Consider the following 223090-nt stretch of genomic DNA (forward strand, 5'->3'; position numbering starts at 1 on the left):
ATACGGAAGACAAAGGGCTAGGTTTTTCTTTTAGCATTGTCTCTTTTGTTATATAACAGCTCCACCTCCTCACATGTCTGACAGCGTGACTGCCAAGAGGAAGAAGAGAGAACACTGTTTGGAGTGTGGGTATAAGAGGAACATTCCTACACACAGTAGTGCTGATCCCTTTAGGTGTTATTGTCATTTAACCAAGCTCTCAGGAAGTTTTGGCATGTAATGGCATGTAAGTGGATTTATGTGCTGCTTTATAGGGACTATACTGAATAAATAAGTGCTTTTGCAACCACAGCTGCTGAGACTGTTGACTTTCATCTGAATATTCCTCAATACTATTGCAAATCCCTCAAGCTCTGTGAAGGTGCAATCCTACACTTTCACCCCAAGGTGGGCTGACTTCAGCCTCCATTGAGTCAATTGACATTTCATTTTTGGGTCTATGGTATTGAAAAAATAAGATCCTAAATTAGGAATAAATAATTATTACCTCAGAGCATTCTGTTGCCCTATTAGTTTATTCCTTTAAGTGGGAGACAACAGTCTTTCAAAGCTTTATACTTTGTAGAACCCCCATTGCATAGTGCTGTTACAGGGCTCAGTGATGTGCGGGATGAGACATACAGTCAGGGGAGTGCAGGTTCGTGTTCTGGCTTTCTGAAGTCACCAGTCTTTGCTGGGGAACGTCTCACTGGCCCTGATGCTCCTATCAGTTAGGGGGGCAAAACAGGCTAGGACTGTTTCTCCACATCACACTACAGCCACTCTGCTAGCCAGGTGCCTGGTGAGCTCAAGCACACACCTGCAGGGCTGGTCTTTGTCCTTCAGAGGCTGGGAACTGGAGCTTCTGAGTGTAAAGAGACAATTGCCCTGGTCATGCAGTGTGGGAACATAATTGGGCATTCTAAATTGTTGAGGCAAAGGGTGAATTCTAAAGGTAATGACAGCAACCTAAATACATACAATAGCAGTACCCTATATGTTTACATTGATAGATATTTTGTACTGAACAGTATGTTTTTATGATGTTTAGCATAAAAACGTATTGCATATATAAATACACAGTATTTTGTATTTGTTGTTTGTACATGCACAACAAAATCTATTATAAATATGTTACACTAAAAAATACACTTACTACATGAGTGTGTTTCTTAATCTACAAACAATGGGATCTGTTTTAAAATTTAAAATACCCCACCCTACAGTATGTCCAGTAATGAGTAAAAATAACAAAGACATTTTCTTACCAGTAGGTGGAGCTATTTCTCTTTTTTTTAAACTACTGAAAGTCATCTGCTGAATCCCTCTTTGTGAAACACAGCAGGTTATAAAGATAGTAGGGTACTTTGTAATGTTGCTGTGGGAAAGAAAAGAGATCCATAAGAACACAATGGTCACTTCAGTGGTCATATTGATCAACTAAAGCACGCTCTAGGATCCTTGTATTCCTAGAATCTTATCTACACAAGATATACCTCTACAAAACACAGCTTGTCTGAGAGTTCAGCTTTCTGTAAGAAGTGTTACAATGCAAGTGCCCTTACCATGTTTCATTTGAAATACATTTCCCTGAGGTTGGTTTCACAGACCTGATTAGCACTAATCTTGCACTGCCAGTACCTAATGTTACCATAGGCAGGGTAGCCTAAGACTAATGCTAATGTAATATGTGAAGCAAGCAATTAGTGTGTGACTTTTGCTTCCCAAAGCAAAAAAAAAAAAAATGTTTATAGTGGGATCAATCAAGACATACAATGAAATACACGTTTAAAACAAGAACAATGCAAGGATGTTACACAGATAGGATAGGACTTCAAAGAACACATGCGGTATACTCAGTATTTATGTGCTAAGCACAAGTTTGGTGCTGGGGTTGAAACCATATTTATAAAGACATTTTTCAAAGCATGCTTGAATTATTATTTCAATCACATCTGCTGCTGTTTTGAGTGCTAGGGTTTAGATCTGGGTTTGGGTAATATCTGCCTTGTCACGAAATTGCTTTGTGGAGTTGTCTAATGATGCTGGCAACTATTATTGCGACCTTTAAGTCCAGTAATTATATTTTTCAAAGAAAAATGTAACTCAGGGAGAAGAGTGGCAGCTGGGAAAGTGATTAGTGAATTGACACTTTGTAGCAGTAAAATTCTTGCTATCTTCAGCGAGAATGAATTTGCTCTCACACAATCACAGGAAGGACTCTGTGATAAGCCGGCCGAGTACTCTGGCTGCAATACTGTACAAATCAAATGAAGCAGATAAGTGGAAATACACATCAGACTGGGAGGAGTGGAATAAAAACTCCAGCCCTTTGTTGGATTGGGATAAAAGTAGATTATGAACAAAATATTTAAAAACAAAATAAAAATCTTAAAATGGCTGAGCTGATTAAATTATTGATTATTGTTTGATTATAGGCTCCACTGCCGATACTGTAATCAACGTTTTAGGAGCATGTTTTTTTTTTTTTTTTTTTTTTTTCAGGGATCTGGAAAGTTAAATGGATTTTGTTTTTAAATCACAGGATGTTAACCCTTTATTGAAAGGCTCTGTAGCTTGTCAGTGGTGTGGAATGAGTGCAGGAATTTGGCACCGCTGGTGGCTTTTAAAAATGACCAGTAACAATACAAACCACATCTGCTATAATGATAACGGATGATTTGGGGCATTTCATGCAATGTTCGCATTTAATAACTGTACACAGTTATCATATTTTTTGTTATTTGCCACATTTGAAAGACGCTATAAGGGTAGTGGGTAGGCATAGTGATACTTGGCTTACTTGGGAGGAATAATGACTGATGATAGATGATCAATCTCAAATGTAAGACAGTCTTTAGGCAGCATGCCCATTCAATTTTGATGAAAATTCATTTATATAGACCATACAGTACCATGCAGTATTACTGCACGTATTCAACTGAGCACCCTTAAACAAAGACGTCATATATCTCTGTTTCCATAGAAACTAATAGAGGTGCAGAATGTAGTCCATTTCTTGTGCTCTTTCAAAATAATACAAAAATACAGCTCTGCTATAGTCAAGTGGAACATTGAGGAATTCTGTACGCTGCTGTGGCTGTGTGTTAATGCTACCTTACTTTACCATAATGAGGATTTGTAAGAGAAAAGAATAGCAGTTTTTTTTTTTTTTTTTTTTTTTTTAGTGAATACAACATATTTTAATATTTTGATACATTTGAGCTCTAGATCCCGACAAAAAAGAGACTATCAACTGGAACTGAATATAAACAGATCAGGGTATTGCTGTTTTAATGTCCTCAGATGACAGAGATTCTTGTCCAGAAATATCTTGCATGGCTATACTTCAAACAGCAAAGGATAACTTTCTATATGTAACTTTCTATATGTAATTGTGTGTGCAAACAAACAGAATAAAGGTAATAATTAGCCTACCGTAGCTTTACAACATTAAAGGCAAGCATCTCACAAAACTACCTAATGTGTGATGGTTCCTGAAGTTAGTAATTTATTCTACCACTAGGTGGCTGTAGGCATTCTTGTAAATAACAGTCCATGATAGCTTTTTTCAAGCAATTTCTTTTTTTTGGTCACGTTTTGTCGAAAGTGGTTTACCTTTGAGGTGTAGTGGTTTTAGAATGGGATGGGTTAATTACTTTGGAAATGCAGCATGTGATTAGTTAGACTGTACAGTACCATATATAGCAATCCCTTGGTGCTGCAACCTGCTGGCATTCATTTTGCGAGCCCTATTTCAATAATGTAACATCACCAGACACAAATCCTACTAACCAATAAAACCTGATGCTCTACAGAAAAACAATCAGCCTGTTTGCTTTTAAAGTTCCTAACCACAACAAAGCAACTGGCTAAAAGTATGTTCTGTTAGGCATACAAAGAAGTTTTCCAGTTTCCTAGTTGTGTTACACTTTGTTTTATCTATTGTTGGTTAAAAATAGTATTTTTTCTGTTCTGCTGAAGTGGTTCCTTACAGTGTGGTGCTTTTCAAAGCAGTATTGATAAACAAGTAGGCATTGAGTCACGGGGCCTCACGATGCGATGCCTGTCAATGTTGGTTTAAAAACAGAGAAGCATTACTGAAATTTTTTGAAAACAGCTTCCTTCAAAGAGCAGTGCAGCCATAAAAATAAATTAATTAATAAATAAATAAACTAATGGACCTATATTACTCATTTAAATACATAATTGCTTTGATACCTGCAGTAAAGACTGTTAATGAGGGCACTGCTTCTGAGATTTCCTTTAACCTTTCTAGGCAGACTCCAAATGGTGAGCAGGGATCCATATGTAGTTTCACTCTTGTCTATCAAGTTGTGTTTGATTTTTGTTCCTAATGAATCTGGCGAAAATACATACAAATGGCCAAGGCAAAGGGTCCTGGAATCAGGTCGGTTCTCCTGGTAAAGATCATTATAGTTCCTTAACTAACAGACAGAACAATTTCTCATATGAATGAGCACGTTAACTCTATCAGGTTTGATCGTTATTTTTTCATTACGTATCATTCCTGATGATTGCTTATTATTTTCCAGATGTGAGTAACAGGCAAAAATAAATCTGACTTTTTACAAGCTATCAAAATATTGCACAGCACCAGCAAACCCACCAGCTGCACACTGGACCCCTCATTTCTGTCATTTCTCGTTTAACGCATGTAAAACCGGTTCAGGAAAATGCTGTTATCTTTCAAAGAGAAGAAATTGTCACCACAGTTGACCCTGATTCTTGCCGACCAGAAGAGTTTGCGGTTCCCAATCTCAGTCGTCTCTTGCTGTGTTGGTTCTTACAGTGCATTTTGATATGTGACTTTTGTCAGGGTTTCCCCATCCTGGTCCTGATGACTCACTCTGCTAGTTTTCATTCTGAGCTCTCAGTTACTTAATTAAACCCTTAATTGAACTGAATTTCCTTAAATAGACCCTCTTACTTGTTTTCAGCTCTTAAACAGTTGCAAATTTCAAGATAGCTGTAACATTGTATCAGTATCTTGAACTCTGTTGCAACTGTTTAAGAGCTGAAAACAATTAAAATAGTTGAATTAAGCAATTGATCAGTTCAATTAAGGGTCTAGTGATTGAAAGCTCAGTTGAAATAAAAATCATCAGAGACAGTGGGTCCCAGGACCAGGATTCGGAAACCTTGACTTATCTGACACCAACTTGTTTCAAAGCGTTAGTTTAATCTTGTAGGCTAGCGTATAAAAAATTATTTTTAAAACGAGATTTCAAACCACCTAACCAATTGTTTACTAGAGCACTACTGACTTAAATCTCACTTCACCCACCATGGAATCATTACAGCACTTTTATTGTCACATGCTATATAGCACAAGAGGCGCCCTGGGGTTCTGTTATCTCCTGAGGTCTTCTCTAAGTGTGCTTAATGTGTCCTCTAGTTATAGATATTATATGAAAGGGCTGCTTCCGCTCTGAGTCTGGCTACGCAGGAAGAAGTCATTGGGCTCCGCTACAGGCTGACTTTGCTATGCTGTCAGTGTATCCTTCATATCCTTCAAACTGTACTGGGTCAGTCCAGGAAACAGGATATGTATCCAAATGAAAGTTAATGATAGAGAGTTAACAAATCCTCAAAGAGACTATGCGGCCAGTATCCAACCTGAGTGCCTTGTCTGGTTTAATCTCATAAATGTGTTCTGAGGTATTCTAGCTTCAAATGAGTGTTTATTTTATGGCTAGAATCCTAAACTTTGACTTTGGCACACTTAAACTCTTCGTTTAGAGCAGAGATTTGTAGCTGCAGTATTCCTTTACCATACAGTCCCACTCTGCTGAGGCAGCGTGGAACTCCCAACCATTTCCTGACGTATGAACTAATTAAAGCTTCCAGCTTCTCAACTGTTGTCAAGGAAACCTCATACACAGTCAGTGACCACAGTAGTCTTGGCAGTAGACCAAACTGAAAGCACCTGAGTTTCAGTTTGCCTGGTAAAGCGCTGCTGTCTATGCTCTTCAACCCTACCACTGCTTGTTGTCTAACTTTCTAATCTAACTCTCACACGAACAGTGTCCTTTAGATCCCCGTCGTACCATCTCCCAAGACTTTCCACTGGCTTCTCGGACACTGTTGGTATTGCCTCACCATTAATGTAGAACCTTTTATCTACTAATTTACCTTTAATTATAGAGATGCTCCTTGATTTAGTGCCCGTTCAATGTTATTGGTTAATTTGCCCAATAACCCATTAGTGCAGGCTACTGTTGTAGTCACTGTTGTCATGCCATCCATGTATGCTCGAATTGGTGGTAATCGCATTCCCACTACCCCCTACCCGTGGAGAAAAGGTACATCCTGCCATTATTCCAACTTCTAGGCATTGTCATGTAGTGCTAAATTCTGAAGTTGAAAAGGTAAATTGCGAATCTCCAAAGTAGGCTTTCACTAAATTTGTTATTGTCATCAGTATGCTGAAAAAATCAAATGCTGCCTAAATAAGTTCATGTGGCACTGAACCATATGCATTAGCCAAATCCAAGAATGTCACATGGAGCTTCTTCCTCTCTTTTTGTGCTGATCGAATTTGTTGCCAGATTATGTTGATGTGTTCTAAGCATCCTGGGAAACCTGGAATGCCTGCTTTTTGTCCTGAAGTGTCAATGAAGCAGTTCTTTAATAGGTAGGTTGCCAATCTCTGAGCAATAATGCTGAAGAAAATCTTGCCTTCTACGTTTAATAGGGAAATAGGACCAAACTGACTGATGCATGTAGAATCCTTTTCTTTTGGTATAAACACTCCACCTGCTCGGCCCCATGCTCTTGGTACAATCTGTTTTTCCCATGCCACTTTCATCAATTTCCACAGGATTCGTAGAACTCCAGAAGCACTCTTGTACACTTTGTATGGAACTCCATTAGGCCCTGGAGATGATGATGCCCTTGCTTTTTTTACAGCTTGCTCTACTTCTTTCCACTTAGGCGAACAGTCCTCCATTTGGTATTCGGGTGTATTGATAGGTGGAATATCCGAAGGAATTGACATAGGCTCCTGCCTTTTTGAATCTGTATGTGTTTCCTCCAAATATCTCTCCAGCTCAAACTTAGATGATTTTAGTGTGCCATTTTTCTCGCTGGTGAATATCTTCCTTACAAATTTGAAAGGATCTTTATAAAAGTTAGTTCTCGCACGCGCTTTCTTTTTGTAGTGTTTCCGTAGGCGCTCAGCTCTGTGTAATGTTGCAAGCTTATCTTTTATGACCCTTTGTAACAGATTGAGTCCCTCCCTCTGACTTTGTTCTGCTTTTTTCCATTGCTTCCTCAACTGCCTCCTTTCTCTAACTAAGCGTTCAATCTCCTGCTGCCGTCTAGACTTTCCAGGAATAGTTTGTACTTTTTCCTTCCTTTTTTCAATTCCAAACCTCTCGCTTCCATATGCATAGATGATGTCCCCAAATTTATCCAGCTTCTTTTCAACTGTTCCATTTAACCTTTCCAAAGTAAAACAGAGATCTGTGTTTACTGTGTCCTATGCAGTTTTCTCACAAGCTCTTGGCTATTTAACTCCAGGCTTGTGCCCGTTGAGGTTCTTTTCTCTCTTACGCTGGTTCGTCTGACCGGGTTCACAAAGATCATTAGGCTCATCACTAGTTGATTCCATGCAAGTCCTCCTCATGTCTATGAGAGGGGTGCTGATATCCTGCGAACTGTGGTTTGCTTCCTGTCGCTGGATTTCATTCGACTGACTTGACTGACTTCATAAGAAGTACTGATCAATGTGAGCCCCTTGTCCCTTCTCCCTCAAGCATTTCATTCTCCAATGATGGATCTTCAAACCCCTGACCGTTGTCACCTTGTTCCAGCTGTAGTCACAAGAAGCCTTGGGCTGGTGTCTCCAGCATCCTGTTTACCTTTGAAAACATAGAGCTGGATACTGCCGACCACTTTCCTCCTGTCAGCTGTCTCTCCATGCTGTCACAAGGTCGTTCCCTTGTTTATTGGTCAATAAAAATCTTTCTGCATCTATAAAATGTTATAGAGTAGAATTACCAGACACGACGAACAATTTCAAATCACAGAAATTAAGTTTTATTAGTAACATACAGGTACAATTATACAGAGAAATTCACTACTACTAGAGTATATATGAACTAGCCCTAATATAGAATAACAGATGATAATACTTGGCTATTAGTTCTGGACAGTTTGGCAATGAATACCCTCTCCTGCTTTTTCCAGCTGTGAGTGAGTTTAATATTGGGACAATACATAAAGCCTCCAACCCCTACCCACGGCCCATGCATTCATTGACAAGCTCCCTCTCCTTATTAGCAACTCCTCACTTAACAAAAAACATATGCCACCTCCCCCGGCAGTTCTCAGGCATTACATGTATCGAAAAAGTTCAGTTCTCAGCAAGAAATAGTTAGTCAATTAAACGGTTATTACAAGTATATTAAAAGTACTAGATATTACACTGTCATACTGCAGTAATGCCCTAAACAAGTGCCCTAATATATATATATATATATATATATATATATATATATATATATATATATATATATATATATATATATAATTATTTAATGTTCCCAATAGATGATATCTATCCCACGGTTGATCATCGGTTATAGTACTGGGTGAAAAGAGATCTAGGGGTAGCCAACTAGGTAGCCAAAGCATGAACTTTTCTCAACTGTGTAACAAAGTTTTTTTCAGTGTGGCAGAGCAGAGGCTCAGCACACATGTCTGTGTGTTTGGTGGCTGTTGGCCATCTTGGTGAAGGAACAGCCTGGAGTCATTGTTTAAGTGATTGTGGGAATGGGGAAAGTATGGCCAGGTGGTGATTGTATGATTAATTGCCAATCAACCCCCTGGCCGCATGGTATAAAAGGACAAAAGAATGTTTGTTGGTGAGGGTGTGTAGGAGAGTGTGTAGAAAAGGAAGGAAGGAAGGAAGGAAGGAAGGAAGGAAGGAAGGAAGGAAGGAAGGAAGGAAGGAAGAGAAAAGAAAAGAAAAAGACAATTTTATTGTGTAGTGTTTGAGGTGTTTTTATTTAAAACTTATTTTATTCCTTTGCATCATTTGTGAATAAAAGTCTGGGTCTAATATTTAATGGGCTCAGACCAGCCTTGACCAGGGGCTACGCAGCACAATCATTTTGAATGCTGTTTCATAACCGTTAAAGTTTTTTTTTTTTTTTTTTTTTTACAAAGTTATATTTGAACTATAGTATATAGTTGATGCTGTTAGGTGTATTGATACTATCTTCAAAGAAAGATAACTGGCACATTCTCTGTTGTGGACAACAAGCATGGGCTGGAAAATTCCAGCCAATATTAATATCTGGTTAGTCTAGCTATCAAATGAGCTCCTGGCTAATGAAGATGATTTACTGTAGATCCTTTCAAAATTAAAGTCTAGATTAAAAAAGAAAAGTGAGTCATGATGAGATCTTTAAGTGAAGTGAGATATCCCATGGTTCACAAATTTTTTTTTTATGTGTGTGTGTGTGTGTGTGTGTGTGTGTGTGTGTGTGTGTGTGTATATATATATATATATATATATATATATATATATATAATATATAGCATTCACATAAAGACTGCTTGTAAGAGATCGTAGTGCCCTATTTCAAAGTACAAAGGCACACCTTCGGATTGAGGAAGCTATTTGTGGCAGGCTGGCGAGTGGATAGAGGCCCAGAGACAGACTGCAGTTCAAAAAAATAACTATTTTATTATAAATAAACAAAAATAAAGTGCACAACAAAAACACAAATAAAGCAAAAACAAAACTCACAAAAAAAAAGTTTCCAGGCTGGGCAATGCCTTCACTGGATTCAAGTTTTCTAGCAACCAAAAAAACCAACCTGCTTCCTCAGCTCCCTCTCCCCAAATGAGAAGCTGAGGCCTCCTTTTATATCAGGATTGATCGTTAATCAACCTAATCAACTAATAACCCCAGCCACCTGAACATAATAAACCCAGGCAGGTCAAGTTAACCCCATCCCTGCCAATTACAAAGGCACACCTTCGGATTGAGGAAGCTATTATAATAGTATTAAAACTAAGTTGCCCTAAAAATACCAATACTTATTTTGCTAGTTTTTACCGTTGCAAAAACATCTGAATGTTTACCAGTAGACTTGCTTTAAAATAGAGCCCCTAAGATGATATTAAATTGAGGCCAAAATATATGGATTTTAGGTTTGCTAATTTAATATGTTATGCAGTATTTACCTTTTTTTTTAATTGGATTAAAGATTTCATTCTGTACTGTAATTTAGATAATTTCCCATAAAGTAAACCCACATTTCCTGTGCATCTGTAGCAGTGTTACTTTCCTGAGGTGTTACTTTCATGTCAAACACATTCAGACCTCATTTCTCCACAGAGAGTTTGGTTACTCTCTGTGAAAGAGAAAGTTTAAAGGGCTGATACTATAAAACTGTCAGCTTTTCAGTACTTATATTTCCTAAAGGAGGGATATTTCCTAAGCTGAAAAATGGTGGGGATGTCAGCATTGTCATTCATGTCATAACTCCACAAAACAGTTATAACCAGCCATTAGTCTGATTAGGATCTGATTAAGATTTTATTATTCTGCCATTGCCAGCTGGGGAAATATCACCCCAGTGATTACAATTAAGATGAACAAATTGTATTGTATCACTTAATTCAGTACCCTTAACCTAATAATTATTACAATTACATGGGAAACAACAATACAACACTATCCAATTAATCACTCCTAATAAATATAAAACATGATTAGTGAATCTCATGATTTCTGTCTGCAAGATTTTGTGAGGACAGGTATTATTGAACTTATCATAGGTAGTCTGCATGGCTTGGCTGAGCAGAGGCTTCTGGTTTCGTTGTGTGTCTAGTTGAGCAGTATTTTATAATCACTGAAGACCAGGCCGGTCTCAATGTAGACTTGGGGAACATTAGATCTGACAACAGCTTTTGTTTTGTTTTATTCCTGAACAATAATTGAATAGTTTCTAGTTATCAATTCTTGATATGTAAGTGATGTGAGGGGTTTTAAAAATGCCCAGTCAGCACATGCATTGGTCCTAAAGTAGGGGCAGTCCTAAACTATAAGGCATGGCACAAAACAAAGCAATACATATACAATTATATACTGGTTTTGTAGTATGGGTTTGCATGTAGCATATGTGGGACTGTGTCCAAATGCTGGACATCACAGTTAAAAATACACAGCTGTTAAAATTACAAAGAGATATTTTTAACAGTCCTATGAGATTCTGAATTTTAATAGGTTTAAATAATAATTAATTGTGTCAATTTAGAATCGCTAGGAGTTTTTAACAAATCAATTGCTGTCACAGCTACTGTATTTGCAAGGAGCTATCTCTCTCCTTTATCAGCTGGTGTGATGTGTAACATAATTCAAAATCTTAAGTATGCTTATAAAGCCTGTCAAGCAGCGTTTTCTTTTTTTATCAGTATTACTGGTCTGTCTTATCTTGATTTGGTCTTTGTTGCTATGGCGTTGTGTTTTTACAATGACGTAGTCAAGTGGTGCATGGGGGTGTAATCCAGACTCCAGCAAGTCCATCTGTCAGGCCAGTGAAAGGCAACATTCAGCAAGGAGGAATACTCCCAGATAACACACCAGCACTAGAAACGTTCACTATTTATTCCACACATAATTGCAGTAGTATTGATAAATTTCTAATTTTGGACTCAGCAACTTTTCAATAGCCTACATATATTGTCAAAATAAATAAATACTACAATGCCTATACCGGTGTGGCATTATACATACTGTTAAGCACATGAATACATACATATACCGATGTGGATTGTTAACGGTACATTTCATTATTTAAGTACACTTCCTCTTCAACATTCATAGATTTACAGGCTTGTCTTAGTTCACGATGTAAACATAAAAGTGCAATTAAACAAAAAAAAGGAGAAAAAGCAAACATGTTAATGGTGTAAAAATGTTCAAGAACACATATTTGCGGTTTCTGTACTTTTTAAATAAGGTGAGGGCAGCAGGATCGAAGCTTGTCCAATTTGAAAGTGGGTGTGAACATTAGCAATATCATCTGAAGCTAGCCAGTCGAGTGAGTGACAAACCCGCTTTCGTACGATTCTCCTGCTCACTGAGCTTTATCGAAAGGACAACAGGACAGAGTTCTATTAGCGCTGCTTGGATACCTATAAAAACGCATTTAAAGGTAGGGTGTCAACAGTCCTAGTTGTTTGAAGGAAGTTTGAGATGCATATTGATAGTTTATGTTTAAAGCGTTTAACAAGGTGTTGCAGCTTTCTGTCGTATTGTAAAATATAAAGTTATTGTTTTAGGAGCTGTAAGTATATCGTTATGCAATCCATATAGTAACGTTTGCTGTATAATGTAGCTAATATAAAATTCAGTGTCGCAATAACCGTCGTTTATGTTGGAGATAAAGTAAACATAAGCAATGATACTATAACAGCTTATAAAGCCAATGCTTAATTGTTTGATGCCTCAATGTTGGTTAGTTAACTTTGTTGCCAGTTTATTCGCGGTTGTTCTTGAGTCTGAGATTTAAACGGAGGGGTTTAATCTCTTAGCAACTCCTGGGAATTGGTACGTTTTTCTAACTTGCAACCCCGTACTGTAGCCCACTGCACGGGTAGGAATGGTTAAGTCTGTTATTAGATAAATACTGTTTTTGGTGTGCATTACAACCTGTATTTCAACAAGTGCATGCTAAAGATGGCACCTTTATGTTCATGTATTAATAGCAAACATATTTTAATAGAATGTTTGTTTTGTTCTGTAATTTGTAATGTACTTATTCAGGTTATGAAAAACAAACCCTTTGTTTTTTCCAGTATTGGCAAAAACACGTTTTTTTTTTTTTTTTTTTGTTTTCATAACCTTAATAAGGTGAACATAAAGGTGCCATCTTTAGCATGCACTTGTTGAAATACAGGTTGTAATGCACACCAAAAACAGTATTTATCTAATAACAGACAAATTGCACTGCGTTCTCCATACTTCATCAAATAAATACAGGCTTACAAATAATGCCTATTTCATCAGATTCAATGTAAATGTTTATTCAAACTGTGTGGCTGGACCCTAGCACAAACACTTATTTAACTTTAGATCTTACTTCCAACTACTTCAGTGTTTTTTTTTTGTTTTTGTTTTTTTTTTAATATATCCAAATCCTTTGAAAATGAACCAAGATGCTTTTTGGTGGTGTTTCTTTTGTTGTTGCGATAATAGACTCTTACAATTATAATTGTAAATGTTGTGTTTGTAAATTTTAACTCAATGGTCCAGCTCCCCCAATTCAAGTCTCACCTGTGACTCTGTGTCCATCAATTGAGACAGGACATGGAGACCTTAGACCTTTCTTCTTGAACTATCTCTGTTGTTTAGTCAGACTATAGATATTTTCATTGAAACTGTTTTGATAGAATTTGCAGGTTTACTTACATTACCGGTGTAAAAAAAGACAACTTTGTAAGTAGTTCATAAAATGTTCTAATGTATGATCATCACTTGAACGTCAAACCCATTGTCCTCACCCATGTGCTAATGGACAGTCTAGGGGTGATTACTTCATCCTTTCCTTCCAATGTCAGTAGCCAACTGCACAAGATTATTATCTATAAAAGAGGATACTAATACAGGTGATGTTATTAAGTCAAAAGCCTAAAATGCCATTTAAAAAGTGTTTGAGCAAAAAGAAAAAAAAATGGTTATGCAGCTTTTGGGGGGCTAAGATTATTCCCCAAAAAGATATCCTGACAACCACAGCAGTACAAGTGTTACAGGTGTGTACCAAAGGGGCTGTTGGAAGGGGAAGGCGGATGTGGTAATAAGTACTCCTGTACTGTAGCTCCACATCGACTCTGATTAAGTACATTTCACCTGCATTCACCCATATAGATTCACCTCCTGTGCAGAAATGTATTTAGCTCTGTTTCATTTAACCAGTCTCTCTGCCATTTCTCTTTAACAAGATAACTCAATATTAACACAGTTACACACCAGGCAACAACTTGCAAGTATCTTTAAATATGCAATATAAATGTATTCAAAATCATAACTAAACAAGGAATGCCATAAAGCTATTTGCATTGGAACATTAATAACAGCTGCTGTAATAATTAGCCCTTTCTTTTCACTCAGACAGGATTTAGGGTATGCTGGGGAGGGGGTGAAATTTCACATTGGGTGTCCTAGTATCCTATAATACAAGTTTATCATTACCCCATGTTGACACTACTCACCTTACTTTCTTTTGTAATCTGTTCTCTATCCCTGATCTGCAGCAGCATATTAAATCTTTGTGAGAACTAGAGTTTTTTTTTTTTTTTTTTCCTGCACTGATGGTAGGCAGTACGTCAGATCACTATCAATATTTCATTCATCTAATTGTGGCTATTAATATTGCTGATACATGCGCTTCTGTAGAATATCTCTCATCCCTCTTGTAGAGGGAGACACTTGAATGATATCTATTTCCTGTATTTCGCTGTGTATTCTTTTAGGAAGTATCATCTTCCTCTGCTCATCAGCCTTCCTGGTTAATTGAAATGGCAGTCTTCATGTATTCATACTACTTTATCTTTGGAGTGTTGCTGACAGCAATATACAGTGAAGACTGGAGTTTTATACTTATAATATGTGCACTTAACTTCTCTGTAAAGAATCAATGATAACTTAATTAAATCCATAATAGATATATAGTTGTGACTCGTGATGCTTTTGAGACTTCTGAGTTCCTTAGCAACAGCCGTTAATTTCACTCAGTCACACTTTCTTTGCCTTTTAAGTCTAATTCGCTTGCGGAAACTGAAACTCAGCAGTTGGCCATATTTCTCTATATACTTCAAAATAATTAGTGATGTTGTTTGTCTTTATCAAAGCCGCCCACACTGGTATGGAGCTGGCGGGTGGGAAATGTTATTGTTCATGCAGTTCCATTAACTGAAATACTGATTTATTACTGTTGTTTGAGAAAACTGAAACTTGCCAGATTAAAAGACTTTAGGAATGTGTGACTCAAGACAAGTGTTTATAACAAATTGTGTAACATGTAAAGGCCATGTGTAGGAGTAAAGCGCTGTTTGAGTGAATATACAGTATCATCTGCGTGTCCTGTACACAGTCCTTAAAAACCATTCTTGTGAATAGGACCTGGCTCCTGTAAATCTTAACAGTACATAGAATATGGTATTATCCTATGTTTATGTATCTGTTTATCCTATGTATCAGTTTATGCTAAACTAAACTGAAAAGTAAACAGATCATTTATGTAATACCACCTTCATTAATTCAAGTGGTGGTTTCTAATAAGCAAACCATTAGTCAAGCAACAGCACATCTCCACACTGCTGTAGTGTAAATATTGAATGTTATTACAAGAATGGTCATATTGGCTAAACATATATAAATAAACAGATATGGTTACAGTGTTTATGCATTCTGTGCAATGTAAATGTAACCTATATAATATTTGAGAATGAGTTATGGATGTTGTTTACCCTGATCTTGTATTGAATAAAAAAGATGTGCCTGGTGTGAAGCATTAAGTGCCTTGCCGTACACAAAGCAAATGTCAAATAATACATATCTCTTAGTACTTCAGTTGTGCATTAGCTGTCAATTAATTATATCCTGATTAAGTTAAAAAAAAAATGTTATACAAGGAATGCAGCATGCTTGTGTATTCTGATTAAACTGCAGCAGTTGTTAAAACTAGGCGCTTTAATGAATTGTATATCTATTGCATAAGCAATTTAGGTAAAATCAATAGAATTAATCAAATCTGTCTCAAAAGAACCAAAAAATGACTTGCCATCAACTGTCTGGAAGGTTCCTGAAAGTATTTCTCAGTGCTTTTTTGATTGCTATTGTGTTTCAGACAGTAACACTGCTGCCCTTATCCTGATGAAGCTCATCGTTTCATTCAGTTTGAATGCTTTTCTACATTTGAAAAGACTTGATTTGGGTCATGCTTTAGATTCTTATTCCAAAGATATTACACTCCCGCTTGTGTATTGTAGGGGATACAGTACAGTTTTTCCCTTTTTTTACTTGAAACGTTATTAGTCACTTATGTTTGTATTTATTATTAGTTTGAAAAGCACAGAGCACTGGGGAACATTGTAACAAGTGCTTCTGACTTGATGTTGAAAAGCACAGAGCATTGGGGAACATAGTAACAAGTGTCATTGGAATGCCAATGCAATACTTAAGCATACAAAGGGAAGCTAAAGACAGGGCACACAACGGTTCTGGAACACTTAAACTGCAGTGTCAAAGATCCCCCAACACACACTATAAGGTTTGTGTGTGTGCAATGCAGAAGTGACTAGCTGTTGATTTGTTTTGCTGTAAGGCACTGTATGATCATAATTAGCTTAGTAGGCAAAAGTTGTCAAGTGATGCTGAAAGCAATAAAAAGCAGTGTCAGAGAGAACGTTAGTCATGTTGCTAGTTTTAATTTGTTATATCTTGCCAGACAGAGTTGGCCCCTGTGTTGAGTTGAGCAACCAGGTATGTAATGAGGTATCTGCTTTGGCTGCAACCCCATTTTTTAATGTGGTTCAGAATTTAGCTGGCGTTCTGTATCATAGAGTGGAATATGTATTCATAAGTATGGCCATTGGTGCAACAAATGCTGCACAGCAGAGCTACAAACATAAAAAAGAAGGGATTTACAGTAACTTTCTTCTTTTATATTATAGGTAACACACATGAAGACCGAGGAGGAAAAGGGACAGTGTGATATGCTTTAAGCCTCTGATGTCTTTCCATACTTTCAGATTATATAGACTTTCAACAGTGGCAGACATGGAAACCTCAACTTTAATTTTACCCAGTGACTATTACCTTAATAGCACTTTGAAAAGGCAGTTGGTTACTGAAGAAAACAGAGCAACAAATTCAACTTTCATTTTTCATTACCATGTAAGCCACGTTCTTCTGGGTTTGGTTCTTGGTACCGTGTCTTTGCTGACTGTGGTAATGAACATCTTAGTCCTGTATGCTGTTAAAAAGGAGAGAACTCTGCACACAGTTGGGAATTTGTATATAGTCAGCCTGTCAGTGGCAGATCTGATTGTCGGTGCATCTGTAATGCCCCTCAACATTGTATATTTGTTGGAGAACAAATGGATATTTGGACAAGTGGTTTGCCGGTTTTGGTTAGTTATGGACTATGTGGCCAGCACTGCTTCCATCTTTAGCCTTTTTATTTTGTGTGTGGATCGATATCGTTCAGTACGGCACCCACTCAAATATCTAAAATATCGAACCAGGGCTAGAGCTAGTGGGATGATTTCCGGTGCCTGGCTACTGTCAATGACCTGGGTTATCCCCATACTGGGCTGGCATTCATTTGGTGCTGTAGATTCAAAGCCTAAAACAGAAAATACATGTGAAACTGATTTCCAGTTTGTCACCTGGTTCAAAGTTCTCACTGCTGTCCTTAACTTCTACGTCCCCTCTTTAATGATGCTGTGGTTTTATGTACAGATCTACATGGCTGTGAGGAAACATTATCGGCAAAACGGAATCATAAATGAGTCAGTCCAGTCTTCATCTGTCAGGATTGGTTTTGCACAACATAGCAGACACAAGACTGAACAAAATGAAAATACTATCCATGAGTTATCCCATGGGGAGGCTTTATTAGATCAGTATAGCTTAGAGCAGCCTCACGAGGCAAAATATATCACAGAAACCCGGGATGAAATGAATCAGAACAAACATTGCTACCACCCAAACTTATTCACTGTTCCACATAATCTGGAGCTGCCATCAACTAAAATTTTTATGAGAGAAATGGAAGCCCAACGTCAGTCTGCTTCCAGAGTTTTAGAGAATGGCACAAAAGAGAGGGAGGCTACCTCAGATACAGAGACGTCTTTAAAATTGACATGCTTACCTTCTGGCATTCTGCACAGCCAACCAGATGATGCCAAAGTCAAGAAAATGTTTGTTTCAGAAAATGACTGCAACGTAATAGTGCCAAACTCCATTGCAGGCATGCCTGAGACAACTGACACCTCTGACGTGCGGACATTCACTACTGCCTTAGACAAAGACGCAGCGCTCTCTCATTCAAGTTCTGCTCCCTCACCTTGGCTTCACAATGACAACCCTAGAGTGGATTCAGTCAATAACCTAAAGCAGTTGTGGCAAAAGGTCTGTACTAACTCCAAGCAGTATGTTCAGAATCTTCGCTTAAAGAAAGAAATAAAAGCTGCCAAGCAGCTGGGTTTCATCATGGCAGCCTTCATGATGTGTTGGATCCCATATTTTGTGACATTCATGGTCATGGCTTTCTGTAAGACATGCGTTCATCACAACTTGCACATGTTCACAATCTGGCTGGGTTACATAAACTCTACATTAAACCCTTTAATCTATCCCCTGTGCAATGACAATTTTAAAAAGACTTTGAAAAATATCCTTCATATTAAGTCTTGAGAATGTTACAAAAACTTTATACCTGTTGTTTTCTCTTTGAACTTTTCACATTTTGACTATATATAAAGTCCTCTTATTACCATTGAAGTTTATTATATGTTATCCATTATTTTCTTATGAGTAATGCATACATACAGGCATTAATGCAAGTGAAATACAGAAGTGCAAACTTTAAATTGTGTAATAAAATGTGACTTCAGTTTATAATTTTTGGCTTTCAACATAGAGTACTGTATTTGTCAAACATGTTATAAAATACACTGTACAGGTGTTGTATGTCTTTCTTGTATTATTGTGTTATGAAGCACAGAAATGTTTATGCTATTTATTGTTCATTTTAAAATGGCTTGTATGTATTAAAGTGTGTTTACACAACACGGACCGTTATTTTTTAATCTGGGTTGACTTTATAGGCAGTATTTATAGGCAAGATGAACTAATATTAGGTTGGGATTTTCTTTCTAAATCTGTAACAAAGATAAATACATTGTACTCAGCTCTGCACAATAAGAAACATTACAAGGTGTTTGAATCTATTAAACCTAACCTAATATTGATTCACTTCGTAGATCTCATATTTTCCAATATGAAAGACACGCATATTATGCTGTAGGTGTATTGATTTCCATATAAATGTGGATAATGTTACTGAACACAGATAATTCTCCATGTTCCTGCATTCCTGTTTCAAGAGATAAAAGGATTTAACGCAGGGCCTAATTGCTACAAAGTAATTATAATTAAAAAATATACTTTTACTGATGTGATTCTCTTTCATGTAGAAACATTGTAAGAATTGCAGGATTATTTGAGATTGTAGTCCTTAATGTTATTAATCATTTAGCAAAAAGGGATTTGGTTTTAGAACATCAGAAACACGGTAAAGGTGCTTTTGAGTCTAACCCCTCCAATTAAGGACCTGTAACGATAATTGTATACTGCCAAAATAAAGGTCTTGTTTTCATAAAGGTTATATTTGACGGATATGCAGATGAGTCTGACTTGACAGGTTTATCACCCAGGGAGATGCTGGCTGTCTTGGGCTGTTACTGACATTTGGAGAGCCACAGTTTCCTCTGGAAAAACAAAAAACAAAAAACCAATGCTCCTGAGTACTGATCATCACCATGCTTTCCAATCGTTTGCATCTCTTGCCCCAGAACTGTGTGTATGCTGTGAATTACTATACATTTAGATGGAGTAACATATATAGCGCTGCATTCCCTATTCTGTGTGATTGATATGCAATCTGATGCTTTACAGCTTTTCATCTAGGACATGGCTGGGACTAGAGGGAATGGATGCATAACATCAGCTGCAAACGCCACCTCGTTCAGAGAACACCTCCTCAGTTCTCCTCAATTTCGCTTGATAATAAAATAATTATAAATTAATTAACACGTCCAGTTACAGGCATAAAATAACGTTTTAGTTTCAATGTTAAGGTCAGAAATGCTACACTTTAAAATATGCTTATATATATATATATATATATATATATATATATATATATATATATATATATATATATCTTTGCGACATCAGCAAGTGTTACACAATGGATATGATTAATTACGTGAACACCAACCACCGTATGGTTAAAATAGTCTACTTTAATATAAGCATGCGTTTGTTAATTGTCTTATTTTAGTTTGTCCTGTGTTGCTGAGTTGTGGTCTTAGATGCAACCCGTTTTCGTAAAAACGACTGCAGCTAGAGAATGGCAAACAGTACTCAGAATGCAGTTAAATTCAAATGAAAAGACACGGGTAATGTTAATCTGTCAACATTACTTAACCCTCATCCCTTTACCGGTTTCTTCCTATTTTACTCGGAACATCTGAGAAAACATATAAAGCAGATCCAACAGGGATGTGAATTTGCCACACTAGGATAGTCCTGAATTCTGCTCTCTTCACTTTCTCCAGCCCCCGCCCTTTTCAGAAATCCAAACTGTTGCGCCTCGGCTGCGTTTATACGTCATGATCATGTGCCATGGTCACGCGCATTGAATGAGGAAGTCATCCCCTGGTAGGTAAACACGTAGGGTTATTATGCTTTTCCTTGGGTTAAGAGTTGACAACAAAGTTTAATAAAACAGCTTTCTGTGACAGAGCGTTCTAACTGATATGTGTCAGTGAGCCGTTGTAAACGTAAAAAAAAAAAAAAAATACAGGCAAGCATTTACGTTATATTCTAACAGTTCCCCTGTTGAATTGCTTAAACGTGTTTAAATTGTATCTCATAAAGTACACGGTGCATGCCAATATCATTTGTAATTGTGTTGTGTAGCGCGCCTTCTTTACACAATACATGTTTAATGTATAATGCAGGCTAAGTGTACTGGTTTATCAACAGGCAAATTCTAATAGTCATCGAAAGTAAAGTTTTTAATTACGTTTTCAAGTATGTACAAATTAAACGGTATCTATCGTATTGCTGTCTGCAGCCTGTTTTCTGCCCTCATTAGTTCCTCAGTACTCTAGTTGTCATTACTTACGAGCAGGCAGGAATACACGTTTTTAATGGTGATAAAAAAAAAAAAAAAAAAAAAAAAACAGGATCTGAAAGTGATGTGCAATTTTCAAAGTAATTTATGTTGAAATAACATGTTTACTGTTTAAAATATTCTGAAATGCATCAGAAGTTTCAGATTAATGAGAATATCATGATGCTTTAAAAAAAAAAAAAAAAAATCAAAACTAGGCTTATGTAAAAAGACAATATTTAAAATATAAGAAAGAAAATAAGAAAGCTATTTCTAGTTGGCAACACAAAAGCTTTTTTTTTTTTTTTCTTATATTGCAGGAAGCAAACATTTCACAGTAGCATTAAGCTTTACAAAGTGCAAATAAGGTTCTGTTTTCTTAACCCTAGTGGTGTTATCACCGATCCCCCACAGTATTTTAGGTTTGCCTAGGCTTGTGCAGTATATGGACATAACCCTGTTTTAAATGTATCCTATCCACCTTTTAAGACTCTAATTTACAGTTAAGGTGTGATTTGGCATAGGGGTCCTAAATAGATCTGTTGATCTTCGTTCATGAGCTATGTCATTTAACAAGGTATTTGGATTAGATGGCTATTGGTACAATTGTAGTTTTTTTGCTGTGTTTAGATGCTGTTGATGTTCTTTTTTGTTAAAAGGCATTAGGAAATTTTATGCTCTGCGAGAAGGTGACACGTCATACATGCAGTGTGTACCTTTATTTAGATTTTTTTTTTTTTGTGATGTCTTGTAGTGTTTTTTCTTTGAATAAAATCTTTTGTTAATCAATTAGGCTAACATGTCTGATATAATTTGATCAGCTAAAAATCGTCTGTTAATCTTAAATAAAATTTATCATGTATTAAAGAGACTTGCAGATATAAACTGTGTGTGTATGTATGTATGTATATATATATATATATATATAATGGTAAAGGGTTACTAAAGATTTGCCTTTTTTTTGCTGTTATTTCCATATTTAGGTTTTCTATTTTCTGTGCTATGAAAAAATATTACTTTCAGCTTCTGATGATGAGGTCATGCATGTTACAAGAATTAGAGCCAGTTTAGCAAATATCATTCCCAGTTTTTAGGTCATGGTTATATAAAGAATTCAATACAGAATTCATCAAAAGCTTAGGTGGGTGACAAACTTGTTGAAGGATTGTTACTAGTAAAACAATTGATTCTATTCATCACATTTGAACAAAAAAACAGCCACCTGTGTAGTTTGGCTATGAGCATCAGTGTGATGACATTTTATTTGCATTTCACCCATACCCTAAGGACGAGATCAGTATAATTTCTGCTTATATGAATATTACTCGGTGATTTAAGAATCAGGATAATTTAATCTGTATCAGATATGCTGATTGCATTTGCTGTAATGCGTAAAGTAAATTGGCAGATAAAAAAAAATGAATAGCAATTTCTCTTGTCTATTGCAATTTGTCAGTGTCTCTGTGCAATACATTGTAGGTCACTGTCTTTCTCCATGCCTAATGGCAATTTGTATTCATGCATAAAATTAAACTCCCTATAACACTATTTATCTAAATGGAACACTTTTTATGAAAAGCCTACAGTATTATCCGTTTGGTAAGGTGTTCCTTTATAGTAGTATTTTTCATTCTAGTAGAAAGAGTCTTTGAAGATAAGAATGGCAGCTGTGTCCACAGAGAAAAGTGATGCCAGAGGAGATGACATCCTGAAGTTGCAGTTTGCCCCTTTTAGCAGTGCCTTGGATGCAGGCTTCTGGCATGAACTAACCCAGAAAAAACTCAATGACTATGGACTGGATGAGAGTCCAAAAAGTATTAAAGGACACTACTTCAATGGTAAGTATAGCAGATTAAATCAGTAAGAAACCACACGTCCAGTTACCAAATAGTGATGCACATCACATGCACAGGTACTTGCCCCTAGAACACTTACTTGATTTAATCAATACTGATAATAGTAAGCTAATAATATAAATGATCTAAAATGTGCAGTACACTCTTACTGTACCTGAAATATAACCTTACATTTTTAATCATGAAGGGGATCCTTCTGGACTGCCCACCCGACTATCTTTGGAATTCAATGCATTTGATGTGTAAGTAATTAATTTGCGCTTTTTATAAAAAAATTGTTATGAAGAAGTACTGTATCATCTAATATAAAAATGCAAAGCCTAGCAGTTATTTTGGCTAGAAGTAAATATCTTTAGAATTTCGGTTTTGTGTGCTGAGCAGTGATTGAATATAGAGTGTAACATGTTTTCAATCCAGTCGATTTAGTGCATAATGATGTATGAAACCTATCGGTGAGTGTATTGCTTTTACACATATTTTGTAATATTAAATTAGAAATGTGTATGTTCAATGAATAGGTAACATGCACAAAACATTTACTTCAGAGTAAAACAAACTGTTGATGTTGCAAAACGTGCAATGAACAATTCACTTTGTTACTTCTAGGCCCCTACAGATTTGTTATGTCTTGCTAGGTGCAATACCAAATGCTTATTTATTTATTCCAAGCCTAAGTATTGATTTGCCATTTTTCTCAAGCTGGTGCTGGCCAATGATGTTTTCACGATGGACTATTTCCTCAATCTGCATCTGATCACATCTGTATTATTGTGTTGGTGCCTCCGACCCTGTGTTCAGGAAGGGTGTCTAAAACCAGCAGAAATGTTAAAAGCAAGGGAAATCCTTTTTAAGATAAACAGATACACAACATTTCAGAAGTATCTTGTTGCCCCAAAGAAATCTGATATTAAAGTATTTTTCAGCATGGACTAAATAGGGGGCTTACACTAAACATTTGTTGGATTTTTCCCACACCTAAAACAAAGCTCTACAGCCTCTAAAATCACAAATGAATACTAATCAAAGGCTACACAGTTATATTGGATGTGCACCAGTGTATCAAATTGTTGTTGTTTATAAAGACATTATTAAATTCATCGATTTAATGTAAATGTTATTCTCTCATAGAGATGGCCCAACTCCAGCACGCTGCTGCCCAGCAATTGGTACTCTGTACAACACAAACACTTTGGAATCCTTTAAGACTTGTGATAAGAAAGCACTGTTGGAGAAAGCAGCACAAGAGGTAGGGCAGTAATTATATGTTAAAAGACAAAAGGCCCTGTGCAGAAAAGGCACATTTTCTGAACATAATAAACCAATTTCAACAGTATAAACCTTTCAAGAGAATTGCTCCAAACAGTAACTCCTGGCTGGATTTATTTTTGTGTTGCTAGTTTTAACTAGCGTGCCTTTGCTCTTTGCTACTAGTTGCTAAGTAGGTTCCAATTTAAGGAATTAGTACTTGTGTGTGTGTGTGTGTGTGTGTGTGTGTGAATTATTTGAATGTATTTTGATGGACAACCTTTCCTGAGTAAGTAAACACATGGTTTCTCTAAAAACATTTACATGATACGAAGTGCAGATTGTTAATGGGAACGGGTAACACTTAGGAACCATTAAGCATGGCAACCTGTCACGTTCTACGTGCTTTCTAGCAATAAGTAGTCTGTATAAGTATCTGCTGCTAAAACGTTTTGGTAAATGTAGAAATTATACATTTCTCATTTTCATAAATTATATATGCAGTACTCTTAATTATGTTTTTATAACTATACAAGAAAAAAAACATCCATTGCCTTCATGATTAACAGTGATACAACTGATCATCATGTACAGTAGGCTACATGTTGTTTGGGCACAAGTCACAACATTTGTCTACAAAACTTTCATTACTTTGCCTTTTCATTTGTTGTATTGTCTATTCATGCATTCTAATAAATGTGAGATTTTAAGTACAAAAGTAATTTGTTGTTGCTGAGGAACTAACTACCTTGAGACTGTTAATTGATCAGTTACATTGATTTTCCTGTGTGCGTAATTACACCACGTCAGTATAATGTCTGGTGATGCACTTTTCAGAATCTGATTTGGTGCCATCAATGCATGACCTGCCCAATATTTATTTATACTTAGGTCTTCTCTACAGTACGTGCAACAGTGTAAACTGCTGCAATGCCATTCCACATGTTTGCATTCCATTCCATTCAATTATCAATTTTTGCAATGAAAACATGATTTTTTATTTCCAACAGATTTGGGACGCGATACAGTCTGGTATTGTGCTTGAAACACCTTCCCTTTTAAACAAATTTCTACTTCTGACTTTTGCAGTAAGTAAATCATGTCTTAATTAGAGAGGACCTGTTCATTTACATTCTCATGATGTACTGTTGTTGGTTTCTTTAACAACTGTCTAGAAAAGTGTCATACATCCAGACCTTTATTTAACCCTTCAAATCAGATAAATAACTTTTTGTAACTTTAAAACTTTTTTTTTCAAGAGTTTGGAAAATGTATATTGCATTTTGATTAAAATAAAAAAAAAAAAAGAATCTCAGTTCTGTTTAAGAAAAATGAAGGTTAAAATATACAAATTAAATTACGGAAATACTGTTGTAAGAGATTTAGAAAATGTATGTAGAGAGCTTTCAATCTCTTGCCACTGTTTGAGATCAGCTACAACACAGAGAAACTTGGGTAAACTTTAAGACTCTCTGCTTGATGTTCTAAATATTTATAGAAATTCAAAGATCCCTGTCTCTAAACAGTGTGCTTTTCTACAAGATTTACACACAACCTTACAACTTTTATTTGTTTTTCTTGCTTTTTAAATTAATATCCATACTAAAATGCATGCCTGTATATTTAATTTCATTGTATTACCCCCGTGTTCATAGCATATACTTTACATATGTAATACATGTTGTGTTCCAGGATTTAAAGAAGTATCGTTTCTATTACTGGTTTTGTTTTCCGGCCTTGTGCTTTTCGGAAGGGATTCACATGGTTCAACAGCCCGTTATCCTTGAAGAAAAGTTCTCTTCAGGACAGGTCTGGAGCCTCTACTTGAACATATTTTACATTTGAATGTTTACCCAAAAAAAAAAAAAAAGTTTGTGTTGGCTCTTTATCCAGTTTTTTTTTTTTTCAATGCAGTTATGTATGTGGCCACATTTCTGCTTTTCAGAAATGTTGCTTTTGAGGCAATGTCAGTTTCCAAAGATTAATGCTTTAGATAAGTTTACAATACATAAATAGACTAATTGAACAATATGAGGGGGTTTTGGTTGTGAGAGACTTATGGGCTGCTTGTTAATTATTGTATTCACCCCCATGTTGGGATGAACTCCCCTGCAAAGGGGATACAGTGGAGGCGGCCATACGTACTTCACACTTCACGTATATCTAGAGAACCACATCTCCAATTGCCATTAAACTTACTATCAATTAAATACTAATTATTGAGTGCTAAAATATTATATAAAATACTTTTAAAAACAATACACTTCCACAAATGTTCATATAAAGTACAATTTATTTATTAAAACTATGATTTTTTTTTTCACTAATTAAAATGTAAATTACTGGTAATAGAAGATAAAATGTACATTTCAGTGACCTACTAGTTATACTGCCTCATGCACAGGTGCAAATTGTTATTAAAGTTACTGTATATCAAATTTGTCTCCCAAAGATTAAAAAATTACAAGAAGCCTACGAGGATCTTTGCCATACGAATGGAGCTGCTGCACTTCCATACTTCCTAATAAAGTTTATGGATGATTCAGTTTCACTGTCTCCTCTAGGAAAGTGGAATGACTTCTTCAAAGATCAAAAAAAGGTACAATAACAAACACAAAAGAAAACACTGTTCAACACAGATGGCTGTACATGGTGTACATTAATAAAGTTGTCAATATAAGATATTTCTGCTAAATAATATTTACTAAATTACTCACAAATTGATTTTCAATAAGCATATTTTTTTCTTTACTGATGTTTTCATAAAGTTCACACAAACTGTTTTACATGTGCATAACCAAGCTGCCTTGTAGTACATCTCTTGTATAAAGTGCCTTTTATTTTTTACTATAATACTGTAATCCAGGTATAGTGAACACTATTTATATTCCCTACAGTCACAATTTTTTAAATGTGATTTTAAAACAGTTTGTGTGAACTCTATGGTGTTCAAGAAGCTGCCCTCCCAAAACTTTGAAACAACATTTTTAGATACATAGATGGGAAGCTTGATATGGTCCAATTATATACACAGTGTGACTGAAAGGGATATAATCAACAGTCTTGCTCAGCTGTTGTCAATATCAGTGTCTCAATTCTTGTCCCAGGTAACAGTTGGTGTCTATGATCCTTGCACCTTGTCCCAGTATCCTGGATGGCCCTTGAGGAACCTCCTCATTCTTGTGGCCTGCAAATGGTAAATAGAACAAGAACATCTGTAATCTGTATACTTTTTGCATGAGCTGTTCAGACAGGCTGTTTGTTTAACCAGAACCAACACGATTGCGTCAGTGAATTCCATTTTAATCAAGATCTACTGTACCTTAACACGTGTATTTAGGTTGTCAATTATTACAAATACTGTACATAAAGGATTATGCAGTATGTTATACAAGTACAAGGAAAGGTCTTTTGTACATGTTAAGTACAAAATATTGATAGAGACTGCCCTGCTCATGTATGTTCATCTTTGATGTTGTTAACATTGACAGGGGTGATGATCTTGATTCAATTGAAGTACTCTGCTTCAGAGACAGGACCATGCAAGGAGTGAGAACTACTAAGCACAGCATCTTCTTTGAATTAAAGCTCCCCAAGCTAACTGCCGGCTCAGGTAATCTGCTGCATTTCTCCTTCTTTCTAGAACATAAATATATACTTTGTTTTAAACAAACAGGAATAAGATGAAATACATTATAATATGAATAGTTACCTTTGATGCATCTAGTTTTGATCAGTGATGTTGAGTGTTGTGAGAGATGCAATTTATGTTCAATTAGAGAGCAAAGAGTTTTATCATTAGATGTCTAATTAGCCTTTTGCTGAGATGTCTGTATGGAAGAGTAATTTATGTATTAGTCCCTCTTCATTGATTTTATCATATAAGTTATGAATACATGTTTACCAATAAAAATACATAGAAATCTAGTATAAAACATATATGCATGCATTCAAGAGCCCTGCTCTCAAAAAGGTCAACTTTTAGTTTCCACCTTAGCTTTGGATAAATGAACTTGTGATAAGCTGATATTTTACTCATCGGGGAATTCCATTGTTGTAGCCAGTGCTACAGATTGTGCATTTCAGGTGATAGCTGCTCCTTTAGCAAACAGCAAGTGCTTTAAGTAAAGCATGGCAGGCCACTTTCATAGGCAGTGACAAAACTGTTGGAGTATGAGCTTGCTGCACCAAGATGTGCCCCTTTTCCAGGGAAGAATTTTTAATTTAAGAAAAACTACAGATCCATGTTAGCATTTAAATACCGATAGATGATCTCCTTACACTTTTATGTATTTTTATATTTCTATTTCTATTCTTAGAGTGCCCAAAAAGTGTTGGTTGGGAGAAAAACCAAAAGGGAAGCATGGGACCAAGAATGGTGAATCTCAGTGAATGCATGGATCCTAAAAGGTATCGGTTGATCTGCCTGCATAATTGAAATGTTTCATCTTCATCTAATGGTATGATTGCTCATACAGCTATACATTTATGTTAATTTGTTGGTGGTGTAAAATAATGTAAAATATTTTTACTTTTGGAAAGACTGGCAGAGTCATCAGTTGATTTAAACCTGAAACTGATGCGGTGGAGATTGGTTCCTTCTCTTGACCTGGAGAAAGTTGTTTCAATCAAATGTCTTCTTCTTGGAGCGGGCACCCTGGGCTGCAATGTTGCAAGGACCTTGATGGTAAGATATGGATGGATTTACAGAATTTTTTGCGAGGAATACTGTCTGGCAGGGTAAATAAGGTCATGCCAGATGGCCAGGGTTTTATTATGTTACAGTTCTATGGTACACATCATTGTGGTTGTTGAGAGAAAACCCTGATTAATGTGAGAGTTAATATGAAAACATAAATAGAAGAGGATTGAAAGAGGAATCTCTAGGTCCAGAAGTTGCATTTTGGTAGTGAACAGTAAATAATGCACCTTGAAAGCTCTGTGGTGTTTCGCTGGTTTAGGATCAGAAAATGATTCAGTATGTTGAAGTTTGTCTGCTGATCTGGCATCCAAATTGTATCTACAAAAGGGTGGTGAAATGTTAAAATGTGTTTCCTTCTCCCTGTTCAGGGTTGGGGGGTAAGACACATCACTTTCGTGGACAACGCAAAGATCTCTTACTCAAATCCAGTGCGTCAGCCTCTGTATGAATTTGAAGATTGCCTAAGTGGTGGAAAATCTAAAGCTCTTGCAGCAGTGGAAAGATTAAATAAAATCTTCCCTGGAGTGGTAAGTGGAAAAACCCCTATGACATATTTATTCTTTTTGTGAATATCTAAAGAAAATTGGCACATGTTATATATAAACCAAGCTGATGTTTCACCTTACGGTTAGTCATGGAAATTGTTTATCTTGTATAAACCTTAAATAAAGGTTTGGTTCTTGTGCACTACATTCCTGTTTGCAGTTCAGTTAAACTATATCTGCATTTCTTTTGAGACAGACTGTAAGATTGTATATGTAAATTTAGATATATTGACCAAAATAAAATAGAGTAAAACACATGGGCCTATCATTGCTTTTATAGTTCCATTTGTTACTGTGAGGTCATTTTATTTATGATTTAAATTTACTTTTTTTTGTTAACCACAAATTTAAATGACAAAATATATTTTTTATTTTCTATTAAAAATACAGTCAAAATAAAAAAAAGAAAACTGAATATATCTAAATGAATTATGAGTCAAGCTTGTAGCTATGTAGACATCAAACAACATTGCCAGACTTGAGAAATAAAACCACAAATTGTAGCTACAGCCAAGAAGACCATTAAGTCTCTGAATGCCTTAGTGATTTATTTGGTAACTGAAACAGACAGATATAACTCCCAAGCCAAAGGCTGCTTAACACCAATTTCAACTTGTTTAGTTAATGAAATAATGTGTTTAACAGTTTTCAGATAACCCTCTGTGCCTCTGCTTCTCCCTCTGGTTGTGATTTGACCTCCATTTCTGTTACATTATGTATTTTACAGCCTCTTATACTTAGACGTGAGTGGCTTCAAAGACCCGGTTTTAAATAAAATGGGCAATTTACTAATATGTTATATCTTCATAGCAAAAGTTGAAACAGTCTTGTGAATAGGGCTCTATTTCAAATATTGCAAGTAACGTGAAGAATACATTCTTGCTGTCTGTTGGTATTTTACTTATTTCATACTGTAAAGAATTATGAACTAGGAGCTATGACTCTGAGACACAGGATTTAAAAATCTGTTACGCAAGCACACTTATTTTGTCTGTGAAAACCTCTTAGAATGAAAAAAAAAAAAAAATACACACTGGTAGCTTTTATGTTACGTCCTTTGGAATGAAATAACACTTAGCCTTGTTGATGCACCTGCAATTAGTCATGTAGAAAATACAAATAGTAAAAAGCATTGATGAAGATTGTGGGAGTAGGGATTAAAGGTGAAGTCCTCCTTTTTTGCTGAGTCATTTGTTTGGAGAAATACTAGTTTAAAAAGGCTGTGACACATTTGTAATATTTGTTTGGAAATACTGTACATTTTTGATTTGAGTAATCTTGAAAAATCTGTGTGGACTTGAATGTCATTAATTGCTATTCAACAGTGGTCTGTGTAGTGGGCTGTTCGGATTTGAACTCAGTGGAGGTGAAGGTAGATTTATTTTTACTACATATAGTCAGCGTATGAGCAGAGTGTTTAAGTGGCTAGCACTAGGGACTACTTTATTCTGACCTTCAGTGTCATTTGCAACTGTGGCACATTAGGTCCAGAATTCAGATATGCATATTTTTTTTATAATAGGAAAAATATCTAAACACCATTATTCCACATGCCGGTGTGAGCCACAGAGGTGCGTGGAGTTGAGATCAAGTACTTAAAAGTACTGCCTTTTTATTATTTATCTTGTGATCATAGTATTGTTGCACACCTATCTGGTGAGGAAAAATAAAGTCAGTTTTGAGGGAAGCACGGTAATTCAAATACAAAAGTTCTGCAAGTTCTACACACATGTATGCATTATTTTTGAAGAGAGCCGGGGGATAGGGTTTGATTTGATTGGTTTATGTAGTTAGTTAGCAGCAGCAGTTGCTGGTGTAATGTTACTGCATGTTTTCACAGACCCTGACTAACGCTAATGGTGGACTGTTTTATCTAAGGTATTAGGGAGTCTGAGTTTAGTGCGATGTAATGTCTGTAAAGCCAGACGTGCACATTAATCAGTATATCTTCTTGTACTGAAATATAAATACTAGTAAAGAGCAATGCCAGTGGAAATATATTGTCTCTTGTTATGGTTCTTGCATTGCAATAATGTCAGCAAAGAATGTCCTCTACAGGTCATAGGCAGTGACGTAGCTGCAGGTACCTCCAGAAGTCAGTCCTAGGAATGTTGTGCTTATTTTGTACTAATTAGAATGTGTCAAAATGTCCTTCTGTGTGTAAGTGTTTAATATAATGCATACCCCTTTTTTGCCAACTTCCCTAATTCACACTTTTACCTCCTGTCTTAATTTTAGGGGGTTTTCCATATAAGAGAGTCTGGATGCATCCCAATTGACTCTTTGAACAATACATGTGTCTGTGCCCAGACTGAAACAGTATGAACTATAACAGGATTAGAACGCATTTGCTTAGGCTTTTCCTGTTCCAAGTAATCAATTGGGAAGAAGGGTATTTGCATCTTCGCTTCAATATTTACCCAACCTGGTCTTTCATTCCCTGTCTTTCTCAAAGAAGCTATTAGAGTTATTTTAGGTTAACTTCCAAGAAATTGAATTTCCATTTACTAAAGAGTAAAGTGGGGCAAAATGTTGATAATGGTAAGACTTCTGACTTAGACCAATTTATCTTGTATCCAGATATCATAGAAAACAATTCCACTAAGCTAGGCAATGATGGAACTTACCTCTAGGGGTCAGAGACAAGCATCAAGGCAGCTTGCCTTGTGTCCCTACCCAGTGAGAAAGTGGGGAAGAGCAGTCCATTTGTTAAAACTGATGGGTTACTATAAAGCCCCTTTATCAAAGTTTGAAAGAAAGCGCCAAATCCAAAGGCGTTCAGAGTGTGATGGAGATACCCACATTCAGCCCTGTTGAACGCTTTTTCTGCGTCCAAGGACTTTATTGCTAGTTGGTCATCTTGGTTCCTGACCTCCCATATCAAATGTGCTAACCTTCGTAGATTGTCTGAGGCATTTCTCCCTGTGACAAATCCTACTTGGTGTGGTTTAACCAACATATGTATCGTTTTATTTAGTCTTACAGTGATAACCTTGGTAGAGAAATAACATTCAGTAGAGAAATTCTGCATTCCATAATGCCTCTTCTGAGTTTTGGTATAAGTGTTATTAGAAAATAGCTTGGATAAATTAAGTGCTGTGATTTGCTGAACAAGATCACATGACCATGCGGTAATAATTGTCTTACCGCACGGCTATGACATCATAGACCAACTTACTTACCTGATCTATTAATATTACTACGCCTTATTTAGTAACAGTGTTTCTGTAGGCAAAAATGTCAACATACAACTGAAACAGCATTTAAATCACTCAACAATCTGTTTTTTTTCATCTCTGTTACTAAGAATTATAGAAAAATTGGCAAATATACTGTGGTATTTATATAGTGAGGGAACATAACAAAGAAAACTAAGGCAAGCAGCAACAGTAACACTATTCAAAGCCATCTGAGAAATCACCACGCAAGTCTCACTCAGCATGTAATATACTGTATGAAGCAGCAGCATCTACTTATTAAACTAAATAGCACCTTATAAAACTGACTAGCGAGTATGCAATATTTAAACTCGGAACAACAGATTTCTCACCACTACCCTCCGATTTCAGAAATATATTTAGAACAAAATTAAAAGTTCTCCTGCTCTCTGCTGACCCAACCGTTGGGCTTTTAAACAAGGTCGGGTTTGGCGTAGAATTCTATTGTGCTCGCCGCAGATGGGAAGGACTGCAGCACTGCGTAAACTGACACAGGAGCCGTTTAGTCCACATATCGTCTAATGCTGGTTTACATCAATCTAGGGAAATTATGCCGGTTACAGGCATCGGTGTCACCCTCAGAAATTATTAGTCAGGTTCTCTTGAAGACTGCAAAGCCTGAATAGGATCATTTCTTATTTAAAAAAAAAAAAAAAAAGAAAAAAAAACACTCAGAAGCTTCTTCCTCCAGTGCCAGTGCAGTGTTTGGCTGTTACTTGAATCCTCCCTCGAGTGCTAGTACATTGCAGTGTTTGGCTGTACCATGAATCCTCCCTCAGATGTGGGAAATCAGTCTGCTTTCAATTCACAATTGTAATTTAATCTCGAATAATATTACTATAAATGGTAATTGTCAATGTAATGTTTATGGCAAATATATATATATATATATATATATATATATATATATATATATATATATATATATATATATATATATATATGTTACAATCAAACAGTCTTCAGGGACTTTTTTTCTCAGTGGAAGGATACATAAGAGATAGTTCTTATTTTTTTTCCTTAAAAAAGCTAGTTTGTGTAATTATTTAAAAAAAAAAAAAAAGAATGTAGCCATTTTATAAGCGAACAAGATAATTCTTCCCACACTTCCTGGCTGGTTGAAGACAAATTCTAAGCTATCTCTGTACAGCTATTAATATTTTTATTGTTTCTTGATTCCTAGCATGTCGTCAGTTTTCGTTCCCGGTCTGGAATTAAGATGTTAATAAGTCTCGGTCAAATATGTTAAGACTAGCAGGCGATTCAAATTCTTATTATCTTTCAATGATTACTGTCAAGCATTTTCTTAGTATATATGGGCAGGGGCTCATGTAAAAGCTTCCAGAGAACTAAATTGAAAGCTTTAATGCCATTTTTGAATGCATCACATTTTATGTTAACATATAATAACTCTCAATAAACATTGTTTAGCACTTTAATTAGCTGGTATTATAAATCAGTAGGGTTTAAAGAAGGGATTTAAAACCAGCAGATTTTCATAAACGTTTAACATGACTGATTAACAGTATGTGAAGGTGTGGAAGGGTGGTGGGTGATTCACTGACACAAGAGACAGAACAGTTGTACTTGGAACACCACCCAGGTGCCCAGTTTTATTTTCAGGACTTTTTCACTTTATACCTGCAGAGGGCACTGTTGTCCGTGGGCTGCCTATCAGCGATGATAGACATTTATACCTTGCTAACACAAACACCATAACTGACTACAACACTTCTAAAACATACGCAACCTGTATGTAGAACTTGGAGATTCACAGCTGACTGCCCATGACTTGAAAAATCTGCAAAATTAGGCATTCTCTTCAGCCGTGGTTGATTGCAGTTGATGAGACGAGGGAGGTGGAGGTGGGGATTTCCTTGTAGAAATCCAAACAAATAAAAAAAGGCTCAGGGTAGATTACTTTGTAATAAATTAGTCAAATCCACAAGTTGCTGACTGTCAGGCTCAGGTTTGTCATTTATTTGAGCTATTGCTCGCCATCATGATCCTTATTAGCAGCTATTTCCTCTCATCTGCAGGGCTAAAATATCTTAATGCATTGGCAAGTTTGCGTCAGTCGCCATATCTTGTTTTTTTATGCTTTGCCTTTGAAAGTGCCCTGCTGAGTGTACTTGTGAAGCCACTGAACCTTCTGTAGGGTTTACTGTGCAGAATGTGCACAGGCTATTAGGTTACGAGACAATCCCTTGTTTAGCACCTACTCTGATTTATGGCAAGGGTGACAGATTTCTGTTCTTATTAACTGTGGGGTGTAGGGCAAGGTGAAGTGCATTCCCCATTTCACCTGTATATCTATCGGGGACTGTGTTTATGGTCATGGCAATTACTGTTACCTACACAGGGAAAGGTTTCAACAGGAAGAATGACCTGCTTTTCTGCCTACTTTACACCTCAGATAATAGTTTTTTTGGACATTCTACATGTTGAGAAAATATAAATTGTGTTATCCTAGACCTAGCAGGGGGTCAAAATAAGAGGGATGAACAAGTAGAATGGTGACCATTTGTAGGGCTGAATTACATTACTGCTATTTCACTTGAAATGTGTATTCTAATTCCCTGGAGGAGGATTGTCAGGGGAGATTATTACCACAAATCAAAGACTCGAACTAATGCAGTTAGTCAACAGAATAACTGGATCAAAAACCATATCCCTTTAAAGCGTTCACAAACCTTGCCTGTGGCTTAAAATAAATAATTGTAATACTGTTAGGCTTTGCAATACGCCGGGCATGCTTATATTACTGGCCATTTCAAAATGCCCGACCTAGGCTGTAATAAAGTAAACACATTAAATAAATTATTAAATTTTGGACTTAGAGAATTTATACTTGTAGTTAAGTTATTGTTGTTTTTGTTTCGTTTTGTAGAATGCAGAGGGTTTTAACATGAGTATTCCCATGCCTGGTCACCCAGTGAATTTCTCAGAGGTAACGATGGACCAAGCTTGCAAGGATGTAGAACAACTCGAGAAACTCATCTCTTCTCATGACGTTGTTTTCCTGCTAATGGACACTCGAGAGAGTCGATGGCTTCCCACTGTCATCGCAGCCAGCCAGCAGAAGGTAAATTGCAGAGTATGATCAGTTATATCGAAGTCCCTGTTTGGTTCCAAGAAACACTATTCTAGTGGGTCACTTACAAATCATATGTAAGGGAACATGGGCTAAAAGATGATAGTGCATGTAATGTTCTAAGAATACTGGATACAATTTGCTAAGCCTTTGCACAATTTTAAAAAATAAATAAATGATACAAAACTTCAGCTGAAATACTAGGTTAATTCAATATAATATAAGATGATGCCTTAGAGGCTAATGATGTACTAGCAAGAGACAGGTACTCTTGTAGCTAACATTTTTTATGTTCTGTATTGGTATCTAAGCAACTGATACTATACTCTTCCTGAATGCAGGAATCCAATTTGCATGACCAAATTCATGTCTCAATTATATTGCTATTTAAGTACATGCTTTCAATACACAGATATTAGAAGAGAGTAAGAATCGGACATGTTTTTGTAATTCAGTCCCTGATGTTTTTTCTTTGTTTTCCTCTAGCTGATTATTAATGCAGCCCTCGGGTTTGATACCTTTGTTGTTATGAGGCATGGCCTTAAAAAGTCTAAAGAGCAAGAATGGAGTGGCTCGGCTGGTGCTGCTGGCTCCTGCAGTGCAGTATCTGCGCCAGGGACCTCGCTCTTTTCCAACATCCCTGGACACAAGCTGGGCTGCTATTTCTGCAATGATGTGGTGGCACCTGGGGATGTAAGTATTACATTTACAGGATGTTGATAATCGATACTAAAAAAAAAACTAAAAAAACTATGTCTAATTTTAGAAAGTCATACTGAAGTACAGTACGGCCTTTATCTTGCTTACAATAGAAAAAATAGAAAATCGAAGGGCATTGGATGAAAAGTCCACATACAGTAAAGTTTAGTACATGTCATTGTAAAATAGTGAAATAATTATTTGTAGAACGACACAGTGAAGCGAGGCATCTGCTTTCTCCATTCTTATCTTTTCTTTCATTTCTTTTTAGCCCCAAGTGAGAGCATTTTAATTTTTAGATGTGGATGTTTGAGTAAATAAATGCACCTTCTCTTACTAGTGGTTGTGAAGAACACTGTTATGAACGCTGGACTTGCATGAATGAGGCAGTTTATGATCTTTGGTGTAACAAATATATATATATATAATATATATATATATATATATATATATATATATATATATATATATATATATATAATATGTGTGTGTGTGTTTGAAACTTTTTTTTTTTCCTCTCCACCCAGTCAACCAGAGACCGCACTTTGGACCAACAGTGCACTGTGAGCCGACCAGGTTTAGCCATGATTGCTGGCGCTCTTGCGGTGGAGTTGATGGTGTCTATATTGCAGCATTCAGAGGGGTAATCCAACAATAAATGGCAGCTAGTGTTTTTTCACCTGTGCTAAGAGCTGTGTAATTCACGTAACCTTTCACTAAAAAGTACTACATTTGTCAAGCATACAGTAAAGACAACATTTTGGGTGTGTGGTACAGTAGTATCTTAGTATTTGGCTGTGGGGAATCAGGACATGGTCAGTACATAGTACACAGTCATGGTTTTGCAAACATAAATGTTAATGCTGTCTACAATACTAATATTTAGGGACTTTATAAAGCCAGTATAGTAAACACACAATCTGATTAGCCAGTTACTGTACTGCACTTGGTATTCAACCTGTTCAATAGCTTTGTATTTATATTGCATGTAGCACATGATTTACAAGAGTGTGGAGTTTTCTATTGCCTTCTGTATTTCTGTCATTGGCATACTGGAATTGTGATGCTGAGCTGTAGTCTTCAACTTATTTACCTTGCTATTTACTTTTGTTTTCCCTGCTGGTTCTGTTTTTCACACACTCAATTTTTATTCCCTCAAGTTTTAAAATCCTTGTCTGGTCCAAGACTCTGGGATCCTCCGTTGATTTTGTATTGGATGTTTTGTATCAATTGCCTGAAGCAAAATGTGTGCGTAAAGGGATGCCACTGAACCCTAAAACTAAATACAGTGCACACCATCTCTCTCCACATGCACAACAGCATGATGATAGTTTGAACAAAAACACAATAAAAAAAATAAATAACCGTATAACACTTGTATATGAAATAAATGATAAATATGGGAATTATTGTAAGCAGTTATGTTTAGGTGTTGCTTTAGTGTGCCAAACACCTGACGTGCGTACAGTTTTACTTAGGTCGATCTGTAAGTCACCAGGTCATAGGATAGAATACTGAGGCTCTGCACTGAATATTAATCATGTCTTTAAATCATAGACTGGGAGTGCTTGCAGCTAATTAGATGAACAAATGAGCATCTGTGAAGAGACTAATAGATATGGTAGATCATTGTTAGTATGATTATTAGTTTTTAAAATTCGATATCGTTATTTCTGTAGAAGAGGTGTATGTAATATCATCCCATGGCTTTAAAATCTTTCTTTTGGACTCTTCCTGTAGTGAAAATAATAATGATTCGTATGTTAAAAACAACAATAGTGAATGTTTCAACCGATCTATGATAAGCAAGTGTATCTTTTGAAGTGTAAATCTGTAGCTGGAACTACTGTGTTTTTTTTAAAATTCCTGATCAGTATTTTTTGTTACAGTTTATGCATTTCAGAACATTTAATCAGGAATGAATCTACTGATTGACAGATTTGAGATAGAGTGCTATGTCTTTCTCCCCAGCCTGTGCTGGTGGTGGTGGGGTGTTATTGCTTTGTTTTTTGTTATGAGTGTTTGCTCGGTGGTATACCACTTATGTGTGTCATTCAATGTCAGACTGTCAATGCTCATACTCTTTAGTAATAATGTCACTCTACAACATAGGCTAATGGAACATTGCACAGTTGCTTAAAAATAAAAACTCAATGTTCTTTATATAAGGTAGCAGGTTGGACCTTAGCGGATGCAGGAGAAAGGTAACCAGCTGCGGAGCTCTTAAAATAAAAGTAATAAAAAATAGATTTTGGCTGGCATTTATTCGGAATGAAAGAACTATGGATAAAAAAAATGCCACTTTGTACGCTGTAACGACATGCTGTCAGTAAAAGGATCATACAGACATTTTCGATACTTATAGTAGTGAACACTTCATTCGGATGTGTTTCTAGTTGACCAGTTGACAAACATTAGATGCCAGTTGAAAACATGATAATCAACCCTTATTTCTTATTTCAGAAAAATACTCGACTTTATATAATGAAGTGACTTTGCCCATGCATTTCCTGCTCAAGCATTTTGGACGCATTCTGATATTTTTTTATTTTAGGCAACTATCTAGTCTGATTATCTGAATACAAATAATATGTTTGTTTGTAAATATCTTGGTCTTCCTGAGCAGTTTGTTGAAAAAAGATAGTGTTACATAATAATTAGAAAACAATATGCACTCCCCTGGTCATTGCTTTTTATACCATCTGTATGATTTGCTACCTTGAGTGTAAAAGTCAGGAGGAATTACCGGTCTGCTAGCTTGATGTGTTATTCTTACAATAAGAAGCAGCTATCTAGAGTTGAAAGAGAGACTGGAATTCCTGTGTCATGTACAGGCAGATAAATCTGATGTGCATGTTATTTATCTGACAGAATTTGGTTCCAGCGTATTTAAATCCAATTTAAATTCAGTAAATCGTCACGGGTCTGCAAAATATTGTCAGCAGGTGTTTAGCCAGTGAACGTTATTACTCAAAGGGATTGCTGTTTATATAGTAAGTTCGTTTTAGGGACCACTGACTAGGCATTGCGATCTGTTCATTGTTGCTGACACAATAAGGAAGGCCAACCTTAAAAACTCAAAAGAATAGTACTGTGTATAATTTTATTTTTGTGTTACTTTTCAGCCAAGGCATTTTTTTTTTAAATGAAAAAAATAAAAGACTTGGTATTTTGTATTATTATTTTTTGTACCAAAAACCCTGTCTGTGTTTTTTTAGGACCAGTATGAAAGGCTGAAGGTTTTGCTTCAGGACTGTGGTTTCTCATGGAGTGGTTGCCTTTTAATCATATCTGTCATGGTTGATTACACTTTTAAAAAATATGCACCTATAGCTTTAAATGTAATATTATTTTAGTCATTTTGAGTGTACAATATACTTCAGTAGTATTTATACATTTTGAAACCTAATTAAATTGCAAATTGAAGTGAGCATGAGTCATATCACTTCAGCTGTAGCTGCTGTGTGCTGGTAATAAGACTTTAAGGTTTTTGTAGATAAAGGGCTGCAAGAGGACTTGGTTGCAAGTGCAGGTCATAAACACTTCCCTAGTTAAACCAGCTAGAAATGCTTACTGTGTGTAAAAGCTGAACTGGTAATGCAAGCCCAGTAAGCCTAAATGTTGTCTTTGGACAGTCATGCATTAAACCAGCTGAAAAATTGTATTTCTGTAACAGTATTTAAACCACATTGTGGTATTTTTGCCATTACTCCTGACTAGGCATTACGCACTATAAATACATGTGCATATAAGATGTAATGTAATAGATAGACTGAGTGCATCTCATAGGTTTCAAGTAATGCATTACAGTCGTTGCATAGATTAAAATGCTGAGGAAACTTTAAAGAGCTTTTGATCCTCTAGCCCATCTATGTATTCTCCCTTTGACAAATTCGCCCAGCATTGCTTTTTTTTCTAGACAAACAAGAATGAATTCAAGACGATAATGCGACACTACATGATTTTGGAAGGGCTTGAGAGGCAAAATGCAGAATTCTCTTTGAAGCGTTTGCCATCTCAGACAAGGGAAAATGCATACATATCACACCTTCAATAGCCAGTACTATCTCAAACCTATCAGTGGAATGAACTGAAACATTGCCTTCACCATTGTCTCTTTTTTTCAGAGCTGGTTTGAAAGGGTATCTCCACGAGTACTGAGTGGTTACATCTGATAAAGTGGTAACCTGTAGTTAAATGCATACACATTATATATTAAGAACACATGAAGAACAAGAGACAAGCTGACAGCGTACTGAAAAAAAGAACTGCTTCATTCTAAACGGCGCACACATTCTGAGCAGCCTAAAGCACAAAACTTCTTACCAGTTTAGAGAAAGCAAGTACTTAAACACAGTTGAGAGTTCAGATTCTACATTTAGCAACTTGGAAATAAACACTGAGACTGAAACAGGATGACAGTTTAAAAAATAAAATAAAATAAAAAAACTCTTAGTAAATGTTGTCTAAACCAAACCCAATGTTTCCTTTTTTACAGAGGTTATGCAGTAGCTAGCAGCAGTGATGACAGAATGAACGAACCTCCAACCTCTCTGGGGCTGGTTCCTCATCAGGTTAGTGTACTGGAAATACTGCAAGAGCCTTCAGCTCGGCTATGGCACTGCAACTTACAAAACTGAAAACAATTCAACAAATTCTGTATACACTTGCACACTACCTCCCTATTTATCAACATTACTTAGTTTTGCCAGGGAGATTGAATCTATTGATTTTAATTGATACCCAACAACCCAACAAAAGTAAAATGCATACTGTTAAGTCCAGCTGTACAAATTGGTGTCGGGGATACTGTACTGTAAATACTGTATTTAGCCCCAGATGTCAAGAAAAACAGACATGGCAGCTTCATGAATTGCAGAAAAGAAAAACTGTGTTGCACAGCCATAAGTGTCATACTTCATTTCTTCCAGAGAAACTGTGATTTGGATGGATATGAGGAGAATTTGTCACATTGTATTACCGTTTTTGGTTAAATTAAAATCCTAATGCATCACCGTCATCTATTTTCAGCAGAATTAAATCCTGGATAATACTGTGTGTTCAAAACTCTGAGAGTGTAACACTTCTTTTCCTGTAATAGCAATTTAAAAATAGTCTGAATTTGAAGGGTAAAGTGGTAATTTATTATAATGAATAGATTATTCTGAATCAAATTATTTAGCATCTACAATAACAACAAATTAACTGTAGAGGTGATGTATACAAAAAGGATCAGTTCTTTAAAGCTACATTTAAAAATGACATACATTTATGTTTACCGGGCTGCCTTTTATTGCTTTATGGGTGTGTGAGCACTTCTTCACTGATGTAAACAGGGTTTAAAAAAAGTGATGAAGCTGGAATTAGACTTTTAACATAAGGCGACACTGCCTCTTTGTGGCATCAACTTGTACTGTTTAACAAAGCTTTGAGAATGTCATGCCTCTGCTGTATCAAGGACTGCCAAACACCGTACATCATATTTCCTATGCCCTACTTGAATGTTAACCTGGATGGCTTTAGATTGATTAACCCTTACTCGTGTCAGCTCTAAGGAACAACATAATGCTACAGCCATATACATAAAAATGTAAAGTGGAGGTGGAACGTACTGCCAAACAACCTTAAAGGTCTTTTTTTTTTTTTTTAAGCACCCTTTAACTACAAAATGCTTGCTAATTAATTTTGGTATAACTTTAAGAAGAACACAAAAAAAAAAGCAATCATCTTCAACACCTGCCTGTAGATATTAAAGGGAGGATTATGCAGTAATTCAAAGCATTGGAGTGGATACCGTGTGTACATTTCAAAGCTGGCAGCTGGAGTGCAGCTGCTGGGTTTAAATTAACTCAGGTATGAGGTGTCGAGGGGTGCATTGCTGTCAGTTTGAGTTACAAGTCGCACCTTGTTCTTGAGTGGTCTAGTTAGTGCCAGGGCTGTGATCTGTGGGCATCTATATCATTGGCCACATTGTGTGTTGGTCCCTGTTTTTATTAAAGCTGTCATAGTCAGGCAGCATTAGCTTACTTAAACCTGCTCCACAGCTGAGAGATTACTTTCTTGAAATTCTGGCATCTGTAAGTGCATTGTTCAGAAGCCAGTATTGAAATATGACACAGGATGCTGCTATTTCAGTATCATGGGCGAAATATCACAAACACATCTCAAGTCTTGCAGGATGAAAACACTTGACTTTGATTTCTAAAGATGAGCCAAAAAGTTTGTAATGCATTCGTTTCTACTGATACTAGCTTTTAAAACCCTGTAGCTATACTTACAAAGATGTAATTTGTTTATTTTAATTGCTGTATTTAACAGAACTAACTGTTATATTGTTCTAAATAGCAACATATAGGAAATGCTGCCACCGTTTAGACGTAAACATAGCAAATATGTAAAACACCAGAAAGGATGAATCATTTTGTTTCATTTAACTTGAAACATTCAATTAACATATATAGTAGTACTAAATACATTGTGCTTGAAATGTAGATTTAGTACCAAGGTTCTTTTTAGTAGTACAGAACATGATGGACCATATCTTGAAGCAGATGCAAAGGCAAATAGTTTTTTTTTTTTTTTAAAGTTATACAATGATTTTAACAGTATGGTATGAGAAAAGAACAATTCAGATAGGAGCAGAGCAGTTTCTTATACTGTTAAAAGTGTTGAATTTCTTTTAGAAAAATTGTGCCTTTCCTCTAGCTTTATGGCGACACATGACAATAATAGTTAGCTTTATTCCAAAGACGTTGTCAGATTGTCCCCTCATAATATTTAAATTCCCTGCAAGAAGTTAATCACTGATTCTGATTCTGAAAAGGTATTCAATTCTGCTATAGGTATTCAATCTAGTGCTGTAGAAAATAAAAAAAAACAGAACTAGAGTGAATACAAATGTTGAAGAATGAACACCAGGTGATGCTAGAATCTAGCATTTGACTTAAAATAACAGTGCAATAATGGTTTGGTAGAAAGCAATTGGTTACAGAGTTGGAGTATTGTTATGTATTTCTTAATTTTTTTTCTTGTACAGATCAGAGGATTTTTGTCAAGATTTGACAACGTGCTCCCTGCCAGTTTGGCTTTTGACAAGTGCACAGCTTGCTCACCTATAGTAAGTTGATTTTGCTGCTGCTGTTTGACTGATTTTTAATACCAGAATCCTTTCGCAAATAAAACATAGATATCAAAAGTAAATGCTGTGCTTTCCTATGACAGTAAATGTGATGCCACACTGACCAACCAAATAGACATGCTGAGCCTGGGTGGCTTTAGGACTTGAATAATTAGTCTTTTAAATAGATTTCTATTACTATTACTTCATTTTCTGTGTGTCTTAAATTTTCTCTTAGAATTTGTGCCAAATTTGTGTTTGTTGATTCAAGGACAAAGGTTTTTTTGTTTTGTTTTGTTTTTGTTTTTTAAAATCACATTGTGAATGTACTAAAAATCTAACAAACTGGTCAACATTTCTGAAGATGTAATCCTTGTGGAGACTACATACTGCACCTGATCTACAGCTATGGCCAAATGTTTTGCATCACCTAGAATTTTAGGATTGAGACATAATTAAAACTAAATTAATAATAATAATAATAATAATAATAATAAATGAACATAATTTAGATATTTTATTTAAAGCTGTGTATACAAAAAGAATGAGATTGCAAAAGTCTACCGGAAGCCATAATAGCAGTACACTATTTCATGCTAGATTTTGAAACCTCACACATATATATATGGAAAACTACAAAGTGGTATGTAAGTCAACATATTAACGGTAACAATTTCAGCAGCTTTCATTCGACTTTATGAAGCAAAATGAGTTACTTCGATAGGGCGATGAAAAACTTTTGGCTGTACAGTACACAGATCATTGGGGTCAGATTTACTTTGGAAAGCACACATTTCTGTAAAAGGCCATATGGACTTGATCATGACACGCTTGATGTCACTGTCACATGTAAGTAATTATCCTCCATATTTAATATCTTTTCTTGACTGCCAGAGGCATAGTCCTGCTGAAAGGTTTATGTTTCAAGAATAATTTGTTTAGCCCAGTCAGTCAGTCACTGTCATCTGCACATGTCTTGAGGAGGTTTTCAAACTGCGGTTCAGTGAACTGTGACACTGACTGTAATTGTTCCACAAACGAGGATGTCTGAAAAACAAACACGCCTCAGAATATGGGTTTGATGCTCTTGAGCAGAACACACACTCTTCCTTGATCATCTCCTCACCACACTCACATCTTGCCACTAGAGTGGACACTCTTCTATAATTCAACTTTTTTTTTTTGGCTTAAAAATTGTTCGTACATCAAGGCCATTTCTAATCTTCTCATTTTGAATCTCCCTGCCTCTATGTGCTTACTACAATGTGTGTGTGCGTGCATGCTTTCTTGCTACAATTTCTGTTGGCATATATAAACCCTACTAATGTAACATAAATAAAGAAGTACTATACTGCATAAAGTAGTCCTGAAATATATATTGCTTCTCCTGCTTTTAATACACATTGACTTGTTTAATTGCAGCTTGTCTGCTCCTGTCAAGATTGCTTACGATGTGATCCTGTTATAAAGTTACTACCATACTTAGAGTGATGTTTATTGCTGATAGTTCCTTAAAGTTTAAGGGGATGTTTATTAATTTAGTTAGAATTGCATTTAATCTCAGGGAAGTGTCATTCTTCATTATTTGAACTCAGTGGATTGCTGCTTAAAAAGTACAGCTGTAATCATTTTACAAATATATTCTGTGTGTTAAGAACTGATATTTTATTCTGCTATATATCACCCTTGTCATGTTAATTTGACAATGCAGACTCGCTGGAGACAAATTTAATGAGCTAAGTATTTCCACTCCTTAAGTCTACTTTAATCTGCTGGTGTTTAATGGTATACCACGTGAAAAGTTTATTAAAATGAGATTGATAATATAATCCTAACAATATTGCCTATTTTAGAATAATTATCATTACCCCATAGCCTCTAAATCAAGCCTTATAGAAACATAATTTTTTATTTTATTTTGTGCATCTATATATGTTTTTTTTTTTTTTTTTTTTTTTTTTAATTATGATGCACATTTCAAGTGAATGACTTAATTGCTTTTGTAAAGGGCTAGCATAAATACAAAACTAAATGATAAAGTAGCTTCAAAGAAAGACATTTAGAGCTATGAAAATGTGATATTTTCTGGGAAAAGCCTATCTAGTTACACCAAGCTATTATAGTGAGGCAGTTTTGAAGAAAACGCAGGGCGTACCACGTTTAGCTGAAAGTGGTAAATGCAAAACAGATGTACGTCCTCTGTGTCACATGGTTGCTAAGACTTTATGAGCTACATCAAACAAAGCTTAGAATCATGGGATCTCCCGCTGGGGAAACAAAATCAAATCGTGTAAATGTTCCATTCTGTACTTTCCATGGTGCCAGATAATAGTTTTTTTGTTGTTGTTGTTGTGTTTTTTTTTTTTTTTTTTTTTTTTTTTTTTTCCACTAAAGTCAATATGTGGCTTGTTTGAAAAAGATAAATAAATACATACTATGAAAATATAAGCAAACAATTAAACTAGCTAGGTTTGGCACCCGCCTGTCTCTCCTTCCCACCACCACAACTTTCTAATTTTCTCAGGTCTAGGAACACATTGTCTGTAAAGCTGTCACTAAATTGATCATGAGTCTCTCCAGTAGTTTAGGAATGGGACTGCTGTTAACCATGGTTAGTGAATTGTTCCACAGTAGAAAGGTGCCAGATTGCATATTAGGGGTCAGCATATACTCATTGCCAGAGCTCTGTGTGTGGATATGCTCAGACTGTAGTGGTTTATGCCTTATCTACAGTGCATGTAAACAGAGATTCCCAGTGTCTTGTGCTAACAGTCAGGCACATTTTGCAAAATACCCTATTCATCCAAAAAAATAAACTTGTACAGTAAAAAGAAATAGAATGTTTATTGAACACGGTCCAATGCATCCACATGTACATAGTACTAGTATTTGTGATATGGACAGTTGTGAGTTTGTTGTTGTTGTTCTCACAGGTTCTTGATCATTATGAAAGAGAAGGGTTCCAGTTCCTGGCAAAGGTGTTTAACTCGTCGCATTCCTTTTTGGAGGACCTGACCGGGCTGACGCTGCTTCACCAGGAGACTCAAGCAGCAGAGGTAGGAAACCATAAAACTGACCAATCCACTGTTGCGTTAGTCAGGTTACATTTTTTGATATGCTGTTTGGATAAATCACGCATTGAACATTATCTACAAAGATCTAACCAAAGTGAAGCATAAAGACAATAGATATATTGGCCAAGAGATAAACACTATATGAAATATTGAGGCAAGTAGAACTTTAAAGAAAACTTTTAAAAGGTGACTCCTCGGATCCGTGCTTATTTTTGCAGGGTGACTCCAAACTGACATTTATGCAGCTACAGCATTAGCTGTAATTTTTCTTTTAAAAAAAAAAAAAAAAAAAAAAAAGAACCCTTTCCATCAGTATTGAACTTGTTAGTCCATTGTCCTTCAAAGTTGACATCTCCTCAACCAGGCTCTGGTAAATGCATCTCCTCAACATGGCTTCTAATTCTGTGCTGCTGTTAAGCAGCTGGCTGTGCATTGGAGGCAAGAACTGATAGCTGATAGTACTGTATTCACCAGGAAATTCCCACAATGACTTTAAAGGGGATGGGGAGGGGGAGGGGAGGTCCACTTCCTGTCTGGCATAGCTATATACTTACACCCCCAATGCAGTGCCATCAAGCTTACAGTCTTAACATTGTTTGAAACAGGAATTAGACAATGAAAGCCAACAAAAAAAAAAAAAAACTAAAAAAGCCTATTCATTTAAGGTTTGAAATGATAGGGGAGTTTTCTTTTTGAAACACTAACCCCAGACTCATCAGCAGGGCAGAGATTTGACCTCTGAACTTACTGAAGCCAGGGCAATACAAGAGCATACTCACCGAGCTGATAAGATGTCTCCAAAATGCAGGTCTTTCTAAATGAGTAATCTCTGTTTATATTAAACTAAACAGAAGACTCTGGTCGTGTTGAGTTAGCGATGCATATGATTGCGCTATGATTGATCAGCTGAAATACCAGGACATTATGAAAATACAATTGCAGTATTATGAACGTATGAAAAGACACATAATAGCAGGTCACAGTATGACAATATGATACAAATCCAACAACATCTACAATAAAATGCAAAAAAACTTTTCCAGCAAGCAGATAAAGCAGTTTTAATACTTTGCATGTGCAACGCACATCTGGTTTTTATTTGATTCCTGTGGAACATTTTGTGTATTCTGACAACAGCTGGAGCTTGGTATACAGTACAGTTTCATCAAGGGGCTCAAATGACAAATATAGCTTCAGAGGCCATTGAAAGCTGTGGGAAACTCCCACATCAGCACTTTGTTTTCAGTAGCAATGGCTCCAATTCCTAGAAACTTGCTGTGGGATTCAGTTCTCCTATAGGACATTATATGGATGCATGGAGCTATTGTTCTTTAAAAAAATGTAGCAAAAAAAAAAAAAAAAAGTACTGAAAATAAGTGTTTCATAACTTCATGTCAGGAACTGTACTGTGACCTAAATTATATAATCCCTTAATCTGGAACTGTAGTGCCATCTAGTGGTAAAATAGTATACATACTTTTTTTTTTTTAAAGACATGGCCTTAATATATGATATTTTATTTTAAAAGAGTGATAACCAACGCAATACACATTTTTTTATTTTACTACCATTGTAAGTGTTAGCATGTTAGTCATGTGTTGAAACTATTATATATCATTGTCTTCAATAAAGAAATAACCAAAATATGTGCTACAGAAGAAATGGGTGACCAGTGTACAGCCTTTAATTATAAGTGTATTATTTAAACGATCAAGAGCCAGGAGTTCCATGTTAAATACAGTGTTCCTCCCAGATAGCTACATGAACAACTCCTGCTATCTGGTAATTTCAGTAACATACCAAAACAAGATCTGAAACCAGGTGCCTTAAAATGCACTCGACTGAAATAGCAAGAAAAAACACAATAACCGCAATAAAAAAAAAAGTTTTAAAAACATTGCTGTTATCGATTTTTGTTTCTGTAAGTCTTTGTTGGTACTTCTTTTGCCTTGTTTAATCACTGTATCTTGGATTATGGGTTAAGCAAGGATTTCCTCTTGATGTCATTTAAAAAAATACCTAGAGTCTCCTGCAGCTTTGCCTTGGTACTGTTTCTTTGTACAAATTCAATTATACTTCGATTATAAAATGCAAACATTGTGTTTCAAATACAGGTATTTAAAACATATTTAAGGCCAATTATCCATCCCTGTATTTTGTTGATCATATGGATCAAATAAGGTTGACAGGGTGGTGCATAAGAGGAAGAAAGACCAAATCAGTTTAATTTTTATAGCAATACAACCACACTGGTGATGAGCAATCAGTAGGACTTGGTTTCCAAAATTCGCTGTCCTGATTATGCCTTTTAGCTCTAATTCTGTAGTCTGAGCATTCTCATAGGAAACCATATTTTATCCCACTCAAAAGGAAGTCTGTCACAGCCTACACAGCACTTCCTCATATGTGGGCTGTGTGGGCTGTTTGTCAGGATAAATACTGTCTATTGACTTGGTTGCATGACTCATTGAAATATGGGGGGACCTGGTCTTTTTAGTACTGGATTTCTCTTTCAAAATTTCTTTTACAAAAACATTCAAAAGTAACCACTTTGATTTCTGTCATTATGAAGGAGTACATTACATACGTGTTCTTCCTTTGAGAATAATTCTTTGCTATAAACAACATAGAACACAGCAAAGGGAACATAATGTGTTTCTTGTACAATCTGCAGGGTGTTCTGTATCACTAAGTAATGGGCATGAAAAACAGGTCCGTAAGCCTAGGTCTATTTGCAACTTTCTGATCTTCCCTTGAAAACAGGTGTTTGTAAATGAACTAGATGGATCAAATCCAGGACTGTAATGCACACATCTATTATCAGTTCCTCAGGACTTGCTGCAAGTCCTAAGAAAAGCTTCAGAAGGATAAACAACATTGCAAATGTCCATCTGAGCTTTAGTGGAGTTAGTGGGTTAGTGTTGTTTGTCTAAATATTCCCAGTTTTCCCTCAGCCATGCTCAAGCCCTATTTCTGTTCACTTTTAAGCACAAGGCTTATGTTTGAAACATAAACGCTAGTTAAAGAGTATGCAGGGAGGGTTCTGAAAAATACAGCGTTACACATCCCCACGTGTTGCTACAACCCATATTTTTTACACTTCTAACTTTTTAAAGCCTGTTTCGAAGTTCTTTTCAAAGTGACCACTCTAGTGCACTGATCGTGTAAAGATTATTTCCCACGTTGTCAAGCAGGTAACACAGCAATAACGATCCATGATGTGGCATGGAACACAGTAACCAGAGCACTGAAATCACTCTTCCTGCAGTGATTCAGAGGACAGATCTCAAACCTCAGTGCACTAGAGCGGCCATTTTGAACAGAACTTTGAAACAGACTTTAAAGCTAGAAGTTGAAAAAGTTCTCAGGATGTTAACAATGAAGAAAAATTTCCGGTACTTTAGTTAAACAGTTGTAGCAACAACATGGGGATGTATGACGTTATTTTTTTCGGAACTCCGCTACTTTCTTTTTAATATCAAGTGAGATAATCCATGAAGTACAATATAAATATCAAACTAAACTAAGCTTTCTGTTTTTTAATATGGATTTTGTGATTCATTAACTCCAGTGGAGGAAATTGCACAACATGAGCTGTTGATAAAGCTGCTTTTGTAATCCGCACTGGGGGAACGTATAACGCATGTTTGATATCTAATTTACAATCGCAGGCAAAATGGGCCCCTGTAGATTATTTTGTTGTGTAAAAAACACAAGTTGGTTGCTACTAGCAAAAATTATAACCAGATGTAGCTGTACAAGAAAAGCACACACTGTTTCTCCTCCTCAGAGATGCCATGTGCGACCTTTGTGTAATTCGACTTGGTGTACCCTGCTTGACAGAAAATGATACACCAAGAACTTTAATTGGCAAAGCTGGTGGGGCCTTCCCAAATGAACAATAAACTGAACCTTTTCACAATGTTTCCTGACCACTATAAAATCTCAAGAGTATCATTTGGGTCTGAATTGTACCACATTTGTACTATGTGTTTGCCAGTTGTATTGACATATAGAATGATGATGGTTATAATTCTGCCATTTAGTGCCTCTGGCAACTACACACAAAAAAAGCACTATTTAAAGTATTGGGAAGGTTTAACTCTGGGGGGGGGGGGGGGGGGGGGGGGGGGGGGGGGGTGGTGGGGGGGGGGTGGGGGGGGGGGGGGGGGGGGGGGAAAAAAATACCAAACATGTTTATCCATACCACCAGAATCTGTTCAATATCATATTCTCCATGTGTTTTCACAGTCACAGTCATATGTATGGCTGTATTCCTGGATGAGAAATTGGTGTAAGAATTGTCAGACATTGGCAAGCTTAAAAATGACTGCATATAGAGGGAGGGTGTTGTTTGAACACGCAGATTCAAAGCTTATGCAGTAAAGTGTAGCTTCTGTTTTTCCAATGTCGCGATTGGTCCTCCGACAGTCAGAAATTAGATTCTGTCCACACACCATTAGTGATTCTGCCCCCACATGCATTCATGTTGCTTGATACAAAGTTGTGATATAATAGTGTATAGTCCTTGTTCAATGTAGTCTTGGGTTTTAATGTGATATGAACCCTTTTTTTTATTCTGCCTTGCCTTGATCTCTCTGTTAAAGGTTTGTGAATTATTCAAATACAATTCTGTATTGGGGATAACCATACTATTGATTTTTTTTTTACTTTTACCAGCTTGGGAAAGAATCATTGTTGATTCATAAACAAAATGTGCCTGCTGTATGTACACTAGTCCAATATTTGAATAACAGAAAAAAAAGACTTAAAGGATATGTTTTAATCTGTATAATATGAAAATGGAGATTAAATGCTCACCCTTGAGAACCTACAACTATTAAGAATCAACCAATCACGCTTAATGAAGCAGTCCAGACAAACATCAACAAGAAATAATGATATGTTACTTAATGATAAAATGACATGCTTTGCTCCTTATGTATTTTTCAACCTATATCTCATTCAGTATGCAGTTTACAGAGAGAGTCATTTATTATTAATATGTTTTTGTATAATTGTTTTTTCAGTAAGCAGTTTTAAAGTAAGACAGACAGACTTTGAAGTTTGAAACTATAGCAGCTGTTGAAGAGATTGATATAGTGTTGCATTTATATAATCTTTTTTTTTTTAAAGAGCATGCCCAAAAGAGAAAAGCTTGCTCAGATATGCCCAATCTTCTGTACACCTCTTATGTTCGATTTTTCTCGTTGCAGCATTTTTTCATTTAAACAGATTTGTATATTTCCTTGTTTATGCATTTTCTCTGCCAAAACCTGAGCTATTAAAAAGGCACATGTAAATGTGATATTTTCAGTGTTTGAAACAATGCTATTGATGGTTCCAGTAAATGCATGCACTGTGCGGGAGACTGTTTGAGCGGCCGGCATGGGACAAGGGTACCAATGATCTGGTATGCTAATGAATTTGTTGGAGAATAAAACCCATCTGTCAACAAACAAGTAAAACTAAAATGTCAGAATTTAAATATAACTGTGAATAGCATCATTTCTGAATAGAAGTCAAACAGGAAATATTATAATATCACAAAAACACTTCTGTTAGAGAAGCCGTTTATTGTTGTGTTGTTTTCATCTAAGTTGATCATTTCTGTGAGTTGTCTCTTTATATTAAATAATCCATATGTTGTAATTAAAGAGAGTGATAAAGAAGTGTAGTTGAAATGTTGGTCTAAATCCGGGATACCCTTTTCAATATAGGAACCACCTTGGTGTTTGAATTATATATAATGTGGTGAAAGCTGTTTGCTGTGTTGCTTAGTAATACCTACTGTAGTAGCACAACGTGTGAATTTGTAGAAATGGGTTTTTGCAAGAACTGCGTAACCACATTTTGGGAGTTGTTTGTGGACCACCTGGAGTTTACTTGCGGACCACAGTTTGGGAACCACTGGTTTAAATGCATTCTTTGATAGATGTATGGCTGCATCGACCTCGCAAACAGAGCGCAGCAATGATAAATGATTGTGCACCCTTGTCGCTGTCTTTTTCAACAAAGGAATTCCCCTTGTACACAGTGAAAATTGTAGAATGAGTTGCAGACTGGGAATACTGGAGACAAGAGGATGAAAAACTGCTCATTCTAAAAAACCTAACAGAAGAAAACCTTTGTAAATATGTTATCATGAACAAAAATGTTATAGCATATCCGTAAAGGCTACATTATTAGTGTATTCTCCATTCAAGCATTGTAAAGTACCTGCTGTGCAATACATTTGCTGTGTGTCATTGTATATGCCTTACAAAATTAACTAATGAGATTTAACCAGTAAATAGAAGCATGGTCATATAACACTAAATATAAAGCTTTTATATGCAGAAAGCAAACAAACAGGCATAAAAGTTCTGGGGTGGTAACATTTATATGTAGTTATGTTTATTTTTTTTTTTAACTGTTGAGCAGTAAATAATGCATTTGAGACTGCTATTCCTATAAGCACACTCTGGTTACACTCTTTAGGTATCACTGAGCCTTCATGACCTTGTTATAGGAGCAAGCATGATCCCTAGGAGTGGCTTGACGCCATGAAACATTTAAGCAATCAGTCACTTGGTGTTAAATGCATGCATGATGTATCACGTTGCAGTACATTCACACTACAAAACACATCTAAATTGGTCTAGCTGTTTTTGGTTTGTAAACTAACAATGCAAGTTGGCTCTTTTATATGTCTGATATGTATATCACAGACCACTATTATCCCATAAGCCTTCCAAATGTGCGCTGTTATCATTTGTTTCTCCAACAGTTAAAAATGTACCAGTCTAAAGAATAAATATATACATATGTATGTATGTATGTATGTGTGTGTGTGTACTCTCATTATTTACACAAAAAAAATTATATTACATAAAGGAGGAAATCTAAAACAAAGCAATCTTGTTTTAAAGAAGAATTTACACAATCTTATACATAGATGCATTCTGTCTTGAGTAAATGTATTTTTTCTTGGTGAAGTTGTGCTTTTTTTCATATGAGACTACTATTAAAACAAGGACTTTTCTTAAAACAGGAGGCGGATCAAAGTATTTACTTAAAGAAAACCAGGCTGTGATGGTATTGACATCTGGTCAAAATATTAATACAAACACAGCCTGTTGTTTAAACTCACCCAGCTAAATTAAAAGCCTTTGTTGATCCAAAATATAGATTAGGCATCCCAAATCCATGCTTGGCTTTCAAGTACATTGCCTTAAGTCCTTGGCTGCTCTCCAGTTATCTTCATTAAAGCTTTTCTTTTATTACTGTTTTTTTCCAGAAATCCTGACCTTTTAAAGGTTTGTTAGGCACGATTGGTGTATGATTACAACCTTCACCACAAATCTGCTTGCAGTTGACTTCTGAAACAAATCAGAGAAACAGTTAGAAACTTTTTTTTTTATCTGCCAACTTCTTTAAAGGATTTTTTCAGAAACCAGATTAGAGCCTTGAGGCTGGAGACAAACACCTTTGAGTTGCAAGACAGTGCTTACTGATTAATTACATCACCTACCTGTGTATCTCATTTTCCATTCCATTAATGGACCACCCTTTCATTTACTGTATAGCTGCATTGGTTTAACTGTCAGATGTACTGCAGTATTAAATCACCAAGGTTTTTAAATCCATTCTAATAAGATTTGGAAAATACATTGAGACCTTTTAAATGCATTTAAAGAAACCGATTGAGATTGAAATATTAGTTTTAGTATCCCCGAGCTACAGAACTACTACTGGTGTTGTCACCAGGTTAAACAATGGTGAGAAAACGTGGATGTGTGAAACATATGGCTACCGTAACTCTGCTGTTTGCATTGTTTTATAGATTTAAACAGAGATCATCTGTAAATCACATTTCAGTCTTATTCTTTACTACTGATATTTCTGAATGTCATGCTTTGACCTCGGGTTGAAAGTTCTGAAGCGCTTTTCATTTACTTTCCCAGCTAGCTTTTTAAGAGCTATTTAAAATGGGTGGACAATGAAATAATACATTAAAGTGGCCATCTGTGGTGTTTGGTTGGACCCTCTTTCACTGCTAATATGAGAATAGTTCCTGACCAGGAAGTACATTTACAATGCGCAGCTGCTGCTCTGGCAGAAATCGCCTTTATATATCCATTGGTCTTGTGAAAGCACACTGAATGCTTTATTTTACCATTAAGCTGTTGAAATTCACTCTAAATATCCAATTTGAATTTATGAGTTATGATTCACAGTTTAAAAAAAAAGAAAGTTAGTATCATTATCTCATAACCATTTAATCTAGTGTAATAACTTTGGTCAGTTTTACAAAGCCCTGAAAATATTGACTATAAACCATGTGATCCCTCTGTATTGTGGTGCGTGGATGTACTTCCTAGTGGGGCATGTCAGATTGATTTTTAGACTCTATGTGCACTATTCTCTGTGGCAGAAACCACTGTTATATAATACTTTAAACTGCAGTACATTTTCACTGATGTTACTTATTAGTTTATCTTGGTTGATCTTAACTTTATTACCATCTGGTATGAGTTAGGTATGGCTAACATGGATGAGTGAAGGTTTGGCATTGTTGTACACTTACTAATAATGCCTAATTTCAAGAAGAAAAAAAAAAAGATTAACTTATTGTTCTAACATTTTTGTAAATCACAGGCATTTTTAGTGATCAGGTTAGAAACAGCTGATTATTTTATGGTATTGCTTAGTTGTCAGTTTTGTTGATTGTAATTTATCTAACTGTAACCAAAAATGTCAAATGTACCAAAATGTGGTTGAGGTATAGAGGGTATGTCACGCAGAACGTTAACTTCAGAAACGTTTAAAAAGTATTATAATGCCGGCCTCGGCTACAGGTTGGTTATTGTTGGGATTTATCATCTTGGATCTGTGTCAAGCACCACAGTGCTCTCAACCATGTGTTTTCAAGTTAATTTATTTTTGTAAGCCATTTGTATATGCTAGTTGCATGGGGGTCTGATTGTTATAAAGTTTTTGGTATAAACAAAATGAATGTACACAATGATAGTTGTAGCACCTTCAGTGTAAGAGACATCAGTTGTTTGCAATGATATAATTGTCTGAACTGTGCTGTGTTTTATCTTGCCCAAGGATTGGCATAACCACAACTGCAAAGCTTGGTCTTTTGTTGATAGAACATGATGTACTGTAGTATGTGTTGCTTAAAAGCAGTTCAGTTCAGCATAATTTGTCCAACTTAAAAAGGCAAAGTGTTGTCATGTATGTAGAAAAAGCCCTTAGTGAGAAATGACTAATGCTGAAAAGTAATTCCAAAAAGGAACTTGGGATGAAGCTGCTTTTAAAAAGTATTGACAGCAGGGGCTAACAATAAAAAGGCCTTTGCAAAGCTACTGTTGTGAAATCCAAATGTTGCACACACAGAGAAAACATCACTGTGGCCTCTGATGAAAGTGTGCTGTGGTTTGGAAGAGCACTGCCACAGCTTGTTGGCACAGGCAAGCTTACCGTCAGTCATTAAACCTGCATTTAATAGGGATGTGTTTTTTTTTTTTGTATAGTCCATAGCCTGTGGCCAAAGCAAACGAAACAATTTAGGAGCTTAAGAGAGTTTTGTAGAAGCTTGGGAACCCAGCTCTTGAGATCCGTTCCAAACAGTTTACCAATATTACATCCTGGGTTCTTCCTGCAATTCTCAGCCAGCTTTCCCTTCATTTATTTTAATTGGCTCACATGGTAGCGACTTATCAGGCATTAAGGTGTTGTTAATTTCAAGCTCTTTTGGGACAGGGTGTTGGTGCAGGAAAGCATGTAAATAAAAGTGACTCTGTAGTTACTGCGGCCAATATTATTTCTTTATTTACTGTCTGTTAGATTTAGGCACTTTTGCAGCCACCATGAAACTACCTTTAACTACAAGATAGTCAATATTTTAAGACATTTAAGCTCCAAAAAGTGTTGTTCATTTTGCTACTGCATTTTTTATCGGGTTTGTTCAGGTTCTGTGGTAGTATTTGAAAGGCTCAAAATTAATTTATAAAATTGTGTTCTAAATTGAAATATACATCACTCTACATACTGGCAAAAAAGTACTTTTTTCCAATTACAGTCGGAACTGAACCAGTCCAGGACACTGTAGTGAAAGTGGTGACCTCAATAGTTGTTTGTACACAACCAGAATCAATGTTTGAAGTACAAAAGTAAAATGACTCAGAGTGAGCCTTTTATAAGCCACATGTGTATGCCTTTAAGTGTTCTGATTCAACAAGGTTATTTTTTCTCTATGTATTCCATGGTTAACCAAATATGCAATAACATAGAGTTGATTCCAGATTATCCAGGTGCAAATGCTGAAACGGATGTGTTCTAGCACCCACTTTCATACACAAGCATACACACGCTAGCAGACATGACTAAACAAACCTGAAGGGGACTCTGAAGTTATCAAGCTGACCAAAAAGCTGCTAGCTGCAGCATGCATTGAAACTAATAATCTGTTAGTTCTCAAGACTGAACTAAGAAAAATGAGAAAAAGAAAAACTAAGTAGTAGGTACATTAATTAATACGGTTTTTCTTGAATAGTAATGCACTGATTCTTTTTATAGTTTTTAAAACAGAAGTGCAGAAGTTATTTCTTTTAGAGCTTTGTTTTTCTTGGACATCCTACATGCGTGGACCCCAATTTCACAACCGGTACTTACAGCTATGTTATTATAGATCAGTGTTAGAAATAGAGAATATTTAATGTAAAAAAGTGTGATTTGATGCTTGTAAAGGACTGTACAAAAACAGCATAACAAGAAAACACTGCTACTGAAATAGGATGTTTTACATTGCAAATATTCAATACTAGAAAATTCATTCCAGATCGTATTTCAGTGCGAGTCATCCTGTCCTCATACAAACAGAGCTGTTGCGGTCTGTAACCATAGTAACTCCAGTGGTCAAGTTTATGATTTGCAGCATCAAAGTTACCAGTGTTTGCCTTGTTAAACTCTGTGGATCTCACTCCATTGCAGCACCCCACAGGGCAAAGAAAGGGGATGGTGAAAACAAAGCAAAGCTTTCCCACGGCAAGAAGAAACATAGAAAGAAAAAGCTGAGAAAACAAAGAATCCTCTTCCCAATAATATATATATAGATATATATATATATATATCTATATATATATATATATATATATATATTTTTTATTCTTCACCGGTATATTTATAATATTTCATTCCATTTTATAAGTGTCATTTTAGTATATGTTACGTCCCAAAAATACACTCAGTCTATACGTTTTTTTATTTATTTTGTTTTTTTAATCGACGAAGACCAAAGGATCGAAACGTTGTCGTTTATTGGTCCAGTGCAGACAGCAGACGGTGAACTTGAGATTATTGTTTTAACAATGCACCTACAGCAGTCTTTTTGAGTGAGCATTGCAATCTATAATTGAATCATCTCTACTTGTTAATGTTAGGGTTATTCAGAGTGATGACATTGTACATTTGGATTTGTTCCAAAAAGTGCATGGCCAAATCTGAACACTGACCTTGCTTATCTACCAGGATATTCCCTATTAATAACCTTTAGCCCTAAATAAGTGACCCCTAAGTACATAATTTTTAAATCTGCAGTGGTTCTTTCTAACAATGTAGCCAGTAAAGAAGGATTCTGATCGCTACTAGTTGTTATACAGCTATAAAGGGGTAGGACAAAAAATAAGAAACAGATGTTCTTGCCCCTAAAACTACCAATTGGTGGGAGGCCATGATGGGCAATTTGTTCTGGAGGGATAAGTGACTATATGTAATTGATTACTGAAATGCTCAAATTCCTTCAGGGAAGTTAGGAGAAGAATTTACAGCAAAGTCTATTGTCCAAAATGTCCCCATAGAATAACTGTATGTAATTCATCAGCTACAACAGATCAATGTGCATTTCAATTAAGAATCCTCAGATTTATTTACATTCATTTTATAAATCTTGAAGTCAGGCAGAGCATTTTAATAATGCTGATCTCTAACAACAAGCTGGCTGCAAATTGGAATTTTGGCTGTAGTTCAGACATTCCTTGGCAAGACCTAACAGCAATATTGACCTGCTATGATGTTAGTGATTAGATTCCTACTCTGTGCACATGTACAAAACTGGATGATCTGCTTAAATCAGGTGAAATCAACCAGCTGTATAATTCCGGTCTAGAATCCTGAAAACATCTTGGAACCATGTGAAATGGGATGCTGCCAAAAGCTAAACCTGTGCCATGTCCTAAACTCTAAAACAAGCACTCCTGTGGTCAAAACAAATTGGCTGACAATCTTTTTTTCTAAGTTAAAGTTTAACTAAACAATTGCCATAATCACATAACATTAAATTTCATTATGTATAATATTTTACTGGAAGATAGTTAGCTTGCACATTTTGCTTTTGTTTATTCTCCAGCATTTCCCAGAACCCCTTATTTCTCTTTAGCGTCCTGAGGCAGCCAAAGGCCAAATACAACAAAGTAAATTGAGTGTTTAAGTTTTATATCTCTGCAGAGTTTTTTTTTTAAAACATAGTAAGTCTGAGCTGGCCTGTAAATAAATTAGGAGATGTACTAGGTTTTTGTTAATGGTTTCACCTGTAAAAATTATACAGATTTTAGGGCATGGCCGTGTCAATTTTTCTTTTTTCTTTTATTTATTTTTTTTGCTTGATCAAGTTTGATTGAGCACAACAATTACACTAGCAATGGCAAGGCAGCTTTAAGGCTTGATGTAAGGGTTGTTTGGAAAGTCAAATAAGCTGAAACACAAGTGTGTGTTGCATTCAGGGTTTACTTTTAAGTAACAACATGTTGTGGTCTCCATCAAAGGCAAAATGTTTGTTACATAGTAATTACTTGCTGATGGGTGTTCTCCCTACAAAGAGTTTCTGTATTCACAAAATCAACTATCAGCTAAACAGAGTTCAAGCCTGTTTTTCAGAACAATTAACGGTTGAAATCTTAAACTTGAGTTTTTACCTTTTTTTCTTCAAGCGGTTGAATTGTGGGAATAGTTCTGTTATAGTCCTTGCTATTGTGCCTTTGTATCTTTTTTAATTCTCTGATTCAGTTTGGTGGTCCTCAAAATTGCATGATTGGCAGATGTAGAGACTGAAGTCCTCTCTATTTACACACAAAGCAGATGTCCTGCATAGCATGTTTTACAAAGTGAGGGAGTAGTTCGGTTTCAGTGGCTGTCTAATTTTTTTAAACTGCCTACAGAATTTTGGGTTGATTTTGTTATGTAGATTACTGTCCACTAAAGTCTAAGCTTCATTTTTTTAAAGACTAATATTTAAGTGGTGTATTGGTGCTATATACACATTGTTTCCCACAGCGATAAGGAAAACGGTCCGTTGAGAGTCGCACATGAAAAGTAATCAGTAAAATGTTTGGAAAGCAGATTACAATTCAGAACTGGGATTTTGTCCATGTTAGAATCTTTTCTATTTTAGCAATGTATTTTTTTTTTTTCTTGTCGTTCAAAGTTTCATTTGCACAACCTTTTTTTTTGTTGTTTTTGCTTGGATGCACCTTTCCTGACCCTTACAGTAATTGCTCCAAATATAATGGCAGTCCGCCTTTTTCTCTTGGGTTATTTGACCCACCTCATCTCTCAGTGTTCAACCTTTGTACTTACTTATTTTCCTTAGATATGTCAGATCTTCGTGGAGGACAGTCTGTTTTTTTTCTTTTTCCACAATTTTTTCAGGAGCCACCTGTTGTCAAGGACAGCAGTTATTATTGCCAAGTTTGTTTGTTTTTCATTCTGTATGCTCAGTTACACTCCTTACCATATTTGACAACCATTATTCATTAAGAAGCAGTGGGTGTAAAACGTCACAGTGCATCCATTTACATTTGTAAGGCTCAGGGTGAAGTTTGAAACTGTGCTATAATGTCATCAGAAACACACACCTATAGTTCTGTACAAGGTGAAATTGGGCAGAAATTCAAAATCAAAGTGAAAACGTGTTTAGTGTCCTCACCTTAGTATCTGGTATTATGGGGGTGCAGCTGTAAACACTACGATTATTGAAAAGACAAAAAGTAGACACGCTGAACACAAGCTATAATTGATTAATCAGAACAGATTTAAAACAATTATCTTGCTTGGCCTTTTAGTTGTGTGTGTTTATTAAAAAAATCCCCACTGTTTGTTTCATGTTTTTATTATTATTATTATTATTATTATTATTATTATTATTATTATTTTTATTATTAATAATAATAAATAATTACCAGCTTTATTAAAATATCAAAAAAATCTAAAATAATTTGCAATAATGTATGAGTTGGTTGTTTCATTTAAAGGTTGTGCTTTCTTTGGCCACTGCTTAAAACTAATTGCTTGCAGCTTCCCCTTGTGTTTATACAGCCCAGATTGAGATCTTGTGGTATTGTTCGTAACAGAAAGAACCAAAGGGAGAGTAGGGCTCCGCTGCTCATGTCCTGACTTCGTCTGGGTGTACTTAACAATAGAGAACATGAACCAGCATCTTATCTGGAGTTAATGTATCTTGAGTTTTAAAAAATACCAAATATAGAGTTCCATTTTAAGATCCCTACTGGCACATTGATGTTACACAGCTCTGTGACTGTTTAGAAGCAATTTAATATGTCAGTAGTTAAACTATAGCTAATTAAATAATATATATTATATTATATATATATATATATATATATATATATATTAGTCATATATAACCAGTAGGAAATACAGGCATATATACCCAGGTAAAATTAGCAAATGGAAAAACCATTACTTTTTGAAGTAAGCCTTTGTATTAGTTTGATGTTTGTAATTTGATTTTTTAAAAAAGTGCTGTGGTTTTGTTTTGTATGTATTTAACAGGGCTAGCTATACCCACCCATGTAGTGTGGATAGTAAAAGCCACTTATTGAGTGGGCTAACTTCTTGGCTGCTTTTTCTTAATTAATGTAAATTTACAAAGTTGTTTTCCACTTGTAGATGCAACAAATTCTTATGGCTACAATGTACCAGAAGCACGCATTCCAGAGCTGGGTGTTTAATATTTTCGAGAGCAATTGCATACAGTGAGAAATTGATCAGAAACAGGGTGTTACGGGTATTTGTCTTATAACAGCAAGCATTAAAGCACCTACACAAGGTCAATACAGATTTACATCCAAAAATCAAGATAATATGTTGGACCACCACCAAGCCAACAAAAATAAAACACCTAAAAATGTGTTGTATAAAATCCAGAACCTAATTAACACCTGACCATTTCAATGCATTCAAGTTGAGGGAACATTTGTTTTTTATTGCATGCCGAAGCCAGGACTGGTCACTAAATGCTCTGTTTTGGTGGGGATCCGCATTATCTGAAGTTATGCATATAATTAAAGGCATTTGCAAATGTTGGAATGGGAATGCAGGGGAAGATTGGCATTTAGTACATAAGCAATATACAAGTGTAAAGCTATGTGGTGGAGCAGGTCTATAGATCACTTTCACAGTTGTTTTTGTTTTTTGAGAGGGTTGGGATTATTAAAGATCATAATTACTACAACCAAGACATCACGTCTGCATTAGGGGTGTTTTAAGTGCCCTTTTCTACCAATTCTGTTAGTTTTATACTTGCATGCTGTCTAGGCAGGAAGTTGATGTCACGGCTGTTTTTTCTAAACCCCACCCCTTCATTTCCGCTTAACATTTGCCATTGTAACTGTGGACACAATGTGTCTCCCAAAATCAAAATGGGAAAGGTTTTGAAAAAAAGATGTGGCTTAATATCTTACTGTCTGGAACGCCATTGCACTGCATGTATTGGGAACACTACACCAAAAACAGTAATAGTGTGAACAGTTTGAATCGACAGAACAAAGCAGGATGGTTTAAACCAAGCAGCACAATTAGCAATCCACATCATGGGTTTTCTAGCAGTAATTGTTCATCTAGCTAATAAGCTCCAAAGATGTAATATTCCATTCACCATTCCATTCATGACATTTTGGCACTTCTAAAATCTGATATGCTGGAGGATGTCCTGGGGATAGCCATAGGACAAGGGCTACGGTAAAAATATGACAGGTCACACTGCTTTTATTATTTCTCTAGGAGTAGGTGGGGGGGGGTGCAAGCTTGGAAAAAAAAAAAACATTTAAATGTTTACAGAAACTGTGGTCACCTAATACCAATGAATGTCGTGCATCAACTGGTATATTTTTATCTGGGAATTGTATGAAAACCCACCAATAGGCTTTGTTTCAGGAATGTTAATGTGTTCATAGCAGATATAATTATCATCCTGCTTTTTCAGAAAGCCTTTGTAAAATAAGGAATGTCAATGTAGTGTAGCAGGTATGGAAATAGAAGTGGTTTTGAAATTGATGCATGCCAATATTTCTGTCCTTGCCTAGTAGTCGTAGTACCATACATGTTCAAGATTGGTAGCAAAAGCTCCTCAGGTGATGGGAACAACCCACACTGCTCACGACATACCTAATAAGCATTTCATCTTTGTACTACGTGGCTAAAAAGGGGAGTTCATTACAAGACAAAATTAGAACTACAAATACTGAGAAATAACTAGCATAGAGTATGTTGAAAGCCAAAGCATTTACCCAACTGTCCAGTTTTATGACCTTTTTTTGGGGTCCTTATGTCTGTCTGTCCATCCAACTGTCTGTCTGTGTTTGTCTGTCTGTGTATCTTCTCCAGATTATACCCTCCTATTCTCCTGTACATGCTCCAGTTTACAGTTGGTTGTAATCTGATAAGCTGTGTGTTTTATACAAAACATCTTGCCTCTTTGGTGTTCTTACCTTCAAGAAAGAAGCATCCCTTTGAAAATCAAAACATGTTATATCAAGTAAGATCCAGTTAATAGTTTCCACGGCAGCAGCTGTAGCATTAGTAATTACAGTTACATCACTCAATACTTTTGCTATTTAGTTCAATAGCTGGTGTTTCTTATGTATATAATTAGATTTAAAAAAAAAATGTTTTTGATCTCATACTGTAATGTGAAATTATGAGGATCCTCTGTGTTTGCGCTGGTTACATGTTACAGTTCATCAATTACACCGTGCTCAATTTGCACAAAGTATGCTTTATGTAATTTTGTTTTAACATAAGCTTTACACGGTTTCTTAAACTTGTATAAGCTGGTCATGCATAAACAAATGAACAATATTTTTTTGTTCCACAGATGCAGAATATTCAGTAGAAATCAAAACTGGCAGTTATATACAGTGACTAGCAGTCTGAAGCATTGATGTGCTCAGACAGACAGATATGTTCAAATGCCTGCTCAAGTCCCTTCCCTTGCAGTTAGGCTTTGTCCTAATTGAGCCATCAATTTTAGTGGTGTGGTGTTCTGAATTCCTTGCAAATCAGACTAGCTTGACTCAAAATGCAGTACTGTACTATAGATGAAAGTTTAGGATGAGATCTTAAAAAGAACAGCATGGCAGTTTTTAGATGCCTGTAATTTAGCCTATAGATAGAAACTCTGTGAATCCACTGTGTCAGTGACTAACGAATACAGCAAATTGTGTAGGGACTTCATTTTCATTAATGGGCACCCTCCCTGCCCCGATAGCACGACAGTTGAACAGTACAATACTGAGAATACTCTTAGTGCTCTCTATTTATGTCTCAAGTGCATTTGAGAAGTAATAATTATACACCCAGAGACTTAATATACTACAGTAAAGACCCCAGGTATTCTTTGGAACTGTAAAATCAAAGTGTTAAAATACTTGTAAATCACCCTAAAGTTGGGCTGTAGAATTATCTTTGTTATTTTGTAAAGCACTAGATACAGTATGCTGCAGTTTGTTTCTAAAGCCTCTGTATATAGGAGGGTGATGCATTACTACAGCTCAGTAGCTTAGCACTCTAACTGTATATCATTATATTAAGTTACCTTGCTTTGTAAAGTACACAGAGGAACACATGCTGTCAGATCAGTCAAGAGAAATAAATATGGGGACCCTGAGTTAAATATGTTCAAATTGATTAGCTTCAATTAAAAAAAGAAAAGAAAAACTTCTGTGGTGTTTATTTATACAATGCTGGAACAATTTAGAAGACTTAAGAAGCAACGTGTAATTTAAAATAATGATACACATAATTATAGTTGAACTGTTTTGGAAAACAAGGCGGTGCAAATATGCCAGAACCACAAAAAGGGTTGTTTATAAAAACTACTTTTTTTGTTGTTATCAGAACAACCTTAAGTTTTTTTTTTTTTTTTTTTTTTTTAAATGCACAGTGGAGTACAATTTAAACACCATTCTTGTGTCAAGTATTACTGTAATATAATAAAATACGATGGCAGCAGGCAATTCAGTGTCTTTAGCTCAAGATAAGTTATCAAAAAGATATTGTAGCAATTATAACAGTTTTATTAATGTACTGCTGTCTATTTGAATGACCTAAGCAACAGTGGATCTCAAATTTGCATGTTAACGGATGACTATACTATACATTATCTGGGCTTTATCAATTAGTTTTTTACCATGGTTTTTCTACAGCATCCTTTATAGGGATGTTTGACCAAATGTACAGATTCGTGATTTAAACATATGATAACACTTCACTGTTTCAAAGTGGAAACTCCAGGAGCCAAATAAAGCTTATATAAACAAGTAAATGTTCTGATAAAGGTGTGGGCAGTGTCTAATATTCATTTTGACATATGTTTGATAAAATATAAACTGAGATTGAGTTTAAGGTATTTTATATTTTAATGTTACATTATTGAAATGTTTTTAATATGCCTTAAATACAGTGGCTAAATAAATCTCAAAATGAAATAAAAAGAATCAGAATTTAGGGACTCCCGGGTGACAGTGTTTTTGTCTGTATTCAGAAAGACAGATACCAGCAGCATTTCAGAAACATCTCAGATCTGAAACCTGGTTTGAGCTCGGCTAACAAGCGTGGAAAGGAGACATCCTGTCGAAACGTTCTGCAAACATGATTAATTGAGGAGCGTGACACGTTAGGAGAGGAACCAGACTTTGAAGTAGAAATGAGTGTGTCACACTCTTCATGAGTGGAAGATGGGAGCTCCACAATGCACACTTCATTCATTGGACAGGAACTAGACCCAGAGGCTTCAAAGGAGAAAAAAACAACCAATGCTAATGTCTGTGTTTGTGTGCGAGAGAGAGTGTGTGTCTCCAACAGGGTACATTTGTACTAAGTTTTAATTTGCATCTGAATGGTACAGAAAGCTGAATCAGGTAAGAAGCTTCTAGAGGACTCCCAGGTGCATAGGAATAAAGGGCTATGTTGTTGTGGCCCTGTCTATCATTAACCTGCAGCAGCCTGAGCCCACACTCCCCCAGGTGTGCAGCACAACAAAAGTGAGCAAAGGCTTTGGCCCAGATCCTTAACCCTTTGATCCCAGCTGCTTAGCAAAACATGACATTAATCCATATACAATGCATTTTTCATACGGTTTACTTTTGTCTCTGAACGCTTGAATCTGTTGGTTATAACAAAAGCTTATGAGATCACTTTTTAAAAAAAAAAAAAAAAACCTGAAAGATTTTGGTGATCTCAGGGCTTTCGGAGTTCTTGTCAAGTTTACCAAAACTACATATGTCATGTCTCAGTGGATCAAGGATATTTTGCAGAACATGTTTCAAAGCTTTCTTGAATGAATCTTTTTTTTTAATTATTATTTTTTTAGGCTGGAGCGTTTTCGTTTTTTTTTTTTAATATAAAAATGCAATTTATTTCAGTGACAAAATACAAAGTCACACAACCATCCCTGCCCAGTGGATATACATTTTATAGGTAGCAAGGCACTATCATATGCTTTTTTGACAACTTACCAAAAAAACCAAAAAACCTCTTAAGTTACTTGAAAAGGACACTAACAACAACGAAGAGTGTGCCTTGGTATTATACAGCTGTAAACAGGTCTGTTTCAGCCTCTGCTTTTCTAGCTTATCGATTTGATTACTTTGCAGGCACTTTTTTCGAATGAGAAAAAAAGAACAAATATACTGTGATAAAATTTAGATTGAAGAAAGCGTTATTGACAGAGATATGAAAAAGCCACTGGCAGTGTTGGGGCTCTTTGAGCAGAGGTGTTGCATAAACATAACACTTTAGAAATGGCAATAAAGCTCTTTCTTGTTGTAACTTGTAGTCTGTGTTGCTTATGCTGGCAGAACAGTTCATTATATGTCCTCATTGGACAGCCCAAGTGAACAATATGTAATTGTGTATGTTTTGTAGTTGTGGATTTACACATTTGGAACCAGTACCAATTCATTTGCAGATACAAACCTGACAACAGACGGTTCTGTGCATCATCATAGCAAAACACTGGGAACACCCACATGTTGGTCATGTGATCATTCTCGTGAGAGAGAGAGAGCTTTGAATTGCATCTAAAAATAAGAGGGAGGGCATTTAAGAATTAAATGAGACTTACCCGGGCTTTAATTTAATAAAAGTTATGTGTGTTAGTAAGACTATTAAATTGTAAGTTTTTTTTTTATTTTTTAACCAAATTGCTAAATTTAAACTTGCTTTAATGTTTTATTGCTAAAGTGTTTTTTTTTTTTTTTATGTAACCGTAATGATATACATAAGTTACCCATTTCAAAAATCACTAATTAAACATGAGCTCCGTTATTGCATTGTATTAGTATGCATTTAAACCACAATTTAACATATTATGAAACCCAGTTGGTTTCCAGTGATTATGCCAATCAACAGAATTCTTTTAAATTAATAAATGGATTTTTGTTCACATTGCAAAACTTTTTATATTTTGGGATTTTAAAAGGATCAATAATATAGTTTCAAATAATATGCGTATATGTTCTTATGTCAAAGCTGTAGACAAACCAGCATATGCTCCTGGTGTGCTGTCTTTGTATTTCCGAGTCTTATTTGTCTTTAATGTTTTCTCAATTGTAACCCCTGCCACATTTATTCAAATGTCATGGGAGTCAAATCTGAAACGAAATATCTGGATTGAAATATAGTCACCCTAAAACTCCTGACCCTAAGCAATAATTTCATTCCACTGTATTGCTTTTGTATTAATTGATGTTAATTTGGGGGATATTAAATCACACTGGGGGTAACCCCTAGCAAGACAGATAGGATCATACAGAGTATATAGAGCTATATAGATACTATAGGGTAAAAGGGGACACCATTTAGATCCGTCACTGTAAAGAGCTTTAAAATAGACCACCTGGTGTCTATGTGAAATTAATACCTGTTTTGGGAAATGGAAAGATATAAAAATACTAGTAATTGCTGTGGCTTTGTTTTTGTTAATATGAGCATAGATGTGTCAGAGTGACTGTAAACAAACTAGTCTCCTTTTTTTTTTTTTTCTTTGTTCCAGGAATAACCTGGAGATCAAATCAGTATAACAGAGTCTTTTCTGTGGCAGAATTATTTAGATTTGTATGTTACTGGTCTGGGCCAACCTGAAACTATAGGGTCCAATAAATAGCATCTGTTTCTAATAGAAAAGAACAACAGTTAGCAAAATAATGAATGGTCGCTGAAATACTGTACCATAGCAAGATGTTTTTTCTATGTTTTATATACTACTGTGTTCTTTCTATCTGGTGGAATTTGTATGTGGTGTTGGTGGAATAAGACTTCAGTTCTGTCAAATTTTAAATGAATACGTGGATTTTGCCTTTTCCCCACTGAGAATGGAAATTGCACAAAACATTTTATCAATTAATTTTTTTTCTCGTGATGAAGCATGGGAAAGATCAACTGTTTTCCTTTCACAAAAAATGGTGCAAATTGCATGTTAGTGTGAAGATCTTAATCAGACTGTAAAACTTGTGAGACACATTGTGTTGAGTTTGTCATTGGAATCAATTTTGTTCTTCAACATAAATATCAGCTTAGGGATTTGCTATTTTACTGCTGTAGTGTATATGCTCTCACTGTAGTATATGTGCTCTTGCTGTAGACATTGGTTTATTCCATAATAAAAAGTGACATTTTCAAAACCAATAGCTTCAAAGCATTCTCTATACTTGTACTGCCAATCGGCTATTGTACTTCCTTTTTTATTTTTATTTTTTTAGTCACAAAAGCTCTGATATTTTTATTTACAAATACATTACACTAAAGTAGTTTGAACGTATTTTGTTGAAACTGTTTTGTTTTAACCATGTGGGTTTATGATACAATTATACTACATACTCACAGTGTATCATGATGAGTCACAGACTGCTGCACAGATTCTGGGAATGTCATTTATGTGTCTGGTCTTCTGTTGCAGATCTGGGATATGAGCGACGATGAAAGCATCTGAGGTAGAGGATGACGTCAGTAAGGTGGAGCTGTACTGTGTTCTTCATCCCTGTTTAGCAACATACAAAACCAAGATATTGACCGGGCATAAGCAGCACCACTTGAACTGCCATCGAAATCTCATTGCAGCTCTGTAGTTTCCATTTTTCAATTGCTGTCTTATTTTGACTCTGATTTACTAAGCAATACAAAACTGGGAAACACCTCAAAAGCAGATGGGAGTTTGCCATTTATTTCTAGTCTTGAAACAGTTTGTGTTTACCTTTCGGAAAGTCACCAAAGCTTTCATTTAATGGGCATACCGTGTTTCTTTTATAAATGCGCACGTAAAAGCCGTTAAGGGTGGGTTCATCTCAGGTGACATGAATGTGATGCCAAGACATTTGTCTATTTTTGTTTTACTTCAAATGAATTACGTTAGCATCCTGGAGATAGACAGTCCTTCCACTTAATTAACACCTGGTATCTGATGTCAACCCGCTTTCAACAGTCAGGACGTTGTAAAAAACACAGCTGTTGGAATGTGTAAGTGTGGTACTGTGAGCGGAACCTATAGGTCTTTCACCCTTTAATTTACAATGGTGCATGAAGTTGTTTTTTTGGAACAGATTAAAAAGGTTAAACGTAAACAACTATTGAAGTGACTTTAAAAACATGGTAATAAAGCAATAAAAGAACATGTATAAATGTAGATATTTGTCTAAAAAGAGAGATGTTTTCTTCCTCGTACAGTCTACAATATTACATTTTTTTTATCAGTTTTGTAATACATCATTTTTTTCTGTTTTCTTTGTTGGATGGAAACTTTATTTTTTGCTTTGCTTCTCATTATTTACTTTCGATGAATTAAATGCAAAATGTTAAACTAAGTTTGTGGCAGTGAGCATGTAGAGTACAAGTATGCTTTCAAAAGTAGAATAAAACATTCTTAATAATTTCTATATTAGAACTGTACTGTTTTAATGTGTTCCATTGCTAGTATTATGCTTAATTGTGTACCTTTTTCCAGGCATCAACAGCTTGTCTGTCTTTTGGGTCAAAAATAAAAGTTGCAAAACATATACTAATAAAAAAATGCATAACCATTCCACTTTTTTATGAGGATGTTTTTAAACACACTGCCATTTAAATATGAATCTTTCTGTCAAATAATGCTTCATGCAGCAGGGACTGTAGGAGTTACCACATCCTCAGGAAGCTTTGACCCAGACAATGAAGGAAATGTGTTTCCTTAGCAGCAGGAGAGTAAGCTTACTCTAACCATGCAAATTCATGTAGTTTTCAAGATGAATAAGTCAGACATGACATTTGGTTGTTTTCTGCTTGTAGGTGCATGGCTGCTCCAAATAAGTAATGAATCTCAGTAATGGAGTGGTTAACTTGTTAATGGGGTTGTTTCTGAGCCAAACTCCAAATATGTGAAATTCCAGTTTGGAGGAAATAAAGTTTGACATTGTGAACAAAAATAAAAGTATCCCCACATGCTTATTTAATGGGGAATGCCATGCCTGATCAAACATGAAGAAAAATCAACAGGTGAAAAAGATTTGTATCATTGGTATGTCCAGATGTTGAAACAGTGTGGCAGTGAAATGGTTAACGTCTACTAGATACTACCTTAAATGGAACCTCAGTGACAGAATCAAATATAACTTGCACAGAAAACATTCCAAAGAGTTTTGTGAGTAGGGCCTAGTAACTCATGTACTGTCTGTACAGCAGAAACTTAGTCACATGACCACGTTGTGACATCTGTATTAGGCCAATGTCATGGTTATCAATTATTTTTTCTTGAAAAAACATACAAATTATCATCGCAGACAACTAAAAGTTCATGATTTATTTTCTGGCACAGCGTGTACCACCCTCAAGAATGATGATGCAATACAGTTGCAACAGTATAGTAAAAGCTTGCAGATGGCATTTATTATGGGAATTAGAGGGAGAAAATGTAGCTTATGTTTTTGGGGTTTTTTTTGGGTGTACTGCTAAGGAAGGAACTTTGGCAGCTTTGACCCTTTCCCAAGTTAAGCTGAAGCCAGGTAAGAAACTGTTGATTTGAAGACTGTGATCATCTCCAGCCTGGTACAATATCCAGTTTGCTCTTATCTTGTCATGTGAGCAAATCTGATTGGTTGACGGTGACGAAACTGGCATACTGGTTGTCTTGTTACTTGGTTCAATAATATGACAAACACAGAAATATACAAATAACACAAAATTGTGGTTTAAGAGCACTTTATTGTTCATTGAGGCTACTTTTAAGTACAAAAAAGGTGGCCTGCCAAAACCTTTTTATTCAGGAGAAACAAGGCCACAAAAGGAGGGATATAATACAGAATTACAGTTTCCGATATTTAGAAGTACACTGTAGATGCTCCTTCCATGTGAACACAATTCTAAACGGTTTGGGGTTTCAGTTTACATTTTTCCAAAAAGCACACATGCCTGGCTGTGCAGTTCAGTTATTTAAATAAAAGTATAATTAATCCCAGACAGACCAGGTAAGTGTGGTGATCTCAGTGTGACAGTTACCTATCTCAGACAGGTAAACCTGAAAATGTGTGGATATTTTTGTTCAATTATCTCATACACAAGAGGCAACTGTCCACAGAACAGCATCTTCAGTGTTTAATATTCTACTGTTACAATGCTCAGTAGCCTTTAGCAATAATAAACTAGGGGCTATTAATGCTAATGCAGTGTTCTCATAGAATAACTGTGTTCCTGCACTTTTTTTAAACCTTATTACAGACTAATCTAAAAAAAAAAAAAAAAAAAAAGATCAACTTTTTTTCTCCAAACAAAAAACAAACCTGCATGATTACAATAAAAAGGACAGGGAAAAATTAAATAGCTACATATCATTAACAAATTAATTGTTCCTCAAAAAATACCTACGGATTTTTTTCTGTACATTCTTTACGCGCAGCGTAATGATGGTCTTAAAGTTACTATATAAAAAAAGTGTATATTTTTATTATTTAGTGATTTTCCTACAGGGAGTAGGATACTGAGTGCCAAAGCAGAAAAGAATATGAAATACCAAATAAAATGGTAGTGAAATGTATATGTGATTCGCTTTCCCAGTATAGAACAATTTCCAATGGTAGAAACCTGTGGGTCAAGCTCATGTTGTGTCTTTTTTTTCTTCAAGATGTTTGTTTGAATTTACAGTATCAAAGTATTTTGCATTGTACCTTAGAATAAATGTAAAGACTATACTGTATATCAATTATTTTATAGCTGTCTCACAACTAGATACCTTTATTACTATTTTTTTTTTAACAAAATCTGATTTAGTGCTTTACAAGGTAACTGTTTAAAAGTCCAAAAATAAACCGAATTGGGATGACGGAATGCATGGGCGTATGTATGACTTCTAGAAAAGACACAAATGTAAGAAGATAAGTCGTTCAGTAAAAGCACAGCTGTGTTATTTATGACTGCCTCTATCATCCTAATTTCTAGTTAGTAGCTATCAGTACAGCACAAATAATATAAAGTAATGGAATACCTGTACAATGTTCTCTAACGGAGGAATGTATGCTGCCTTGGCACAGGTCGATAAGTTTAAAAAAAAATCAAAATAATAATTTCACGAGCTGTAAAAAATCTGTTACACAGCCCAGATGTTTGTAAGGTAGAAGTTTGAGCTTTTAAAACAGTTTGATTGCACAGACATGTTTTTAGGGAGTATGTCCTCTTGTAGTCAGACTGGGCTGCCGTTGTTAAGAATTACCTTTTTTTATTCAGTCATGCACAAAGCTATATCATCCTGTACCACGGATTAACATTGTATAGCTCTAACTGTTTATATAGAATGCCTGTCCGGAGGCTGTCCTCTGTTGCTGGTTTTTACCATAATGAATATAAAATAAAAAATATTGGAGTACAACTGTACCAGCAGTAAGTTTATCTAGAACCATTACTGACAAACTAATCTGAAAGAAAGCTAATAGTATTAAGATTCATAATGTCTATACATTAATAGATACCAGCTATTTAAAACATGCATCTTTTAGCACTACAAACCTCAGCTCTATTCTAGCAAACTGCATTGTTTAGCACACAAGTAGAAAAAAAAAAAAAAAATGCCCATGTTTTGAAAATAATGCAGTCCAGTTGTAAGCACCAAGCATATAAACTAGTCCAAAGACAGAGAGATAGAAAGGTCTGTAACCTGTATGAGACTTTCCCTTGCAAAAGCTAGTTTTGCTTTCGTGTAGAACGATGCAGCATCACCTAACCATTATTGTCAGCAGTTTGCCCTCAAAATACAAAGAAAACAAGTATATCTGATGTGAATTTGACAAACAACCCCTACCCATCTTCCAATAGTGCAAATCAGACCTGGCCACTCTTTTCAAGTAAAAACATACAACATTATATAACAGAAGAAAATCACAAAAGCAAACCACACAATTGCTACACGCAAGAAACTAGAAAAAAAGCACAAAAAAAGAAGAAAGCACTTGGGTCTACCAGTGAAAGCATGGCTTTTTTCTCATAGGGGCATCAGATTTGCATCAGAGATTTCTTTGGTAAGGCAGGAGATTAGGATGCTATGATGTTTGGTACAACTCCTAATTTAATAGTTCCTGCTAGTTTTGTTTTTTTTCATTATTGTGGGCACCCTTTTATTTCCGCAATGCCAAGCAATGTAAGCGAGCATGTTTTAAAAAAAGATCCTCCCCCCTCCCTTTTTTTTTTTTTTTTTTTTTTTCAAGCACAGTACGAAGCTCAGCCAAACCATGCATGTCACTCTTCTCTGCTGAAGGGTTTGTTGTCCACTCTTCATGAGACTACCGAAGGGGAGTGATTGTGGTTGACCATGTGGGAGGAAGGGGGGGACTGGCCCCTCCTAGAAGAAGACTCAGGGCTGCTTGACACACCATCCTTGGCAGCCTTGATCTGAAGCCATGTTTCACCCAGAGCTTTGGCGAAGTGGTCGTCTACAGACCCGGTAATAGAAACAGACTTTGTGACCGGTTCTGGCTCCTTGTAGTTCTTCCCAAGGCTCCGACGGAAGTGCTCCTCAATCACTGGGTCACATGCAGTGTTAGCTAAAGAGGAGAAAAAAAAGGCTTAGTACTAGAATGTCATTTTCATTGAGAAGCAGCAGCAATACGCATCTGTATTGCCTCATATTCTCAAGGTAAATTCTGATGCTACAGCTGAACATACAGAAAATGTACTGAGAAAAGTATCTATAGTTTTTAGTCTCCAATGGTAGAAAAGACTTTTCAGATTTTCAAAGCCATATGCTATTGACATTTCATTTTCATGTGCAATTAAATAATATTATACCCAGTAACTCATCAAAAATGATAGAAATGCATAATAAATAGTATAGGATATGCATAGTACATGTGTTCGAAGTCCCAGACATTACTATGGAGCACACTCAAATACTGCATCCTCATCTTTGCAAAACACTGATCACAGACCAATAGCATAATCCATCCTCCTATTCAGAGGAATGCATGAGGTCACGACTGGCACGACGCCAGCTAAGAGGAAAATCCAAAACAAAAACGGTTAACATTACATAGGTGGCAGCATCATGTTCTATATTACTGGTATACACGTTCCAGCTCTGTCCTGTCACACAGATGTAGCTTCATATTTGGCTGCTTTAAAAGATTTTTTTTTTTTCAACGTTAAAATGCAATGCTGATCCCAGTTCCTATAGATAGTAAGATCTTAAAACACAAACATAGAGATTAGAGCCTTTTTATATTACTGTATACTGTCAAGAGTACAAGGAAACACCCCAAACAGAATCCTCATTGGGGCGTCCAAAAAGAGGACTTTATTTCTTCCTTGTCTGGGTCTAGCCTTCAAAACTAAATTCACAGGAGAATTGAAAGTGGCTTTCTCAGGACTGGTGAGAACTCTTTTTTCATGAAAAGTATGTTTAACTATAGACTTATGCAATATTAAAAGTTTATTTTCTGTGTGTGTTTCTTTGAACACTGGGGTTAAAACATTGTGTGTGTATATATATATATATATATATATATATATATATATATATATATATATATATATATAAATAAAATAAACGTGAAGTGTTCTCATTGTTTAAAGTCATTTCATGACTTTAAACAAACCATCCATGACTACTTTCCTAAAATCACAGTTGCAGATAATTGAGGCATTCAAAACAGTTAAAAGAAGTTTCTGATTATGAGTGGAGTGCAATTTCACTTACTGTTGGAGGGTCTCCTGTAACTGGAAGCTGTGGCCGAGACACAGCCACTGTGGGTAATGGGACAGTGAGAAAGGTTGCAGTTTCGATTGCTTGCTGAGGCACATGTTATTACAGATGGACGATTCTAAAATGGAAAAGACGACACGTGGTTAATGTAACTATAGGAAAGTGAAGTAAAATAAATGTTTTTTTTTTTTTTTTTTTTTTAAATAACATCCTAGGAAATATATACACTACTGGGTTTTTACAGCATCCATTAAGAGGTTCATACAACTGTACTGAAAAACAATCAATAGTACCCAGGCCCTATCCAAGAGGTAAGTTACAACATACATCTTAAAAGCTAAGCTTAATGGATATTTTTTTTTTACCCAAGAAAGGTTTAAAACAGAGCTTTTGGATTTAGAAAGTCCAAACCCTATTTTTATCGATCCAGTTTAACTGGTTGTCTTCAAACTGTGCCAGCTTCAAACAGTAATACAAGCTTAAAAATGTCAAACAGCCTTTTCTAAAAGTGGTACAAAAAACAAACAAACAGTCATACATTATGAATACTGGACCGTGCAATGCATTTTATTTTCCTACCTGCTGCCGTTCAATGGGGCTCACAGTTGGCGAGATGCCGACTGTCCTGGCTGCGTCCATGCTGTTTTTGGTCAGTGCTAACGGTTGATCCATAGCCAGACTGGGGATGGTGGGTGCATACATGTGATTGGGATGGATGCTCATGGTGGGCGCTGCAACTCTCTCAACTGGGCTGCGGCTTTGATCTCCGTGATCCTTGCGGTAATCCCCGTTGGAAGGCTTTCCTCTGTAATAATAAATGGTCACAGCTCTACGAAATACTGTAAAACTGCAATGATCCTTACACTTTGAAGAGTTTTTAAAATTACAGATGTCCTTACCACTGTGTTTGTGTGCTGTACAACAGTACTGTAGCTCTCAGCCTGCAAATTAATTATCAGTGTACCCTCAGCGTTTGTATGTAACATTTCAATATATTTAGCAAGAAGTGTTTTATTATTATTGGATACTGTTGATTAAGTCCTTGCATACAATCACAACTTTCTCTTATACTCACACACAAAAACAAACAAAAAAAATACAGGAAAGCCAATATTACACACACACTTTAAAGGCACAGCTTTTACTTTGTATTATTTTTTTGTTGCTAATATTTAACATGTGGCTTCTGATAGCAATGTGAAATACGATGGCTGGCAGAGTTACTGAAAACACTAACCCTGATTTATTAGAAACAGAAATACTCCAAGTTGCTCACAAAGTCTTATGTCACAATAAACCAGAAAGATATTCTCGCCAAAGCAAAGCAAGGTCTAGGTTTTTATCCCTTTCTTATTCAGGTCCATGTTGTTCAGAATCCGATATTCTGGAATAACGACAGCAGTGGCTTCATAGACTCGTCATCTTTTACAGACATAAAACTACATCACATCTGATTACAAAGACAAGGCCTATATATTCTGATAGTTACCAAACTACATCTTATAAAGTCTGTTTGTTTGAAGTATTTTAAATGATCAAGTCATTTGTTATCTTTGCTGGCAATCTCAATTTGGTTGTGCAGTTATCATTACGGGTGTGCTCCGAGTCACACTGCCAAGCACTCAGGGGCATTCGTTTGCTGAAACACCTGTAAAAGGTGAAAGTCTTTTCTGTGTTTTTCTGACAATAAATGTGACAATGAGAATTTAGTTTGGGCATTAAACTTGAGATTCTGTGTGCTAAATTTCAGTGGCAATCCAGAAAGCAGGTTGCTGCAGGACACCACTACAGTAATAAACAAGACTAAATAATAATAATAATAATAATAATAATAATAATAATAATAATAATAATAATATAGACCAGGGATATTATAAAATATGCATGAGGTATGCAACAGTCATTCTACTGTAAAGGAAAAGTCTGTCTTCTTGAGAATCTTTTTTCATTAGGCTCCAGCCTCACTGCTTCTCAAACATCCTCTGTTTAGTTGGATGTTATACCAAAACCACACATCCTGCCTGTTTTAGATGAAAAGATGCATTTCCCTCCCCATTCCCTCACTGAAAGCAATGTCAGTTCGGGGTTTAAAGGTAGCAACTACAACACAGGTTTTAAATGGAAGATGTCTTCAGCAACCTGTTTACTAGCAATTTACAAGCATAGTGTTAAAGGAGCCAGTGTGTGTAGCGGTGTTGTAGAGCACTACTGTACGCCCTTCCTGAAAGATCAGACTTGAAATGTTGCCAACTGTAAAAGGGGCCCAGTCAGGGTGAATTCTGTAACGCTGCTTAAGACTGAAAACTGAATCTGAAAAATAGCCCAGAAAGTAAGCAGCAACTCCCCTCTGACTGCATGCAAGTAAACAGGCAGACCAGCCTTGCTGCTACAGTATAACAATGGTTGGTAGTTGTTGGTGAAAGATTTGGAATTATAGGCACTTTTTCTTTGATGTATGCGAAAAAAGTTTTATACCGAAACTAGGCACAAGCTCTTTTTTTTATATAAAAATCTGGTTCCCAATTCAGCTGCGAGTTAGGTGTCTCTTGTTCACCCGCTTTGTGAAACAAAATGCATTTTGGCTTCAGCCTTTGAAATAATTAGTCTCTAGGTAACCAGACAGGCGAGGAAAGCACCCACTGTGCACTGCAGCGCTGGCCGGAAATGTATGTCACCCCAAAACAAATGGCCTGCAAGAGAATGGGCCTGTAGTAATAGACAGCAATCAGAATACAGCTAAATATACAAAACAATATGCATGTCCTTCCTTCTACTTCATAATTCCTGTTATTTATTGATTCACTTGTAGGCTTTACTTTGTATATCTACCTTCAAATGCTCCAGATAATATCCAGAAGATTAAAGTTAACACTTGAATACTTGCTGTTAAGATACAATCCAAGTCTGTAGCCAGAAGCAATAATTTATAACATACTGTACAGAAGAAAAATAATTTGTCACTGCAGAAACATTGAGCAACGGAATGGATGAAAAACAGCCACATCAGCAGGGGCCCTACATTAAACAGCTGTGATCTTTATTTTATTACTTGTTTCAGTTACAATGAACAATTTATGAATGCTTAAAAAAGATAACGCTGGCAATGTTGTATATGGTACAGGACTTAACTTTTAGTTTTTATCAGACACTTCAAATGCAGCTCAGACTGAACTCCATAGTAACCAGATATTCACAATCAATAACTTGTATAATTTGTACAAACAGCAGACAGTCATAGGTCAGGTATGTATTTACGCATGGCAGTGCTTACATGACATCCACATTTACTTTAAATTAGAACAATAAATGAGTCACCCCGGGTTACAGTAACTTTAAAAAGGGCAGCAACACATGTTCTGTTGCTCCCCAGGCCTCTTACTGCAACTCCAAATATGCTTTTGAGCATTGAAAGGGATGAAGCACTGCTATAGCTGTATAACCAATAATAGCCACTACCTTTACAGAAAAGTAGTGCCTTACAGTTCAATGAACTACAGATGGAAATATGGGGCTGCCATCTGTTTTCAAGAAGAAGAAAAAAGTATAAGGGAATGAAATGGAAGTTTTTTTTTTTGTTACTAACCTCACTTTAATCATTGCCAAGAAGCATGAAGACAGCCCAGCGTCCTCCCACAAGAAAGCCTTGGGCCTCTGAAACTTGGCAGGCTGTCTAGTGAAGAGAGAGGGAAAAAAAAAAAGCTGGGCATGCTTCAGGCTCCTTCACAATAAGAGTCCCTCATCTGCCCCCTCAGTACTGTTAGCGTTCATTTAGAAGTGCTGGCTGCTAGTACATCTGAATTAAGAATTTAATTTAAACACAGACGTAGAAACTACTCTGTACTGGGTTTTTTTTTTTTTAAGCATTCAGTTGGCAGGATCATACCGTATGTACTTCACTTGTGTTGTTAACATACTTTTTAGGGCAAGACCTACCTTTACAAGGTGGCCAAAATATCATTTTAAAAAACAAAACACAAACAAATATCCTTAGACCAGCATCTGCCAGGCTCCCCCAGGCTTTCTCCCCTCTTCTGGGGAGAAAAAAAAAAAACACCCCTCTCCAGAACTAGGATAAAAGTACTTCTGCAGCAAACATGTTGACTCAGTCAGAATATGTGCCACATTTGTGTCTCTTTGGTAAAATGTAGTGTATTACAGTCCAATAGCACTGAGTGAAACATGTTAAGCTTGCTACCTACCCTTGCCAAATCTATACTTTTATCTCCAGTGGTGAAAGAGGGGGCAACTGGACAAAAAGAGTCTGTGGCTTCTAACCTGGGGTTTTGCGTTTTTAATTATTCTGAAAAACACTGCTTAATAAATCAAACAAATACAGTCCTGTATGCCTTTGCTTTGGACTTCACAGGGCTTTGCAATTCTGGACAATACACAAAGACTTCTGCTTTGCAAAAATGTTTGGGACAACAGAATACGTTGAAAATGTTTATTAGAATTATATACAGTAGGCTAGGCTTTTTCTGTAAAATTTACTGATGTTTCACACAGATCCTGCTGCTATAGGTCAGTCAGAACAACTATAAGAAACTCCTTGCAGTCCAGTGATACAAAATACTGTACTTTTATAACAAACAGAACTTAAATATGCAGTCTTTACTAAAATTCAATGTCAATAAATGTCAGTAGGAAAACAAATCTAAGGAAGAAGGGACAGAACGAAGGGACAGAAGTACAATAAAACTGCTTTCAAAATCTGCTCACTTCTACCAATAGCACAATAATACATGAAGATTACCATCTTGCCAGTCTTTATTTTAACAGACAAATTAATTCCAAGTTTCCTCTGTGAGCCTTCGCGGTCAGGTTAAGCTGAACAAGCTCTCCCTCACTCCAGATGTTATCACACTTACAACTCTGCACTTCAAAGAGCCAACCCTGCTCATTGCCTTTTCATTTAGGATGTTTACTCTACCAAGGAAAAACAACCCAGTACATTGAGAAGGTAAAAAATGGCACCAACTCATTTATCTGCTAGCGAGCGGAATGACAATCCTATCATTAAGTGTTTGCATTAAGTCCACAGATACTCTTTATGCGAACGAACTGTGTTAAAACCAAAATATCTAACTTATCAATGCAGAACACACACACAAGAAGCTAAGGTGAATCAAACATCTTCATACCCTCATTAACTACTGAGAGACAGTGCAGTCTACTGCATGGAGCTTAGAACAGTAAACTGTGAAGCTGTAATTCTGTGTATTGCAACAGATTTACTAGGGTCACTGTTCTCAGTTTGTGTGCTCCACATAGTGAGGTACATGTTAAAGCAACAGTGAATTAGATGATCTCATCAGCACTGGCTACCTTGGCATGATTTGCTAAACTACATGTGCTGGTTGGCAGCGAGAGAACCATGAGAAAGGGTTGTTCTGGCGGTTCCCAGATCCCAGGACGGACTCTTATGGCAGCAGAGGTGCCTGTTGGGGGGGGGGGGGGGGGGGGTTGGCTGATGTCAGCCCTTCTGAGCATAGCTAGCTGAAAGGATAAGGAGGCCTTTGTTTTGAGCGGAACTGTGAAATGAGAAAATGGCCCCTGTCTGACAAACAAGAAACCCACACAACACAGGTCAGTCCAAGCCTCTCTGCTTCATAATGTAGCATCCATAAGATTTTCATTTGCTTTGTTTAAAATAACAACAGTGATAAAAGTGAACAAACATAAACCTGCTTTTAATTGTATTTTTTTTTTTTTTTAAAACACAAGTTTGGAGTAGGCCCTAATTTCCGAGCTTACAAATTAAAGATCATGCAAGTCTTTCATAAATATAGTATTTATGTTGCACATAGATCAGTTAAACTACGAGTGTCTCTTCAAAAAGTATTCAAAGGTTGTTGCTTTGTGAAGATTTACAAACTAGCGCCCCCACCCCCATACATATATCCCAGTGAGCTGCATTGTTTAAACTTCAAATGTTTAGTCACAAATACATTTTACTGATATAATAGAATTCTATAAAGTTCCACACATTTCCAAGTGATTGACACATTTTAAAAGCTCTGTTTCACTGGGAATATGCTGTTTGAAAACAGGAGAGAGAGAGAGAGAGAGAGAGAGAGAGAGAGAGAGAGAGAGAGAGAGAGAGAGACACAGAGACTCAGTTTTCAATATATTGAGTAAAAAAGTATATCCTAAAGCAAAAGGGACTGGCAGTAAAGGAGTAATTTTCCTCCCATACTGTTCTGCATGCTCTTTCTTGCAGCTAACCATAACAGAAACCGGACAAGTCTCACACTCCAAATAGCTTATTAAGCATCAAGGTATCAGTTATGTGTACAAAGGCAATCCACAATACAGTATGTACAGTATGTATTGTACACAATACAATACATACATATAAACACAGTTTTATATTAATCTTGAGCTGTTTATTTTTCTACCAGATCCATTTGCAGCACTGTTGTCTGACTGAACAGACACACGTTTATCCCCTGCAGACAATATGTTATTTGTAAACTTATTTAATACACATCACAATCCTAGATGAATCATGATGCAGGATTCTCTATTCATTGACTAACTAATTGTACTTGCTGCCTCACACTATGGAGTCCATCTTTCCCTTTTCAGCTGCCCGGGTTCATTCACTGCAGTGCTAGCTTGAAAAACTCAGTCACAGAACCCAAGTCTGCTCTTCTGTAGCCCCATCCTAACCCCATGAGCAGGACACTGGACCATATCTTACTAACAGTAAAGTACCGTGTTACCGGTGAATAAAAGGTCAATGTGTCATATGGACAGCATTGCTGTTACTTAAACAGAAGCTCAAAATATTTATATGTTAAAAAAAAGGTACAGCAAACAGGGCCTCCAGTCAATAGTCATATTTCCTTATTAGAAAATAACAAACACATCTGAATAGGAAACATCAAGGTGTGTTCACAACAGCAACATATAAGGCGGCGTGCAGACTGTCTAGTCAATCCCAAGGTCAACATCACATCTACGCATAAGCAAGATGTGTGTGTCTTCATTGTTTGCTTTCCTTCCAGCACTTGGACCCTAATTTGTTACACAAATTCCAAGACTGTGAACTATAGGCGGGATGCAGTAACTAACACCTCAGCGAGTTATTTAACAATAAATAGCCGTGTCTGTAGTCTTATGACTGAACACAGCAGTCCGAAACAAGCAGGAATGCGTGGAATCCAAAGGGCCTCTTGAGCAGCTACCATGAAGGGACGGCCAAGCACCACAACAAGCCATGTGCGCCAATCACAGGCCAGGAATGCAAGGAATTCTCAGGCCTCAGCTCCATGCCAACCGTTGCACTATTCAGAGGCATGAGAACTGAGATGGAAAATGTTTTTTTTTTTTTTTTTTTTTTTTTTTTTTCTTTTTAGCATTTGATTCTTTTACAAACACCAGTAAAGCAATTTCAGTTACTGTCAAGTAATAGTTTGTACATTTATGTGTACTATATCAGTGAAACAGCTGGTAACCCAAAGTGGCCTACAGAGAATTCGCTGCAGTCACGGCTTATGGATGTGTTGTGATAAGTATGTAAGTTTAGACATGTTATACTTGGTGGACTGGTTTTGGCTGGTTGCTCATAATGGCCACAAACTCCACTCTTACTATACCCAGGGGTGACTGAACATCTTCTCGAACCCAAGATTTATCTGCCACGATATTAAATGAGAATAAAGGATTTGTGTAGCAGACTCTGGGTATTTTACAGTACCGACAACGCAGAAATACTAATACTACTACTACTAATAATAATAATCATAATAACTTACAGTTGTGCAGCAAACAATCTGCTCATTTTGGACACATGCTCATTGTCACAGTCCACGTCATCCTCTCCTTGGTCCCCGTTGTACTTTCTCTTGTTTGGGCTGATGGGAGGTGGGCCTGTCCGATGGTTGCTGATAGCAGAGGACATTGGGATGGACTGCATTCTGGGTTCACCTCTTAACGCTGCTTCACCTACAACACAAGTTACACTCATTATTTACAACATTTCAACTAAAAAGTAGAAATATTTACATTCACTTTTCTGGACTGTCCAACATATAGTTAAAATCTAGACGCTGTTTCGTACTTGACTCAAAAATAATTTTTATGGACAGGTTTTCATGCATACCCAAAATGAATTACCATATTCCTTCGAATTTAAGACGCCCCTGAAATTTAAGATGCAGTCCAAATTTCCCACCATCAGTTTGAGGAAAAATAATAACAGCAAATAAATATGCATTTACAAAAACACGACCTAAATTAGGCATATGAAGGCAGTTTGCTGCTGCTCATTACTCACGCCTGTTTTTCTCCCAATTTGTGAACTGTGGTATTGTTTGGTATGTCAAAAAATCGGGGGTCAAATCAACATTTTCCGATCTGTCCAAGCTGGTACTGTTTGTTAGAAATGCTGAAACTGTAAAAGCTTCTCTTATAATTCCTCAGGAAGCCAATGACGCTTGTTTGAAAATGGTTTCCTGTTATGTCATGGACGATTCGAGAATCAGGCAGTAACGTTTTGGTTTGTCTTTTCTTGGCAGGAAGTCACGCTGCTGCTTGTGTATTCGGGGAGTGATGTCTTTGTTCGTCTTTTCTCGGCAGTCAGTCATGTTGTTGTTTGGGTACTCAAGTAGTCACGTCTTTTGTTGGTGATTTTAATACATGCATCCCTATACTGTATTTGAATTCAAGACGCAGGCTATTTTTAAGAATCACAAAATTGGTCAAAAAGTGTGTCTTAATTCGAAGGAATACGGTACCAATGCTCACATACTGTGTTGTTCCAGCTTGATCTTCCGAAAGAATGCTCTCACACTGGGCTTTAAAATAACATGGCCCTGCAAGCTTAGCAAATTCAGAGTATTCATTTAGAGTGCAGTTTGCAAATTTAAAAAAAAAAAAAAAAAAAAAAAAAAAAGGTCGTCCCTCAACACGACTATTTGGGACGAGTCAAAACACAAAGATCATTTAGCCTGTAATAAGAGTCATGATTGTGCAATCATTTGGAAAACAGTTTCTGATAGGTTTACTGAGACACTTACGGTTCATTTTCAGCCGTGTAGGCGTTATATATATACCTAAACACCCTGAGCCTATTTAATGTTTGGTCACTTTGCATTCAGCATGTATTCAAGGTCAATGGCTATTTGCAAGTCCATGATAAAAAACACCAGCGTTTCACATTGCACACCTAAGTTTGGCAGGTCAGTAAAGAATGAGTGTATAACATGTTTACCTGAAAACTGTGGTGTCTGTAAGATGCATTTGGCAGTAACTTACAGTACAGTATAACATAAGGAAAGGTTACAGTAAAATTCCAGCTGGCAGCAACGATCCATTGGAACTTTCCACTGAGAAAGTAAGTTTGTTAACTACAGTAGAATACTTAAAGTATGAGGACCTTTACGAACATGTTACAGTGTATTCATTGTATTAATGCATCTATGGAACAGGGCAGTAATGCACTGCACAGTGCTTCATTCTTGTATAGACAAATATGTGTGTTTTTCTGATATTATAAAAACAGACACAGAAAAGTGTCTTTTCCCTTGCTTCTGATAATTCTTGCAAATAAATATAATTCAGTATACAAGATTGTCTCACTGCACTGGCAATACAAGTTATGGGCAGGAAGCAAACACAAATATATAAATACAAAATCTAGCACTGTAGTGGATTCACAAGCAGACCCCCACAAGGAACCATTTTCATTAATTGACCTGACCCAAAGACTGACCACAGAGGCATTTTCTGAAGCTAAAGTACAGTGTTCACATCCTCAATGAAAATGTGTTCCCAGTAATTCTACACCACAGTTCAAATTTAAGTGGAGTTATATTGTTTACAGTTGTGTATGGAGGCACCCCTCCACCCCTTCCCTAAAGGACCTCCTTAACTTTTCTTGTTTCTTCAATTTTTTCACAAGTAAAACCCATCAGCCCTACAGCAAATAGATGTAGTGTTTGCAGTGCTTTCCCTCCTTTTTGCTTTCAATCTGAAGGGAAATCACAGCTCAGCCTCCTAAACAAATGCTCCATTTTACTGAGTGGCTTCCCTTCTCCTCCACCACACTCCATGGCAACAGGAATGACATCATCACTTTGGCAAGGAATAGTTACTGATAATAGATAGGCATACACTTCTGTGAATACTTCACATCCCAACTCCAGGAGTACATTACAGAGCAGCTATTTGCCATATTCATAATCACTTTAAAACAGCAAGTACTATTGTTAATCTGTCTGCTACTGTGGGAGGCTGACGTAGTCAGACAAACTCTGGAAGTGCCTTTTGACCATCACAGCATGCTGTGTTTGTAAGACATCAAGATTTTTTTTTTACCCCTGCAACAATGTTGGTCCTTAGTAACCAGAGAATAACACAATAGAACAACTTCCTAAATTACTATGACTTTTGAGTGTTGATAAAAATATCACTTTTTTGTTTTCTATTCAAAAGGTTTCATATGAAGAATTGTGTACTGCTGTTCCAGCTTCCCAGTATTACCTATAGTACCACACACTGTATCAGAGGGTTGTTTTTGTTTTTGGGACGGTCATGTAAAATCTAAATATAATGTAAATACCAACCCAATGTTCCCAAAACTCCACAACAAAACTGTGAGAAACACATCTTCTACAATTATTCTCAGATCATAGTGTTTGCTTGCATTGTATGCTGGGATCTCAACAGTGAAAAGTGATGAGGCATTGGGAGACCTGCTGGTGCCGAAGTGTTGATAACCACACTGGGTGCTTTTGTTGTGCAAGGTTTGATGATACATATAGCAGTACAGTTAATGTCAAGCTAATAAAAAAAAAAAAAAAAAAAAAAAACTTTTTAAAGTTCTTTACTCCTTCACCATAAAGATAATCATCTGGTGTCAAGCAGACACATTAAAGGTTTGATCTAATCAAAGGCAGTCATTAAGTGAAAACGATCAAAGACAAAAGGCTTTCTTGCAACTTCAAAAGGTAAATTCAAGATGAGATCATGTTACAGAGGTAGAGAAACACTCCATCTGATCTTTAACTGCACTCAAAAAAAAGGTGGTCACAGCGGTGCTCATTAAACCATGTTAAAATCCTATCCGTTACACTCTTTTGACATAGTAAATCTACACTGTCGCTTTACAGGTTACTAATTTATTTATTTTGTATTTATTTATTCATAAAAGTTATGTGTAGGGTGCCCCTTACTGTAAACAAAGCTGCTTACAGGAAATGCAGTAAAAAAAAAAAAAAAAAAACCCCTACATGCAATGTAATAACTTCTTATAAAATAACAAAAACAAAGATTGCACAGTACCCAGGAGCTGCCGGATTGATGGCTGATTTAGAATTGTTAATGTTATTTATAACACATAAGCGGCTCTATTTAAATTCCTATACACTTGTAAGGAGGTTTACTATTCATACATTTATATTGCTGGAAATTAAATTAAAAGAATGGTGTTTCTAATTTGCATTCTTTGTTGCTGCACATTACAGCCCTCAGTCACCAATTTCCTGTCTCTCTCTGCACAGCACTCTCTGTCTCTGTCCTGACAAGGAGACTGAAGTTTAAAATGTACAGCCCCTTCATTGCCAAAAGCTGAACTTAGTTTTTAAACCATGTTCTGGTTCATACTGGTTAAACAACTTATAAAACAACCAGCTTTAATCCTTACTGCAACTAGTCATATTGAATGGTGAAGACAAACTGCAGCATTCTACACAGTACCCTTTAATATAACTCAGGATGGGTTACTGTACCTCTGAACTGAGCTGCACGGACCAAAAATAAAATATAAAATTAAATAAAATAAAATTGGCCAAATCCATCCCTTATACCCCTTTTTTTTCTTTTTTACTATAGCAGAGCTTTGTGTTTTATCTTTAGCTGAAAGCAGCCATTTGACTGTGTTCAGCAAGGAAAATTGTAATGTCAGCATTCTGCTGTAGCTGCTGGCTCCATGTGAGTTAATCTAAGCTAACCACAGAGTGACTGCAATAGCTTACAAGGATGCCATCACAGGCGGGTGGAGAGCACACAGCAGCAATGCACGCCAGATGTCCCATAAGGAGGTTTTTGATTAAACTGTCCGCGCAGAAAAGCCCCTCAGGGAACATTTACCATATCCCTAAAATGAATGGGTCAGATGCTAACGTATGTGAGCAAAAGGAATTGAGTAGCTTTCTACCTGTCACCCACATGAACCTGATGATTCCTGAATCCAAGAATGAACTGTGCCTTTAATCTGTGAGCAATTACTGCTGTCATCAGATATTACAATACACACAGAGATGGTGACAGAAATCAAAGTAGATAAATACATGAAAAATGTATTAATTAGCTTAAAACTGCGCAATCATATACGAACACTGTCTGCAGGTACCGAAGGTTTTAAAAAAAAAAAAAAATCCTCAAAATGAAAAAGCACTGCAAATTATATACACGCCATATAATTTTGTATTTAGCAAAACCGATTTATTTTCGTCTTGTATCCCTGAGCCATGTATGGTAGAGTGGGAGCAGAAGCCCCTCCAGATGGGAGCTCTGTGATTAAACAGCCCTAAAGTGTAGAATGAAAGTAGTAATTTGGCAGATGAGGAGGTGGCAGCATGGCCAAGTGTTCAGAAATGAGGACTGGATGCCAGAAGACCCTGTTTTTAAATTTCTTTCAGTCACAAATTAACCATGGAAGAGTGACCTGATAACCTTGGTTGCTGGATACACCAATTAAGCACGAACTAGTAGGATAACAGTTCAAATTAACGGAATACAGTATATTTGGGATATCCCCCCCCCCCCCCAGAATTAAACTGGATAACTTCACATGAAATTAATGTTACCAAATCTAATGAATGTGTTGTAGTACATAGTCAAAACTTTGGTATAACTTTGTAGTCAGAACCTATTGTGTTTTTTAACAAAAGCTTTAATGTTTTAAAAGAACTGTCCTACTTGGCTGGGAATAGTTTAAATCATCCTCCTGTTGCCTGGCACGAAGTCAGCCTGCATATGTTGAACTACATTAAGTAAAAAGACAAAATTACCATCTGTATGTAGCTTCCCAATAGGTTTCCATAGGAATTCAGTAAGCAACTGTTTCATGCAAAACATACTAGGATGCTATATATCTTTAGTTTTTATTTATTTTTTTAATCTAAATTGTTTTCAGTTATCCATTCTCTCCTATCTAGGTCCTTAATCCTTCTCAGTGAGACAGAGACTGAGATTTTAAACAAGTTTGTTAGAGACATAAGCTTGCAGAACCACTTAACCACAATATGTAGTAAATCTTTTAAAGAGTGGGGATGGAAATAGTATTCCACCCTCTCTACTAAGCTTGCAGGTCATAAAGTATTTGACACTACAGTCACAACAAACCTTTATGGTTTGAAAAACGTAATCCTTGTATTGGAACAATGTAATGATAGCTCTTCACGTCTACATTTTCTGCACTTTTTAATTCAGTGTTTTAGAAGATTTAAGAAATAGCTATTAAATTACAAGTCCATAAAAAGTCCATCAGATCTTCATCGTTTTTCAAACAGGCCAAATCAGGAAACAAGATGGCATTTAAAATTCTGCTGGTGAACACAGTAAAAGCATGACATGCTTTTAAAAACATAAACTAAATGTTAACAAAGAAGAAATTGTAAAAGGGTCATTGGCAGAAGTGACATCTTTACTAGGATTGTACTTCAGAGCCACATGAAAACCTTCGAAGATATGATCTCTAAATTCCAATACTGAAGTATGGTGCTGGTTATCTGAATTTAATTCTGCTGACTTCATGCAAACTTGCCATCACTGTAAATTTAGGCCTACAGATGCAGGTTTTAAAATGAGCCATCTCTTACGGCCATCATAGAAATACAATTGAGCTACCACTGTGGCACCAACCTACAGCAAAAACAGTGATGCATACTCAGGAATTATTTATGCATTTCTGGTTGTAGGGAAGCTTGCCACTGTAATAGTCATAGTGCACCCAATGCTAGAGAACTGGGGGAATCCCAGGTGCTAAAAGAGATATTTTGAAGATTATGGTTTGTATCTGGTTTACCTTGGGCATACTGTACGGGGGAAGGGCTACTGAAAAAGGTTTGTTAACTCCACACAAATGCTTTAAAGCTTGTCATCAACAACTGCTTTCTGTAACATGAACTCCAGTGATAATCAGCTAGCGAGTGAGAGAGTCAAGTTTTCCACTGGGAATCTAAGCTGCATATATTTTCACAATTACACACTGCCAACCGTAACAGATCTACAGCAACCACTATCACTGCTTCTATACCACCACGACTACAGATTCTGGGTTTGCATCCTGTACCCGTGTTGCATTTACACAAGACTTGTGTGTTTTCAGCTCTGATCTGTTTTTTCTTTTTCACACCAAAAACGAAACACAGATGCCTGTGCTTGGTATGCAATCCGTATCAAGTTGCTGTCATATGACAACTGATTGCTGTGAACAGGAGGCTGCTCCAGAATGGTTCAGCTGCACAAGCTTTCTCAGCCCATCAGAAGAAAAAAAAAAAAAAACAGGAGGAGCTCGTTTCCTTACCTCTAAAGATAACGGAGCCCATTAAAACTACACTTAATGGAGCGCCTGGAGTTTAGGCTTTGCCTGTAACAGACTGACATGTTACAAGTGTGGGTTACTGAATAATTCTATCTTTGATTTTGTCATGGCTGCATTAATGTTTAGTTTTACCACCCAGGGTTTTAAATATTAAGATTATTTTCAGGTATTATCATTATCCATTTTTTGTCGTGTTATCGTACTAGGCGGTATATAATACATAATAACTATACATATGCACCAAAAGAAAATGCTTATTCCTTTTGTTATGAGATCCTAAAAATATGTATCCATAGTTGCTTGTCAGATATTGGGGGGGGGGGGGGGGGGGGGGGGGGGGGGGGGGGGGGGGGGGGGGGGGGGGGGGGGGGGGGGGGGGGGGGGGGGGGGGGCTCATGTATAGAGGGCTGTACGCCTTTAAGAAGAAAGGCATGATGGGATATCAACTGAGCCCTTATCAGCTGACAGCAGATGACAAATAGGAGAGGGAGATCTGAGGAGGAGGAGGAAACAGAAAAAGTTTGTAGAGAAATCTGTACCTCTCTTTCCTAACAAAAAAAAAAACTAAAATACTTATATTATCCATACAAGGGAAGAACTGATGCAGTTTGCGGGAAGCTAGAGGAAGTAATCCACACATTCTGGCTGGCTAGTGGGATATTATAGAAACCCAGGATACTGGTAGGACTGAATGGGGTTATTATTATTATTATTATTATTATTATTATTATTATTATTATTTTCTTTTGGGAAGGACCCTCTTCACAGATAGAACACTTGTGTAATCCTCTCCACATAAGTGATTAGTGATCTATTATAACCTGAATGGTTCCATGATATAGTAAAACACAGATGTTTTGGTTGTTTAAATTTGTTTTTGGTTTGAGGGGGGCTATCAGTTATATGCAAGTTAAATAAATAAACTGTCCATTTGGGTTTTATTACCACTTTAGGGTCTTGGTCCTGTCATTTTCCACAGCTCTTTATTGCTGTACTGCGTGGGTCTGCATGTACTGCATGGGTTCTTTGTTTTTAAACAGTATGAAAGTGCACCCTGACTGCTGCCATACTTGGATGCTGCTGCGTAACTGGTTGCATGCACTTCCTGTCTCAGAGCAATCAGACTCCCACTGAAACCCAAGAACTACAAGTAGAAACTACTTGTTAGAAATTACTACTATTCGGAGACCGGATCTGAATAAGATTATTTCAGTTAAATATTATTAATAATATCTTTTATACAGTGCCTTTCATAGTGGACCACCATCACAAAGCACTTTACAGAGGCAGGCTGTGAACTGTGCATCTTATGCAGAGTCACTTACAATAAGACATTGATTTAACATCTCATCCGCAGGATGGAGCACAAGGAGGTTAAGTGACTTACTCAGGGTCACACACACAGTGAGTCAGTCGGTGGCGTGGAATTTGAACCGGTGACCTTGTGGTTACAAGGCCTGGACGTTAACTGCTGGACCATACTGCCTCCTTGTAATTATTTGTTTTCAGCCAGTCTTGTACTGCAGGAGCCCTGATGCTCCAAAAGTCAATGTTCCTTCTTGTTGATCTTGCCTTTGATGTGAGCAGTGCTGAAATAAACCTCCTTGACTGCACTACTTGTCAGGCACTACAAGCAGACTATTAGTCTAGCACATGTTTAAGCCATGCAAAAATGTGCCAGAATGCACCATTCTAATTCTGTTTTTCAAAATGTTCCCAGTGGGAGGGGGGACCCCCTCTCCATACCTCTATGAGATAGGTGTCCCCCTGCTACCTTGTAAGTGCCACATACTTTAAAACTGAACACCTCATACAAAGTGTAAGATTTGTTAATAAGAACATCTATTGCCCAGAAAAAAATAAATGAAAAACATGAATACTGTATAACACACCAAAGACAACCAAAAACTTAAATAAACCTACTTTTCTACCACTTGTGGTGTTTCAGAAAGCAGGCCAATACCTTGAATGATTATGCAGCTCAGCAGACACCTAACAGTGCTAATGTGCCCCCACTATAGACCCTGGACCCTAGATTTCTTTGCAATAAGATCTAATGAGGACTGTCATGTGGACTATTACTCTTGCTACTAAATGTGGGTCTATACCTGGCAGAGAAAAATCCCAGATAATACATGTCTTATTGCCTTACCCAACTCCCTTTAGTTTCTACATAATCTGACCAAACCTCCTACAAAACATTAACATACAGCCATGTCTCCAGCATTTTAAATGCATGATACCAGTATGAAAGAATAAAACAAGTCCCTTAAAATAAATCTGCAGATATAGTCTGGAAGGCTGCAAACAAATGTATGTGTCTGTTTTTGCAGCTACCCTACCCCTAGTTTTCATAACAGATCATGACTGCTGCTGAAGCTGGGAATGCTAGACATTAAGCAATTGCTGCACGCCAAAGTGAAACAAACTAGAATTAAGAAACTTTTTAAATGTTTTAATCACTCCAAAAAGGCTGATTTATTACCTTGCTGTCTTTCTCTTTGTTTTCCATTTACCACAACATCTTTCAAACACCAACCCCCCACTCCCCCTTCCCTATAAAACTGCCCAGGAAATGATAAGTCAAACAAAGATGTAGTCTGTACTCCAGCACCCCCCCCACCCCCCCCCCCCACCCCCACCCCCAACCCGACGGCTGTTCCTCAGTCACAATCTTCAGCGAGTCGCCGTGGAAAATACTTGAAACTTAATAACAATCCTCCGCTGTTGTACCATGGCAGAGTGCAGATCTTATTCAAGATGCAACAAATAAACTATTAAATGTCATTTTATTTATGCATTGTCCTAAAATAAACAGCCTATATAAGTAACATGATCCCGGACAGGCATTGTTTTGTTGTTATGATTAATAATATACAGTAAATAAATAACTTAAAAATGTTGTTTTAGAAACGGTTACAGCAATTTTAGTTTATTTACATGGGTCATTATTTAGATGTACAATGTTAACAAATTATTAACAGAAGTATAAAACTGTTTAGATAATAAATAATAATAATAATAATAATAATAATAATAATAATAATAATAATAATGCACTACAGTAGAATAAGTTGGAAATTTAAAATTTACCGTCATAGCGCAGAATGCCAATGTTGTTGTTCATTTTGTCCAGGTACTGAAAATTCAACAGGTCCATTGTCGTAAAATGCATTTATTGGGCTAGCAAAAAGACCAGCTTGTTTGCTTCCACCCAAAGCTCGAGACAGAGCGTACGGATATCAGTTCTCTTATAAGCTAAAGGCCCAGCCTTCAACTTTTTTTTTTTTTTTTTTTTACAAAACAAAAAGAAAGCAAAAAAACTTAAACCCTTCAAGGATTGAAGACTTGGTATTTCAGTGCGTTTTCCGCGGTGTTGGTGAACTGTTGAAATAAACTGTCTTTAGTAGGTCTTCTGAAAAGAAGAGACAAATATTTGTTTCGTGACAAGAGACGAGACAGTTCTCCTCACAGCCCGCTGCAAGTTAACTGCACTGACATGCAGGCTATGCTTGGTATGACTCGTATGTAAACCAGTTTTCCCTATGTAGGCTCGAGCCACTGAGCATGCTCGTTAAATCCCTGGAGCGCCTCAAATGTCAGGGATTTTTTTTTTTTTTTTTTTTTTTTTTTTTTCTGCATAAGATGTCGGAGGTTTAGCGGTGCGGGGGGGGGGGGGGGGGGGGGGGGGGGCGAAACTCTGCGACAGTCCTTTGGGCCACAGACGTTTTTTGTTTATGTCCCTTCCGAAAAAGTTCGTACCGCCGACCATAGAGGGGTTAGGGGAAAAAAAGTGCAACGTTTACATATAAAAAAAACAGTTTCACTTATATTATGTGCATTTCCATCGGCACTGTCCATGAGATCCAGGTCGCTGAAAACTATTTTAAAGTAAATTCAATAAAAACACACAAAACCCAATTTGCTTTAAAATATATTTCTTTCTTTATTTTGTTGGAAAAAGAATTAAAACCCAGATGTATATGTGCCATGACAAGAGGCTTGCATTTTGTCTGAATACTGTACATGCCTCATCACAAAGACTAGGCTATGTGTTTCCTGAACCATGCTATAGGAAATTTGCAATATCACAAACCACTTACTCAGAGCCGTTTGCAAAATACATGTAAAACACAGCCCTGGACTAGTTAATCCTTTTGAAAATACCAGAAATGACAGCATTGATTTATCTTGGTGAGAGCTGGAATTGAGGATTTCAATTTGCTATACTGAAGAAGAGCAAATTAATTTACAATAAATTACCTTTACTGTTAAAATCAAAAGACACGATATATTTGCTTACGTTCTTGAAGCATCTGCTAGGGCCTTTTTATATTCCACAAAATGTGTGTTTCAACTGAAAGGGTCACTCACTTCAGTTCCAAGCAAAACGCTGTGGCTTTTAAAACCTCAAATGTATTGCCATATTTCACTGACAAGCAACTCCAATAATTCTAGCTAATTAAATAACTAATACTTTTGGTTTGAAACCATGATTTATTAAAAGTAATTTTAAAAGAACAGCATACTGCCTTTTCCATGATGTGAGGTGGCAAAGTAATGTATGGGAATCAGGATCTGCTCTGGGGATTTTGTTTCATAAAGTCCGTAGTGTACTTTCCCATGCTTATTAGGACCTTAATATATTTTTATATTATATATTTTATTATATATATATATATATATATATATATATATATATATATATATATATATATATATATATATTAATTGGTATTATTTTGCAGAATTAAGCTGTAAAAAGCTCATGTTGCTGAAGGCAAAGTAAAGCGCACTGATAAGATAACTAGTGACAGTTTTCCCCCAGTGCATCTTTCCAAGAAGTCACCTTAAACATTTCAGAGAATATATTGTTTACTTTAGCAAGTTTCCTGGAGAAAGAAACAAAACAAAAACAAAAAAACACAGAATCAGGAGCTTTTCCTAGCTCTCCCATTTACAAAACATACCTGTTCTATGGAGTCATTCAAACATCCACACTAATGCATTACCCAACATTATTTCATGATATGCAAATATTTGAAAAGCTGTAAAATTCCACAGCTCGATTGTTGCAGCCTGGTATCTTTAGATCACATGATCTGGTTGTTGCTAGATCACTTGAGTTTGAACTACAACACATGCAGTGAACAATTCTTATGTTGTATTTAAAATCTCTGTGTCTTTCAAATTTAAAATCTAAACAAGAAAATATGATGAGAGTTTTTAAATGGCTTTTAAAACCATAGTTGCAGTACAACTCCTTTTTAAATTAGAAAATTGAAAATGTTATATATGAAGTAAAAGTGTACTAAACCCCATAGTGTGTCTAACACCAACTGTTTACCTTTGACTAAAAAGGGAGTTATACTAAGCAACTGGCACCACCTGATGGACTAATATTGGTATCGGGTCAAAACAATCACTCAAAACCTTCATGTATCCAGGTGAGTCAATTGAGAACACATTTACTTATTTCCAGTGAGAACCTGGAATTGAAACAGAATGCCAGATTGCCAGATATGTGAAATGTACAGACCCACTAATAGCAGGATCTTCAAGAATAACCTTTTTTGTCGCGGGGGGTGGAGTTTTCACTTTCCCATAGGTAAGCTGAACCTTATCTGTAAGGTGACAGGCCTGGATCTACATGACAATATTGCAGGAAACCAGGTAGCTTGTGGCTAAAGCTCACGGGCTGTGTGAAAGTCCTGTGATGAGTTTCTACAAACTACATGAAAGAAAGGTTGTGTTTCTCCAGATCCAGATCGCTTCATTTCTTCAAAATGTCTTTGTCACCCAGTCTCGGCTACACCACACCAGTGACCTTGCAGACTTTGAGAATCACAGCAGGATTCAATTCTCTATGTTACCAAAAACTTCCAACATGTTTTGTCTTTATTACCCACGACTGCAGCTTGAACAGCAGTAGCTTCTCTAAGAAGCCAAGATTGATTTTCAGGGAAAGAACAAAACAGATAAGGTGTAATTAAAATCCTTGGCTTTCTTAATCACTTAATTATACCACTTGATACAGACACTATCATTTTATACCGTGGGAAATGGCTGGTATCTCAAAAGATGCCCTTGTTCCAACGAGGAAAACAAAATAAAAACAGTTTTTTGCAGAAAGTAGGAGATATAACAAAGGATCATTTTTAAACGTATATTTTATGTAACAAAATATCACTGTAAACAGGCACATCAGTGCATGTGGTATTAATGCTGTGGTCTGCCTACCCACTGTCCATACAAGCACAACAGTATGATGTGCAGTCCTTGCTCTGGCAGTTATTGAGGGCTGCCATTGGTATGGGTGCTTACCAAGCAGCAGGATGTTAGAATGCTGATTTACTGCGTAGAACTTACAACCTTAAGCCAGCAGAATTCACAGCAGTACTATACTGCCCTCTAATGGAACATAGTCACTCCTTTTTTTTTTTTTTTTTTTTAAATACAATAAATTCGATTTTAGAACAGACAACTAAAGTGTGGTTTAGTTCACCAGAAATAGATATATAATTACAGAGTTGGTCCATGGCAGCTTATTGTAAGAGTTAGCAGTGTGGCAAACACTGTTTCACAGCTAGTCGTATTTGGAGGTGGGTTTGTGAAGTTTGGAGATCAAACTTGGTTTGCAATTTTTTGCTCATAATTAAAAACGATACTTTGACAACTGCTAAGATAAAGCAAATATTGATGTATGAATTAAATCTGAATCTTTTCTTCTTCGCCAGGTGTTAAGTCAATACTGGGCAATGACCCATATAAAACAAAACTGCTGATCTGGTGAAAGACTCTTTGAATAGGAAGCGACAAGCTGGAATGCTGTTTGTGAGAGAACGTAACAAAATACAAGGTAAATTAGCAAACTAATGCTACTGTGGAGGATAGGGACAAGACTTAAAGCAAGGTTCTTTTCAAATATTCTAAACAATAAACAAACTGTTAATAAATAGCCATGTTACATACACCTTTTATTATATAATAAAATAAAATGTCACAAATACTGATTTTAGGAGAATTAACTTTTCTGTAGGCGTTTTGACTTCATTCAATTTGCTTTCAAAACTACTGTAAACCACCCCATATTTGAAAACTAAGTAATATCTTTTTTAGCTATTAACTGCCCAGCCCTTGTAGTAGGGCATTTAAAAATATATACATGTATGTTCTTGTCTGTTGACAGCAGTTTTTTTTTTCCTTATTTCAGTGTGGGGGCAAAAAAGAAACCCCAGAGATCCATACAATTAAATAGTCCTCAATAGGCAAACAGATGTCTAAAAGAAGACACTCTGCTTGCAACCCATACGGGGCATTTAAAATATGCAAAAAATGTTGGGTTTTTTTGTACACAATACTCTACATTAGTTGGCTGTGTTGAGTCTGTGCTGGCCACCTGTTTTTCAGCTGGCAGTATAACTTTGTTAAGGTAATAATGAAGAATGAGCACTTAGGTGGTTGTTTTTTTTGTTTGTTTGTTTGTTTTTTTTATTTCAATTTTTGTATTAAAATTGGGAGCATTGGACCCAAAATAAACAACTTGACCCAACCAGGAACTCACACTCCCTGTATGACGCACACAACTCTCCCTCTTCTAAAACCTGGAGTTTTTAAACAAGTCAACATAGTTAAGGTCGTACATTATGAGTTTACGGCTACAAGGTGTGTCCCATCGTTAAAGGGGAATGCATTAAGTATTGCTTTACCTTTTGTTCCACAAGTGCTTTTCCAGAAATTTCCAGCCAGCATTTGCACAATCTGTTCTGCAAGTAACTGCATCATCTACTAGTGTATTATTTTTATATATGGTTCATGTAAATTGCTCTGAATCTGGCTGTGTAGCTAAAAAATACACTTTCCAAAGAGATCTATGTCATGGGATTTTCACCAGCAGCGCAATCCCTTTTAATCTCCAATAATTAATGCTACTTTGCTTCTGAATTATTTCAGAATCTCGTTTTATAATATTGCAATACAGCCCAAGAGGCCTCTTACATTGAGATAACTTTGATTATGTTAAGCACACAAGGAATGAGTTAATCTCATTACAGTACTCATCATTTAGATGTTTGTTTTTAAGACTTGGGCCTACTGTACTGTAGCTTTAGAAAAAAACAAAAAAGCATGCAAATTTCTAAAAAGCCACAATGGAAAAGTTGAAAAGTAGCCGAACTGCTTCGTGTTGTTTCTATGGCTTCAAGACCTTGTTCCCCAGAGTTTCACTCTTGGCTTCCGTCTCTCTTATTTGGGATTGTGGCAGGGCTGAGGACCTGCACACATTTTTATATATTCACCCACCCCTTTATCAATGAAACATTAAACCTTGATAACCTTTAAGGACCTTCATGGATCTTCTAACAAAACCAATTCACAGATGAAACAAAATAGTGTAGCAGAAGGACTATTTCAACTAATTCTGTGCTTTTTCAATTGACCTCTCTCAGCACCAAGATTACAGACCTCGTTATAACTTCACTCTCACTTGATTTGCAAAAGGGATTAGTGGGGGTCTATTAAGTCTGAGCCACCCCCCCAACCACTCCACTTCTGTTCTCAGGGTTCTCATTGGTTTTAAAGAGCCATTGTCTCAAATTTCACACACACTGCAGAATTGCCAAGACAGAACAGTGCCTCCATTCAGTGCGCTGCTTAATCCATTGTCTGCAATTGTGGGCAGTTTAAGGAGAAAACAACGACTATAGAACAGTGTATAACTGTACTGTCTCTGTCAACTGCATGCAACAGGCTCAGGCCCCATCCGTTAAATAGAACTGGTACCCTTAAAATATACAGCACAGTACTTCAGAATAAACATTAGGTTGAAACTGCAATGGCTTTAGAATATATACTCTACCAGGTCACCACTATTCTTATATTAGAATCTTTGTTCAGTAGTATGTTTCACTAGCTATCAGCAGTGGTGAAAACAGACAGAAGAATCATGGCATCATTAGTTTTAAGTGGATGAGTGACAGTTTGCTTTATGGTGATTTCCAGTAAGAGCAGAGAGCCCAGGCAATATAGCGAGACAGAATTATATACATATGATCTTATCAGTTACAAGCCAGGCATGTCATTTCCAACATTCAAGGTTAATAGATTTTTGGCAGTCCACACACAATACAATGGTTTGGGCTCAATGAAAAGTACAGCCTGACTACTGATACCGACAAAAATGATACGAAAGAACTAGCGTGAATGACAGAAAACATATAGAGTGTTAGGTTATTCTTAAATCCCCAGGGATTTTAATATTTGACACTGTTAAGTTTAATAAACACATTGTTTGAAATGGGGAGGGGGTCTTCTGAACAATAAGCTACTGAAAATAGCCTTTTGTTCATTTATTATTCTATGATATGGAGGGTATTTTAAATCTGAGAAGGGATATTTTAATAAATGTACTCCTTTTTATAATTTTCAAAACGTAAGACTCTGCTTCATACCCATCTTTTTCCTAAATCTATGGCTTTACCCACTGTTGCACCAAATGTACTGTACACGACATACTGTATACAGGTACCTTTAGTTAAAACCAGCACTCCACTGGTCAACTTGTACCCTAACTACACCATAGTACTTCCAACAGTATAAATTTATTATTTTTTTTATTAGTTTGTAATTATTTCAAGTGTTGTAATTTAAGACACAACTGTACACTCTATTCCAAAAAAGGGTTTAATTTACATTGCAAAACCACATTCTCCATTTTGAGCTTGCCTCCCTCAACTCTCGACAGGAACAGCTACCTATTAAATGGAACGAAGGCAGGTCGACAGTTTAATTGGTTAAATATTATGCATTCGGTTTTGAAAGCAAAGACAACATGAATCATTTGAGGAATGGCAGCTGAAGTGGGTTCTGGAAAAACGCACGTTTCGTTGTCAAATAGGGAATCTGATATTCAGCGGTAATCATTTTCATTCCCTTCCTGCATATGAATCTCCTTCCTCACCGCTTCATGGCCATAGACGTTCTTTGTTTGTTTTTTCAACTCATTTGAACGGTTCTGCTTCAGTCTGTGTGCATGAACTGACAGGCCAGCAGGAAGCAGATGATTCAGAGACGTCACTCACTTCAACAATAAGAAGAAATAAGTGTTTTGCATGGTACCTTGAGCAGAACTTTCAACACTCATGTGGACAGCTTTCTGTAAATTAAGTATGTTTTGTAATGGACACAAATGGAGTTCAGAAACAATAAGCAGAAGAGACTGACGATTTTACAATATTTCTGTACTTTACGGTTCCACAATGTAAGCCCAAATGAAATATTCACTCCTGCTGTGTAATCTATACAGTATTTCAATGTTTCTGTTTTCAATAGAAATAAAACAAAACATTTTAGCTTATTGATTCACTAATCGTCAATTATCCTGACAGACCCTACCACAGCTCACACTCGGCAACGCCATTTCAGGATCACATCTGAAAAACTAGAAAAAACAAATCTCCCCTCACTATTGCCTTAAATTAACCTTGAATACACACATTTTGTTATTTCGCAATTTAATAACTAGTGAATAGTTATCAAACAGGTAAAACACACATTGCAAAAAAAACCCCCAAAAAAACCTTCCCTACCTTTCTAGCACAACTGACTGATCAGCACTGAAGTCCAAATCACTAAAACCTTTCAGACACACAATTCACCAATGGCAGTTTGCAGTAAATGGCTTTGTGAATTCATCCCTCTATATAGTTAACAGTATCTGTGAAATAACAAAGACTAAGGGATTTCCCCTGCTTACTCAGAGCTAGTCACCCACTCTAATGGGCTGCCATTGTTTCACACATGACAGAAGTGTCTGTACTATAGATCTGCACACCTTCCTTTGCTATTTTAAGAAAACAACAGATTACACTCCGGCACAAATGGTTTCCCCCAAAACAAGTTTCGGAATAATAACATTCCTATTCACTTCCTGTCTGGGGGTTTAAGGAGAAGAATATGGAACACCTATAGGAAGTCTTTAAATTATTTCTAAATAGCACCAACTGTACTTTGTTTTTAAATATACAGTGCAGTCATCAAGCAAATAATTAACCTTTGTGCCACTTGATACTACTCTACTACAATTAACCTGACATACTGTAATTGAACACAATACAAACTTTAAAGACTTTGACCGTTCATCACTATACATTTTGGTTTTGTTTCTGTCTTTTAAAAAAAAAAAGTACTGAAAAAGAAAGCAGAAAACACCCCCTCTTCAATGTTTATTTAATTATTGAATCTTTGGAAACGATGTCCCCCTGACTGGCAACACAGCTTGAATCTACAGATGGCTTGGCCATCTACAATATTCAGTGAGTCACAATTTTAAGTCTGGGAAGTGTGAGATTTAAGCGTCTTCATGTTCCTCCAACTCGTCAATCTCTGCCAAATGTTTTTCAATTTTTTTTTTGACATAGAAGCTTATTAAACTAGGACTTGTATCAGTTCCAGAAAACTGAAATATGTGAAGAAAAAACTGTTAAATCACACCAAAAAAAGACTTTTACTAACTATGTGGCAATTCTATGTGTGAAGCAAATTCAATCAGCGCTCCTAGCCAAGATGTTAAATGGGAGTTCATTCACCTCTCTGTCTCCCTCCCTCCTATGATGACATTTTGAGCTTTCTCCGTGGGGGAAGAGGAAAACAGCATGTCACTGTAGGTCACCTTCAACAGTTTCCCACTCCTAATCAGGAGGGGAGTTGTCTGCAGGTTTCTCTGTGTTCACCACACAGTCTATCTCACTCTGCACTGGGATCTCCTCCAATCTATAAACAATATATAAGTCCCTGTCAACACGCAGCAGTTTCTTATGAAATGCTATCCAGGCCCTTTGATGTTCAGGCTGTGAACACCGTGTTTAACTATATAATAAGCGCACAACATCAGCAATGCATCGACAACATGAAACCTGTAAAGCAGGTGAGGTAGCAATAATCCAGTTATTGAAATGAATACAAAAAAAAAATCACGTGTGGTCAGTAATGGCTGTGGGGGTTTATTTTAATGATCTAAAACCGTGATTGAGCTTAATACCTCCACCATGACACAGTAGGTGATTTATCTGCAGTACTCGTTCCCTTTGTTCAGGTAACCCCGCAGTCTATAGTTCTTCCTTCACTGTCTCGCCAGGTGCAGCACAATGTAAAATCTTATTCAGTGTAAAAATCAGGGTTATCTGAAAACCCTAACCTCCTTATGCATGCCACACTTGGTCCTGTTCTGTGTAATGTGATAAATCTGTTTCCAAGGCGTTCTGTCAAGCAATTTTAAGAAGCGAAATATATTGCAAATTGATATCCAACTAAGTGATCAGAACACAAAAACTTTTTTTTTTTTTTTTTTGGCGGTAATCCACCAAAACCAAGGGATATAACGAAAAGGTGGTTTCACAGACCCTGTTTACCTTAGGTAAGGCAGTCCAAGACTACTGTCAATCTGGGTCTGTGAAACTAGCTGTACAACAAATAACCCTGAAACAGACTAGGTTATCAAGTCAAATCCTTCAAACTGCAAAAATAAGAGTCCTTCAGTTAACTGACAGGCACTTTGATTTCCTATCTTATCAGTCTAATTGGAGTATAATGAACTATATTCACATTCTATTGTAGCTCATAAACCTGCAGTTTATTCTGTGTGTTAAGGACTTGGGCCTGTGGTTGTGACTAAACTTGGTTTCAAACAATTCAAATCCCACAGTATTATATGACAGCATTATATTAATCCAAATGCTTCTTTCTGTTTCTCACTCATGATAGATTGCTTAAGATTTTAATAGAAGCCCAGCAAACACTCTATGAATGTCTCCAAGTACCTAACGACAACTGTGAATGTTTTTTTATAAACAATGATTTCTAAGTCCATGTAACAAAAGTTTTACAATTGGATAAAAAGCTGAATAACAGTAATAAACAAAAATAGAAATGGTGGAAAATCTAAATTGGCTTTTATTCAATAAAATAAACATTTAAAAAAAAAAAAAAATTGGTATACCATATAATCTGCATGGAGTTTTAGGAACATATTGTACTCCTCCACCGTCTCAGGGTGGAAGCTTATGAAAATTAATCAACTTGTTTGGTCTGGAAATATTTTCCAGAAGACTAAATCTTTTTGTTAAATTCAATGGTAGACTGACTTCAGATCCTCTTATTTATTCTTTGTGTTGCCTGAAGACTTCAACTTCACAGAAAATGCCCCAAGGGAAATTGTTAATAATTTATATATATATTATACAAAATAATGATGCCTTTGAAGGCCTAGTCATGCCAGTCTGATTAAAGGGTATGGGGTCTCTGCAAACCTGTAATTAGATATCTGATTGTAAATGAATTATCTTTAGGACAGTGCACAGCTGCAGCAGTCTAACAAGGACCGTACTGTCTGTAGTAGTTTTAAAACATTTCCTAGTTTCAGAGTTTTTACCATCATCAATTTCAAATCAAAACTGTGCATTTTTTTATGCCCATTGATTTTATTTATTTATTTATTTATTTTTATTTTACCAAAGATTTACAATGATCACCAAGGATTATCCCAGGCATGCAGGTATGCTGGAAACTGCTTCTCTACAAAGCAGAGACCGACAAGACCGTACTGTTAAATATTTCTCTAAAGCGAAGTTCCTTCATCGTTATCTATTCAAAGTCTCCTTTCTGAGTACAAACTGTTTTATTGTGATAAATTGTCTCCTCAAAGACACTGTACTGAACAATAATTCTTTACTTCAGTAACTTAAGAACCTCACAGTAATTATAAATGTGCGTCCTGTCAATCAACTCAATAAAAACAGGTGGAGCAGCAATTATTAAAAAAAAGGAGTGATGCAGCAATTATATATATATATATATATATATATATTTTTTTTTTTTTAAAGTGTCAACTGGGTGCTAAATTGTTTCAGCTCTGGCTGGGGCCTGTCAGTGCTGCCTAGAGAGAAAGCAGATCAGGAGCTTTTCACATGGATCCAATTACAAGCTAAGAGGGAGTGACCCGACTTGCCCATTTTCCAATGTTCATTTATAAAAATTTTGGTTTGCATTTCCTGAGCAATGAATGGACACTATCTACTACTACTTACCTGTACAAAAGCAGATAAACTGATTTGAATAATAGTTTGTACAGTATGTAATGTAATCTGAATGAATGTGTTCTGTTGTACGTGGTTTATATGTGTAGCTAACCTTGTGAACCAAATCTTCTCACTCAACTGCCAAGGTCTTTGGCCCACCAGTCAGCTCTCTCTAACCCTTTACCTCTTCACGTATGTCATGTTGTACCAAGATCACTGTATAGAATGTTTTCTTTGTATGTACTGTTCAAGATAAGGTATCTTTTATGTATGAAACATAAACAATCTTTCAGATATATTGCTTTGTAAACAATGTAATCAAAAAGCAAAGCTTTCACACTTCTCAAAAAAAAAAAAAAAACTAATAAAAACAAAATCAAAGCAGTGTTCCAACTTGTTTTCTTCACTGGAAAGACAAAGAGTCTGGTAACTGATAGGACGGGTTTATTCTACACGGGTTCTTGCGGTGAAAGAATAAAGCAAACCCTCTTGCTTGGTCTTTGGCCTTCGACGCAAAGCCGGATAACTATTTGTTTTCCAACTGCTTTGCATAATAACAAAGACTTTATTTTTTTTATTTTTCTAATTTTACAGTCGTTTTGATGCAAATTGATTTCATTTGCATCTTTAAAAAAACACTTTACAAAGCCAAGTCCACGGTTATTTGCATACAGGCTACAATCAGAAAATCTGCATATTGTTATCCCATGAAGGAGTGGTAGGTTAAAGTCCATCAAACTGACAGAGCGCAAAAACTTGACTGAATGTTAAACAAGAGCCCTGTGTCCAGATCACAATTCTGTTAACTATCTAATGCTTTTTGTATACAAAGCTAACTAAAATATTTTTCCAACTAAAACAACCGATTTTGTAAAAGGCATTTAACAAGCAAACCCATCAGTATGGCCCAGAGCAAAGGATTCACTGCTGCAGCAAAAAAGGTGTAGAAGCTATTCAATTGATTGGCAGTGTGTATTTACTTTCAGATTTGTTTTCTTTTTGAAAAAAAAAAATACACAGGAGTTAACAGGTGAAAAATACATAATCTTATATGTTTAAGACCAACTATATAAGCGTATCCTCGTTATTTTGCTGTCCAACTTGCATGTAAATGGGGAAATACAGTTAATTTAAGTATATTGTGTTTTGAATTGAATACTCACAATCTACACCGTTTTAAGCAATTACGAACTAAATCACAAATATGTGACTGTTTTACTTTTATTCTATGAATCAATTTCTGTGAATTTGGACCAATTATTTAAATAAAATAAACACTACATGTTGTACATGCACACAGGGTTAACAAAAATCAAAACAGTGCGATTAGTTTTTATCGGTGGCATTTAATCCCTTTGCTAAGATCATGCTTATCTTAGTGTGATCAGTCTGTTTCTTTATTAAAGGAGTTAAGTATGTAATTAGAAGGTGTGTAAAGCAATGGAAAATGGAGATAGGATGCTTTGCCAGATTAAATGAAACCTTAGGAAGACTGTAGGCTATTGACGTTTTGAAAAACTGATTAAGTGATTTTGACACACTCATCCAATATATCAGATACATGTTGAAGATATTAATCTCAAGTCAGGGACAGATAACATGTTCTGCAATAAAAGCCTAAGGGCATGCTAAGTGGTATAATTATAAGATAAAAGTTTTTCTATAACCTGTGTAGTCTGCCTCATAATTTATACCTTCACTCTACTTTAACATTCCCAGAGACCGCTGATAAATGTAATATTTTAAAGCTGTTTGAGTAATGAATTACTGTACATGGAATGTCTGTATACCATCGCTCCTGGCACAACCACACAGTAACTCTAATGTTCAGTTGCTTCGGGTATTATCTTTGTTTAATACCAACACCACTGTTTGGCACACAGACTATTTACAAGCATTTTAACATTATACCTCAATTCCCATGATATTCTGTTAGATCAGTTGCCAACTGTCTGCTTGACAGACGCTCCTAGTCTGTCCAAGTATTTCCTTTCTTCAGTATCTTCTTTGTTATCTTTTTGATTTTTTTTTTTTTTTTAACAGAACCAAATTCTTCCTGCATATGCAGTGAGTTTTGTGACACACTTCTGTTTTCAGATATTGCTGACCCCTGCTGGTGAAACAATGTGTTGGAGAAAACTAACTGAATGATTTAGACAAACGGTTTATTCTGTCAAGCATGCCTTTCACCAGTTACTGGCCACAAGGACAAAGGTTATTGAAAACCTGGGATCACTTTTCATACCAGTACTACCTATAGAACCTACATGTTCTTTAATAGTGCTTTTAAATGGGTTTCTGTAAAGCCAACTCTGGTATCACAAGCAAAAGCTTAATGCGTAAATCAACCCAAGTCCTTAAAGATATTCTACAGATGACGTAATTAAAATACTGTCAGAGTTTATTTGTGATCCCCTCTATTTAGACTACAACCATTTTGAGATTAAATGCTTTTATGCAAGTTAATACCAAAACTCAAACAATAACCTTAAGCTAAAAAAAAAAAAAACATCATAATGTGTACTGCTTTAGTCCCAGGGAGCCAGGGCTATCTGTTCCCTTTTGGAATCTGAGTTCATTCATGTGTTTAAGTAGAGGCTCAAAATCTACTTATTCCCCTGGTTTATCCTGATCGTGGGCTTAAATTGCTGCTGGCTTCTTTATATATTAAGACTTGGAGATTTGAGTTGCTCACGAAACCCGCTATACAGACCATTGAGTTGTATTGTGTTGCAAAATAATAAATTCCAGCCTTGCCAAGCACATTTAGGGAAGCACAAATAATGTGAGCAGAAGGCTTAGTTCACTGAAGCACTTGGGGCACCCATCTTTCCAGACTAAAAGAAAACCTCTCTCAAAATGCACAGCATCAACAAGTTGTCAAATGTTATGATTTTAATCTCAGTTCTGCTGTAAGTGAGGAAGCGATGTGGACTCCAAAAACACCTACTGATCTAAAGGAAAGCAGTGCATATCACACGTTAGTGTTTAAAAAGTTTGTGGAACTATGGCAAGTCTTCAATGTAACATTTATTTATGTATGTTTGTCCATATGGTAGGAGGTTAAGGCGTTATTAACCAATTGTTAACACACTGACTGATCGATCTCAGGCAGGGATTTTTTTTTTTTTCAAATTGGTGCCTCCAGCAAACAAATGAACAGCACCTGGCTGGAGTGACAGAGTGCTTCTGACCAGAGAATGACCAGAGCACTCCATTTCAATGAATGCAAAAAGTGAATTTTCAGGAACCCACTGATATCCCTTTACCAGGTAGTGCTGCGCTGCGTTTTAAATAATGCACCACAAGTTGCCTGTCCATGACGGCTAGACATGCATTTCACAAACTATTTATAAATAAATGTTGCATAGAATTGTTTGTCTTCCTGGACTTAAGTGGGCTACCAGGAACCATCTAAAAACAAAAGGTTGGTGGTATGTCTTGCTAATAGCACGCAACTATTATATCTTAAAGTAGTTCAACCCTGTACAAATACAGTAACTACCACAGAAATAAACTGCTTTTTTTTTAGAACATAAAATAGAGGGTCATTTCCAGCCTTTCCCATCACATATGATACTGGCAAAGCTGTTTCATTTCTTGCAGACCAGCAGTAAAAATTCTTCATCCCAAAAGCACACATCATTTTTGGTATGCAAGACAAAAATGTAAGTCAGTAATTTGAAGACCAGTAAACATACTTGAAGTTAGTCTGGCATTGCAAGGATATTTCCAGGAAAAATCCAAATAAGACAAATCACTGGGCCAACTTTGCTTTATCAGGCTTGATTGCTGTCCATTATTACTGCAAATATGCCTGCTTGTTGAAGATACTGTAACCATCAGAGAAAATGCAGGCATGACTCTGATTCCTGCCAGTGCAAGTTAATGCAGCACAGCTCGATGGACAGGAGCTGACAGGCTGTGCATAACAACCACCACATGCTAAAGGAACATTTCCCTTAATAGACTACACTGAGAGGAACTAGAAAATACAACCTGTGCAGTGCACTGTTAGACGACAGAGAGCACCACTGTGCAAGAAGCAGATAGTATTCATTTACACACCTGAAGAAATGGATTTAAAGAGAGGAGCAAATTACAGCAAATCTCTCCAAGGATACATTTTTGCCTTTAATTCAATTCAAGTGTCATTAAACGGTTTGAAGTTTTTATAATATATATATATATATATATATATATATATATATATATATATATATATTATATATATATATTTTTTTTTTTTTTAAATACATAAACGTAAACAGTCTGGATAAAATGGTGTACCACAGGCGAGCATAGAGTTGCACATACAAAAAACAAAAAAAAAAAGATCTGGATGTCCTGCTATTGAACAGAAGGTGAAGAAAGTTATCTGATGTTAGTTTGCAGTTATTAAATTACTGATGCAGGAAAACTAGGTGGAGTCAGTGATTGAGGGATTTCAGGTTTCATCATTTATCCCTGCATTATACTTTAAATATAGGTGTTGCCAACAGTTCCAGCCTGTAGCAGAACAGCAACATGACCTCACTTGGCTATACCAGGAAACTGATTCTTGCTGGCTAGTCAGAACACATTTTCATGATTTAAAATGTTCATTCGTTGCCTTTTTTTTTTTTTTTTTTTTATAATGTTCATGTTGGTTAAACATATGTAGGGCTTGAACTCTTCAGTTTTTATTTTCCAAATTTCTACTACCCCTTTTAAATGTTAATTAGTTGTTTAAATGATGTACTTGCTATCATTGTACACTCCATAATGGGTGTTTTATGCTGAAAAGAAAATCAGTTAAACTGTTAAGTGAGTGAAAAAAACAAAAGCACAATGATAAACTACAGGGTTTCCTAATCCTGGTCCCGGTCCTGGGGACCCACAAGTTACTTTTACAATTGTATTGTTAACTTGAAATCTCCAACTATTTAAAAGCTTAAAATAATTAAAGGTCTAATTAAGCTAACGAATAGGATCAGCTTTGAGCAATTAACATCATTTGCCATGTCTGTTAAAATAAAACATAAGCAAAACAGATCGGTATATGAAAATTAAAAACAAGTGACACTGTTTTGCAGTGAACCGCTTTTTCTGAGTTTAATTCGGAAATAGAATAGGCCCACAATTAGTTTTAAACGTGATCAGAAATAAAACCCGAAAACTTCATTTTCGAATTTATTCTCACAATGTACTGTGTTTTATTATCAGCTACCACATGGTTCATAATCAAAGAGGATTCACAATTAGGATGCTGACGTTACCTTCAGGAGTGTTAAATAAATTGTATGAAAGACACAAATATGCATTTATTTTGTTCAACTGAATAATTATTGCCTCCATTGTCTTGTTACTTAAAAAGACAAGTATACAATTTAAAAGACAGCAAATGTGCTCCCCCCCTCCTTCGCATTTTTTGTTTTTAAAGCCTTTTGGGAGCAGTGCACTTTGGGCTTCTTTTGAATTCTGATGAAGTACTCAAAACAAAACACTTAAGAGCCCCCTCCTTCCTGCTATGTAACAGCAAGAGCATTCCACTTCACAACCTTTTTATTTATTTATTTATTTATATAGAAAGCAGAGACCTTCCGGATCTACAGCCATGCTCTCCCACTGCAGAGAGCTGTATCGAGTGCCTCTCCAGGACCATGCTGCTCATTGGCTGGCAGTGACATCATCTCCCGCTTTCCAGGGCAGGACAGAAGACCTTGAAAAGTAACTGATAAGCAAACGCAATAGCACGTGCCAGTTTTGTGTTCACTGTCCTCCCTGACGCTTCCACACACTCGCACATTACAATGACATGGAACCTGCAGTCAGCTTTTCTTGTTAAAAAAAAAAAAGTATTTTTACACTAAAACATCATACTCTGGAGTTTGTTTCCCACAGTATTCTAAAGTTTAGCTGCTGAATGCGAGTCAGGAAGCAGACTTTGTTGACCAGTTTACAGTTTGTTTGTTCGTTTACATACAGTTTTGGCCAAACGTTTTTGCACCACCCTATAGAATTAATACATTTTGATTCATAAAGTTAAATGAAGCCTGCTGAATAATGTTACATTTAACATATTGAATTACATACTGTTTTGTAGTTTTACTATATACTTAAAGTGACAATTGAAAAAATGTGACATTTCGTAATCTCACATGAAATACTGGCTTCCGGTAGAATTTTGCGATATCATCTTGTAGTTTCTTTGATTACATGGCGTTAAATAAAGACATATAGTTTTTTTTTTTAATTGTTTCAATCCTAAAATTCTAGACAATGCAAAACTTTTTTTTTTCCATTTCTCAAATGTATACAAGGTCTCTGCTGTTAAAACCTGATTATCACTACATCACTCAGGGAGCTCATGAGAGTGGCATCTTCCTACATCGGGGAGCGACACAGAAATGGTTAACCATGACTCGCTATAATAATCCCTAACTTACAATGCTTGCATATAACTCATGTTTCTTGCAAGTTTTAATACAGGGTTTGTTCCGTTCATAAAATTTACTTTTGCCCTTGCATTTTGCAAGACAAGTGGATTGCTGCTTTAGTACAACAGTAAATTCCAATTTTGCAGCAGGAATTATTCACATGAGGTCCCATGCATTTTTTCTAAGTCTGCTTTTGAAGTACTATTTGCTTTGCAAATGCAATTCAGGAGATTCATTTGCATATGAAAGACATGCGGTATGAGGAAAAACCTGTCTAATCATTAGCCAGCAGAAGGTTTACGTCTGTCACTAAGGCAATGCTGATGCTTGTCAAAGTAACGAATAAAGAGCTGCAGGTATAAAAAACAAAACAATACAGTTCATGCGTGTTGACATAGGTGCAGCTACAACCTGACTCATACCTGTGCTTCAGGGCCACTCCATTGTGTGGGAAACATAAACACAAAGGCTTGACAATAATAGTGAGCCAGCATGCAACATACACAAAACATCACTGACAGAACCGTGTTGGATAGCACCCATTTATCAAATGCTTCCTAGATGAAAACAATACTTTACTTTTATGTATGCTACAAACAACAGCCTTGAGGTAGTATTGACAATAACACTGAAATACCAAAGTACACAAAATACCAGAAGAAAGGCTTTCAATTCAAAAGGTCAAACACTGTCATGACAGCAGCAGATCTGCCTTAGTTAAAGAAGCAGTAACATACAGCAAAAGACAAACCTACATTAAAATAATGTGTCCAAAGTCTTCTGCTAATCCCTGCCATACCAGACCCCACCATGACCAAGAACACATAATTGGGGACCTGTGTTCTGCCATCTGCATTCTTTAACAATTCTATTTCTTCTTGTAAAGACAAACACCTACACAATGCATCTCTGGTAGTAATGCTGGTTTACTTTTATGGGAACAGATGTATTGCCTTGTATTTGTACAAAAAAGCTTAGCCAGCCACAACATTGGGGCATCAATTCTAGTAGCAACACAAAAAACAGCAATATGGGCAAATGATGATACTCTGAAAACCTTCATTTTCTGCAATTTTCTTATTGTCTTACTTCATTATAACTTTGATGATCGCTCTAAAAGTGAAGCAGTAAGCATTGTTCTCTACAGTATTGAAAGAAATGAGTAGGCATATATAGTGGTATAGAGTATCATTTACTTGTATTGACAGGTCAAAACTATTTTAGAGTCACTGATTGGCTTCCCTCGCTAAACGCCCACTAGTAATAGTTTACTCATATATTCCATATTCAAACGTGTTTCTTGTGACTTAAAAAGTTTGATGTGTCAAAATTAACGCAACTACGTTAATTGCTTTATGGCCCTCAAGCAAAATATTGAAGTGATCTCCCTGCAAGGCAGTGTCTCACCTTTAAATGCACTGCTTTGATTATTTTTTCCTTGTACCAAGTAAAATGCACCATGCAACTTATTTCTATGGTTTTAGGGTCATCTTTTGTGCCACTGATATATTTTTCCTTACCAATGTTGAATCATGTGAACATGCAGATAATCTCCTCTTGCCATACATTAAGATCATTATGCATCAACCAAAACAACTATGGGCAGAGGACTTCTTCAATGTAGTCCTAATCCAACAACATCTATCAATCCAGATATATATATTATATATATATATATATATATTAGATATCATATCTATATGTATATATATATATATATATATATATATACATATATATATATATATATATATATACATATATATATATATATATATATATATATATATATATATATATATATATATATATATATATATATATATATATATATATATATATATATATAATTTGGGAGTCTGTATAAGATCATGCTTTTAAAATATATAAAGTCAAAAGTATACCAATACTTCACTATTTTAAACTCTAACAAGTTGAAGTTCACTTCTGAAATCTCCCTCCTGCAAATTTATTTTTTGATGGCTTTTATCTAAATACAATGTTCTCTACAGCCACATAATGGAATCAAATTCACAGATTAAAAGTGTGATCATAAAATACTGCAATACAGTGCCCAAAAGGAAATACAAAGATAACATCGATTTCACGCCACTCAGTCCTAAACTAATGAACTGCTGGGATGGAAATATGATCCCACTGCATAGCAGTTAAATCCATTCCTGGTTATACTGGGAGTTCAACAAGACACATCTGAGCTTGTTACCTGTACACTGTGGCAAATCAAGCTTGTATTAAAACCTGGAGCAGGTGAAACTGCTGTGCAACAAATCTTATCCCCACCCCTGCAGTGTGCTTCTATTGAAAGCCACCCTCAAACTACATAAATACAAACCAGCTGTCCAAGAGTGAAAAATGCCAGCTCTTACAAGGGCCCAAACTTACGTTTCTCACCAGCGTGTACTAAAGATGCTGCTCTTGACAAAACATCCAAAGGAGTCTCCATTCTTGGCAAGACCCTATGAATAAGTAAATGATAGAAAAAAAGGAAGACAAAAAACATTATGAAATGCTGTTAATTGTACTCCAAACTGTCGCTGGTTTCATTTTAACTAGGAAACTATACATGGTATTCAAAACGTTGACAGTAAACAGAACCATGTGGGATTGAGATAATAATGCTGTAGCCCAGTAATCGACTGTGTACTGTAAAAACAAACGGCAAACGATTGCACAGCGATCTTCTGCAACTGATGGTAAACGAGTCTTTATTTTGTTTGAGAATACTTGCAATGCACAACAAACACAAGTGTGTTGTCAAAGCAAATCTTAGTGTGATGCACATCAATACTAAAATGTATTTAAAATGTGCTGCATAATATTTATGTTTCATTGTTAAACATTTGGTTTACATTGTACCAGTGCAGATAAAAATAAAACTCTGCCACAACATAGCGTATGGATACAAAATAAAATAAAGTAGCTAAAGGTTTATTGCTTTCTCTTTTAAAATCATTATAATCGCCAGCGAATGCTTGCACGATGAAGTTCAGGAGCATACTGAGATGCAGATTGCGCTACTGTAACCCCTCTGCACTTCTCACAGCGCATTCCAATGATGCCATTTCTCATAAATGCGGAAAAATTACTACAGCATTGCTCTGCTGGTTGGAGATACCGCTGTGTTGTTTGAATTGTTCGTGCCGCTAACGAAGCAGAAGCTTGAATGCCTGCGTCCAGATGTAAAACGTGAATTACGTCCGTCCTAATGCTGCCTTTAGCAGGATTTTCAAATTAATTTTCACCTGAGCAAGAACGCCAAGCATTTAGCAGTTCAAGCACTGCCAAGCATTAGAAAAAAAAATAAAATAAAAATAAAATAAAAAAAAAACTAAAAAGTTGAGTCCCGTAAACCATTAACAAAGTTTCTGTAAACACTTTCAGGAATACTTGGCCAGGTTTTGGCACCTAACACAGTACACATGCTGCATGTATTCTCAATGGATTTAGTCAGCACCCTATACAGTAAGTAGCAGTAGCTTGCACAGTATAAACATCACGTCTACGAATATGCCGTGCAGCTGCCGAACGACGCCAACAAACAGTGAAGTTTGTATATAGTCAAGTCTCCAAACAACCCTATCACATAGTTCACTTGAAGTAACATAGTGCTGTAAATACTTTAAGAAACATTTTAGTATGAACAGGAGAAACTTTATGCACTGAAGAAATGAAACCACAGCGGCAATACGGTAAGCGCACTAATAACCGCAGCACATGCTCCAAACGTTTCCCGCAGTTTCCGACAGTTTTTTTTTCCCTACAACACATCATAAATAGCGAGCTCTCCACTACAACGCCTAATTTGTTTTCCTTTAACTTACATTACCATAAGCACAACACAGTGTCATAAATGTTAACATTGCAACCAAAAATTATCACACGTAGAATGTACTAACAGAGAAGTCGCTCAGCTAAACTATTATTATTATTATTATTATTATTATTATTATTATTATTATTATTATGCACAGGTTCTCAGATGTTGAAATCTAGTATAGCAATCTGCTGGATCTAAGTTTCCAAAAATCGATTTGCTCTTTCATCACGTAAAAGTAAGTATCTTTAGCCAGCTCGTTGCAATCGCTGTGTAAATACATACCACCTTGTAGCGCCACTGTGGTGTCTTGGAAGTTTGAAACGCTGAAGATGTTCTACGGTTATTAATATTATTAAGAGGAAAACACAACTCCCTTTCACTTTTAAGTCACGGAAGGCGCAGGTGTTGAATGATTATCCCAGAGCTAACACAATGACAAAAGAGAGCGCTTGCATTGAATTGAAACTCGCACTGCGTCAACCGGCTCTGTGAAGAATGTGCGGAATGATGGAATTCTCTTCCTAGCAGGTGGTGAAAGTGAACCATCCTCATTGGCTAAACACTCTGAAGTGAGATCAGCATACATTATGTTAATTGAACATGTTACATCACATCCTTAGCAGCAGCGTGTTGACAATATAAGAGAGTTGGCACAACACGGGGAGACTTCGGGTTTGTACAGCAAAGTTGCATCTCGGTCGCCTGGAACCAGGTTTCAAGTAAGCCAGTCCCCGAGAAAGTGGCTTCGTGCCCCCACAGCTGAAAGCCTTCCTTTCTCTTTTAAGCTAAGCAAGGTTGGGCATTTTCATTGCTGGCAGACTCGCATACGATACCAGGAGCTGCACAAAGGTGTGTCTGAACTAGCCCATACTGTATTTCCAGTGGATGAATCCCGAAGGACTATCAGCAAATTCAGGTCGTCGTGTAAACTAGGAAAAAAAAGTGAATGGCTGCCCTCTGGTGGTGTTGATGCTACATAACATTTCTTTAAAAAGTGTTTGATAAAAGCATAGCAAGCCAGGAGTTTAAACTCGAGGAGACAGGGGTTAGTTGAGAGACTGCCCCATAACTTCTTGTCACATGATGACACGTTTCCATGACAATACGTATTAGTGTAATAGTCATGTGATTAACCCTCCTGTGTGTGGAAGCTGTTTATGTATGTTATTTCAAGTTATCAAACTTAAAAAAAAATGTTTTAAACGTCTAGAGTAATTTGTGAGTAGTGAGATATGTTGGTTCATTGTCTAATAACCTAGTAAGTGATTTACTGTTTCTGTACAATGTCATTTGTTTATAAAAAGATAAAGTGTGTTTTTGCCCTGAAAGCTATCCTTGGCCTACAAGATGAACTGAACTTGTATGAGAGGGGTATCAGGTAAATTGAGACTTAAGCTACTGTTTTGTCAGATATTGATTTTTAAACAGTATTTTAATGCCACATGTTGGGTTTTGTTATTACATTTTAATGGCCAGAATCAGTTGGCTTCATTAAAAATTTGTACTCATGAAATGTGTTTTTATTGCACATGTTATGCAGTTTTATTGTATAACAGGCTGTGGCAGGGCAGTAGCCCTGCCCCAGTATATGTGTGGGGAAATGTAAGGTTGGCAGGGATGGGGTTAAATCTTTCCCAGCCAGCAATCACAGGTGTGGCCATTCCCCATTTAGGTAATCGCTTCTAATTAGGGAGTGGCCACATATATAAAAGGAGCCCGAAATGCTTTGTTGGTTGTAGGGAGTTTTCTCGGTCTTGGTCTTTTTTTTTGGGGGGGGGGTCTGGTTTTTGAGTCTCTAATTGCTGCTGATAACATCTTGAGCCTCACATGAGTATTGTACAGAGCTTCCCTGAGTTGGTCTATGCTTCTCACAGACTTGGCGTGACTAACAATTGGTGGTCCAAGGTGTTCACAAGTTTGTTTTTAGCATGACACCTCAAACCTTTAAAGCAGTTGTGGAATAGGAAATTCTCACCACATTGCAATTATATTTACCTATTGGAACTGCCCAGCGTTTTGAGTTTTGTGCACACTGAAAGTGGATAAGAACCATGCAGTATAGGACCAGATAACTAAAGAAGGAACTTCAGAGTCACTCAGACTTTTATACCTGCTGAACCCCAGCACACTGCGCTGTTTCTATATGAGTGCAAACACAGCTTTCTGTTTATTACCTACAGTTCCGTTAACTTAAAATGCTATGCGCTTACACATGATTTCCTACAAACCAGTTCAATGGACAGACTGTACAGCTGGTGTCACTCACTACCATGTAAATGCAGGTGAAGATACTGTAAAGCCAGAACTCAAGTGGTGCCTCCACAAGGTGCGTTTACATTGGAGTGGCTGGCAGTGGGGAGAGCTGTTTTCAGGTATGAGCAACACGCTGCTTGGATTGCATTGAACCAGCTCACAATTTCCTGTAAGCAAAAGTAAAGTAAAAAAACTAGGAGGAATTAACCTGATCAATATTAGAGTTAATTAATGGCATATATTAATAAAAAAATGGGTTCTGGTTTAAGTAAAGTTTCACAACTTAGACACTTTTTTCATAGCACCATGTAGTACCCTGGACTAATAACTATTCTGCACACCTACAGTTAACAACTTTTTCACAGTCACAATTTGTCATTCAAAAAAAGTGTGTCTGTGCCTTTTATGTTTCTCACCTGTGTTCCTTCATAATTCACAAAGATGCTCCTCGCTGTGATTGTCTTTCATAAAGATGATCTGTAGCGGGCTGGCGTGCCTGATTTTGCAAATCCTGCTGCTTCCTTCCTTTGTTCAAAGACTGTTTATTTAACTTGTCAATGAAAAAACAAGTTCCGACCTGGGTGTGAGATGGCGCAATGGGCTACTTCATGAGTATGTTGTATTGTTGTTCTTATGGTACTGGTTTCAAAGCTAGGTGAGATCGTTTGTTTATTTTGTAATAATGGGGATAATTTCCTATATAGACAATGACAAAGGAGACTTTGCTATGAAAGGGAGATGGCACAGTGAACTGGTATGCTATGTTGTTCTTTGCAGTTCATTTTAATTTTCCTTTTTCAGTCTTAAGTTAGTTGTCCTTGTAGTCAATGAAAAAGCTTAGTCTTTTACTGAAGTGAGATGGTGTAGTGAGCTAATTCATTACCATGCTCTGTTGCCCATTTTGGGGGGAATGGGTTCTAGTCCAGGAGAGTTCCTTCCTTTATTTTCCAACTATTGGTTAAAGTCCCTATATATGCAATGAAAATGCAAGCCATTTCACCAAAGTGAGATGGTACAGTGGATTAATTTGCCAGTATACTGTGCTGTTGTTCTTGGAAGACTGTGTTCAAATCCAAGTGTCTTTTCTTTATTTTAAATTAATTGGATCTTTTCCTATATAGACAATAATTCCCTTGTGTACTATGCTGTTATCCTCTGAATACGGTTAAAATCCAGTTTCAAAGACTTTGTTCATGAACCTTAAAGTCAATGAAAAAACAAGTTCTTCCATGGAAGTGAAATGGTGTAGTGAGCTAATTCACCTGCATGCTATAGTGCTCTTTTTGAGGTAATGGGTTCGAATCCAGGAGAGTTCCTTCCTTTAGTTTCAAAAACTTGGTTAAGTCCCTATATAGTCAATGAGAAAGCAAACTGTTCCCTCAAGTGAGATGGCACACTGGACTAATTCACCTGTAGGGTGTGTTGTTTTCCTTGGGCCACTGGGTTCAAATCTAGTCAATTCCTGTTTATTTTCAGAAAATTGGTTAATTGACCTTATATTCAGTGTGAAAGAGAGTTTTTCTGTGGGAGCTGGTGGTGCAGTGGGCTAAGCCCATGGCCTTCTCTCTTGAAGATGGCAGTTCAAATCCAGCTCTGGGTAAGTTCCTGAGGATAGTAATGATTGTTGGTTGTGTTTCCACAGCGGAGGAGGAAGCAGCAGCAGTGGTGGAGGCAGGAGAGGAGAGAAAGGGGGGGGTCTGGCCCCCCCACCTGGGAGGAGAGTGTCAGGTTGGGGTGTTGTTACCTGAATGAAGAGAAATGTGGGTTGATTTATTTTTTGCTTCAACCCTACTACAAGTAACTTATATGTGTGGATTAAGACTATGTATTAAAAAATACACATTGAAGAATCTTTGAAAGAAAAGACTTGCAGATATCCAAGTAACTAACCCACATTTCTCTTCACTCAGGAAGCAACACCCCAGCCTGACACTCTGCTCACAGGTGGGGGGGCCAGACCCCCCCCTTTCTATTCTCTCCTACCTCCACCTGTGGAAACACAACCAACATCATTACTTACAACCAACAATCATTACTCACCTCAGGAACTTACCCAGAGCTGGATTTGAACTGCTGTCTTCAGGGAGTGAAGGCCATGGGCTTAGCCCACTGCACCACCAGCTCCCACAGGAAAGCTTTCTTTCACACTGAATATAAGGTCAATTAACCAATTTTTTGAAAATAAATGAAGGAAGCAGCTAGATTCAAAACCAGTGCCTCAAGAAGAAAGGCAAGGAATACTAGTGAATTAGTCCACTGTACCATCTCACTTGAGTGGAAGAACCTTCTTTTTCATTGAATATATAGAGACTTAACCAATTATTAGAAACTAAAGGAAGGAACTTGCCTGGATTCGAACCCGTTACCTGAAAAAGAATAACGCCGCATGCTATCAAATTAGCTCAGCAGGCCATCTCACTTCCATGGGAGAATCTGCTTTTTCATTGACTTTAACATTAATGAAAGAAAGTCTTTGAAAGAAGGAAGGAATCAATGATTTGAACTCCGTACTCAGAGGACAAGAGCATAGTACACAAGTGAATTATTGTCTATATAGGAGAAGATCCAATTAATTTAAAATAAAGGAAAGACACTTGGATTTGAACACAGTCTTCCAAGAACAACAGCACAGTATACTGGCAAATTAATCCACTGTGCCATCTCACTTCAGGGAAATAGCCTGCTTTTTCATTGCATATATAGGGACTTTAACCAATAGTTGGGAAAATAAAGGAAGGAACTCTCCTGGACTCAAACCCATTCCCCCTGAAAAGAACAACAGAGCATGGTAATGAATTAGCTCACTACACCATCTTACTTCGGTGGAAGAGTTAGTTTTTTCATTGACTACAAGGACAACTAACTTAAGTCTGAAAAAAGAAAATCAACTGAATTTGAACTTGGCAGAATAAGATATCACACTCTTTCACTGTGCCATCTCCCTTTCATAGCAAAGTCTCCTTTATCATTGTCTATATAGGGAATTATCCAATTATTAGAAAAAGAAAGGATCTCACCTAGGTTTGAACTCAGTACCACAAGAAAAACAGTGCAACAAACTAGTAAATTAGCCCACTGAGCCACTTTATTACCAAGGTAAACACTCCTGTATCATTAACTATATAGGAAATTAACACATTATTTGAAAATAAAGGAAGAAATAAGATTTTAACCAAGCATCCTAAGGTGAACAGCACAGCATACTAGTGAATTCACCCACTGTACCACATCACTTCCACGGAAAACCACGTTCTATCATTGTCTTTATAAGGAATTAACACATTCTTTGAAAATAAAGGAACGACTCACCAGGATTTGAGGACAGCGTCCTAAGACAAGCAGCACAGCACACACATGAATTAGCACACTGCCATTATCACAGTAGAAGCACATCTTTTTTTATTTACTCAAGGACAGGTGGAGGACCATGTGGAAGCCCATGAAAAGGCAACTTAAACAGTAGTCATTAAAAGTTTGAAAAAAATATATATGGTATGTTTTTGTATTTGTACCTGCAATTATTGCTTGGTTATATATATATATATATATATATATATATATATATATATATATATATATATATATATATATATATATATATAATTTTAGGGCTTGTTATTAATTATTATTACTGTTATAGTTATAACATAAATATTGAAAGAAATATAATGTGTGCATTGCTTTATATAGTTCTAAGTATTTGTAGAGAAAGGGTGTATCGTGTGTTTTGACTTACCAGACATATCCAAATACTTCATTGGAAACTAAAGAACCGTCAGTACATATTTAGCATTATTGTGAAGCAATACCTCTAGTGGTTAAGATCCTGGGTTGCTAATCACTTGCTCAGTGGGTGTGGTGCTGGTAAGAAACAGGAATGGGGTGGGGGTGAAGGGGAGAGAGGAGGAGAGGAGGAGAGGAGGGGAGGGTATAGGGGGAAGGGTGAACAGGAGAGGGTAGCAGCAGTATTCCTCAGTCCACGAAGAATAGCTCCATGCACCCCCACAGCCTCAGGGTGAAGCAGGCGGATTTTGTATTAGACCTAAAGTTTAGATTTGTGAAGGTTGACATACTCGGCAACAGATTGTCATACAAGAATTAAAGATGTACTGTATACGTTTGGGGAACACCATTGGCGGAAAAAATAAATTAGACATGCACAACTGAATTCGCAAGCACAGGCCTACAAATGAGACAGTTTTCTTCCCAAGATACTATTTGGCATAAAAGTGGGACATCTTCCTCAAAACCAGGAAGATCCAGGGAAAACAGGGACAAGTGACAACTTTAGGGGCCAGCACAAGTAATATGAGACACACACACCTGCAGGGCAGCAGCAGCAAGGTCTGAATATGCACTTTAGCTGAGCTTGTTGTATGTTTGTAAGTTAGTCCCCTGTAAGCAGTTCCCATTTTGAGAAACTGCCCCTATGAACTCTTCTTAGGTGCACTGGCAGAGGGCGTAACCGCAAGTCTTTACTTGAGCACACAATACTACCTTTCAGCAACAACCTGTGGGCAGGGAGCAAATCCTACACTAGAGAAAGTTAAGTGTTCTGTCCCTTCGAGGCAAAATAGCAAAAAAAAAAAAGAAAAACACTGCTGTGAGTTAATTGTACACGTCTGAATTCTCATGTCAGCAACTGAACCCTTCAAGGTGAAGCAGACCCAATTTCAAGAGCTTCTGCTATTGATAAATATTTTTATTTATTAATTTATTTATTTTTCTAAAATGTTGTTTGAGGTGCTAACAGTGAGGCAGGGTCGTTTTCTTTCACAGCTGTGTTAGGTGGCTGCTGTGATTGCCTTTAGTTCCCAGTTACTACAGGTAGAGAAATTGGTTTTAACCATCTGTAAACCCCATGGTTAAGCAGCCACACATGATCACTAAATTTGGTGGTAGGTTTATTCATATTTACATCATGTATCATCAATCGTCAAGTGTATACAATAACAAATTATTATATATATATATATATATAAATATATATAATATATATATATAGATATGTGTGTGTGTTATATATATGTATATATATATGTGTGTATATATATATATATATATATATATATATATATATATATATATATATATATATATATATGTATATTCATTGTTAAAAGTATTACAAGTTAATCAATTTTAAAAAATTATTAATGTTCCATAGTTAAGCAATTAATAACCAATTGTGATTAATGTTTTAGATCAAAAAGTGAAGTCCTTCAGGCTAACGCCAGGTAATCGCATTAAGCAAAAAATAGTTTTTCAACACACACTAAAAAGATGGATGAAGCTTTCTTTTTTCTAAAATGTTGTGTGTGGTGCTAACAGTCAGGTTGGGTTGCATGACTTTCTTATTAGAAGATGCTTTAGATGATTGTGTTAGTGCCCAGTTACTACAGGAAAACGGTCCTTCATTCAGCTTTTTTGTTTAGTTTTTTTTTGGTTTGTTGTTGTTTGTTTAAAGTAGAAGGTAACTCTATTCCAGTGACCTCGAGCATGTCCCAAATTGCTCAGCTTTCACTTTACAACCAAACGGGCAATGAAACATGAGCTCCAGTGAAACTGATTTTTTACAAGCACTGCAGGAACAGGAAGCATAGATAAATGTGTAAAGCACCTGTATCCTCTGGGTTTACCTTCACTCAGACAAGCCGCTCACCACGTGCCACTTCTATTAAAATATCTTAAACATTCCTGTGCAAAACGAATCATTTGGTGGAAAAACAACGTAGAATTAAATGAACAAATAATAAAAGTTGCACATTTGTGTAGTGTTTGCTACATCTGGTCATCCTTCAGGTTATCTTCTTATTGGATAAATCTAACCAGTGATGTTTAATGTGTTTTCTCCTTGTAACTTTCTTTCTATTTTGAGCAATGGTTTTACCCGAGATTAATTTAAGGACTTTTTATAGACATTACCCTTAATTAAACATTTTTTCAAAAAATGTGTTGAGTTGAAAACAGATTTCATAATCAGCTTTAATTAATACAAACCAGATTAAAAATAAATAAATACAATTCCAACAATCTGTAGAGTTGTGTAAACAGGGCACATCATTTCATATTTGCTGATGTTAAATGCACATTTATTAAGACCAACAGTAAGTAAAAGGTGGTCCTGTTCATAACGCTTAGCTCATAGAAATTTCTTTTTTTAATGAATAAAGCTTGATATTCAATAAACTGATCTAGACTGCTGTTAAAGAACATGCTGATGAAAATGAACACTGCAATAGCTGAGCCCTGTTCATAAAGCCTTATTGATAAACATAATTTTATAGTGAAAGCACTAATGGACTTTACATACTTGTTGAATTCAGTTAACGAAGTGAATGAAAAAAGTTCCTTCTCATTCGTCAAACCCTTTTAAGGACTATGCAGACACCCCCGCACACAAACATAATACAACTCGATCAGGGCTAAGCTTGCAGGAAGTAAGAGGAATCTTGCATGAAAAGTTACTTTAGATTTGAAGTCTTTGTTTGACCAGAACTTGAACATGCCAGCTGCCAGCCCTCCTGGCTGGTCCTGCTGCAGTTTTATTTACCAGTACTCACCACCTGCTTGAACTTTCCTGTCTGTTATTACATTCCTGTTGTTCAGTACAATGCAGTTAGATATTAAAGGACAAAGGATTTTGGTGGCCTCTGCTATCTAATAACATTGAGCGAACAATGTGTTGATGCAACACTAACCTGAGCAGAAATTTAACCTCAAAGAATGCATGTACATTAATACCAGCTGAACGATGCCCGCACCATCACCAGCAATGACACAGCATGTAAAGTCATATTGACTTTTTCTGTAGTCTGTAACTTTCATTAACTGCAGAATGCCAAATGGCCAGTTAAAGGTATTACGAATCAGAGTAGAGCTTGGTTGGTATTTTGATTTGGAGGCTAAGTAGGTTAGGGCAGTGGTTCGCAAACAAGTGAGCTGTTAGGCTTTATGTGTTAATGTTTTAACTTGTGTAATATTAAGGGTCCACTATACCATAATGGAGCTCTAAAGGTGAGTCACATGTAAAATAAATAAAACGGTTTGTGAACACCTGGGAAAGAGGGTACTCTCTGCTCTGCGACAGGACTGAAGCAACACAGAGATTGAGAGTGATTTAAAAATAAATGAAACAGAATTTAACAAAACCTTCCAATGACCCTACCCCTAATGGGACCACTGTTGTCTTTATTTTACAATAAACTTTATTTACATTATTACACAGACTAAAGAAACTGGTAGCATCATACACAAAACACTTCCTTGGTTAACAAAAATAGAATAAAAATAATAATACACACCTTCCACAACCTTGCTTTGACTGTGGAGACCACAAACTGCTGAATATTGACATATCAAAGTGAAATGTAAACAAGTTAAACCTGTTTCACTGCACTTTTTTTTTTTTTTTTTTTTTTTTTTTTTTTAAAGACTGTGTAGAGTAGGCCGAAAGGCAGGCGAGTCTGTATTTTGCATCCTGTATTTTACAGCATAAACTCTTGCGAATCTGTTTCAGATTTGAAATTTGTTTGGAGTACTGATTGTAACCTGTGCCATTTTAAAAATGCCTTGTTACTCTTTGTTTTATGTTTTTCCTATTACCATTTTATGGTACATCTGTATTACCTTTTTTGTATTTTCTTCTACGGTACTTTTGATGTAATCAATAAAGACATATGCGTTTTATGATCTTTCCTTGTCTTCATGTCTAACAATAAATATGAATCTCATAATAACAATTTTACAGTAATAAACAAAATATTGTGCTTTCCACTAAGATTTTTATATAAGATTGCGAGAATCGCTTGAAATGTGGTTTCCAACTCAGGTTTCACAGGTCTGTGTAGTAAAATTTATTGCCTAGACTATGTTAGCTTTTAGTGGTAGAAATACACTGAGCACCGTTAAATTGTGTTTCTTAAAACCTCCCGAGGGATGACATGACCGAAAGACTACTTGCACGCCACAAAAATCACTCCTTCATGTGCAACATACTGCAGACATACAAGAAAAATACAGTGCGAACAGTGAAAGACAATCGAGAGAGAAAGAAAGAAAGAAAAACAGACTCAGGCCATTGGACTGTCTTTGTACTGTAGTACAAAATGTTTCAAATCAACCATTAGTAGAGAGTGGGATTTCAGGCAATCAAACATCATACAAGTAGAAAAACATTTTGACGATGGCCTTTGTCGCAAAACTATTAAACACTGACATTCCTAAAGAATAAAAGAAAAAAATGTGGCGTAGTATACTCATTTGGCAAAGGTAATCAAGTCAACCCAAACATGACCATTTTCATATGCTGTTGTGAAAAAAACCTTAAACAAAGGAATAAACAGCATGCAATAGGCTTCTGACCACAGGCTGTAAAAATCACTGCAGCCAGACCATTTATGTAATTTTGTGATTGAGAATTGAAAATAAAAATGCACTATATTAATGGAACTTGGCACAAAAAACCTTATCCCGGTCAGTGGGCTGAAACAGTGGTGCAGGCCTAATGTAATCTAAAATGCAGTTACACTTGTAAGCTTTCAATACAAGCAGATCATCATTTGCTCCACAGTATTGTAAATATATCAGGCTTACCATAAACTCCTATTAATCTCAAACTCAGTAATCCCACTAAACCCTTGAACACAGGTGACTATTACACAGCAACCAATCCAAGGTTAATGAGTTGAAATATTTCAGTTTTCAATTCCATTTTCCATGGATGGGAACAGAGTTTTTTTGGTTTGTTTGTTTTTTTTTCATGCTGCTTACTTCCTAAGGGACTGTTAAAGATCACCAAAGCAGAAATGCCTCTCACTGCTTCAATGCTCTTATGCATTTAGACTATAAACGATCGTCTCGTCAATGGAGTGTCCTGGATTTCAAACACTACGGTACAGAGTAGCAGGAAATCCAGCCACTGAATACATTTCAGACATATACCGTAAAGTTTTTAGTAATCTTGCTTTCATTGAGCTTCATGTTAAATTGAACCAGTCATTATTCTGATAGTTACTATTTTGCCTGTTAATGGTATGTGGTAACCTTTCAGGGTTCAGTTACCAAGCCAGGATACACTACAGGAGCTGCAGTCCAACGAGCAGAAATAACTGTGCATTTAGGATTCAGGGTTGTCTTCAAGGTTTTCCGCATTTTCTGTTTGCTGGTGCAGCAGCTGCATTAGAAGAGGAAGGAAGGCACACAGATTCAATCCATCTCAAACACTAGGACGAGAAATATTTGAAGTGTCCTTCTGAGCAATTCAACTTATCAGTGTACCCGTCATGGACGAAAGCATTTCCTGATCTTGAGGTTTTCAGAGCAGCCATGGAAGAGGAATTTTATTTGATGTTTTAAGTGGTTGCATCATCTCTGCAGGACGACCAGTCATGACACGGGTTGAGGAGCACACTGTTTGTACTGTATGTACTTGTCTGTTAAATTCTCTCAATAAATGACTAGATCTCTCATATCCAACCTCCTTTTTTTTTTTTAAATCACAGTCGCTGCTTAAAACCGCTTCAAATATCAATTGGCCTTCAATTTCAGAGAGAAATAAAAACTTCAAATTCAAGTGATACCTTTCAATCAGCAAGAAACATGTCCACACGAACACACAGGCACATACTATCAAAATAGGTGACTTTAATAATACATACAGTAGAATACAGTGTACAGTGTGCAAAGAGATAGATCAGTGGGACTTCCTTCTCGACCCTTTCCACATTTTCAGGAGTTTCTTCACGCTATATGACACAGTTTTCAACAGGCCTGGATACACGAGGAACAGAAGTATCATTTAACCTTCAGGTTTCAATAAACTACAACAGTTATGACAAAATAACATAAGAAGTTATTCCATAGACAAATCTATTATTAACACTAGCTGTAACATTAGCTTCTCTAACATGAGGAAACATTCAGGGATCATATGAACACTGTTTTAATCTTGAAACTAAATGTACATATACTGAATGGTACACAGAGGTATTGAAAATATCCGGCCACTCTGACCTTGAGTAGGGTGAAAAACAGCTTGAACCATTCCACAGCACCCTATATTATATTTCTTTATAATATTTTTTTTTTATATTACACTGGAAACTAGGCAGATACCTGCTATGTGGTATTCATGTACATATAAGACGCAGTTCCTCTTACCAGCAGTTAGAATTCCTTTCGCACTCTGGGTTATACTTGAAGATTTCACTATTGCAGATATACCTTTAAAAAAAGACGGACATATTGACTTGAAGCACTAACTTAATCATTGGCCATACTTATGAAATGAAAGCATTGTTGCTATTTACTAATTTGTTATTATACACTGTACAGAACAATAGAAAACAGGTGTTTAACAAAACATGATGTACAACTTATATCTTAGTGTATTCCTGTTTATACCAAGCAGGACCAAACATTACACACACACACACATATATATATATATATATATATATATATATATATATATATATATATATATATATATATATATATATAAATCAACCCAGACCATAGCTGTGGACTTCATGATATCAATTAAATGCAGTCTTTGATAACCACTTTCAATGTTCTATATACACTGTCTGTTTTTGCCCAAGATATTCTGAATTGGCTCAACAAAACAGGAGATGAGCCAAACAATAAGCAATTATAATTTAACAGTCTAACAAAGAACCAAGAGGGTTCCCCCCTCACCCCCCAGTGACTTGTTTAGTGTAAACATGCCCTATTGTATTACTGTTTGCTGATGGACTGCATTGCTCATCTATGTGTTTTTCCCCAGTACCACAGTATGGTATGGAAGCACCTGGTTCAAGCCTACAGTACCTTGCTGTACTACTAATCCACAGTCTGGGTCCTGGGCCACCTGCAGCAACATCTCTTCTACATCTCTGTTCTTTCCTGGGGGGTCCACAAGTCGGGTGATCTGCTGCTGGAGAGTCCTGGGCAGACCCATCAGTTGAACAAACTGACCCTCTGGGCTTTTATCAATCTGCAGACATTACCAGAGAAAACAAATACCACTCTAAATATGTACAATAATTGACATCAATTTACCAGAGGGTGACACTGGTTGGAACAAGTGACAGATTAAAATATGGTAACACATATGTCATTTTTATTAGTCTTTTACTTTGTACTACATATAAACCTCCACAGCTAGACAGTGGCATATCTTACATACTGTGCAGTGATCTTGCATGCTCCAGTCCTTAGTTATAATATCTGTAGAAACTAACATTCAAGCCAAGTAGGACACGATAGAAAGAAGGATGGATGGATATAAATAAAAACATGCAGCAGATTAAGATGGCGAGAAGCACAAATCCCACCTCCAATTTTCCCTGATGCTGCTTGTAAACCACCTGTGGACAATCCTGAAGAAAGCTGCTGTACAGCTTCTGAAAGTGAGGCAGGTTGGCCTTGACAATGTTCAGCACCTTGGATTTGTCTTCCCCTATTACCATCCTAAAATCCCCTGGAACCACAAAATCACATTTAACAGCGCGGGCCAGCGATAATGCCGATAAAATAATACAGATCAATTTACATGCAGATAATCCCTCAACTAAATGCATGCACAAATAAACAATGAGAGCTACAACCTGAAACTGACCTGCGTACGAGAGTCCAGCAATCTGGACAAACAGATCCTCTTCTGAGAAGCTCTCTGGAAGCATGAGGAAAGCTGCAGTGACTGCACTCTTAAGGTTGCTAATCAGTGCAGCCTGCAGCTTTCCATTCTCATTCTGCACCAGGATTTTAACCTACACAGACAAGCTTTGTAAGTGCAATATAGAAAATCATTCGCCCTGTTTCTAGATGTGTGGTAGCAGTACACAGTACAGTCTGACACATAAAAATGTATGAGCAGATGTTCCATGTTCCTATTCATAAAAAAAACAAAAACAAATACTGTTTCCACAATTATTTGACAAGTAAATTAGCACTGTCCTCTAGTGGTGATTACACCCAGCATAATTTCTTAAGGAAAAAAAACCTCAGTACTGCAGACAACTTTTAAATAAAAAGCAGACTACTGAGTTTACTGCTTTGAATTATTTTAGTATGAGCTGAAACAGCATGCTCACATGGTATGATGCAAGCTATCCTTCTGAAAAGCTCTGAAAGTCATACATGCACCATTTAAATGAGCAAGGTTTTTGAATACATTCTTGAACCTTAGATCACTGAAGAATCACATGGCAGTGGTTCCTCTAATTTTATTCAGATGTCCCTACTCTCTAAACACCTGCTGTGGTATTGTGCTTTGGGTTTACTTCCACTGCCTTGGAAAAACAAGCTTTGGTTTTAGAAAACCCTCAGTATAGTACATTGGTAAAATAATATGCTTTTGATTTGAATTTGTAAACTGTACAGAGACAAAAAAAAAACATTAGTTAACAACTAACTTAATTTACATTCTCTGCAGCTCAGCCTACCATAAGAATGAATGTACATTGTTCTTACTGGTTTGTGGAGCCTCCCAGACACATACAATGTGTTCCAGTGAAGCAAGTCTTCGATTAATGTATCAGTGCTGATAACACCATACTTAATCACCTGTAAATAAGCAAATATAACATTATAAAAACAGACACCTTTTTTTCTCTCTCTATATAGGTAGATAGATACTTTTCTAGCTATATTACAGGTATAGAATCTGCTGCTGCATTGGCTATAATACATTAAGGGGTTGATGGGCTGTTGTTTATGTTTTACATTGTTTTTCTTTGTCCTGGGGCTCCACACCCTGTTTCTCTTACCCTGCCATCACATGGCACCAATGTATTGTAATAGACTCCTGCTCCATAATTCATCTGCACGTTGCTGACTTGTTTGGGGCCCAGGAAGCGCAGGAAGGAATAATGCTTCCGGTTCTGCATCAGGTTCATAGTATGCCAGGTTGGTGGATCATCGACAGCAATCACAAAGTCTATCATGTTGTTCTGGGGGAGGATTGAAATACATGACAAGACAGAGGGACTGGAGATATAAGAATTGTGTATTCGGTGGAACAAATGTTTGGGTTCAGGTTTTGATTAAAATTACTTCACTTTGCATCAATATTAATTTAACTGTGTCTTTCATCACATTGTTCAGGGATGGAAATAAGACTCCCATTGCACAACAGTTTGACCCACCCCTGGTTTTACTATGCGTTTAATAAAACATACCCAACTTACAGAACTGTGGCTAATCAAAATGGTAGTAAAACCTGGAATGGGTGAAACTGCAATGCAACAGGAGTCTTATTTCCATCCATGCAGTTGAAATTAATGGATCTGATGTTGTGTAAACGCAACACAATCAAAGGTGATTGAAAAAATGATTGAAATAAAAACACAAGAATTACCGTTAGTGGTATGTGTTTTTTCTTACCAAAGACAATGACATAGACAAATGAAAAAGTCGTCACGTTGTGTAGAATTATCTTCTAAAGCATATATATATATATATATATATATATATATATATATATATATATATATGAAAACATGTTAATACAACTGTGAAAAAAGGAAGCCAACAAAATACTAAATACTTTGAGCTGTTATTTCTCTCTTACCCCCATTTGACCTTGGGTGGTCCCAGTTTGCCTGAACACCCCTGAGCCATATGTAAAAGCCAGGCTGATGTCCTGTGGGAACTGGGACAAAATCCTTCGGAACAAAACACTACTGCTCTGAATAGCCGGCACGGACATGACTCAATAAAGCGGTGACCCCACTTACACAGGGATCTACAAGAACAAGCAAATAAATAACAAACTATACTGCAGCTCGTTCTAATGAAGGCATTGCTAGTACTTCAGTGTTGAGCACATGTCAACAGCGTTACGCCGGTGAAATTGAACTTTTTGTACGAAATGCATTTTTTTTTTTTTTGCAAATGAATTTGAACTATTTATTCACGCAACTTCACACTGACCGAATTTAACTAATAATACATCATCCGTAATAAAATATCAAACCTAACCAGCAAGCAAATATCAAACCCCACAATCAAGGAAAGCTGCAAGCAGCAACAACAAACCAGAACTTCACACCAAATGTTTTTGACTCCCCCTCTAGTGGTCGGAGGCTACATTAATTTTAGGCTATAGAGAAATAGAGCAAAACTACTACTGTTGTTTCAAATGCTGGTACTAGCAACGTGTTTATCCAATATTTCAGGGATTCAGTCCATTGCAAATGAAACGCAAGAACTGTCAGGCAATGTGTTCTTGTAACCTTTGAAGTAATGAGTTGTACAGTAGGTGCCAAACAGTGAACTGCAAACCCACAACTATGCTGTGGATACCTTGTGAAAAAAAGGTGTGTGTGTGTGCGAGTGTTTTCAATAATGTCCATACTATTCCACTTTCTCTCTGGTGACTTGTTTCTCAGCAGTTCTTTTCACAAACAGCACAGTGATTGCAGCATTGCAATCTGTGTTTAATAAACAGCATACCTCCTTTCAAATCCTTGAGTAATGTACTGGCCCGGAGACATTATGGGACTTTATGATGTCATGGGCATTACTGATTATATAACTATTTATCTTTTTTTCTGAATTTAGCTCCCAATGATGATGTGATGCATGATTGTTTATATTACATTTTCAGGCAGATCCTATTCAGAATACAGTATATGTATTGTATTTAATGGAGGTGGTTAATAATATATAAAGCAGTAAACTGATTCATTAGCTATGATAACTAGCAGGACTATACTGAAGCTTGACAGTACGTATCTTGGAAGCTGTTTATTTTCAATGTTTCACTGAAGGACAAATGGTTTTAGTGAATAAACTGGACACACTTTGATGAGTCATCAGGTAAGTCTGTGCTTGTACTCAGAGGATGGACTGTAGCCACAATCTTAATCAAACAATGCCATACAGTAAACGAAACAAGATCTATTGAAGATAAGTTATCTTTATAAAGACCTTCTGAGGCCACGGTTTCTCTGAACAATAATAAACAGTCACTTTACACTTCCGTCAAGCCTTTATGAGCAGGAATTCATTAGAGGTTCATCAGCGTGCATGATGCAGGAATTCATTAGAGGTTCATCAGCGTGCATGATGCAGGAATTCATTAGAGGTTCATCAGCGTGCATGATGCAGGAATTCATCAGAGGTTCATCAGCGTGCATGATGCAGGAATTCATCAGAGGTTCATCAGCGTGCATGATGCAGGAATTCATTAGAGGTTCATCAGCGTGCATGATGCAGGAATTCATCAGAGGTTCATCAGCGTGCATGATGCAGGAATTCATCAGAGGTTCATCAGTGTGCATGATGCAGGAATTCATCAGAGGTTCATCAGCGTGCATGATGCAGGAATTCATCAGAGGTTCATCAGCGTGCATGATGCAGGAGTTCATCAGATGATGCAGGAATTCATCAGCGTGCATGATGCAGGAATTCATCAGCATCAGCGTGCATGATGCAGGAATTCATCAGAGGTTCATCAGCGTGCATGATGCAGGAATTCATCAGAGGCTCATCAGTGTGCATGATGCAGGAATCCATCGGAGGATCATCAGCGTGCATGATGCAGGAATTCATCAGAGGTTCATCAGCGTGCATGATGCAGGAACTCATCAAAGGTTCATCAGCTTGCATGATACAAGTTTCCACTCCCCACAGCAGCAGTGCCATGACCTGGCTGTATGATACACAGAATTTGGATGTTCTAAATTGCTATGTAAATGTTCAGTGCTACATTTATATTTATATCAAAACTGCAAGAAATTCCTTTAAAATATAATAATAACATCTTTATATAGCACCTCTCATAGTGGACCACCATCACAAAATGCTTTACAGAGGAAGGCTGTGAACTGTGCATAATATGCAGAGTCACTTAAAATAGGACACTGATTTATCATTTCATCTGCAGGAGGTTGAGTAACTTGCTTAGGCTCACACAATGAGTGAGTCAGTCAGCAGCAGAGGTTGGATTTGAACTGGTGACCTTCTCATTACAAGTCCTGGACTAATCAGTGGACCACACTGCCTCCTATCATTATTATATCATTTAAACAACTGGTTTGGGGCAAAACATTATAACCCACGTGCATGTGATGCATATTTGAACCTCTCCATCTAGGTTCTATCATTTTTCCCTATTTCAGCCAGTTGGATTTGTGTGCTATTTTGAATGTTTGCAAAAGGAGAAGAAGAAGGTACTGCATTTTCGTGTTTGGAAACTAGATGGTGATTTAAATATTTTCTATATCGTTGTCAAAATGTCCATTCCTTTTTTTCATTTTCACTGAAGTGCAGCATCAGATTTATGACAGGCAAGTCTTTGATAGAATTTTACCTCTTTCATGTTTGGTAGTGCCTTTTATGTAGTCATTAGGATGTTGCTAGACATTAATATTACTGTCAGGACCTCTAAATATAACCTTTCTTTGATCACCCTCTTTCTTTGAATTAATAATGCCCTAATGCTCCGTACCTAACAAAGGTTGGCTCTGACCTTATTAGTGACTGATAGGATCACTTTCTTCTGTCAGGCTGTAATTGAGGGATGGGATTTTCATATTTATTTTCACTTTCGGAGATGCTGTGTAACTTTACTTGAACAAGCAGACATGAATCTTCCCTTTTTGGCCTCACTTAAAAAAAAAAACACATATCAAGTTCCCAACAGTCTCCAGTACCTCTAATTTAGCATTGTAATCTTGTTAGGCTTAATTAGCCAGTGATGTAAGATTGTGGTGTCTTTCAATTACGTCTTAAGCGAGTGCATTTCCAGGAACACCAAGTATCAATGTTATATATAACCTAGCCCAGACAGCCTCTGCAGGAGAATGTAAATGAAGTAAAAGCTCCATTAACTTCACAAGCTGCCTATTTTTTTAAATTGCATCTTACAGTTAATCGCATGCACGGATCTAATAGAATATATATATATATATATATATATATATATATATATATATATATATATATATATATATATATATATATATATATATATATATATATAAGATTGTCTTAAGGATTTATTAACACAGTTTAAACCTGTTTCTGTTTTGGAATTAAATTGCCTGAGTATTCTAATTAATTATAATGTATTTTATGATTCTATATTTAATATTGAACAGGCACAACCAATGAGAACAAACTCAAATTCATTTAATTTTGTATTAAAGGTCTGAACATTGTAAAATAGAAAGACAAAAATGGAGCTACTTTAAAGAAAACAAAAAAAAACCCGACTGCACGTTTATTGAACTGTGTTCTTGGTGGTGCAGTGTCACTGTTTGTGGTACAATAGGTTGCCATCATGTTGGGCTGTTTCTTTTCCAACATAGAGAAGTTTTCGTGTACATATATACTCAGTAATACTCAGTGGAGTCCATTGACTGTGGGAGCTGGTATCTGACTGTGTTTTGAGGTATGATTAGACCTCTTTAATAGGGGCCACCAAAAACAGTTATTTTAAAAGCCAGCAGGATCTCCATTAGTGCCACAAGAGGATGCTGCAAGCTTTGTGTATCTTTCTTTCACGAGATTTCAGCCTCATTACACAGTGCTGGGCAGGACACCACACAGCTGGAACCAGTCCCCAGCATACGCAAAGCACAGCGGCAATGTGCACAATAAAGATTTTGTCTGTTACAGTTTTGTGGTTTTCTTCAGGCATGAGAGGGAAATTGTCTGGAGTACATTTGTAAGGCCTCAGTGGTCACATTTCTGTATGATGCAATTATTTTATTATACCCTATCCAAAAAGAAAGTGGAATCTGGGTTGTCTCCAAGCAGACTGAATTAATTCTTAGCAAATATAGGCTGGCACTTCTGTCAGTCAAGCTCTATTACTGTAAAAATGAGCCATTTTATTTCTGCATTGCTTGTTTTGACCTGTTCACAAAAAACATGTCTATCTATGCACTGTGTATACTCTGCTATTATTTTGCTTAGTTTACTTAGCAACAGAAAGTCAACCAGGGTGACAACTTTATCACTAGAAATAAGCAAATTTTACACTATTTTCAGCCATTACATTCCTATCTGGTAACAAAGGAAACCCATGCGGCATTCACCTCATTACTATAGTTCTAAAACAGGTTGATTCCTAAGGTTATGAATTATGGCTATTTTAATTGAAATACCCTTGACTAATTATCCTGGAATGTAGCACCGTCATTTATTAAGTGTCCCTGTAAGTGGAGCTAGTATGAGTTTGCAAACCAGCCACCACTGCCCCTCATACTATTTAAATGTTATTACCCATTGCAGCTGTCAGCTTTTTATTTTCAATGTTAAGGATACGCCTCAGACAAAACCCAACTGCACCTTTCACTTTGACCTGTGACCTAAGATTGCCGCCATAGTGGTGTTATGTGACTTATTATTTTCCAGAAGATAAAGACACTTTCAAATATTGTTGTAAATAAATGTATAAATACTGCTACTGCTGCCTCACTACTACATGCCTGTCTTCACAGTGCCAGTTCAGCTGCTGGGTGACCTATTTTAAAAAGACATTTAATTCCACAATCTTCTTGGATATTGCAGTATCCGAATAATGTCTTGTCAGATCCTTATCACAGTATGAACCTCTGATTTTTCAGAGTTCAATGTGTCAGTGAAGATTTAAAACCTCTTCATGCTGTTTTAAGAAAGAGGTTTTCATGATTAGTATTTATTTTTTTCAAAAAGATCACTCTTCGCTCTTCCTTAAAACATATAAAAAAATATATAATCAATTGAATTTCAGCTTGGCTTTCAAATACATGCACTGTGGTGTGTATAACTATAACACCTACAGTGCAGGAGATGAGGTTTTGATGTTTCGCCTCACAGTGTTCAGGAGCACTTTATGGGTTTGAGAATATATTTCTTGAAGTAGGGTGTGAGTGATTCACCCCATACCCTTTCTCTGTCAAATCACTTGCAGCACACATATATGATATATTTTAAATGGGAAAGCACAATGCTTTAGGGTATGCTTTTATAGCAATTAAATGCATATTCTATTCCACTGAGAAGTATGTCACTCAAACGTAGAAGTAAGGGCTGAAAGTTGATAAACCATATCACAGTGAATTTATAGATGAAATAAATAGACAGTTTCCTAACACAAGCTTATTATTATCTAACAAGGAACTGAAGATAAGAAGTTATATTTTTATTAATAAAAGTAGCTCCAGGCAAGCTAATAAAACAGTATAAACTCTTCAAACACTGCAGACCTAATTATATGGCTAGGGAAAAAAAAAAGTATTGGATTATATAAAAATAGCAAGAAATAACCTCTAATGTATGGATTCTCAAACTCTGTGTCTGCTGGTTTTCATTCTAACTGATCTCTCAATTACTTAACTAGACACTTAATAAAACTGTTAATTAGCTTAATTAGACCTTTTTACTTGTTTTCAGCTCTTAAACAGTTGCAGTTCAAGTTACTTATAAAATGTTATAGCTAGCTTGGAATCTGCAACTGTTTAAGTGCTGAAAACCAGTGAAAAAGGTCTAATTAAGCCAATTATCAGTTTTATTAAGGGTCTAGTTAAGTAATTGAGAGCTTGGTTGAAATGAAAACCAGCAGACACATGAGGTCCCCAGGATTGAGTTTGAGAAGTCCTGCTTAATGTATAATTGAACTCCTAGATAAATGACATCCCCTGCACCGCTTCCAATTCTGTCATTAACAGCTATTTGTCCACAGTTTTTTTAAATGAATCTTTCAGGTGTAATCAGATGATATCAGGAGCTGATTGGTGGTTGTTGCACAGGATATGTGCCTCTTGAAATAGATCCTTGTCTTACTCATCCTTCAGATTAGTTCAAGCACTTGCCTGATATCACATTTGCATCTGTAGGTTTTGCACAATATATGCACCAGTAGCTTAACTTTAAATTTGACAAGCAATACAGTCCCTTCCTCCTCTGTGTGTAATATTAGTATTCAATGCTAATTAAATAGTGTATTGTACCATATTCTAAACACATGCATTATCTGTTTAGTATACTTAATTTTTACTTTGAACAGAGAGTTAAACTGAGGTATATCTGTTTAATTCTATTTGTACAAAATGTGAACATTTGTAACTATACAAGTGGAGCCAGGGTAAACAGATTTTTTTTTTTTTTTTTCAAATCTACATAATCATATTAATTACTGCATAAAAGGCAAAGTACTGTTTTCACCACTACGGCATGATTTGAGCTGATGATTTAAACAAAACAAATACATTAAAACTTCTGTTTGTACAGAAGTACCCTGCAGTTTTCAATCATTTTAACAGGCCTTGACACCTAAAATACACATCCACAGAGTAGGTGATTAACTTTTCAGACGCAGTTCTTTATTTGTGTCTGTGTGTTTATTTAAAAATAATCTCTAGAGACATTCTTTCAGATTCCTCTTTGCTGGAAAGCAGCCAGGGTAGGAGCATGCATAAAGTACTCCATTTAGAGTGTGCTCTTTCCCAGTGTGACATAGCGAAAAGACAGGATAATAAAATACTGATAAGCAAATACAGCTGAGGGATTCTCAGAGCTTGGGGAATGGTTTTACAGGCAAACCTTGCTGAGGTATTCACAGTGAATGCCTGCACATGTGAAAGCAAGGCTTTCATTTTCAACGTACAACCCCACCCACTCTACATGTCTAGAGAGAGAGTGGGCAGAGTTGGCAGAATTAAAATATTGAATTGTGGGAAATGTTTACTTTTGTGTTTCAATGGGGGTGTATGCAATCGTCCACCGTTGTTCGATATATTCCTCCAAAGATTTATTTTTCTCAGCCAGGTAGCTTATAAAAAACAGGTCATCTCTACAGTGATGTATCTCTCCACTGTTATGTAACATAATAACATTTATTTTGGGCTTATTGGCATCAAATGTATGGCTTATCTTTGACAGCGTACCCTCATATTGGAAAAGTGTATTTATGCTTTACTTTACAGGTTATCAATTAATCTTTGATGTCAGAAAAGAATATCTTTCTCTTGGTGGCAGTAATTATAGGTTTGTAAGATCCAGAGAGGACAATTTGTCAACTTATTTTGTCAGCAAACATAAACCGACCTTGTTCACAAGGATCAAGGTAACCTTGAAAAAATGATTTAGCACTTTATCACTGGCAAGATTTTGGAAGCCAATAATATAACTTGATTTCAAGCAAGGGTGAGATATAAAGGGGTGAGACTACAATGTACAGATATGCTTAACATGTGTACAGACACTACCCTTGAAACCAGCAGTCTTATTTTGGTTTTAAAGGACCAGCAGGACAAAGCATGTTCCAAATAGCATTCACTCACTCAGTCCATGCTCAATATACATACAATCTATCCCTTTGTACATTGGCTTAGTATAGTGATTTTCAATGTATACAGCAGCATGTTAGCACTAATACATGTGTCGTCGTACAATAGATATATATATAATATCTATATATATATAGTATATATATATATATATTATATATATCTATATATATAATATATATCACATGTACATATATGTATATTTTAATATAATACATTTTATACATATCTTTAAATGGGGGATTACACCAATGAAGAGTAATAATGTATGTATTTGGCTTTGCATATTTTGTATTCATGTATTTAAATGTACCGGTGTGCTGGAAGGATTTACCAGTAAGTGGAAGTATTGGTGCTTGTTTAATTGTCTTCTAAATATGCTAAGCAGACTTTCCTCTTTAGTAGCAATAGGATAAAAAATAAAGTGTTATGTGGGTTTCAATGTTCTGTGAAACCATACAGTAGGTTTACTGATATCTAAATATTGAATCTGAAGTTCACGCATTATGCTGTAGAAGAAATAATGATATGGAGTGACTTATCTGCAAATACAAAGGGATTTCTCCTAATCCTACTGCAATGAAGATATACAAAAATGTATAAGCGTATTCAAAAATACAGTGTTCTTCCTGATCATCTTGTCTTTCTGTTACTTTCTTTATTATAAAACTTGCTTGCTTGTTGGTATGCTGAAAGAAGTTAGCCTGATAGGTCACTAAATAAATCTTAGTCCAAAGCTGCATCAATTTAGTAAGTTTGTTTATATACATTGGACAGCAAAAGACAAATATTATATTTAAAATAAAGACTAATGACAAAAAGTATATTATAATGGCATCTGGCTGTTTAAAGTAAAACCATGTAATTTTTCTTCTTAGTTTTGCATGCAAATTGGGATTCAATTTTTAATTTCTCCTGAGACTACAAGTGAAAACTTCAGAATTATATTTCGCATGACATTCATCCATATATCCATGCATGCATGCATACATCACCATAGTAAATGCATGTTATGTTTGAATTCAATGTTGAATGAGAAGGGTTTGGTTGAGCGAATGTAATCGAAATACAGGCCAACCCATTGCTTAAATGAGTTATCTTGTTTTTGCTCAATTTCGAGGTCTGTAAACAGACAGGTCTGAGCATAATTAAATTAGCCGAGAAACCATGAAGCTAGTTACAGAATGAAAAAGGCTTTTACTACAAATCAAATAGTAAAAAAGACCTTATTACAAAACCTAATTAATTTCCAGCTGGGAAACTAATGATATGAAAATTGAAAGAAAAAAATCAGTCATTATTTTATCAGGCATGGCATTTATATGGGTAGAAAATCTAAACAAAATGAAAAACAACAACAAAACAGACAATTACGGGTTAAAAATGGGTTAATAGGCCTCAGGGAAGGCATATGGGACTGTGCTACTGATGCCTGCCCCTGCCTCTTTTCAAACCATTCATTAATTCGCTGAGCCATTTTCTTTTTTGCTCAATCACCCCCTTGCTGGGCAGATGGTTTGGCTGAAAGGTCACAGAGGCAAAAGGGGAAAAGCCAGCTTATCCAAGAGCATCCTCCCTCATTCCCTTTGCTTATTCACTGGAAATATGCTGCAGGACAACAGAGGCAGATTGCCTGTGATGTAGAAAAGAGAGAGAGAGAGAGAGAGAGAGAGAGAGAGAGAGAGAGAGAGAGCATGAGAGAGAGGGAGGAGAGAGAATCACAGCAGTGGTGGATGGTGCTTGATTGCAGATCAGTCAGTATAGCTGTGAAGGAAGAGAGCTCCAATTAAACTGAAAAAAACAGGGAAGAAGAGACAAAAGGTGTGGAGATCTCAGAAGAAAAGGCAGTGAAAGATTTAACATTGCATGGAGAACTGAATTACAAAGCTCAGCATCCAGCAGTGAATCAGGAACTTGCTTGTTGATTGAAGCAGCCCTGCAGCTATACAGCATATCACAGTCTGAATTATAATTCTTGCTGTCCTCCCAGAATTACCATCTTGTCCAGCACCAGGATTCTCATCTGAATTCCAGTCCAGATATACAAGATGAACTATCTACGACGAAGGCTCTCGGACAGCAGTTTCATTGCAAACCTGCCCAATGGCTACATGACTGATCTCCAGCAGCCGGAGCCCCAGCAACCTCCACCCCCGGCCCCTGCCCCCTCCTCCACATCTCCTGCCCCGGAGAGGAGGCAGATCAGCCAGTCCCCCGGAACAGGCTTCTTCAGCTCCCTCTCCAATGCTGTCAAGCAGACGGCCGCCTCAGCCGGATTGGTGGAACAGACCCCCACCTCCTTGACCAAGAAGTTCAAGTTGCTGCTTGTCATTGATGAGCCTCACAATGAATGGTAGGTGCATCTCATTTATTAAGGCTGAGGGTACAGATGACAGGGGCTGGTCACTGAAACATGCTTTAAGACCCAGAATGGGTGCCAGGAAGTTCAGTGAAACAGAGGGGGGGCGTGTAGTGGTTTTGGAAACACTGCTTTAGTAAGGGATCAGAGAAGCTAAGCAACACCCTGGAGAGCGACTAAAAATAAATAAATTAATAAAGAAATATTTGCAAACGAAGTAAGAAATTGATCCTATGCTTTTCTTGTATGTGTTTTTAGTGGGAACACTAGTAAAACACTAACTATAATTAAATATTAATATGGGCTGAAATCTCCTAAACATTGTTTAAATATATGGTTATTTTAATGAAGCCTATAGAGGTAGAAAGACCTATATGAAGGGATTCATTTTTCCTTAATACTACCCATACTCCAAACATACAAATGTTTCTGTAGTGCTTTATTCATATTTATCTGTTTTAAGATGTGTTTAATATTGTATTAGGCATCAGTTGCTTACTCTGATAGAAAAAATGAGGTTTGCTGAATATCCATTATTATTATTATTATTATTATTATTATTATTATTATTATTATTATTATTATTATTATTATTATTATTATTATTATTATTATTATTATGTTTTGAAAACCTATTAAGGTTTTGAAAACCTATTAAATATGAATCTTTAACCAGCCCACTGCGAGGGCTAATAACACTGCTGAGATTTACACTGTGTGCATGCAAATCACATTTCATTCAGTAGTAAAAAAAAAATGAATAAAAGCACATATTTCTCTTGCATCTTAGTTGCTACGTCAATTGCAATGCATTTTAGGTAGGGTGTGTTTATTACTTGTCTATTGTTTGACACAGTCATGCAGGGGTAATGATCTATCTGTAGCACATGATCAATCTGTGATAGTGTCTTGCTTTCAACAAATGTCAATATATTGCCATCCAGAATATTACACAGGGGAAGGGGAATTTCAATTTATAATGTCATGAAGCATTGTCCTTTTAGGAACATTTCAACAATTGTCTGCAAACCAGGTGTTTGGAGTTTGATAGGGGTTTGAACTAGAAAAATGGTCAACAGCTGTTTTGGTGAATACTGTATATCTTGCAGAGATTGTATAAAAGCTCACATTTTACTTGCATATTTAAAAGCCTGTATTCTTTCTTCAGGCTCTAGCTGTGACATAGTGGTTGCCTATTTTTTTGCTCTAAAAGCTAAAAGAGTTTTTTCAATACGAAGATTGTCTGCAAGAATAATTGAATGAATACATGTTGACGGACTAGGATTGGTAAAGAAACCAGGACCAAGAGATATAGCCCAAGGCAGTCATTATAGTATTTTTACCACCAGCACTTCTGAAAACTGTAATAAATATGTATGTGTACGACCGTTCAGAGTCTTGATAACAGACATCATGCGTGAATTTGTTTGAGACTTTGCCATCAATACTTTCCACTCCATGGGGATCATGTTCCTGTTACTGCTAACGCTAGCCCCAGCTACTCTGTTTACATTTCTATTCATAATCTATGAAACAAGCATTTTCCGGTTAGCCAGAAATTCCCCTTTAGATTATTGAACATTGTTGAACAGTTTTTCAAGTGTTTCTACAAGAATACATAAACAGAGAATTGTGGGAATTATTGGAATGCTGGGAAAGTTAACAGCAGTCCAATAATTACACTCAGTCGTAGGCACACAACCTAATCCCAACAATATTCAATTACAATATCAAGGAAATGTTCTCCTGATATAACATTAGATATATTTATAGGCTGCTGAATATGCTTTTTCAAGAAAATCAATGAGCTGTACAGTCTTTTAAAATGGTCTGGCATACTGCCATTTTAATGGTTTCTAATAGTGTAATAGAAAAAAGAACGTCATATCTGATCATATGATATAGACAGATGGTATGGGCCCAGACATCTATTTTCCATACATCAGGAAATCACCAAGATGTACTTATGCACCACTAGGATCTTTACAGCAGCCTTTATCCTATTGCTGGGCAACCAATGTAAATATTACTACCCATGTACTGTAATTGGAATTACTACAATAGTGAGAGGTCAAAGAGATTCACAATCATTTATTAGAGACAATCCCTTTTCCCCCCTCACCAATACTTAAAGAGAATGAAAATAAGTTATGGCAGGAATGTTTTTTTTTCCCCACTGGTAAAATAGTTTATGTTTTTAATTAAATGTATATAAATTAGGGCTGTCAATTAATCGCAGTTAACTTCTGCGATTAACACGTTATTGTTTAAGATCTTTTTTTTTTTTAACACACGTTAATCACACTCATCTGTTCTTGACCCTCTCGCAGCACACTGTAATTCTTTCCCTGCGGCACTATTTTCAAATACTCGAGTGCCTGCAACACAATAAGTGCAGTCATCGTTTGAATAGAAAGTTATTTTGAAAGGACACATGAACCCTTCAAATGAACTCCCGAGAAGTAGTTTCAGTGTTTTTTTGCTTTAGGTACTGTTACACTGACTGGTGAAAAAAATACTTATTGGATTCAGAAGGTTCATGCAGGAGAACACATTAAAAACAGCAATACACAGGTTTCCACAGGGACACAGCATTTTCAGTTTTTTTTTTTTTTTTAACACAAAAAAAAGGTCATAGGCAAGAAACACAACAAACTACAAAGCAATTGCATTTGTTATACTTTCTTGCTTGCTGATCTCTAAATCCACCCATCATAGAGTTGCATACAAACCTAACCTGGTTTAAAGCACGCATTCCAGAACATAGATGTGATGTAGCAGGTCCAAAAAACAAACTGAAATATAATCAGATAGAAATTCGTATTAGATAATAAAATGCCTGTGTGAACACAGTTATTCCACAGACTGCTGTTCTGTTTTCAGATAGGAGAACATGACACTGCATCTTTGGATTTTGGATTTAGATAGTGTGAGTTTCTTTCTGTATCAGTCGCTGACAGTGAAGGCAGGGGCACTTCCCTGTTTAGACTGTGATGCACACCACACTGTAGTAAAAATGAGGGCTGAGCAATATCAAGAAGGCTTTATTTATATGCATTTCTTTTCTTTTGATTGTTCTGTATTTGATCATAATGATCCCTGATGACAATCCCTTAGCCCCACATCTATGCAAAATGCCCTTTTCCCTCAGATCAGACAGTGGTGAGGCAGACCATCTGAGCTGTTGAAAAGAGCAGATGAGGAGGTAGAGGTGGATTCATTCAACACTATTACCTTAAATCGAATTCATCACTATTGTCTCTAGCTGAGACAAACCAGGAACAAATCGCATTGACAGAAAGATTCAAAATGCTATTACTGCAAAATGCATACATGCACAGTATTCAGACATCCATATTAAAATGACTGCATTCAAATACTATATTTTGCAGATGCAATGCTTGATTCATTGTCAAATATTTAGCTGTGCAAGTGTGTATCGTGACTTCCTTGCTGATGACACCATCAAAACAGAAGTCTTCTCTCTGAAGAATACACTAATGCACAAAATGGTGGTGCCAGTCACCCTCCCTGCTGCTCTTGCAGATACTGTTGTTTTAAATGGGAATATCAAGTATGTGAGCAACACAATCTGCACCAGGCTCAGGGTTCAGCATTGTAAACTCATTGCATTGCATTGAATTACTGCAGCTTCAGGTATTTTCCTTTTCTTTCTTTAGTGCAGAGTACTGTCTAGATTTTAACACAGTGTTTTCATAGCCACACAAGCTTGGAGCAAAAAGCATTACAATGAATTTATAGCATTTGCTGGTATTGTATAAGTAGAATAAAAGTAAAGGGAAGAGAATACCAGTGAGGGAAATGCAGTTATTTTAGCTGAATGATGTCCTACTGTTACTAGTATTATTAATTCACGGAAGCACCATTTGGTGGACAAGTACATTAGTTATGTACAGTAGGGCTTTTATCTATCCAATATCATGATATGAGGCATCTTCAATGAGGCAGTTCATTGATGCATATGTTGAATATTTTCACCACGACTGGACAAAAATAATTGAAATGTAGGACAGTCCAGCCTCCAGGCAAAAACTGAATGCCTGGTAATGCTAGCTCTAGTGTGAAAATATAATTCATTCCAGTGACAGATTTAAATTAAATTTAAAAACAATAAGCCTTAAGGTATTCCCATCTAAAAAAAACATACAGCTCCCTAACTACAGAGGTATTGCATACTGTGTTTTTTTAAATGGTATTCCACATTGTTTTCTCATTTGGGTAAACATTAGTATGTTTGATTTTCCCTACACACTGCCCCCTGCTGTACACCCTTAATGCATGTGCTAGCAGTCCTTCTTGTGGGTGTGCCAGTCAGCATGCAGAAGCACTGATGGAGGTCTTAACATGCTGTTTGTGGCATATGACCAGCAGTGGGAACAAGAGGCCTTTTTGTATAATGATCAGTGTGTGTGGAATTCCTTTCCAAACTGGTGTGCTGGCAGTCTAATTTCAAACTGAAAAGAGAAGTAAGGCAACACAGGTTGTCGAGGAGGGCAAGTATGTGACAAAATCAATGACCCAAAAATGAAATAAAAGGCAATTTAATGATGTTTCTTTTGCCACTCTTTGGTTCGAGGGTCCAGTATTATGCATCTGCATGAATAAGCTTGTTATTAAAATTGTTGATCATAATTATTGAAGGGATAAAAGGTACAGTCATTTAATTCAGTATCATTGTCATTACAAACCACTGGTATTAGTGAAAAGCTTCATGTTGTCAAGGTTTAATATATACTCGCTTTTATTACTTGTTAATAACAATATTTTGCGTATAGTACTTTTATAAACCAACAACAGCGGTTATTATGCATAACATATCCTGATTCTAATCTATTATAGCTAGAGGGAAACATTATATGTCAGGATGTGTGGTGACTAGCCAACATGGGTCTAGAACATCTAGAATCTAGGTCTTGTTCAATGCACTCAAGAGAGAAGATGAAAGTGTTTTCCTGTGCGGTTCTTAATTACATAGCTGTAATACTGCTCCACCTCACTCACAATGGGAGTTACAAATGATTCGCACAGAAGAAGCTTTTCTTGAAAGTAAAGGCAATATGTAATTGCCCGCTGAAGCCAGGACATTCTCCCTGCTAGAGATAAAGCTTTCATGCTTAAGTGAAATTGATAACTTTATTTGCGAAAATGAGAAATTGGAAAGCTGAAAAAGACAACATTTCAGTGCAGAGTGAATTTGCATAGAATTCACAGTATCTACAATGGGATGAAAGCAAAAAAAAAATACTCTAGATCTCCCAGTATAAAAGTATTAAACCAGTAGTGTGTTTTCATGTGGGCTAAATTGTGTTTGCAGACAGTTCGCTTGTGCACAGTGAAAGGAATGACCTCTCTTCTCCTGCTGTAAAAATGCAAGTCTCGTCATGTTCGACACCCCACACCACAATCAATCAATGGAGGCAAGTCATCATTCCATACGCAGTTTAAGGATGTGTATGGCACTAACAGATTGTACTTATAGAGTCTGCATTATTGTAGTTTTTATAAACCACCTGTCAAAAAATAAACTAACCATTGTTAAAGAGCTGTCACAGTGCCAGTGCATCTTATCTTGTGTATAGATCTCCCTTGTGTCAAATATTTGACAGAATTTGAAAGTAATTTTTTTTTTAAAAAAACCCTTCTTAACAGTACAATCTTGCTTTTAATTGGGAATTCATAACCATAACATTAAATTGATGCATAGTTTGAATTTAATGTATTTTATTTTTTACATTTATTGGTATTCATGCTTAGTGTCTAGAAACATTTCGAAGAATATTTTACTGTGTTTAAAAGGGTTTTTGGGAGGGTTAACCTCAATCATTAATGTATTTCTCATCAAAGTTACCCATAATTGCTTTTACCCATAAAACACCTCTTCTGACATTACAAAAAACATTTATAAAAATGTTTCACGTTCACGTGATCTCATTTATATATATATATAATATATATATATATATCATATATATATATATATATATATATATATATATATATATATAATTATGTGTTTATGTTATTTCTTTTTTTCTAAAAGTCGAAATGTCAAGGAGAAATGCAGTTGACATTTTATCCTGTGACAGATGTTTGACTATATTGGATTTTGTATAAGAAGTGACAAACACCCCTGCAAGGCACCAGACCTGGGGCTCAGATGCTGTGCGCAGGTGGAGAATAAGATGTGGCATCTATAATGTTGTGGGTCAGAGAAAGCTTGTTCTGCATGTACAGGTATAACATGGTTCAACGATCGAGAGACTGATGTGTAAGCATACCAGCTTTTCCTTCAGTTTTGTCTTGTTGCTGTTGTTTATTTGTGTAAAAACAGATAATATAATATCCTCAGTTAACCCATGTAGGGTAGTAGGGTGTGCAAAGAATGATTTCAATAGATTACCCATGAATGCATTCTGGTTGGTATTAATTGTAGAATGGGGTATTGACCTAAAAGCAAATCACATAAGCAGTTTCAGGAAACAATAAACAGCACTTGTGGCCTCTCTTCACGTCGTGGAACGACTACTTCTAAATGTTCTGTATTTTTTTAATATTTGCTTCTACCAGAAATATTTTCTGCATTGTTTCAGAAAAGAATTCATGCTACAGCAGTGATGTATTTTATACATAAATAAGAAAATAATCTAATCCCGCAGCTTACTCCAAAAGCCCTTACTGTACAATAACATTGGTCACCCTTCCAGTATTAAGCTATGCTCTTTTCTGCACATTCATGTCCCTTCCTCAATGCTTCCATCATGTGGTGCTTTACTGATGCCTGCTGCTTTTTGTTGCCATGGTTCCCATACAGCAGGTTCTGCCTATAAGTCCTGCATTGACTGGCTATCTTCATTACAATTTCATCTCTGTCGTTCCTCCATGTTTACCACTGGCACCCTGAGTCCTGATCTACCTCCACAACACACATCATCATGATGATCTAAGGATGCTTTACCTCAGCAAATAACTATTATGAGAATGGTTTAGCTTGTGCTGTTATTATTATTATTATTATTATTATTAATCTATTTATTTATTTATTTATTTATTTAATTGGCAGGCGCCTTTATCTTAAGATGCACCATGATACTAACCTTCAATGCCCTCCATATTGAGAATGTGAAGGGTTTAATAGAATGTTACACTTAAACATCTTACAACATACCGCCTACACGTTATTACACTTTGATTAATAAAAACAAAGAAAAACACGACAGATTCAATCTATCGCTGTATGATATTCCCACAGATCAAAAAGGATTCTGGAAATACTAATACTGCATGTCAGCATGCAAGATTAGGCAAACGCCTTCTGAAAAATTACATTACTTTTGACATACAAAATACAAAATTGACAGCTGTTATACATCTTTTCACAGTACTGTGACCACACAGTGGCCAGAAAATGGTCTTGGACTGCCAATAACAGATGATATAAAGCTGCTGATGCATGCAGTAGATGCACAGCTTGTCATAACGATCCACAGTCATAGTGCTAAGCAGCATGAAAAAGCGTTTCTGTATACAAATATATACTTTATTATTAAGTAGTTTCTGTCAATGCATCGTGTTCCACTTATTTTCATACCTGAGGGACCCAGGATGGGTCGTGAATAAGGATAGAGATCCGCTGTTCATGAGTGTGGGCAGTTACCCTACAGTAATCATTGTTCAAAGCCTCTAGTTTCCAATCTATGCAGCTTGTTCTTGTTCTTCAATAGACTCAGCTGTAGATATTTGTTTGCTACCACTGAGCTTTGAAGGTGAGAAGGCCTTTTGCATTATTAAGAAAGGGACCAGAATCTGGTCTAATCAGGGCTGATTTTGTCAGTGTGGGGGTGGTAAAGAAACAGGAATTAATGCTGATGGTGTTCAGATTCTTGCTTGGTCTGAGATCCTGCAACATATCACATATCTGGTGTTTTGTCATTTTTAAAACAGGTTTTTAGAATGTACACTGTAACCCACAACCCTGCATTCTGTTCAATACAACATATTGAACAAACTGCATAACCTGTGTGACTGTTCGAAAAAAAACAAAAAACAAATCCTTGAACCACGTATCTGTGTTGTTTTAATGTTCAGTTTTTTTTTTTTTTTTTAGTTGTATCCACTTATTCCCAGTGCCTCAGCTTTTTGTACTTATTTTTTTTATTTTTTCATCTTACTGCACAAACCTTTTGGAATGTTTCATTATTTAAAATAGCTTGAGCCCAGAAATTTCCTGAATTAGCAGATATTGCTGAGTAGGCACTGAGTATCTTCTGTCTGCTCAAATGCACCCCAAGTGCAGAAGCACTGCTTTATGTTTCAGATTAATAATTGATTTGTACAGCTTTACAAAATCCAGTCAGCACTTCCATAAACCACACAGTTAGGGTATGGAATTAGGGAACTAGCTTGAATGGCTGTGGCGTATTTGACTTTAATCCATTCAGGTTTGAATGTTTGTATGAGCCTTTTCTCTTTGCCGTCATGTGTGGTATCATCATCTGTTTCTTTAATTCCTGGACTTTCTAGGTGTGGCAGCATGGCAGGGTCAAAACCCTGCCAGGGCACTGTGTGTGGAATATTGGGTGGCAGGGAGGGGGTTCAATTCCTCCCTGCAAAAACATGTGGAATGTGTCTGGAGCCAACAATTGTATACATCAGGGGTGGCCAACCCTGATCCTGGAGAGCCTCAGGGTGTCTTGGTTTTTATTTTACCCCAGCCTCTTAATGATGTCATTGACTTAATGATTATACTTAATTGGTCAGAATTACTGTTTGTTCCAGGTATGTAGCGATTGATGATTTAGAGTTACCTACAAAACCCACAGGATTGAGGCTCTCCAGGAACATGGGTTGGCCACTCCTGGTATACATGATTAAATGATTAATTAGGCTCCAACCACAGGTGCATAAGATAGGTGTTCATGGGTGTTAGTGTAATGTTATTAGAGAATGAATGTTGGTGATGGTCAGAGTTTTATTGCTGTGCTCTGCTGTGTTCATTGTAAGTCTGTAAGTTTTATATAGACCATTTGTTTTGACCCTTGTGCCATTTTATTAGCTAATGTGTTTTCAGTCTGTCTTGTTTCGTGTTTATTTGTAAATAAAAGTGCGTAACAGCGCTTAAAACTACAGCTTGCTTGTCTCGCTTCCTGCCCGTAACAGCTTGGACCGTGACGTCACCATGTCACACTAGGTCAGATATCGATTTTTTCAAGTAGTGAAGCATCTTAAATCTGTATCTATCTGTTGCCTTTCTGAAACAAATAGTAATATTATATTACCTGACAGTAAAACACACAACAAAATCTGTCTGTAGTTTCAGCCTGTCGGGTTAGTGTTGTGCTTGTGTAAACAGAGAATCACTAGGAGTTTCTGGAAGATTTGGAATGGAGAACAAGGCTCTACAGTATAATAGTAAGTGTTAGGTCAGGTCATTAACTGAAAAAGGTCAATCTGACAATAAATGTTAATCACAACAATTGAAGCCAATAGGGTATAGGTAACAATTTTTTTTTGTTGAAAATATATATAGTAATATATATATATATATATATATATATATATATATATATATATATATATATATATATAGTAGAATGGTCTTTCATAAATCTAGCAGGGGAAAGAATCATTCTATGATTTAATCGATAAAATCATGTTCATTGCTACGTTCTTTCATAGCCACTTTTTGTGTACTTGCCATTGGCTTTACAGTTGGTTTACATTCCCACACATTGTTAAAGTTTAACAGTGCTAGATTTAATGTTACGGAAGGCTTACCCACAAATATTTATAAGGGAGCTGCTTCTGGATCGATCTCTTTAAGGCTGATTGCCAGTTTTGCAAATTAAAAAAAAACATTTCATGGCAGCATCCGTTCTGATAGCTCAGCAACTGTTCCTTCCTGAGTGGGTGGCTACTCTCCAGCAGTTGTTGTTGAATCCTTCAGCCTTCAAGAAAACGCCAATCATCTATTTCTGTCCACCCACACTCTGTGAGCAGTGCCCTGACCTTTAGTGCAAAAAGATATGAGGGTTCTTACTGGCTTTTTAAACATTCATTTACAATGTGTTCTGTAAGGTAGCCAGCCTGTTATCTGTATTGCCAAACTCACTTGCCCAGCAGATGCATAGGCACAGTTCTTCATCAGTAAGGCCATTCAGTTATTGCCCCACAATGAAATCACAACCAGTTGTGATTTTGAGATGTGGACAGGACTCAGTTCATATAGTCCCTAGCATCTTTCAATTAAGGGTGTGTTAAAAATCATTAGTAATACATCTAAAAATATTTAAGAAGGATGCTATATCATAAAATTATTTTGTTTTTTAAATAACAGGTTATAGCAAAACAATGCTATGTAACATGTAACTAATGCATAATAAGAAATGGTATTATCACTATATATCATGACATGAAGCTTTGCACTATTAAGGTGCAGCCGGCTCTATTTTTGGCTACAAAGTAGGACTCTCTTAGCAACTACACTGCTTTAAACAACATTAGCAGTCACCCAGTGGCATGGCTATTGGTGCCTAATAAAAATCACAAAATTATTTTTAAAATAGAGTATAACTATTGAATGAATATATTGAATGAATACTTCAGTATCTTCCTTTCTAAAATGTGTGCAGCTCTTCACATTATATTGAAATATGGGCTCCAGTGGCATGGGAAATTGCAATTGCAAATTTAGAGTTGAAACCGTATTAGTACTGATGATAACTTAATAGAGTGATCATGATGTGCAGAAGAGTTTGTTGACTTTTGCATTCATACCATTACTAATACATTTATTAAGACATTTAAAAACAAACAAACAAAAAAGTCTGCTTTCCCTATAAAAACCCTGTGCAGGTTTACTGCAGTGATAACGGTGCAGATCATTGGTTTACATGTGCGTTTGTAAACCAGAGTTTACTCACACCAAGTGAAGTCGTTTGGTTATGTATGATCATTACACTTGGTATTGCCTTGGCATAACTTACTGGCTGTAGGCTAGATCTTTTAAAGGCTACATCATGGAAACGACTTATGCTGTGAGATTCTGCATGCTGTGTGTGTACGGTGACCTTATTCTTTTTGTTACAGACTCCTGTTATACTGTATGTGTTTGATGTGCCTAGAGGACAATTTGGCATTTTGATTAGATTTTAGATCATGATGTTGAATCATGTTGACTCTTTTATTAAAATGATCTGTATGCTCAGTTGATTTTAATCCTCTGCCTCTGGGCTGATATCCTGAATGAATAAAGAACAAGAATGGATTAGTAGTGGGCATGCATTTATTGCTGAATTAACTATGCATCTACCCTGACCTGTTTTTCATTCAGCCACTAAATAAGTCAACATGTCGGGTCCTGATGCTGTTTATCTGAATCCAAACAACACCCGCCATACATCAGTTAAGGTCCTGTAATTGTGATATTTATACTCATGCCACCTTTCTCTTTAAGACGTACTTTTTAAATTCAGATGTCTGCTCTGTGTTGTTGTTTTTTTAATAGCTGTAATGGTTTTATCAATTAATTCAAAATGTAAAATGAATAACACAGCATGAAGTTTCCCTTTGAGGGTGATGTAAAGTAGTTGACTCATGTCGAATCATACTTAATTTCAATGAGGTATTCCACTCTATTACCCTTCCCGCCCCACGAGCTACTGACATAAACATGCTTGTTTTCTTTAGCGTGTAAGAGAGCACTTAAATATTAATTTAAAATCATGCCAGCAGTAGAGCTGAGATAATTAACAAGTACGTTCAACCTTCTTTAATTTTGTTGGAGCAAAGACATTTTAAGAAATACACGATCATAAAAATATAATAAAAATTGGCACGTGACAGTTCTCAACACAAAGACAGGGCAAAGAGGACTACATATAAGGAGAATGATGTTTTAGAAGTAGATATCTTTAAATAGACTTCCTATGCATCTGACTGTAATTACCGGTACTTTATGATTACATTGTTACTAATGGTACTATTGTATAGACTATTCAAATATAAAATATTTTAACGTGCAGTGTGTATAATGGAATTCAAGTGCCAGTCAGGTTGAGATTATCATGTTTCTGTTATAGCTCTTTCCGCCTTCATATGTTATATTTATATTCTCTATTTCTAAATTTGAACAAGATATCGGATAGCAGTGAAATACCTAATATTTAGTATTATTATGAAACCTTGGAACATAATCCACTTATAAATGTAACTTTTTCTATGCATATTTGTATGATCATGCTTAAGTGGAAAATACATTTAATCTCTATCTCATGAGTTACATAAATTAGCATAGCCCTTCTTGCTGCTAATTAGAATACATGCCAATTTTAAAACAAATTCATTAAAACTCTTTAAGCTAAACCCTTTTTTTAAGGGGTAGCAGAAAGATTTGCTGTCATAAATGAAGCTATTGAGTTACAGTAATTAATAGGAGAAGGGGGTTGGGATCAGTGTACATAAATCATACAAGGCACAGATTAGAAGTGTCACCTGTCAGGCGATGCATGCGGCAAAATGTAGCTTGCAGGCAGCAGGTTATTCATATGTCAGTTGCATATGGCCTTTTGAATTCTGAAGTCAAAGGATGGTCTGTAAGATATATGAACTATGATGCTTTGCAAACTGATGTGTGGTGTTACCAGTTGTGCAATGTGTTTTCACTAGGTTAAAGAAATTGTATCTGATTTTTATTTTCTGTTGCAACATGTAAAGGTTTGCTTTGATTATCTAAGCATTGTTTCAACCTAAAACATTAAATGCATTATTGCTTTGCTTACTGTCTAAGGACATTCTGCATTAAAGACATTCACAATAAAGTAAAGGAGATGGGAGCTGGTGATTTACTAGACAATCACACTTTAATCAGGTGGAATAATGAATACCTATCAATCAGCATCTCTGATAGTTTCAAATGGTAACATGTGATGATAAATTGTTATTCACAGTAATATTGACTTCCACTGACTATAACAGATCCCTGAATGTGTAGAATTAGCACTCCAGCATGGATGGTTATCGTTAACAGTTTCTGACAATTTGTGAAGCCAGGTCTAGATTAATGTATTATGGTTTTGCAGCTTGTTGCTAGAAACCACTTGTGCATGTTTGGACATTGCAAGAGCTATGTTTGAGAAGATGCACAGGACCAGCGCAATGTTCTATTTTTGAGCAATACAGAAAATGTTCTTTTTTTCTTTGTCTTTTTTTGGGTAAAACAAGCTGCCGCGAAAACAAATATTAGTCACTGCATTACTGTAAATATCCTTCCCTACCTTTTATGTGAAATGATCAAGTGACTTTCTAACCTTGAACCAGCGAGGTTGGGTTAGGAATCTCTATAAATGTACTCAGCGAGGGGTATGCTGCTGAGATCACATACTCGAAAGTACAATCAGTGTAAAACACAAGGGCAGAAATATCATCTGCTTTGTTAATTACATTGGTGCTGACATGACGTTTGAATTCAAGGGAATATTAGGTTCTTATAAACTAGTATGACATTTGTGTCACTTGCTAAACTCATTACAAGAAATCAGCATAATAAATGATTACAAAAAGTTAAAAAATTAAGATTGTTGTGTACTTTAGGCTAACAGATTAATACATTCTCAGAAACTGATCACACTTTTAGAGTTCTTTTCAGCCCTTTTATTGGGTGCACCTTGCATTAAATCGCAAAATAAGGAGCTTCCAGGAGCATGCTGGGAGATCAGGATCTGGGAAACTTTGTTGGACTGCCTCTGCCAAATATACACTGGAACAAGTCTATATTATTGATAACATATTGGAGTCAAAATGGCATGGCTATTGGTGCATAATAAAAATCACAAAATTATTTTTAAAATAGAGTATAACTATTGAATGAATATATTGAATGAATACTTCAATATCTCAAGTTCAAACCATATCCTGCTTACCAATTGCTTGCACTAGATGACATAAACGGCAAGGATTTTGCAAACAATGTGCATGGATAATGCCTTCATGTTTAGCTTGCATTTCACCTTTAATAGGCACCTTGCTGTCTTCGGGTTACAAGTTCCAGGCTCTCAATGAAGGCAGATAAAGAACAGCACTCCCCAATGAGCTTGCAGATGTGTTAATTGTCTGCATTTCCTCTAGTAGGAGTCTCAGTGCATCCCTGTTGCTTTCACTGCCACATGCAGCTCTGCAGCAGAACACCTTGTCTATCACTGCACTGAAGTGTGGAACCAGGCTTGAGGGCTGTTATTGTCATAGTTTTTTTAATTTTGCTACGCATTTAACTGAGAGTGCTTCTCAAAGCCTGCTAATGCAATTTCGGAACAGTAAGGCTTAATGCGTAGTCATCATCTCTATGGAGAGGGCACATCCAAGGAGATTATGATGATGTTGTGTAATGCACTGGTGAGAGCACAATTTAGGGACTGTGTCCAATTCTGGTCACCACAGTACCAAAGGGCCAATGCAGCCCAGGAGAGAATCCAGTAAAGAGCTACCAGACTAATCCCAGGGCTTAAAGGAACGAGGATAGGCTGAACAAATTGAATCTATTTAGCCTAGAACAAGAAAGAATTCAGAGTGACATATTGAAGCCTTAGCAGTTAACCCTAACCAATGCTTTCAGCACAGTACAGAAACCAGGACTAGGGGAGATAGACTTAAGAAAGAGGGAAGGAGACACTTCTTCACAGAGAGTGGTGAGGCTATGGAATAGGTTACCTAGTCATTTTGTTGAGGTAGAATCATTTGAATCCTTTAAGACTCATCTTGACTAAGTTTTGAGATTAATCGGTTACTAAAGTAGGAGCCAAGAGAAGCTCAGATGGACCGAATAGCCTCCTCTCTTTTGTTAATGTTGTAATGTTCTTATTTTCTTATGTTTAGGCTTTACAGAAAACTCCCAGAGAACAGAAAAGGTTAAGCGCACCAGTTGTGTGCGAAAACAGTCACCTCAGAACCTTTCCTACGGCAACCCTTTTTTCATTCTGGGCAAAAATGTAATTACCAACTACATCCTTCCACTGGAAAGATTGCCAGAGATCATAAAATGCCCAGGTGCTTCTTTGCATGCTGATTTTATTTTGGAGAGGAAAACAGTAGCAGGGATTGCTAGGGACTTATTTCCAAATCATTTCTGGCAAATCAATTACATTATATTTGCTGATTTAAATTGAAAACAACATCCAGCCTAGCAAAAAGGAAAACCTGCTCATTCGCCCAGTAGAAAACCTTCTCATCCGTACCATTAATTACTTTCTGACTAAAGCAAAACTATGCTGTTACTCAACAGTGACTGAGTTATACATAGGGCTTCTGATTTCTGTATATAGACAAGAAACACCGGAAAACACCAGAAAAACACTGGAAATGGATACTCAATTCACCCCTTTCCCCTTAAAAAAAAAAAAAAAAAACTACTACAAAAAACCAAAACAAACTACCTTTCCCAGTACAGTTGGGAAATGTCCCTCCTGACTTGTATCTGTCATTGATTCGTTCTGATTACTTTAAACCCGCCCCAGCTACTGAGTGGCAGAAAATTCCTACATTTCTATTGGAGGATTAAAATGAGATTACAATATGAAGGCTTGTTTGTGTAATTTACAGCTATATTACAGTTAGATAGAATAAAACTGAATTGCGATTGTGGCGAAATGGAACAAAATGTCTACACACATGAACCCCAGAAGAATGTGCCCGTGACCATAGGGATTTAGTTGTAGAAGACAGCAAAGGAAAGAAAGTACGAACTAAGTGTGCAAGCACTGTCGAGTTACTATACATATTTTGACACACACACAAAAAAAAAACGGCCAAGCATTTTGGAAAGTAACCGAAAACAAAAACTGAGATTACATAAATCTCTAAAATGGCAAAAAATAAGCACCGAAAATATTCAATTAATAGAAAACAGAAAAGAGAAGCCCTAGTTATACACCACCATAACCCTACTCTGTAATCTGCATCAAAAAAAATACATTCACTAAGATTGAAAACATTCTTTCAATTGCGGGAGGAATCTTAAGGATACAGTCAAATTAAAGACTGAGCCTGATTAAAAGGCACACAAACCTTGATTCTATGAAAAAAACTTGTGAAACTACACTACTGCTTCACATCAGATATTATTAGAATTAGACCAGGCCTCCTCAGGGAGAATTAAACAGGGAAACATCCAAACAAGAGATAATTGATTTCTAACTAAATGTATCATGACTATTGTTTCTTTAAATGGAATTAAAAGGGATTAAGCCCAAATGACTTCTTTTTGTAGACAAGGTAATAAGCAACTGCTTTCTTTCTCATCCTGTCCTGTTGCCTTTCTCCACAGTAATTACGACTAAATGTGATGGACATGTATTCTGCTCCCTGGTAAGCGCTGATGACTTAAACAAACCAAAAAATACAGCTGGCCTTTAAATGACTGGGTGTCTTCACATGTCAGTTAGTGTTGGAGGAACAAGACTGTGTGATTCAAGCAATGTGCAATCAAAGCCATCCACCCACGCTTTTATTTCCAGAGAAAAGTCTTTCAAATCAGGGTTAACCTTTAACAGTAAAAATGTGAAGGTCTTTCTTTATTATTTGGTATTATTTGGTCCTGTGTTATTATAAAGGCCCAAAAGCATTCCAAAACTGTTTGCAGTAAATAATGAATTTTGCAGTAATAGAATGTACAGCTGATAGAAATGCTTCTTGAATACATTGAAAAAGGCTTCTAGTCGAAACGTTTGCATTGATTTTATTAAGTTTCTTTTAGTAGGCCTAGATATAAATATTTCCTTTCTTGTTTTACCTTTTAGTAAAATTGTATTATTTGTCAGGACATACAGTATCACACAAAGCAGGACCATCGCATGTATTGCGATACATATTTTATTGTGACATTCATTGCAACCTTAGAGTATTATGAACCCTTTTAGCGTGGAAATGGTCAATGCATTTGTACTAATAGTGACATACCAGGAGTACAATAGTGTAGGGTTTGTTTTAAAAACCCATTTCAAGCAGTCTGGTCATGACATTACAGCAGGTCTTGCAGAAAGCATGTTTCTTTTTGTCTCTCAGTATTTTAATCTGATCCCTGAAGGGTTTTTTTTCTGAAGGGTTTTTTTTCTGAAGGGTTTTCTGTGTTTCAAAATTCCCTTAATGGTTTTGTTCAGAGAACACAATGATTGGATCACATTTATCCCTTTGCAGGGTTTCCACAAAGATTAGTAGGGTTCTTTGCCTACTTGGAGGTAGTGTGCTTGGCACAGGTTATGTGAGCTGCCATTAATTGTTTCCATTTTGGTACAAAATGATATCTGAAAATGGCTCATTTGTTGTTCATCATTATTGCAGTATTGAACAGTGTCCAGAATGAAACAGTATAAGTCGTGCTGTTCTCTAACCTCACAAATGATATGGGCTATTATCATGTAACTTCCAGCTCTGTCCAAGACCAGCAGCAAAATCTAATAAGGTCTGCTGTTAAAACCTCCAGCCCAGACAAAATTGACAAAAACCTGCTTTTGATCTGGTTGCAAATGCACTGACGGGTCTGTAAATCATTGAAATGTTCTTATTTCAACAAAGTTTACAATATTTTGTAGGAACCAAAAATCTGAGGATTTATTTATACTGTCTAAAAACAGTCCGAGTCAGCAGCATTGAAATTGAAACTGACTTCTGCAGCAGCATTCAAATTGAAAGTGACTTGTGCAGCTACTGGAGGGGAAAGTGTAGACTGAAAATATGTTTGAAATCAGTGACAATAACCATTAGCAAAGTTGCACTTTGTGATGCTATAAAATCAAATACTCTGTGTACTTTATACGGGGCTGGAAGGTCAGACTTTATAGGCATAGTTGTTAATATTGATTATATGTCTCTTTTTGGTGTGAAATGTTTTTAGCAACACATTAAGATAATTTTGATATGTGATATAGACAATGGGGTGTGGACACCCAGTTTAACAGAGAACCTCCGAATTGGCTTAATTGACACTGTTAACCAGCTTTATATATGACCAAATGTTATTCAGCCACAGTTGTAACCCTTATAAACTGCTCTTACTGATAATATTGTTTATAAGCAGATATTTTATTTTGGATGATCATATAAAAAAGTTTAGCTATTTCAGATAACCTCATCACTGTATATTTACTACAGCACTCCCTGACTCATACTAACCGTGGAAACTGTAGTCATTACCAATCCTGTTAAATAGATTTGCAGATTTCAAAAAAAAAAAGTTGACTGTCAACACAAATTACCAATGCAAGGTGTACAACCAAATTCTAGCAGTAAATGAGCAGTGTCCATTTGTATTCTGTGCTTATTATTAAGATGTCTGATTAGAGGTAATCTGACTGTCACCGTATTGTTAGCATTTGCATTTGGATTGTGCAGAGATATTTGATTGACAAGCTTCTGAACTGAATAAATTACTGTTACTGACAATGGGTCGGACTTAAAAGCTGACATAATCTTTTCCTTTGCAAAATCAATGTCCTAGGCTAAACGATGACTTTAAGACTACACCAGAAGTCTACATAATAAAGTTAATCTGAAAAACCTATCTGGATGGAAGGTTAATTGATTAGAACAAAACTCCATTGGGAGTAAGCTGTTGTGCTTGGTCCCAGTAGTCTGCCAGCAGGTTGTCTGTTTTCATTTAAGACTATAGAGCTCAATACGTGAAAGGTGTGGATGAATCAATTTTTGTCTCTGGTAAATTCTTGATTCTGTTCTAAAAGACAGACAGGCAGTATTGTTCCCCAGTGGAGGTGTTGAATGCTTTTTCCAAGTCACGTCAAGAATCTAAGGTGACCCAGTTTCATTACTCCATTCCAGTGGCTCTAGTTCTTTAGTATTGAATCACAAGACTTGAATGTTTCATTGGCACAGCTACTGTATATAGGGGTCCGTTGTGAATTAGCCTAAGGCTGCTTTGGGTCATATTTGTGTAACCCTGAGTTGGTCACAAATTCATTTAACAGGCTTAGAGACAAGATTAGTCAAACAATGTGCCAATAGCTTTTATTTATGACAGAATTTAAAGATAATGATGGCGGTTCGTGTGCAAATATACAGTATACAAATAGGTACTGAACAAACTAACAATATACAAGTAAGTACTGTCCAAACTGGCAATTTCTCCAGCCAACGCCCAGGTCCAAATAGCATTTCTATACATTTTCATATAATTATGGCAGTAATAGTAAAAACATTCATACTAATTTAAAATACATCACATAATAAAAAGATCAAATCAAGTGATAGAAAACAATGCAACTCTAATATCAATAGTACAGCGTCTTGTTCCCACTAATCGTTCCTGGGAGGCTGTGCCTTACTGTAGTCCCCGATTCTTCATTCTTTTATAGTCAGCACTCGCTCTCAGCAACTGCAGCAGGTAATCGAGTGTTGCAAAGGAGGCAAGCCCCAGTTAAATAACCCCTGACCCGCTGAGCACGGACCTGTTTTCTTAAAAGGGCATATGAATCTTGCTACACTTGTTTTAAATGACTCACTGCAAATAAAGACATACATTTAATACATATGTCTAATAAGAGCTTCTGAAAATCATTTTGCTCCTCGTAAAGTGCATTACACGATGCATTTTATTTAGTGGTGTACAATGTTTTGCTGAAAGTAATTTGTGTCTGGTATTTTTCCAACTGCCCTCGTGCTTTGTGCTTCATGATTTATAGGGGTTTTATTCATCCTGCATAATTGACACAATTGTGAGAAATCTGCTGTTATCTCTCCTACTGCAGCCGTGACATTTTCTACATGTGGTGCTCTGCTGGTTCGTGTTTCTACTAATGCGCCTCCATTAGCTGTACTGAATAGAAAATCATCCAGAACCATAAAACAGTGCATTAGAGACAGACTTATGTTTTGATTGTATAATCAGCCATACAAAATTAACAACTCAACCGTATGTTCATATTTTTATTTCCCTGCCAATCTCATACATAATATAGAGTTTGCTCAGTATATTAAGGTTAATGAAAATTGAACACGAAATTCCAAGAGAAGGTACCAGAATGAGAAGTCAGCTCTTCTGACCAATGAAACCAGCCCAGGACACTGATTGAGCAGATATAACTGTAAGGGATCCAGCTGAGAACTTGATTGGGGAGCTACTCCACTGTCTTCCCATCGACAAGACTGCAATGTCAATGTATACTGGCATCGGTCATCGCTGTAAGAAATATGACAAACACTGTATGTAGGATGTATTCTGTCTATGGTGTAAATTTGACAAAATGATTCCCTATGGCTTCGAATATGTATTTGAAATGCCACCGTGCCAAACCCTTCAAAGCAATGTGTGTAGGCCGCTGTCACAGCGACAACCTGTTGACTCAGATTTCAGTCACATTAAATTGCCTTTATTTTTTTGCAATTTTAAAAAAGTGAATCAAGTACAATGGCTTTAATGTGTCTTCAGTTCAAATAAATTAATATAGAAAGAATACAGCTTCTAGACATTATTCGATAACATATTTGTATTCACAGATATAACTCAGATTCGTTACAAAATTTTAAATCTCTTTGAAATTAATTAACTGCAGATTGGATTCAAATTAATCATCTAATCTTCCTCTTTCTGCACCTTGTGGAAGGTTACACTCACAGTTTTGTCATTTGCTTCATACTGTATTTAATCAAAGCTCTCTTCTCTACCCTCTCCATTTAAAAAGGAAAACTATTTTATACTTTTGTGATTATTTATACTGATCCAGTTAAAACTGATCAGTTATGATGTATATGCAATTATAGATACGGCTATAATCTGGAGTACATTGATGAAAGTTTAAAGTGATTGTAGTCATTGATTCTACACTGAGTACATGCGACATTTCATATTCTTTAGTTTGTACAGCACGTTGTGAAAGGTTGTGCTGTGCTCTGTATCAAAGCTTTATCTAAATAATGCACAAAAGACTTTTCTTTTTAGGCGTTTTATATCTGCCAGTGGTTTTGACCTGCACTGGGGAGATGAAAGTCAACAAAAGCCCGCAGTGAATCCGTCATACTGCACATTCAAATTTAAATTGGCAGCGAATAAAAATCAGTCTAATAAAGCTTGTTTCAAATGGAACTCTATGTAGCTTGGCCACAAGAACATGAGGGAAATGTGCAGCAACTGATACCACCAGGCTTTATTCATGTTAAATACGCCTCTAAGATAATGCATTGTGGCATCCGTCCAATGCCACTGCAATCCAAATTAGTCCAATGAGTATAATGGACCGGTTGGGTTTAATGTTTATTTGGGTTAATAGCTTTTAGTATGTGCCTCATTTAAATTATTACTATTATTATTATTATTATTATTATTATTATTATTATTATTATTATTATTATTATTATTATAAGAATGCTGTTTATCTGAACTCTAAATAAATTACCAGCCATGTGCATTAAAGCCTATGCAGGGTGAACATTTTGGAATATCAAGAAGTAGAATTTTCTTGTTGTAAAACTGATTGGAGTCTTGTACTCTGCTAAACAAATAATGACTCCACTAAAGTTATTTTGCTTGCTGGTTGGACTGGCTTTCTGCCGTACCTACAACTCCAAATCTTGTGCTTGATAAATAAACTCTTTATAATCTGATAGGAATGCCTCTTTGAGCACTGTCCTGTTCTAGCTTGCCTGGTGGTGATCCACTCTGTATGAAATTAACCTTACGATAGGGTGTAAAATGTAAACTTTTTACTGTGTGTCCTTTTAGTGAGAGGGAATCCCCCATCAACACCATATCCCCCCATATTAACACACTAATGCTAATGTACCAGTTAAACTAATCTACTGTACAATATTCTTTTTAGCCATTTAGAATGGAATCAGATATCTACTGTATAGTCAGTGACTATTCATGTAAGCAAAAGATTCCAAGCCTCAACTGCTTTTTTGCACTCTGTGTTACCTTTGCTTGTAAAGTAGTCTCATCAGCAGTTCTATTAAATTACTACATTTGGTTTGGGAAACAAGTGGGTGGATAATTACAGATTGCTCAATGTGTCGTATTTTCATAATAGCCTAGATTGCATTAAACTATTGTTGAGTATGTAAGCGTTTTGTATGTAACAGCTAACAATATGAACTAAATTCTGTTGAGCAGCAATACCACATGAGTGACTCACTAAGAAAATGGTATTATTCGCAGACCCTTTTCAAAGGAAAATGTTACAAGTGCTTGAAGCGATACATCACTGCTTATCAATATGTAGTGCCTCTAAGAAAAAAAAAGTATTCCTAAAAGAAATAAAGAAACGGTTAATTTCAGTCAAGTGCTACAGGGCACTATCAGAGGGCCAACCCAATACCAAGCAGTACAATCCCACTACTGGGACTAGCAGCAAAAACATAACTTATATCAGATAGGAAAACTGTAGGAATCAACATAGTGTAAGCAGAGTTCACAACGTTCAGCTACACACACACACACACACAAACACACACACAAACACACACACACGCACACACACGTACATGCGCAGTCACACACACGCACACGCAGTTAGATAAGATATATAAGACAGGCACTTGAGACAGCAAGCGAAACAATCTTATTTGAATCCTCTCCTGACAACAGGCCATCTCCGTACCTGAGCTATCGCCCAGAGAATTAGGTAACTGATCGATAAATGTTTACACTATAGATGTGTAACTTTTGAATATTGCAATCAGTACACTAGCATGAGGTCTTTATGCCTTCTGTATTTAAACTACTGTATTATTTAACTAGGTTTGTTATAATTTGTGAACATATTAGAACCTATTCACATTGGCAAAGCACTGAGAGTGGGTTATGCTGGATCAGGATGGCTATTTGACAGAACTGTTTATTGATCTTATAGCACTGATTAAAATGGTTTGTTGACACAAGCAGGCCGTATATCAATGCAACCCTCCACAGCAATTATCTGGGGAGCCTGGTTATCAAGATGTTTATTCTATAACTAATAGAATACAAACACAAGTTCCAATACAAAATTAGGATTACGTAGGATGAATGGTATATTTAGATATTTCAATTAGATCCACGAGTTTCCTAGCATTTCCTTGGGTGACAGCAATTCAATTACACAAATATACACTACTAACTCAATTCATGAAGCCTCTTAATGCTTAACCTACATAGAAAATGCTAATACAGTATACGTCATTGCTTCCACTAACTAAACCTGGAGTGACAGTAAAGAAACCACCACCCTCGAAAAGCAACAAGGTTACTGAAGTCAGAAGCAGGTGACAAGAAATGATTAATGTGTATAAGGGTTATCATACTACTTATTATAACGTAGACTACATACTCCATATGTTTTCTATACAAATATGCATTTGTCATCATTTAGAATTAAAGACAAGATTAATTTCAGTTACTTTTTTTTGCTTTGGCTGAAAAAAGATTGAATCTGAAAGACCACGATATGCAGCTGGAAATCACGTGTTTCTACCCACAGGGCAATCAATCTCACTCTCTGAGAGATATCAGGCACTACAAGCAGATAATGTGCTGCACTGTGCTGAGTTGTAAACTGCAGGAGCAGGCAAAGCATTGGCATCGTTGTCTTTTTCAAATCGGTTTCATGACACTGAAGTTGAGATGAACAGCTTGACTTTGCAATGATCTCTTTATTTCTTCAAGAGACAAATGTACGTTTAATAACTCAGCAAGCAACTCTGAAGGTTAATTGAAGAACTCAAATACATGTCATTGTATTACTAGTTTTGTAGCATTAACGGTTTTATTTTATAAAATAAATCAAGTAACACATTACATCAGGTGTCTCTAATGACTGTGTATTTACATAGTAGTTGCTTAGTAAATACATGTGTACTTACACATAGTTACACATTAAGTATATTGTAGCCATGCATAATAATACTGTACTTATGTGTAAGCACACATGTACTATATTTACTAAGTAACTACTATGTAAATACACAATAATTAGAGACACAATGTAACATTTTACAGAAATTTTGCAAATCTTGCCTAACGTGTTATGCATTTCATTTTGGTTTTTATTATCAGAATACCATTGTGTTTTTATCTGTCATAGTGTTGTATTTGGTTTGCATTGTGTGAATATATCCCACGCACATTTTAATGCATTCTGATTCTTCATTAACCCACAGGGAATTGGCTCTCTCAGTTATGGTTGTTTTATAACAGATTTGCAAATAAGGAAAGCATCAGTATGTTCATTTTTTGGGTACTGAGATTCACTGAGGTCTGTGTTTGGCAAATATTGTAGAACATTTATATAGTATACATTAAAATGTGAATGATTCCCATTGGAACGCTATCTGTACAGCACTTATCAAACTACTCAACATTATATTAAAATCTGATTTATTTTTTTTCATTTTAATGCAAGATGTTGGGGTTTTTTTTTGTCTCTTTTTAAAAAATGTGAAGAACAGTCTGTGCGTTACATTGAACCAAATATTGCACTGGTATTGGTGTGCTGATAAACAGCTTCGTGATACTTGATGTTTGCATAATATATTTTTTTTTTTTTCTGGGATATTAAAATAGTGACAAACACTCAAATGTTTACACATTCCCTAGTTATTGTGCTTGAGAGCATCAAGAAATTTCATTTTTAACAAGGCTTTAGCATTAATGACTGTGCAATAACAGCTGCGGTCCAGGGCTCTTGGAGAGTTGGAGGTATTAGCATTATTTCCTTTGCTTGTTTTTTGTATATCTGTTCAGAATTTGTATCTGGACCTCATACATTCTATTGTTTGCTTCGTCCTGAATTTCTAATGAATGAACCACCTATGCAGTAACCAATGAGATTGCTTGGTTTAGTTTCCACCAATCCATCAGGTTTATAATAATGAATAGCCCTGTTGACAAAAGCATTTTACGCTGCCCTGTTTAATAATGAATATGTCTTCCTTGTAAATGGTTTTAATTGGATTTGGTTCCCCACTGCCTGTTCCCAGTGTGGTGTCATCTTTGATACATCATTAATTACCATAGTAAACCACAGGCATGGTGATGAGTTTTCTGGCATATAAAAAGCAGAGGCATATTATTTACTTCTTGGGTCTTCAATCTTCGAGTCATGCACAGCTGCTGTTTATCAGTGTGCTATGATAATGTTAATACCGCTTTCACTGTCCCATGTGCAGGAAACTGATCACCAAAGGGTTTAGATCTATAGTGGTTGAAGATTGCTTTTACAACTGGGAGAATGTGGTGCAAGGAATGAAAGTAACTCTTGGTGCACGATGTACAGATTGATAATAGATTCAATTTAGTCTTCCAGCCATTCAAAGCTAAAATTATACATGGCATATATCCATCAAAAAAGACTTTGCATGTGTAAATTACCTGAAAAATCTTTTCTTTTCTGAAGAACACTTTCGAGGGATTGCCAATGGGGATTACTTAAACTGGCATAAAATCGAGTTGACTGCATTTACTGAAAGCATGACAATGAGTGCAGTCTGGCATGGCTTGGAAAAAGAAAATATTTCAGCATTTAGGCGAGTGCTTTTCTCGCATTGGGGTTATATAGGTGTCATTCATTACAGACTGAGCTTTCGTGACTAAATGAAAAGTGACTACCTCATCTATTCTTATTTTAGAGGGTCAACAGGTAAATCAGTATTCAAGTCACAAAACTGTTTGTTGTCATCGGAAAAAGAGTAGGCAGAACTGATTCCGTCGTGAAAGTATTTAGTTGCATTGTAAGTATAAGAATGCAAAACATTCTTCAAGGTGGTCAGAATTATTCAGCAACATTGCACTGCTGATGTGGAAAAATACAAGTTCCTAACCAAACTGAAGCACCGGCTGACAAGAGAGGCCTTGTTTATTCCAGAGAAAACTCTACAGTCTGCTATTTTTTAGATTATCCAAGTGAAAATAGTTTCAGTTTATTTATTTATTTATTTATTTATTTATTTATTCATTCATTCATTTTTAATTAAGGAGTTAAAAACCAATATCCCCTTGTGCATTTCTGTTTCTTGTGCTCTGTTTTAATTTGTATTTCACCAGAGACAATGCGTACAATGGACATCAGCATTACCTCCTGGGTCCCGTTTATTTGAAATCAATCCCTTAAAAACAAAAATGCATTGTTGTGAAAGCTGAAAAACGATGTTATTGACGGTAAAAAAAAATCCATTCCATCCGTTCTACTCACAAGGCTTTTAATGCATTGTGTTAGTAGCGTAGAAGCCTGGGAATAGACATATACCTGTTAATAGACTGTGTTTGTTTGATTTAATGCAGGGTGTACTCATCTTCTTCATGAGGCTGAATGAAGAGAACAATATCATTTCTTCAGTAATTGCTTTGGGACAGCTGCTGCCTGTCTTTGGCTCACACTCACCATCCTACCATTGAAGAAATGATTGGCATACAAATGGTGCAGCAAAAAGATTTTTCACAACAGATTTGTGGCTTTGTGTCTTATGAATGTTTAGTAATGAGGGGTTTCTAAACTGACCCTCAGAAATCTCTTATATTAAAGGTGTACTTGTACATTTTTTCAGCCCTCCCACAATTATTTTTAATATGTTCTGGAAGGTTTAAAAAGAATCTGATTTGGGTAGCTCCCACTCAAGAAAGTATACATCTAGTTACAATACAGTATGTTCTATGAACTATTTTTTTTATTGATGTCTGTCTAGTAATCATCCCGCAATTTACTGCACTCTATAAATCCCACGCAACGACACAAGTGCCTTTAATTTAAAAAAAAAAAATGTGATTATCAACGTCATATGTGAAGTGTAATTAATGAAAGAGACAAAGAAAAATATTGATAGGGCCACATTTCCTGATCAGCTTTTAATAATGTGGCAGTAAATTTCACAGAGCACAAAACAGCTCTTTGTAAAATCGTGTTCTCATTAAAGATGGGACTTCTGAAGGTGGATGAGTATAGATTGTTTGCAACTCATTTTCTGTGGTTGTCTGTCTGGTGCCCTTATGTAGGTTATTTTCTCCCCCTGTTCGAAATGCACTGGAGTTCAAGACACAGCATTAGCAGTCACAGCAATCAGATTTTGCAATTCAGAGATCAATAAAGGGAATAGCAAGACTTTTCCATTAAGCTTTATGGGTACTCTAAACTAGATGCATGTGTCTGGAGGTAATCACTGTAAATGTACAGTTGACACAGATTTGCACTATGTATAGTAAGCATATTCACACACAACCCCCCAGGAAACTTAAAGATTCATAATAGAACTCTTAAATGATAAAGGATAAAATTGTCTGAAAAAATAGCGAAATCGCTAGAAGTGATGTTTAATGTCTTTGTTGCAAGTGCATCAAATCCATTTTATAATGACGCCACTTATAATAAGCTATGCTCTTTTCTGTTTGTCAGACACTCATGCAGCCACAACATAACACATGGCATGTCTACTGGTGCAGATACAGAGGTGCATATAATAAAAGTTTTAATGTAAACGTAGAGATATTACAGTTTACATGATCCCCTTATACCCTCGTACCCCTCCCTTCTGACCACACCTTTTCAAAACAATGTAGATGAGTCCTTCATTTAAAAGTATTTTTCCCATTTTCTGTTGAATTTGAGAAAAAATTACTTCTGCACTCATCAAATCAACATAATAGTGATCTCCAGAATACACTGACTTTATTTACTGTTTTGTATTGTTTATTGCCTTTTTCATCGTTTTCAATTTCAGAGCAGTACCCTAGGATGAAAACCACAGCTTTGGAATCAGCTTGCTATTGAGTACTCTCCTTTAGGGAATAAAAATAGTAAAGGCAGGATCTTTTGAAGTCATTAATTAATATCAGACTACTCTTTATCCTAATTACAGATGCAATACTTGCTTTGCAACTACTCAGTGAAATCGGAAAGCTTAAAGCTTATTGCATCTGCAGTGACTTCATCTGTGTTAAGAAAAGAAAATATATAGGATTTATTGAGGCATTTTTATACAGCTTTTAGTTTTATGCATTTATATAAATGCATATCAAAACTGTCTTCATACACAAAAGCACAGCATTATTAAACTCTGCAATGACCATTACCTTGTCCACGATCAGTTATCTAGCAGGAAAGGTGACCTCTACGTTGGACGCTTCAGCATACAGTTACAGAATGTTTCAAAAGACGTTCACTTGCTTCCTAGTCACAAATTGTAAAATGTGACTGTTCCGGGGAATTGTAGTTTAAATAAGCAAATCATAAAAATAAGCTCTTCGTACATATTCAAGCAATAAAGCCTTGAGACAAATCTTTAACTTTCAGGGCTTTAATGTACCTTGAAAACTTTCTTTACACTTCATGCACTTTTAATGGATCGTGTATTTATAATAGCTAGAATATAGGCCAGTAGAGTGAGTCACTGGTGGAGCTTATCAAATAGGATAAATAGGATAGGATTGACTGCGTACAAAGATGGGGGAGAAAGTCACGTACAGTACTGCCCTTTTTGAGAACTTTACTGTACTGTACATCATCCTCTGAATCAGTGCATTGCTCTCATACAAAGGGCTTCATGAATATTTAATGCAAACCTGTGCATGTGTTGCAGCTGACAGACGGAGATGCCTTGTAATGTGATATTACTTTGTGAGCTGATTTGTCATTCTAGCAACTGAAATAAATTGCTGTCTTCTACTGAACACCTATGAGTCAATCACACAAACTGCCCGCCGTTCATTGTGGCTATTTATACTCATATTTTATATCAAATTCATATTATGTGATTTAACATTTATTTATTTTTCAGCTACCAATCAGTGTCAGTATTTGTATTACTAAATTCTTTAGTAATACAAATCTTCTTATACAAAGTTCAATGCCAGTACACCATACTGTTTTTCACTTCTTTTATCCAACTAAGGTTTGGCGATACACTGATTAGCCTCATTATGTAGCAGAGACAGAAAACGTTGATATTTATCAAAATGTGCAGCTGCATAATACTCAAACGTCTGAGATTATATTTCAGCTATCTCTACTAATATCCTCATTATATTGGGGCTCAAATTCAAGGCTCTCATCTTTTATAGAAAAATCATAAGTGCACACTATTTAACTTCACCTCTGACAGATTTTAACTTCATTTTAAAATGTCAAATATCAATTTATTTGTATCAATTGAGCTGTGACCTACGAGCCTGACCTTATAAAAAAGAATGCAGCAGACAGATTTCTCGAGACGTGGTTAAAAGAGCATGGGGTCAGAATTGGCATTGACATTTTACACATTTATTAACTCCCAATTCAGATTTTAGAGTAGACAAGAAAGTTAGGGTTTTTAATTCTGCAATAAAAACAAATCATTATATTGTCATAACCCTAATGCTGAGCTTCATGACCAGCATATACTGTTCAACACCTGCTGAAACTAATCAATTATGGCACTACTGTATTTGTAAGCAAGAAACATATATTTTATTTTTTGTAAAACAGCTTAATTTTGTATTTGATTACATGATGATATGTAGAATATCACTCATGCAGCCCTGTAAAAAAAAAAAAAAAAGTGATTATGTTCATACAAGATAGCATCTCCCTTGAAAAAGATGAAGGACAGTACGATCTTCCAAAGTCGCCTGATCGCTTTTTGCAAAAACCTGTAGTCGGCCATCTGGTACAGCAATTTGCATTTACATCTCTTTAGGGCTTTGCAAAGATTAAAGGTCAAATTATGAAGCCCCTTAGCAACTTCCAAGTGAAAAGTGCATAGGCAAAGACACTGCTTTTGCAGATTTTGTGATTAAGGCTTTAAAATATGTGTTTGGAATGATTTGAAAAATCAATCCACTCTATCTCTTACAGGTAATCATACCTCTTTGTTTTACAGTTTGATTTGGGTATATGTTCATTTTGCTGAATATGTTAAATACAAAAGCTGTACAACCAGCACAAAAATGCTTAAAGCCTGCATGGCAGCTGTTTAGTTTATTAAAAGCAATTAATGACAGCCTGATCGACTTGTACATTTTTAAGTGTGAAATACTAGCCATCATTCCTGCAAGCATCGTGGAGTTTATAATTCCACATCGTGATAGTTGACTTTCTAATTGCACGGCAAAGTAATGAGATGTGCAGTTTTAGCTGCTAGCCTACTGTATAATTACTGACAGCGAGGATCAAACACAGTCCCATAGAGTGCTCTTATTAGGCATGTTTAGGATTCAGGCAGCACTGAAGTTGAGTTTTTATTTCTTGATTCCAGGGTTTTGTGACTACATTTTCACCGTCTGCACTAGCAACATCAATCTGTTTTTTTTTTTATTCATCCTGTGAAATATGTGAATAAAATTGCAATTTAAAAAATGTGCTCTCTCTCTCTCTCTCTCTCTCTCTCTCTCTCTCTCTCTCTTTCTGTTCTCCTCAACCCTGAATACATTATTATCCAAATGCTAATGAAGCATAAGCTCTCCTTGTATACATGTTATCAATCTCAGATGTGTGTCATCTGGAAGCACAGCTTTATAATACTGTTACAGTGCCTGGCCAGCTGGTGGCAGCAGTTACTCATGTTCTGTGTAAAAAAGAATGGTTTACTTATACTGATGGAACATGCATACAGGCCTAAATATGGGTTTGACTTGACCTCCTTCATGCATGGCCACCTCATATTGGGATGGATACTGTCTTCTAGTCTTTATACGGGGTCACATGGAAGATGCAAATGCATGATGTCCTCATAGGAGGAAGCTATTTCCCCCAATATGCTGTAAAGCAATGGAAAAAAAAAAAAAAAAAACAATAAAACTATATAAAAATTTTCAATAAAAAATATGTTCATAACGTGTCCAAAACTACTTAAAATGTTTGGTTTTTTTTCCAGCTATTTTCAATATTCCATGCATGAAATAGTTAAATAGCATTATAAATTTACTACAGGCTTTTAAGAGGGGGCATTTAAAAAAAAAACAAAAAAAACAAACAAACAAAAAAAACATTGCTGGTTTATTTAAAGCCCTGGTTTTAAAAGCTGGACGAATATTAAAAAAGCCTGGAGGTTAGAATACATTTGTTTCAGGACTGTTGACCAGATGAGCTTCTGTGTCTCTTGCTGCGTCTCTTGCTGCGAGGGCATATCATTGTCAGCAGAGATAACACACTGGTAGAAATCCCCAAGTCTCCCTCTGATTTAAATAGAATTTCATTTTAACGCTCTGCATTTGCATCCCCTGTGGGGAAAAAGGATATTGCTCCAAACAGCTTAGAATTGAGTCTCTGCTTATTTTACACAAACCGGAAGCTCCCAGACAGTTCAGTAATTAACGGCAGTGTTACAGCACGTGGCAATCCCTCAGAATACAGTCAGACATAAGCATTACACAGCAGTGTTATTGAGTGTGCTGTTTTGGGTTACAAAATTCCCTTTGAAGTCGAGACACTGCACTGTACTTCCTTTTCATGGGTGGTGACTCGATTGACAGATTGCATTTCTTTGTTGAAGCACTCAGCCCTTCCTCACTGACCTTTTTTCAGAAGATGCTATTGGTTGATTTGGTTAAGTTGTACAGTCCAGTAGATCAGTTTCCAGCTCTTCACCTTCAATGGCTGGGCAAGTGCTGTGAGGACAGCAGTTGCTGAAGGCACAGCTCTCCACTGGCATATTGGGATTCGCTATTTCAATGATTTACAGTGTTGCATGTTGATCGTTATGTTTCATAGGCAGTACATTTTGAATTGGTTTTACTCAAATGCACTTGTTTGTATTTTAATCTGCAAGAGAAACTAGAACGCTGTTATTTTTTTCTGCAGCTTCTACAGAAGAGGGCAGCAAAACCAAAGGAAAGAAAGGTGTATTAACTACGACAGCCCTGTGTGTTGATGCCTGGTCTTTTTTCAGTTAAACGTAAAGAATAAACCTACTATCTGTTTGTAAATTACTGTAATTTCTGCAGGCTGTGATATCTATATCAAGTAATTATAAATGGGACTTTGCATTTGACCATGTTTGTATTTTTTATACAAGCATAGATACTGTAACAGTCTGTGTAGGTGAATTTAATACCAATATCAGAATTCCTAAAGATCCCAAGATTGATCTCGGCAGATACCTGCAGATAATAATCTGAGATGTGAATCTTGACCATTATATTAACATGCACGTTTCTGTCCTAGCTGCATGTGGAGGTCAAAGCAAGTTAAAAAGCTGACGCGAGACTGGTTCTGCATTTGTAAATGTTACATGCAGCCAAAGGCAGAGCCACCTGCTTAATCAGGGATCTAGCTTATGTCTGTGAAGAAAGCAGCTGTTAACATATTAATGCAGAAGTCACTGCGACATATACCGCAATGTAGATTTCTTCAATTTTCAGTGCCAGTGGTGGCTGAGTAAACTTTTTAACATTGTTAAAGATTAATGCCACTGTGCTCTGTTAATGTCAAAACAATTAATCTCAAACAAAAGGTTATTTGTAAGTCCTCATACCCCAGAGGCCATGCATTCCTGCTCAAAATAAAGGTAAGTGCTTTTGTTAGAGCATTAAGGCAAAATCCAATAGTCATTTTAATGGCATACTTTACCACAGATTAAAAAATAAGGAATTCACAAAATAAATCGAGAAACCACTCTAGTGCTGTTTCTATTTTAATTCTTCCAAAAGCACATAGTTGTCTATGAATGTGTAAAGATTTGACCACGCTGGATAAAGACAAGCTCTGAATCACTGGAGCAGGGTTGCACACTTTTATTAAATGAAATCAAAAATACAATATTTTTACCCATACAAAAGCAAAAGCTGCCTAAAAGACTTCTGCAATAGCTCTACGTACCAGAGCAGGAGAGCACGCAGGTAGCTAGCCTCTCTATGGATTCCAAAACAGAACTAACTGCAACACAGAGAGCTGAGCTTAAGTACAGGTGGGCCAGGCTGAATTGCCAATCAATAAAGATAATACTGTTATTGAATTAATTTGGTGGAATAATTAGGCACATTTATGAACAGTAGAATAAGGAAGCAAATGACAAAACAGGTACCAGAACAAGTTATTTACAGAGTTTTGCACTTCCTGGTCCTAGAAGTAACTTTCTGTTTGCTGAGTTTTAAAGTGCGAACCAAAATGAAAGCCAAGTCATCTCAGATTTCTGATCGTCTGCCAACTCCCTAGCTGTTCTGGCTCATTGTGGCAGAGACGTGGAAGACCTTGGCTTGAGACAATAAAAGTTCTCAACGCATCAGTTACTTTTTACTTGTTAAGAAAAACACATACAGGGTACTGTTCAGCTTCCTGTCATCTACTGCCATCTAAAACAGCTCATCAATATGAAATCATTTTCTGGCAACACAGCTCTGTTTGGTGTAACGTGCTCATGAACATTTACTGCGGCCAGCAATAACAAAATAATATTACTCAGGGACAGCATATTAGGCTCAGCAGATAAATACTGTGCATTATTATCAAGTATCATCAATTACAATGCAGTGGCTCAATGGTTCTACTTTAAGAGACAACAGTAGCACATTGGCAGCTACAATGATACGAGACAGAATGGTACAACAGTGGTAACATTTTATATATTTCGACTTACCAACACTATTACAATGGCATGAAGCAATACACGCTGGCAATCCATTGCTGTATCATGTTACCAAATCAGTTCTGGTGTGCAGGTCATCCTGTAGTCTGCTAATGGTTCTTCTGTTATTTCTTCAATGCACAATGGAATTAAGTGTTTGGTAACAAGAAACAATCTGAACTGCTGTTACTGTACCTAATGCTTCCATTGAGTAGTAATGCACTCTTGGTAAAATCCATGACCACTACAATAGTACAAATGCTTGTATATAATGATATATTTAAAAAAGTATCATACTTGCACAGAGTAATCAATGTGTACAACCCTGTAATGCAAAATTCATGTCTTAACAATTCTGTACAGAGATGTAATGTTTATTTTCTCCCAGGGATATAAGGGCCTAATAACACAGACTTCAGCAATGAATGTGTTTATTTATAAAGTCATAGGCTGCATCTGTAGTTTCAGAACTTGAGAAAGACACTGATGCTCAAGCATTTACAAGAAGCATCTGTTACATGTGGTAATCTGCTCCATTGTTAAACTAAGGAATGTGTTCTCAGTACAATGATGGATTGGAACATGCATGTATCTCCATTGAATTGGGGCAGCTTTTAGAGTTAAAACAATTCAGAGTTAATGACTGTTGTCAGCCGCCAACTGACTTTCCTGTCTTTAGGCTGATGTTTATTTTCTAAGATGAAGTCATTTGTTTTGTTTATTGAGCGGAGGGGGGTCTGCCAAGTGCTTGTGATTTAACAGCATGTATCAACCATGTCGTGTATCAAAAACAGTGACTCAGTATTATTAACGAGCTTCTGGAAAGACAGTGGTTATTTGCTCACACGTTTTCTGTTATTACCTATTTCTCAATCAACCACAAATAAGAGCATACATTTAAAAATACTTAGAGAGCTAGGAGATTCTGGTTTGATATACACAGTAGTTAAAAGGGATATTCTCTTACTACTGAATTTAAATTGAAAAGAGAATAGTTAAAGACCTTAAGGTACTGAGTCAAACTGCAGTACTACTGTATACTGTATAGCAAACCTTCTTGAGTATTACATCTAGTAAAAGTGAAATAAAAAATACTATCCAACACTATACATATTCTTCCATGTATAACCAGTGAATGTTATGAAGGAAACATCATTAACGTGTTGCTTTCCATCTTTCTCAAAGGGCTAAAATGTTCCGTGGGAAGAAGGTCCATGGGGATTATGACATCAAAGTGGAACAAGTAAGTCATTTTAAACATTCTAAAACATGCTTCTTGAAATAGCCCTTAAAAACGTTTCTATTGCGAGTCCTCATAGAAAAATGTAAAAGAAAAATTGAGTTAGGGATCTATATGTGGGATGTGGATTATTACATTCTTAGAAATAGCATAATTAATAACATTTATGAATTGTATATAACCACTTATAACAAATCCCTAAGGCATAAATGCAGGTTCTTGCATCCTCTGTAAAGCCTTTTAAATCCATTACTGCATAATCTACTCAGCATCTATGAACTGATAATACATAATGTATAAATTACACGTGTACCACCACCTCACAGAAATCACTACTTGTCATTACTTGAAAACTGTACTTGTATTATTATTTTTAATGAAACGCCTCTGCTCTAAACCAGAAAAGCAACTGCCAAGGCTGGGGAAATGTGTGTGTGTCATTAGGTCTTGGCATATTTTTCAGTGGTACTGCACCTAATTTCCATGACTCGTGGAAAGATTTGGGAAGACTTATCAGGTTATTTCAAAGATTTTGTTTGAAATCTAATAAATCATTTCAAATATGCACATCTATAGCTAAATACATACTTTGTTATTTTATAGCTAAATACATATAAATACATTATTTCTGACATTTCCTCACTGTCTCCTTCCTAATTATTGAAACCCAACCAAGTGATGACCTCACTGATTAGGGTTAGGGTTAGGGTTAGCTGGCAGTTTCCATTTGATGATATGAATGAAATGAAGCTACACATTACTTCACTTCTGGAAATAGTCATAGTAATCTGTTTAGTTCAACCTTTTTATTCCACTTGTCATTTTCTATAACTCTGGGTAACATTGACAGAACACCATATTGACAGAAAAATATCCGGAAACACTTTACAAAAAGTGTCTCTAATTACTGTGTATTTACATAGTAGTTACTTAGTAAATACATGTGTAAAGACAAATAACTACATAGTTACAGTGTACTTACTTTTTGCAAAATATACAGCATGTAAGTACACAGTTGTATTAGGAAAGAGTTAGGGTTAGGGTTAGAGTTACAGTTATATCTTGCAAAAAGATTTACACGTTAAGCACCTTGTAACTATGCATAATAACACTGTAATTATGTGTAACTACACATGTATTTACTTAGCAACTAATATGTAAATATACAGTAATTAGAGACTTTTAATGTAAAGTGTTACCAAATATCTCTTCTAAAAGCCTATTCTGTACATGTGAGTAATGGATTATCCTCCTATGAATGAACCTTACTGAACTGTATATCTTCTCTGTCTCTGTTTTGCGATTCCTTTCCTGTTTATCTGCCCTGAGGTAAAGGCTATTTTTACTGTTAAGACAACACTCTTTGATCTTTTTCTGACTGATCACAATGTATCAACTTGTTACTGCTTTAATTGCTTCCTAGTTCCTTTGCTGAAAAAATTGCTCTGTTTTCCATAATAACTGCCAAGTGCCAAGCAACTTATGCTCCCTGAATAAGAATAAGACCCTGGTCATGAATTGGCTTAACATGCGTATTGGTTTTGCAATAGGAAAGGATTCAAGCATGTTATTTGAAAATGGTAAAGTCAATGTGAATTGATTAACCATTTCCACAGTAGTATTTGTTTTCAAGTCATTTTTTGGATGTCCTGTCATGCCAGTTCCATGCTAATGGTTCAGCAGGTTCACTCTAAAAGCAAACAATTCGATATTTGTGGGGAAATAAAAACAGTACAAATATTACACTTCAGACAGGCAAATCAAGTTGTATGCTTTACGAAACAGTCCATTGAATTAACCTTTTGTTAGGAAAAAGGGTTTTAGGAAAATTCCAATTCATTAGTAAATGTAGTTTCATTGTTGATGAGTAGTAATCGAATTGAACTTTTCCATACTGTTGTTAAAGAAGCCAACTGTAATCTAATATCTCCTGGGTTAAAGCTTAATCATAAAACCCCTTAACAACCTGCCATGTTTTTACTTCTACTGCTTTATTAAATGAAGGCCCTAATGCAGTGAAAAGCACACTTTTATTGGACGAGGAAACAATCATAGTTTCTCTCTTCTTAACCATTATTCAAAGGTGTATTTTAAACTCTTCAGGAGAAAACTACTGGATTTTTGAGGACATGTTGCTAGATACAGTAGATATCAGTCTGAAATGTCGCAAAGGTCTGTGCAGTAACAGTAGATCACCAGAGTGTTACGTTGTTCATATTAATTGTGAGTTTAACCTGTTTCATTATGTTTTAGGCCGAGTTCTCCGAGATCAACCTGGTGTCTCATTCTGATGGGACCTGTAATGTGGACATGCAAGTGTTTCGAAATGGCACCAAGGTTGTCAGGTGAGACAAAAAAGACACATAAACATGGTCTGAGTGGGTTCTTAGTCAGACTGTGTTAGAGTTAATTGGCATGAGTTTCTTTACTGCTGTTGCTGCAGTAAATTAGTTTAATCAGAACATCATATGCCTTAGCCATGCGTTCATTGAGCTGACATGGAGCGATGCCAGAATGAATGACACACAGTCGAAAGAGCCAAATGTTACTTGCAAATTAAAATCTGTTTCTACATTTAAAATTGCTTTTTGTTTGTCTTTGAAAAATGACAAAGAGTGTGTTTGTAAATATATTGAAAATAAATAAATAGTTAATATATATATAATTTATATAAATGAAGAATAATCCTGTCCCAACAAAGAGGCCACGCAGAGGCTAGGCACCCTCGACCTTTACACCAGAGGTCAGCAACCTATGGTTCACAAGCCATACCTGGCTCTTCAAGTAACCAAATACGGATCTTGAGTCTCGAAGTCATTCACAAATACACACACACACACACACACACACACACACACACACACACACACACACACAATATTAATTAAACGTAGTATGAGCATCATCGCACATCTACAAATGAACAACTTGTGAGGTAATATCTCGCTTTATTTATTTATTTATTTATTTGCATCCACCTGCTCACCGCTCTTATTGGGGCTTGTATTATTGCAGTGTTTTGATTGGTGAAGAGATCTGTCAATACACAATATGTACACGAGTCACAATCTGTACCCACGCTTTTTCTGTGTGTTTTCAGTTTCAAACTGTAGTGAGCTCTTTAGATTGATTTTAAAAAATCGTTCCTGTGGCGCCTCTCTAAATTCCATTCAACTGCAAAGTTATTTCAAAACAGTAACTTAACAATACCTCAGCCACTTAACTGTGTTCTGTTTATCAAATGCTCCCCTCTTTTTAACGAAATTGACGATGAACTCAATAAAGGTTCGGTGAATGTTTGTGTATGGGTTATAGCAACACTCCCAGTGTGCTTTCAGCATCGGTCAGTTCGTTTCTATTTGTGCTGATATTTTGCAATACACAGATGTTTGCTGTCTTATAACCCTATAGTAATATACTGGGTTATCCACTGGTGTATGTGCTTGAATGGAAGGAATGCCGTCACAAGACAGCCTCTGATAATAGCTGAACATTGACATAAATGCTTTTCTAAGACAGAAGTTTTAGTAATTAGTGCATGATAAGATGTGTCTTAGGTCCAGGAGGTGTAAAGCAGCTTTTTTAAATGCAAACTGCTAAAAGAGAGCAGACGAACAAAATAGCCTTTGGCTATACAATTATAATGTCCATTCATGTGTAGATAATTGCATTACTTTTATAGGTACTTTCATTGCATTACCAGAACAAACCAGAAGCACCATGCTATTGTTTGTGTCTGTGGGCTAATCTGTCCCATTCTGTTCTTGGGATTCAATTACAAAATGATCTTCAATGACAATGGCAATGTGAGTACAAGTGCATCTACAGTGGTAGCATTTCATATATATTGACAAATCAATTCTATCCTAATTACACGAAATAATCCACGTTAGTTACACAAGTCAGTATACTGGTACCATATCAGTGCCAATGTGATTTCGTATCTGGACCATCATGCAATACTTGTTCCCAATCCATTGTGTCTCCATTTTGTGGTCTGCTTGGGTTTCTACAGGTTATTGTGAGGTGGTAAACATTGCAGCTGTTGCTTTTTTTTCACTCACTGACTCATTATCAGCTATGTCTACAGTAATACTGTATTAAGTTGTGAGAAATGTTTAGTCAGGGGATGCAACCGATAATTATAAGTCTCCACAAACGACTTTACAAATTGTTAACAAATGACAAATGTGAAAAAAGCTGCAATGAAAGACCTTGTTTGGATAGCCTCCAAGGTGATGGAAAGAAACATTTAGCATAGCATTAATCATTCGGAATTAAAGGCAAGTTTTAAAGGCTCTAGGTTGCCTAGCTAAAACTACCATTACTCATTATTACAATTATTGATACAACAGTTTGTGTGTCATTTTGTCTTCATTTTTCATGATTTTAAAACACCACTGTCTCATTACATATCTGGGCATCATTCAATAGAGTTAGAAATTAAACCTTTTGTTTGGTCTGGATTGAGACAGATTGGAAGGGGTCTTTTAAAATAACCATGGTTTGTTTATATTTTAATAACTAGCACCTATAGCTATGTTTACATTTATTTCCGATTGCACAATGCTGTACAAGATTGGTGTGGTGTCTACTGTAATCCTGTCCTAACAACATTACATTATGTTTTTGTAGTCTAGTTCATTTATGGATATAAGACCACAGTCTCTTGTGGTCTTATATGATATGTATCTAACCGAGTCCCTTTCTATTGGTTCTAATTTGACACTTTAAATACTGCATAGACAAAAATACCCATGGGCTGTCCCATTGGATTGCTTCTAATTAATCATAAAAGCCATGGATAGTCATTGAGGCTCTTCTGCAAATTTCAACTTTTAACTTCCTCATTTAGGCCTTTATTATAGATTGTAACCCAAAATAAGCTTCTTAATAATACTCTTTATCTCTTGTAATTAGAGTTGTCATTGGTATCAGTTTCACTTAGGGATTTCAGCAATCAGCGAACGGTCATGGAGAAAACAGTTTTCATTCAAACTGTAGTTTAAAAGTGCAATTAACTTTCCATACATATAACCCAGATATTTTAAAACAACCTTAAATTCAAATAAAGAAATATAAAAATAAAGTGCAAAGAAGATTTATCCCTGCCTAAAACTCCCACATAATGTCCTGTACACTGTGCATTCATGTGTGCAAGTCTAGAAAATGTTTGGTGAACAATTGCAGAGTGACCACAAGAAGTCTTGGTAGGGTCGTGCTACAATATGACATTTGAACGGCAAGCTATTTGGTGGTTTTGATAGAAGTTCATTCATCATTTGCTAATTTGTTTTCATCTTGTAGACCGCAGCCCCCCTCCAAAAAACACACAGTTAAAGGTCCAATCACTATGACACTAGTACAGGAATGTGCCTTCTGGTTGGTTTCCATGCTTCCTGTTGGTTGCTCTCAGAATGCCTGTGAGCCCGGGATGCATTGTTCATTGATGATGACCACAGATAGTAATTGTGGCTATGGTATCATAGTTGGAACAAGAAACAAAACCTGCCCACAAGAGATTATTACAGAGGCAGTATAGCTAATAACAGAAGTACAACAAGGCAAATGTTTTATTGTACTGCGTGTTTGTATGAAAGAAGAGACCATCAAAAATGGTTTTCATCTGAATTTGTCACTTGTTTGAAAGATCACCTGACATGCTTTTGGTGTTATTTTAAAGCAACAATCAACATTATGTAATATTTTAGGCAATAGGCTTTATTAGGTTTTGGGGGGAACTGGTCTCACTGCTTCATCTCTTGCACACATAAAATAAGCCATTTTTAAAATAAGAGTAAAACAAAACAGCATTCAAATTAGCCACAAAATAATCTTCCTCCCTCTAGTGCTCAGTGGAAACTGCCCCTGTTCCCTCTTGGAAGTAGGAACTGCTGGCTGTTATACACACTCTCCGAGTCACATGACAAGGAGGGCACAAAGAGAATAATAATAATAAAACACCTTTAAAATATTTTAACAATAGCGGAGGCCGTGTTTTTCTTTTCTCAACAAAGTAAATAATATAAATTCAAACAATAATTAAATTACAACAAAAACTAATACTTTTAAGGCATTTTCCTTGTTTTAAACTGCTCATGTGACCACACATATCATACCCCCTTACTGCAACCAAAACAAAACACAGGGGTTAAAGTAAACATTTAAACAGAAATAGATAACACTTTTATGGAATAAATATGAACATTTATATACCATAGAACATGGGAGTGAATAAAAAAATAAACAAATGTTACCGGTAAAAAAATTAATTATTTACACAAAAACAAAAAACAATTATAAACACTATTTACATGTGAGGGAGGGATTGTCACCCCATCACGAAAACATTCTCAAATAATTGGATTTTGACCTAAAATCTATAAATTGTGTGATCAAATTGGTCATTTTATATTTCTAATTAAATTTAAAAAAAAGCTAAACCTCAAAATGACTGAAAGATTAATTGAATATAGTGTACAGTTTCCAGAACTGGTCAAAAGGCTAAACCAGAGCTCCACTAATCAAATACTGACCACAACCTATGAAACCGGTAATAGCTTCCAAAGCTACAGTGCTCAGCAAAGCATTTGTAATTCTCATCAAATTATATGTAACATTTTGAAACCAGATCTACTGATCTTTTACTCAGAGCTCAGGGGATGTTTACACTGCCAGTAGACAGTTTGTCAGCGCATTGTAAAGTGTAACCGGAATACATGGGGCAAGGCGATTAGTAACATATTTTCCTGTTGTTTTCCGGTGTGTTACATAACTTTTCTAGCCTAGAGGTATTGTGGTTATTTTATCCATAGACAGACTAATCTTAAAAAGCAGTTTGGCAGTGGCTGGCATTTTATTAGCTGTCAGTCGCTTTTGTTTTTTGAAAAGGTCAGCTGGAGCGAATAACATTTTAAGAATCCATAAATGGTGTAGTTTAAACTGAATGGCAGTTATATGTTACAATTGGGAGTCTGATGTGATCAACTCTACTGTATGCTTCTCTTGCTATTGATTTACGTTAAGAAGTGAAAGCCATTTTTTCTTTCATACAGTTTTTACTAAATAAAGACAGTTGCTTCACGGAGCCACTGTGTTTTAAATCATCTTTTTGGTATTAGTTCCTGGTGCTACATAGACATGATTTGCTGTTTGGGTTGTTTTAAGGGCTCTTTAAGTGTGTAATTTATTATCATTTACTAAGATGTTTATTTGGTACATACACGTTATTAATACATGACATAATTTTATTTATTTATTTTTTTACATTTAAATGAAGGTCAATTCCAAATTGTCCACGAATCCAATCAATTGGTCATTTATGGACCCTTTAGTTCGACACTAAGTTAATCCTAGGATTGCAAAGAGGTAATACTTGAAAAACCACTGTGCCATCACCTGCTTTTAGAATAGGTGTTGCATTGCAGGTCTAGTAAACTCACTGTGGAAAGCATGCTTTCGCTTTTAAGTGCAATGTTAAACAATTATTTATTTTGCTACAGGTCATTCAAGCCTGACTTTGTCCTCATTCGACAACATGCCTTCAGTATGGCAGAGAATGAAGATTTCCGTAACATGATTATAGGACTGCAGTACGCCGGGGTTCCCAGTATCAACTCACTGGAGTCTATCTACAACCTCTGTGACAAACCTTGGGTGGTAAGTTTAAGAAATGCTTATGAGTCAAAGAAATACAAGTTGTTGCAAGTATGTGTTGACATCTCGCATCTACAGTAGATGTGCTATACTGTATGATCAGTCAAAGCTCTAAAGATTGACCCCTGTCTATTGGACCATTAAATAACATAGTTTAATACTGAATACAACTGAAAAAATTGACCTATTAGAGCATATTGACTGCTGTTGTGTAGCTGCCTCGTTCCCAAGGTTACAAACTCTTTGCAATCATTTCTCACTTAATAATTATTATACTGTATTTAGTTACAACAGCCCCAAAGCACGTTGCTTTTTGCATTAATTTCCTTAATGGCTCCTCGGTGTATTAGTGAAACACTGGTTTGATTTGAAACATCTGCTGTTTGCGCTATTTGTGAAACTTTTTGAAGGGGCCGTTAATTCTTAATCAGTAAGGACAAAAAAGGTTAATTCTCATCAGCTGTCGTGTAATCGCTTCAGGACATTAACACTGCATGCATCCAAAGAAAGAGGCTATTGGTGTTAAACTGTGAGACATTATTTTGTCTTTGTTGATGTTCGTTGTGTAAGGGCTTTGGCAAAACTTAATTTTGTCATGCCAATAAAGCCTTTTTTTAAATTTGATTTTGAATTTGAACTTGAATATTGCTCATAAAATAGGTAGAATTAGAAATGTTCAAAATGTTAGGGGGTCCCTTGTTCAAGTATGCTTTTTTGTTGTTGTTCAAATCATTAACCTCACCCTTATGGAAATAACCAATAGAAAGTCCTATTGTAAATTGGTCAAGTCCTATAAAATATCCTTTAGGATTTCTTTAAAACCTTTCCTATAGTACTACTATAGGGAGACCCTTTTGAGTACTATAGGAGGATATTTTTTTTAAAAGAATCCTTTTGGATTTCTCTAAAAACCTTTTTAGTCCCACAGTGTCCTATAGTACCACTATAGGATCCTATTGGACATTTCTGTAAGGGCAAGTTCAGACAATCGATTTTTGAGGCTGGATTTAGAGGTATAATTATAGATGTTGTCTAGAAGTGCTGATGTTGACATTAGCATAAAAATATCATCATAAAACATGTGCATAAACATCAGCATTTTTGACTTGAGGTTTTATTTTATTTTGCAGTTTGGCCAGTTGATAAGCACCTACAGGAGCTTTGGTGCTGAGAAGTTTCCTCTGATAGAGCAGACCTTCTACCCGAACCATAAGGAAATGGTAAGACTGGACCTGAGTATGTTTTTTACGATACTGCAGAAAAAGCTTTGTAGTAGACGGTCTGTTTTCAGGTTGTTTGGTGAAGGCGCAGGGCTGGTGGTGAAGGTCCATGTACATTTTGACACACAAGTACAACTTTAAGACTTGCAAACCATGTTTTTGCTTGCAGTCCAGCTGTAGACTAAATGCTTTTGCTCATGGAAAGCATGTGAGAAGGGACATCTGCAGAGAGTTTTGATCATATCTGTGGAATGTATGTAATCTTTGCATTAATCCTATCTACACTAACCATATACAAACTCAACCAGCATGAAGCAATATTCATTTAAGCCCAGTAAGATCACTGAAAGAAATTGCCAATTGAACCATGTTGTGTGAACCCTCAGAATCTCCTATCCCCGATACTTTATTTATGGTGATGAATTTGAATGCTGATGAGCAGATTCATTTAAAAAAATACAGCGCCATGCATTGTACTATGACAACATTCAATCAAACTTTCCTCAGGCAAGATCATATGTGTTTTAAATAATAAAGCTTACTCAATGCTAGCACATGTTTTTAGCACGTCTGTTTACATAGTGGTGTGTTTGAGGTGCCCTCTTATATCTGGATGTTTTGAATGAATAGAGCCACATAACAAGATACAATGTGATGTTTTACATTATGTTGTGACTGAATGAATCCCCCCTGGACATGAATGGGAAGAGATTGACTCGTGAAATACTTATTGAATTACTTTTATAAACAATTTTTTGGCATGACAGGATAGAAAAAAAATTAAAAATCTACTACAGCAAAACATAAATACACACAGAAACATAGTTTTGTATAAATCAGTTTTCTACAGAAACTTGACAGCCATGTTTATTACATGTACAGATGCATCTATTAAAGGCTTGTTTTAGCTTTTTTGGCAAGAGAGTAATGTTTTACAAAGCATAATATCAGGAAGTGTGACATTATATAAGAAGTCCCATCTTTAATGACTGAATATGAAAAAGCAGTGACAAATATCTAAAATATAAACACTACAAAGATGCTGTGTCTATTTGTTTATACTGTTTGTGCAGTTAATCTTTACATTGTTAATAATAAGAATACAAATATATACATTCTCATCATACAGTATACAGAAATTGGGATTCATTCATAAAAAAAAAGATTCTTACAAAATGTATTTCATAGATTGCTGAATAATTTTAACTGTGGCTTGCCTTTACACACATTACTAGACTGTAGCAAGGTATATCAGAAATTAAGAAATGCATTGCTTTTTGCAACACCAGTGCTGCAGCAGAAGTAATGGTGGAGTCAAAAAGGGCTAATACATAAGAATTACTTATTTATTTTATTTCTGTAGCTAACAAACAATCAAGCTGACTGGGGGGGGGGGGGGTTGGGGCTTCAGGTCTTAATTTTTGTACATTCACAATGGTGGATAGGCAGACAGTTGTGCTTTAGACAGAATTACAGGAATGCATTGAACCACAAGAGTTGGACCGGTTTTGCAGCAGATCTGACTACAAGCATCACCTTCGTGTCTCTTCTCTTGAGAGCTGATTGGGTTTAAGGGTCTGAAATGTCCATGAACTCTTTCTCCGGGGGAGAGTCTCCTCGATACCAGCTGCAGGAGCCATCGGTGCGCTTGATGCAGGCAAAGTGCTTGGCCTGGTGCCCGTTCAGGCTCTTATCTGTCAGCCAGTCTGTCCAAAGGCACTCATTTTCTGCGGTGATAGAGCAAGGCAAAGTGTAGCATCTGGAAATCTGAAGAGAAGTTTACAGTTATTTTTTTAATACATTGACATAACCATTTGTCTTCAGGGTTAAAAGCTAATTTTACATGGGAATTTGATCTGATAATTTCCAAAAATCAGTGTGAGCGAACAAGCTTCATTGAGTTCTTAAAATTCTGGATCAAGTAAATACCACCTGATAAAGTCAGGATGAATATATCCCTAGTTTCCTTTGGAGCTTTTTTTATTGAAATGGAGTGAATGTGGCACCCTGCTATGCAAAGCTGCTTTCATTTTGGTTTCCATATGTATCAACTTCCCATGCGACATATATTTACTAAACATGATTAATATTAATGGGATTAACACATGATTAATATTAATACAAATAGTATTTTTTTTTTTAATTTAGCTTAAATAAATTGTTGATACATTCAAGTTGTTGATGCATTGTTCCACTGATTTTAATCCTAGAACTATTATCCATTAGACCATCATGTCTACTAAAACTAAATGTTGAAGTAAAAGCAATTCATAGTTGCAAAAGTTGTTATTTTCAGAAAGCTGTTACTTATACATTATACATGTGTCTTGCTGCAGTAGCTGCTGCAGCAGCTGACAGAGGGAAGGCACTTACTTTGCAGTCGCAGCCCATTTCATATCTGTGATTGAGGCTCTTCTTTTGTGACATTGAAAGATTGTCCCAGGGCGCAATGAAATCACACAGGCCAATCAAAACTCTCCCATCCTCCCACACCCTGCCTGTGAGATGGGGAGCAAAAACGTTAACCCTTGCCTGGTCCTTTATTAAAGTGATACTGTAGTTACAAAGATTTAAGACAAGGAGACCAAAGAGCATAAACAATGAAAACTGGACTCAAATAGTTCTATTAATCAATTATTTTACACAGCATTTATTAGCGGTGTGTCATGCAAACAGTAGCAATATATGCGGAACCTATTATTATGGATAGTCTTTCCTGTTTAAAGGTTCCTTGTTATCGACAGAAATACAGTGTGACACAGTTATGGATACACAGAAAAGAGGAACTTGCCATGGAAAATGAAAGCGTTGTTTTTTGCAGTTGGGAGTTCCTGTCTAATTATTTAACTATATTATCCCTATATGCTTGAAACACAAACCATTGTCTTTTAATGTATTTGTAACAGGGAGAGATCTGTACTGACTCTGCTGGCGTGCTCACGGGCTGCAGGAAGAGAGCGGCAGTCGCCCAACAACCGCCTGTGAGTCATGGCAGTGACACGGGGAGGTGGGAAAGTGGGTGTGTGGACTTTCCCCCTCTCTGAATGGCTGAGAGGCGGGTCTTGGGTGATTGTTGGTCCTATAAAATAACGCTCTGCTGTTTCCTCAGGTCTGCCCACTTAGACGCGCTAAGAGTGCGGAAGCTTTGATTCGGGACCGGGAATCAGCCGGGAGAGAAATAAAGATTCACAGAGAGAGAGAGAGAGCGGGGAATCCTTGGGCAGACCCCGGCGTATTGTGAAAGAGCAGGCTAGATAGCCGATAGAGTAGGACGGTGATCCGGGTCGTGCGGGTAGCGGCGACCGGGATAACGCTGCCGAGTGCAGCACCTTTTATTTGTAGTTTTGTTACTGTTTTGTTTTCCCTTGTTCTTTTCGCCTTCTGTTTTCATTATTATTTCTTTGAGCACCTGCGAGTGCATTTGCTGTTTGTGTACCAGCTGTGGTATTTCCGTGGTGCTGTCTATCATCGTTGATAGGCAGCCCACGGTCAACAGTGCCCTCTGCCGGAGAAAAATAAGAACCGGTCTAAAATAAAACTGGGCACCTGTGTGGTGTTTCCAAGTACACCTGTCTGTCTCCTGGTCAGTGAATTACCCACACCCCTTCCACAGTATTGTTAATATTTTAAATGCCACACACACCATTACTAGACTGCAGTATATAAGCTGATTGAAAAGGGTCACCGCACACATTGAAGCAGTGTCTCATGAGAGAAAATGACATATCTTAATGGCCAGAAGAGGGCACAGTTTCCTGAGGCAATTGTTTTACATTACAAACAAACCCAGTTAACCCAATGTCTGAACAATTGAATTAGTGTTTGGGCTACGTGTGGATAGTGCGAGTACAAATCTCAGTCACTTATGTAAGAAGGCAAAGTGTTCATAATAAAAGCACATTGTGAATTGGAACTGAAAGCAGATCATTGGTGTGTTTTGTACCTGACAGCAGATATTGGGCCTTGTTATTAACTTCAAGCTTTACACCACACAGCGACGAATAAGGAGGGGTGTACACGTATTGGATATCCTTGAACTTTTCAAAGCCTTTGAACATCTGGGTGAGAAAAAAAAAATTATATAAAATAGTTAGTTGAAACATCTTGTCATCATAACACAAAAGAATGCCACAGTAACTTGTTCCTACATATTGTTAAGTATATCACCTTGAACAAAAAACAAAGTAAAACTATAGAAATATATCAGTATGGAAATTTTTTCAGTAGGGAATAAAGGTGCAGAGCTGAAGCATGTATGAAAATGCTGGCAGTGAGATACTGTGGTCTGCAGGTATACACAGCAGTTTTAAATGAGTGTAATATCACTACAGTCTTGTCCGTTATAACCATCGTTCTACTATTCTTACCTTTACTAGTTTGATTTCATACTGGATCATCTTGAAGTGGGATAAGGAGCTGTTGCTGGAGGAAACCATCTTTTCACCAGTAATTTTGGCCCGAATTACTGTAAAATAGATTTTAAATAAAAAATGTATAACTATTTTATGCATACAGTACAAACATCAAGTTAAGTGAGGTGAAATAAAGATAAACAGTTATTTTTGGAAATTTCAGTGCTGAGACAATTAATTATATTTCCACAATTTTTGACCACATTTATTTCTGCTAACAATAAAAGTGGCTTTTTTATCAGGTACTGCTGCAAATAATCTTTTTTCTTTCTTTCTTTCTTTCTTTCTTTCTTTTTCTTTCTTTCTTTGCCTTGCCTACTTTCTAACTAGAGAGACCCTAAGCAAATCCAGTTTACTTGTTCCTCATAAATTGCTGAGGTCTGACTCTGTTAATGACAAGCAATTTCCATTCCCTGCTTAGTAACAGAAAAGTGTTGCATTAATCAGTGAAGGAAGGGAGGTTTCAGATGACAGGCTAGAAAACAGCACCTCAAGTGCCAAAATCAATATGTAGCATCACTAGGCAATCCCTAGTGAAAAACCAACCCTAGGCCCTGCTTAAATGAACATCAATTTACAGTAATTGGTTCTTAGAAACCAATACAAATTGTGATAGTTTTCTCAGGACAATTAGGCAGAAATTTGAAGAACGTTGCATCCAATTTTGTCGTAAAGTGATGATGCAAGTGCTAACCTTGCAGCCCTATGTATATCAGTCTCTGTAGACAGCATATTAAAAAGGCAAACTTATTTTTCTTATCTGCACTGCTTTAAGAGAAATGCTCTTGGATGAAGGCTATATCCATGTATGCCTACTGCAAAGGCTTTGAGGAAGTGTTTGATAAAACCATTGTAAAAGTTCCTAAACGTGGGGAAACACCTTCTATTATAGCAGGATCAAGAATGGAGAATGTAGTTGGTTTTAATTTGAATTGAAATTACTGAGTTTATTATAAGTGGGTGTTTTTCTCCTGTAAAAAAAATGCTAATGACACAATAGAAACTGCTCTACTTGACTAAACTAAAGATGTTCTCTTTTTGAAACAAGCAGACAAATTAAATGCATGAAATGGCTCTGCTTCTGCTAATACTGTTTGTGTTGAACAGAATACTTTCCATTTGAACAGCCTCTGCTCTCACTGTATCTGGCAGTGAAGACCCTGCTGCATACTTAATATTCAGTGCCTGTTGCTTGTCATGTAAGCACTTCGTTATCTGTTCTATTGGATAGCCTTTAAAACAAAAAGCAAGCATGCATTCTTGCAAAGAGAGGTAGAAAAGACTGAGCCTACAAGCTGTATTGATATGAAGCATTGGCAAATGTGTCTTGCATTTTGGAAACTTTGTATTCAGGTCATTCTTGCAGCGTTGTAGATTATGCACTAAATCTAGTAGGAATATCTTCAGAAAAATACGTGCCTCTAGAAACATAACCCACCTAATCCAATGCCACCCACCTCGCTACCAAACTACACATGCCATATGCTGTCTCTGTCCACAATTGGGTAAGCAATTTAAATGCTATATTTGTGTGGCACACATACTGTGCTAAATCAGTTCAGATGTCAGCCACCAGTAGTTTAGCATCATTTGTCTTTCAACAAAACAGTGTATTGTAATGGCATGCAGTGTTGCCTGTGTCTAAAGCCTCTGAAATGCCAAACACTTTTCCCTATATTTCGCTACTGTTGGACCCCCGAGAGTATAGTGTTATGTCTGTAAATCTGCCAGGCTCAATCCAAGACAAGCTTGTTTCTATGCTCAAACAACATAAGGCATTTGTGCAGCTTATTCAGGAAACCGATGTAATTACATAATACTATAACTAACATGCAAAACGTGTGATGTCAGCTTTAAGACCACTGGAGTCACTGCATCGTCAACCAGGAACGTAAATTCAGATGGTTTTTTTTTTCTACAGGATTTTAAAGTTTAGAGTTAACTAAATAGGAACAGTCACTTCTTGTTCTCAGGTATTATTTTACAATATATTTTATCACATGAGAAGCACAAGAGTGTAATAATATGTAGTTATATTCTTGAATTTGTCTTGTTTATTAGTCAATGAATGTGTCTGTGAAATAATGTTGTATCACTGCTTTAGCACAGTAAATACTGTATAATCAGCATTATTGGTAGTTGTAACTGGTATCAGAGCCCAACTTTTTTATTCTATTAAAGAGCAACTTGTAACTTCAAGTGACTAATTTTCTTTGTATATAATATATATATATATTTTTTTTTTTCTGTTTTAGTCTTCGCAACCTGGTGACTTTTTAAAAAGTTAAAGCATTCCTGCGGCTTCAATTTAGTCCTCTCTCTGTGTATCTCTGGTACACCAGTGTTTAACCGCTAACCTGTCCCCCTGAAACACTCTGCCTCTGAGTATCTCTGGTACTCCAGAGTGTAACCGCTAAACTGTACCCCTGAAACACGGCCTCTAATGAATGTAAGAGATATGTCAGTTACATTAGTTAAGATAAAATTTCATACCAATACTGGGTTTCTCTTTGAGTAACAAGGGATACTTTCCTTTTGCAGCAATGCACAGCACGAACATGTACAAAAAAGTTTTTAAGACCATTAAACCCTTTTTCCAACCGCTACTTTTTTTGCTTCTGTTGCTTTTTACTTTATTAAAAACAGCAGTCAGCTGAACTGAGGAATGCCAAAATTTTTCTCTCACCAAAGCTTCATAATGGAATATTCATTTCTACATTCCTTTTTTTTTAATGCCTTGAAAAGTTAGTAAAATCAAGTACCATACTCTATTTGATCAGGCTAGAATCTGCTGGCTGATCTTACGGCTGAAATACTGAACACACTATATTATTAAACTGTACATTCTGTGTGAAATGAGATGAGCTAGTGATAACTGCAATAAATCTATTGCTTTTCTCCAAAGTGCAAAATACAACAATAAAGAGACTGTAAAAAGAGACAGAAAGAAAATATGCTTCTGATCATTCTGGTGAAGAAGTGTGCAATCAGCCTTTGTAAAAGTTCTGGACAGTAAAGTATTGCAGAGCAAAGTGAAAGCAAAGTTAAAGTGAAACATGATGTAGCTTATTGTAAAGCTCACTAGATTCACAGTGTAAGCGTGGTAAACTACAGAATCATTGTAGACAACGTTTAGAAGGGAGAGTGGTCGTCAAGTGGATCACCGAGAATTAACCCAATACACAGCTACTGCCAAAAGTTTTCTATCACCTAGAATTTAAAACTATGTGAACATAATTTAGATATTTTATTTAAAATCATGTAATGAAAGAAACTACAAAATCATATTGCAAAAGTCTACCGGAAGCCATAATAGTAGTACAGTGTTTCATGTTAGATTTCGAAATGTCACTTTGTTTTTTGTTTTTTAAGAATATGGAAAATTACAACGCGGTATGTAATTCAATATGTTAACATAACACTATTCAACAAGTTTCTTTCAACTTTATGAAGCAAAATTAGTTAATTCCATAGGGTGATGGGAAACTTTTGTCCATAGATTTAGATCTTCCCCAGATGCATCCCCAGTCCCTCTTAGCCCGGTCAGAGCTCTGTGGGATCATGGGGGACAATGATCCGTTGAATTGTCTTGCTTAAAGATGCAACTTGAACTCGGGCATTTAAGGGCTTTGAAATTATTTCTTTCTAACTTAGTTTTATTTTTATTTTATTTCAGAATACACAGTGCAAAATACTATGTGGATAACCCAATACAAACAACACTATTAAACAGAATACCCTTGTTTCCAATAAGCCATCTATTATGTTTATTTACAAGTACATAACTGGTAAATTGTACCCTTTCTGTAAAATCATTAAAGTTTCACAGCAATCTGCTAAGTATGTATTGAAACATTTCCATACTGGGCAGCAGAAATTCAAGATTCTTACAATTTTTATAAATGACAATTTCAGATATCTACTAACCTGTCTTAAAAAGCCATAAACACTATATATATATCTTAGCAACTTAGAAACCATCTAATTTTCTTTTTATTGTTGTCTCTATGTAATAATATTTTTTCCATAACATCAAGTTTTATGTTTCCAGTAAATAAAAAAAGACCCCACACTTATTTCTATAAGAAATGGCTTGCAGTGACACACCAACATCTGGACAAAAGCCTACTTTAGTTTTGAACAGATATGGTTACCTTACCAAAGCCTTACCACAGCACTGGAAGAACTAAATACCCAATGACATCCAGTAGGGCCTGATTGCTTAAGAATTACCCCCTAACCACAGTTTAAAAGACTTACTGGCAGACACCACTGGCACCACAAAGTATAAAGAAAGTATTGAAAATGTCCTGTATTTGAGAGAGTCATCGAGGGACTGTTTATAAAAGACATTGGGCTCTGTTTCAGTTGGGCCAGTGCCAGGTCTGTGTCATCAATACAGTTCATTATCATTTCTACCCTTTTCGGGACACCTTCATTGTAAAGTTACACATTTAACTAGAAAATACTCTACAGTGAACCTACTGCTGTGTGACAGAAGTTTTCTAACATTATTTTTGAACGAGGAGATCTTTTTTCAGAGGCTTAGGCTGTGTAAACAACGTCAGTGAATGGATCATACCACATGAACTACTGCTTCCGTTCCCCTATCTATGCACTGGCGGAGCCCCAAAGCTTCAGAGTTATCAATTTCTGATTCACACTCACACACACACACACACACACACACACACACACACACACACACACACACACACACACACATACAGACACTCTCTTCAAAACCATCCCCCCTGCCAAAGTGCTAAAGGTCTTTACTGTGCCCGCAGGAGCTGTCAGTGGATGTGTGCTTTCTGCCAGTGGTGCTGAATGTATGGTAGCTAGGGTGTTTTGAAAAGATGGCCTTCAGTAACAAAGGTACCCTGTCAAGCAGTGACAGAGAGCCACACCACTAATCATTTAGACAAAAAAGTCACAGTGAAAAGTGCTTGGCCCAGACCTAATTAATTTCTCTGCTTAGTTTTGCTGGGAGTGCTAAACTACATGATACTGTTTGAGACTGGCCTTGCGCATTCAGACAGCAAGCAAATGAGGCAGGGACACCCACCAGGTCCTGACGTTTTCAGCTCAAGATCTTATTTTCTGACTGTGATTGGATTTAGCAGTATTCAAATAGTCTTGATGTGCCAATATGCTGAATCTGGAAGTCCTCTGTTACACTATTGAAACCTATTTACTGTTTACCTGTAGAACTAAAATCATAAAGGGGTTTTTCATACACACATTAAAGAACAGTCTTTGAGTATGAACATTAACTGTGAAAAAGATTAGGACTGGTCAGTAATTGTTAACAAAGATTTGTAATTGTAGCTGGTTCCTGGAGCACAGCATTAGCTAAAAGCAAAAATATTTGCACACCCTTGTTAATCATAGTTGAAACAGATATTTTAAAAAATTGTTTAAATAACAGCTTCACAAAAATAAAAATAAAATCAATATTCCCAGACAGATCCCAGGGCTTGTCATGTTCACAAAGATTCCCTGTCAGAGTCTTTAAAGCCATTAATCAGTATGCAAGCAGTTTCCTCTCTCCTATAGAGATGCTAATTTGGTGACAATTTAGAAACGTGTTGTACATTTATGTTAATGTGACTTGGAAGCTGACCAACAGCGGGTCGGCATTCTGAACCTTACAGACTGCTAAATGTCACGTTCTCTATGTGTGTCGAAGTTACAAGACACCTATTCAAATTGTTGTGTGATGAAATCCTCAAGCTCTTTGTTGTTTAAAAAACATATATATATATATATATATATATATATATATATATATATATATATATATATATATATATATATATACATATATACATACACACACACACATTGTATCGAGACACAGAAAGACAATATTAAAAATATTAATTTACATAGGTGCACTGTCTGCTATTGAAAAGCATTCCCTGAAAAAGACTGGTTTGGTCTTTTATATGTCTGGTCTGAGAAATGTTCTCTATCATAACTTCAATCTTTAACAGATTTCTATGGCAAATTTTTATTTTTTTTAATGTAAACAAGTACATTTTTTTTTATGTAATGCTTTAAAAAATATAGAAGCAAATCATTTTTAGTACAGTAGCAAACAACAGTACCGATCCTCTGAGGTTGAGCACTAGTGCTGTTATACTGTAACTGGTAAACAACATTAACAGCATGAGGTGGTGCAGTCAATATGACGGAATAAGATGGGCTCCTGGGATATTTTGTTAAGAATCTCAGGGTGTATTCACACTTGGTCAGTTAAGGCTGATTTTTTCAAACTCTGTGTGGTGCGGTTCGGTTTGTTTTGGAAGTATATGTGAATGCTCCAAAAGAACCAAGTCCCTTTCAGAGTTCGTTTAATCAAACCAAACTGAGTAATTCTCAAGAGGTGGTCTCAGTCCGTTTGGGCAGTTCAGAATTTATTTATTTATTTAGTTATTTATTTGCACCAAGGTGTATACTTGATAACAAAAGGAACTAAGCTATTTTCCTCCAGAGTTAATTTCCAGGTGAACTCAGTTCGGTTTGTTTATAAACTAACCAGATCTGAAAAGGCCCCTTCGAATCTTACAGTGCTCTGAGGGTTATACCAAGAAGAGGTTGTGCAGAAAAGAGCTGCACATTAGAACAACAAGAAGAAAAGACCTAGAAGAAAAAATACTTTCAAGTATGTGTTTAGCACATTTATAATTAACCAAAATCCTTTATATTTCAAAAAAGCTATTTATGCCAAAAGCCTTGCACTAAAGCAGACTCTCAGTCCAGGCTGTGTAGATGGATATACACCAGTGGTGATTCAAAGAGCTGGAAACAGCAAATGAAGTCCATACATTCCTGTCTAATGCTGTGGACTCCCTGCAACACTTATGTGGTTTTTCGCACAATGAGCTGTTTGTATGGTTGTGAAGCTGAATGTGACCGCATGTGTGGAGAGTGGAAAGTGAATGTTAAACCAAACAGAACTCTCCAACGTTTCAATGGACCGTGGGGCTGTGACAGTTTCCTTAGCTTGCAAAGGAATTTAGTAAGCTGAACACATTTTGAAATGATTTATATTAGCAAAAACGTAAAGACCTGTACAGTACAATTTCATACATCTTCATTTCACTGTATTTTGTTTCTTGTGTGTTGCACCATTTTCTAGCCATTTTGACATTTTTATTTTAACAACACATTTTAATAACATTAGTTTCTCATCAAAGACAGCTTTTGACTGCTTGAGACAACATCGCTTAGCACTACAATTTCAATTTCTCTATTTCTCTTTTCATTAGCAAGGCAATAACATATTTTGTTTTACATTACAGAAACAGAACAGACTTTTTTTCTGAGTAATATTTTAGATTAAAAATAAAACTTTCCCGAGAGGTCGTTCTTTAAACGCTACATTTATTATTATTTTTTAAATGAAGTTCAGATTTACTCAGTGAGGGTTCACTATTGCTGCAAAGCTAACCATGCTTATTGCATCCACGGAGCAGTTAACACAGCTTACCTATTTCGGAATTACAGAAAGCCTGCTGAGGGTGTGCTGGAGCACAGCTGCATGCCTCCACCAGCTCCTGAAGTCTTAGGGTCAGAAGAAGCAGTACAAGGGACAGCAAGCCAGGAACAGGAGTACTCATGATGCAGATCTCTTTCCTCTTAGCAAATCTGGACGGTATTCACTTCTCAGTCCTTCTTCAAGGTAGAATGGCTGCTGAAAGCTACAGTGCTGCAATGAAAACACCCTCTCAGCACACCGGTTCTTCTACACTGGTGCTTCAGTCTGACAGAGGGAACCTCTTATGTAGGTCTTTGTTTTACACTGAGGAGCCCGCCTCTACAGATTGGATCCGCCCCATTTAATAAAAGATGTCATACTTCTGAGTCACCAAATAAACAGTTTACAACAAAACTCTTTTTTTTATCATTTGAATGGAGGAAATAAATGTTTAACAATTTCGAGGAAATGTGTCTTGCAATATTGCTTCAATAGCTAGGTTCCTGTTTTTGTTTTTCTTCTTTCTGATTCTGAAACAGTGCATCTGCTCATTCTATAAAGGTTATCGATACCCCAAAATACTCCCAGATTCTAAATGTAACACCAAATTAGGGCAATGAAGGTTAAAAATATACACATATTTTAGCGTGCCCGGAATCATTCTTATTATACTGTACAATGATAGAAACGGGTAGATATTCTAAACAGATCTTTGTGATCACGTTTATTTTTCATATTACTAATGCAACATAGCTTGCTTTATATAAGTACTGTGTATGTAACCAGTATTAAAATACTATACCGTTTTGGACTAGTACGGTACGGTCATTTGTAAGTCATAATGTTTCTTTTAGTTCTTGGTCTGCGTGTCACAGTAGTGATACAGATCTATAGACTCTGGAGACCAAAAGCCTTTTGCACATACTATTATTTCTGTTGAACGTTTGCCAGTTTATAAGGTGACAGCATTTTTTTAGCTAGCTTGTAAAGGAGTAAATTTGGAAGATTCAAACAAGAACTTCAGTAACCGTTATTTTCAGCTTTGACATTTTCGTGTATGTTTAACATATCTGGTAAATTCCTGCATACATCAATGTCATTGTTTTATAACCATTAGTACCATATGGTTTTATATGGAATGTTTTGTGATAGCTGATGACTGAAACAAATAAAACACATTTTGCACACAGATTTGGTTTAATTGCCTTATATGGGTGTCAATAACTGTTGAATAATTGTTTAAAGTTAGATTTACTGTAAGCGAAATTTGGTCCACTTGCTTCTACAGTACCTTGATTGAATCTTTATTTCACTAGATTTACTATATTACTCTATCTTATCCTATCTGCATTCTCTGATACTGGAGATCATAATTACAGCCAGCGTTAACCAAGGCACACATACACAGAGGGTCCTCATAAAAGCATCATTATTTGTGAAATCTGTATATAGTAAAATCAACAGTTTATCAGAATATACCCAATTCAAAAAGTCAACAGGAGCCTAGGAGTCCATGATAAAAATTTGAAGGTTTGGGGAAATTCAGTGCAGTTATCACAATCTATATGCAGTGTGTGACAGAAAGATGGACACAAACAGCATAAGGGTTCACTTTTCAATGAGGATCTCAAAAACAGACAGATTGTCCCAAGAGCACACTGTATTGACTTTGCTTGCCATATTCACATCTACCACTAGGGTGCACTGTTCTCTCTCCGCTCGCTCTGTTCCGACACATGACCCCTGAAGCTCTTGCTGTCCTCTCGCTGCTTCTAAATGGAAGCGACGGTGCTGGTTTATTATCACCATGTTTCCAGCCTGCCATTCTGAGCAGTTGCTTGATTTACCAGCCAATATTTGACCTAACATTGTACCTAACTCTGAATGGTCCGTGCCAGGGCTCTTTACTGTAATTCTTGGTTAAATGATCCATGCTATGGATGTATTTTTCAGCTGCTGCCAAAATGGGAAAACCTGACTTGTTTTCCCTGGAGTGAGGTTGCAAGCTTGGTTTCCCCTTATGTTTGCGTGGGATGCTTATGCATGCAAGGTATATTAAAAGCTTAAGTTGTTGTTTTTATTTATCACCAAATAAAATAGGCTTATGAGGAATAAGTGCTGCAATAAAATTAGAATTTTCTAGTGTTATAACTTTCAAAAGTAGGTTATTTTCATCAGATGTTTCAAAGCAAGTTTCAAACAGAATTTTAAGTAAATATGAAAATATCATAGTGCCATAACAATTGATATGATTAGAAGTGTTGGATGGTAATAATTTTGATGTGGGAAGCACTGACGCAAATGTCTTGAAAAATGAAACACTTAATGTCACCTTGCAATTTTTGCCCATTGTTTTTGTTTATGTCCATTAGTGCGGCCTTAGAGATTACACTCAAAGGATTTGTAGTCCCACGGGTGGACAGGTTGTTATCATTGACATTTGACTAACAAAATAAAGAGCTGTGTTTTTTTTTTACAGTATTGTGTATTAATGAGCAGCTTCATTCAATGCCAGATGGAAGACAATCAAAATAAACAACTTTGATTCCAAACTCTTCTCATTAAACTACAGAGGGTTTGTGTAAACAAGGGACTTCGCTGTGCTTTGAGTTTAAATAGTTTTTTTTTTTTTTTCAATGAAATATACTCACCAATCGTGGTTTACAAATGTTAAGTAGGGATATTGTTTCTCAAAACACACATATCAGAGCCTTGTAAAAGAAAGAAAACAGAAGCCAGCTTAAAAGGATATGAGCATATGTAACTGTCAGGTTTATTTCATTAAATTCAATTTGACCTTAAAAAGTGCACACTTTGGTATTTGCTTTGTATTCCAGCCTTGAAACAAAATTCCTGGAATGAAATGTGCTCCACCACGTTTACAGTTATTGGTGTCACTTTGTAATAAGTATAATGTCTGTGAATTATTGCTTTTAAATGACTTTCGGTGAACTCTCCAAATGCATGTCACAGCATGTAATCCATGTTGATTTGCACAACATTAAAAAAGGTCAAAACCCGAACAAAGTTACCAAACTATTGAGAAAACACCCTGGTTGCAGGTTTTTGCAGAACATACTGTATCACTCAAGCTAATTTACAAATCTAGTCAATAATTGCACATATCGGTTAGGACATTGAAATAGAAGTGCAGGTTCACAGATGGGTGAAATTAAAAGAAGCCGTTCCATCGGTTTCATGTCAATGCCTTGCTTTACCATTCAGTGCATTGTATTTAGAGATTTCTACCATGTGGAAATGGCACCATGTGCAGCATATGTTTCTGATTCCTTTCAGGACTGTAAAATAACCATCTGTACACTTCAGCTTGGGCTGGTTTGCTTCTGCAATTTTATACTTGGCAAGTTAAAATGAAAAGGGCTATAAATCCAAATCATTTCATAAGACAATGGATGCACCATGCACTGGTAATGCAAGGTATCAGTATTACTCCTTGTATTAAATGTGTTTCACGTTTCGCCCAAACATAGAGCACATTAGTTTGAGGCTCTTTAGAAGAAGCTATATGTACAAATGTTTAACTGGCAATATTATTTTAAATGTTATGTAGTCCTCTAAATTGAAATTATGTAATATAATTGAAAAACTAGTTGTACATTATTCAGCTTAAGAGTAAATAACAATTCATATTTTAAGTAAAAAAATATTTTTTAATTAAAAACAATTCAAAATAGGGTAACTACAGTACTGTATATATGCTAAAGGCAGTACTGGTAACAACAAGAGCAACCACATGGCCAAATGTGAAACTAAATTAAGCATAGAATTGCATGACTAACAGAAAATGACATTAGTTTTTTATGTATTTATTTTGTTCTATATGGTATTATTTATAAATTTGATTCCCCTTGTAGTGAATGAACAAAGGATGGAAGCCCTATAGCAGAGCCAGTATATTGGTAAAAGACACTAAGTCACCATTTTCCTCTAGTAAAGTTACAAAACTGTCTGCTGGACAGCCACTGACATTTAAAGAGAAGGATCATTGTGCCACAAAATAAATGAAAAATGAACATGACCCATCAGCTTTTAGTTTTTTGTGTAATTGCCCGTGTTACAGTACTTTTGACATGAGTAATATACCGTATTGCCATTGTTTTTTTACTGTCTGGATGCCCCTAAAATAAAGAAATGTTGGTTAATACTAAGTTTAAGAATCCATTATTAAGCATCTATAACCTGTTATTAAAAGTGTTGAGTCATATTAACAGGTTTTTACAACATATTTTTCATGTCATAATATATGTGGAAAGCTACCTGACAGCAATAATATTTTAAGCTTTTAGTTTTTAGTTTTTTGTATTTGCTTTGAACATTTCAATACGGATGACGGGCATTGCTGTTCAGTGCACAATGGCTGTGTATGCAGTAAGCCAGTGGCCGGTTCAGAAGCTGCAGAACGCTGTTTCCCGATGACCTGCTGGAGATTAAATGATGCAAATAATGGGAACCTTCAAAGAAAAACAGGGATAGGGAACGGACACGGGTACTAAACTGCACTCTCACCAATCACAAGGTGATCCTTGCAGTCCAGGATTGGAAGTCACACACTTTCAGTATATAGAAATGGCTGCTGTTGCATGGAATTATTCATTTTGTTTCTTTTTAAAATATCTTTCAGATAACAATGCCTACATTTCCTGTAGTTGTGAAGATAGGACATGCTCATTCAGGCATGGGGAAGGTAAGAGTTGCGTTGATTGTCATTTTTGTTTTACTCGCTTAACTGATTACAATATACCAATCAAATTCATCTCAATACACAAGCTAAAGGCAGATATTTATATTAAAGCATATTGATTTAATTACTGCTGTTAATCAAATGGGAGCAGATGCCCATAGACAGGTAATGTGTATTGTACCTCCACATCTCCTCTCTTATGCACAGCTAAGCCTGTGCTGTAGTTTGGTTTGTCCAAATGAAACATATATTCAAACACAATTAAACCATTTTATATTATGTATAAAGCAATGTAATGTGTACCTTTTTAAGTAGTGATGAAAAGGAGGTTGCTAACTCTTCCCTTTTCCGGATGCTTTTCAAATCTCCGTTCCTCATGCACTCTGCCACTGGACGTGAGCAGGTGAAGATAGACAATCACCATGACTTCCAGGACATTGTCAGTGTGGTGGCCCTCACTCAGACCTACACTACCATCGAGCCTTACATCGATTCCAAGTATGATTTAAGGATCCAAAAGATCGGCGACAATTACAAAGCTTACATGTAAGTACTGACTGCTTTATATGTAGCAATGCAATCTAGTGTACCTAAAAATGTTCCAGTCTGCTAATTAACATCTGCCTTCCCGATTGTAAGTTTATAGAAAACATCTGCCTGTTATTGTTGAATGTTCTGAAGATACATGTCTGTGGTTTGGATCATGAAACTTTTACAGGCAGGACATTCTGAACAAAGACTGGTATCCTTCTATAATGAGAGGATTACAGCATAGAGCCAGTCAGCAAGGCCTGGCTCTTTATTTCAGATCTGCTGTTGGGTGCAAACCGTGAGTTACAAGGGAGCCTCACCATGTCTCTGATTTTACTGACAAACTAATCCCTTGTTAAAATAGCTTCTATTAAAGACTGTTAAAATAGCAGGACTAAACTAATACAAAACACAGTCCCAAAGAGAAAGTTAGTGTTGATATGACACCGCTGTGACGGTCAACGCCTACTGTAATGGTATCGTTTTTGATTATCGAGTCCCTTCATAAATCATTTTGGCACTTACAGTGCAGTCGGTAGAATGAAAGCCATTTATTTCTATTGCATTACAACATCGCTTTATGCTGTTGACTGATCGTAATTGAAAAAAAACAATGTGTACAGTTTTATATTGCTTCACTGGGCCGAAGTTTTTACTCAAATGCAAATTGTGCACCTCTTTTAATAAATAAAAGAAGAAAAATGTTGCTTTAAAATGTTAATTCAACTGCTCCTACGTGTTAGACTTACCAATTTGTCTTAAAATATGCAAACTGCAATTTCCAATAAACTATACTATAGTATAGACTGTAGTACTGTCCAAAAACACTTTACTGCAGTTCGTACAACAGTATGTCATAGGACACTATTGTTCTTTTGGGTGGCACTAAACGGCACCATTTTGTATACGCGGCCACAGCTCTGCCAATGCTCTCTCTTAATCAGACTACACTAATCTCATTAGACCCCATACATTTGCCATGTGCTCCCGAAATACAGAATCTATCAGCTTTTCTTAGGACCTCATTCATTTGCGTAGGGTTTTGGGCGATATTCTGGCTGCTACAGTTACTAACAGAACAATGTTTTACCACAAAACAGACAACACATTTGCAATTCAATTATAGTGTTTCTCAATATGAGATACCAAACACTGTTTATTACTGGTGGGTTTGTCTGCATTTTGTGGAATAGGCTGAAAGAAAATATACAGTGGCTGCATCAAAAAGTTGGAATAACGATTGCCAGTGTCTTTTCCTTTACCGGGTTCCACAAAGGTCATTTAAAGAGTTAGATACTTGACGACTGGCACCCTTTACATTGTTCCTGTTTGCCCTTGCAATAGGAGGACTTCCATCTCTGGAAACTGGAAGACAAACACAGGATCAGCCATGCTGGAGCAAATTGCCATGACAGACATGTGAGTGCGTGAGTTTGCTACAGCTTGACCTGAGGTTAATATTAGCAATGCATGTCAAGAGGATATGAGAAAAAGAAAAGAATTCTTGCAAGATTACTTTTACCACGATTTCCAATTTTATACAAAACCACTTCTGTTGTAAGCCATGCTTGAGAAACATTCATGTCATTTCTGGAATCCTGTAAGGATGACAGGTTTCTATTATTATTATTATAATTATTATTATTATTATTATACATGCCAACAGTCCCTATATGGTCAGGACAGCCAGTTGCCTAGCAAATGTCCCACATCCCGATGCATAGGAAGTCCCAATATTTACCAATAGAAAAAAAAATCATTAACTCTGCACAGCAAAGTTAGTGAAAACCCCACACTGTGCTCTTCGTGTGGCTGACACATCAGCTGATCACTAACTTATACAAAGGGAAGAACACTTGATTATGTCTGTTTTTACTGTCATGATGGTCGTGTTGTGTTTAACGTTTTTCGCGTATGACTCCTCCCTCCCTGTCTCAAATATTAATTAGAATGTGGTACATCTGGTACTCTGCAGGGATATTCACTCACTCTCCTTATTATGAACACTTTCATTTGAAGTTAATCTTGGTTATTATAAGTGCGGTAAATGTTTTACAAAATACCATATTTGGTACTAATATTATTACTTACTACTTATTATTTCTGTATGATTGTACATTACATGAGGGTTATTCTTAGACTCATTCTTGTGGCAATGATTTGTTTAATGCAGTACTGGGACCACACAACCTACATTGACTAAATAATACTGTGAATTGTGGGTTAGGTTTAGGTATTTGAATATGCATCAATTGGTAGTCAAACCAGTCGTTGTTCCCTAAATGCTCTTAAACCAGAGTTATATGAACGCCAGAATTCAGTATGGCCTAATAGTTTATATTGTTACATCTCTTTGGAATAGGTACAAGCTTTGGGTGGATACCTGTTCAGAGATGTTTGGTGGATTGGATATTTGTGCCGTGAAAGCCCTCCATGGGAAGGATGGAAAAGATTATATAACTGAGGTAAGTCACATACTACAAATAAAATGCCATGTAATATAGGCTAGAAATACAAGTTGTTTACAGATTAAGTACTTACAGACATAAATAAAGCTAAATGGGCATCCATGGTGAGGGAACATTCCTAAATAGCCTTTCCTTATCCAAACCTAAGCCCTTGCTATCGTACTAACGTATAATTGAAACCTCAGCCTCTCTATAACTGGATATTGTGTGCAGCAACGAAAAACGAAAACTCTGAAACATGAAAATGTTATTGTATCTATATGTGAAATATCTGAATCCCAGCTTAAATAAAAAAAAAAATCTGTATTTATATTGGAACATAGACTGATCTACTAATGCCATCTAAGGAATCTGAGCCCAGTTTCTGACTTATTACCTTAAACACCCATGAATCCCATCAGTAATATGGAAAATACACCATAGTATAATATGTATATCATACTTCAAATGTTGTAAGATCTCTCACTTAATAACTATAATACTGGAACTCAATTTGAAATATTGAATTCATTGAAATCCAATGACAGAATGACTCGTCCAACCACACTGGAAGTATACTGTGTTTTTAAGCAGATGCGGAACGTGAGCCGTTTAACGTAAACTTGCTTTCTTACTTTCAACTTTCAACTGATTGAAATACACATGCGCCAGCGCGCGGGGTCGAAGGTCATCAAGTGAGAGAACGTCCTTGCTGTGAACATGCAGGTTCAAAGAAGAGAGGAAAGGAGAAGAAAGAATAATACACACCAATGAATACAGAGAAGAGAGCATTTTACTTTTTCTCTCTTTTCTTTTTCTTTTTGTTTATTATTCTTTCTTCAGTTCATTTGAGTCGCAAAGTACGAGTCACCCGGCATTTCATCGGGAGACACACTTGAGCTGCCCGGGAGCCGCGGTTTGGCCACCTCTCTGATATATAACATGCAGACATGTGGGGGAAATAGAAGCTAAAAATTACAGTATACACTTTACAAGCCTTGAGCTCACTTCCACACTTTAGACACCCAACATTTTGGAATAAACATTGTAATAACATAAGGCAATAATCGTGGAAACAAAATAGCAAGACTTTAGAGCAGCGTGCTTTGTCCAATGAAAATACATTTCATTTAAAGATTTAGACAGTGAAATTCATGTCTGGAGATGCCCAACTTTAATAAAAGAATACTGTCTGTATTAGAATGAGGAAGCATTAGCAAAGAGTTGCTGGTTAGTTCCGTGTCAGTTGGAAGAATGTGACTGGTGCCATGTGTTTGTATATTAACAAGGTGTTGAATGACCTTGGTGTATTAGCCTTTGCCTAAAGCCCTGAGATATCCAGATTGAAATCAAAACAGGTTCTGAATTTCCCAGGCACTGAAAGGCTACTAATGCATCGATATCCCTTTAGAGCATAGACATATTTAACAGCCTACTAAGAGCACATAAAAATCTGATGCAAATACTTATTTCCCATTTTTTCAGGTTTTGCTTTGAGGGTATGCATTTCTCTATAGAATCAATTTTGATATTTATGAAATAGAATATTTAAATAGAATATTTGCCACAAATACAGCTGGTTGGCTCCAGTGATTAGTCTGAATAAGAATCAATATAATTGCAACTACAAAATGAAACCAGTTACAAAATAAACTGTCGAATAAATCTGAATAAATCAGTTATAATATCTAACATGCTTTTCTGCACATGCCAGTCTATTTTAAAGGTAACAAATAAATTCTGTAAAGTTACAATTCTCATCACTGAGTTCCGTGGTTGAAACACTATTCAGATCAAACCTGCTCACATTTGGTAAATGATTATGTTATTTTACACCTACAGACTCGTCCTTATAAATATCTCATTTCATGGACGACGTTTTTCCATAAACAACTGCAGTCAAACAGGAAGCAGATTAAATTTTTTTCCCTACCGTTAATACTGGAAGTCGTAGTTTTATGAAACCTATTGGTTACACAAGAGTGGATGTGGCTATCCTTGCACTGGCAATTCACAGTCATGCACGAGGAGCTCGATGATCTTCCGCTTTTCTAACCGTCTCTCTGTTAAGCTAATTTTACTCAGTCTCTACATTTCATAACAGAAGGGATTTCACAAAGACCAACGCCCCAGCAAAAGCCTTATTAAAAACCACCTGATGTAGAACAAGGAGATGCAGGGTTGCGGAAGAGTTAATTACCTTAACACAGCCTAGTAATGCATTCTACCCTGACATTCTTCACTTTAATATTGAGAAACAAGAATAACAGCCAATTTGCTTTAGTTTTAACTATCCTATATTAGTCTGGAAAATACATAATAAGGTATTGCAGTATGTAATTGTGTTAATCTATTTTCATTTTTGAATATTTCAATGCAAATCTTTGGCCAGTACTACATTACTATAATATGGCACTAATTCAGTATCCTACCCAACGGCAGCAGAAAAAAAGTAGATGGAATTAATTAATACTATAATTTTAACACCAGTACAAATCTTACTGTGTGCAATGTTAGCTTATGTAGCTTTTAAGTGCAAAAAATGAATTCACCCAACTTTAAAACAATGAACAGCACCTGCATGCTGATTGTGTTCAGGTAGCAAATTTCAATCGTGGACATAAACTGTAGCAGCTACAGTATAAGTTAATTTACCACAGGGTTTTGATGCAAATAACATTACAGTTCTTGTGTTGTTTTTTATAATGTATGTTTTCCCTGCTTTGATGTTAATACAGTGAAAGGGCTTTGGTAAATATTATATAATACTAATAACCAAATGCACTTTACAGCTATGTGTATACCGTTGCACAGATAATTGAAAATATCCACAATATCTAATACAAGTTTAGAGAGAATGGTCTATCATTAGCCACATTTTTTTTTTTTTTTTTTTTTTTTATCATGCATGATATTATCCCATTATATAATCTAACATTTGAAAAATTATTTCCATAAGGATAAATGAGTTCAGGATGTGAAACAGAGACACGGTTTTCCTTTTTTATGTTTTTGGACAGAACAGATATTGCTTAAAGCGCATACTTAAAAAAAAAAAAGAAAAATTACAGAAACATACATGCCCGGAAACATCTGGTTCACACACATGACGCTGCAATGTTGTAACTTTTCTCTTTCAACCTTAAGAAACTGTCATGTCAACAGATTTTTGTAACAATTATTGACTATGTTTAGGAGCAAGTGTCAACATGATTGATGAGTAATTGTTTCCGCCCTGAGAAAGGCAGTGGCACATTTGTGGCAATGCACTACCTAGAAGGTAGAGTCATGTCACGTTATTGACCCTGAACACGTCTTCTGATTTGGTGTGTTGTGCTTGTGTGCATAGGTTGTAGTGTAACAAGGCGTGAATCAAAGTTCCCTGCCATGTATTTCAACACTGCACCCTCTTAACCCTGTGCCCTAGAGAAAGTCATTCTGCCATGCATTATAATGAACAATGTACCTCTACTTACATCTCATAATTTACCAATTAACACTTTTATTGTAGACTTTTTTAAGTGAAGAAACTGAAATTGTGGCTATTGTTTTAAAGAGATTACTGTAAAAAAATGTTGTTTGTATAAAGCTACTTTGGCAGCAGTGCAGTATTCAGCATCAGTAAAATAAATGTGGCATAAAGTTACAGGAATATCTTTGCATAAGCACTGGAGACACAGCTAGACATGTCTAGATTCTTACACATTAATTGAACTATTAAAGATGCATCAAATTACTGATACACATATTGTAAATGTCATTTGGGAAATAGACTCAATAAACAACATATCCTTCAGAGATTAACTGTAACAGGTTCTGACAGACAAATAGGTGGTCTTATTGTAAATATCACAACATTGCCTTTTCCCTAAATAGATAATCTGAACACAATTGCTTAATATGTGTGTGTGTGTGTGTGTGTGTGTGTGTGTGTGTGTGTGTGTGTGTGTGTGTGTGTGTGTGTGTGTGTGTGCATTAAAATACTGAGGCTTGACTGCTAAACCCTGGCATCATTTAAGGTACTACTGTTAGGAAGTTATGACATTAGTACAAAGTAATTTGGTAGCCCATTGGAAATCTAAATGCATCATAAAACTGGGAAATATTTAAAAATAAAAATGAGATAATGCAAATGACACCATTGTGAGTCCACTCTGCCAGTGGCTTACTGCTGTATTTTACAGAACCATGCCTGTGCCACTGCATTGAGATTGATGATCATTGCCAAAAAAAGACAACAAGATGAATACTGAACATCTGTATACATTTATTATTATTGGTTTTGTTATCTGTATGCTGTGTCTTTGTGACAGGAAAAGGGTTAAAGAATCCTTGCTAATCAGGCAGGCCGGCCAGCCATGTGAGTGGGATTATGCTGAGCCTGACCTGATAGGAGGAGAACTTTAAACATGTGAACACAGCTGGTCAGACTGAATTGCTTAATTGATTAATCAGCCTGGCCCACCTGTATTTAAGCACAGCCCTTTGTGCTGCACTTAGTTCAGTTTTGGACTCCAGGGAGAGGCATGTATGTTTGCCTGTTCTACTGCATAGAGCTATTCTGCTAAAAGTTTATTAGGCCACTTTTTTTTTTGTATGGTTAACAGTATTTTATTTTTTATTTCATTTAATAAAAGTTTGCTTGAACCACATCCTCTGACTCTAGTATTTTAACACTTGCTACCATTCTGTCTTTGTCTAGCATGGTCAAACTGTCACAAAATTCACACACACATATCACATTGTGTGTGTGATTCAAGATCCAGTCAATCAGGCAGACCTCAGTCCCCAATCGAATTGGAAGACTTGTGTTCCTGGAAAAGGAGTCCAGTCCACACAATAGCTTGTTTGACTAGCTAAATTACCTAAGCGCAAGTCACCAGGCGTGGTGCTGAACAAAGGGGCATTACTGTCCAGTTGTAAGAGCAGTGTGTGTTTTAACAAGGCTGTTCATGTACCCAGTCTGATGTGTTCTACCACTTGTGGCTGGAAGAAAGGGTATGAGCTCATATACAGCAGTATGTGCAATGATGATTTCTTTACCAAAGTATGACAGTTATTTTGCAGAAAACACCAACTGAAATAAATAAAATGTGTGCCAAAAAATCATTAAAGCAGGCAAAATGGTAATACAGTATGCGTTTTTGTTTTCCATCATTATGAGAATATAACAAGTTGACTTTTATGCAGTACCACAAGTTTCAAACTAAACTAAAAGCATTCAGGACTCTTTTTACATGGATAACACTTTGTTAAGTTATGTATAGTATGTATGTACAGCTGTGGACAAAAGTTTTACATAATCCTGTAGAATTGACTACTTTTACTTCATAAAGTCAAATGAAACCAGCTGAATAGTGTTACATTAACATATTGAATTGCATACCACTTTGTAGTTTTCCATATACTTAACTGGCAAATTGAAAAATGTGACATTTTGAAATCTAAAATGAAACACTGGACTACTGTTATGGCTTCCGGTAGACTTTTGCAATATAATTGTGTCATTTCTTTGATTACATGATTAAATAAAACATAAAAATTATGTTCATATAGTTGTTTTGTTTTTTTTTTGGTTTTTTTTAAATTCTGTTTCAATCCTAAAATTCTAAGTGATGTTAATCTTTTGTCTATAGCTGTATGCATGTGTGTATGTGTGTGGTTGGGTGCAGTAGTGGGTGTTTATATCTCAACTCAATATTGATACAAAAATATCCTTGAGGTAGTCTCACATTTCCAAAGAACTAGCCTGAACAAGTTTGATTTGATAGAGAACAAAACTGAATGCTGCCATCACAAGTGACCACTATAAAAAATGACTTGTTTGTGAATCCAAGAAGCTTTGCAGTTCCACAAGGGTGTGTGCTTACAATTCGTGATGCAAAACTGATCCATTTCTACACTGTAGATGTATACCTTATAGATGCAAAACTTTGTTGTTGTAAATAGGTCCAAAGTGGGGCATTTGCAAAATAAAATAAGTAATAGGAATTGTTCAGGAATAATATTAATATTCAGAGCTTTGAAGTATTTTCAAGATGAGACTTGATTATGTGCTGTTTTTTTCCTTGTGTGTGACACCACCTCTGTAATTCAAGGCTCTTCCCCCTGCTTCCTGTATTCTCACACTGGACAGTCTGCAGTCAGGGATATTTTCAGCATCCAGCTACGGGAAGCCTGGCTGCTCTTGTTTTGAACAATTTTGGTGTCTGGCTACAGCCATGACACATACAAGAGATCAAAAGATCTTCCTGTATTTGCTTTTTTTTTTTTTTTTTTTTTTTAAACAGTTCAGTTCCAGGAACAGACTTACCCATTCTTGTACTCCATTCATAGAGATTTCTCCATCTATATTAGACAGGTATTTTGGTTGAGTTAGGCTGGGCAGATGATTCTGATTTCATCTTCTCCAGAAATAGACATAATTTTTGCAATGCATATTGGTGCCTGAGAAAGTTACTGGAATGACCCAACTAAAGCAGCACAAGAAGGGAGCTATTCAGTTTCTTTGTTCATCTAATTCAGGGGTGTCCAAGGTCGGTCCTTCTACTTCTGATCTTTGTTCCAACCCTGTTCTGAATTGTTTGAGTGAACCAATTAAACCTCCATCCAGACCCTGAAGTAGTTACATGTCTACTTTGACATGTTAAACCTGGAGTGGAATGGCCCTGCAGGATTGTGATTGGAACCTGCTGTTCTAATTCTTAACCTCTGTGCTGAATTTTGTGGTGGTTTTGTAATAGGGACCACTGTCCATAAGGGGCTCAATTGAGAGAAACTCATCTGACACGTCATTAACACCTTTGACAAGCTCCATTACCCAAAGTGAATTCTCATAACCAGTTTTCATGTCACGCTGCATTCCAGGTAATGGGTTCTTCTATGCAACTGATTGGGGAGCATCAAGCAGAGGACAAACAGCTCATTACTGACATGGTCGTCACCAAAATGAACCAGGCTGTGCCAAGGATGCCAATCCCTTCACCACAGAGACCCACTGCCACCCAGCAACCCCAGGTAAAGATGGGATGGGCTGCAATAAGGTACAAATCCAGCCTGCTTCCATTTGCAACCACCTGTGTATGTACTGGTGGGACTCAAAACATACTTTTTTGAACTGCAAAACTGCATATAGTAAGGTGTAGGAACTGTTAGGCGCAAATCTTTAAATACACCAATATACTATACCACTATGCTATCACACAAGAGAGTGAAAGGAGAATCTAAATTTAAAAAGAAATCCACCTACCCTGGTATCACACGTGTATTACCAGGTGTGGCAGCTCCTACAGTACAGAGTGTGTTGTTTAATATTAATGAACAACTGCATTGTGTAGTGCACCACCAAGTGTTGAAGCCTCACAGTTTTCAGACTGCCACCAAATCTGCCAGCTGCATGTACTGAGTGAGGATTCCAGGTCAGGTTTTCCTCAAACACTATTTTGTTCTCTGTCAGCAGAATAAAGCCATGTCAATTCAGCTTGGCTAAAGGGAGGCTGATATATAACACGCTTGCCCTCAAACCAGAGTGCAGCTGGCTCCAGCACTGCCTTTTCTATTTTAATAAGTATTAACGCCCATAAAGACCAGTAATGAGAATTCGGTTTTGGTGTAAACCCCTCTCTTGGCTGCGATAGAGAGTTGCTGTAGTTTTTCTGTTGCACAGATCAAACATCATGGTCCCTAAATGGTTAAATTACCTGATTGGATGACCTGCCAGTCTCTCGTTTTGTCTTTCAGAGTGGAGCATTAAAGGAAGGCCACACTGACCCCAGCAAGCTCCCACCCCAGCGACCCCCACCTCAAGGTTGTTTACAGTACATTCTCGACTGTAATGGCGTTGCAGTAGGACCAAAACAAGTCCAGGCAAATTAACTAGCCCCTAGTGGAAGTGAGAGTTTTTAGCCCAAAAAAAGAGGAAAGAAAAAAGTTTTCAGTGCAATTGTTGCAATGTTTTAGTGCTGACCTGGACTGTATTTTTTCTATGCAGTGTCAAAATGTACTGTCCAATTGTTTATCTGTCCATGTTTGTGCTTGTAATGCCTGCCAATGATGTTTCTATGTAAAACTTGTGACTTTTCAGGGCTGTTGTCGATGGTGTACAAAACAAACTGTGCCTCAACTGAGTCCAGTGCTGCTGAGTATTATTATTAAGTAGTTTGGTAGTTTATTTGATTGATTTAAAAATCAAAAATTGATTCATTTTATTTTTTTTACTTCCAAAGTGTGCTCATGTTGTGAAGTGAAATGCAGCTTCTGACTTAAAATCCATTGCTTAACTGTGCGTGTGGTATTTATTTTATTTATAATGATGTTTCATTTATTTATTTAGCATGAATGATAAAGAAACAGCTAAAGTGAAATTAATTTAAGACTGTTTTTACGTATGGGATCTATGTGGGAGGTGTCTCCTATAGTCCAGCCTCATAATCTATCTATCTGTTTGTCTACCTACCTGATGATCTATATTATATATATATATATATATATATATATATATATATATACATATATATTATATATATATATATGTAAATCTATAAGCCTAATGTGAGGTTGGAGAGACATAAAACGACAATGTTGGCTGAACTAAAGTATGAACAAAATTAATGTAGTCGAAGTCATGAAAACAACATGCGTTTCAGATGCAATATAGGGAGATACCATTTTTTCCATGCAATATTTTCTTCCAAAGCGTATGGGACATGATTCTCAGTATGCTTTCATCTGTGCGAACAATCTGTTTGTAAGTATGTAAAATACCAATTGAAAGTGGTTTTCTCTAAATTTACCATAGAACCATGTATTTAAAAAAAGCAACAAAAAAAAAAAAAAACTTTGAAGGGTGTTTGCTTTAGAAAGCAAATCACACCAATACGTAAATTATTGGGAAACAGTTTGTTATTCAGTTCTGTAACTAGGCCTGTTTCAGTCCCCACCATATTGAAGCCATATTCAGATTCACAGGCATTCAGGAGTTATTAGAGAAATAAACTTTCGTTGAAACAAACAAGCAAACATCTATACAAGAAAATGTAAAAAGCAGTGTTTTGCGTGAGAGTTTGTTTTATTGGTCTCACATCAGCATTGATGTTTTGTCAGTTAGCTAAAACTCCAAATTAATGACATGATTATGACAGTTACTGGAAACTCATATTGCTTTTAAACTACTGTAAAGTATTATCTTGCATGTGGCAAGTGCAATACTTTCCAATGTACTAAGTACAACACGGTAAACAGAGTGGAATTGTAAATAATAATATTGATCCATGCAGAGCAAACAAAGAAGTGTAAAAAAGAAGTATAAAAAAGTTTTAAAATTAAATTAGTTTATAGAGTATATAAAGACAACGAAAGTATAAGCAGGATTAGATCAAGTACAGTGGTATATTGGCTGAAGTACTATAGCTAGGACCAAAATAAAGAGAAAGTCTAGGGTCATGCCAATAATATTGCAGAATGCTTTGAACCCTCAGAGTCTGTGCTCATGATAACTTATGTAAGTATAGGCACTCAAAACATTCACAATATTAATATATTTCAATTAAAATGGGGTATTGTGGTGATAATGGTAAAATACTCATGAAGCATTAGTGTATCAATTATTGCATTGTGTGTTCATGCTTGGTGTATATAGCCCTACGTTGTTAATTTCAAGAAAGAAAGAAGTCTGCCATATTTAAGCAGTGGACAGCGTGTAACACAAACAAACAAATCTACATATTTATTCTTAAGAGTCATAAGAGATTCAAATGATTTGAAAAGCTATTCGCTATATCTCTCAGTTAGGGTTGGTAGGTACAAGGGTGTTACTTACAGTGCATCTTTAAGACCTGGTTACCAGCAATCTCAGAAATATCTTTATGTATCTTAAACAGTCAAGCAGTGCTTTTTTTTTAACTGTTTGCATGCAGTGGTTAAATTAGTCAAGCTGTATCTAGTGGACTTTGTGATTGTGACAATACCTACCTATAGTGGGGAGTTTGTGGTGTTACTGTACAGCATGTCTATTAAAAAGAACGGTTTAGCTGTCATTTATATCAGAGTGCATAGTAAACCAGCATACCTACCAAAAACAATCAGCATGCAAGCACGCACTTGTCAATTCGGTGTCACTGTAGCTCTTTGTGAAAGTGTATTTTATGGCTGTAAATAATTTGTATTGAACAAGCCAATCTGAGGGTTAACATTTTACAGGCTTTCTAATGAAGGGTTTGATCTGGTGTATTTTTCTATTCCTGTGCAGATGTGTGTGCAGTAAAATACATCTCTTAGAAATGCTATCAGTGTAATTTCAGAACAGTTGCCTTATATTCTGAGACCAGTTGGCTTGGATGTTAACACTGTACTAGTGTCTCAGTTTGTCAGTCAAAGTAATACTGTCTTTAAGCACATATGTGTAAGGCCTTTGCCACTTAGTATTGATGATTTTAAGGTCTGGACCTTCTTTTTCTTATACAGACAGTGTGTTAAAATGTGCTTCAAATTGTACGATTATCTCAGTGTGTTTTTATTTTTTTGCATTGGAATTGTATAGGCCTATATAGTCTGTCTATATTCCCCTTTCATTCACCAATACATTGTAGGAGATTTGACTGTACAAAAATGGAATTCTCTTTTTATTTCAATTTGTTTTATGTATTAACAATAATGTCTAAAAGGATCATTTTAGATTATATTGCTGTTGTTTTATATATATATATATATATATATATATATATATATATATATATATATATATATATATATATATATATATATATATATATAAATAAAACAACAGCAATATAATTCTACTTTTCTTAGAAAACTTTTTTCAGTAGCACCTTAATAGCAAATCTGAAATCAGCATGGTTGATATACTTGCGTTGTGTTAGTTGGCCATTCAGTTTGCCCATAATGATCATATAGCGTGAACAACTAAACCAAACACAGAAATGGTACCATTACCTTGCAAAGCTTTTTGTTCATTGCGTCATTATACTCTGGGTGCATGTACACATGTTAAATTGCCAATGCAAAATGCTAAATTAAATCAAAGTTAATGGCACAGCCGTATCTATTCTTATAATGACAGAATTATAATTTGAATTTAATCCGTGCCTGGCTGATTTACTGCTCACACATGGACTTTACAACAAGGCAACATCTATTACAAACAATGAAGTAACCAATTTCATTTTATTTCATTTTACTTTCTTTTTTATTGTGGGTGTTTCCTTTGAGACAAGCAATGTGGCTTTTATTACGTGAGGTCCTGTATTGTATTAATTTCAGTATTCCTGACCACTTGATTCAATCATGAGGAATAGGCAGATTTAAAAAAAACCTTGATGACTGTCAAATGGTCTTTTATAGGAAAGGACTTACAGGCAGCATTCAGTTACTGTGGGTGTTTCACTTTCCACGAGTGTATTACATGCTGCTGTGTATTTATACAAAGGTTTTGAAACATGTTTGTCTTTTTTTTTTTAAATCCAGTAATTAATAGGTGCCCTGCTTCTTGCGTGGCATTTTAGCCTCTTCCCTTTCCCTGGCAATAAAGCTTTCTTTGCAAGATCTGTATGTTTTGTGTTGCGATATTTGTTATTCTTTTTTGTTTGTTTTTTTGTTTTTCTAGAAGACCCATTAAACTAACATCCACCCACCCTCAGGGGAACTCAACAGCAATGTGTCGTAATTCTCTTGTGGTTAAACTGAGGACTAGGAGACAGGGGTTACTGGTTTGAATCAAGTCACGTTTGGTGTTTTCAGGCCCACCCATTTAAGAGTTGTATACTAGCAGAGTACAGTTTAGTTTTTAGTTGTATTATGTCCAAATACAGCAGCAGTGGTCCGTATTTATAAAAGCTGTCCTGTGTTTCAGTAATGTTTAACTCATGGGGATTAATACCATTAAACTATGATTTACTATGTTGCCCCCCTCCCCCCCTCGCCAATTCTGTGCACTTATTCTTTCCCCTCACCACTGCAGACTTACTATTGTTAGAATTTCTTCTATTGCTTTTATTTAGAAGTTTCTTTAGTTTTTTTCTTTGGTTTGATTTCACACCATTTTTCAAGATTCTAAAAGCCAGCTAGCTTTAAAAGTCAATTATCGAGGAGTAAGAGAATGATCGCTCTACTGAACAGCTGAGACGATCATGTGGTTTATCAAACAGAACAATAACACTTAACATTTTCATAATGCTGAAGCACAGGCTAACGTTGAGGAATACAGGCTTTTATCTAAACTATCAGTTCAGCGCGAAATGTCAATTACTCTGCTGATCCCCTGTCAGAACATCATTCACATATCAAAAATTAAAATGTTGCCATTTTACGAACATGCATGTTCCCTTTTTGGAGATTATGTGTGACTGTTAATATAATTTTGATCATGTTTTTTTTTGGTTTGTTTTGTTTTGTTATTAGGGAAATAAAATGTGGTAAACAGAATTATTGTGTGTCACTTATTTGTGATTTAGATTAGATGCTAATCTAACATAGAAATTGTACCACCTGGGCAAGCTGGATAATTAAAGTGAAACTGGTGCCCTGATTTTTCACCCAGTTATAAAACCATGCTGGTTCCTTGAAAAAAACTCCCAACCTCAAGCATTTTGAATAATAAACACCTGAAAAATAAACATGCATTCTCTTAAAACCAGTTCTGCATGTATTTCCTCCTTGCCTTGCTTATGGTGCATGCACCCTACAAAACTGTAGTGCAATAGACTGGTTCCAGTATTTCCCCTCTGCTGTTAACTGTGTGGCTTCCTTTGTATTCTTTAAAACATTATTGGTTGTCCCGCTCCCCACCCCCATGTCTGATATCTAAGAAGCAAAACAGCATTCTAAATGACAGCTTGCTTGCTTCCCTGAATATGTGATCTACACATCTTGTCTTACAGCTTTTTAAAAGCTGATGTCTTATAAACATTTTATAACACAAAAAGGTGCTGGTTTTAAAATGTGTGTGCTGTTTTAAAAAACTTTGTAACATTATGAAGTGTTTCTTGTACTGAACCTAGGGGGCCCAGTGCAACCCCAAGGATTGCAATCTCAAAGTCAAGCGCGACCGTCAGAGCAAGCTCAGAGCCTGTCTACACAGGGAGCCAGCCCCCCGCTGCCCCCTGCCCCTACCACACAGCAGCCCCAGCCCCAGGGACAGGGGGCTCCCCCTGCAGGAAAGATGGAAAATCAGCTGAGACAGTCACCCTCTCAGCCTGCCCCTCAGCAGAAACCTCAGCCACATCCACAGCTGAAGTAAGGACTGTTAAAGTGTTTATAGTGGGTGTGGTAGGTGGAGGATGGGAAGGGAAATTACAGTGAAAGGGACATTTTTTACTTTACTGATTACTTTAACAGCTGTTATTAAAAGGAGTGTTTAATTTAACTTTTATTAAAGGAGTGATAATAATATATATTATTTTTAAAATAATATTGTAGATATAGAGGCTTGAACTGTTGAAGTCCACTTGTTTTTAGCGACTCCATCCCTGATTTTATTCCCTACTTATGACCCTGATGTCAGCACTACAATCCCATGATAGATATGTTACTCTTGTATACCTGCAAGTTAGCTGTCTCGCAAATAATGACATTTAAATAGAACTAAGTAGCCCCTTTTGTAAACATTGGCCCTGATCTATCAAGGAGTTTGATACCTTTTGAAGCAGTCGTTTGAAATGAATCAAAACCTATTTTTTTGCATCTCAGGTGTAACTTTCCTTTTGAATTCGTACGCTTGCTGTATGCGTTGTTTGTTTCATAGGTTTCTGAACCCAGACTATTTCATGAAATGCAGGCAGTTTCCTTAAGCAGATTCCCTATGGTCAGCATTAACGTCTGTGCTAAGATGCCTTCCACGGAAAGTGGAGGCCACAGCATTATCCAATTATCTGCTACAGTGGAAAACAATGCACGACAGATGGCAAAGAATGCCAGCCTTGATCAACTGAGCCCATTGTGTTATACTGCCACCTTATGGTACTGCACCTATGTTTACAAAGCTAAGTGTAATACATGAGGAGACCCCTGCTAGAAGGGAGTCACATACACAATATTGGAAATGAAACAGTATTGGAAATGAAAGTTGCTTGTGTTCTAGCCCAGCCTAAGACTACTACTAGATCTTAATGATTTGTTTAGCATTGCAAAGCACTCACAATGCATATCAGTGATTCTCAAGCTGAACATAGATCTTTGTTTTACAGCAAATCCCAGTCTTTGACCAACGCTTTCAACTTCACGGATTCCTCCTTCTTTCGCTCCGGCAACGAAGACGAAACCAAAGCAGAGAGTATCAGGAAGCTACGGAAATCCTTCGCCAGCTTGTTTTCAGACTAGCCAAACGCCTGAAAAGGAAGAAGCTGAATGTTCGACAGTGATCTATACTGTCTATACTGTTATCCCTAATGTGAATTACCTGTCCCTTGTGTTATGAACCTTACTGTGGATTAAGCAATATATACTGTAAAGCATGAAGTGCAGAAATGCATATCTAGCAAAATATCTAGCAGTGATATAAACTAGTTTTATATGCTGTTATTGATTTTTGGTACTGGAATGGTTCAGCGGTGGGGGGGGGGGGGGGGGGGGGGGGGGGGGGGTATCCTTTAGATTCTCCCATTGTGATGTTGTGGCCTTATTGTAGCTGCATAGTTTCTCACCATGAACACATTGTTGTAACTGGTAATTAACCACTTTCCTTCCATCGAGTAGAATATTGTTGTTGCACATTTCAGGTCATTGTTGTGTTTTGAGGCATCATGAATAAATGAATGAAACCTCATGGCCCCGCTCAATGCAGAAATATAAATGCTGTGTAGCATATAGTGAAGCATCTCATCTGTGTTTCTACTGTTCAGTTCACACTGTGGTTAAACTTGTATTTAAAGGTACCTTGCATGGTCAATGATCTGACTGCCTTCCTGTTCACTGTGCAGCTATCAATAAATATGTTAATCAATATGTAGCCCATAGTTAAGTGAGCGGTAATCTGTGGATCAGCAAACAACTGATACAAGGTTTGGGATGTAAGTTGTTGAACTATGATTTAAGGTGTTGTCTATTTATTTTACTCAGTCTTTCATCCTGTCTGATCCTAAGTAGATATGACTTTAATGCACTGACCAGCATGCTAATGTTTGTGATTAACATGACATTGTATAGGACTTTAGTTATACAACCGAGTAATGCAAACAAGAGAAGCAGGTGTTTAAAACACAGTATGAGTATTGCTTCTACCTACACTAAATGACAGACCTGTGTAAGCATAAAGGACATATATGCTCACCAAGAACAAACTGGTTCAGGCAGTCATAATAATAAGTAAAGTGGCCTTTGTGATAAAAGCATCTTGCAAATACTGCCTAAGGAGGTAAGCAATGCAGCAAAAACAAATCACAGCAAAAAAAATATATATATATATATTTCACCCCAATATATACTTTCATTCTCTTTCATTGTTATGTGGAGTTGCTATACTATAGCTGAATTCCACACCACTGACCTGGTTGAAACTGCTGCAATTTACAGAGCATGGAGCCCCAAGGAATGGCTGATTCTGTTCCTTAGCAGTAGATGGTGCTAGAATGCTGTGTCGCACAATCTGTGCACATGGCAAGGCTCAGATTTCAGGCAGCAGGATGTGATGTAGTGGCATGGCATGGCCAGATGGAGGGTTACTCCTCTTCAGTTCAGCTTTGCTAGTGAGTTAGTGTAATCTTTACATCTCATGTGGCATTCCCTGCTCATCCACAGGCTTAATCCTTACCTTACCATACTGAATTTATCAACCTAGGGATTGTCTGCAAACATGCTCAAAATCTCTTTGGGTGCTTTTCAGTCAAACCATACAGAACCCACTTACTTTTATGTTGCAACATTCAGTCTAACTTATAGAATGTTACTTTTTTATTCTGCCATAAAACAGAGATCCACTCATACAGCAGAACTATATTTTTGGTTTGCATGTACAGTACACCTTTTTCATGTTTTATTACCAACATATCATTATATTATTTACCGTTACTATTATAATTTTTAGGTGGGTTACTATATATTCAATTAAGTGAAAAATGAAAACATTTGTTAATAAGTCAGTCAACTTGTAATAAACACCTGGTAATAAACAAAAAAAAAAGAAGTGCCCACTTAGAAAAGATGAAGATATTCAGCAATAACAAGTTATTTGTTTGTTGAGGAATCCTCTCTATCTGTAAAGGGTTAAAAGATGCACAGTGTGGCCTACTGTTTGTTAACTAAACCAAACACAAAACTAAGATGTAACTGAGACAATATGTAGATTTTATATTCAATAATTAATGTCTCTTGATAACGGCCTCAATTCTCAAAGCTAGTTACGCCACTTTTTTTTTTTTTTTTCAGAAATAAGAATCGCACCTAATAAAATGATCAAATCAGAAATAAACAGCTGAGACTTTTAATTCAGAGGCTTGCGTGAATTATGAAGTTGTTCCTTACTCATTTTATTAATAACATTTTTGGAGTATCTAGCCCAATTCCACTCGTAATTCTTTTGTATTTTGTGTGCGGTCTAGATTATTTTTGTATAAAAATGCTATTTACATTACTTCACTTATTTTCATCACCGTGGCTTTCCGCCACACACAAGCCTTCACTATGAGACTGGACTGGTCTGTCGGTCGCACAGTGGCAGGCTTCATGGCGTAAAGAGCCGCCAGAGTTGCTGTGCAGACTGTTTCAGAGTCAAAGCACTCCCAGTAGTAGCTGACTGTGGGAACATGGTTAGTAAGAATAGTATGGTTTGTATTTGTACTTTGTGAATACAATATTCTGGGGTATCCATTGTTATGCCCTCTTTCTCATATCTACTCAACCATTCCCCTCTTTACTTGTACCCTGATCTGACCAGCAAAGAGCTCACGATGGGATCAGTTCAGTATAGTTTGGTAACATTTCTACTAGACCTGGTGCACGGCTTTCTTGTCTGGCAGAACTTTCATTACCAGTATATGTCATCACTAAATCATTTTCAAAATGAAACCCCACAGAGTGATAAGTCCCCGTTAATCAATTCTGCTAGACTTGTATTGAGATTTTACAGCAAATAAAATTGAGAAGACAAACGTTTTGTAAAATGCCTTTATCCGTTGAAATATGTTCAATACCTATAAATACAGGTCAACATAAAATCAATAGAATATAAAAGACGCCTTTCTACAGGGCTAAGACATAAGGTGTTAGAAAAATCTGCACAACATTAGCGTCACAGGAAATTGGTTAGTCTGTCATCAAATAAACTTAGCGGAACTATAAGCAGATTTAGGTCATACTGAACTACACTCATGATTCTTTTAAAGTTAAGTATAGAAATGAAAAAAGGAACATGCATAGAACCCCGAACAGCCCTTTTCTTAACCTTTTGTAAATTAGCTGACACCAAGGAAAAGACTGTTTAATACTTTTGACTGTATATGGTACTATATCTGTGTCTAAGACTATACCAGTAGTTGTTTCAGACAAGTTATATTACATTGTTCATCCAAAATTGCCTTGATATAGCTGTAGGTTATGAGATTGAAGGGCATGCATAATATTTTGTTAAAAACAATATATAATTTAGATATAATTTAAATTAAAAGTACATAGAAGACGAACCCTCCAGTCAAAATGATTTCCTTTAACAGACGTATTCCATTATTAATTTAGTGATTTTACAAGGTGTCCAACAATGCATGTGAGAAAAACCATCTGTTTAACATCCCCAATAGAAGCTTACCACAGTAAAGCAGATCAAAGTGTAATAAAGCACAGTGAAAGCATGGTAAAGCATGCAGTAGAGAGGCATTGTGAAGACCACTGAGAAATGTTAAAAACATGGCAAATCATGGTGAACTATGGTTTACCTGGTTCCACGTTAAATCTATTGTTTTAGAACGTGTCCCACGGACATCTGACCTGAATGAATGGGCCATGTTGACAGTGCATTTTACATCATCTTTATTGTATAGCGGCTCTTTACTAATTCACTGTATTTGATGTGTAAGTCAGGTAACAAGTATCTAATGTATAATGTATATATACTGTAGGGTTAACTTTTTCAACATGGGTCTGAATAGGATCATTTACAGCAGTACATTAGTAGGTAACACTGTGTTCAACATATACAACTCTTTATTTAGTTGGCTGATTACAGACATTTGCAGGAAATTAAATCCAGGTTTTGGCAGAAACATATATGAATGACATCCTTTCAAACTATGACTAAACTTACAGAAGAGTATTTTGAAAATAAAAAATAAATTACAAAAAAAACTCCTATTATAAAATATATCAATTCTCATGAAAAATGCATTTGCCAGGTAAGTAATTATGTCAACATAATTACTAACATGTCCAGTCTTAGTTAAAATCTAGTTTTGTTCCAATTGCAGAACTAGAAAAGTCAGTCAAACTTTAATGAGAAATTGGCTAAACCAAGCTATTTAAACATCACTCTCTCCACAGTTGTACAATTAGGTGTAAAATAATCTGCCAACCTTAGAAATCAAACAACATACACAATGTAAAAATGTAACTACAAATATAATGTGTTCGCTTGTACAATGATCCAAAAAGTCTCTTTTAGACTAGATATTTAATCACTAAAACAGTAAAGTTTATTTACAGAGTAGTAACACGATTGGCTAGATCTTCATTATCACTCATCTTGGATTAGTCCAGGATTCGTGAAAATTAGGCAATCAAAATAAGTAATCAAATAAGTATCACACAGCCTGCTGTTTTCTTCTTGTTGTTTTTAGATTAAATTTGTTGTACAAACGTTTTCATTCAAACAGCCACATATCCCTTGCTTGAAAATGTGTATTACTTTTATTTTATTTTTTTTTACATACAACAGAACAAAGTCTTTCCTACATCATTATTTAACAAAAATTTGTTATAAAATATTGAAACTGATAAATAAGGTACAACTGTGGCAGTCAATTTGTTTTCATAAAGTCTTAACAAATTTAAAAAAAAAAAAGTTTTTTTTTTTTTGCATTTAGCCAGGCCAAAAGGTTTCAAATTGACTCATACAATAATTTGGTTTCACACATCCCTATTAGCATCAAAACTGTACATATGTAGTGCAAATCGGTATCTGTGAAACCAGCCATAATGTTGCTTATGAAACCATTCACAAGTCTTCAACAGCATGTGATATACTCATTTTATAGTTCTGCTGTTATAGCCATAGCTACCCTCACACAAACATAATATATCCTCTCTGATTTTTTCAAACTCAAATAAAACAACTACAATACCAAAATACTGTATGTGAGTTATAATAAATACATGCTGCGTCTTATTGCTTGATCTCATGTTTACTGTTTATAAAAACAGTTCTCCATTGCTGCTGTTCTTTGGTATTCTGTCACCACTTCCGCTGTCCACAAAGTGGGCATTTGTACAGTGTGGACCCTTTGCAATACAGAATAATTCATCTTCCAATTGCCCACACATCACCCCATTGTATTTCAGAGTGTGAAACAACAGGTAAATTGCATGTGTTAGCAATATCATTTTAACATGTTGAGCATGTAGCGTTACAAATGGCTCATAATATAGAAGCGTTTGTTGCAAAGGTCACATTATGATGATGATGATGATGATGATGATGACGGTGATTTTTATTATTATTTCAGCTAGCTGTTTATGTGCCTGTAGTGTATTTGTTACATAGCTAAACATGTACCTAAAATAAACTGTCAAACTAACAAAAAGTTGAACTTGTAAAATATTATGTTGTTGTGTGTATATATATATATATACACATACTAGTATATTGTGTCATGGTAGTAGCTAATTTGAAAATTAACTTTATGTATCCTAACAAGACGGTACTTTGTTTCTAATTTCTTGGCAATGTATTTACTTGTTTTTAAAAGGGACAAAGAACGAGATGATTTGTTTCTATGCGCTGGATACAACTTAGTGTTTCCGCAGTTTGTTGTTGCCATGTGATACCGAGTTACATGTGATCCTGACAACACTCCTCTTGGGAGGAGAAACCGAAGAAAAAAACCTCAGGACTTTGACACGTCCAGCGGCCGCTCTGTCAATCGGCTATTAATTAGCGCTGCACAACTTCAGCTCAGTCACCTACC

At 36.3% G+C, this 223090-nt stretch overlaps 6 protein-coding genes across 8 annotated transcripts; 3 read left to right on the top strand and 3 right to left on the bottom strand.

The window, feature by feature from the left end:
• The first annotated feature begins 16801 nt into the window (after positions 1–16801).
• On the top strand, positions 16802–18442 carry LOC121328326 (histamine H1 receptor-like). The gene has a single exon (XM_041272946.1). It carries the CDS (start codon positions 16802–16804, stop codon positions 18440–18442), a length of 1641 nt encoding a protein of 546 aa, XP_041128880.1.
• A 1987-nt stretch (positions 18443–20429) lies between these two features.
• On the top strand, positions 20430–73159 carry atg7 (ATG7 autophagy related 7 homolog (S. cerevisiae)). The gene is made up of 19 exons (XM_041274200.1): positions 20430–20473; positions 22567–22768; positions 22974–23028; positions 23915–24032; positions 25042–25119; positions 25724–25840; positions 26484–26630; positions 27139–27227; positions 27523–27644; positions 28351–28441; positions 28574–28718; positions 29102–29260; positions 35387–35581; positions 36077–36283; positions 36817–36932; positions 40788–40863; positions 43326–43406; positions 46340–46462; positions 68724–73159. The coding sequence occupies exons 2-19, from the start codon at positions 22591–22593 to the stop codon at positions 68754–68756; spliced, it is 2130 nt and encodes a 709-aa protein (XP_041130134.1). The 5' UTR covers positions 20430–20473; positions 22567–22590; the 3' UTR covers positions 68757–73159.
• Positions 73160–73368: 209 nt separating this feature from the next.
• Positions 73369–114342, bottom strand: LOC121329015 (transcription cofactor vestigial-like protein 4). 3 transcript variants are annotated; one of them, XM_041274202.1, is made up of 7 exons: positions 114144–114342; positions 112427–112500; positions 82739–82928; positions 78562–78648; positions 75558–75783; positions 74973–75096; positions 73369–73821 (listed from the first exon to the last, which is right to left on the bottom strand). In XM_041274202.1, exons 2-7 carry the CDS (start codon positions 112485–112487, stop codon positions 73553–73555), a joined length of 957 nt encoding a protein of 318 aa, XP_041130136.1. In that variant the 5' UTR covers positions 112488–112500; positions 114144–114342; the 3' UTR covers positions 73369–73552. The 3 variants fall into 3 exon arrangements, with proteins under 3 accessions (XP_041130136.1, XP_041130135.1, XP_041130137.1); XM_041274201.1 differs by lacking the exons at positions 112427–112500; positions 114144–114342 and adding an exon at positions 92626–93061; XM_041274203.1 differs by lacking the exons at positions 78562–78648; positions 112427–112500; positions 114144–114342 and adding an exon at positions 92626–93059.
• Positions 114343–125460: 11118 nt separating this feature from the next.
• On the bottom strand, positions 125461–130126 carry tamm41 (TAM41 mitochondrial translocator assembly and maintenance homolog). Its single transcript, XM_041272979.1, has 8 exons — positions 129691–130126; positions 128888–129070; positions 128592–128684; positions 127738–127888; positions 127454–127599; positions 126948–127113; positions 126276–126338; positions 125461–125885 (listed from the first exon to the last, which is right to left on the bottom strand). Exons 1-8 carry the CDS (start codon positions 129826–129828, stop codon positions 125809–125811), a joined length of 1017 nt encoding a protein of 338 aa, XP_041128913.1. The 5' UTR covers positions 129829–130126; the 3' UTR covers positions 125461–125808.
• An 8840-nt stretch (positions 130127–138966) lies between these two features.
• On the top strand, positions 138967–217506 carry LOC121328896 (synapsin-2-like). Its single transcript, XM_041274036.1, has 13 exons — positions 138967–139754; positions 174462–174519; positions 176770–176861; positions 182019–182175; positions 183303–183392; positions 199933–199995; positions 200396–200538; positions 201868–201942; positions 202886–202988; positions 209838–209987; positions 210711–210777; positions 215984–216218; positions 217169–217506. The coding sequence occupies exons 1-13, from the start codon at positions 139450–139452 to the stop codon at positions 217299–217301; spliced, it is 1671 nt and encodes a 556-aa protein (XP_041129970.1). The 5' UTR covers positions 138967–139449; the 3' UTR covers positions 217302–217506.
• LOC121328897 (metalloproteinase inhibitor 2-like) lies at positions 184117–195635 on the bottom strand. Its single transcript, XM_041274037.1, has 5 exons — positions 195303–195635; positions 187760–187857; positions 187336–187450; positions 185766–185890; positions 184117–185159 (listed from the first exon to the last, which is right to left on the bottom strand). Exons 1-5 carry the CDS (start codon positions 195430–195432, stop codon positions 184962–184964), a joined length of 666 nt encoding a protein of 221 aa, XP_041129971.1. The 5' UTR covers positions 195433–195635; the 3' UTR covers positions 184117–184961.
• Positions 217507–223090: the final 5584 nt, after the last annotated feature.

The sequence above is a fragment of the Polyodon spathula genome, chromosome 16, assembly GCF_017654505.1.
Source record: "Polyodon spathula isolate WHYD16114869_AA chromosome 16, ASM1765450v1, whole genome shotgun sequence".
Taxonomy (NCBI): Eukaryota; Metazoa; Chordata; class Actinopteri; order Acipenseriformes; family Polyodontidae; genus Polyodon; species Polyodon spathula.

Bases quoted from the DNA above. Each gene is read 5' to 3' on its own strand.
- LOC121328326 (XM_041272946.1), top strand. From the start codon at position 16,802: ATGGAAACCTCAACTTTAATTTTACCCAGTGACTATTACCTTAATAGC.
- LOC121328896 (XM_041274036.1), top strand. From the start codon at position 139,450: ATGAACTATCTACGACGAAGGCTCTCGGACAGCAGTTTCATTGCAAAC. The intron at 200,539-201,867 runs GTAAGTACTGAC...CCCTTGCAATAG, and splicing joins GACAATTACAAAGCTTACAT to GAGGACTTCCATCTCTGGAA. The intron at 202,989-209,837 runs GTAAGTCACATA...GCTGCATTCCAG, and splicing joins GAAAAGATTATATAACTGAG to GTAATGGGTTCTTCTATGCA.
- LOC121328897 (XM_041274037.1), bottom strand. From the start codon at position 195,432: ATGAGTACTCCTGTTCCTGGCTTGCTGTCCCTTGTACTGCTTCTTCTG. The intron at 187,451-187,759 runs GTAAGAATAGTA...TTTCTCACCCAG, and splicing joins ATGAAATCAAACTAGTAAAG to ATGTTCAAAGGCTTTGAAAA. The intron at 185,160-185,765 runs GTAAGTGCCTTC...ACTTCTCTTCAG, and splicing joins AAATGGGCTGCGACTGCAAA to ATTTCCAGATGCTACACTTT.
- LOC121329015 (XM_041274201.1), bottom strand. From the start codon at position 92,707: ATGCATTTTACGACAATGGACCTGTTGAATTTTCAGTACCTGGACAAA. The intron at 75,784-78,561 runs GTTAGTAACAAA...TTATTATTACAG, and splicing joins TTGGCAATGATTAAAGTGAG to AGGAAAGCCTTCCAACGGGG. The intron at 75,097-75,557 runs GTAGGAAAATAA...TTTCCATTTTAG, and splicing joins GCCCCATTGAACGGCAGCAG to AATCGTCCATCTGTAATAAC.
- tamm41 (XM_041272979.1), bottom strand. From the start codon at position 129,828: ATGTCCGTGCCGGCTATTCAGAGCAGTAGTGTTTTGTTCCGAAGGATT. The intron at 127,114-127,453 runs GTGGGATTTGTG...TAATGTCTGCAG, and splicing joins AGCATCAGGGAAAATTGGAG to ATTGATAAAAGCCCAGAGGG. The intron at 126,339-126,947 runs GTACTGTAGGCT...CTTTTTTTAAAG, and splicing joins TGGATTAGTAGTACAGCAAG to GTATATCTGCAATAGTGAAA.
- atg7 (XM_041274200.1), top strand. From the start codon at position 22,591: ATGGCAGCTGTGTCCACAGAGAAAAGTGATGCCAGAGGAGATGACATC. The intron at 28,442-28,573 runs GTATCGGTTGAT...ACTTTTGGAAAG, and splicing joins GAATGCATGGATCCTAAAAG to ACTGGCAGAGTCATCAGTTG. The intron at 36,933-40,787 runs GTAATCCAACAA...CCTTTTTTACAG, and splicing joins ATATTGCAGCATTCAGAGGG to AGGTTATGCAGTAGCTAGCA.